The 288,358-nt window shown below is 39.4% G+C and overlaps 1 protein-coding gene and 1 long non-coding RNA gene across 4 annotated transcripts; one reads left to right on the top strand and one right to left on the bottom strand.

The window, feature by feature from the left end:
- Positions 1 to 40,430: 40,430 nt before the first annotated feature.
- LOC306858826 lies at positions 40,431 to 43,375 on the bottom strand. Of its 3 annotated transcripts, none has more exons than XR_013783233.1 (6): positions 43,323 to 43,375; positions 42,392 to 42,512; positions 42,143 to 42,208; positions 41,974 to 42,056; positions 41,561 to 41,615; positions 40,431 to 41,454 (listed from the first exon to the last, which is right to left on the bottom strand). It is a non-coding gene; the product is annotated as an uncharacterized lncRNA (long non-coding RNA). The 3 variants fall into 3 exon arrangements; XR_013783234.1 differs by lacking the exon at positions 43,323 to 43,375 and adding an exon at positions 42,638 to 42,741 and having other exon boundaries at positions 41,561 to 41,610; XR_013783235.1 differs by lacking the exon at positions 43,323 to 43,375 and adding an exon at positions 42,638 to 42,741 and having other exon boundaries at positions 40,432 to 41,454.
- A 96,557-nt stretch (positions 43,376 to 139,932) lies between these two features.
- On the top strand, positions 139,933 to 287,633 carry LOC306858825 (neuron navigator 3-like). The gene is made up of 41 exons (XM_079399580.1): positions 139,933 to 140,515; positions 184,606 to 184,723; positions 185,271 to 185,323; positions 195,592 to 195,664; positions 201,376 to 201,559; positions 207,998 to 208,066; positions 212,590 to 212,738; positions 216,603 to 217,620; positions 222,988 to 223,100; positions 231,932 to 232,040; positions 239,960 to 240,328; positions 242,112 to 242,243; positions 256,321 to 256,441; positions 256,666 to 256,933; positions 257,571 to 258,300; positions 259,871 to 260,305; positions 260,478 to 260,519; positions 262,040 to 262,191; positions 262,311 to 262,499; positions 262,641 to 262,693; positions 263,519 to 263,539; positions 263,886 to 263,909; positions 264,484 to 264,507; positions 264,716 to 264,793; positions 268,341 to 268,424; positions 269,245 to 269,356; positions 270,010 to 270,134; positions 272,457 to 272,480; positions 274,890 to 275,065; positions 276,307 to 276,460; positions 277,570 to 277,756; positions 279,052 to 279,149; positions 279,247 to 279,342; positions 279,427 to 279,595; positions 279,692 to 279,927; positions 280,202 to 280,356; positions 281,338 to 281,409; positions 281,628 to 281,824; positions 281,908 to 282,026; positions 282,121 to 282,324; positions 284,732 to 287,633. Exons 1-41 carry the CDS (start codon positions 140,240 to 140,242, stop codon positions 284,849 to 284,851), a joined length of 7,128 nt encoding a protein of 2,375 aa, XP_079255706.1. The 5' UTR covers positions 139,933 to 140,239; the 3' UTR covers positions 284,852 to 287,633.
- The last annotated feature ends 725 nt before the right edge of the window (positions 287,634 to 288,358 follow it).

The raw sequence follows: 288,358 nt of genomic DNA, 5'->3' as shown, positions 1-288,358 counted from the left end.
TTTAATCTAGTCATTAACTGGTCCAAGTCAATCATTAACTGGTCAAAACTGGTCATAAGCTTTTCTAAGGCCACATCCACACGAAGCCAGAGCTTCCCTATCCGATCTTTTTTTACCTCGTCTCGAGAAATATCTGTGTAAACACGAAACCACGAAACTGACACAAAACGATGTAGTATATATGCCAGACCAGTATGTGGCGCTGTAATACTGCCACAGGGATACAACAAAAATGGAGAAGACGACTTGGAGTGTGCATATAAACCTTGCACGCTGTATACAAACGAACATGGAACATTTATTAATCTGTGTTAATGTTAGTTAATAAAAAGTCAATCGTTCAGTGTTTGTTCATGTTGTTCTTGCTGTTACGTGACGTAGCGGTGTCTGACTAGGGGCGAGACGTGGGGTGATGACATCATCATTTCACAAAATACACACGAAAACGCAAAGGTGTCGTTTTCAGATTTATCCACTCTGGGACCTGGTCTCAAAAAATAGTGGTTTCATGCTCCCAAAATGCCGGATCCGTCTGGATGCATGTCTCCGTGTGGATGGGGCCTAAGGCATTTCTAAGATAGTCATTAGCTGGTCAAAGCTGCTCATTAGCTTTTCTATGCTAGTTATTTCCTCATTACCTTCTTCAAGTCACTCAATAACTGGTCAAATCTGCACATTACCTGGTCCAAGCTGTGTATTTAGCTAGTCATTAGCTGGTAAATAGCTGGTCAAAACCAGTCATTTACTGTTCAAAGCTTTTCATTAATTTGTCTAAGCTAGTTAACAAGTGAACTTGACCATCTTAAACTGATATTACCAGCTGCTTGCTTTTTGTGCTTGTCCAAATCTGTGTACCAGCTTGGATAAGCTAATAATGTCCAGCTTGGACTAGCTCAAGACCAGCTACCATGATCCAAAACTTAAACTGGATTTTGTAGCAGGTTATAGTTTTCAACAGACTGTGTACTAAAAGAAAAGTGTGCATTATTGAGACAGATTCCCTGGACCTTTCAGTCAAGGGTCCTGAGTTTCACCAGCTTTCCTGCAGGTTTGCTCTCTTGTCTGTATTTATATGCGTGAGCTTCTACCTCTCGTGCCTAGAGGAGGGAGAGAGTGTCTTTATTGGGGTCATCAGAGAGCATCTGCTCTACTCCACATCTCCTGAGAGACTCTGGCAATGATGTTATTCTTCTATTCTTAGAGATGAGCTCATGCGGTGTGTGTCAGCTCTGCACAAACGGCTGCTTCTATCACCCCCAAGCCATCGGCAGATCTATGAGTTGGAAAAATAAAGTATGTATTCCATAAATGTTAAGTAGGTGTTTAGCACAGGCCACTTTCGCTCACAGTGGCCATTTGCTGTGAGGGCATAATCATATTCTCTATGATGAAGAGCTCTTCCGCTCTAGAAAACATACATAACTCAGTTCTTATAGCGAGGCAATTGAGATGGCCTCTTCACATGGAAAATCCTCATATACATTAGGTTTTGATTCATAAAAAGTTGTTACAACCAAAGAAAAAATGACAAAACATGAGGTAATACATGTGTTTCCCACCTGTGGAAACTAAACTGACTATAGTCACTATGGCTTGTGGGTATAGGATGAACTGATGAATATTGACTTTTTTCTTGGCGAATGGAGACAAAATCTGTCCAATCACCTCTAGTTCACTTTAATTAGGTCATTATGCTAAAGCTTGGATTTCCTGCTTATGTCTAGACATGACCAAATATCATAACATTAATGTCTATGGAAAAAACACGACTCACCTTGGATGTAGTCAGCAGGACTTTAAAGGCCTCCCTTGTCTTATTGAATTGAAAAGGGAACGATGCAGAAGCATCATGCTTTTGTTTTATTGTTTTTTTTTTTTAATAGGATGGCTGTGAGATGCGTGTTCAGTCTAGTGGTAAATTGCTTGTCAAACTGAAAAGCATTCAAGGTTCTGACATGCTCTTTATCTGATATGAGTGACTGAGTGATTGAGATATTTACTTTGAGATATTTCCTAGAACAAGATTCCTATCAAGCAGTTATGACCCTAACCCTATGCCAAACTCTGCCTTAAGCTGGTAAATAGGGTTGTTAATGATGCAGAAGTCAGTACTCCAACATAACTGTCCTGCACTGCATTGACCTACACATAATGGAAGGGCTATTGTACAATTTATTATATTTTTAGTATTTTATTTATTATTTTTTTCATTTTTTATTTATATTTATATTATTTATATGTATATTCTAATATTTGTAAACATTTATAATATTTAATATTTATGTATTTTCTATATTTATAATTAATACATTATTATTACTAGTATAAATAATTTTTATTTTAAATTTTTATGAATTTTCAAGTCATAGTAATTTATAAAGATTTATAAAACAATACAGAAGTTGATCCAAAGTGCTGTGCAATAATAGAGAAGCTTACAAGGTAAAATAAATAAATAAAAAGGCAATAAATGTAATATAAGGTAAATATAGATAGAAAAACAGATAAAATAAAATCATCCATAGTACTTTTTCCTGTGCTGTTAAGTTAACTTATCCTTTCTTGCTTTGGAGTTCTATCTGCAACTTTGTATTGCAATTTCCTTTCCATAAATAAATAGAACAAAAGTTTGTTTTCTGTACAACAAGGTCAAACTAATCTCTGTGTGTTGTTCACATCCCGCGTACAGGGAGGGTGATATCATCAGCGGCCAATCTGTTTCCATGCGGAAAGCATAATCAATATTAATGCACATGTCAGCGTATATAAAGGAGGATGCATTAATACCTTGACAGCACCGATGACAATGTGCTCCTACCTAAGAAGACCAAAATATATCTCCAGTTATCCATTCACAACCTGTCAAATGCCTCGGCTTCAGCAGTTGCTGCATAAATAGCTCCAAGAGGCGTGATCTGATCTCAGATAAGCTTAGTTCAAATGACCATATCTTGAAATGATATTGTCAATTCTCAAATGATTCCAGATCAGCTCTGCTAGGAAAGTTAACCACCCACATAATGTCACTTTTCTCAGTGTTAAGTGTGTACGAGTGTGCGAATGTAATTTGTAATGAACGGGTTCCTGAATGCTATGTTCCTTTTTGTCGCTTTAACAGCTTTTGCACAGGCTGCTCCTTATTAGCAAACGCTCACTGACACCTGCACAGTTGCAGCCCAACCCGAGTCTGGAGCAGCAGGAGAACTCCTGGCATATAAAAACTCTTCAACTTAGTTTCATAGACCTCTATACAGTTGCCTCAGAAAGCATTGGACGCTTAAAGTCAGTGTACTGTATTCTATGGTTTTTATTTTATTTTATTTTATTTTATTTTATTTTATTTTTAGTGTAAATGTCAGAATGGAGGTAGACTGGTAAATTAAAATGCCCAGCCAGAGCGTCTATCATGACCAAAGTCTTGGCTGAGATTTATATTGCGCCGTCTGACATAAAAGACTGTTGATGTGGCACAGTCTGCCTTGGCTTTTCGTCAATACCTCACTCGTATTGTACAATGACGCACAGTGGGCGTCCGGCTTTATAAAAAGTACCTACATTTGGCTGGTGAACTCTTGCACTTATTTGCTTTCATAGAGTAAAGTGCTCTAGCAGCCATACAGAGGCCCCCACACTTCTCAAGCAAAACATCTGCAGAAGTTTGACAAAGAAAACACTTTGTGCTAGTCAAAGGTTAATGGAACATGTTCATAGTTAATATGATGAACTACACCTGTGGTCACTGTTACATTCACTAAAAATCACATTGACACCAATCATCTTAAAAAAAAAAAGCAAAAATAATTAGAAAACTTACATTATATTCTGAAAATAGCTGTTTAATATATACCTCCATATATACTTCTAAAATAGGAATGTGTATATCATACAAACATAAGAAAAAAGCATAAACTTATGTCAAAAGCACACTGTGATATTCATTCAGTTCACATTCATGCTCATCAGCCCTCTGTGTCCATTAACCTCTGTCTTTTTCCACTCACTGAGACCTTTCTCTTGTGTGAGTCCAGCTTAAAAGGGTTCTCTGGTACATAAAGATTCCCTTTGCTGATCCAATGCCCTATGCCCAATGTTCACTATATTTAACATTAAAATGCCATTTAAGTGCTCCAACATCTTTAAGAGATGGTGTCATCAAAGAGATTCAAACAAATATATTGGAAACAAGCAAAAAATCAGCATGTAGATGTTTTTTTTTTTCCCTTTTACATGGTCCTGTCATGCATTTTAAGAAATGCGACCATGCACAACAATTTAATTAACCTGCTTTTGCGACTGAATTCATCCATTATTGGAAGATGATTTGCTCAAGGCGGATGTTCATTTTGGCTTTCGAGTAAGTATGCATATATTAACACAGTACTGAGATGTGAGCCTTATGGTACTTATTCATTTTCAGAATTGTATGTCCTTTACTTCCTTTCAGAATCCAATGACCAATAACATTGGGCATTGTTTAATATATATATTCTTCTTTTTGAGCCACTCCTTTGTTGCCTTGGCCGTGTGTTTTGGGTGCCCTGAGGGTACATGGCCCCGCTCATCGTCCCTTCGATGCGGTGCAGTTGTCCTGTCCCCTTAGCAGAAAAACACCCCCAAAGCATAATGTTTCCACTTTGACGGTGGGGATGGTGTTCTTGGGGACATGGGCAACATTCCTCTTCCACCAAACACGGCGAGTTGAGTTGATGCCAAAGAACTCGATTTCGGTCTCATCTGACCACAACACTTTCACCCGGTTCTCCACTGAATCATTGGCAGACTTCAGACGGACCTGTACATGTGCTTTCTTGAACAGGGGGACCTTGCGGGCACTGCAGGATTTCAGTCCTTCATGGCGTAGTGTGTTACCAATTGTTTTCTTGGTGACTATGGTCCCAGCTTCCTTGAGATCATTGACAAGATCCTCCCGTGTAGTTCTGGGCTGATTGCTCACCGTTCTCATGATCATTGAAACTCCACGAGGTGAGATCTTGCATGGAGCCCCAGACCGAGGGAGATTGACCGTTATTTTGTGTTTCTTCCATTCGCACCAACTGTTGTCACCTTTTCACCAAGCTGCTTGGCGATGGTTTTGTAGCCCATTCCAGACTTGTGTAGGTCTACAATCTTGTCGCTGACATCCTTGGACAGTTCTTTGGTCTTGGCCATGGTGGAGAGTTTGGAATCTGATTCATTGATTGCTTCTGTGGAGAGGTTGTCTTTTATACAGGTAACAAGCTCCCTTTAAGAGAGTGCTCCTAATCTCAGCTCCTTACCTGTATAAAAGACACATGGGAGCCAGAAATTTTGCTGATTGATAGGGGAGCAAATACTTATTTGACTCATTAAAATGCAAATCAATTTATAACTTTTTTTGAAATGCATTTTTCTGGATTTTTAGTTGTTATTCTGTCTCTCATTGTTCAAATAAATATTTTCTTATAAATAGTATCTCACTGTCTCTCATTGTTCAAATACTATCTGAGTACTACAGTATTATTTTCTAAGGGCTGATGGCTTAACAGATAGGTGAAAGTCCTATATTCACCCTTGTTACAAATTAAGCCTAACTGTTCTAATATGTTGCTAGTCTTGTTTGTTATCAATCTAGTATTAATTAGGTGTTTCGGTCACCCTCAATTAATTAAACAGCTCTAGTTGCGTTTATGCACAGATACATTTAGAACCATTGTCCTTGGGGAACTGGCCAATCTGAGTCCCAGTTTGCAGAGAATTGATCTTGCCAGATTGCCAAGGTGATGCCATATGGAATACATCAAAATGTGTCATTTCATGTGACAGCTGCATGTATCCTCTCACGTTTTCGCCCTGTAATTATACTCTTGTTGGTTGTCTTCAGTGGATTAAGTACACCCAGGGGACCTCTATGTCTCCACACTCTACCCCTCCTTCTCAAATCCAATCTCCCTCCCCCCCTTACCGCTCACTGAGGCTGGTGCATGAATGCCCTATTTGGGGGCTAGTTATCATTGACATGTGAAAAGGCTGTTTGACCTTGTGGAACAGGGGTTTGTTCAAATATAAGGGCTCATTCAGCTTTATCCACATCATGCTAAAATGATTTCTTTGTTATGTGAAAAAATGTTTTCTTTAAGTGTCTTGCTTTGTGATTTTACACAATGAGGTCCAGTCGATCAACAACCTTTTTGTTCAGTCATGTACTAGCCTGTGGATTCCGAGACTTATCAAAGGATGAATTTAGATTGATATTTTGAAAAATGTGGTCACAAAAAAAACGTTCGATCACCAACATTCTTCGAATGATGTTCTTTTGTGTTCCAAAGCAAGTCCTACAGATTTGGAATGACTTAAGGTTGATGCGTAATGAGTAAATGATTAAAAAATTTTCGTTTTTTGTGAGAACTATCCCGTTTTCACTGATGGTAATTGGAATCAGCACATCATGCCAAAGGTCTAATGGTGTTGTTTATTAAGCGAATGAGCAAAACGATCTCTGTTTGAGAGGGGAAATGAGCAAGGCAAGTGCTTTTCCTCCAGAAGGTATTTTAGAGGCATCCTAAATTATTCATAACGAGTAAATTCTTTTGATGTGACATCTATTAGCTCATTATATATAGCATTATTTAATATGTTTTACAAGGAAGAGATTTGCACAATCTAAATCCGTTCTTTCTTTTCAGCGCCTCTTTTACTCCTTTAAGGAACAAGACATCAAATGAAATGACAGCTTAAATTTGTTATGCAAATTTCTTGTTACACCATTATATAGCTAATTAACTGAGGGAAAAAAAAAACATTCCTCACATTCCAAGTGATCTTTACAAATTCAGCCGCAGCTCTTAATTGGCTCCTGTAGGAAATTGCCTGTTTCTGGCGGAGCGTTGCTGCGATGCATTTACTGGAAACTGGTAAATGGATCAAGCCCACTGTCGTTACCATCTAGGCGTGAAAGTTCTCCACACTACACTGCCACATTTCTATTTTCCCTTCCATTAACTAAAAGAGACACATCATTTGGATCCCGATTTCCAGCTTTTTCAATGCCGGATTCGATAAAGATGTGTGTCACATTGGGGCCGCCACTTTGCCTGGCTCGGTGTCACTCACGGTAAGAAAGCTATTCCCCTCCAACATCCCATGCATTTATTCATCAAGAGACTTCCCAAATTCCCAGGTGGCAATAATGATCATATAAAAAAGGAGGCCTTGGTGTCCCACGTGGCTTGGAGTCTCGTCTAGAAAGGCACAAATGTTGAAAGTCCTTGTCCTTTGCGTGTCTCTCATGCATATTTGATACTTGTATAACATTATGCCATTAATTACTACTGCTCCAGCTTCGTCCAGCCAGTGCAGAAGAAATAAACTCCCCATTGGCCTCCTCGTTCCCCATCCACCCAATTTCACAGAGAGCCTCGTGTACGGCTGAACATTCACTTAAGCGAGGCACGAGAGCGTAAATGCGCATTAAGGAAATCTGTTAACCCTGCTGGTACCCAAGCGAAGAAGATGTCAGCTTGTCTTTCCACCAGACTTAAATCCCTCTCATACAATGCGTTAATTCAATAACGCCACCACGAGCTGAGCCAGAGTCGAAAGCTTGTCAGTATGAAGGAAGTACTGATATTGTGCAATAGCAGTCATGCATCTGAACTTGGGTCTGATCTCATTCCCGCTCCATCTTCATCTCTTGATCCATTCATCTCTTGGGTTTCAAAATATGAGGTCTGCTATGAGTAGTGGTGGGTTTCTGATGCCAGTCATGTCTCTGGAGACATCTGCCAGTATGGCACCTCAGGGTGGGTATTCTGAGAGATACTCAATGAGTGGGTTCTCTATCAAAGGGCAAACGTCTGTTTGATTATAGCCCCTAGGGGAGATGGCTAATGATGGCTAATTAATATCAGTAGGCGTTACAGGATACCATGGCATTTAGAACCCATGCTGTATACATAAGAAGTTGCCTACGATGCCTATTTATTTATGTAAAACACTTTCTTTTGACAATTCTGACTATTCAATGCATTGTAATTGTTCATAATGTGCATTTTAATACATTATATATCGTGGTAAATAATTATAACTGAATTTAAAATGCATAGTGTAACAATAAATTGATAAGTGTTATCATGTATTTGGTTACAATTATTAATGAAACTGTACAATGCATTTTAAGGTGCATTACAAGGCAGTTACTGAACTAATAAATGAGTAAGAAATTACGCTGAGGTAACTTAGTTGGTTTATGTGGAAACACTGTACATGATTAAAACATGTAATTTCAAAGCACTTTTCTTTCTGTACACTCCAGAAAAAAAAAAACTGGCTCATCTGTGTGCTGTCAAGCACCATAGCTTCCTACATGTCTCATAAACAAATAATGGTTCACATGTTTGAAATATACTGAATGGAGAATGACTTTTACAGTAAGAGCTATATAGATTTTCAGCTAATAATGTTTTTAAGCTTTTAAAACCTCAGTGAGCAGCATTTATCCTCAAATTTATGAGCTGAATTCACTGTCCTAACCATTTGAAAAGAGCTAATAGCTCTGCCAGGGCATCCTCCAATCAGATTTCCAAGAAAACTGCTCTGTTGCTCGCATTGTGGCCCACTTTAGATCATTGGTGTGTGAACGCACACTGTGGCATGGCTATTTGTTCTGCCACATGCTAGCTCCCTAATAAAGCACTTGCTAATTTCACACCTTCTTTCTCTCTCTCGTGTTTGAAACCTCATATCAGTATTAAGTAGTTAATAGGAAATTGCCGAAATCAATCCCTCTGCTGTTGCTGTTTGGAGTCCTAATGGAAATTTGGATTGAAATAAAACCAAGAGCTGCAGTTCTCCTAGCAACAGGCTGTGTATGTCTGAGACCATGTTGTAAATTGTCTGAAATTATAATGCTGTGTGGAGGATGTGTGGTTTAGCATGTCTCCATTGGAGAAGCTTTGTCTCTTCTGCACCACAGCTTTAATGAAATTTTAAAACAGCATGAAACCATAGTTTGTTTTATCCAGCCGTTGCTGGTCTAGTTAGTGGAGCTGTATGCTGTGCTGTTCATCAGAATAAATCAAATGGATATAGATAAATGGGTATAGATGAATATAGATAGATGATATAGATATCTACACTATAAGAACACCTGATTTCCCAGTATACATTACCTGTATTGAAATTTGTGGGAAATTTCAGAAAATTTCTCTTACTATTCCAATTAGAATTTAAGTTAAACTTATTGTGGGATCTGGTGAATTAAATTCAAACACATGAATTTGAAAACATCCAGTGTTGAGGACCAGTGTGCAATACAACAAATGCTAGGGACCAACCACAGCTGAGTTTCCATCCAAAGCTGTGAATTTAACTTGTGCACAAAATTGGAATGTTGCATAAAACATTTGTGAATAAGCACCGTTTCAATTTGACATGTCAAAGAGAACAAAATCGACACTTCCTAATAAACTAGCACTAAATATCACTAAGAAAAGTGGGAGAAGCCACTGAATATAATAATTTTCATACATAATAGATTGAAACATTCATGCGAATTCAAACAGGGTGATGGAAACATAGATAATGCTGATTGTTTCAGCAAGGAATTCAGTTTGGTTGTGAGTTAATTTTGTGTTTGTTTTGTGACATTTAGACCTTGTTTGTTTATTTATGTGGCCTTTAAAATGCATTTTCACAGACAGCCTGTTAATCTCAGAGTTTCTCCTCTCACACACTCCTCTAAGCTATTGAGCTCTTATCCTCTAATGCACCCCAGCATTTTAGGAAAACGTAATTTGCTAAAGCACTGAATGTCGCAATAGAGGGGTGGAATACAAAAGAGAGGTCTCACAGCAATTCAGAAGTACATCTGTGATGTTCTCTGTTTAAATAAGAGAAAGAAAACATCTAATGACTCATTGAAACAACTCACCAATACTTTTAAAATGTTTTAAACACACCTCAGTTGTCTTCCACTGTCTTTGCTGTCTAAACAATATTCTTTAGTACTGATGTTCTGGTGGCACGAGGAGGAATCATCTGAGCTCAACAAGTACAATTCTGCGAGTGAATCTAAACGCCTCCGTGTCTCTTCAGTGCTGTAAGTGCAGCTGTTTTTCCATGTTGTGTCGATGCCTCGAGGGACGGGGGAATTCTGTTGGAGTGTAGTCGTGCTGTTGTGGATTTAGTCAGCGATAGTCAACCATATGCCCACCTGAGACCCACCTGTCAGAGAGGACGTGATGGGGATAAGGGAGGAAGAAGCTGTTTGTCTCCTCTCATATATTTAAATTAAGATCCTTGTCTGTTCTCAGCACAGGAGAGAACGAATTTTCAGAGCTGCAGGTAATTGATTTTTAGGGTTGTAATTGCCTATATGCTCCACAGCGCTCCTGAATAGTGTTGGGAAGAAATACATAAGGGACATCCTAAGTAAAAAAATTAAAATAAAATAATAATAATACATTTTTAATTTAATTAAATTAAAGTGAGGAAATATGATTTGAAATATGATATGATTTGAACTTAAACAACTTAGTATGCATTGTGAAATGTTATGAAATATAAAAACTCAGTTTTGAAACAAATGTTTTATTTTTTGCTCATAAATCATTCTCTTTCAGCAAGGCCAGGCTTTTGTTGATTCCTTGCAATAGTTTCAACTGTCTGTGTTTGTGTAAGGTGCTCACAGAAATGCAATTGGGTCATTTTTCAAATCATATTACAGTCATGTTTGAGGAATGGCTGTGTTTCTGTTATTTTGCATTTTTTTTGAAGATGACAGAAAAAACTCACACTCGCTGTCAGGAAAAAAGCAAGGATGACACTTCTGAAAGGTATGTTTTTCACAGACGGCAGGTTTAAAGCTGCTGTAAATGTTTTTCCTATTTTCCAACTACCTGACAGATATCACTGAAATTGGTGACTTTTCTCTATGACAGCTCTAGGCATTGTAAACAGTAAAAATAATCTTAACTCAGACACACAATCACACATACACACACATGCACGCGCACGCACGCACACACACACACTAAAAAAGAAAAAACACACTAAATTTGAAAACTTTTAGAAAAAATAATAAAATAAACTTTTCTCATCTATTTCTCAATTTTTATTTAAACCTAGTTTTATTTACATACTTATTGAATATTTTAATGTACAATAAAATAGTTAATATTTATTTAATTTAGTTAATAATTTTTTTAGTTAATAACTTTCAAAGTGATTTTTTTTCAGGTGATTAATGAAAAATATAGCCAATCAGAATGCATCTTGCTTTGAATAACTTGAGACAGAGGACACAGCTGCAGTGAATGTTTATTGTGCGATGGTGTGGATGCTAATATAGTTATCATGGTGGTAGTTATCATGTAGTTATCATCATCTTTATAGTTAACATTCTTGATGCTAAGTCTGGTGGAAGTGGTTTTAGATGGCTAACAAAAAACACTTTGCAAGATGGCAAATAAAACCACTACTGCATTGGACCTTCTGTTCCAAGCACCTTTTCAGTCAATATTCTCAAGCATTAGCTTGCTTCTAATGCTTCAGGTATTTTATTAAAGGCAGACAAATAGTCTTTAGATCCCTTAAAAGCCTTGTATTTGTCAGGGCAGGCAAAGCCTGGAAACCGTCATAAATGAGCTGAAAATATAGATGAAAGTTCATGTTTGCTGGGAGATGATGCGTTTGTGCCAGAGCCAGAGGAAATCATTTTCTCCTAATGTATGTACATAGTAAATAACCCAGCACCGGTTTATTTTGATTCATGAGTCAATCAATGTAGCTTCGATCGGCTGTGGCTGCAGATGGCTGACGGGGTTCCATGTTGTCTCCCTCGGTTTGGCATTTCTTTATTTATTTATGCCAGAAGGAGGGGGGAGAAAGTGATAAACAGAGGGAAAGAGAAGTGATCTGGAGAGAAATAGACTGTATATTCGTTATCAAAGCAGCGATCCACTTTGACATGGATGAGAGTATCAATGTTGAACTCCTTCTCTTTGTTCCACGCTGCATGTGTGCGTACAAGCGTATCTGGAGAGCATTTGATCGAGGGTGGATCTGTGTTTGGCTCCGCACTCCCGACGCTGTCAAGTAGGGAGGGGGGAAGCTGTCCTGAAGAGTGTTTGATGTTTGGAGTTGCGAGCTTGTGTGTTAGAATGTGTTTGTTTTAGGCGTTCTTTGTGTCGGATGTCCACCTGTGCATTCGGCTGTGTACGTCAATGTATGTGCGCTCACATGTAGGTTTGTGTAGTACAGAGATCTTGACCCCTAGGGACCAGCCTGTTCATTATTCTTCTTAAAAGAAGCATTAAAATTTAATCACTGCAACGCAATCTCCGCTTCAGCACAGAGACCAGAGAGTAGCTGGGATGGGGAAGGGGGTTGGGAAAGGGGAGGCTGAGCATCTCTCTCTCTCTCTCTCTCTCTCGCTCTTTCTCACTCTCACTTCTGGATTGGTTGGAAACGTGGAGGGCTGCACACACCCTTGGATTGTGATGGAAGTAATCGAGTGGCCCTTTTCGTGCATGGAGTGAGCTGTCTGTTCTTAGAGTCTGCTGCATATAGGTGGGGGCTCTAAAAGAGGGGTCAACGAGGACCAAGTGGATTTTCCATCACATTATGGCACTTGTTGTAGTACTACCTGGCTCTCCATGTGGGCCTTGCCCACCTCCTGCAGGGAGGGATGCTGTAGACACACTGGGGGATGGGAAGGTAAGATAGGCATCTGGTGTTTCTATATGAAACTCTACCTGTTGGTCTCTCTGCATGTGAGGTCCCAGCTAGGACTGGTTTATATTGAATATTCACTGTAAAAATAATTTTTTAATTTTTTATCATTATTACAATGAAATTAAGGAAATTGCAATGCATTGTTAATACTATTTTCTATGACGGTTTCAAAAGACTACTTATTTGGATTAGTTTTGGTGATCCTTCTTTGTCAGTGCTTAAGAATGAGAGTGTTAAAGCGGCTATGAAAAGTAAAAAGCATCAGATCTTTTCTTCTGTTTTGTGATATATATCCAAGTGTAACAGATTTTTGGAAAAATTGTAGGGCGGAGATTTGGTCCTATCCACTGGTTATTGATTGACTGGAGGCAGATCTGAAAGCGAGCTGATTGATTGATCCAAAACGATTGGATAAGACTGGCATACGTCACCAGAGAAAAGCATGCTGTTTCACCAGAAGGTCGAGTTATAATATTTTAATTTAAAAATCACAAGGTAAAAGAAATAAATAGATAAACATATGCATTGAAGAATCATTCAAAACGAATTAAATAGCATGCTTTTAAAAATAGATTTAGAATTTTAGAAACAGTATTTTAATTTCATGCTGACTTTTTAAAAGTGTCTGTAGTTTAAAATGCATTGAGTTGGATTCATTGTCATGAATCAGTCAAACTGTCAATTAAAATGATTTTAAACTCAAGGTTCATTTGCATCATTGAAAAAAGTAGTTTATGTATATAAAATTATAAAAATGTGTGAGATTGTATGAAGGTAAATCTATTATGTTAATATAAATTATTATATTAATATAAACAACATTTTGTTCAAAAACAGTGTAAAAATGTCTTGATTTGTCATAACTTGACATTCTTACATAAAATATTTTAAATCTACTAGTCAAGAATTGAATTGAATTAAGCTAAGTTGCACATTTTCAGTCACAGCAGATTTATGCTGCAGTTTTTTTGCATTCTTTTGCCTAATATTGATAAATGAGGATATAACGGTGAAGCAGAGTTTGAATGGTTTTATCTCCTACTCTTCATGAACATATATTACACACGATCAAGGTGTGCATTGTGTGTTGTACTGTACATGTCATGCCACTTTGTCTCATTAGAGGACCTTCTGAGAAAGTCAGAAAGCACAGCTGCCTGGCATCTGCCACTCCCTGTGCATATGCTGCTTTGTTTCCAGCATCTTATCTAGACGCTCTTTCATCTCTGTCTTTCCGCTTCTCTCATTTTATTGTGGCAGCAGTAAGCAGCTGATGAATATCTCCCAGGTCAGTAATGGTTTGCGGTATGTTGGAGCGTGTGGTTGAGCGGGCCATGATCGCTGGGTAATTCACCTGCGTGGGACACTGGATCAGCGCCGTTGCATGATGGATCACCTCTGAAGATGGGGGAATAGACAGAGCGAGAGAGAGAGAGAAAAGGAGTGGTCCTGCTGGTGGCAGTATATCACGGACGGGATAATAGAATTCTGCCGAGTTGACAGATCCATGCTCACCTAATATCCTACCTGCATTTCGCACAGCTCAGGTCCCCAGCCCAGATCATGCAAAAACGCTGCTAATCCACATGACGACAACCCTTTGCCTCTTATGGGTCAATGGCTCTGCTGTGGATTGAATCTGAGGTTGAGGATGATTAATGATGAATACAAACTCCGCCCCCACGACTGCTGTTGCTCCAACGGCTGCCTTCATATTCATTTAATGTAATTATGACTTCCATCTTGATAATGACTAATGTGTCTAATCCACTCAGTTTCACAGATACCCAGTTGCCCGTTTCATTAAATGAAACCGAAGTCTCGAATGTGTGCCGTGGCGCTTTCACAACTCAAAACACTTGAGTGATTTCCTTTTACCGTTGAGTGTGTAAAGTGTGAGATAGAGTTTGTTTACTCTATTTTCCGAGCACATTGAAGATTCTCTGTGCGGTCCACTCGCAGTACTTTTTCAGGTAATCATCACCATGGAGCTGTGAAAATGCACACCGCTCTCATCCAGCTTTGATTGCGTTACGTGTTGCAATTTTCCCTCCCATTACCTTCTCAGGTAGTTGTGGTTTAGCAAGCGGTGCCGGTGCTCGCCTACAGGTTTGATGAGTAAAATAAGAAGATGGCTTCTGCAATCTGTAACATGCCTGCATTTCAGTCCGCCATTTATCTGTCATTTTTTGATGCATTCATGTGATTTGGTAAGGCTCACACTGTTCAATAAATACCCATGACCAGGAGCGAACAATGGGGGGTTGACGGGAAGAATGTGCATGTGTGTGTGTGTGTGTGTGCGTGCGCTCTGGTCACAGGCTGTTGCGTAGTGTATATATACCCCTGGGGCGAAGGATGTGTGTAGAAATTAGATTTGGACCCCATTATTGGACAGAAGAAGTTGTTTTATTAAGGAGCCCATGGAAACGAAGAGCATCTAAAATGCAACAAAAATTGAGCTGAGCACAGAGGGAGGCTGTATATCATGCCGGCAATTACACCTCAGTGCTACGGCATGTAATAAAAACGATTTTATGCAGACAGAGCGCATGAATAAGAGATGTTCATAGTGAAGAAGATATAAGGATGGAAATCACCACTGAGCCTTCTCAAATCTGACCTCACTGTCTGGCTCCACATTCTGTTCAAGTGGTGCTGGTTTTTGTAGCTTGAGAGTTGAATGTCGGTGTAACTAACTATAGTCATTCTAATATATATACACTCTAAAACATGCTGGGTTAAATACAAACCAGCGCTGGGTAAAATATGGACGAACCCAGCGGTTGGGTTAAACCTAATGTTTTGTGTTGTGTGATTCGATCTATTTATAGATTTGTTCTTTGGCTATTGATTTGTATCAAATTATTCGTAAAAGATAACACTGATGCCCATGTTGGAATTTCAGTCTTATTACGAGTCAAGTTCAAAGTAAACAAATACGCCTCTTTGTGATGATTCGAATACCTAGCCAATCGTTGCTATAATATTGTTCGTTTTGTTTCTTTATTAGGTTAGTTTGTACTTTGTTAGATTAGATTTGTGAGTGTTATGCCACCCTTGTACTTTTGTTTGTAGTTTGTAGGAGTTTAGTTCAGGCGTCTGATACGCTGAAGATTTGGGTTTTATTTTCATATTTCTTTTTGTTAGTCAGTTTAGAGGTTATTGGGTGACACTCCTGTTTTTTTTTTTTTTCGTTTGTATTGAATTCCATATTTTTCTTTCATGTTACAAATAATTTGTATCTTTCCACAACGTGTACAGTAAAGTCTTTCGAAATACCACTTTTCAGTATCATCTTTGATCTGCACCACACTCAGTAACAGTTGTCTCACTTAAATGTTACGGTATCATCCCTCTTTAACATCAAGCACGTAACAGTTGAAACCCAGCATGTGTTCTGTCCAATATTTACCTGGCACTGGGTTGTATTTAACCCAGCATCTTTTAGAGTGTATGTCATAGAATACACATATAGGCCTATAGCATAGAAGTGTCTTATGCTCACCAAGGCTGCACTTATTTGATTAAAAATAGATAACTATTGTGAAATATTAGCACAATTTAAAATAACTGTTTTCTATATTAATGTGTTTTAAAATGTGAAGGCAAAGCTAAATTCTGTAGGATAATGTGGCATTAGCTGTTTCCATCATTTTGAAGTGCATTAAGCGAGTGACGGAAATGGCAAATAAAAAAAAAAAATCCCTTAATTCACAAAAAAAGATATTACGCTCGATTGAAGTTGTTTTTGTTTTGTGCGAAAAAGGGTTAATGCGGATAGCTGGAGATGGAAATACATTTGCCAAATAAATTCCGCCTTGCGCATCAAAAAATCATGTGACTTTGCACGATGGGATGGGATAACCTGATTAACCAGCGGACCGATTGTTTATTTGCAAATGTTTTATGCGACATTCTAATTTTGCGCACAAATTAATTTTGCAACTTCAGAAGGAAACCCATGGAGTCATGGCTACTGAAAATTCAGCTTTTCCATCACAGGAATAAATTACATTTTAAAGTATATTAAAATAGAAAACAGTTCATTTAAATTGTAATAATATTTCACAATATTACTGTTTTTACAGTTTTTTTTTATCTAATAAGTTTTTATATATTTTTTAAATATTACAAAGTCTTAATTATTCCAAATTTTCTTAATTATTCAACATTTTTAACCGGTAGTGTATATTTATTTTACATGAACAGGAAAAATAGCATCTGGAGCCGCTGTGCAACATGGCACCGACACCCTGATGTTGGAAAAGAGGAAAGAGAACATTAGAAAGCCCTCTATGGGATTTTACATGTTAACACTATACGCTCAAAACTGAGATTTCATGTTATGATTTGTTCCCCGTTTCTGTGGTTCTCGCCATCTTGCCGTAATGGGATTTTACCGTAATCCCTCCGTAATCTCACTAGATTACTCTGTTCTCCAGATTAGCAGCTCAGGAACTGAATGGAGGAGGCAGTTCTGTGGTTTGGTATTAGTGTAATCTTAGTATAATTGGCTTCTAATTCGAAATCCATTGAAACGAATGAGTGAATAAAGGTGTTTTTATGTCTAGCTGTGCTTGCTCTGCCTTGAATAATGAGGCAGGGACTGTTGCTCAGAATATTTCTTGCTTCTGTTCTCTGAATGAGAAAGGGAGTGCCACAGAATGGTGGAGAGAACAAAGAAACATGTGCTGGCTTCACATTTTTACACAAGGGAATGCAGAAGAAGAGGGAAGAACAATACGCATAGTATTTCTAAAATGTGATATAGTATGGGTAACCTTCGTAAATGACAAATTAGCCTGTTTTTACAAAATATTGAAGACCTAAAGCACTTGATTCAAATAAGTGTTATTTATATAGGGCTTTCCACAACACATATTGTTCCAAAGCAGACTGAATGTACAATGAATATGAACTTGTAAATAAGTTTTACAAACCTTTTTGTGTCCAATTTATAAAACTTGGAGGAAAAGTGCACATCCTTTCATGAACATGACCATAAAATACTAAAATAATACATTTAGACATTTGAGAATTGGCTTTTCAACTCTTATAAAAGGCATTAATATGCTTTTTTAGAAGTTGTACTGTGGTAATACCATGTTTTGGGCACTACAAAGTATATCTTTATTGAAGTATTACATGCAATCCCAAAATCCCAAGATTTATTAATATGGCGATCGTTCAGTACCATGCTAGAACCTTCTGTTACTTTTTTGTTAGAACATTTGGAGAATGTATTGCATGTTTCTGTGGTTTCTGATTTGTAAAAAAAAAAAAAAAAAAAAAACCCTGGATATATTCAGATTTGATAAGAGCAGTACAAGATATCAAAGAGAACGGGAGATGCTTGGTACCTGCATCGCTTCCACCTGCCTGCCTCTCCCTCTGTTACCGTGACAACAGGAAAGCCAGGGTCATTCCAACAGCAGCAAACCAATCAACCCCATCAGAGAATGACAAAACTGCGTTCAGGACTCCACTGAACTGTATCAGGGGAGGAATGTTTTCAGACTATGAATGATTTGAACAGCAGTGTTACTATGTAACTGTGTAAGCTACCACTGACCGGATCGTTTCCCGGAGCGGCCACAACGTGATGAACGGACGACTGTTTGTTTTATGATCCCTTTTGTGTGCTCCATCCTGTATTTTTGTTTGCTATAGTATGGAGTAGGCCATGCATGTATATGGGCTAAAGTTTAAGACACTCTGCTTCTGCCTGAGGGCTCAGGGCTCGGTAAACAGAATTGTAAATTTAGCTGGGGCTCGAGGCTGCTGAGAAACTTTTGTAGTAAATGGGCACAGTTGGGACTCGCATAGAGACTGTTATGACAGTTGTTGTCCAATTAAACGGCCCCACAAAATGTATTCAGTGGGTACTGACATCTAAATTTAGCTTTTACCTATGTGTAATGTTGTATAACCGTCAAATAATCTGTGCACTGACTTATTTTGTACAATTTGAAGGTATGTTCACGTGATAAAATGAAAACTTTATGATTTTTTCGATGTCATGTTGAAATGGACTGAAATTTAAGTAGTTTTTCACAATGAATCTTCCTCTCTTTTGTAGAACTTGAATGTCATTTGTGTTTTTTCATAGATCGAGCCACCTAATGCCAGATATGATGTCATGCAGCTTTGGAATGACATCACACAGGATGTATTATCCCTTCTAAAGCTTCATGACATGGAAGCCACAGTGATCAATATTTTTATAATAATACATTTTTAAAAGCATCAGCCAATGCACTTTGAATCAATACTCAAATCATATGAAAGGACTGAACAAATGAATGAATAAATCTGAGTTCGCTGCATTTGTTCTCAGTAATGCTGAGGCAAGCAGTTGGCACAGACACAAGCAAGTCTGACACGTTTATGTTGTATGGGGGTTTCAATAGTCTGTCTAGTTTTATTTAAAGCATGTTGCTTGGCATGCATTTAGAGTGATGTTACAGCTCCTCCCGTTCATCTCTGAAATGTGCCTTGTTCACGGCTGCTCTCTCTGCAGATTTCCCTCCATAAACCGGGAACGGGGAATAAATCACTCTCAGGAAAGCAGTGAAATCAATTTATTGCTTGCGAAATAAAACTCATCTTTTGTCTTTGCGAGTGCAGGGAGGACAGGTACGAAAGCTCGGCTGGTAATTACACGTTTATTATGTTTTAATCATCGTCTGTCTGAGGTTTCACTGCTATCGGTTGATCCCTGATGGACACATGCCGGGTTGGGCAGACTATTTGTGTGTGCAATCTTATCACGGTCTTTTTACCACTCCAGCACATCCACAGCTCTGCGGTTGCCAAGTGTTTAATTGCCAGTCAATTTCAAAACAATTTCAAAGGCAAATTTGCATTTTTATATTACTTGATTTTCATTATTGGTATTATTTTTGATTAACCACTTAAAAGTAACAGATACTACAAAGATGTATATAATAATGTTTTGTTTGTGTGTTGCAATGCCTGATGCATTATGGGATGCCCTCTACGATCATTTGGGTGTTTTCAATGCCACTGACCTCTGATCTGTTATGAGACAGTACAGGGGACATTTCCATGCTGTGATCATCTCTCCCTGAGGAAATCAGTGGAAGTCCACCATAGACATTTACATCTTTACATCAAATTAAACTGGCAGCACAGAGGCCAAGCCAATGAATCATATTTTATTGGATGTATTCTAGCTCACTGACTATGAATGTTCAATGAATACCAAATGTCAGTAAAAGGGCAGAGAAAGAGACTTCAACTCGTCAATACTCAGTTACTCTGGATGTCACACTGACTTCACAATAAAAATAACTTTTATAGCGGTATTATTACTATCCTTTGCTCATCACACCTCATTCATGAAACACAAACAGAACAAATTTCAAAGGATTTACACAGGAATATATTCTGTTTGTTTTTATGAGTCATCAGGAAGACGACTTAGTGCTTTTTCCCATTCCATCCATCCTGGTTCTTGTCATTAAAGTTTCCTTTAATGCTCACTTTACATTACAGAAAATCTGATACAATACTTGCACAATAAAATGTGTCAAATTCAGATATGGCTTATCCAAAATTTAGACCAACATTTTATTAGAAATTGTAGCTTTATTATGTATTGCTTTAGGAAAAATTATTATATAAATTATAATTTTTTATCTTCCGCTAGTTTCACTGGTTCTTTCAATAAATTGTTATTTGTGCTTTTTTTCTAAGTAGCTCTGGTTTGTTTAAATAACTATACTTACGACTGAATGACACGATTAAATCAAACATGTACCTGCCTGACCTGTTTGAATTAGCACATTGTTCTTCAGATAGCTAATGTGATTTCTTTCCACTCTATTGGTTTAATAACAGGCTTCTGTTCTCAAGTGTAGCGGATGTATATTAGCCACAGTGAGATGGGCCACATATACCCGCTTCATTTGCTTTATATTTCTGACGCTTTTTCTAATCACAATGTTCTGGTCTACAAAATTCTGCATAATTACTATGCTTGGCTTCTCATTAATGCCCCCAGCGACAGACAGGAAGCCAATTTATCCATTACAAGGGCACATACATTTTCTCAACATGATCCCAACATGGCAAAGGTTGCTGAATTCGGAACTGCATAGTACTACTCTTACTACTTTTACCATATTATTATATTCTGAATTCAGCAGTTGTTGTTTTTTTCTCTCTCTGAATTTGTCAGTTAGCTGTGGAATATGCAAAGTATTGCTCTTGAAATAATATAATTGTTCTTCACCTCAAAATGACAACAATTTAGCTGACAGACAAGGAGGAGTATTTCCATCATGAGTGCTTTTATCTATTTATTTTGACAGGCTGGTTTCATACCACATGTGTATTTGAAAAATGACTTACTGCCCTTACTGACAGTGGTACTCAAAATTTAATCAAGTAAATGCTGCAAAATGAACAGCCAAATCAAGTTGATATCAAATTAATTGATAGAAATCATGGAGATATACAAAATGAATAAAGTGTGTCAGTCCTTTGCAGGGACATGTGAATGTTTCTTTTTGTGAAAATAAGGGAAATTAGAACTAATGAATAATGCAGAAGATGGTAGCACTCAGTTGTGCTCTTCAGAGGAGCCTTTGAGTGATGCTGTGTGTTTAGTGTCTTGTAAGGCAGATGCAGCATGTCGATTTATGTGCATTTGTTGATTCAATCAAGCAATTGTTTTGCAAATCCTGTGAGACCCTGGGCCATTTTTTTTTTCTAAGAACTTTTCTCTGACAAATAACAATAACATAACAATACTATCCCACTATGAATTCCTCAAGATGGTTATTTCCATCTGGATTCAGGACAGTCTTAGCTGACAAAAATTACTTCTTAATTACCTTTTTGTATTCCAATTTTGACAAAAGCGATAACCACGTTACATTGTAGGAAAACAAGATGACTGCAACTGAAAATAATTTGGGAAGTAAATCGGTTAATTTTAAATGAACCATTTCAAAAATTTGATTCAGTTCAGCAATTGCTCAAAAGAATTCACAAAATTGAGGATACTCATCCTGGACTGACCAGTTTAGTTTTCTTAGTGTGCCTCTAAATAATAAAAAATACAAGTTGGCAAGAATCAGATGCAAGAGAGCACGGGGAGGGCGGTTAAATGGACGCTTTTACACAAATAGCCACATGCATTCTGAGGTTTCAGAACTATTATTAATGAAATCCAAAACCTAGTATATCTAAATCCTAAAGATGAAAATTGGGAATCACAAGCCAAAGTTTCTCTCCGTGTCATTTTGCTTTATAGTGGTGTCCATGAACTTCTAACATCTTGCAAGTCAAACACCCTTTGACAGGCCAATGTTTTGAAGTCTGCCAAAAGGGCAGACAAGGCCAGCCATCGATCCTGTGGTAATTGCGCAGAGCTTGGTCTCTTCCCAGAATGCCTCTTACAACCTCAGCATGACTCAATCCTTCCGTTCTTTAGCGGTTTGTGGAGAAGAAGGGTGAAAACAATCACGTGCAAAAGAACAAACGTGTGTTTATTCATATATGGAGAAGAACACTAGTAGCAAAACTCACTTTGATATGCAGATATACTGCCTCCCTGCACTCGTTGCGCAAAACACCTCAAGGGAAATTGACTTTGAGCGCTAGGTATTTTGGTGAAGCGACTTCACATTTGGGATGCTGGGACTGCAAAAGATGCTCTATGGAAGAGGGCAGCATTTCCCGCAATCAAAATGCTACTTTTACATTTCTAATTAGTAAATTACTTGGCACATTGAAAAGGCAGTTCTTGCACACAATGACATAAACAAGCCTATGATCAGCATATTTTTAATTCTTGAATAAAAATCCAGCAACCAACATACAGAAAACAAAACAAAAAGCAACATGAAACATAAACCAAAAACAAAAACAAAAAGCAACATAAAACATAAACCAAATACCAAAAAAGCAAAACTAAATACCAGACAAAAAACAGGCAAGACAAAAGCAAACAAAACAAAAGAAAATAAAAATGCCAAACAAAAAAACAGCAAGACAAAAAGGAAACAAACATACTAAAGAAAAAAAAAATGCTAAAACAAACAAACAGCAACAACAACAAAAACAACAAAAACAGGCAAGACAAAAAGCAAATAAAACAAAAAAACTGGCAAGACAAAAAGCAAATAAAACAAAAGAAAAACAGAAACAAGCTTTTTTTTCTTTTTTTTCAAAGGTTTACTCCTAACTTTATCTTGAAAACTCTTATGTCACTGACCCTTTAATCACTGTACCATACAGTATGTAGTTTCTGATGAATGAAATCAAGTATATATCGCTGCAGCCTGGAGACCTCCAAGTGGGAGGGACTTTTGCTGCAAGTATGTTGGGACAGCTCCAAGAGGGAGGGTAGGTTTAGGGTTGGGTTTGGTGTAGGGCATACTAACAAGCCCCAACCCATTTGGAGCTGACCCGCCCATTTGGAGCTGGCTCCTACCTCCTATCTCAATGAAATAGCACACTGTAAAAATGACCGTGATTTTAACAGTAAAAAAAACGTGATAATGCTACAGCAAAAACCTGTTAAATGGTTAACAGTAAATTCCTGTAAAACTTACAGGGAAAAAAAATCATAAACTGACGTTCCCAGAATTCCCTGCGTTGCATTTCAAATCTTGTTTGAATTAGTTTTTTCTTTGAAATAACTGTTTCTTCTTAGTTTTTTCTTGTCATTTATGTTTATTAGGGTTGTAGGTTACATCTAATGTTATTAAATTAATGTTTATTGCATATTTGTGATGGTGTTTAGTGCTGGTGTGAATGACAGTGTGCACCTTCTATATATGTTATTATTTAAAAGCTGCTTGTGATGGGCTTTGGTTCATCGTGACTTTCTCATCACCACCTGCATTTGGTGGTTATCAGTGTATTTCAAAGGTACAAAACAGTTTTCAGTACTTTAATAGGTTGGTATATTAATATTATATCAGTTAATTAAATTACAGTATTTAACTGTAAATTTAAGTTAAAACCTTAAAAACTAAAATGTGGTTATCATATTTTTTACGGTAGAATTCTGGCAACCACAGCTGTCCGTTTTTTACCGTAAATTTGACAGATTTTTTTTTACAGTGTATGAAATAATCGGACAAATTCCTTAGTCTGTACTGTTTTACTATTTGAACTGGTGTTGTCATTTATAAGTTGTGTATTGATCACTTGAGTGCAGATTTTCCTTTAATGTCTTTTTGGGATTCATGGTCATTGTGAAATTGCTGGGCTGTGTGTGGAATTGCTGGGTTGAAAACATCAAACATTGATAATGCTGACTTCTTTATAACAAATATTGTTCTAAAAACAAAGCAACCAGCAGAACAAACCGTAGGCTATGTGTGACCCACTGAAAATTGATCTATGCTGCACATCAGCAGGTCGTGATGCACTTAGTGCTGGTAGTGGGTCACATGAATGCTCTATCCTGTTATTTGTGTTGACTAGCACAGTGTTGGGTTTGGCTTCCCATGCAGCTCATAACTAAATAAAGCATGTTGAGGAAGTATTATTGCAAGAGGTAAAAATGTCATGCATATGCAAGAGATTTCAACATTTGCAAAATATGCAACTGGATAAAATGATTAAACTTCCTAAGGCTGACGTTGACTTTTTTTATTATGATTTCTTTATATCTGTTCTGAGTCTGATAAGATGCATCTGTTTTCCAGATTTGATGACCAAGGATGTATCTCTGAGCTGGACTACCAGAATACACACACTGGAATCTACTGGCTGGAAATGACAAGCTTCTGAATGGATGTTTTCACGTGTGGAGAGGATCCTGGTGTCTTCATCCTGCTGACGTGGTCTCGGTAGTTTCGGGTGCGTCTCCGTTCCTCTTCCTTTTTCCATCTCCTGTTCTTCGAGAAAGGCCCACCTCAGCCTGAGAGAAGATGTGACCCAGGCAAAGGAATAATCTGGCTGCCTGTAGCCCCCTCCCTTTCTCCCACACGTTTGGCTCGTAGCTCCTTTCTCTCTGTCTTTCTCTCTCTCACTTGGTCTCTCTTGGAGATATTACCGCTCTCACCGGGGATGGATGTACCGCCTGAAACCAGCAAGCATGTAAAGAAGTCCACGAGTCAAAAGCTGGAAGATCAGAAAAAGGTAAGACATCTGGTTCATTCCTACAACTTCCGCTGTCTTCCTCAGGGCTGAAAGTTCAAGACCATCAGTAGTGAGATGAGATTCTCCACGCTGGTTTTCTTGCTGTGCTCAAAGCTGCTGCTGTTTTATATGTCCTTTTGGTTATTTATAAGCAGAGTTTCAGGTAGTTCTGCAGGGGTGTAGGAATGATCGGTAAAGTGGAGGGAATTATAAGACAGTTATTATCAGGTCCATTAATATTAATTGTCATCATGTAATTAAGATTGAGTAGGTCAAGAAATCCAACCTATTATGGACTAGACCTAATATGCCCGGCTACATTTTTTTACATCCTTAATATCTTAACACAAAATATAACTGTATTTTAAGACAAGGAACTGTGAATGAACTGCTTAATAAAACAGATATATAATTTATTAGTTATTTTGTTTTTGGGGGCTTTTGGCTTTTTATGTAGAAAAAAAGTTGTCATTCAATATAAGGCCCAATTCATACTTTGGCATCAGACCTACACCGTAGCCTCTCGTCGACGTTCAGTACAAATGCGGACTGCTAGTCTGCAGTGGCCATGGGCATGTTACTTGTGAACCCGCAGTACCACGGCCAAAGCCGAAGAAGAAGCGGCTCGTCGGAGAAGCATAGCCATGACGGCGGCAAATAAATATCAAATCATTAAATCATTATTTAAAACTACAAAAAGGAGACAACAACGGAACAGGAACGTGTACCACGGCAGATCAGCATTGTTTGTCGCGGACAACTACTGATGTATAATGCTATGTAGTATAATAAATGATAAGACACTTGTTCTTTGCTTTGTTTTATTTTAAATAAGAAGGTGTAACATTAAACTATATTGCAGTGCTCATAAACGCACACAAAACTCAAGTACATACGGAGGGATGGGTTCTAGCAGACCAATCACAGCGCTTGCGGTCCGCGTAGAATTGACGCGCTGTTAGATTTTTGGAGAGGTGCACGTCAGGTACAGCGTAGGTTACGGCGCAGGCCTGTGCGTCTCTGCGTAGGCTACAGCATAGGTTCGTAAGTATAAATTGGGCTTAAGGATGGGGAAAGGATTTCATATAATATTATGAAATAAATGCTTATATGAAATATTATTAAATATGTTCTCTTTTATTATTATCATCATCACCATCATCATCATTATTATTATTATTACTATTATTATTGTTATTATTATTGTTTGTTTAGAAAAAGGTTCACAGGGAATGATGGATAGGATATAGATGGAGCGGGATATAGCCATTAATTAAATATCAATTGTATTAATATGAAATATGTTTTCCTTGTTTATTATATATTTTATCATATATACATTTTCTTTGATTAATCCATTTTTGGAGGGCTTTGGATTTTTTATGTTTGTTTGGAAAATAATTGATAATCAACATAAGCATGGGGGAGGGGATGAAAGTTAGGTTAAAGTTACTATAGGCTTTTTATATGAAATTAACTGATGTTTGCACTGGTTAGAAGAACTGAAACACTTCATTCAGATTTGGAGTAGCACTGGGAAGTTGTTTAGCGCCTCAGGTCTGCTCTACATTCTACATCTAGGACACTGTCCTTCTGTCGCTCACACTGCAGGTGAGAGTGGAACTCCTGCTCTAAAGTGTGATTAGTTTTTAACACTTCGCCTATGGACATGAGAGAAGTGTGTGTGCTGTTTGATCTGGATGGAGTCCCGCTGACCTGATTCTGGCTAATGAGGTACCTATGATAAACCATCTTCTTCCCGAGAGTCCATAACCTGCAAAAGACACCCAGTAATCTATCAGGCCTGACACCTGCAGCATCATTAGGAGTTGATGAAGTTAGGAACCAGACTTTATTGGGGTTTTTATTTCTGTTTTAGGCCTAACATCTACCGGGAGGTCCCATATTAGCTCTTTAACAATACAAGTGGCAGAGTAGGGGCACAGATAGATGGGTGTGTATGTGTGTTGCAGGTGCAAGCTTCTGCTTACCTTTTGGAAAACTGGATTTTTTTTTGTACAGTAATTAGGTCCATTTAGTTCCTTTAGTTTGCTTCGCTAGTTTTGTTCAGCATTTTCACTAAACTCTAAATCAGATGTGAAAGTTTTTTTATTTTTTTTATTTATTTATTTTGTGGAAGATTTTGGAATTGCTTAGACAGCCCATCCTCATTAAGGAAATGTCTCTTGCTCAAAGCGTTGCTCTGGTGATTTTGAAGGATTCGTTAAGCCTCCATTATTTTTAGATGTTATTCTGGGTTTGATTGCCGCTCTCATGTGCCATTTGAGATTTGACGTTGTGTTTACTTTACTAATTACAGACATTTGTGTAATTTGTTCTGTACAGCACATGAGCAAAAATACTACATAAGCAGACGAACTCAACATGCAGAAAAGTGTGGAAAAAACATATGATATACACAAAGCAAGTCATATATAGAATATGTCCAAAACAAGCATGATGTTATAAAGCAGTAACTTCTAATAGGAAGTACATGTTAATCTAACCAGCTGTAACCACCAATGACCGATAGATTTTTTCGATTACTTGGTTTTCTTCACTCTGAATAGTCCCATCCACTGAAATCTCATTGGTCAAAAATCACACTTATCATAAATGTATGTTAAACATCAAAAATCTTCTGACCGGCTGTGATTGTGTCACATCACATAACAGTTTCATGTTCAGTGTGAACACATATCGCTAGTTACTGGAAACTAGTCTTGATCAATTTTGCTATGTACAAACAATTTTGGAAGAATGAATATCATTTTTTTGGCAAGACATCATAATAGAAATCCATGGAAATTATGTACCACTGTGTCATTTATTAGCACACCAATATGTTGATATTGTGACCTTTCCTTCTCTGTGTGGTTTAGAGATGATTTAGACCCAGAGACCTTCTGGCTCTCACAAAACACTGACGTAAGTGGAAGAAAAAAAGAAACTGAAGAAGCAGCTTCTTTCCTTCCATTTTCTCATTGTAGTGAATAAAAGCTTTGTGCGGACAGACGGCTTTGATCATCAGTTGCGGAGTGCCCGGTGTCCTCCTCATTCATCATAATCATACACTCTCACGCTAATGGAAAGAAGCAGGTCAAAATACAGTGTAAACACTGAGAGCTCGCTTAAATTAGAGTAGTGAAGTATTGATGAAGAGGTGTCCTCCACGGCTTTCCACTAGCCTCATGTGAGTTTGAGATAGAGATGGCTAGAGGTGTTCACTCTCGAAACGGGGAAACACTGCATGCTAATGGACAGGAAGAGCTGTTGAATATTTATGAGAGAGACTGACCATCAAGTGTGGCACTAGAGGTTTACCGACGGTTTCAAGAGGTGTCCATGCGGAGAAAGTAGGAGAATATAGGAATTCTGTTCATACCAGTGATGTTTGACTGTTCTTAAAGCAGTATTAAGAGGGACGGGATGTAGGTGGTTTGTCACCCAGATGTGATCGTTGTCATCTGAAAGTACTTGTGTATTTTGAAAGTACTTCAGAATATGGTTTTAGTGTTGGATTGCTGTTGTGTATTTGGATTTGTAGGCTACAAAGTTTTTCTCATTTGAATTCACATCAGATTCTCTGGTCAATTGCTAAGATTTTTGTCAATTTAGTTTAAAAAAAACTGTACTGTTGTTTTGTGGTTATCACAGCAACATGTGCATTTTATCTAAAAGTTAAAATACTTTTAATTATTTACTCTCATGTTGTTCTGAACTGTATGGCCTTTTTTCTTTCATTGAACACGAGGAGAAATTTTGAAGGATGTTAATACCGCTCTTTTTCCACTTAATGAATGTGAACTGAGAGAATAAGGACGATGTATATTTTGCATAACACTACTTGTCTACCATGAAAAAAAAAACTGTAAATAAAACATGACAGACCTTCCATTTTAAATTTGTGGAAAGTAAGTACAAGAAGACTTGCAGGTTCCTCCTGTTGCAAGTGCAAAATATTTAAATATTTTTAAATATCGTCCAAGCATAAATCAGTTGACCCAGTCAGCTATCTGTAGTATCAATGGGAAAAGCATGTACAGCTATACTAATGCATGGCATATGTCTCATTAATAATTTAGATGGCACATTTTAATGCTATAACCTCAGCATCAAAGAGATCATTCTCACTGGCTTTCCTTGCATCTTTCGATGAGAAACCTTCTCCAGTGAGCTGCGATAACTGCTTTGACTGTGTCATCACATATGTAAAATTAAACAAATGATTTAAAATAATTATTTTATTTATTGATTTTAAAACTTTCAAAATAAATATATAAAGAAAAAAACGACAAGGGCCAGATTTACTAAACATGACAAATTAGCTTGAAAGAGCAAACCCATGAAAGTAGTAGTGGGAGTGTGAAGTTCTGTGGGTGATCTAATGACAATACGCAAATTAGAGAACTCATACGCAGCCAGCGCATTTCCATATCGACCAATGCAATCTACCAAGAGCAGCGCAAAATAAAAATAACGTGGCTTGCCAACTGATATTTTTTGGTAACATCTTCCTCTGGCATTCCAAACAAGTTAACATAAGTGGAGAAAATTCTCTCTCTTTTAACACACGTCAAGCCATGTCAAGCGCCATTTTGAATGATGCAATGTCATGACTGATTCTGAGCGCGCATGCATTAATTAACCAAAACACCCCAATGCTTTGCATATCTGCACAATCTGCTCATGTGCATCACACTAGCCACATTTGACCAGATGCGTATTCCCCATTTAAATTGGACCAAAGGGAAACCAAGTTTCTCATTTTCCTTCTGCCTACAGCAACCTCCAGCAAAATGGCCCGGGCTGAATGGAGGAAACTGCTGCGTTTGGCAACTCTGCAGGGCTGTGTTCCCAGCAGAGTGCCCGACTCCACAGAATGTGGCGTGCTTTATAATAAACAGCTAGATAAATGCACAATCACTTAAACACAGCATCATGGCTCATACAGAGGTTATTGTGTCTCCTGCTCTGATTATTAAATCCGTCTGCGGTCCTGCCGCCCACTTTACTCTTATCAGCCCTTTCGGAGCACTAATTCTTGTGGCCCCTTTTGGGACGTGCTGGCTACAATGAGCAATTTATATTACATTATGTATAGAGTCTGAGGGAGTGTGAGTATATGATATGGTTAATTGCTCCCATTTATCTTGTCTGGAGGAAGGTAGATTCTTTAGCATAGCCCACTTTGCCCATCCCTGCATGCTGGGAGGATCTGTTAGGTGGGTATTTCTGCATATTGGAGTTGAGAGGCAGTGGTCCACGTTCCGTCTCCACTCACACCTGCTCTCCATTAGTTCAGCTTGGCAGGGAGTAGCACGCAATTATCAAGGCCACCCTGAGCTCTGCGGCCAATCAGAAGGAGCTTTGGATTTGCTGACGCTTGTCAGACAAATACCTGCTGTGCACCACCATTACCTACCACTGTCATTGGCTGTGTTCAGAATAGCATTTTGTGTGTGGTATATACTGTATACTGCATGTTATGCTGATTTTCTCGATGCCTTGTATATTTGCTAAAATGTGCATTATTCATCAGAGCAGACAGCAAGGAGGAATACGATTTCCGATGATGCAATGTGCTTGACACGTACTTGACACCTTCCTTTTTCAGTATGACTTATAAAGTCAAAGCAATATCTACTGCAATATTTTAACATATTTTTCTTGACTCATTATTTTATCCCTCTACCAAAATACTTTCCCCTACTTTTACAATTAGATTCCCTATGTCATGTCATCTTATTCCCTATATCTTCTTATGTTCCATCCAAATGAATATCACTTTTTTCATACACTTTATCATAAATATTAATTTTATTTTTTAGTGCTTTCATTTTTGTTTCATATATTTATTGAAAGGTTGCGAGTTCGAGCCCCCGGCCGGCAGGAATTGTAGGTGGGGGGAGGGAATGTCCAGCGCTCTCTCCACCCTCAATACCACGACTGAGGTGCCCTTGAGCAAGGCACCGAACCCCCAATTGCTCCCCGGGCGCTGCAGCATGGCTGCCCACTGCTCCGGGTGTGTGTTCACGGTGTGTGTGTGTGTGTGTGTGTGGATTTGTTCACTACTCACTGCTGTGTGTGTGCACTTGGATGGGTTAAACGCAGAGCACCAATTTCGAGTATGGGTCACCATACTTGACAATACGTCACGACTTAAACGACTTAATATTGGCAGTACAATTTTCTCACCATATAAGGAATAATTATGACAAAGCTGTTTTTTATCTATCTATCTATCTATCTATCTATCTATCTATCTATCTATCTATCTATCTATCTATCTATCTATCTAATAATTATTATTATTATTTTATGTATTTTTAGCATTTTATTGTCACATTTATTTCAGTGTATTAAAATAATAAAATATAAATTTGACACAATATATTACATATATATTTAATATAAAATATTATTATTATTATTTAAATATATTAAAACATATTTTAATATATTTATTGATAATATAAATTATATATATATATTAAAATATATATCTATCAATTGCTCATATTGCTTAGGGTTATATATAATAATAAACAATAATATAATGAATAGTAATAACAGTATAAACACAGCTGATACTTCTTAAAAATAGTAGGAATTATATATTGTGTGATTTTGTGAGTGGCATCCAATCACTGTGGAGGTTTTGTCAAAGGAAGTCAGTATAATCTCAGTATCATTGCTGCAGTGTCTATGAGCCCAGTGCTTTGATGCCGCCATCGTTGGCAAATGTAGGCTCTTAGCATTAATAAACTGGGTCTTTAGTAGATGTCAGATGAATAATTGAAGAATCTAGTCATAAAAACACTGCTTCTCATAACATTGCTGTAACCGCACTTGAAATGGTTTTCCTTTGTAACAAGTTGAAAAACTATTTCACCAGCTCTATTACACAGCTTGTCGCTTTTAATTTGCTTTTACTCTTTTTAACAAGCCTGTTTTTTCTTTAAAGGTTAGCATGTAATTCTGAATCTTCCTTTTTTGTTCAGTATTATTCAGCTATAAACCTGTTTCCTGGTTCACTGCATGACAAACGTGTTTGATCTTGGGTTAAATTGTGATTTAGCGCTGTGTAACATGAAGCATCCCACACCAGTCAGAGGCAGGTGTGGGATGCAGTTTGGGTCTCTAATCTTCTTATCGTGAGCTGGCACACAGTCTAAAGGGCGGCGTTGAAGCAATGAACCCATTTGACCTCGGGCTGACTGCTGCTGGCAGGAGCAACGCTCCCCTACGTCGCAACAGTAGCACGCTAATTCAAAAGAAGCCCCCTTTGCCCTGCTCCCCCTGTGATGGAAGTCTGTTGCTGGTCTGGGTCTGAGCCACTGGGGGATTAGCTGGACAAGTGCCGGTGGCACCGTGCCGAAGAGTTGGACTGTCTGGGTGTCACAATATCACAGAGTCACCATAAAAATGTAACCTACAGCTTATAGGAAACTGTGAAAATGCGAGAGGAGAAATACCACATTTGGCCTTTTTCCAACAAGAAAGGAAATTTGTCACTCAGAGTCGACTTTCAAAAGAAACATCACTTTTTGCACGCACACGTCAGTTTGCTGTAATCAACGTTTTAGTCTCTCCGTGTCACTCTTTGTCTGTCTTTCTCTCCTTCTCATTTCTTAACCTTGGCAGTTTGTTGAGTGTTGGGAAAGAGAATGAAGTGTCAGTGGTTTCACATCTGTTGTTTGTCTGAAGTTATTATTTTACAGGTTTAAGGTAAATGACAGGTTATATCCATTAATTACTTTCATTTATTTTTTTATTTTTTATTTTTTTTACTATTATTATTGCTAGGGTTGAAGATTTGTGTTATATAGACATGAATTATACCTCAAATTGTGCGAAATGGCGATCCCTAAGGCTGAGCAATACAATACAATACAATATAATATAGTTGTTTAACAATAGTTTAATAGAAATAATGTGTGGTCCTTTTGGCCATAAAATCAGCATAAATGTATTTAATTTTATTGAGGTAGGGATGCAATGATATATCATTTTTCTTAGGACCGATAGGATAACATTGAAAAGTAATTCATCACCATACTGACGTAACATCAAAATATTGTGCACTTTTTTCAGCTCTTTTGACTTGAGCCTCATATACCATACATTCTGAAACTATAGCCACCCCATAGCAACAATTCATGTGAACATCCATTCAGAACACTTTGACTGATGATACACAGTGCAACTTTTTGAGCAATTTTGTTGGCCAACTTTTTTGAGCAATGGTGCTTGGGCACTTTCCCATTGATAATGGTTAAAAAATTTCTCTCTGGATACTTTAGATCGGTCGTGGGCCCTGTGTCTTACCTGGTTGCCCACTGACGGCAACATAACTCAAAAAGTATCATTATTAGCCTTTACATCAGTATAGCAACACAATGGCAACCACCCAAAACAGTCTAGCACCCTAGTGCCTTTTGCACTCACATTTCCCTCATAAAATCTATAAGTCTAGCTATTTTTTATTGTTTCCTAAACATTAAACCAGAACCAAAGCAATGTCATGACATAAACTTAGTCTTATTTACTTTGACACCAAGCTAATTTTAACACCATATTGTCATATAGATCAGTTCTAGATTGAAATTCTGCCTGAATGGCTCATTGAGTTTCAGATCTTGGCGGTTTTTCCTCCCAGGGAGCTTTATCTTGTGGAATACATCCCCCACAGCCCTATCTAACCAAAGAATTCAAATAACTTCCCTAAAGCTCCAGGAATCCTTGTCCTTCCTGCTTTACCCATGATGCCAGTCTCTTTGGTTATTGGTTGCACTGTGATGAGGAGATGAGATTGCTTTCTCCTCCAGCTCGAATATCCTTCATTGATTGTGCCTATGCAGAGATACAGCAACGCTGTGCCTGTTAGAGGCTAGCCTTAAATCACAGGGAAGCACATGCGCTTACAGCAGGAATGGGAATTCAAATGGATCGCCAGGGCTGTATGGAAATATATGTCCACCATAAAATTTCATAGCAGGCTTTCTCCAGCTGTATCGACGCTAACATGCTGATTTCCTGAAGTACGGGCATGTCAGAGAGGAATACCGAATCCTAACCCAGAAAAATGTGTCGTTGAAATAGAATCCCATTATTTGACTAGTGAGGCGAAAGTGTGAGTGAGTTGCATTGTGGGCTGAAGAATAAAAAAAGAACAATTTGTATCTAATATTGCAACCAATATAAATGGTAATCATTTTGGGGCTTCAGACACGCACTCTCTTACGGTAATCAAAGAGCCTGGAAGCACACGGCTCTAAATCTAGTTTCAGAATGCCCTATCAGAAATCAGAGCTGACAGTATAGTGGTAATCGTAAGTCTGGAACTAATTCAACAAAGCTTGTCATATTTCTTTTCCCACCTAATGGGAAAACTCAAGGTTCAGTGACCTGCACAATGAGTTTAAACTCTGAACACTGTGACTCACTGAATGCCTCTTTATTAGAGCATATTATGCTGGCGCTGAGTGCTTAAGAGTTGGGCGGTTTGAGTTCAGACCTCCATATACGCTTGGCTGGCGATTTTTCATTTAGTTACGATCATCAGGTTGCATTCAGTCATAAATTTGCATTCATGTATACTTGAATAAGTCCTTAAGAGTATTGCAATCAGAGGTGCAATTCACTAAAAGACTGAATAGCATATGTTTATATTATATTAAAAATGCAATATATTATAGTTAAATATCCCACTGTGTCTGTATGGATTTATTAATTTATAGATTTAAGCGCATGGAATTTGCTGTTCTAAAGTCTGTCAATGTATTGCAGTTGAAATCAGATGGTTAATTAACTAAAATATTGAATTGTATTTATTTATTCATTCATTCATTTAAATAATTACAGTTCCCATTGCTTATTTGGACTGCAGAGAGGCCAACGAGATCAGATCAGTGGGGACTTGGGCTAAAAATGCATATGCATGTGTTAATTTTATTTAATTTCTTTATTTTCTTAAATATGTGGGTAGATAGTATTTATAGAGTTGTAACTTTTTAGTTTTAGTTACTTTTTCTTATTTGTAAGTCGCTTTGGACAAAAGCGTCTGCTAAATGACAAAAGTAAAAGTAAGTAAAGTAAGTAAAGTAAAAATGCTACCAAAATGAACAAAAATGCCCCTCAAATTTAAGATACTATTGACTATTGCACTATTGCAATTAATACCTGTATAATTGAAGTAATTGTACATACCCATTATTTTTTATGTTAGAAATGTTCAAATAATCACAGAGGTACTAGGATGAAAGTTTCTTGTTTGTTTTCACACTGATATAGTAGCAACCAAAAATAACGTAAATCAGCATTCAGAATAACTTGAGGCTGGTTGTGTTGATGCCTTAATGTTTGATTCAGATCAAACAAAGATTACATTGGGTAACTAGATATTCTACTCAAGCTGTTTCCCAGTTCACCAGTCACTCATTTTCAACGCTTCCGGGACGAGTGGATGGTAGTTATCTTTGCTCTGACAGCTCTGACTCCCACACTGCGTTGCAATATAAACAAATATGCCTGTGCACATATCGCAAATCATTCGCTTAACTTATGGACGATGATAGTCATTATAAATATAATTGCAAATAATTTTGAGGAAGTTTCCAACAAATGTTTACACTACTAACCTTTAGTGGCTGGTTTAACTGTATTGTGTTGATTCTATTCCATGATGAAATACTGTTTGCAAAAGTGGTGCAACTGTAATTTTATAAAATGATAGATGTCAGCACTTTCATATCCATGTCATTTAAATTCCTTGTAGGGTTGTTTTTCAGCATATACAGTACATTGAGCACTTTATGTTGTTCAGAATACATACTGTAGCTGCTGGGTTTCTGATGGCATCTTGTCATCTTTTTGCACTGATATCCATTTTACCTGCATAAAAAGCACAGCAGCTCTTGCCAGCTTATTTTTGTATAAACAAACAGTAGGTTTATTCTGTCTACAGAAGTACACACACATCCTGATAGCTGGTGAAGAATACCACCTCCGCTCTTTGCCCATCAAAGCTTGAGTCATTAGCACTCTTCCCACCCTTTCAACCACAGTGTTTGTTTTTGTTACACATGGTTGTCGGGAAACATGATGGATAACTGACGTATTGTTACATCTGCATTCCTCAACAGCAGGGCATTATTTTCCAGAACCTCAGGCTGTCAATTTTCATGCATGCTATTCTATTTTCTACCTGTGAGTTGTGTTGTGGTCTCACATTACACTCTAAGAGCAAATGTAATTGTTGTTTCTTGAGCAACATGTTCATGATTTTTAGTGTGTCTTGATCATTTTTTTAACTGCCTTAGAATCTCTTCACAAATTAAGACAAGCCTTTAAAACAGGAAGAAAAATAAGAGAATAATATTATACACTACTTTTCAAAATATTGGGGTCTGGAATTAAAGGAATGAATACTTTTGTTCAGCAAGGATGCATTAAGTAAAGCAGAAGTGACAGTAAATACAGTTTTCCAATACATGCTGTTCCTCTGAACTCTACATTAATCAGAATCCTGTAAAAACGTATCACGGTTTCCTCAAAAATATTAAGCAGCACGAGTGTGATAATAAGATAAAGACATGTTTCTTGAGAATCAAATCTGCATATTAGAATGATTTCTGAAGGTTGTGACACTGAAAAATGGTGTAATGGCTGCTGAAAATTCAGCTTTGCCATCACGGGAATAAACTGTATTTTAAAATATATTAAAATAGAAACGGTTGTTTTAAACTGTACTAATATCTCACAGTATTACTGTTTTTACTGTATTTTTGACCAAATACTATAAATGCAGCCTCGGTGAGCAAAAGAGAGTTCTTTCAGAGACCAACCCCAAACTTTTGAATAGTAATATGTGTTTATACTGTATATACGAAAACATGCATGCAAATTTTGAACAGATTCTGTTATTGAAATTCAAAGAAGCAGTTTAAATTATCCTGGTTTAATTAGATTTAGTTTAAACTGCATGCAAATGTCTTTTAAATAATGTATTTTCTCAGCAAACTCATCTCAAGTTTAGAGTAGCTCAAGATTTCTTAACTTTTATAATGATTTTAAGTCTAAAGAACTACAGTTGCATGGTTTGATATCTTCCCATCTGTTGCAGTCAAGAAGCCCTGGTCACAGGGGATTGTGCAGTAAGGATTGGTGTGTTTGTGCATAGCCACAGTTACATCTGTCACAGGTGACTCATGAGTTGTAGGAGCACTTTGCACCATGGGATACAGAGCAAGATGAACTGGAGGGATATTTGTGTGTCCTTATGGCACTAACTGGCAAAGAAAAGAAATCCTGAACTGACATGAGACTGCCACAATTGGTCACTCTTGCATAGTTTCAACCTGCAAAATGCTTCAAGACTGATGTATTGCGCCTTTTAAAGCACTTTACCATTATCAGATGACACTAATATTAAACCAAGACCTTAAGCAATAAACATTAAAGTACATAATGTTTCAAAAGTCTAGCCACAAGCCCTAAAAATGATCTTTCAACTTCAGTGTCAACTCCCAAAAAGACAGTCATATGTTTAAACTTTCATTCACCTCTGTTTAAAGGATGTCAGTTAGAAATGTAATATTGGCGTCACTCTGAGTATCATTCCATTTCCATCAGAGTCTTTGCAGACAAGCATCCATTACTCTCATCCATTACCTTTTTGACAGGCACCGAATCACAGTTTTTCACTCCTGCCCATAACCGTCCCACACTACAAAGGAATAAGTGCCTGTGCCTGGGATCACAACAGAACCGTAACGGCTGATTTAGGGGCAAATCGTCTTTACTTGCCGTGAATGTCACTGTAGCCGTCCATCTCATAGGCAGAGCACAAAGCTGTCAAGGTTTTACTCTTGACACACTCTCTATCTTTCTCTTCTCTACTGGCGGCGGAGGAAAGATGTGTGTACATGCACTACTAGTGTGGTGGTCATGCGTGTTGAGCATGGCAGACTGTCAGGTGAAGACTCCTGTGTGTCTGGTTTGCCCTTTTAGTTTTTGAAATGATACCTCCACAACTATCTCTTTACATAAATATGAGGACTATTTAAATAAATAAATAAAAAATGTCACCATCTGCACATCCTAATGTTATGCAAGCTATATGTCAAGACGAGATTTTCTGTCAATACAGACAATAATCCAGCCAATAATGTCATATGGACTTGTTTTATCACATTTTGTAGGGATATACAATATGTATTAATAAATCTATGCTACGCTCTGCCGGTTTCAGAGCGAAAAACTGCTACATTTGCAAAACTGCCACATTTAATTCACTGACACGCTTCACTCCGCAGCACTTGCCTGCAACCCGACAAAATAAAAGCTTAATGATTTTAACTTTGAAAGCAATGAAAAATAAAAAATAAACAAAATAAATTTAAATAAAGAATTATTTAAGAAAATGTGAATATTAGCATTGTATTTTTAAGTTAAGTGTACTATAAATAATTGTATTTTAATACTCTTTTTTTTTAATATGATAGTATAATCACACTTTCTCAAGTTTGATTATGATTTTATTTGAAAAAATAATGAATAAATAAATGAATAAAGTATAAATGTAGATAGATAGATAGATAGATAGATATAAAATTTCTATAATAAATCTATAATCAATAATAAATTGTCCAAATGCATGACTTGTGAAAAATGTCATCCATTGCTTTAATAATAAACTAATAGTCCAAATGCATTCTCTCTATAATCTCTACTTGTTAAGGCATTATAAATGTAACTGATGAAATGTTTGGTGTTGTTTTGTTGGCTGGTATGAGTAAGTAAATGCTGTAGTGTTGACCTCTCGTGGGATGTTTTGGCTGTGTGTGGGCAGCTTAGCAGTGAACCGATCAGGTTTTCTGAAGAGATCAGACCAGTCCCTATAAAATGACTTCTTATGTTATATGGAGGTGTTTGCTAAATGTGTCTGAACTTAGTCAAACATATCCTGAAGCCAAGCAGTTTCATAACGGTTACATTATACTAGTTTTTCTTGATTGGCTTTCATAAAGGGAAAATAAAAGGTCGTCATGACATGTCAGTGACGTTTGAAACCATTAGTGTGTGGAAAGGAGATAGAGAGATCATCTTAATAAGGCAGCACTGGTTTTGGAAGAGCAGCTGAGTTGTGGAAAACAAATGACCCTGCGAATAAGACAGCGCTTCTCTTAGCCTGTGGTCACTGCACACTTTGGATTTGTGGGAAGATCCTTCAAGGTCAACACTAACAACTTCTGGGTAAAGCCACATAAAATTAATTTCCTCCATAATATCTCCAAATGGTTTTCAAGCTCTGAAGCAAACCGTTTTTGTTTAGTGTCCATCACATTGACCTGTCATCCATAAGCTCATGAGTTACATAAGGCTGGTTGGTACCAGCTGACCAATATCGTTTTTCAATTAAAACTGTATTTAAGTTGTCAAACATCAAATTATAGAAGGTTTGAATGATGAGAAAGTAGCCTCTATGTACTAAAGACTTTAGCACATTAGCAATACTTTAGAAAAAGTTGCCATAACTATTTATGATGATACTTTTTTTTTTGATGATGATGAATTTTAACATCAGCATAGCATCCTCACAGGTATCTAAACTTTTAAACAGTAAATTAAACCCATTTGGCTATCACAGCATACTTTGTATAATAAGGAAGCATTCTGAAATGGACTTTTTTGACTGATTTGGAACACTCTAGATAGGCAATAAACCTCTTAGTGTTTACATTTGATTCCAGTATTTAGCATGTTGCTAAGCTAATGATTTGATTCTCTAATTAACACAAAAATATATGTAGTATACAAGTAGGTGAGAGATATTTTTGAGATAATATTTTGAATGCCATAGATGGGTAAAAACTCTCCTAACATTTACAGTTGAGTAGAGTTTGTTCTTAGCATGTTGCTAAGCTAACACAAATATTGTACATACAAATAGGCCTACATTTCAGTATTTATCTTATCTTTTATTTACACAAATCACATACTTTTTTAAACATCCTTCACATTGTGTCTTTGATGCCACAATGATCTAGGCATCCCACTAGGTTTGGAATAGAGCTTTTGTATCACTCAAATGGTGATACAACATACAACATGCCTGAACAACTACACAGTAAATTTTGCAGTGTTAAATGAACTCTATTAGAGTTAAATTTAACACTCGGCCCGAGTGTATTTGGTCCCACTCAGAATTGGTGATAAATTGACTCTCGCCATAGTGTTACATTTTCAGAGTTAAATCAACTCTATTTTGAGTAAAAAATTAACACTGCTCAACACTGAATAGTGTTACCAGAGTTTAACACTAGGGAAAATTAACTCTGTTGTGTGTTACCAGAGTTTAACACTAGGGAAAATTAACTCTGTTCTGTGTTACCAGAGTTTAACACTATGGGAAATTAACTCTGTTCTGTGTTACCACAATTTAACTCTGCAGGAAAATGTACTCTAATTAGTGTTAATATTTCACTTATGTAGAATTCATTTACATTTATAATAGTGAAAAATTCTCTAATTTTAAATCCCATCTGGTGTTTTACAAACACAACAAAAAACAAGATCAACGACGTCAGATTTAAAACATTTATTACAATGCTGTCATGCTCAAGAAACAATTACACTCACAAAAATACATCACATCTGCATTAAATGACAATACATCACTATATTCAGTACAGAAGCTGTTGAACCACCTAGCTAAGCAGCCTTGCTCTAACCTCAGCAATACAAGGACCTTCACTTTGCCAACATCTGTTGAACACAGTGGTCTGAATGAAAGTGTACATCTTGTGTAGAATAGTGTTATAAGTGGTGCCAAAAACAAAGTGTGCCTTAATGAGAATTCAAATTTTTGGTGAACAAACTCATGTCATACCAAACCTATACGACTTTTGTTCATTTTCTGAACACAAATGAAGATATTTGTAATGAAATCTGGCAGACTTCTATCCTACATCTTTCAAGGCCCAGAAAGGTGTCAAAGACATCATTAAATTAATCAGTGAGACTATGGTGATTTAACTTTTATTAATGTTTTATTAAGCAACATGAGTGCTTTCTTTGCACGAAGGAAAAAAAATATATACAAATTTACCACTTTATGAAAATATTAATCCCTGACAAGCGTACACAAGAGCACGACAGATGAGTGTTTTGTTTGAAATTAAAGCAGACATTTTGTGAATGCATGCATAAAATTAAGGTTAAACCAGTGGAGTCACATTGATTACTTTAATGATGTCATTACTACCTTTCTGGGCCTTGAATGTGCTAGTTGCGTGGACTCTCAATGTAAGGACAGAAATCTCTCAGATTTCATTAAAATATCTTCATTGGTGTTTTGAAGATGAAAGAAAGTCTTACAGGTTTGGAACGACATGGGGGTGAGTAAATGATGACAGTTTTCATTTTTGAGTAAATTAACCCCATTAAACAGTTTGTCAAAGGCATCAAGAGAAGAGATTGACTTGCATGGAATGGCCTGCTGATCAAAACTGAAGTACTGGTGAATTGAATAATTCTTTCCTAAGCCAGGAGACAGGGCTGAGCACTTCCAGCGATGTCTTGAATATGCTCCTCAATGCTTGTTCCACTCTGAAAAAAAACAAGCAAATTGCAGAGGACTATCACTGATGTGTTAAATTAAAAAAAAAAAAAAAAATACAAAAAATAATAACAAAAACAATAATTAAAAACAAACCTTTTAGAAGATATCCTTACTTGAGACGTAGACACCTTTCCTTGTCTCTTCTGGCCTTGACAAGACACAAACAAAGCATTTTAAGATCATCAACAATGCTTAAAGAATACTATACGAAGTCAATCCTTAGTCACAGTTAAAGCAACTCAATGGCTACAAAACTGCTGTGAAAAGTGGCACAATGAGAATTCTCTTTTCATTTTGTATCTTCAAATGATATTCCTCGTTCTTTAGAAATGCCTCTCTGTATAGTTATGATTCCGGTGCTTCTTAGACAAAAATACAGAAAAAGGAGGAGAAAGTGTTTTAAAATCCAAGAGAAAAATACACCACCTGTATTATGGGCATGTGATCAAAACATTTAATAGTTGTCAACAATGTATTAAAACTAAGACAAAAACAGTGATACTTACGTAGCCATTTTTGAAGAAGGTACAGGAACAAAGGCACAATTCCTCTGGCACAGTTTTCATTCACCTTCCTTGGTGGTGATGCACTGCAAAAATTATTATTATTATTAAATATAAAAATTATATATATATCATATCGTTATCATATATGCACAGTTATATGAAATATTACCTATTATTTTCTTTAATGTCAGCTGTCAGAACACTTTCTTTTTTCATCGAGAATCGATCAGGCCAGCTTATTAAAAAAAAAAGCAAAGCAAAAACATAAATATGGTATATAAACAAAGAAAGTACTACTTCAAATAATACTTAATTTTAAATACTTTTACCTTATAGAGATCAAATTAATGTTGTGTTTTTAAGTAGATTTATGAGTTTAACAGTCCCCCAAATGCATAAGTAATAACTTCTTGCCCACCTTTCAGCTCCATCATCTAATCTCATTCCTTTACTGGAAGACCTTTCTTCAATAATGAGTGTGTCCTGGAGTCAAAGGATGAAGACAGGGACTGAGTTGACTGTACAGGAGAAGCTTGTTACTTAAAAACAGGAGAAAGATAATACATTAGTTCTGCAATATGTGCTATGTCAAGCCAATAACAGTCACTCTTTATAAACAAGCAACATTTTAAAATGCGTTAACGTTACTTGTACCAGTACTTACATGATCAGGCCAACTAACTGTGCATGTCTAATAACAAAATATAATAAATAACGAAAAACAAAGACGCGTCTGTTTTTAAATGAGACGTTCCGCCTGCCCCATAATTGACTTCTTCGTCGCGAGCATTGAGCGGATTTACCGCTAACTTACTCCCACAGCGCCATCTACGCGGCTTCAGTAAAGATGCAATGGCGGCGTTCGACTAATTTGTCTTCACAGTACTTAATTAATGCCGTTGGACACATTTAGTCTTTCGTGAGCTGAACAGTGAGATGAGTATAAACGGAGGTCGGAGCCATATCTAAATGGGCCCTACCTAGAAGATTTCGACCGTCCAATACATAAAAATTTGTCATCTTAACGTATTTACGTACATTGTGACGTTACATAATTGAACGTTTAAAAAACAAATGAAGCGAGTACACCAAAGCTAAATACATCTGACAATCTAATTAAGTAAGATTACTGACATCATTTAAACTTTATCATTAACGTTAACTTACCACATTGAGATGAAAAAGCACATTTCTCCAACATACTGACTTGCCTATTCGATATTTCCGAGTTTAAACCATTCAAATTACACAAAGTTAAAAAATAACTACAACTTATGCATTAATAGTAGCATAATTATTAACCTCAAATATTAAACTTATGTTTTAACAAATTAATTAAAAGAGCTTACCTTTTGGCGCAAGGCAGAAGAAAATGGCGACGAGACAACTTGTGCAGTGGTCTTCGGGGTAGATTGAGGGGCGGAGCTTAACAGAGTAAAGTTAACAATGCAGAATTCAACTCTGATCATTTTCACCGACACTAGAGGGCATTTTTCACTATTTGTTGTTAAATTAACTCCTTAAGAGTAAACGGAGAGTAACACTGCTTAATTAACACTGACGATTTTACTGTGTACCTCATTCAACAGTGTAGATTTCAGGGCACAGATACGCCAGCCACCTTTGTTGCTCTGTGCACAGATCATGAGATGAGCTGGCCGCTTTGGTGGTTTATATACTGATAGACCCAACAAGCACCCTCCCTCACTCTTGCTAATACAAGAGCACAGCCATATTACCCTGTACCCCAAGACTGGTTGCTCACTGAAGCTAAGCAGGGTTGAGCCTGGTCAGTACCTGGATGGGAGACCTCCTGGGAAAACTAGGTTGCTGTTGGAAGAGGTGTTAGTGAGGCCAGCAGGGGGTGCTCACCCTGCGGTCTGTGTGGGTCCTAACGCCCCAGTATAGTGACGGGGACACTATACTATCAAAAAGCACCATCTTTTGGATGAGACGTTAAACCGAGGTCCTGACTCTCTGTGGTCATTAAAAATCCCAGGATGTCTTTCGAAAAGAGTAGAGGTGTGACCTCGGCATCCTGGCCAAATTTCCCATTGGTCTCTGACCATCATGGCCTCCTAATCATCCCCTTACACTGATTGGCTTCATCACTTTGTCTCCTCTCCACCAGTAAAGCTGGTGTGTGGTGGGCGTTCTGGCGCACTATGGCTGCCGTCGCATCATCCAGGTGGATGCTGCACACTGGTGGTGGACGAGGAGACACCACCCCTCACAATGTAGAGCGCTTTGAGTGCTTAGGAAAGCAGAAAAGCGCTATATAAATGTAATGAATTATTATTATTATTATTATTAATACAGTGGCTGATAGATTTAACAAAGACTGTTTACAACGCAGAGAAGAATGGAGTTGGTTGTCAGATATCTTGTCTACAGGCTCTTAGTGTTTGATTTAGTGGTGAGCTCCACACAAGGACAAGAAGTTCTTGCGGTCAGACGAATTTTAAGGTACTATTCGCCACAACAACAAATGAATTGCACAACATCAAAGTAATAGGTAGCTGTAGAACATATTCTAGACACCCAAATAGTGCCATATTACTCTGATTAGTTATTTTGAATATGATTTTTACAGTTTAGTTGTTGATGCTAATTAATTTTGCCGTCCACAGTACAGACTTCATTACTGTAGCACCTCATGCTCAGCTTAATCTCTTTTTGACATTCACACGCGCTACATGCATAAGGTCAAACAGTTTGTTTAGATTTATTTATAGTGTGAGCTGCATCTGTTGAGCCATTACATCACCCAAAACAACTAGCCAATTGCTACATCAATAGAGGGCAAGTATTGCAGGTCTCTGGTGAAAATAGTAGCTCTGCTACTGTGAGTCACAATTTATTGTCAATAATAGTGGATGCAGTCCTATGAAACTGTTGCGGTCGAGCGATAGAAATGTGGGTTGTGTGTTGAATGATTGTCATCTAAGCCTTTTGCTAGGTAACAACAGCTGTGCCAGCATCACACCAGCATAAACCAGGCTGGTGTTTTCAACAGGGTTTGATTGGAAAGGTTGCCCACATTCCTCATTACCGCTCTGCCCTTCTCCACTTTGAAAGCATTTTGCTTCTATTAATATAGAAGTACACCTCAGGCAATTCAGCATCTGTCTGTACTGTAGTAATTGCCCTCTAGCAAGAGATTTGCACTCTGTCGGAGCCTGAGTCTGTGCAGCGGATGTCATAAGAGACTGGAAGAGTGTAATGATAGAGTGAATCCCAATGCAGTGGAGAAGTCAACCTCAGCATCGTTTTAAGTAGCAAAAATAAAATGGTTTTTAAAATGTATAAACGTTTACACAATACACTACAATTAAAAAATCTAGAATCATACGTTTAAAAAAAAAATGTTTTTAAAAAGAAGCCACTTATGCTCAACAATTTATTCCTCTGACGGCAGGGCTGAATTTTCAGCATTTCATTTTTACATTTTTCAAAGGATTCTTTAATTAATAGAAAGTAAAAAAAAAAAAAATTTTATTTGAATCATCTTTTGTAACATTATAATGCCTTTCCTGTTACATACTGTATGATGAATTTAATGTGTCCTCGCTGAATAAAGGTATTAATTTCTTTAAAATAAAATCTGTATAGTATATGAAATATGGGACAATTTCCTAAACTAAACATTTTAAATTAATTCATTTTTCAATTTTATATGTTTTTATGTGTAAATCAATATTTTTTTATGGGAAGGACTGCTTATATAGAGTTGTAGCACTATGGAAAACATCTGTGTTCCAGTGTTATTCCAGGCTGAATCTGGCCCACAACAGTGCAGATACCTAAAAGTATATTCAGGTTCTACTCTCTTAGTCAGGTGCCATGGCATACTTTGGATTTTTCCATGGATGGAAAGCATGCAGCCTGGGGAGAAAAATATATAATCTTTTTCAATAGCTTTCCATATAGAGAGAGAGGGAACATTTGGATGACTGGCAGGGATCCTAGAAAATCTTCCTAAGAATTTGCTCCAGGCAAGACATCATATAAACGCTGCAGGGTTTTGGATTGAAGTTGAGTTAATGACAATGCATCATGTCAAAATAGTCTTTGTTTGGTATCAAACAAGAATAAAGTGCAGCCCCACTCTGTCATTTTCTCTTTTCCCCTCAGAAGGAAATCGATCGGGTGGGATATCTTTGAATAGGGGGAAATTGGCCTGATTGCTAGCTCCTTGTGTCTGTAACCATGCATCTTGGGTACATTGACTCAAAGTGACGGGAAATATCAAACTCCCATTTAGACTGTTACTCAAACAAATGGCTTTTGTTTATTGATCACTTCTACATTTATTGTAGCAATTCATAAAGAGTAAGCCGTTCGATTCATGTGTCAACACTTGAAAACAGTGATGAAGGAAAGATTAATCTGTAGATAAAAGCTTTTACTTAAATGGATTGTAGCCTTGCCGTCTTCCCAATGTCCTCGCATAGTGGTACCATCATGTGTTTAATGGATAAGTTACTGTTATACAAAAGATAATGAAATTCCTCATATTACCTACCCCTAATTACTATATTCAGTACTTCAATACTCCAAGGGACAGCCATCATATTTGTACCATCTCCAAAAAATATGGTAAGACCTTGGTATTTTACTACATTTTGGTTAGTGTGACTAAAATGTAGTCTGTAGATCAAAAAAGAAATACCTGTCTTGGACAAAAATACCTTTGACAGCACCATACAATAATCTTGTTACTTGTTTTCCTGAAACTTGGAAATGTTTCAGCTAGTGCTGATAAATATTATATAACTTTACCTCAGTTCTCTTACTCAGTATACGATCCGCTTCCTCACAGTCGAATCGCGCCGCAGGATGTCTATTCGCATCTTTGCATTGACTTAACATGTAAATCACTCGTGCTTAACGCTTCTTTCGCGTCTGGTGTGAACGCACCATAAGTCATACTCATAGCGTCTCCAGCTGTCATCTCCCTCATTAGTTTGCTCTCTGCAGATGTATGCCACGTTAGCATCTTGAAGACAGACAAGCCTAGTGGACTGAACCACTGGGAAACAGTGAGCGTGTGTGAGAGTGAGTAGGAGAATGAATACAGACCAGTATCGTCTCAGCACACCTGCACCATTCCTCATCAGAAAGCATCTGCGGCGGACTAATCCCTCCCCCTTTTAATCCCTCACAATTAGCAGACACTTCATCACACCGACATGCAGCGACTGCCCTTACCAACCTCTCAACTGCTATTAAAACGAACACACAGACACTTACACGACTCTGTTATATTTTAATTAGGTCTGCTGATTAAAAGCTATAATCAAACTTATTGTTTGAAAGTATTTACATGATTTTATTTACATTAAATTATCATCACAATTAATCTTAATATATCATTGATTGCTACATTTTTAACTAATTCTAAATATTGTGAATTAACTAATTAAATTATAGGCTATGTACATATTGTTTGCAACAAATTGCAGATGAAGTTATGAAATGAAGATAAACCTGTATGTGTGTGAACATGTGTGTTACATGAGTTTATCTACACAAATTTGTCATGATAATTAATTTTAATATCATAGTATTATTTAATATTTATTAGCTATGTTTTTTTAAATTCATTATAATTAATTTATAATTGTAAATAGTGAATTTAGTATACATTAGATTAGTTTTGTTGCCTTATGAGCCTCTAGGCCCAGAGTGGGTGTTGCATCGAAAGATCATGCAGTCTACATGAAAATTAATTTAGTTTCAGAGATAAATACATACAGAGTTATGAAAGAAAAAGGCTCTGTGCTCAGATGACCAGATGTTTCTTTACTACTGAACTTCGGGCCCAAACTACTCAAACCAACAATTGTGTTGAAGGTCTTCACTCAAATTTGCTGCAAAATGTTGCCTCCTCGTAGGTCTGTGAACTCAAGTAAAGCTTGATCTCAAATGAGAATATGTGTTTTGCTCGCCTTCATTCTGACTTCTGCAACTAATGTTAGCGACGAAGCAAGGCAGGCCTACAGGATGTCTGAGGCTTGTTTAAAAAAGTTCCACCAACACTTCTTCCCCGCTTGTCCCTGGAGCTCAAGCATGAAAGAAGTCTATTTTGGTGAAAGTTCAATTTTAGATCTGTCGATAGGAGCTGCGCGTCCATCCCTGACTTCACTGTTGCTGTGGCAACCTCTGCCCTGTTTTGTGAGCAGCAGCAGTAAAGCAGTTATAATTTGTGGACCATGGAGACTGAAGAAGTAAACTACAGGCATTCAGTAGAAGATGAGGACTATTGACCTCTCATAAATTAAGTTATAAGCCAACGGAGTAGTGTATGTAGGTTTAGTGTATGAAGTTTTTTTTTGGTTTTTGTTTTTGTCCCAGAATGTATACAGTCTGTATTCACATAAGCCTGCATTTTTTTCTGCTGAATTTAAACCTCCATAATTAACAAAAATCACCCACTTTGTTTATTTGTTGTATATTTGTATACTATTTGTTACATATTTGTAACCTCCTCCACTCTTCATGGTTACTGTTGCTTGGTCTTAAAAAAGTCATAAAAATTAAGACATAAAAATGTACAATTATGAAGTCAAATCTTGACATAAAAAATAAAAAAGCGGACAAATTTATGAAATAATTTTGACTGTCATAATTTACTTTTCTCTTAATTTCAAATTTTATACAAAATTTTGACTTTCTGTGTCATTATTATGACTTAAAATCTCATAATTATCATAATTAAGCATTAATATTTTGGTAACATTTCTACAACATATTCATTATGGTACTGTGAACTTTTCAGCTATTGTCAACACTATGATGACCTGAATCATTATTGAATCAATAAATTGATATAAAGTTGGCAAATTTAATTGAGGGTTTACACGTAGTTTAATCCATAAAACAAAATGTATTTAGAAAAAAAAAAAAAAAAAAAAAAAATATATATATATATATATATATATATATATATATATATAGTGTCAAAGACAGATGCTGTATATATATATATACAGCATCTGTCTTTGACACTATTATGAATAACCCCAAAACGTTTTACCGTATTTTTGAATACTTTTCATAAAAGTGTTTACCTCAGCATGGAATTAAAATCTTTTTGTGAGTTTTGAATAAATGCCTTTCATTTAGTAGTTAGTTTAGTACGTAGTAAACAGTGCACTTTAAAAAGAAATGTGTCTGAACACTCTAACAAGACCAGTGAGAGAGCAACAAAGAAAGAGAAAACAGCAGGAAGTGAACCTCGGAAGGATACAGTGTCACTCAACCATAGGGTTTTGCTTGTTTCTTGACACGCTCGTCCCAGGGAGCTGATTTCCTCTTGTTTTACTTGAAGTTCTTCAAGTGTTCATAACATCATAGTAAACTTTTGCAACAGCAGCTAACCCGCTGTGGCCCTCTGCACTGCTATGCAACCACCAGACTCGTTACGTAACATACAGAAGCTGGATACATATATAGGGCGACTGAATTGTCCCTGGAACCCAAATTGGGTCTGATACTTCTTTCTTTTTACAACGCCAAGTCTCAGCATAGGATCTCTGTTTCTCTTACATGGCCTTTAAATGTCACTTTGGCGCCAAATTAAGTAGTTTATGCACATTGAGAAGTATCGAAAGTTGGTGGAAAATGCGGAGAAAAACCTCCGAGGTTTGATTCTGTCTGCGATGTGACAGCAGAATTCTGCTACTTGTAATAGCTCTTTAATGTTCCATGTCATTGTCTTTCTTCATTTTAATACAGATCTTGTAATTATATAATGATCAAACCTCTTTGTGGTTTCTCTACAGTTTCTTCAAATCTCTGGTTCATCTTGTCCTTATCTCAGTCCCTCAAAGGGAAATATCAGTTCTCAACAAAGGCACAAAAGGAATTTATTATGATTTTCTTTTCTTTCTTGGAGGAATGTGATAATGATGTCAATTTTCTAAGCTCATCCCAGGCTTTTTTCTCTCCCTTTCCCTCAGCAATCAATTTGCAGCGCGACTAATTGTGGATTAAACATCCGAACATCTTCCTCTCTCACTTCTGCTGGAGGGATGAAGAGAAAGTGAATGAGAATAATCATCTTGCTCATCTCTTGTCACCTCGTATGGTCTTGCCATGGCATAGTTGTCCCTGGGAGGTTTGGGGGGGGGGGGGGTCTTCATGGTGGCAGGAACAGTCAAACGCACTGTCGAACTTGAAAGCTCAGCTTATGTAAACATGAGATGCCACGCATATTCAGTCGGTTTCCGTCACACTGCCTGTGCATTAAGAGATGCCATATGTGTCAGGACTGCAGAGCTCTTGGAGTTACTGCACATGACATTTTATTTTGGAAACACATCTCAGTTGTATCCATCATTGATAGGATGGGAATATTCCCTGCTTGGCAAATAAAGTGAGGGGTGAAGACTTAAAGTAACGACTTTGTTTAAAGGCCATACACTTTAGTCACAGACTCTCCTTTGCTCCCAGTGAACTTAGATTTTATACTGACACCTATTGGCCTGGATGCATGAAGTTCACTATGACAGTTACTTATTGTTTGGTTTCTTTGTATCTTTCTCTATGGCTTCATCTGAAATTGCATACTTCTAAAACAGTTTAAAACAGCATGTGAAGAGAGTACTATGTCCAAATTAACAGTATTCATAAAACAGTAGGCAAAAAGTATCCTTGTGACCTACTATTTCCAGCGAGGTTCTGAAGTGCACATCCAGTGGACACTTTACTGTCCCGTAAGGCTATGGGAGAGGATTTGTGGATGGATGTGAAGCATCAGATTGATGGTGGGAGGTCTCATGACATTGACAACTAAAGTGGCCTAATGGTTAGAGAGTCAGACTTGTAACTCAAAGGTTGCGGGTCAATTCCCAGTGCCTGTAGGAAACACTGCTGTGTGTGTTTACTTGGATGAGTTAAATGCAGAGAAGAAATTTGGAGTATGGGTTACTATTAGGGATGGAAGAATTCAGTTAGCCTATTATTCAATGCATACCTTAGTTTTTAATATCAAAATATCTGCAAAAAAAGGTTACCTAGCTTGTTTTAATATTAAATTACAATCAAAGCTCTGGCTTGTAATTTCCCAATGCATTGTGGATTCCCCTGTCCATCTGTTGAAAATTTTATTAATTCATACACGAGAGCTCAAGGCACGACAAACACCCTCATGTCCTCAGGTGCTTCTCTGAAATCTACTCTGCTCTAGTTTAATGCAAAAGCCTCCTAAAGCTCGGCCTGCAGTTTAGATATGCAGACAGTGTTTTTCATGGCACTGAACCGCTTTAGCTGAAGACCTAGAACCTGGGGAAATGAGATAATGCTTGTTAATATGATTCAGTAAACACAGTGTGATATCAGATAAGTCAATATGCAAATTGGCGCATCCTGAAACACCATAATAAACATTTAATTACTTCTTTTTGGGTTCAGATTTGTAACATTTACACGCTTTTAAAATTCAGAAAGCTGCAAAACCTACTCAAAAATGCACTTTGAATCTCATTTTTTAATTTTAATTTTTAATAAAGAAGATGATCATTGTAAGATTATTGCTATTAATCTAACAGCTTCTCGTTTGCCTGTAGAGAAGGAAGTCAGGGCCCTCTGAGATTACGTCTAATGACTTTAATATGAGCTAATAAACATCATATCAACATTCGGAGTAATGAGCAAGTGTTTTCTTGCCCTGTGGTCCAATCACAGAGCACTGATTACTTCCTACTCAACATCCTAACCAATTTTTAACTACGCCACATACTCAAGCCAAGTCAGCTAATCTGCCTTCCTTTATGTGGCTGTCCTGTAATTTGCTGTCAGGTTCATTTATGAACAAGCAGCCATGCACCTTTCTGCTGTAATTTACTGCCTGCATTGCCTGAATAGAGCTCACGTTCCCTACATATCCCTCCTGCCATGCGTAGAAATGAGATTTTAACTCATATTCAGCTTCAATCATTCAATACCAGCTCCACTTCCCGTAGAGATGATAAATGTGACGCCTTTCCCCAGTTCCCAAAGACACACGTGCTCGTTCTTCCATCCAATTAACATCAACTGGACTAGACTCTCTCTCAGCGGAGGCGCTGGGACCTGTTATCTCTCCTGCAACCATTTCGCCGTGGTTAGTCGTACAGCTGGCCTCCCTGGCCTCTTTTAATACGTCCATATGCCACTTGCAGTGCATCATAACAATGCACCCCCACAGCGTCGCATTGTTTCACCTTGGCAACAGAGGAAATATCAAGCCCACCTGCCAGAGTCACACGCCCCAATGCCAGACTCAGGCAGATTTAATTAAAGAGACTCTAGAGCTCGCGAGCACCGAAATAAGGGTGGGCTCAGAGAGAGAGCAGGGAGGGATGCTGTTCTATTACGGCTATTGTAGAGCTCTGGATGCAGGTTATAATTTCAGGATGTATGAATGATGTGCTTGACACATAACAATCATTGTGGGATGCAGGTTTGAATCTGTACCAGTTGCATTCCTCTTCTATATTCTTCCATTTTTCTGCAGTGAATAGTCTATGTATAGAGGAAGAAAGTGGCAATCATCTGGGTTGAAATGACCACAATTGCGAAAAAATAAAAGAATGGGTCATATGGATACTGTAGATTGTTATTTTTGTGGCAAATTTCAACTTCCTCGATTAAAGGGATAATGGAAATATGAAAATTCTGGCATCTTCCTTTATGTTGTTCCAAACATGAATGACTTTAAATACAAAAAAAAAATATTTTGAAGAAATGGCTGTTTTTGTCCACACAATGAAAGTCAAAGAGGTGAAATGTCATTTTCATATATATATTTTGATACTTGGCATTAAATGAAACTTCACCCTGTTTACCATATCTTATTGTAACTTATTAAACTGTGCATGTTTCTTTTTTTCAAAATGTTGGTTTTCCAGTAAAACATCACATTTCTCTTCTGTAACGTATACCAGACGTCTCTTATCATTTAGTTAGATTAAGCCCCACCTCTTTCTTGCAGACAACATCAGTTTTCATCCAATCAACAAACGATGGTTAGAACCAAGTCCCTGCCCTATTTTTATATTTATTTTTTTCCTTTTTCAATAATCTATTTCACTTGGATGTACATCACAATATGGAAGAAAAGACCTGTTGCTACTTCTATTACATTGGAACTTTAAAATAGATGACAGAATTTGTATTTTGCATATCCTTTAAAGATTTGTTACTAACATTAACAACTAACATTGCTAAATGATGACATTAAATAACTAACATTATGCAAAATGATGTTACAGTTGTGAGAGTTTTAGGTAACAGTTTGTTAAGAAGAGTGGGATGTTGGACAATCCATGTTTGGTTCATTGAGCTTTATAGCCTGTGATGTCCAAACTACAGAAAATTGAGCTTTAAAAGGAGAACAATCAAGCCAGGATGAAAAGCTGAGTCCCACAGAAAATCACCTGGAACATCATGAACTCAAGTTAATCCATCACCAGTAGGACTCTTAAATCTTTGGTTTAGTTTTAAAGGTAGTAATTTTAGACAGTTTAGAAGTTTAGATCTGCCACAGTGTTACTGTCCTGTCAAACGGAGCATTTAGCAGCACTTTCTGGTTTATTACTTCATAGCAGTTACTAATCAGGCTTTTCAAACTTTTTGATTAACTGACAGGTTAAGTTTTACAATAAACTCATCTTTTTTAACAGTATGATCGATCACCGTACCTGTACCCCATGTCCTAATCTACTACTTCCTATAAGGTATCCGTTTTCATATTGGCTGTGGTGAGCATTGAACTGCCTGTACTATACAAATGTAAGACAGAATTGAACAGGGCAGGTAAGAGTAGAGTGTTTTGGAAAACAAATATCCATGAAAGCAATCAACACCTCTGCTCTGAGCTACAAATCAGGCCCCTGCTTTATTTGCTGTCATAAGGGGAAAGATCAAAAGTTTACTGCAGAAAATGGAAAAACACATTCTCTGAAGTGTCCCTGTTCTGATTTATCATATGGCTTTAGATATTTGAATGTGCACTGTTTATGTTCATGTACTTGCTCTTGTGAAGCCACTGCAGTGCAGAAGTCAATTCAATTGGGATTTACAAATATGCATGACAACACAATTAATGTGCTTCGTAATGAGGAGTACATGAACATTGCAGTGGGTTTTCATATTATTTCCAAGCATAGCTGTAAGTGCTGCATGCTTACTGCACACTGTCAGCTATATACTATATAATGGCTAATGCTTAAAATATAGCATGTGAACTAGTATGCAGCCTGTTTCAAAAAGTATACAGCATGCTATTTTCACTTATTTTATTTTATTTTATTTTATTTATTGTCAATTTGATGATGATTGATGATAATAATCATCATATTTCCAAATTATTTTATTTTATTTATAATTTTATTATTTTTATAATAATACTTTCTAATCCAGTTTTGTGACAAATTTAGTTTACAAACAAGTAATGAGGAAGATAAAAACTGCAGTTGATATTGCTTGCGTTTGTCACACTGCAAGTGGAAGTTCAAGTCAAGCACATTGCATCATGGGATACAGTATTCTGCTCAGTGTGTTTGTAGTTGTAAAATGCATATTTTAGTAAATGTAATAGGTCTGGGAAAACTCGCATACTGTGCATTATACATACTTTAAATATGTAGCATGCCATTTATTACAATAGAATATAAAATATTACAGAGACCGTGATGTTTTATTTGTTCATTGGCTGAGTCATTTGTCAATCATATCAGTTCACCAAGGTTACAGTGGGCTGTTAGCTACATTGCCATCAATTGCAAAATGCCAAACGGAGTGTTAGCACTATCTGCCGACTTGTGTTTTTCTCTCGAGTTGACATGCACTGCTTCCTCCGACCTTTCCAGTCATCTTCATCCTCTCACTTCACACGGACAATGTGGCAGCTTTCTGGCTAGACAACCATGTGGTGGTAGAGGAGAGACGACATGATTGTAAAGCGCTTTGGGTGTACAGCAATACACAATAAAGCGCTATATAAATGCATCATGCATTCATTCATTCATTCATTCATTCATGTGGAGACCCACAGGGAGATAGAGGGAATGGAAAATCAGTGTGTTTGCCTCTCCATCTCTCACAATACTGTTCCTTCTCATGATGTTTCTCGGGAGAGCCTGAAAGAAGAGCTGCATGACTTTGACAGAAAATAAAGTAAAGAACAGCGGCTCCACACTACAAGATTTGCTCCCTCAGTTTACTAATGTTTACTGACTAGGCCAGACTTCACCATGGAGTCAGGCACTGACTGAATGACATTGGTGTGCCACTTATTTGTAGACTGATCTGGCTGGTATATGTCTAGAGACTCCAGGTCTATGAAGAGAGGAGATCCGGTGCAGATTTGATTTCAAATCTGTAATAATGCACACCCTGAACAAAGTCTTACAACCCGTCCTGTGTTATAGAATCAGTTCAGTGAGGGATGTTCACTCTGATGACAATTTGCAGCAAAGGGATTTTTCCCAATTTTCAATTGTAATTCTCAATTTGAGATTTATTTTAGTTTTCGTTTGGTTATTTTATAGTAGTCAACATTTGAAGTGAATCAAAAAAGTTAATCAAAGTTGTCCTAAGATAAGAACGTATTTTGGTTTTAGGTTTTAGGACAAAAGGTTTTGATCCACTTTAAATGTTGACTAGTGTAGTTTAATTCTCATTTTAGTGTTTTATGACAAAATATTTTATTTTGGCAATTGACAACAAGTATTATATTATAAGAAGTATTTTCGCTGTCTGTGTGAACACCCCTTAAGTCCTCAGTTCTGACTCTGTATCTTTGATCTGCATTATCCCAGAAATCATTATAAATGCACTGTAATTAAGATGCTCAAGGGAGCCACTGGAAAGACTTGATGAATCAGAGCTCTTTAATAATTCATGCTGAAGATTTCTCAGATTAGCGCTCTTGATAGGATAAAGTTTAAGTTTGTAAACTTCAGTTCAAATTTCTGACCTTGCATTATTATAAAGGTGAGTGAAACTCAAGATTAAGTTCCTCTAGCTGTCATGATACACTACCACAGTATAACAGGGATAAATGGGGATGGTTCTTTCAACGTATCAGCTCTCGAGGCTGCTTGTTTGATCAAAGGGTGGTGAAATTTATAAAGCCAGAGCTTCAAGGTCACATTGCCACACTTTTTTCTTGTGTTGGTGTGTCAAACATCCAAGTAAAAGCAGGGCTTTCCCAACACTAGAGGATCCAGTTGTTGTAATTTCTCTGTTTTGGGCTACACCTCACGTTGGAGGTTTTAAACACAGCCTTTCTGCTGGACAGAAGACGGTGAAGGTACAACTTGTGATTGACTACAAAGATGATTGGACTTGTTCTTTGACAAATTACTTTTCTTCCTCCGTCATTCTTTCAGAGATCTGGAATTAAACTTTGACGAGATGTAAATTTGCTTGTGTAAGCTCACTGAACTATACTTGCTGACTTGGACTCTCAGGTATGAGTGAGACGCTATTTTTCATCTGGAATAAAATCAAATCAAATCAACTCAACTCCTGCGCAAATATTAATAGGGTCTTGAAGCTGTTGTTTGAATTCATGCTGGTATTGACCAGACTACCTAGATGAATGAAACTAAACAGAAGTAATAATTTATTTTCATTTTCTGTTGTGCTTTTGTCACAATGCTTTAATTGTTTCTGACTCAGTGGAGAGATGACGGGCCACAGGGAATGTTTTACATGTTGGCGAGGGTGGAGAGGTCAAGTCATTTCAAATTTGCCATGACTAACCTTCCACAATGCAGCCGCTGGCCTGTACTTTGTCAACCAGGCAGGAAGACACATCTCCTGACCAATCTCATGGAGCGCCATGAATCACATCTCCTGCTGTGGGAGAATCCTCCACCTCTTTATAGGTTAAACTATGCGTTTTGCAAGTGCAAGTGAAGTGACATACTGCCAAGTATGGTGACCCATACTCGGAATTCGTGCTCTGCATTTAACCCATCCAAAGTGCACACACACAGCAGTGAACACACACACACCGTGAACACACACCCGGAGCAGTGGGCAGCCATTTATGCTGCAGCGCCTGGGGAGCAGTTGGGGGTTCGTTGCCTTGCTCAAGGGCACCTCAGTCGTGGTATTGAGGGTAGAGAGTAGGGATGGGTACCGAAACTCGGTATTAAATCGGTCTTGGGGCTAAATTATGAAAGACCGGAGTATCGATAAGCTCTGACGTTATCGGTACTTCTGTCGGTATTGGAGAAATTAAGAAAACACACATACATTTATTGTTGCTCTCTCTCTCTCTCTCTCTCTCTCTCTCTATATATATATATATATATATATAATGTCGCCAGCTGTTTTTATGTGCAATAATATTCAAACATTTGTCTATGATGCATTTTTGCTATGTGCAATTCAGAAGCCAGATCGCGCTCACGCGGAGGAGCTTCAGCACACGCAACATGAAAGTCCTGTTTAATTATGATAGAAGAGAGAACCAACTATTCAAACATCTGCTCACACTTTAGGCCTGTGGCTGTTATATTAAGCTAAGTATTTTTTTTTTTTTCCATTTTGGCTTCCAAGGATTATAGCCGCATTTCTTCTAGCACAACTCCCTTCCCTTCATAGCGGCGCGGATTCGTTCCTCCGAACCAAAACTTAACATCTGAATCAGCTCAATCGGTGATTGTTATAAAATGCCGTCTTTACTGTTGCTACATTGCAGGACATATTTGATAGTAAAACGTTGAAAGTACAATCTGCACAAGTGATGCTGTTCAGGCTGAAATGTGTGTGCGCGCGTGTGCCTGCGCGGCGGCGTGCTCCAAAACGGACAAGCAAAGTACACTTTGAGCTTCGGGCGCGTCGAAATAACACACAAAAATATGCCAAAAAATAAACACACAATGTGTCAAAATGGCCGGTTATGAGAGTCTTCACTTTTATGTTTTAAGTGGACGAGAACAGTTGGGAGAAAATCCGATGCGTGTCAGTATATTGTCTTAAAGTGTCAGACTGGAGCTTGAGCCATCAATGTTAATCAAAGAACAAAATGCAAAGAGAAAATCACCCACAGCTCTTAATCTGAACAACGTTATAGCTTTAATAAACATAAATCTATCAGTACATACAGTGAAAACTATGCAGTGCTCATTTACATTTGGTTACTTTTGTAACTATTACTTACCTGAACATTAATATATATAGTGTTTTATATACATAAGATAAGATACTGTAAGAATATGAACAAAGAAACAAAGTAAAACAAAAAGTACCGATAAGAATACCGTTAAAGTGCCGGATCGATAAGCAGTATCGGTAAGAGTAGTAATACCGTTAAAACCTTAACGATACACATCCCTAGTGGAGAGAGCGCTGGACATTCACTCCCCCCACCTACAATCCCTGCCGGCCCGAGACTCGAACCCGCAACTTTTGGATTACAAGTCTGACTCTCTAACCATTAGGCCACGACTACCCGAGCATTCATTTGCATTCATTAAAATGCATCAACATTCATTCTTCCCAGCAGCTCTCTTTTCTGGTGGCAGTTTCAAAGTGAGGAAATGATCAATGTCTGATCATGGTGCTGGTTCACCCTAAGGAGGTCTGTGATACCTGGAGATGGCTATCCGTTTACATTTGCATTCATCTCAATGGCAGTTGCCTGGATGCTGTGGAAGTACAGTATGTAATTTCAGTCTTTCCCCACCCATTTGGGATGTTGGTCTCTAGCATGTTCCAGCAAGACTTACTTGGGCAATTAGCCTCATCAACATGAACTATCCTTCATCAGCATAAGCAAGCATAAACAAGTTTTGCTGAACAAGGGTGCATTTCATGAAAGTATCATTAACCAACTACAGTCGCAAGTTGTTACCAACATAGATTAACGATTCAGTGTTTCCCAGATGAGAACAACTTGAACTGAATTGAGCTGAGTAATGAAACTGTTGTCTTCTATAAGCCTTTGAAGTAATTTCATAGCCTAATTGATGAACTTTGCAACACTGAACTGAATTGAATCAACACTGAACTGAATTGAATCAACACTGAACTGAATTGAATCAACACTGAACTGAATTGAATCAACACTGAACTGAATTGAATCAACACTGAACTAAATTGAGCTAAATATTGGCACTATTGTTTTCTGCAGAGATTAATTCGTTTTAAAACTGATAAATTTGGCAACATTAACACTGTTATTTTTTCTCTTTATATCCATCTATGTTGTATAAAAGGATATATAAATACATGTCACTTGTTTTGATTGTCCTAAAACCATAGTTTTTAAGAAATGTGCAAACCGCACTGCAAAGTGGTTGAAACTCCAGTTCTCAATCTGTGGTTAGAAGCATAGTTTCTTGTTGCTATGTGGACTTAATATCTAATATCTTAATATCTTCCATATCTATTTATCCATATATACATATAAACATGAAAAATATTTCATTCTAAATATTTTAGTTTAGTTCAATATAACAGTGCTGTTGCACGTGCTCTCGAGTATCCTGATAATTTACTCACCCCCATGTCATCCAAGATGTTCATGTCAAGAAAGAAAGTCATGAACATCTTGGTTGACATGGGGGTGAGTAAGTTATCAGGATATTTTTATTCTGTAAGTGAACTAATCCTTTAACAGTGAGTTATGTTGTACAGTAACAGATCCCAGAATGGTTATACTTGTCGACCAGCTACCTCAGTGCCAATAACCAGGACAAACTACCCTCAACCAGTATGGAAATTCATGCTTTTCTTTTTCAAATCATATTATGAGTGAATCCACACTCCTGAGCGCTTCAGAATATGTTTTCAGATTGGCACAAGTTCAAAGTTCGTGCCCTCATCAGTAGTGCATAGTAGCTCCCTCTTTCCATGCTGCATGTAGCACGTTTTACTCTTATCTGATCCGCCTCTCATAAGTGTCGGGGTGACCTGTAGCTGAACTGAACAAAATCAATACCCATAAATCCAACCTGGCCCATCTTCCTCCGAGTTAATTTGCTCTAGTATGTTAGTTTTTTCCTCTCAAATTCAGGGCTTTTTTTCTTGCTGTAGTTCCAAGTCATCACGCCCTCATACTTTCAGGGAGCAGTTTAATATTGTGGCGAGGGAATGGAGTTTTCTGAATTAGTTGTAATGTGGTGAGGAGAGGTTTGCCCGCGCTGTTCATTAACAATAGCGATGCTATCAAGGCTAAATGGGACTCTGCTAATACACACTGGCGTAGCGTCATAATTAGCTTGTCACTTATAAAGAAAATCTATACTAAACACTTGTTTGTCTTCCAGCCAAGGATTACTGAGATAAAGTTTATCAGCATTCAAAGTGTGCTGGGTGGTGTTCATCTGTGCTGAGGATTTGACCACATTTGAAGTTATCTCTGTTGCTTTATTACCTTATAGAGACTCATTTGCTTTATTTATATTTAGAGATTTTTGTCTTTTAATAAATTGGACTGTACAGAAAGACAGGAAATAATTGAGGACAGAGAGAGGAATGGGATCAGGACATGACAGACAAGACAGGTTTGACTGACTTTTTATATTTATCAGCCAATGCAGTATTTCTAAGATAGTACTCACAACAGTGTTATTTTACTGCCATTGTGATACTATTATAGTCTTTATTCATATTTTAAAAATAGTTTTTATTAGTATATGTTCTATTTTTATTTTAATGTAATTATGTAATTTTTATTAGTTTTTTATTTTAATATTTCAATATACAATTTCATTATTTATTACATTTTGAGTTTAATTTCTAATCTTCAATGTTATCATTATCTTCATGATCTTACTTTATATTATGCTTATTTATTTAATTAATTAATTAATTAGTTAGCCGCAAATCAAAATGCATTATTATTCATTTATTCCTAACAAATGAATCAGTCACCAGATGCTTCACATGTATTACAATTAGGTGATAATAATAATAATAATAATAATAATAATAAATGCTGTTTTAATTTTTTAATGACTTAAAACAGTCTACCTACATACCTACTGTACAACCTCCACATTGCAATCAAAACCTCCTTTTCTCTGTCCCAGTACTTCAACATAGAAAAATGTGATATAGACACTGGCAGACATACATGTACGTATATTTGTTGACTGTCACCTTGTGACTGCTGCAGATGTAGTATTGTCAATAACAAGCAGCAGAGCTCATCTAGAGAGCAGTAGCAGCTGTTTTGCTCTGGTCCCAGACATGGAGGAGCACGTCTCTGCACCGTCTGATCTGTCAGCACAACAGGAAATATGACAGGCCTGCCAGCATAGAACAGGCAGTCAGCTGGACCTTCTCCTCCTTTTCATCTTTGTCACACACCTGTCTGTCTCCGGCCTTGCAGAATAATGCCTATTAGTCCATTAAAGGATGCCTGTAAAAGACCCTGGAAAAATAGAGAAATTCCTCGTTGTTGACAGGGTTAGATGGCTTTCGTGTCTTGGAAATTTGTGAGGAATGAATTTGGTTGCCCGTCATTGTATCCCTCTCTTTATCTGCAGAGGAACGAGGTGTTGAGTTGTTTTGACAGAAGTGTTGCTCTGGCAGTCAGCGGGGTGGCTCGATTGTTTGATGTGGAGAACAGGGCCAAAGGAGGAGGCTCTTCATTTTGTCTCGCCATGATGAGCCTCCTCCCTTTATCCATCCCTATCTCCCTCTCTCTCTTTCTCACTGTTGATTTTCTTTTTCGCCTACTTTATTTGCTCAATAAGCCTCTGGCTGTGTTTTGTGCCAGATTACCTCATTAAAACCTGCAGTAGACAATGTGTTATCGGCGGTGCTTAATTTGTAAATTATGAGATACCGGAACAAGGACTGACAGGTGGGGGGTTGGGATCACAGAAAAGTGTGTATTTCGCAACAAGTTGGCACTGCAAATGAGATTTTGTGCTTATTTAAGATGTGACTACATATATAGGAAAAAAAAAAACTTTGCTACTTACATTATTGATGTTAAACTATTATTATTATTATTTTCTGTTTTAAAAGAAATAGTTTTATTCAACAAGAAACATAATTAAACTGATCAATAAAACTGGGAAAATAAATCATGGTTTCCACAAATATACAAACAAAAATGTTTTAAAACTTTTTAACATTTATTAGATTTTAAAAGAAAACTTCTAATTTCAGTGAACTTAAAACAATCTTCACATAAGCCCGTTATAATAAATGTAATATTTACCTGCGCCCTTCAGCAAGTAGGAAATGTACAGTACAGAAACTGAATAAAGTTATCAAACACTAAATTCTAAATGAAATATAGATGAATCATTAAATCTACAAAAGTGATTGATTTCCTCTTTTTTTCTTTTGTTATTTATTTACAGACACCACAGCAGTTGGTTATTAGGTTATTTGGCTGCTATTACTTTAAGAGCTGCCACTGCTGAATGTGACACAGATCTGACACGCATGCTCGTAGTTTCATTTGCGCTTTAATATGAAATGATACAGACTACAGCGTGTGCTGCCGTATTTGTCGAAGAGTACGCACTACGAGCACAGTATAATGGCAGACAGGAAAATTTGTTTTTAGTGACATATGTCCGCAGTTCACTGTTGTATTGCTGAAGCTGCCTTGTCACCTGGACTGTTTCTGCACACGTTTGACTAGCACCTGTCACTAAGGCGAAGTGGAGTGCATGTCTGAATAGTCTCCTGTTTGATGTGGTTGTAAAGACTGCATCTAAATAAACGCAATTCTTGAGCAGCAGATGTGAGTGGGGTGGCCAACCCTAGCTCCACCCTTGCACCAACTGTGTTAAATATTTTAGATCAAATATCAAATTATATTTTGATAGCACTAGGCTAATATATTAATATAGCATAATTTACTTTTTTAGCATAATCACATGCTTTATTTACATGGTACCGCTAGATACCCATCAGTGTACCATGGTATTATGCTATTTTCTTGCTCTTTCCACATACAAAAAGCATGACCATGATACTTTATTTAAAGGTAATCCTGTATTGTATTCAGATGTCTGTACTGCAGACTCACACATAAATTAACAGCGAGAATGAGTGAGCAGACTGGAATGACAGTGAGATTGTCCTAGAGCACAGACCATGAATGATTCAGAAAGTGCTAATTGCCGGCATGCTAATTCCTTATGAATCATTAAAATAAGTTGGCATAGATCTTTGTGTGGGTGAGTGTATAACAGAGAGGTGAGAGGGATTTATTAGAGTTCATGCTTTTATTATACTCTCCTTGATGTGCCTAAGAATATGAACTAATTGACACTAATAGTTGTTAATTCTGGATTATTAGCCGTCACAGTTACTGTATTTATATGTCTGGGATCAGTTGCTTTTAAAGACCTCAAATAATTCAATGCTATTTAATCGTCTTATAGGAATTGCCTTTAGTGCAGGGGTCTCACCGCAGGCCAATCATGCAATGCAAGATTTATATTTCCCCATATTTGTGTTTAAAATTTTTAAGTTGTTGTTGACGTATGTTTTACTGTCCGTGCCATTTCTGGTTCTAACTCAAAGAAAACCGCTCTGACTTGCTTCCTAAATAAAAAAGCTTATGTAAAGCCCATTGTACGTCAGTAATGATAGACAAAGTGAGAATCTTTTGCTGACATGTCAAAAAAAACCACTCACATAACCCATAAGCCAGCATTATCCAGTATATCCATTCTTACTACCCTGCCTAATGCAGTATATCCATTTAGATCTCTTTTTTCCCTCCTAATGGGGCTTCAATGGGCCTTTTCAGTAGGGCACGACCACTGTAAATGACTGGAGCCTCGGCTATGGCCGTCTTGGGACTGAGGTAATAAATAAGCCCACATGGTGTTTAATAAAACAATATGAAAATATTGTCTTACCCTTAATAGCCTTGTAGAAAGGAGGGAGGTATAAATCAAGGCATGGGCCGTATACTAGCCTTACCCTTTCCAGTCCGTTTTCCTGGAACCCTGGGAGGCTGGTTTCTCCTCTGAAGTGTAAAACGAGTGGTGGTACCTCATCGTCCTCCTCCACTGCTCGCACAATGTCGCTCTCATTCTGACTCGTTGAACCAAAGTTCTTCTGGTGTCTTCCAAAGATTTAACACAGGCCCCTGTCGGGTCTCGGCCTTAGAAACGTGATAACTTGTCTCCTGGTGACACTGCATTGGTTTTCTATTTAAACATTTAGCGCTGAACCTTTTGAAGCACAGAGGCGTGCTTGGCTTCGAGGTTGTGCTTGGCTTCTGTCCATGCGGGATACGTTTCATGATTTGATGTGTCAGTGAAGAAAATTGACTGTTTTAGAATGTTCATGTTTCGTAGGATTTAGAAAAAGAAACATGCGAGAACCTTTGAACACAAAATTCAGACATTGCGCCTCTCATGGAATTTAATAGAGGGTTTTTAAAACTGGACAACCCTTAGGTGCTGCAAGAGCAGTTGTTGTTTATGTATACATTATTTTAAGAATAAGAAATAATAAATGATTTCCCTTTTAAAACTGCACAAAAACACACAAATATATATGAATGTATTTCAAGATGATTCTCTTTAGATTTATAAATGTATCTGGAAGCCTGTTTCCAAAGTCTCAGCTGTGACTTTCCTGTAATTACAACTTTATTTATTTTTTAATTCATATCTCACATCTCACAATTGCAACTTTTTTCTCATAAATAAGTTTATATACACTACAGTCCAAAACTTTGGGATCCGTGCTTTTAAAAAAAATATTTTTATTTAGCAAGGGCTCATTGAAAAGTCATAGTACAGACATTTTTAATGGTGCAAAATATATATATTATTTTATCTTTAATATTTATATTAATATTATTAACTATCTATTAGGGGTGGGCGATATGGGAAAAATATCATATCACGATTTTTTATAGAAATATCACGATTCACGATTTTTATCCCGATTCTTTGTTAGTTTTACTATTTTGGTTTTACAAGTTGTCTGAGCATTACAGCCAAACTAGAAAGACAAAGATGCATGGCAGATATTTAGGCCAAAGTGGGTGAAGATAAAAAATCTTTGTCATTATTTTATTTTTCTTATTAAAAAATAAGAACAAAGATACACATTACAAATACACATAATATACAAATAAAACAAACAGTGCTTTATTTCCAGGTACAATAGGTGTATTTAGCAGAGCATTCAATGAAATTGAATGAACAAATATAAAAATAAAACGCTAGATAGACTGATTCCTAAAGCAACTGTATTAAAGTTTTTCAGTCAAGAATAGTGAGTGATTTTTCTCTTTGTGTTTTGTTGTTTTGTTAACGTTAAATGAATAGTTCCCCCACAAATTAATATTCTGTCATCTGTCTGTCAATTCTGTCATAATGTTTTATTTTTATATCATCATTTACTCAAAAGTTGTTTTAAACCGGAATGAGTTTCTGTCTTGTGCTGAACATTTATAAATGCCATTTTGAAGAAGGTGGAAAACCAAACAGTTGCTGGTCCTCAGTGACTTCCATAGGATTTTTCTTTCCTACTATCAAAGTCAATGTAGACCAGCAACTGTTTGGTTTTCCACTGAGTAAATAATGACAGAAATTCAATTTTAGGGTGAACTATCCCTTTAATGACAGTCGACAGCATGTTTAGTGTCCTGTCCCTTTAAGAGCTGCACGCATCTAATATACAGTACAGGCACGCATCCGTTTCTCTCTTAACTATTTACTTTCATTTTAGATATAACCAACTCAGTCTGTATGTAAACCTTGTGTGTTTTGACAGTATTAGCGCAAAATATAACTTAGTTGAGTAATCAGGCGCTGTTAGACAGGCGTTTTAGTGCGCGTGCTTCAGGTGTATGTGCTCAGAACAAGCGCACGTCAGACCAGCGCGCGAATTAAACATTTAACCAGCAAGGCTTGTATGCAAATAATGTACTTTTGCGATCGCGAATAAGTGCAGTGTCCTGTCTGAGTAACTCTAATGCTGTATGTCGTGTTGTACAGTATATAGAGACGGCGGCGCCAGAACTGTATTTGACAATGTGCGCGGTAGCGCGATACTACGATATTTCTTCAAAAGCAGATCGTGGAGACATTTTTATCGTCCACGATCAAAAATCGTCATATCGCACACCCCTACTATCTATCTATCCGTCTGTCCGTCTGTGTGTCTGTCTGTCTGTCTACAGTGGTGTGAATGTTTTTGCCCCCTTCCAGTTTTTATTTATTTATTTATTTATTTTTTGCATATTTGCCACACTTGAATGATTCAGATAATCAAACAAATTTTCATATTACATTCAAGTGTGACAAATATGTAAAAAATTACAAAAAAACAAAAAAAAAAACAGGAAAGGGGCAAAAACCTTTTCATGGCACTGTATCTATCAATCTATCTAGAATTAAATTTTATTATAGATTAATATAAAAACAAATTAGAATAATTTCTGAATGATCATGTGACACTGAAGATAAATTTAAAAATATAATAAAATAGAAATCCTAAAAACAGAAAACAGGTGCTTAAAATTGTAATAATATTTAACAATTCTACTGGATTTTTATCAAATACTGAGCATAAGACACTTTTTCCAAGTAAAATAAATCAATAAATAAAAAAAACAACCCCAGGCCCTTGGCATTCACAGATTCTTGTTGTGGATGATTTCTGGTTCTGTAACTGTAAGCAATACCAATCCATATCATTGGATGGCACTTTAAATACATGCAGGCGTGTCTAATCTCAGAAACTCTTTCTATCCTAATTCTACCTGCATCTTGACACATTCATAATCGTATTACGGTCATGCTGTCTGGACAGCTGATGGGTTTGTAAAGTGTAAGCCAAGGCAAACACCTGGCACAGTGCAAAATGCAGTTCCTCAGCCCTAATTTTGTCATTTTGGCCATAGGCCAGATCATTTTATTGTGATGGACTCTACAGTGCATCTGGTGGTCTGCTCTGGAGTTGTTAGCTCTCACCTTTGACTGAGCACATCTGTTCTCTTGGCTCTTCAAACGCGTTGCTCCAGTGACCTTCTAGAACCACACAGGAACAGGAAGTGAGACATAGACATCTGTTACACCAGTAAGAATCTTCCTTTTGTATTTATATTGGATTATTATGACAATGAGCATAAAGTCTAGTTCATTGTGCAGTTCTACTTAGTCTTATGTCAGCCTGATACCTTATAAAAATGCATTTGTTTCCATGTGGACTGATACAAATTTGCATATCCACACTGTTGGAAGTTTTCTAGGAGCCAGCGAATCACATATGAACTGTCGAACGGATTGCAGATTCTATCTGAGGCCAAGACTACTTGTGAGATTGCCTCACTGTTTGCATGTTAGCATGTTTTTAACCTACAGTGACATTTTAATGAATGGCTGAGCAAAGTGTGTAACTTTGTGTTAAGAAGGGCATCCTCGCCAGATGAACTCATGCCCATTTTCAGCTCTCTATCAGGTCCTTTTCCTGGTAGAATTATGCCATATATCCCAGATTGCAGCAGCTGAAGTGTGAGGCACCACGCCGAGCGGCGGTCTGTCGCTCCCACACCATGTACCAGCTCCGCTATAGTGGGGAGTACTGACATTGTGGCGTCAGATTGAGCCTAAGAGCCATACACACTCAGGGATCCACCCCATAATGCAAACATTCTACAGTGGCTAGCGGATGACAGGAAACCTCGCATGTTGGTTGGTAGAATAAAGTGGAGTGGAATGAAGTGGTGTGGGCTCTGCCGTTTGGACAGCGACGTCAGCGGGGTTCCTGTCAACCTCAGCCAAACCAGTACAGGCCTTTCCGCACCTCCGCTCCCAAATAATGACCTGGCTCGACAAACCAGAGCAAATCTCCCAGCGCTGCTTGAGGTTTTCAAGCGAAGCAATTGTATTTTCGAGAAAAAAGGGCGTTTTATTTTCCTTCACCAACACTCATCAAATTACAGTTTCGTTGCAGATTCTAGCATCTAATTCAACGTTGTACTATCATATAATACTGACAGCTTAAGTGCAGGGTGCCAATCAAACTGACATGGAGGAAGCTCCACCAAAAGTGAGACCTAAGCACCAGACATAAGCTAAACAAATATAAAAGCTTTGAGACAGAATGAGCTTGAAGCTAAAAATGCAAGTCAGCCACCAATTAGTTGAGAAGATTCTGCTCTCTAGTTTCATATGTCCTCCTGTCATGCATCATGAATATAAATTGAGCACTAGCAGTTACCTGCATCATTATTATGAGGTCTTGCGTTAAAATGTAAATATGAAATATACAACACATTTGTATGAATAAAATATGAACAGAATATGAAATAAAAATACAAAATAACAAAATAACACTTTTTAAACATTATTTTTTAATTCATTATTGTTTTATTATTAAAAATGTTAAATAGTTTTTTTTTAATCTTCTTCGCTGCTTTTGTAGTGTGTATCTATACTTTGGCAAAATGATAACAGATTATGCCCATAAAGGGCTTCTAAAAAAGTAAAATACTTGAAGTTTGATGAAAGATAATAATTTATGATGATAAAAAAAGCAAAATTTTCTTAATCTTTGTACCTTTAACACTCCTAGGGAGATTTTGCATATGTTGCTTTTGTTGCTCTTTTTTCCTCTTTTGTCACATTAGTATCTGCTACATGCATAAATGTTTTAATGACAGGAGCAGATTGAGCTTATACCTAAAGTCGTGTTTATCACATCCTATATAGGACCGGGAAACATCAGAAATACTGTGCTATTATATTGGATGCTGTTCTTCCTTTGGCTTTGAGATTTTACCCCATCTCTGATCAGCCACTTTTGGTCTAATGTATCTGTAATGGCCCAGGACTAGTGATCAACTTGATGAACAGAGCTCTGGTTCTGTGCGCCACTCAAAGCCACTTCATTACCGCCACTCTCGACCTCTTCATTACACCTGCAGTGAAAAAGCCCTCAGATGGCTGCCTCTGCAGAGCTGTGTTTGGGATTTAGAAAGCTTCCCGACAGGATGAACTGCTCAGACAGATGGAAACAGAAGGCATGAGAGTGTGTTTTGTTTAGTTAGACTTGTTTTTTTTTTTTTGTTTAGTTAGACTTGCTGTTTTGTTATTTTTTGCAACAGTGTTTACTGAATAAGGCACATTGCAAGATTATTTGCATAGAACGAAAACATTGAAAAAGAAATACATTGACTTTCATTTGCAGCAGCGCTATTTCAATGCAACTATTGTTTTGCTGAGCTGGATTGCTTATGGTTAGTGAACAAGAAGCACGTTTACTGCATGTTTTAATGCTGAAAGATCCTAGACAATTAAATAAACATAAAACTGGCTGAATTGTGCTACAGGTGGACTGACTTACACAGGTCATGTAGAACATCAGAATGAAAGGGTTTCAAAATGATGTAAAGATTGCATCCTGACAGATGGTCTGTGAAAGATTGACCTTTGTTCCTCCACTGTGACAGTAAAATAAAATTAGAAAGGAGGGTGGAAACCAATATCTAGACCCCTAATATATAATTTAGAGTATGTGCGTGTGGCTCTACCAAAGGTCAACCTGTTTATGACCTTCACTCAGCTTCTCAGCCCATTAAAACTCCTGTTAGAGACATGAGTCAGACCCGGCCTGTTCAATTAAATTTATGTTCTTAGTGAAAGCATTCTTACTAAATTGACATATGGGTGAATCCCACACAACTTGTCCCAGTCACATTACACCACAAAGAAATAAGATATTTGTTTTAAAATCTTAAAATTATATTTAAATTGTTAAAAAAAAAATTATTATTATTATCATCATTGTTAGGGATGCACGATATTGGAATTCTGCCGATATTCGATATGCCGATATTTTTCAACTCATTTTGGCCGATATCGATGCCGATACCGATATATTTCCTTTTGTTTGGAAACAACACCAAGTCTCTCCTGTGCAGAAATTATAAGCAAAATATTATTAATTTTGGTTAGTTTTTAACAAGAACTTATTTATTAGAATTAAATAAAAAATAATAAAGTTTTTTTAACAGTACATTGAAGCTTTGAAAATAAATATAAATCAACTATATCAATCGCTGCATTTTTTCCCCCAGAAAGATGCAGTGTTAACCCTAATATTTTATTTTAAGATTTAACATTTGTAGATGGTCTAAAACAAAAGAGTTCTAAAAATTCTGAAAATCTTTTAGAGCTCATGATTTGTTTAAAAAAATAAAACGTTACACATTAATGAATAAATCAGTATATATAAAATTATTTAATTTACAAATGTCATGTTTGTGATTTTTTTTTTCATGTAAGCTATAGCTTCTGACCATTAAATCAAAACATACTTATTTTATTACATCAATTACTGCTTTATTTAATCAGAAACACAGTCTAAATGTTATTTGTGTAGGCTATTTTACTATTGTGTAGGCTATTTTTACTATTTTAGAAGTAGGCCAACTGCGCCCCTACTATTAAAACTCCTTACCGAACGGGCATTAGGACCTGGGGGAGGCTGTCACTGCTGCCCCTGCTTGTGCTATAACTGTTTACTCTATCCCACACCGAACGCGTCATTCTGTACATGCCTTCACACATTAAATGCAGCGATCCAAAACAGTCAATCTATTCATCATTCAGACAAAACTTTGCTTCAAGAATGAGCCACATTGCTGACGTGATCTAATCGCTAGCACACCCTGAGCACATGCGAGTTAACCCCTTCCCCTTATCGGCAAGACATATCGGCATAATTTTGCATGTCAGGCCGATGCCGATATTTACATTTAAAGTCATTATCGGCCGATTTCGATATGAGTCCGATAATATCGTGCATCCCTAATCATTGTTATTATTGGTGATATCCAACCTGGACATCTTTCCGTGTGATTTATCCATGAAATGAATGCCATCTTTCTGATTTAACCACTAAAAGTGTACTGATTTGTCGAAATACGTTTGTCAGCAGCAGAGCTCTTTATTCACCGTGCCTCTTTTATTTGTATATATGTGATCATATCCCTGGGGGACATCAGACATCCTGTAGCCACCTCACGTTAGTCCTGAGGGAATGAGATGTGTCAAGATTCATGCAGCTGCTGTGACGTGGATAGACATATAGATGGACTTTATTGATCCCTCAGGGGAAATTCAGTAAAATAAGAGCGATTACTTTGTTTCTGGCTTCTTTAGTAACAGTCTGTGAATCATGCTAACAGGAAAATAAGCTCAGTCACTCCTGACGGAATATTTTCCCTTGCGGAAAATGCAGATCTGCTTATGCTTATGAGAGAAGGAGTGATGTTTTAAGCTCTGTGCATCAAGCACATGTTCTTAAGTAATATACAACTAGGGGAAATATTGATTGATGGTTAGGGGTATGCATATATGAAAATGTGGGTGCATTTTAAATGTGTAATGATTATAGGTTATATAAGTAGAATAAATAAATACAATGTATTTTTAATATATTCATGAAAAATGTATAAATCATTCCTATAACTCTATGTAAACAAACAATATTTGTAAAAGAAAAATATTTATTTTCATAAGCTGATGACTTGCACCTTACATGAAACATCCAAGTTGTCTGCATTGCTTCTGCCAGCTTGGCAGGAGAAAGATTGATTTGGCTTTCTAAAATAAGCGAGTCAGTCGATGGCGAGAGTAAATAACTGCTGACTCTGAAGCCATTAGAGCCTGTCAGACTATCTGTCTGCTCACTGACTTCTGTCTGTCTGTCTGTCTGTGTGTGCAGCGGTTTGCTTCAGCCAGTATAAAAAGCTTTATCATTTTGTAGACAGGAAAGATGTTTGTGTGGACGATTCCCTTCATAAACCTCGCTTTTCCTTTGTGGCTGTGTCTCAGCAAACCACAATCTGGATTGTCTAGAGAGATTCACCACACGATGTTACCCTGTAAAAAACTGAGCAGACTTAACACTGCCATCTATTGGTCACACGTGGTGTGACAGGTTTGTCTGAGTTCAAGCAGTGCACACTGGCCTCTCTCCACCTTTCTGTCAATGTCTAGTGTTCCTTCCTCTCTGTAGATTTCCATTACAACCGGAATGAACCCACAAACGTGACGGTCAAACGGAAGTTGAGTGTTGCACGCTTTTTGCCAGAAGAAATGACAGTTAAAAGCAGGAGGCCTTTGGTTTGTGTAATGAGTGCAGTGAAGCTGTGCCGCTGGAAGCTCGGATGACTCCCCTGATTATCTGAAGGTCAATTGAGCGTGCTATTAGGAAGTGGAGGCCACAGTTCTGAAGAGTTGCGGCACCACAACCAAACTGCTCCATTAAGTATAAAAGGTCACGCATTCTGTCAGCCAGGTGCTTATCATGAGACCTGTCTCCACACTGGGAACCTGTTTTTGAGTTTAAAGCTGTGAGACAATAAAACTGTCTGGTTTTGTTGTTGTTGTTGTTGAACTACTTTTAACTTGTGCACAGCATTTTTAAAACAAAGACGTAAGACACAAGTGCAGCAGTTAAACACATTTATCTAGAAAAACAAAAGCAGCAGTCAAATGCTAAAACACAGCCGTTTACACACTTAGGATGCCATTTGGTCGAGTAAATAATGACAGAATTTTAATATTAGGTGAACTTTCCCTTCGAGCCTTATGTTTGTGTTCAGGTATCTATTGGAAAATGCCTCAGAGCAACTACAGCAGATAAACTAAAATGACATCTCTTATCACATCTCGTTTCACAATGATCAGTTTCACACCACACGTTTGTTCTTATATCATCCTCTATCATCCTCTCATGCCATTTGAATGATGATTGATGTGATATATAGAGCTGCTCTATATGAATGCACTTCCATCTCTGTCTTCATCTCTCTTTGTTCTGTCTTATTAGATGTTTGCAAACACAACCATCACTATTGCAATTGCTCATACTTATTGTTCAAACCCCTAAGTATCATATTCCTGTGCATAATCATCCTACAGACATTTAATATTACCTCAACTCCTTTTCTAAGAGATCAGGCTCACAAAAAAACTTTTTTTTTGCTGCAAAGAACATAGAGACTTTTTTGACTTGAGGCCTCTTGTGAGGCCCCAGCCATTAATTTAGCAGTATTTCAGTCTCTCAATTCTCCAACTACAGATGTGGCTTATTTACATACTTTTCAAGTTAATGCAGCCTAAAGTTTGATTTAGACAGTCTTTTACACATATAGTCGCTGTGATCATCAAGATAACAAACCATTATTCATTTTATGAATATGATATTGATGAGCGAACGCAGACCACCCATGTTTTCCTCCTGTTGCAACACTTGTTGTATAATACTATCCATCTTTTGTTTGAAACTACACAGTTCGGTTGTATAAACCAGCAGCAGAGAGTTTTTACAAGGGGTCAGATCTGGATAAAAGGAGATTGCCGCTGATGATTCAGGATCCAGCCGGCTGAGTCAAACCTCAACGAATCGCTTCCAACGGCTTCTGAAGATCAGAGCAAAGCCCCAGCAGACAGCAACCTGTCGGAAAAATCACGCCGCCACTCTCTCCAATGTGAGTTGCAGGCCCGTCTGCGTTTTATTAATCTTATCTTTGACAGGCCTGACTTATTCAGCAGGAATTGTGGGAAGAAGTAAAAGAGAGGCCATTCATAGCCTGGTCTGTTGTCTTCCTTGCAATGTTTTGCTTCACGACCGTCGCGTCCCTAATGTACAGGCATGTGTCAGGAACGATCTTTCCATTGTCTTGTATTCTTTCATGGCATTTTCTACTCTTTGTTTTCCTAGGCTTAGTGGCTGTAAGAAAACACATGTCAAGCCGTGGGGCATTTCCTGTATGTACTTGTCTTCCGCTGGAAAGCAAACACCGTTCCCTCGCCGTCTTTCAATGGAGAGGCCGCTTTTCCTCCCTCTCATCCCTCTTTTATTTATGAGCTCACCTCATCAGAAAGAAAGAGAACATCTGTATGAATGAGCCACTTTGTTCAGATGTGTAAAAGCATTGTACTCTTGGATTTTCTTCATATGTGTACGCCGAGTCACCGTAAAGGCACTTTTCAGAGCAATGGAAGTTCACCTCACAAATCACTCACCGCTTTTGGCTCTGAGGAGACCCGGTGGCAGAAACCCTCTCGGTCGCGGTCGGAGGAAGTACTTGAGTCCAACCTTCAACTACACACAGTAATGATCAGAGCCTGGAGAGCGCAAGCAGGGCTGCTATCAATCAGTCGTATCCCCAACCAGAGGCCAGGCTGACCCGCACCTCGTACCAAAGACGAGGTTAATTATGAGTTTTCAATCCAGGCCGAGGGGCTGATCTGTCATTATCACTGCAGTACATTAGGAATTAAACCAGCGGAGCTTCTAGGATTCCTTACCTGAATATGAGTTGATGCGGCTCCGAGGAATATTTCTTGCATTGCTTGTGTTGATATTTGCTTCACAGACATTTCTATTCCAAATGAATGGAATTAGTATACATGTAGTTTTCAATAAATGTGCAATGGCCCCTGAAAGAACTTAAGCCTTACTTAAAATTGTGTGGCTTTCATAGTACCAAAGCAATTAGCATTTATTTAAAATAGGGTTGTAACGGTATGAGATTTTCACGGTATGATAATCGTCTCAGAAAATATCACGGTTTCAAGGTATACATTAAACAATAATTATTATCAGTAACAATGGCTCTTAAAAGAATAAGAACAAGTTATTTGAGTGAACAAATCCTTTATTGCAACAAACTTGAAATCATTTTAATGAAAGTAAGCCTCCCTCCTGAGGAAAGAAAAACAAAAACAAAAAAACTAAATAAAGCCATACGACTTATGTATATCTATATCACACGTTAACATTTTAATTAATGTTTTAAAATGTTATCAAATGAAAATTTAACCACTTATTTTTGGCAAAGTGCTGCACAACAGAGGTATTCTAAGTTAAAACATGGACAAACATGATATTCCTTAAAAATAATGTTTAAATAAATGAATTATTATAAAGAATATTATTATTGCTGTCATAACTTTTAAGTACTTTGTACAATGCTAATTTATTTCTGTCAGGACTTCAAGTTAAATTGAACTTTTATTTTGACGGGTTGTAGCAGACCTTTGAGTTTAGTGTATTTGACAATGGTTTTTCTCAAATAAAACTGGTTTTCTCTCAGAGCAGCTCCGCGTTTTAAGTGACAACCTCGTTAACATTATACTGTAAATCCCATGTTCACGACGGCACCGGGATTCCCTCTGCATCGTGGAAATGATACAGCCTTATAACTTGTTCTAAATGCGACATACCTTTATCTGCACGGAGGGATGATGTCCGCGAATATGAGCGAACATGTTGGATGTATTGCCTGATTTTGCAGCCACTTTGCGTCCACATTTTTAGCAAATTGGATTCGTCCTCAAGGACAACCCCACGTTCGTGTTTTTTTTTTACTATCCAAAGTATTCCCATACTGCAAATGTAAACTTTTTTTCGGCGGGGGATGGAGTAGAGCCCTGCATTTCGACTTTTTTACGCCTCTAGGGTCGGGCTTCGGGCCAATTTTCACGTCATAGTTCAGATGCGGGCCGGGCCTCGGGCCTGTTTTGGGTTTCTCCTTATTTTTATATTATAGACATCCATCGATTAGTGATGAAAAAAATTGCCGCGCTGGTGGAAACAACACGAGACCGTGCCGTGACTGAGAGCAGCTCGATGGTGTTTAGTGTCCCGCAGCAGGTGCGCAAATGACTTCAGTGCAGCTGAATACTTCTGCGTTCAAATAGGCTAAAGCTTGCTGCAAAACCCCAGCAAACATAACCATGAATGTGTCTGCGGGAAATAGTAAGGAGATATTTGAATTATTTACTAATAAACAAATGTTTTCTGAGTCCGTGTCGCAAGGATGAAGTTACTGATCCTGACTCGCCGTCTCCTCATTAGACGCGCCTTTAGAGAGAAATGCATCTTTATTGATTATGATTAAGATTATAATAAAATATTTTTGTTTTTTATTTTTTTTATTTCGTTAAGTAATAATTTAAAGCTTTCTATAGATATATTTATCATGTCTGTGAGGCATGTATTCGCTCAGCCTCGGTTCATTTTTGTGAAGCGTGTCGCACGTGGGCCGGGATAGGACCTGAGCGTCTCGGGCCAGGTTCGGGCTACGGCCTAAATTTGAGGCCCGTGCAGGGCTCTAGGATGGAGATTAGATACAGTCTGTCATTTCAGCAGAGTGAAGCAGCCGAAATAAATTGCATATGCGCGGGTGAGATTATTTTATATATTTTTATTCATTCATTTTTTTTTAAACCTTAGATGTTTACAGTATGATAACCGTGTACGCTGAAACCGCGATAGACCGTCATACCGGTATATCATTGCAACCCTAATTTAAAAGGATGCAGGCGAAACATGTCTGACAAAAGAATTAACAAAAAACATTTTTTTACCTTTATTTTTTGCACCTTTGTGGTATGTGAGCATGAACTCAAAAAACATCCAATAATAACTTTGTAGTAACAGTTTTTCAGTAACTGTAACTAATAAAGAATGTTAACTGGAAAATTAACTGGAAGCAATTGATACACAGTCAAAAAATCTTAGATTTGATCTTATAATCTTGAATTTTAAAAATTATGAGCCAATCAATTTCAGTTTTTGGAAATATTTATATATTATATTACACTTATACTACATCTATATAATTAACTTAAGGCTCTTACAAATAGTTAACAACTAATTTATGTATTGAAGAAAGTAGTTTTTTTAATGAAGAAAAACATTGAAAAAAATGATTTTAATGATTTGTATTTTGGTAATTGATCTTCTTGAACGGAAAGTATAAAATCTGTGTGTGTGTCTGTGTATTTTGCACAACATAAACATAGTAATATAAACTGGTATGTATATATTTTATATTAATATTATATAAAATAAATATTGAATATTATGTTATTTTTAATGTAATGTTTTTATCAAAGTTTAAAAAACAAACGGTCATCATCAAAGGACCAAAATAATGACCAAAAAAAAAAAAAAGTTTGAAAAATGTTTAAAACAGACCAAAAATAATGTGAGACTTTGTGGTTATGGAACGTCAGCATTACATGATGAAGTACACCTTTAGTTACTCTGCTACGATACCTGTGGGAGCTGACATCATACATCTACTATACAGCCTCTCTAAATAAGGTCAAGAAACGCCTATGAATTAGACGTATTGTAGCCTGAAAATAGGCTTGATGTCTGAGGCATGTATGAAAAACACAGGAGCGTGTAAACAACTTTACGATGAAAACTGCAGGCATCTAATAAAACAGATTGCCGGTTTTACGAGGCTTTATGCTGTCAGTGACTCATACTACTGAAACCCTTGCTGTCAAATGCCATGACTTGTTCGCCCTGGAGGAGCGTGAGAGGTTTTCGTTGTGGTTGTATGTGTATGTGTGCACGTTGGTTGATGCTCCCACGTGTTGTTTCTTATCGGATCGGGTTTACATTGGATGTCACACTGATTTGATTTAACGAGATAATGGGGCATCAATAAGCCTCAGCCTCCGCAAATTTTCAGTTCTAGACGCCGATTCAAGAGAAAAAAGAATGTCACGGAAGCGATGATAAGGACGCCATCCAATGCGTATTTGTTTTGTCTAAATTGAATTAGTCATTCGTTAAGCTAGTGGGAAAGTTAATTGGATTTGAATTAATTGAAGAGGGGTAGGCTGAGATGGTGTATTATTACCATATCAGGCAGAGAGAGGGAGATATGAAACATAGAGTGGTGAATGTTAATATCTGGACAGATAGTTTTTGGGTCTGCATGAGCGAATCTGTGTTTGTCGGTGTCGGTGCCCAGCGGGCCTGCTGCTTTTGCATGCTTTATGATTTCCTCCTGGAGGAGCAGCCGTGATACTTGATGACATATTTATTCACTTATTTATTTTATGTTTTGTTAGACTTCAAGTAGAAGGATTTTTGAGTGAACGCTGAAGAGGTGCAATTGTTCATTCATTTTTAGAGCAATTCAGGCATGATTAAAGATGCTGCAATTTATTTTTATATTGCACACATAAAATGGCCCTTCAGCCTGACAGATATCACTGAAATAAACTTCCTGAGAAATCACAAGTTGCAAAGAAAAGAGAGCCTATCAGAAACACTCTCAGCCTGTTAATCATTAGAAGATAGATAGATAGATAGATAGATAGATAGATAGATAGATAGATAGATAGATAGATAGATAGATAGTTAGTTAGTTAGTTAGTTAGTTAGTTAGTTAGTTAGTTAGTTAGTTAGTTAGTTAGTTAGTTAGATAGATAGATAGATAGATAGATAGATAGATAGATAGATAGATAGATAGATAGATAGATAGATAGATAGATAGATAGATACTTCTTTTTTTGTGTGTGTATGTGTGTGTGTGTGTGTGTGTGTGTGTGTGTGTGTGAATGCTGTATTGGCTTGACTCTCATCTCTCTGCACTATGACCAGCAGAGGGAGCTATATAAAATGGACTATACACTGGACCTTAACGTGTGACCACATGCACATTCTGTCTTGTGGGGATATAGAATGGATTATTTCTCCAGTAGGCCATCAATCAATCTGCTTGATTTAATGACTGTTCTCACCTCATTCAAATCACTCACACATAATTTTACAGTCATCATTGGTCACTCCTACAGTTAACAAAGACAGTGCAACCTTTTTAGATGTCTGACAGTAATGAACTAATAAATTAAATTTTACTTCCCCTTTTATTTTTTGAGATTGTGCTGCTTAATGTTGAAAAGGCAGTAGAGATAGGAGGAAGTTATGGAGAATTATCACATTCCTTTTGTATCTTGTCGATTGTGTTGGGGTAAGTTACTTTTAAAAGTAATGCATTACAATACTGTGTTACTCTATAAACAAGTAACTAATTGTGTTGCTTAGTTACTCTTCATGGAAGGTAATGCATTACATTACTTTTGTATTACTTTCGTCACCTGGGCTGGGCTTGCTTATTTGTTTTTTAATAACAAAATCTGTAAAACTTTCGCACCAAAAGTAAAATTAATAAGCCTCAAGCTGAAGGAAGTGCCTCTACACTTACTCCTAGTTTCTCTCAATACAGGGACAGGAGAGATGTCAGTGAAGAAGTGGGAAAACAAATAGCTTGCATTACTAATTTGAAAAAGTAACTCAGATATTTTGTTGTAATATCTTAGTGCAGATTACTAATTTAAAAGTAACTTGTTACTTTACTAGTAACTTAAAAAGTAATCTGATTACGTAACTACTGATAATAAATATTATATTTGTTTATATTAGTTTTTTTCCGAGCATGACAAAGGTCATGTTTATCTCATTCTTTCAGAAACAGAACTTGCGTAACCATCTCTGTCTCAGTGGCCGTGAATGTGGGCTGCGGGAAGTGTAGTGATGAAGACTAAGGAAATGAGGATTTAGGAGCTAAGCATGAGACATGTAGCCCAGAGGCTGATTTCTCTGCTGGACCCAGTCAGCTCTGAGAGTAGTAATTTAACTGTCTGTCTGCAAGAGACAAGAGGAAGCTGCCTTCACTATCTTGTAGAACAGAAAGTAATGTCCTGCATAGTTAACACTAGATGCCTTGTCTTCGTTTAGATGGAAATCTTCAGCTTTGCCCTTTATGGGCTTGTAATTGACACTTTTTTTTTCTTGTGGCATATGTTCTGTCACTTTTTGTGTTATTTAAGCCCGACAGGCTTGCGTGATTTCTGCTTGAGTTGTTTTTGAGGCACCGGTGTGTCCTCATTTGAGGTTTGAGCTTTTGATGGACAGTTTTATGAATGAAAGCAAGGGGGATTCTAAGTAAAACTGATATTTCAATGTGTTTTCTCTGGAAATAAGAGCATACAAGAGCATACACCTACATGCTGACAGAAAGTGAGAGGAAAGAAACTGCTGCAGGCACACTGTAAAACTCTCTCACGGTTTTTATATTCTAAAGGTGCGTTCACACTACCAGCGACACTCAGTGACAAAGCGACACGATCCCATTCATTTCAATGGAGAGCTGTCGATTTCCAGCGACACGAGCGACAGCGAGCGATAGCAACCGTTGGCTACCGGATGGGGCATGTCCAGCGACGCGACAAAGTTCAGAATCCTTGAACTTTATGCAAATGAAGAGCGACTTTCGGGAGCGACAGCCAATAGGAAAGAAGACGGTTGAGCTCACATGATCGTTCTCCTCTCAGCCGTAGATAAACATACTCAATGGAAAAAAAATAGGCTCTGTTTCTCATTCATTTTTGTTTGTATGTGCGGACTTAATTCATATTTATATTATATTTAGTAATTTGTCTCCAAAGTGTTTGTATGTAGGGGCAAGAAACCAAATTTGCTGTCAAAGCAACTAGTAGCGAGAACGCCAACTAGCGACCTCATCATCAGCCCCTAGCGACATGCAGCGACAAAGTTGCTGGTAGTGTGAACGCAGCTTAAGATGGTGCCAGGTTTTCAGGTCTAGTAAAGGCTAGTTCACACTACAGGATTTTAAGCCCGATTTGAAAGTTAATGAGCTCGCCGACAGGTCTGGCTGTAATCGGGGGGAAATCTTTGTGTGAACTACACAACGATGCATCAAAGAGGCTCGCTGATGCGTCGCCGACACCTCGTCGACGCCAAACAAATGTCTAGCATGCCAAATATCTGGACCGGTCGGCCGACTCGAAATCACGTGGTGTCAGGTGTCGTGACGAGCTACAGCCAACGAGCAAGGCATGGGTTGAGGTCACCGGAAGAAAAACAACAGCAGCAACTTCGCTTAAAGAAAAGTTAGGCTTTTATTTTTGCACATAAGTGTCTTTCACTCTCTATCACAGACTTTTGGCTGCTATATTTTTTTATTAACCAGTAATAGTTACTGTTGCCATGACCGACAAACACTCTCACACTACACATCATGTTCTCATGCAGTGAAAAATACATTGCAGAGCAAAGAGGAAACTGACAACACACCGACAGAGAAGTCAGAGCAGGTTACTTCTGACATGAAACAAGATCTCAGGACCCTCAGCTTTTAAATGGAGTCATTTTTAAAGAAATTCAAACAATAAATACCGTTTTGTGGCTCTTCAATGTGTCGTGACAGATCAGTATCGCCTCAGTTCAAACACGTGAACCGATCGTCTTTTCATATTTACTTAAAGCACAAAATGAACATGAATAAACATCAGAAACTGTTTTATTTCAACCGCGGAACACACCATTTTAAGTCCACTGAAGTGAATCTGCTCTCCTGTCTGATTTGTGGTTAAGGCTAGGAGCTGCAGCTACTGGGCATCCTCATTTACATATTTATGTAAATAAATTAATTTTCACGCGATACTGAAGAGCTTAATTAGTTTCTTCAGGTGTGTTTGATTAGAGTTGGAGCTAAACTTTGCAGGACAGTCGATCGCCAGGAACAGGTTGGGCACCCCTGCTTTAGAGTGTCGCAGTGACCGTCTTTTTGCAGTAAAGGACCTGTCATAGTTTAACGAGTGGGAAGATGGCATGAAGCGATGCGAGGTTAGCTGCATTGAAAACAGATGAGCGCACATGTGCATATACAGCTCCCATTCGGGGCAAAGTTCACTGGATTTTCTCCACAGAATGATTAGAGCACACGTTTTAACATATTATTTTATTATTTAACACTCAGTATTTAATTTAAGCGCTGCAAGCCATGCATACAACAGCAGACATGACAGATTTTCTGGTACCAAAACAAGCACTTTTAAATACCTCAGCTTATTGCCGTTACCTTATCTATCTATCTATCCATCTATCTATCCATCCATCCATCCATCCATCCATAATGCACCATGCAACACTGCAAAATTGTTCAAGAATGTTTTATGAACATTACAAAGGGTTCAAGGTGTTGTTTTGGCTTCCAAATTACCCAAATCTCAATCCAGCTGAGCATCTATGGGATGTACTGGACCGGTAAATTCTATCCATGGAAACCCCACCTCGCAACTTGCAAGACTTAAAGGATCTGCTGCTAATGTCTTGGTTCCAGATACCACAGGACAAGTTCATAGGTCTCGATACATCAGAGTTGATTTGGCTGCACGATGAGGACCTATATTTAGTCATTTATATGTATATGTACATATATGATACAGTGATTTTTAATGTTATGGCTGATCAGTGTTTATATCATTCTATCAAGCTGTCTATCCAGCCAGCAGCCCTTCTGTGTGGAATTGCATAACTTAATCTCTCAGTTCAGTTTTGGGAATTCTTTGCCTTGGGGTATTGCTGTTTCTCTGTGTACATATGAGTGAACGTATGTGTCTTTGCATGCAAGCTGGGAGTGCAAGTCTCTCACTATTCTTCCATCTTTTGAAAGGCAGTCTTTTAAAACCGGCAAGCCAGTTCTTCACAATCCATCCCTCACAAAGTTTAAGCTACAGGTTCCAACAAGATTACTTCTGTGGCACAAATAGCTTTCATTCAGGTCCATCCTGCTCTTGTTTCATCCTCATCCCAAGAAAAGCTCCTAGTAACAAGGTCTCACTGATTCAATAATGATGAATAAATGAATGGAACGTGGCCATACTGTAGCATCCAACCTTGACAAATTTTGCTTTCTGTCAAAAGATTTCTTGTTCAAACAAGCATTCAATGTCTGAGAATAAGCTGGCTACATCTATGACCTTCTAAGAAACTAAAAGAAATAGTTGACTCGAAAATGAAAAATCTGTCTTGATTTACTCAGCCTCATGTTGTTCCAAACCAGTTTCATTCTCCCTCTTATGTAGAGCACAAAATGAGAGCTTTAGTAGATTCTCCCTGCTGCTGTTTTTCATACAATGAATGTAAAACTGGGGCGGACACTGTCAAGCTACAAAAACAACACAGGAAATTGAAGAACAGACTGTAATGTATGTTATAACTACATATTCAGTGTATGCTTTCATAAAGTTTTGAAAACACATGAAAATTACTACATGCTAAAAATTTTTTTTTTTTTTTGGCAAAGCTATTCCTTTGTGATCATTGTTTACATTTGTATACATTGTTGATTCGAATTAGTGTTATCGTTATTAGTGTTTTCGCATTAGCATTATTAGCACACAAAACATTATTACAAATGGCGTTTTTTTTACAAATTCATCATCATCATTTAGTAGTTATAGATATATTGAGGTCAAATCAAAGCATTATATTTATTGAATATTCATTGCAGCACAGCAACTAATTTTTGTTGTAAGCAACTAATTTCTTTAAGCATCTAATAATACCATAAAGGCCTCTGTAGTTAAATCCTGCGAATTCTGGCATATTCAGTGCATCACACAGTATTGTAAGTAAGTACATGTGAATTTAACACAGCATTAGAGTTGTTTTCTTTACTATCCCTCTTTTTTCCACATTATATTGTTGTCTTAAATGACTATAATGCCCTAAATATGTAATTACACAGAAGAGATACGATTCCCAAAAGCCTAAGTAATTGATGTAATGATGCAGCAGGCCAAGACATTTAGCCTTGTATGTGCAGCCACACAATTGCTGTAATTACCCACAGGATCTGTATTTGTGTAACCTGGCTAAACCAAAGCTGGCAAATTGGGAATTTGTGGCAGATGTTCTAGAGAGGTTTGGAGAGCCACTGCTCTAGTCGTCTTATTTCTGTATTTGACCATCTATTTGAGCTCCTCACGTAATGTTGTCCTGTTGATTATATCTGACACAAACAGCCTATTTATGGCAGGGTGATTATGCTGAGCACCATGTTTCCTCTCATCTAACCTCCAAAACAACAGAAACAAGCTGTCGGCAAAAGACTTACAGCCATTAGTTTTGTTGCGCGAAGAGGAAGATGACCCCAGTTCAGATAAATCACCCTGTTTGCTGTTTTTCCGGGCGGTGTTTGGCAGCTTATGATTTCCCCCAGGTGTCCGAAGTGAGGACCGTGACCGAGTCCACAAACATTAATGCTTCCAATCTTTTCTTGGTGCCTTTGGATGCTCAGTAGAACCAGATGGTCCATTAGAAGAGCCCGTTGGATCTCCTGCCCACTCTTAACCGCTGCTACTACCCATTTCTATTAAACTTAACCATAAAAATGACTAGCGGCCTTACGTGTTGAGTCATGTTGGCTTTGGTGGTGGTGGTGGTGCAGGTTTTTATAATGCAGACAGAGCACTGCACTCAGAAAAAGATAAAGAGTGCTTTCACACTAGAGTTGTTTGTTTCGTTCAGTCGGTTTGAAAGCGGTTTTCCAAACTCTGGTGCGCACCAGCAGACCGCAAACCAAGTGTGCAAACTGCCAAAGACAGCTTGTTCTTTAGTATCCACACCAGATTTCACATCTCACATTCGATGGGAATAGAATAATGAAATGGAACGTTCTGTGAAACACGATTTTGACACGGTGAGCGTGAATTGAAGTTGAAACGGCTTGAATGAGTAAGAGCTGATGAATACAAGTGCTTGGCTACTGCCGTTATGCGCTCTGTTTCTCAGATGCTGGGCATTCTTGTGGTCAGGGAAAGGAAATGTCACCCGCAATGGAATGAACTGGTGGTCCTCACTGTTAACGTACATTCACCGCTCTGGGGTCTGCTCTCACATAGGTGGTCTGCAGGAGTAATGGATGTGGAATTACAGTACTATATAGTACCCTTTGTAAACGCCATTGGGTAATTGTCAAAGACTTGAATTATTTAAAGAATAGCAGAGTTACAAGACAAAAGATATATTGTGCGAACTGCGTTTTAAACTTTTTCACCTTAAGAACTCCTTCTGCAGAACGTACCTGTTTCAGCTTTTGTTGTAGAACAATTGAAAGGAACTTTTTGATCTCTGTTGAGAAGAACCAGCACTATCTCACTTTTAGATCTGCACAGTTCACCATAAAATCAAAACCATAATATGGTCATGTACAAGGCTGTTATTTAATTAAATACCTGTATATAGTCTTCACATGGTGTGTACTTTAAGGTGACGGAGTAGCACACAATGCCTCACAGTTTGACCCTTCACAATCCTGACAGCGTTTCCATCTTTAGGCAACTGTGGGGAGGCTAATGAATAAAACATCTAACTGTGGTTGATTGAATCATCACCTGCATGGAAAAAGAGAATTATGCTTCTATTTCCAGATGATGATAACTCAGTCCGTGCCACCATGTAACGCAACTTGCGTGTGAAACCAAACACCAGGGCGGTTATTTATCTGTGTCACGTAAAGGCAAGATGACTCTGGGTGCTGAATCCTCAATGAAAGCTTATAGTTTAAATTGCCACAGCATGACAAAGGGATTACGTTTGATTAAAGTGATTGGTGTACTGAATTCTGCAGGGCCTGTATGCTGTGACCCATAACCTTGAGATATATGGAGATCACTGATCTGATCGTAGAGGAAGGAGCCAGAATTGATTTTCACCAACACTTTGAGTTTTGGATGCTGTTTATAATGATAAAGTATAACAAGTAAAGCAGGTACAATGAAATTGCACTAAATGACTTGTGCATTATATTTCTTCTGAAGCACAGGAATTTAAATTGTTCACTGAAAATCTTGATAAATGTCCTAGCTTTTTCATTAGACGTTTATCTTGAGTCTGATCATTTGAATTAATCAATTGACAAAACAAGGTTGAATGATTCATTCACATTTTTAACTTACACGTTCAACTTATTGACTCAATGGTATTGTTAATATTTTCATGAATCAGAAGATAAATATCAACCTTAAATTTTGGCTTGTTCCTCACACAAAGTTATTATATGACATCAGCTGACTTGAATGTTGTGCACAAGTTGTATGGACCACTTTTATGATGCTTTAATGGTGCATTTGAAGCCTGAAAGTTCTCATTCTCTTTCATTTTATTAAAACGTGCCGTGGATATTCTATAAAAATTCTTATTTTGTATTCCATTTAGGGAACAAAATCATTATACTGATTTGAAATGAAATGAGGGTGAGTAAATGATGTCAGAACTTTCATTTTATCAGTGAACAAATCCTTACACCAGCAAAATGTCTTTGGTCAACAAAATACACCAGAAAAGCCAAGCTGGTGTTTTCAGCAGAGCAACCTCCAAATGGGACAGATGTGTTTTTTTTCTTTCCAATTTGATGCATATGTATTCTGCTATTTAGAAATAATCCACACAGTTGGGGCATTTGGGGCTAGTAAAAATGCTGGACATCCTTCAATCACATCTGTCTCCTGGTTCTCCGTTTATAGACTCTTTCTCTCCTCCATTGATGTGAATCTGCTTTACAGAGCTGTAAAATACAAAGACACGCACACATAAAAACTTCATGACAAAGTGCAGGTCCTCGCCCACACCGTATGTTTAATCTGGACCAGCATCTGTGTGGTATCTGCCTGTGCTGAATGTATCCCATTGTTTGCAGTGGTATTCACTCTTAAACTGGCATTATCATTATAGGGGAATTCTCTGTGCGTCCTGCAGAGCTGGAGAATCTCTGCCAGTCGGCAGAGAAAGTTTTACAGCACCATTAGCGGTTTTGCCAGGATTGTGGTGTGTTATCTCTTTATAGCAGAGCAGAGGGACGGAGAGGGAAGGAATAGGATTGCTACAGGACCGTTGTTCACTAACACAGCATGCAGGGACCGCAGCCAGCCTTACGGGGCTCAAAGCAAGGCACACTTCTTTGGATTCGCTGTACTCCATCACTGAGAGAGCGAGCATACTCATATTTTCTCATATTTTTTTTATATTTCCGTTGGCAGACGCTGTTAGCTCATTTACTCTGGTTTGTTTTGATGTTAAACAGAAATGGTTTTACACAATTTTGGAATCGCCTGTGCTAATGCTCTCCACCGCAAAGCAATAAGGGAGAGAGGGGGAAGAAAACAATTAAGAAAGAAGGAGAAAACATGGTTTGGAATAAGAGAGAAGTTCAAAGCTGTGGCATTGTGGGGAGTACATGTGCTTGTGACACATTAGAGCTGTTGTCACAAGGGTGCAGTTTCGAATTCAGTCTACGACATGCCCTGATCCCATTCTTAGTTCATTTTATTGTCTGCTTTCTGCTTTCAAAAAATTTAAATTCCCTAAACCAGGCAAAATATAATTAACTAAATCTAAAACTGTTAAACATATTTGAGTTAATTGAATTAAATCTGATATAAGTTGAGTCGCTGAAATTACTAACTGAAAATAAATAAAAACTAAAACCTGAATAGTAATATTCAATAAATAAATAAAACTGATTAAAGATATTAATAAAATCTATAATAGTATATAACTAATACTAAAATAACTTCGGCCAAACCCAAAAGTAAATATTTACATGTATATATTTATATTCATATAATTTATATCATATATAAATTAGTGCTGTCAAATGATTAATTGCATTCAAAATAAAAGTTTTTGTTTACATAATATATGTATGTGTACTGTGCTTATTTATTATGTATACATTCAGTATGTATTTTGAAAATATTTACATGTATATGCTTTTAATAAATTTTTTATATTATATATAAATCTATTTAATATATAAACATAAAATATTTTTCTTAAATATATACATGCATGTGTTTGTATTTATATATACATAATAAATGTACACAGTACACACTCATATATTATGTAAACAAAAACCTTTATTTTGGATGCGATTAATCATGATTAATCATTTGACAGCACTAATATAAATATATTTAATATATAAACGTAACATATTTTACTTAATTATATACATGCATGTGTATGTATTTATATATGCATAATAAATATACACAGTACACAGACACATATATTATGTAAATATAAACAAAAACTTTTATTTTGGATGCAATTAATCGTTTGAAAGCAATAGTTCAGATGCATCACATCACAAGGCACGAGACTCAATAAAATTGGAAGTCACTGACATTTAAACACAATTTGGTGCTAGATGGCAATATGTGCAAGTATTGCATGTGAAACATATGGTGGATAGTAAATATTTTAAGCAAATAAATGTTTGAATTGTGTTCCTTTTCGGCACATAAGTCTAACATATGACTTCATGGAAGAAAGAAAATAATATGGTTTGAGAGAATGAACATGGATATGTGCGCTCTGATTATTTCCGGTGCTGTGCTTGAGTTGATAGTGTGTAATGAATAGCAATAGTGTGCTGTAGGCATGACCCATGGATCACGATCAGTGAAGTACTCATGTTTTTGCGGTTTTCAACTGCATAATTCACACATGACTCAGGGCCCAGATAACAAGATAATACACCATATTCAATATCTCAGCTGACTCATCTCCATCCTAGAAATCTGTGCGGCCTTGTAACCGTGCTCGACTAATAATAGTGATGAGTCTATCGGACACACAACATCAGTTCTGTGGCGCCTTTTCAACACTTCTGAGAAAATGGACATTTCCATTCGATAAAATGTTTAGCCAGCAGTTTTTTGTTTTCCTTCATTTTTCTTGTTTTCCCTCCAGCGCAGAGTGCGGTCTTTTTATGGTTTTTGAAAATGATGGGAGTTTTCTTTGTGGCAATTTCTGTCATGCATGCCAAAGCCACAACAGATGCGCCACTCGCAGGCCACTCTTTTGCTGCTCATTAGAGAATGGCGGCTGTCTTTAAGCCCAGCTGAGAAGTTAGCATTAGTAGCAGCATGTGAATCATTGGGGTCTTCCTTGCTTGAATATCCATCTTAACCTGGTATCTGTGTTTTGGAAAACATACCATGGTTCTCATTTTGTCTAAACTGGACTTTAGCTACAGAAGTCTCAGCCTGTCATTAGGTAATCTGTGTTTAACCAGCAACAGAGCAGCTACCAGCTGATTATATCAGTTTAAGGTGGTCAAAATGGTTCCCTTCCAGGAACGTCGAGCTGCGTCGGAGACGCTATGGGAACGCTCTCAGCGTCATTCCGCTCTGAACATCCTATGTCATCAGTCCAATAGAAGGGCGACGCGTCACGGGCGGGGTGACGTCACGACCAGGAAGTATATAAGCACGTGCGGCGGCGCCCGCGTTAGCTTTCTGTCATTCAGCAAGCGCTCTGTATGTTGTCAGTCCTATTCTCTGTTTGTGAGTCTTATTTAGTGTTGTCTGTCCTTTTTGAAGCTAGACATGCCTAAAAGCAAGACCAAGACAGGGGGCGATTCCAGATCGCGCTTCAGATTGTGTGTTACTCCTTGCCCACGCTACATTACTGGGGAGGACACACATAATCTGTGCGTGGTCTGCCTGGGTGCGGAGCATGCGGCAGCGGCTCTCGAGGGAGCCGACTGCCCGCATTGTGAGCGGCTCTCGCTGCGCACACTCCGCACCCGGAGGGCTCTCTTCGAGGAGAGAGCCTTTGTGAGCGTCCCACGCGGTGCTGGCCCCGCTTTTGCCGAGGCAGAGCGGCGGCTGCACTCGTGGGGCTCACAGGCTGATCTGGCTGGCGAGGGGGAGACGGGCATGTCCCTATCTCCCCCCGTATCCGCCAGATCTGGTGTCCCGTCTCTCGAGGAAGCAGTTCCTTCCTCCCGAGATGAGGACTCGACGCTTCGTCTCTCTTCCTCCGAGGAGGTTGGGACGGCGAGCGTCGATGAGGGTTCGCCGCCTCCGCCCCAGTATGAGGAGCTTTTAGAGGTGGTTACACGGGCAGTGGCCAAACTAGACATCAGTTGGCCCCCCGAGAAACTTCCTGTGCCGCGCGCTAGTTTACTCGATGAGCGTTTTCTGCGCGCGCGGCAGCCACCTCTGCGTAGGAGCCTCCCGTTTTTCCCCGATCTCCACATCGAGGTGTCGAGATCGTGGGCTAAACCATTCTCGTCCCGCCCGTTCGTCCCCGCGTCTCATTACTACGGTAATGTGCGGGAGCTGGACGTGCGCGGGTACAGAGCGATGCCCCGGGTCGAACAAACGCTCGCGAGCTATCTGTCACCCGCGGGGGCGTCAGCTCTGAAGGCTCCTACCCTGCCTACTAAGCCTCTGCGCACCACATCATCCTTAGTGGGCAGGGGGTATGCGGCAGCAGGCCAGGCCGGTGCGTGTCTGCACACTATGGCAGTGCTACAGGCGTACCAGGCCGAACTGCTGAGAGAGTTAGACGAGGGCGGTGATATTAGGCCAGAAGATATTTCAGAGCTTAGGAGAACCGCTGATCTTGCCCTCCGCGCCACCAAGGAGTCGGCCCGTGCCATCGGCCGCTCCATGGCAGCTATGGTGGCGACGGAGAGGCATTTGTGGCTGACCCTGTCGGAGATAAAGGAGAAAGACAGGGTCTGCCTCATGGACGCCCCGCTTCAGCCTTCTGGTCTGTTTGGCGACTCCGTGAGTTCGGTTGTCAACAGATTCCAGGAGGCTCGCAAGCAGGCGGAGGCGTTTCAGCGGTTTCTCCCCCGCCGCTCTCTAACTCTTGGGGCTGCTGGGCGGGAGCAGTCCCCTCCGCATACCAGCTCCTCACACAGGGCTGCGCAGAAACAGAGCGTCGCCTCTCGTGCTCCCCCGCGGCGGAGCCGAGGGCAGCGGCGCTCTGTATCGAGGACCTCGAAGCCGAAGGCAGACCTGAGGGATGTCCTGGCGGCCAAGAGGTCCTCGACGAAGAAGTCCTGATGGGCGAGCCCCAGGACTACGGAGGGCGACCCCTACTGGGGTGGAGCGGCTTGCACCGCGGTACACGGTGACCGTCTCCCCTCGGTGCCCTCCGGGGATTTGTCTGTCAACCCTGCAGTTTCAGGGCACAGCAGGTCCCAGCGAGTGTTGCTCTCAGGTTACTCCGCCTGTGACGTTAGCGGGCCTGAGAAACTCGCCCCAGCCGCCAGATTACGCGTCTTGTCCCGGTACGCCGCATCGAGACAGCGGTCTGGCTGCTTCTCTGACACCAGAGGTCAGTCTCGAGAGACTGATTCCCTTAGTAGATCGTTCTGCAGCCTGGCAGCGCCTGCCACACGTATCTCTTTGGGTCCTGCGGACGGTAGAGAGTGGTTACGCCATCCAGTTCGATGGGCCACCTCCGCCGTTCAACGGGGTTTGCGTGACCACGGTCCGCCCCGAGCAGGCTCTGGTCATGGAACAAGAGGTCGGCACTTTGCTGAGGAAGGAAGCCATCGAGTTGGTTCCGCCTCACGAAGTCCACGCCGGCTTCTACAGCCGGTACTTCATTGTTCCAAAGAAGGATGGGGGGCTGAGGCCCATATTGGATTTGCGCGTCCTGAACCGCTCAGTCAGAAAGCTGAAGTTCAAGATGCTCACTATCAGGCAGATTGTGTCTCAAATCAGGTCCGAGGACTGGTTTGTCACGATAGATCTCAAAGATGCCTACTTCCATATATCCATCCTTCCCCTTCACAGGAAGTTCCTGAGGTTCGCTTTCGGGGGCAAAGCGTATCAGTATCGGGTTCTTCCTTTCGGCCTAGCACTCTCACCCCGCACTTTCACCAAGTGTGTGGATGCGGCACTGGTCCCGTTGCGACTGCAGGGCATCCGCATACTCAATTATATCGACGATTGGTTGATTCTCGCTCAATCAGAGCAGTTGGCGGTTCGGCATCGAGATGTCGTTCTCGCCCACATGAAAGAGTTGGGGTTAAGACTAAACGCCAAGAAGAGTGTGCTTTCTCCAGTTCAGAGGACCACTTATCTAGGCGTAGTGTGGGATTCGACCACGATGCAGGCTCGTTTGACCCCTGCTCGGATCGAGTCGATCCGCACGGCAGTCAAGAGAGTGCGAGAAGTTCCAGCCATTCACTGTCAAGCAGTTTCAGAGGCTGCTAGGGCTTATGGCAGCAGCGTCCAGCGTGATTCCTTCTGGCCTGCTGTACATGAGGCCCCTACAGTGGTGGCTCAAGAACAGGGGGGTCTCCTTGAGGGGAGACTCGCTCCGCGCTGTCAAAGTGTCACGCCGTGGTGTCCGTGCCTTAGACATGTGGAGAGATCCTCAGTTCTTGGTTCAGGGCCCGGTGCTGGGAGCTCCGTGTCGCCGCGTCTCGCTAGCGACGGACGCATCCCTCACCGGCTGGGGTGCGGTCATGAGTGGCCACCCTGCCCGCGGTCTGTGGAGTGGTTGCCATCTAACGTGGCATATCAACAAGCTAGAGATCCTAGCTGTGTTCCGTGCGCTCAGGCACTTCCTCCCGGACCTAATAGATCAACACGTGCTGGTGCGCACCGACAGCACGACGGTGGTCTATTACATCAACCACCAAGGAGGTCTGTGTTCGCGCCCCTTGTACAAGCTGGCACGCCAGATCCTTGTGTGGTCCCAGGGCAAGCTCAAATCACTGAGAGCTGTGCACATTCCTGGGCATCTCAATGTGGGAGCAGACGTTCTGTCGAGACAGGGGCTGAGGCCCGGGGAATGGATGCTTCACCCAGAGGTGGTGAAGCAGATCTGGAAGGTTTTTGGCCAGGCACAGGTGGACCTCTTCGCCACTCGAGAGTCAGCGCAATGTCCCCTCTGGTTCTCTCTAGCTCCGCCAGCTCCGCTGGGTCTGGACGCTATGGTACAGACGTGGCCGAGGCTGCGTCTGTACGCCTTCCCCCCGATCGCTCTGCTCCCGGGAGTTCTGGCGAGAGTGCGCCGGGACGCGGTCAGCCTACTGTTAGTAGCACCGTTCTGGCCGGGCCGAGTATGGTTCTCGGACCTGATTTCTCTCCTCGACGGCACCCCGTGGCCGGTGCCGATCAGGAGAGATCTCCTCTCACAAGCCGGGGGCGCCATCGTGCACCCCCGGCCGGAGCTATGGAAGCTGTGGGTATGGCCTCTGAGGGGGCGCAACTCATAGCTTCCGGTCTATCAACCGAGGTTGTCGAGACCCTCCTTCAATCCAGAGCTCCCTCCACGAGGAAACTGTACGCCTTGAAGTGGAAGCTTTTCACTTCTTGGTGCGGAGATCGCCAGCTTGACCCAGTCAACTGCCCGGTTGGTACAGTTCTGGAGTTCCTGCAGGCCCGTTTCTCCGCAGGGTTAACCCACTCCACTGTTAAGGTCTACGTGGCAGCTATCTCTTCGTACCACGCCCTTATCGGTGGCCACTCAGTGGGCAGACACCCCCTAGTTACACGTTTCCTCCGCGGTGCGCTGAGGCTGAGGCCTCCGGTACGATCACGGGTCCCCACGTGGGACCTAGCTGTGGTATTACAGGCTCTGAGTGGGGTGCCTTTTGAGCCTATAGAGGAGATAACAGACAGACTCCTCACGATCAAGACCGTCTTCCTGTTGGCCATCACCTCTCTGAGGAGGGTGGGTGACCTTCAGGCCCTATCTTCGGCCCCTTCGCATATTGACTTTGCGCCCGGTTTGGCCAAAGTGTTCCTCTATCCCCGTGCGGGGTATGTACCTAAGGTTCCGACGGTCATACCACAGCCGGTCGTGCTTCAGGCCTTCTGTCCTCCTCCCTTCAGGGAGCCCGACCAGGAAAAGCACCACTGTGTGTGCCCAGTGCGAGCACTGGGTGCATACATCCACAGAGCTGCCCTGTGGAGGAAGTCGGACCAGCTGCTGGTTTGCTTTGGTCCGCCTAAGAGGGGTCTTCCTGCTACGAAGCCCACTCTTAGCAGGTGGATTGTGGATGCTGTCAATACTGCTTACGAGGCCTCTGGGCTTGCCCATCCGTTGGGAGTCAGAGCGCACTCAACTAGAGGTATGGCGGCCTCCAAGGCCCTTTGGGCAGGCGTCTCTGTCCAAGACGTCTGCGACGCTGCTGGCTGGTCCACGCCCCTGACATTCGCCAGGTTCTATGACCTCGACATTCGAGCCACTCCAGGCTCCTCTGTTCTCTCGTCCTGACATCAGGCAGGGACTTGTCAGTCTGGCGGCGTGGGCATAGCGTTCCCATAGCGTCTCCGACGCAGCTCGACGTTCCTGGAAGGGAACGAACCAGGTTACGTATGTAACCCAGGTTCCCTGAAGGGAACGAGAGCTGCGTCTCGAAGCCATACTTCCGGCATCCCTGCCAGCGCTTGCTTCATGACATGAAGCTAACGCGGGCGCCGCCGCACGTGCTTATATACTTCCTGGTCGTGACGTCACCCCGCCCGTGACGCGTCGCCCTTCTATTGGACTGATGACATAGGATGTTCAGAGCGGAATGACGCTGAGAGCGTTCCCATAGCGTCTCCGACGCAGCTCTCGTTCCCTTCAGGGAACCTGGGTTACATACGTAACCTGGTTCGATTTTGTCATTTATATTAACCAGCTGATGACAATCAGATTAGACTATTTAATGACTGTTTTAGACCAGTTTAGATTAGTAATTCATTATCTAAGACCAGTGCATCTTGGACCTTCTTGGAACAGCTTAGACCAGCTAACAAAACTTAGTCCAGTTAAAATCAGTCAGTGACCATCTTAGACCAGTTAATATGCAGTCTAGACTGGCTAAGGCCAACTAATGACCCTATTAGAGAAGCTAATGAACATCTTAGACCAGTTATTGACCAGATGAGCCATTGACCATCTAAGACCAGAAATGTGCAGCTTAGACCTTTTTGGAACACCTTAGACCAGATGATGATTATTTTAATCCAGTTATCAGTTTAGATCAGCTAGTGACCATACTAGACCATTGGATATGCATCCTAGATCAGCTAATGAGAAGCTAATGACCATTGTAAACCAGCTAGTGAGGAGCCTAAACTAATTTAGATCAGCCAGTGACCATTTTAACCAGATGTTTACCATCTTGGACCAGCTTAGGCCATTATCCCCTCATAGACCATTTAATGTGCATCTTAGTCCGGCTAATGAACAACTTTGACCAGGTAAGGCCATTTTAGGCTAGCTAAAGATCATCTTAGACCAGGGGTGGCGAACATCTGTCCTGGAGAGCCGCAGCCCTGCAGAGTTTTGCTTCAACCCTAATCAAACACACCTGAACAAGCTAATCAAGGTCTGAAGGGTTACTAGAAAGCTATAGACAGGTGAGTTTGAATTAGGGTTGGAGCTGAACTCTGCAGGGCTGTGGCTCTCCAAGTTCGCCACCCCTGTCTTAGACCTTCTAAGACCAACTAATGAACCAGGTAAAGCCACCTTAGATCAGCTTAGGCTGGCTAAAAATCATCTTAGACCAGCTTATGACTAGCTTTAAGGTAAAATCAGGTGTCATGTTCCAAAAAGACCACCTTGGACCATCTTAGACTAGATAACATGGATGACAACCAATTAAGATTAGAAAATGACCAATCTAGACCATTGATTATGCAGCTTAGGCAAGCAAAGACCAGCTATTTACTTTCTTATCAAGTTATTTGTCATTTTAGACCAGATAATAACCAGCATAGGGATAGGCAACGTCAGTCCTGGAGTGCCGCTGTCCTGCAAAGTTTAGCTCTAAACTTTGCAGGATATCAGCACTCCAGGACCGACGTTGCCTATCCCTGGGCTAGCTAAAGACCATCTTAGACCAACTAATAACCAGCTTTAAGGTAAAACAAGGTACCATGTTCCAAAACACAGCTAACAACAATACTAGCTACTAACTAAACTGGATTTTTCAAGCAGCATATCAAGGTGATGCAACAGGAAGGTCTTAATCGCACAGATTAAACACACTACGATAACAATGTTGAGTGTAGCATTGAGTAGTTAATACAAGAGTGGGATAGACCTTTGATTGCACACCTGCAGCGTTGTGAGGCCCTGTATTTTGTGCTTTTTCAAGACTTGAAAACACTTACAGGTCCCCCCAGGTCAAGGAAAGGACACAGGGAGCTTGTTTATACTCCCTCACTGCCAGTTACTGAAAAGCGAGTGAAAGTGCTTCTAAAATGAGTTTTCTTTTCTGCCTTGTGAATTCCTGGTGCACTGATATAAGTAAAAATCGTGTGGTTTGGGGTGTATCGTCTGACCATTTGCTCCGCTTCTGAATGGTATTATTATGGCACTCTGATTCTAAATGCTGTTTGTGCCATACATGCTCATTTAGATCACATTAGCAACTTTCCCAGGGAAACTAGCAGCGCAGGGCGTAAGTAAATACCTGGCGTGCGTACACTCACGCATGCTTAAGCGGACACACACACACATTTGTGGCTTTGATGTACTGCACAAACACTGCGGTGTGTCAGTTTTCCCAAGCTGCACCTGACAGGCGAGCAGGAAAAAAACTGTGAGATACGGAACATGTCTTACTAACCTGATTGCATTGCCAGGAAATACGATGATTAATGTGGGTGTAATGTCTGTAGCCGAGTCCTGTGGGATTGTGTGGTTCCACCGTCTGGCCACGGAAAGGTCTTGCTCATGAGCAAGACTGGCATGTTGTCACACATCAAATGGCTATTATAAAAAGCATGTTTTTGTAGCTTCATAGTGCTGCAAGAAATGCACTAAAACATACATCTTTATTGCTTTAGATAGGCAGAAGTCTGCTGAAATCTTTAGGATGCAGAGATTATACTTTAGGGAAACCCCAGTTTGTCAATTTTTTCCTGTATGCAGCAGGGCAACTGTGTTGTTTTGATGCAGTTTGTTTTGGCAGGACTTCCGTTTCCACCAGCTGTGGTGCGGGAGACCAAATCCGCCCATGTTTCTGCTTTCATTCACCCATCCCTCTAGGCTGTCACTGCTTCTACACCCCGATGGGTTATTGTCTATGATGGATGCTGTTGATAACGCCTGCCCTTTACTGCAGACACACAAACACGTTAACGCTGCGCCCAGATCTGCCCTGCTCTCCACTGCCATGCCCATGTTTTGTAACTGAGGTTTGGTTTTGTTTTTTAAAAATATGAAAGGCTCTGCCCGTTTATTTTTAGATCTGGCAGTGTTGTAAGACTTATGCGAGTAGTAAATTCAGATTACAGAGAGGCATTCATAGCTTATTTTTGGATTCTTTTGTAGAGTATTTTCAACAAGTTGTAAAAGAGTCAGGAGAAGAATGGGGATTTTTTTTAAGTGTTCTTGGAAGTGTGCTCTGAACAGTTCAGGATTTTCTTTATCTAAAAGTCAAAATGTTATTATAAAAGCAGTTAATCATCAAATGTAAATGTTCTTAAAAATGTGCTTTTTGAAAAATGCAAAAGTGTGCAAAATATGTACATTTTATAATACACCTTTAAAATTAGTCAGCGGCTATTTGCACTGTGTAAATAGTGATAGAGGCTAATTACACTAAGCGCAAATAGCAATAATCAGAATCAGAATGAGCTTTTTTGGCCAAGTATGCTTACACATACTAGGAATTTGTTTTAGTGACAGAGCTCCACAGTGCAACAGAAAGAGAGCGACAGGACACAGATAATAAAAGAATAATATCCAAATAGGCAATGTACAAAACAGCAAAAACACAATATATAATATAGACAATTAAGCTCCTGTGGCAGGTTAAACTTCCTCAGCTGGCGAAGGAAGTACAACCTCTGCTGGGCCTTTTTGACAATAGAGTCAATGTGAATGTCCCACTTCAGGTCCTGAGAAATTGTGGTACCCAGGAATCTGAATGACTCCACTGCAGTCACAGTGCTGTTCATGTTGCTGAGTAGGGGGAGAGCAGGGGGGTTTCTCCTGAAGTCCACAATCATCTCCACAGTTTTGAGCATGTTAAGCTCCAGGTTGTTAAGACTGCGCCATACAGCCAGCTCCTTGACCTCCTGTCTGTAAGCAGGAGATCAATAGATGCTATTTACACAAAGTTCAAATAGCTATAGATTCTATTTACACTGTTAAAATGGCAGGATTTTTTGCTATTTATCCTACTTAATGCAAATATTGGCAATTATCTGCACCTCAGTACTGTAAGATACTTACTGGTTTGCGGAACTCCCCCCCCCCCCCCCCCCCCCAATGCAGTAAAACTGCACATTTTAGAGTGGCCTTTCATTGTGGCCAGCCTAAGGCACACCTGTGCAATAATCATGCTGTCTAATCAGCATCTTGATATGCCATCTGTGAGGTGGATGGATTATCTCGGCAAAGGAGAAGTGATCACTTACACAGATTTAGACAGATTTGTGAACAATATTTGAGAGAAATAGGCCTTTTGTGTACATACAAAAAGTCTTAGATCTTTGAGTTCAGATCATGAAAAATGGGGGCAAAAACAAAAATGTTGCGTTTATAATTTTGTTCAGTGTATGTTTGATCAATTTAGCCTTCTCAAATCTTCACGACTTGTCTAAAATTAAATCTATAGTTATAAAACAGCTCCACAAAGTTAGTTTAAACGCTTAACCTAGATAAATGTGCATTGACGCATATCCAGTCGTTTGTGCAGAGCATGGAAGCTGAAGCGCGCTTTACAGGAAGCGCCAGAGTGATCACTTGCATTTTAAACATTTCAAAATGTGCTGGCATTTTTGCTCATAAAGGCATGAGTAATAGGCTACATTGTTCGCAACTGTAAAGGGTCTACTTTTATTTGTGTGCACTCACAATATCAACAAAACGTGCTTTTATAAAATAAAGAAAAAAAAGCAGTTTTGGTTTTGAGCAGGAGCGCTTCTGAAAAACCGAAACACAGCGAATACTATCTATAGAATCTATACAATCTATAGTATCTATAGAAAGCTTTGAATTACTACTTTAAAACTAAATAATTTGAGTTGAAAACAAAACTCTTTCATTATAAAATCCCTAAAGATGCATTTCTCTCTTAAGGCGCATGCAATGAGGAGATGACGAAAAAGTTTGGCAAAAGGTGGATTTAAACCCGGATCAATCGCGTCATAAAGACTACAGTACACGCCTTACCATCTATGCCACTGAAGCTGACTTTTCCCAGCTGTCTTTTGTAGTGCTGACTAGACCAGTCACATGTTGGTGGGCGGAGTTGGTGTAAATAGACACTCCACTAAAAGTAAATACACTAAACTTTTTTTTTTTTTACTCTTTGAACCACAAAAAATAAATAAATAAATAATTGACTTTACTTCATTGTAAAACTTTGGACTTTTAGATGGAATGTTCATCAGCTATATCTAGTTTTCTGTCATGACTCTTTCTTTCCCCCCAAACATCATTAGCTCTAATATAGCTGACGTTTTACATTGACACCGGAAAATTCTGCTCTGAAAGTTCCGTTGAGTGACGCAATCCGTGTAGTGATCTCTGTTGTTTATCTGGCCTCTGTTTTCTTTGGAGCGGCTGCACAGCGGCAGGTAATGGACACGCTCTTCCAAAAACTTTGGGCTGGAAACACATTTGAGGTCACCGACCAGTTATTAACAGCAGGACTCAATTAATACAAACACTGAGGCATTGGTTTCACTAATTCAAGCCCATTTCCAGTTATCATGTGTGTCGGCTTTTCTTTGTGTAATTGTTTACATCTGTGTGTGTGTCCATGAGCCCTCGTCACACAGTGGATTGTTGTTGAAAGTCTCTGGGAGGCACTGGCACAGGATAAGAGAGACAACAAGGCTGTGTAGGCATTTCACTTTATGATTTTGTTTGTCACATCTGTAATCTTGCAATTTGCGGTATCGATGTTTGTGCTGCATATGGTATCGAAAGTCCTGCTTCGTGCATTGTTGGACATTCAATTAAGCAGATCTGCATTGCTTTTGCTTGCTAGCAACCTGTCACTCTGGACTCAAAATGGCGTATGTCAACAGCAGGTTCTGAGATGGAATTAAATACTGGCTGTTTTTATCGCACACCGTCTGAAGCACAGACATGACATTTCCTTCTCGGAAATGGGAATCAATCTATGGGAATGTCTGAGAGTGTATGGTGTTTAATAGGATTTACACGGTTGAGGATTGTACAGTCTTTTAAGGCGAGGGATGCTGAGGGAATTTTATGTGATAAAGGTTTCAAATATTAGGACAAAAATGTTTGTTTGTTCTTCTGTATGCGTGGGGCCTCATCAAGGACAGTTACAATATAAACTCTTGAATCTTAAGTGTAACTCAAAACTTTCATCTCTTTAGTGATTGCTCAAGCTACGCTCGGCCTGTAGTCCAATAAAAGGACCTGTTTACTGACTCTGATCACACGCCAAAAAGTTGTTAGAGGCCCACTTCTCTTTAAATTTGTGCCAAGACAGGTTTTGTGTGTGCTAGTGCATGTATTTTTGTTCTCTCTTGTTTTATTTCTTAAAAATACTGAAATACAATACAGTACTATACATTTCTAAACTAATAGTATGCAATAGAAAGGTGAAATGTGTCATTTCTATGTCAAAAGCATCACCATATATAGTTGCAAGTTGACAAGTTGAGCCTACCTTTTTATTAGAATTTAAGTAATTTATTTATAACCATTAAAACCATCAAAGTTATTTCTATTTGTTCATTTTTTTTGGGGTGCAAATAATCATTAATTAAAAATGATTTATTTATTATTTACAAAAGTCTGTCATTTTCACCCTTGCAGTTGAAAAGAAATTACCCTATTTTTTTCTGCATGTGTATGAATAGTGTTGCATGGCTTGCTTTGTGCTAATGGCTTTCTTATGGGGAGATGGTTATGGCCCTATTGATTTTCCTTCTAGCTGCCTGGCCTGGGATGAAAGACCGGGGAGGCAGGCGCTCGCTATAGAGTGAGTGCTGAAAAGCAGCGGTGGGATAGCTGAAGTGCAGGGAGAGGATCCAAACCAACGTCCCCAGACCCAGCCCTCTTTACCTTGGGGTCTGCAGAGGCTGAGGGAAGCCAGAAGCCAGAGGGATCCTGGCTGGATCCCTTGTGAAATGGAGCCAAGGCCTAACCACCATTTGCTGTTGTTGGAGCAACCATGGCCCTGGTTGGTTAGGCAAAGATAGTGTTTATTTTTCTGTGAAAGAGTGTACTGGCAGTATATTCTACATCCTGGACTTTGTTTCATAGGGTCATATCATGAGGAATCCAATTTTCCTTTGAGATAAAATAGCTTGATGTACTATGAAAACATACAGTAACTTTCAGAAATTCAAATCTGTTGAATCTGTGGGGAAAAAAAAAAAATCTTTCTAAACGTATGCAAATTTGTCACATCACAGAGGTTTAGTTGTGCTGTGTTCCTCTAATCCTGCCCTGGAGGGCCACTGATCTAAAGAGTTTAGCTCAAACCCTGATCAATTACCTACCTATAATTTTTCTAGTAACTTTGAAGACCTTGATTACTTAGCTAGCTGGTATCTTTGATTAGGTTTGGAGATAAACTCAGGGGAACGGCTCTCTAGGACTGGATTTGTGGAACCATGAGTTCGTGCATCAACACTACCACCCACTTTTACATGTCAGTAATGAGCACTAGGTGATCAGAAACCCAGTCTGCTCAGTCAGGGTGAAGTAATACAATGGTATTTGGGAATGTTTGCCAAACTTACTGCTGTCCCTGACTATGATGTAGCACCTTCCGCTCTGCAAATTCTGCTAAAGAATTGCAATGTTAGGAAAGATTTTTTTAACAAGGTCCCTGATCTTAACAGTTTGTGCAACATATTTAGGCACAGATTTAGTTTTATAATAAAAAGAAAAAATTAAAATGTAAAATTTTTCTGCTTTTAAGTCAATAAGTCTGCTTTTTTATGACATTTAAGTCTGTAATAGAAGTGACAGTAATGGGGAAAACTGCATCCCCATGTTGCTCTATGATGTCAATAGTATTGAACTTCCGAAAATCACTGTGTGGTCAACAGATGCTTGTGGTGTAATTTGGAAGCAGCATAACTGGAAATCTAATTGAAGATTGCGGGGGGATTTATGGAGCACAACTGCTTGTCTTTTGCTTTGTAAACACTGTGATGTTTCTAAATTCATCTAACCACACATCTAAATAAGTTGATTTTTCTGATTCATCCCGTAATTGCATTGCTGAAAGTTCAGTTTGGAAATAGTGCACTATTCCAGCCAGTCTTCGAACCATCTGTTTTAAAGCACTCAACGTGTGAAGTCTTAACACATACCCTCTCCCTCTAAAATGCTCACTTGCCCGCACAGCAAATCAATTGATTTATTTTTACACTCGTGCCTGGCTTATTTAGCTTGTTTTAGCTCAGCAGATGCTGCAAATGAAGCAGACATGGGGTCTTCCTGTACTGACTGATCTGGATCTTCCAAGATCAAATCCATTCATTTCAGGGGCTTTGGGTGAGTTATATTCATAATAACATCTAAAACAGACTCCATGGGGCAGCTGAGAAATACTTTCTCCATCCATTGTTCTTTGCCCTCCCTAAGGGCTCGTGTAAACTGGGATATTGTTCTGTTTAGCTTCGTTTAGGGCTTAATTAGATTGTTACGAGGCCGGAGCTGAATGATTTTACATACAGAGCAAGTCTATTACGTGCTGGCATGTAAACACAAAACACATTACATATGACAAATGCGTATCCCCCGCGACTGGTCCGTAACGGTTAGATGCTAAACACAATGGCAAATGAGAAGGTAAGCCCTCTGAGACAAAGATGAGATGATTTGCGTCTCTTCTGCAACATTTGTTCTATTCTTTGGTGAATAACGAACCAGGTTACGTATGTAACCCAGGTTCCCTGAAGGGAACGAGAGCTGCGTCGGAAGACGCTATGGGAACGCCATCAGCGTAACCGACGCTCTGAATATCGTCTACACCTAGTCCGATAGAAGGGCGAGGCGTCACGGGCGGAGTGACGTCACGACCAGGAAGTATATAAGCACGTGAGGCAGAGCCCGCGTCAGCTTCATATCATGAAGCAAGCGCTGGCAGGGATGCCGGAAGTATGGCAGCGAGACGCAGCTCTCGTTCCCTTCAGGGAACCTGGGTTACATACGTAACCTGGTTCGTTCCCTTCCAGGAACGTCGAGCTGCGTCGGAAGACGCTATGGGAACGCTATACCAACGCCGCCAGACTGACAAGTCCCTGCCTGATGTCAGGCCAAGAGAACAGAAGAGCCTGTAGTGGCTTGGATGTCGAGGTCGTAACCTGGCGAAGTCAGGGGTGTGGACTACCCAGCAGCGTCGCAGATGCCCTGATCGGTACATCTGTCCAAAAAGGCCCTGCAGGCCGCCATACCTCTGGTTGAGTGCTCTCTGACTCCCAACGGATGGGCAAGACCAGAGGCCTCGTAGGCAAGATAGCCTCTCCTGGCCGGGCTCCCCGAAGGGAGGAGGACAGAGGCCTGGCGTACGACTGGCTGTGATATGACCGCCGGAACCTTCGGTACGTACCCCGCACAGGGGTAGAGAAAGACTTTAGCCGAACCGGGCGCATAGTCACCATCGAAGGGGCCGCAGACAGGGCCTGCAGGCCACACACCCTCCTCAGAGAAGTGATGGCCAACAAGAAGACGGTCTTGATGGTGAGGAGTCCATCTGTTATCTCCTCGATAGGCTCAAGGTGCTCGCACCGAACCTCAGAATCACAGCCAGGTCCCGAGTCGGGACGCATGATCGTACCGGAGGCCTCAGCCTCAGCGCACCGGAGGAAACGTGTAACTAGGGGGTGTCTGCCCACTGACTGGCCACCGCTAAGGGCGTGGTACAAAGAGATAACTGCCACGTAGACCTTAACAGTGGAGTGGGTTAACCCTGCGGAGAAGCGGGCCTGCAGGAACTCCAGGACTGCGCGAATCGGGCAGTAGACTGGGTCGAGCTGGCGGTCTCCGCACCAAGAAGTGAAAGCTTCCACTTCCGGGCGTACAGTTTCCTCGTGGAGGGAGCTCTGGATTGGAGGAGGGTCTCGACAACCTCGGTTGACAGACCGAAAACTATGAGTTGTGCCCCCTCAGAGGCCATACCCACAGCTTCCATAGCTCCAGGCGGGGGTGCACAATGGTGCCCCCGGCCTGTGAGAGGAGATCTCTCCTGATCGGCACTGGCCACGGGGTGCCGTCGAGAAGAGAAATCAGGTCCGAGAACCATACTCGGCCCGGCCAGAACGGTGCTACCAGCAATAGACTGACCTCGTCCCGGCGCACTCTCTCCAGAACTCCCGGGAGCAGAGCGATCGGGGGGGGGGAGGCGTACGGACGGAGCCTCGGTCTCCACGTCTGTACCATAGCGTCCAGTCCCGGAGGAGCTGGAGGGGCTAGAGAGAACCAGAGGGGACATTGCGCTAACTCTCAAGCGGCGAAGAGGTCCACCTGTGCCTGGCCACAGCCTTCCAAATCTGCTTCACCCCTCGGGGTGAAGCATCCATTCCCCGGGCCTCAGCCCCTGTCTCGACAGGACGTCTGCTCCCATATTCGCACCAGCACGTGGTGATCTCTTGGGTCTGGGAGGAAGTGCCTGAGCACACGGAACACGGCTAGGATCTCTAGCTGGTTGATATGCCACGTGGGTGGCGACCACTCCACAGACCGCGGGCAGGGTGGCCACTCATGACCGCACCCCAACCGGTGAGGGAAGCGTCCGTCGCTAGCGAAACGCAGCAACAAGGAGCTCCCAACACCGGGCCCTGAGACAAGACTCAAGGATTCCTCCACATGTCTAAGGCACGGACAGCGGCGTGACACTTAGACAGCGCGGAGCGAGTCTCCCCTCAGGGAGACCCCTTGGTCTTGAGCCATGTACAGCATGTACAGCAGGCCAGAAGGAATCACGCTGGACGCAGCTGCCATGAGCCCAAGCAGTCTCTGAAACTGCTTGACAGTGAATGGCTGGCCTTCTCGCACTCTCTTGACTGCCGTGAGGATCGACTCGATCCGAGCAGGGGTCAAACGAGCCTGCATCGTGGTCGAATCCCTCACTACGCCTGGGTAAGTGGTTCTCTAGCTGGAGAAAGCACACTTTCCTCTGCGTTTAGTCTTAACCCCCAAATCTTTCACGTGGGCGAAAACGACACCTCGATGCCGAATCGCCACCCGCTCTGATTGAGCGAGGATCGACCAATCGTCGATGCAATTGAGTATGCCGATGCTCTGCAGTCGCAACGGGACCAGTGCCGCATCCACACACTTAGTGAAAGTGCGGGGTGAGAGTGTAAGGCCGAGAGGAGGAAGCCGATACTGATACGCTTTGCCCCCAAAAGCGAACCTCAGGAACTCCCTGTGAAAGGGAAGGATGGGTACCTGGAGAGGTCTGTCGTGACAAATCAGTCCTCGGACCTGATTTGAGACACGATCTGCCTGCCAGGGAGTATCTTGAACTTCAGCTTTCTGGCTGAGTGGTTCAGAACCCCAAATCCAGTATGGGCCTCAGCCCCTCATCCTTCTCTGGAACAATGAAGTGCCGGCTGAGCCGCCGGCGTGGACTTCGTGAGGAGGAACCACTCGATGGCTTCCTTCCTTACTAAATTCTCGACTTCTTGTCCCAGAACCAGAGCCTGCTCGGGGCGGACCGTAGTCACGCAAACCCCGTTGAACGGCGGAGGTGGCCCATCGAACTGGATGGAATAACCATGCTCTACCGTCCGCAGGACCCAAAGAGACCCATCTGGTAGCCGCTGCCTGGCCGCTAGATGATCTACTAAGGGAATCAGTCTTTCGAGACTGACCTCTGGTGTTAGAGATATGGCCAGACCACTGTCTTGCTGCGGAAGTCCGGAGGAAGACGCGGTCTCTGGCGCTTGAGGCGAGGTTCTCAGGCCCGCAGTCACTACCGGCGGGGAATTCTGAGAAAAGCACTCGCTGGGACCTGCTGTGCCCTGGAGCTGCAGGGTTGACAGACAGATCCCCGGAGGACACCGAGGGGAGACGGTCACCGTGTGCCGCGGTGTAAGCCGCTCCACCCCAGTAGGGGTCGTCCTCCGCAGTCCTGGGGCTCGCCCGTCAGGACCTCTGAACGAACCAGACCCTGCCAGGCAGGGCCCAAAGAGACGCATTCGGCAGCTCACTGCCCAATGGTCTACTAAGGGAATCAGGCTCTCGAAACTGACCTCTGGTGTCAGAGAAATGGCCAGACCGCTGTCTCGCTGCGGAGCTTCGGAGGGAGACGCGGTCTCTGGCAACTGAGGCGAGTTTCTCAGGCCCGCAGTCACTACCGGCGCGGAATTCTGAGAAAAACACTCGCTGGGACCTGTCGTGCCCTGGAACTGCAGGGTTGACAGACAAATCCCCGGAGAGCACCGAGGGGAGACGGTCACCGTGTGCCGCGGTGCAAGCCGCTCCACCCCAGTAGGGGTCGCTCTCCGCGGTCCTGGGGCTCGCCCGTCAGGACCTGCTGCGCGAGGAGCTGGTATGCGGAGGAGGCTGCGCCCGCCCAGCAGCCGCCTGAATTTCGAGAGCGCGCATACCATCTGCCCTCAAAGATTCCACCCGCGATCTCAACACCTCGGTGGAGATTGGGGGAAACTGAAGGCTCTTGTGGCTCCTCACACTGGGGCGAGAGAGGCGGCGAAACCTCGTCAACGCTCGTCACATCACCTTTTCCTCGGAGGACGCAGCGTCAAGCCCTCGTCTCGGGGGGAAGAGTACCGCTTCCGAACCGCGAGACGGGGCGCCAGATCTGGTGGATACGGGAGAAGATAGTTTCTTTTCTCTTCTCTTCTATATGCCCGCCAGCCAGATCAGCCTTTTTTTTCTACGAGCCCAACGAGCGCAGCCGCCGCTCTGCCTCGGCAGAGTGGGGCTGGCTTTATTTGTGCTTGTGCAACACTAGAGTTTACAACGCTCATCACCGTCTTTCTCATCCACCTCCTCGGTAGGAAGACAAGCGGGGCGTCGAGCCCTCTCTCTGGGGAAGAGAACCGCTTCCGAGCACAGAGAGCGGGCGCTGGATTTGTTTTGATCCATTTGCGAGCCGCGCGAGCGCAGCCACCGCTCTATCTTTCTTTTGCACAAAAGCGGGGCCGACAGCGCGTGGAGAGCTCGCTTTCCTTCTATATAAATTGGGGTGACAGAGGCGGCGAAACCTCATCAACGCTCGTCACGTCAACCTCCTCGGAGGAAGACAGACGAAGCGTTGAGCCCTCGTCTCGGGGGGAAGAGACCGCTTCCGAACCGCGAGACGGGGCGCCAGATCTGACGGATACGGGAGGAGATAGGGACATTCCCGTCTCACTCTCGTTCACCAAATCAGCCTGTGAGTCCCAAGAGCGCAGCCGCCGCTCTGCCTAGGCAAAAGCGGGGCCAGCACCACGCGGGGAGCTCACAAAGACTCCCTTCTCGAAGAGAGCCCTCCGAGTGCGGAGTGTGCGCAGCGAGAGCCGCTCACAATGCGGGCAGTCAGCTCCCTCGAGAGCCGCTGCCTCGCGCTCCGCACTCAGGTAGACCACGCACAGATCATGTGTGTCCCCGCTCATAATGCTTTTTTTTCATAACGCAGGCAGTGGACTAACACACAATCTGAAACGCGATCTAGGATCGCCCCCTGTTTTGGTCTTGGCTTTAGGGATGTCTAATTTCTTTTCAGGACATACAACACCAAATAAGACTCACAAAACAGATATGGACTGACAACACACAGAGCGCTTGCTGAATGACAAAAAGCTGACGCGGGCTCTGCCTCACGTGCTTATATACTTCCTGGTCGTGACGTCACTCCGCCCGTGACGCCTCGCCCTTCTATCGGACTAGGTGTAGACGATATTCAGAGCGTCGGTTACGCTGATGGCGTTCCCATAGCGTCTTCCGACGCAGCTCGACGTTCCTGGAAGGGAACTGCATTTTGACACATCTTATTTGCCTCATAAAATATATCACTCCCTGTTCTCACGTTCATCCTTCCAATAGCACAAGTAAAATGCGGTTTGGCACAGTCATTCGCAGTGTGAAGTCGTGGTGGTATATGAAAGAGATTACCGAGACAAGTTAAGCCAAAGCTTTCCATATGATTTCTGCTTTGTAGTATCCAGCTCTCCGCAGACAGTAGGGCCGGAGCCGTGGGCCACAGATGGTGCAGCCTGCATGTCTGGCCCTGTCAAACATGCCTCTCCTAATGCAGAATTATTAACATTATGACACGCATACTGAAAACGGCTAATTTCAGATATGCACTTTAAGCTGTAGTTGACATTGACTATTGACGTTTTTGCCTTTTTTTTTCTTTTCTTTACAATTATTATTTTAAGATGTATTTGATAGATATCCCTAAATATTTTCCTGTTTTTACTTCAGTTGAAGGTCACAGTAGCTCCAAATATTGTTCCTAAACCAAGCATGCTGTCTGCATAGACAACATTTTAAGGCATCATTTCAACCTCTCAATTAAAGGGCTGTTTCAACTGCAGAATTGTACTGGCTTATGATACCTATTTTAGTCAAATTTTAAGGCAGCATTGCATGTATCCTTCACAGAAAATGCAAACCCAGAATACATACTGACAATTTTAGTGGGGGAAAAAGGAGAACATACAACATGGTGTGCAGTACGAGTCAAGACTTTTTTTTAATTAATTTTTTTATTTGCATTCAGTAGTAAAACTTTTCCTTTAAAAATAGATTATTGGAATATTGCAGTGTTAGCTCATTATTTTAAGTGCTCCAAATCTGAAAATAAGACACATTTGTTTCTTTTAAAAGTCAAACACGGTGCCTTTAAAATCCAAAGTCAAAGGCATTGCCTTGCGATTAAAAAAACAAAACAAAAAACAGGTGCCTTGGAAGACAGGTGCCTCGTAGGCAGTAAACAGCATATAATAGAATATTTAATATAGAGTGCTATTAATCTGCATTCATTTTGTCTATAATATTGACTTTGCCTGGTCTCATGTCCTATCCTGTCCTTGTCAGAAGTTTTCCAATGTGTCTCTCTCCATGTCTGCACAAAGACACTGTGAAGGCACATAGAGCATAAGAGAGTTTGACAAGACGCTCCAGGACAGCGTTTAATTGAAGATCAGACACATACCGCTGGGATTGAGTGTATCCATGCATACAGTGCTACTCTTTATAGCCCGTTAAAGGGATAGCTCATCAAAAAAAAAAACTTTCATCATTTACTCACCCTCATATCATGTCATACCTGTAAAGAAGATATAAAGAATGTTCCAGCTTTTTTAATACATGCAATTAAAGGTGGATGGTTTCAAAACAACATTGGACCCCATTGACTGTCACTGTCATTTTTGAGTGAACTGTAACTATATCCCTAACTTCCTTTTGTTTTCTTAGTTTTGTCTCTCAATGATTATTTGAAGAAATTTAAAAACAAAAGCACACATGCCTGGAACAACAAGCGAGCATGTTGGGATATTTGTTAGCCATTGGAAAGCTACTGATCCGGCTGTGTCAGAAACAGTTGGGGGTCTGGCACACTTCTGAGTGCCCATATCTGTGGCTTAGCATTCTTCATTCTGTCAGTACGCTCTAAGCTGCTACTTCCAGTCTGTTCTGGTTTAAAGAGGCTGTCTACAGTACCTGTCGCCAATGCTTTGTTATGCTAATGCTAAACTACCTAGCATATACAGTGTGATTGTATTGTATTAAGGCTTAGTTTGTGTTCAGGAATCTGGGTGCTAGGCCAAATGCCACTGAATCAACTCAATGATCTCAGTTACAACATGGGACAACCCAGGGGACTGTGCTCGGTCAGATGCAGAAAGGAAAGATGGGGTCTTTGGAAGGGCAAGAAATGGGGGGAGGGGGTGGCAGAAAGGGAGAGAGACAGAGACAGGGATGGGGAGGGGGCGAAAGGGAAAGGACAGATGGTGGCTGGAGAAATGCAGGAAAAGGATTGAGTGTCACTCTGTTGGTGGCTAGTGGAGCAAAGGCAGGAGGGGGATCAGAGAATGACAAGACCCGTAAAGCAGATCATAACCAGTCGGCTCTGTAATCTGCTCCGGTATCTGGCCTCTTTTCCATCTATACCTCTGGACACATCTAGCAGGAATCCTTCAGAAGATCTCAAAGTTCCAAACTGCTCTTTCAAGCTCTTCAGGCCTACTCCAGATTTGAGAAGTCCAAACTTCTTGAAAATCTGAGTTCTTTTCCAAGATGAGGTGGTTGGAGACTGTGCGATCGTTGTTCAAAAGGGGCAGTCGCAGTGCCCCGGTGACCCCTACCTCCAGCCCGAGCATGCCCTCAAAGAAGGACCTCTCGGCCAAGCAGGTAAGAAATCCGAAGGGAAAGATAGATTGAAGCCATGGATTTGAAGATCCAAGCTCTGAATTGCAAGTGGTGCTTCATTTGGAAACTCATATACTGTAAATAATTAGTCCATGCAGTCATAAGTGCTATACATTCTGTGGTTGATTGTTTTATTGAGATTTTTAGAATACGTATGTGATAACATACATGCAGTAGCCCAGCGACCTTAATCCATGAACAGTCATTTTGTACAGAATAAAGCCCCTCTGTTTGTGTGCATGTGAATGTATTTGTGTTTTATTCGTGTGCACTCTGTTTGGATTTGTTTTGTCTGGATTTCACGGCGTGCTTCAGATGCATTAAGTCCTGCTGGCTGGTTGATGACACAGTTATTGTATGATAATATCTTTATGGCTTCTAGGCTTATCTCTGAGAAGCACCCATAAAATCTCAATCACAAAGTTAATACCCTTTACCTCAATGTCATACTTAACATTCAAGCTTCATGCCAAACTGTTGTTGACAGTGCAGACAGACAGTATGAGCACATTCATTTTTTTAATGCAATTGTTTTTGTTGTTTTTTTGCGTTAAAATTAGTTTATCAATAATGCCCTGTTCTGTCAAGGGCCAACTATTTTTATTGTAATAAAACCGCCATTTATGTAAAAAATATATATTTTTGCATTAATAATTTATATTACATTGTTAATATGCAATTATTTGTACATACAATTATTCTATTACTATTACGTTTTTTACATGAACACTGTTTGCAGCCTTAAAATACAGCTTCAAACACATCTGAAAGACATCTGATGTTTAAAAAAGCAGATTTTTGTCTTGTGTTACAGGAATGCCAATTAGGCTTCACATATGGACTTTAAAATCTGACCTTGAGTGTTGAGATATGTGGGTGGTGAGGTTTGTGCCATGTTTGGACAATTTCACGGCTAATGAAGATCAGCCAGTGCATGTTAAATGACTCTGTTCTTCCACAGGCGGCAGACAAGGTCTGCAGGAACTGACTCGAGGTCTGACAAGGGCTTAGCGCTTGACTGCATTAGTCTAATGATGGATAATGACAGTTCAACAACCCACTCAGCACAGGACCAGCACACCCAGTCAACGATTTATGACCGCTTACCGTCAAATCACCTTGATGTTTTAAAACCACTTTTGGGGAAAAACTAATTCAGTTATTACTCATTATGTTTGGATGATATCCCAAGAGAAAATGCTTGAGGAACCAAAGGAGGAGGAAAAAGTAAAAGTAAAGTTTTTGCTCTTGGTCGCTTAAAGTCTTGTACATGTCAGTGTTGTAGTCAAAACCAGCTTATTTGAGTTTGAGTCCAAGATCACATTTTCATTTTCTTGGTCTTGTCATGGACTTGGAAGCATGTGGACATGGTCAAGGCTCTGACTCAGACTAGGCCCTCTCTTGGTCTTGACTGAAACTCGATCCCCTTTATGCTCTCTGTTTTGATTTGGACACAACCCTCTTATGGTCTTTGTCTTGACTGGTTTTGACAACTATGAAAAATGCTTTGTCCATTGTAGTTAAACAGGTAGAGCATTGCACTTTCAATACAAGGGCCATGGGTTCAATTTCTAGTAAACACATATGCAAGTTATTTTATATCAACTGTTAAAGATGCACTTTCTGTGCCAATATCTGTATTCGGTCATTTTTTACTTAATTTCTCGCTCTACCCACTAACCTCGAAGGAATGGGTACACTAGCCAGGTTTTAACAACCATTCCTTTCTATTTTCCTCTGTATCTACCACACTTGTCCATCACCGTTTACCACAACAGTAGATTCAGTTTAAGCTGCCAGAAAATGCTCTGCTCCATTTATTTATTCATTGGAGAAAACGCTGAGTCAGAAGCTACTTTAAAATTCTCATTATATTCCCATGCTGAAAAACATTCCTGCTTACTTTAGTGCAGATGAATCACATTGGACGCCTGCAGTCACTGGTTCCTCTTGATCATTTGATCGCATTATAGGTGAGAAGGTCAGCGCTGCATTGGTTACCCGATAGCTGTTCTACCTGCTCACTCAGCGCCTTTGAGATTGGGCGGCACCGCTGTTATTTGTCCAAGCACGTTCAACTGCTTTTGGAATAATTACCCAAATCACCCAGAACTAATGTTAGTGGGCCTCTCACCGATGAGAGGGAGCAAAACAAACCACTCTCTTTGCATTTTGTTCAGACGCTTTCTTTCTTTTGTTCACACTCTCTCTCTCTGAACATTAGCAAAAGATGGCTTGTTCTAACATATGCATACATGGGAGGTCTGCCCGACCCGAGCCAGACGGGCGATCAATGCCATTGAAATGAATGGGAATGCTAACAGCTAGCTTTTGCTGTTTCAATTCAGATTTGGATTTGTTTCAGTCAGTTACCACTTAAATTGTAACCATTCACAGTAAACTAAATTATCACATTCAATTTGCTTTTGTTAGTCTTTAATTGAGAACACCAACTGTGAGCAAAAAGAAATGTCTCAGCGGTAATTACGGCACTGTGGTTGATGTACACTTATCTCATAAATATGATCATTTTGATTTGTTCGCAATATATATTTTGTGTTAAATTTATATTCACATATTCTTTCAACCTTTACGACTACAAGAATGTTTCTGGGACCATTTGATCTAGAAGGAAATAAAAGACGAGTGCTAATTTGGGTTTGACAGTAGCTAATTTGGGTTTGACAGTACCAGTCAGGTCAGGTTGGGTTAAGTCACAGGGCCTCATTTACAGGCTAAATTGAGGCTTCAATTTAATGCCTGTTCAGACCTTTAGCACATACAATGTGCCTCCACTTCCTCCGAATGTATTATGAGTAAATGAGGGCTATTAGCAACATTAACCTTTGACCTCTACACTCTGCAGACAAAAAAGGGTCTGATGCTTATGTGGTCAAATGCATCAGCCCCAAAATACCTGATTTTGACTATTGTCCAATTACTGGAAGACTTCGTATTGTCATGTTCTATGAAGTCTTGCATTTGTCATTCCTGCCGGTGCCTGGAGTTTCAAGCTCCCTGCAGTTTTTCATCCAGCCTCTGCAGTCTGGCTAGACATCTTGATGGTGTTGCCACGTCCATCTCTCTTTCTTCGCTTGCATGTGGAGAAGCTCTCCGGGATGCTGGATGCTGACTAACAGCATGTGCGACTGTTTCGTCACACATGTCAGCGGGTTGTTGGGATATAGCTGCGTTTCTGATCCGCTTCCTGGCTGCTCTTTGTCTTTTTTCATTGCAGCTCTTCTCCACAGCTGCTGCGACCTCGTGCTGATCTTTTCCAAGAAACAAATGAAAGGAAGCTCTCCATCCCTCTCTTTCCATCTTCAGCTCAGCGCTTCCCCTGTTTCCGTGTAATCCTCCACGCAGCACACCCCAGATTAACCATCCCACAGTGCCTTGCAACAAGGTCTCTAAATCTCACACCTCCTCCAAGGCTGGGAAAAAGCGGAGAAAGAGTGAAAGGAAAAGAAGTCGTGAAAAAGCAAATGTTACGCAATGCTTTGTTCTTGGGAAAGTTTTGTGTAATCACTCCAGTGTGCTGCTAAATAAAATTGTGTGGGTTTGAATATGATTATGTGCAAGCTTTCCCAGCATGGCTGGTTTGTTTGAGTGGTCTGTGTCTGTTTCCCAAAAGTGGGCCAGTCAGAGTACGGGACTGACCCCAGATGAACTGGCTGGATATTCGATATTCAGCTGATTTTAGAAAACCAGGTTCTCTCTCAAACCAGGATGCAACGACATTCTTCAAAACTGGCTTTAGTTCTCGCGAGCGAACTTAAGCATGGTTTGAAAATGCAGGCCTCCTTCCAAGGCCATGATCAGAGTGAAATCCGCACTCACAAGGCTCTCATTAAAAAGCACTTCATGAATGAATAGCTCCCGTGTGACAGCGTGACTAGATCTGACTCACGGCTCCGTCAGAGCAAGTGGGATATTCCACATATTCGATGGCAGTCCTCACTCTCTCTCTCTTCACTCCCTCCCTTTTTCCTTTGATTTTAGTCCTTATTTTAACGTCCTGTGGCATTTTACAACTATATACTGCCAAAATATCATAATTTGCCTGAGGCCTGGATATATATGTGCTCGCATCAATCAAGCCACCATAGTTCAGCTTAAAGATGTCTGCATTGGTTACTTGCGGCCAGGCATTTCCTGACTGTCTTATAGATAAATGAGCTTCATGCTACAGTAGTCCAGGAATACAGAATGAGGCATTTTGTTGATGGTATTCCAGTAAGATGATAGGAAACACATTGATGAATGACAGACATTTATATTACCGTGTTGTAAGTTGATAGAGGAAAAGCAGCTGTAATGAAATGAGTTACATGAATTTAATTGGAAATTATGAAATAGCCTGGTTTCTTGAAATCTATTGGACGTCACAGATGGCTGGTCTCTCAGCAAGTATTTTAAAGAGATGCAAACCCACCATCTATTATTTGGGTAGTTATATCGTTGCAGTGGTTATTGCTGAAAAAAAAAAAAAGAAATCTTGCCAGCAATTGGAAAATTCTATAAAAATCATATGTATAAAAATTCTTGCTTACTGTAAGTTTTCCATGGTAAAATATAGAGTATTTTTTTCTTTAGTCTAGATTATAGATATAGATATCAGTCAGTGCTTTCTCTGTCAACCTCTGTCTGTAAATATGCATTTGTTTGGTAGTCTGTGCAAACGGGTGTACAGAAACAAAGCTTTGTTTCACACCACAAATGCTCTAGTTACAGTACGTTATACAAGACAGTGTTTGTAATTATTTTGGCAGCGTGTCATTGTTAAAGAATACTGTGGTTTTAATCCCTGTTCTGACAGCTCTTTTTACCACAGACTATTAGCCATAAAGCGGAACTTTTAAAGAACAGAGAAACTAAGCCAGTCACAAAAACCTCTGTGGATATGATATGGCATCCATTGTGATCAAGCATACTTATACATAGGTGCTTTTTGGAACATGATCCCATTCATCAGCACTTCTAGATTAGGAATGTGTTTGCTGTCAGACAAGCATTTATACAATTCTTTCTTTCTAGTCGCTTATTACCATACTTTCTTTAAAGGGATAGTTCACGCACAAAATGGAAATTCTGTCATTTACTCATCATCAAGTTGTTCCAAACCTGTAAGACTTTTGTTCTTCTGTTGATCACAAAAGAGTTGACAGTAGCCATTGACTTACATATTATTTTTTCCCCATACTATGGAAGTCAATGGCTACAGTCAACTGTTTGATTACCAGCATTTTTCAAAATATCTTCGTGAAGGTGAGTAAATGATGGGCAAATGTCCATTTTGGGGTGAACTTGGCTATCCCTTTAAAAAGCCTTTCTTTTCAATCAATTTTTTTGCCTGTTCACCATTACAACTGCTTCCCATCAAGTTTTTGAGCTCTCCGCTGTGTTTATTTTAGTTTGAAGATGTAAAAACACATGTAGCTTTCTTAATTGTTTACCCACAGAGAAATTAGACAGGCTATCAACAGATCAAATTCATTGCTTATGCTTCGTCTCAGCTAAGCTTTTCCAGTCTCAAACTTTACTTTTCTTGAAGGAACAGTTCTCTCAAAATGAAAATAGCCATCACTTACTCACACGTTGTTCCAAATGCATACGATTTTAGTTCTGACTTGCAACATTAAAGGAAAAATTGTGCATAATGTTAACACTGCTCCTTTCCTGTTTATCTCTTTTCCTTTTTATCATAGTTTGAGGCTCAAAAAGGGCCACAAAATTACCATTAAAATGATTTTAAAGTTCACATAAACCTCAAAGTCTTCTGAGGCCATGCAGTAGTTTTGTACGTTTTATTCTTTTTTTTTTTTTTTTTACTGAAAATCAGTGACTCCATTGGTTCTCTCATATCACATGTCCAAACACAACATCATACTGCTTTAAATAACACAATTTTTAATATTGGATGACTGTCAGAGATGCTTGGTCATAGAAGAACTTTTCGTCAGTCTCTCTATTCATTATTCCTATGCATTCAAAGGGATTTCAACCAGAGGGAGCAAAGGGACAGGCTTACATAATGCTGCTGTGAGAAAAGTAGTCCACTGGGTTTCCTGCTATAGAAGTCTTCCCTTCAGATCTATAGCCCACACAGTCTCTGTTCATTTATACTGGATCATCGGAGGTCCGCAGGGGAAAGGTCGTCTTCTTCTCTGAGCATGTCAGTGCCAGTTTTAGATGTACTCTACAGGCCAACGCAGACATTCTTGTTGCACTGCAGTGTTTTACAAGCAGACACGATGCCTTGAAGTTCAGTGCCTGGAATAGTCACAGGCATTCGTGTTTAGAACAGTTTTTATCTGTACTTCTCCAGATACCCAGCTGTGTTTGGAGCCCCAAAATGATTAGATTAGCATTTTTCTGGATACTGCTGTCTGATACATGCCATGGAAGGGATAGCAGTATCATTCAAGCAAATTAGCAGTGTATACGTCACGCTTTGACTTGATAACATAACCTTTGGTTGCAGTGGAACACTATCCTTATGTGTTGACATTACAGTCTGCTGCTCCTATATGGGTGAATTTCACAAAACCTGTCAAGGCCATATACCAGTTCATTTTTAAGGAAAATGTTTTTTGAAATATTAAAAATAGGCACATTCATTCAGTTATTTTATTTGTTATAGGTGACTAATTGACCACCTGATTTTTGTGTGATATTCAATATTGCATTTTGAAACAGATAAAGATATAATCTTAATTATAGTAACATAAGATAACAGAAAATAGTTATTTGTTTTGTTTTGTTTTGCATTGCTTTGCTTTTTGTTTAGTTTTTTGTTTTGTTTTTTTTTTTGTTTGTTTTGTTTTGTTTTTGGTTTGGTTTAAACCAGCATAGTTTTAAAGTGCTATGGCAGATATATAGCTGCAATGCTATTTTTAAGATAATAAAATACATTTTATATGTCAGTGGCGAGCGGTGACTCTTTTTTTTTTTTTTTTTTAACCAGGTATGCTGCGTGCTAAAATTAAGTTCCCTTCCAGGAACTTCGAGCTACGTCCGAAGACGCTATGGGAACGCCATCAGCGTAACCGGCACTCTGAATATTGTATACAACCAGTCTAATGAATGGGCGAGGCGTCACGGGCGGGGTGACGTCACGACCAGGTATATAAGCACGTGCGGCGGAGCCGGCATCAGCTTTTTGTCATTCAGCAAGCGCTCTGTGTATTGTCAGTCTGATTTGTGTCTTGTGAGTCTTATTTGGTGTTGTCTGTCTTAGAAACCCAAGAGATTATGCCTAAAGCCAAGGCAAAGACTAGGGGCGATCCCAGATCGCGTTTCAGGTTGTGTGTTAGTCCCTGCCCTCGTTACATAACGAGTGGACACACACACAACCTGTGCGTGGTCTGTTTGGGTGCGGAGCATGCGGCATCAGCTCTCGAGGGAGCCGATTGCCTGCACTGTGAGCGGCTCTCGCTGCGCACACTCCGCACCCGGAAGGCTCTCTTCGAGAAGGGAGCCTTCGCGAGCCTCCCACGCGGTGCTGGCCCCGCTGCTGCCGAGGCAGAGCGGCGGCTGCACGCGTGGGGCTCGCAGGCTGATCTGGCTGGCGCGAGTCAGACGGGCATCTCCTCCCGTATCCGCCAGATCTGGCGCCCCGTCTCTCGGTGCGGAAGCGGTTCTCTTTCCCCAGAGACGAGGGCTCGACGCTTCATCTCTCTTCCTCCGAGGAGGTTGATGAGACGAGCGTTGACGAGGTTTCGCCGCCTCCGTCGCTCCAATGTAATAGCGAGCTCTCCAAGCGCGCTGTCGGTCCCGCTTTGCAAATCAGAGCGGCGGCTGGGCTCGCGCGGCTCGCATATGGATCATCAGATCCAGCGCGCGCTCTCTGTGCTTGGAAGCGGTTCTCTTCCCCCAGAGAGAGGGCGCGACGCCCCGCCTTTCTTCCTCCGAGGAGGTGGATGAGGAAGGCATCGATGAGCTTTGTAAACTCCAGTGTTTTGTACAGACACAAATAAAGCCGGTCCCGCTCTGCTGAGGCAGAGCGGCAGCTGCGCTCGTGGGGCTCGTAGAGAAAAAAGGCTGATCTGGCTGGCGGGCATATAGAAGAGAAGAGAAAAGAATTATCTTCTCCCGTATCCACCAGATCTGGCGCCCCGTCTCGCGGTTCGGAAGCGGTACTCTTCCCCCCGAGACGAGTGCTTGACGCTGCGTCCTCCGAGGAAGTTGATGTGACGAGCGTTGACGAGGTTTCGCCGCCTCTCTCGCCCCAGTGTGAGGAGCCTTCAGTTTCCCCCGATCTCCACCGAGGTGTTGAGATCGCGGGTGGAATCTTTGAGGGCAGATGGTATGCGCGAAATTCAGGTGGCTGCTGGGCGGGCGCAGCCTCCTCCGCATACCAGCTCCTCGCGCAACAGGTCCTGACGGGCGAGCCCCAGGACCGCGGAGGGCGACCCCTACTGGGGTGGAGCGGCTTACACCGCGGCACACGGTGACCGTTTCCCCTCAGGTGCTCTCCGGGGATTTGTCTGTCAACCCTGCAGTTCCAGGGCACAGCAGGTCCCAGCGAGTGTTGCTCTCAGGTTCTTCCGCCTGTGATTTCAGCGGGCCTGAGAAACTCGCCTCAGCCGCCAGATTACGCGTCTCCTGTCGGTGCGCCGCAGCGAGACAGCGGTCTGGCCGCTTCTCTGACACCAGAGGTCAGTCTCGAGAGACTGATTCCCTTAGTAGCTCGTTGGACAGCGAGCTGCCGAATGTGTCTCTCTGGTTCGTTCAGATGTCCTGACGGGCGAGCCCCAGGACCGCGGAGGGCGACCCCTACTGGGGTGGAGCGACTCACACCGCAGCTCACGGTGACCGTCTCCCCTCGGTGCCCTCCGGGGATCTGTCTGCCAACCCTGCAGTTCCAGGGCACAGCAGGTCCCAGCGAGTACTATCCTCAGGTTCTACCGCCTGTGATCTCAGCGGGCCTGAGAGACTCGCCCCAGCCGCCAGACTACGCGTCCCCTGCCGGTACGCTCCAGCAAGACAGCGGTCTGGCCGCTTCTCTAACACCAGAGGTCAGTCTCGAGAGACTGATTCCCTTAGTAGATCGTTTGGCGGCCTGGCAACGGCTGCCGAACGTGTCTCTCTGGGTCCTGCGCACGGTAGAGGCTGGCTATTCCATCCAGTTCGATGGGCCGCCCCCGCGGTTCAACGGGGTCTGCGTGACTACGGTCCGCCCCGAGCAGGCTCTGGTCCTGGAACAGGAAGTCAACACTTTGCTGAAAAAGGAAGCCATAGAGTTGGTTCCACTTCACGAAGTGCACACCGGCTTCTACAGCCGTTACTTCATTGTTCCGAAGAGGGATGGAGGGCTCAGGCCCATACTGGACTTGCGTCTCTTGAACCTCTCAGTCAGACCGCTGAAGTTCAAGATGTTGACGGTCAAGCAGATCGTGTCCCAAATCAGGTCCGAGGACTGGTTTGTCACGATAGACCTCAAAGACGCCTATTTCCATGTGTCCATCATTCCCTCTCACAGGAAGTTCCTGAGGTTCGCTTTCGGGGGCAAAGCGTACCAGTATCGGGTTCTTCCCTTCGGCCTAGCACTCTCACCCCGCACTTTCACCAAGTGTGTGGATGCGGCACTGGTCCCGTTGCGACTGCAAGGCATCCGCATACTAAATTATATCGACGATTGGTTGATTCTTGCTCAGACAGAGCAGTTGGCGGTTCGGCATCGAGATGTCGTTCTCGCCCACATGAAAGATCTGGGGTTAAGACTAAACGCCAAGGAGAGTGTGCTTTCTCCAGTTCAGAGAACCACTTATCTAGGCGTGGTGTGGGATTCGACCACGACGCAGGCGCGGTTATCCCCTGCTTGGATCGAGTCGATCCTCGCGGCAGTCGAGAGAGTGCGAGAAGGCCAGCCATTCACTGTTAAGCAGAGACAGCTTGGGTTCATGGCAGCTGCGTCCAGTGTGATTCCCTCTGGCCTGCTGTACATGAGGCCCCTACAGTGGTGGCTCAAGACCCAAGGGGGTCTCCCTGAGGGGAGACTCGCTTCGCATTGTCAAGGATCACGCCATTGTATGGAGAAACCGTGCCTTAGACTCGTGGAGGAAACCTTGGTTCTTGTCCTAGGGCCTGGTGCCGGGAGCTCTTGGTCGCCGTGTTTCCTTAGCGACGGACGTCTCCCTCACCAGTTGGGGTGCGGTCATGAGTGGCCACCCTGCCCGCGGTCTGTGGAGTGGTCGCCACTTGACGTGGCATATCAACCAGCTAGAGATCCTAGCTGTGTTCCGTGCGTTCAAGCACTTCCTCCCGGACCTGAGAGATCACCACGTGCTGGTCCGCACCGACAGCACGGCAGTGGTCTCTTACATCTCAATGTAGGAGCAGACGTTCTGTCGAGACAGGGGCTGAGGCCCGGGGAATGGATGCTTCACCTCGAGGGGTGAAGCAGATTTCGAAGGTTGGACCAGGCACGGGTAGACCTGTTCGCGACTCCAGAGTCAGCGTAATGTCCCCTCTGGTTTTCTTTAGTTCCTCCAGCTCCTCTGGGACTGGATACTATGGTACAGACTTGGCCCCCGTCTGTACGCCTTCCCTCCCCGATCGCTCTGCTCCCGGGAGTTCTGGCGAGAGTGCGCCAGGACGCGGTCAGTCTACTGTTAGTAGCACCGTTCTGGCCGGGCCGAGTTTGGTTCTCGGACCCGATTTCTCTCCTTGACGGCACTCCGTGGCCGGTACTGATCAGGAGAGATCTCCTCTCACAGGCCGGGGGCACCTATGTGCACCCTCGCCCGGAGCTATGGAAGCTGTGGGTTTGGCCTCTGAGCAGGCGCAACTTATAGCTTCCGGTCTATCGACTAGGTTGTCGAGACCCTCCTTTAATCCAGAGCTTCCTCCACGAGGGAACTGTACGTTGAAGTGCGGAGACCGCCACCTTGACCCAGTCAACTGCCCAGTTTGTGCAGTTCTGGAGTTCCTGCAGGCCTGATTCTCCGCAGGGTTAACCCACTCCACTACTAAGGTCTACGTGGCAGTTATTCGTCATACCACACCCTTATCGGTGGCCTGTCAGTGGGCAGACACCCCCTGGTTACACGTTTCCTCCGCGGTGCGCTGAGGCTGAGGCCGCCTGTACGACCCCGTGTCCCCACGTGGGACCTGGCTGTGGTACTAGAGGTTCTGTGCAGAGCACCCTTTGAGCCTCTCGGGGAGATAACTGATAGACTCCTCACCATCAAGACCGTCTTCTGCTGGCTATCACCTCTCTGAGGAGGGTGAGTGACCTCCAGGCCCTATCTGTGGCCCCTTCGCATATTGACTTTGCGCCCGGTTCGGCGAAAGTCTTCCTCTACCCCCGTGTGGGGTACATACCGAAGGTTCTGACGGTCGTACCACAGCCGGTCGTACTCCAGGCCTTCTGTCCTCCTCCCTTCAGGGAGCCCGACCAGGAAAGGCACAACTGTGTGTGTCCAGTGCGAGCACTGGACGCATATATCCACAGAATGGCTGTGGAGAAAGACGGACCAGCTGCTCGAGTGCTTTGGTCCGCCTAAGAGGGGTCTTCCTGTTACGAAGCCCACTCTTACTAGGTGGATAGTGGATGCCATCAATCTGGCGTACGAGACCTCTGACCTTCCCCCGCCGCTGGGAGTCAGAGCGCACTCGACCCGAGGTGTGGCGGCCTCCAAGGCCTTCTGGGCAGGTGTCTCCATGCAAGACATCTGCAACGCTGCTGGGTGGTCCACGCCCCTGACATTCGCCAGGTTTTACAACCTCGACATCAGAGCCACTCCAGGCTCATCCATCCTTTCAGCCTGACACCAGGCAGGGACTTGTCAGTCTGGCGGCGTTGGTATTGCGTTCCCATAGCGTCTTCGGACGTAGCTCGAAGTTCCTGGAAGGGAACGTACCAGGTTACGTATGTAACCCAGGTTCCCTGAAGGGAACGAGAGCTACGTCCCGAGCCACACTTCCGGCATCCCTGCCAGCGCTTGCTTCATGACTTGAAGCTGATGCCGGCTCCGCCGCACGTGCTTATATAGCTGGTCGTGACGTCACCCCGCCCGTGACGCCTCGCCCATTCATTAGACTGGTTGTATACAATATTCAGAGTGCCGGTTACGCTGATGGCGTTCCCATAGCGTCTTCGGACATAGCTCTCGTTCCCTTCAGGGAACCTGGGTTACATACGTAACCTGGTACGATTCCCCCTCCTCATCTGCATTTACGACACACTCAAAGAGGGATCACAGATGACAAATAAGAAACACCGTGTCAGGTGTCGATTTAAAAGTATGCACATTTCCCACCTTATTTGTAAATGAAATTAATCTCCAATCCTTCTTCTGTCGTTTCATGTTTATCCATTGTTATTAGAATGCTAGAAAAACAAGTAAAACCCGCAAAATAAGTTTCATCTCAAATGACAAGGGATCAACTTATAATCATGTTTATATGAATTAACCCGCAAACTCATTGTCTCAGATGGGCTGGGTATGCAGAGCATTTGCAGCTTATATGGACGGAACACAACTGATAAATATGCATATTATAATTATAATGGAAATAACTTCACAAAGCATCATGTTGATCTTAAAATATGCTTTATTTTCTAAAAATTATTCCTTTCATTTGGTTTTTGATATGACCTTGACATGTTCTTGAAAGGTTTCGTGAGATTCCCACGTACTGCTGCTCATCACGTCGGCCATGAGGCCTATAAAATGTCTACCTTGGCTTGGTCCTGGAGCCTCACAACCTCGGTCTGTCATCCATGCCAGCTCACCACAACAGTTTGTCCATACGTCAGCCTTTAAGTGCATTCCGTTACCATAATTAGTAGGTGCAATCCCATTTGTGCAAACATTCAGCGGAGCATCTCGCTAACATTTGCCAAAAGTGTTTCCCCCCTCTGCTATTAGCTGCCTGCCGAGTGTATTTCTCCATGCTCCCGTTCAGCGTCTCCAGTGGTATTAAGCTGAGAGAAGCTCTTTCCCACTGATGAGGCCCGGCCAATCCCGAGCTCCCTACTGACCTCATGTTTAAATGGGTGTGCAGAGAATGTTGCTCTGGGTTAAAAGAAATAAAAAGGAAAACTACAAACGACTGAGGAAAATCATTTCGTGGATCTAATTATGGCTTCTCTCTCACCCTGCATTTACTGTTTTTGAGGTTTTCTGCAAGCCATATTTAGCTGATTATACATTTATTTATGGCTTTTTGTTGTTTTGTGCATGTGTGTAAGTGTATTTGTGTTTTTTGTGACTCGATTTCCAGAAACTAAAATTAAATTAATAGTTCTAAAATTACTACAAGGTAATCCAAAAATAAAATGGGCAAAACATGAGCATGCACAGTTAAATAACCAATATTGACCAATATGTATCTAATATGCACAGATAACTGATATTGTAATGATATATTGTGCATCCCTATTCATGCGGAGACAGTGCAATAACTAAAAAGGGCAAAATGCATTTACTGCAAAGAAGCATAATTTGTCATTTGTCAAGTGATGCATTTTAAAAACATCTGTATTTGACTGTTCTCTTGTTAATTCAGTCCAGAGTACAGGCATGAGGCATCACAATGTGATTTTAACAACTGCATGAATTAATTCTTACAGCATCATTTGGTCAGAAGGTCCTGCTTTGGCTCAATTTTGGCCTGAACTGTAAGCTAGCTGTTTCTCTCTTTGTCTGTAGCATTTTGTGTCTGCTGGCTTGACATGTGCCATGACAGCATTTGTTTGGGTTGAAAATCACATCACAGCAGAGCAGAGGACTTATGCTCACAGACCGAGTCCAATAAGGATTCGCAGCCTTATGACAGAGCCTGTGAATCTTAATAGAAAACAGTGTGGCTTTTGTAAAGGATATTTAAGCATCTTGTCTACCTTTTTTTTCAAGAACAAAGCATGACGTCTCTGTCTTTGAATAAGCGGGTACAATACAAGGGGCACAACAGATTTGGCCCGGGTTGCTGCCTGGAGAACATTGCTGGAGCCACCGTATCAGTGAAGCCAAACATGTGAAGCAAGTTCTACCACATTCCTTCCAGATAAGTAAGAAAAGCCCAAAATTGGGACTAATTATTTACCGGGCTTTTGTTGAGGCCAATGAAAATGAAACCGGGAACATTCTGGTTTGTTTAAAACGACGGGAGGTTGATGAGTTGATGTAGGAAGAGAAAACCCTAAATCTGCGGGAACGCCGTGACGTGTTTGTGAAATTATATGACTCGATCAATCACCTTGTGTCTAGACCTGCAGACAGACTAATTTTCCTCATTGGATGAAAGCACTTTACAAATTGCATGCCGGACCGAGTATTCTGTGATGTTGAGATAATGCATGCATCGGCTCTTTTGAAGACACAGACAAAACTGATTGTTCTCCTCCAGCCAAGCTTTTCTAGTATCAATCACCTCGCACAGTTTTACACCGCATTGATGTAAACAAACAGCAGGAAAGCTCTGTATAATAAGAAAATGTTAGTTGTTGTGTGGAAAAACTGAATCAGACTGACAGATGCGATGTCAACCCAATGTGCATGACTCAGTCTCCTTCGGAAAGCTTTCTTTGAATGTAGAGGAACCTTTTTCAGACATGATAATCACATATCAATGGATTTTATAGTTCCAAACAATCTCACAGTTAAAGGAATTTTTTGACTTCAGTGCAAGTTAAGCTCAATTGAAAGCAATTCTAGCATAATGTTGTACTACAAAAATTATTTGCAACTGTTAAAAAAAAATTGGTTCTTAAAAAAAATGACATTTACAGTGGAGCAAACAGGATCAATCCATACACAATAAAATATTCAAAAACATTGCCACAAGACATAAACAACATGTTTAGGCTACATGATTTTAGTTTTTAAAAAGTTTACCAACCCTTTTCTGTGCGAAATATCCAATTAAATTTTATTCCATTTTATCCAAACATGCCATGACAATGTAACCTAAATTGCTCTATTTTAATATTTAGTTTTTATTAATGAATTTTGAAAAAGCTTCAATTTTTACATTTTGCAATTTTACCATTTTACAACACATCTGAAACAAGATGCAACACAGTGAAATTAGCACAACACAAAAGAATCAAGTCGCAACACTACAGAAACGAGCCACAACACAACAGAAACCACTAGAAACACAATGAAATTAGCACAACACAATGAAAACAAGCCACAACACAACGGAAACAAGCAGCAACACAACAAAATTAGCACAACACAATGGAAACAAGCCACAATACAGCAAAAGTAGTCCTATGCGTAATGTGTTGTGGAGATTTTGCTGTGTTGTGCACTACTGGGCCACCATATGTAATAGTTTTACTTAACGAGAGTAACCCTGAAAATGATGAAAACAGCATTACAGTTCTATCAGAAAGTTTATTAAGAACTTTGCTTTTAAATCCTCCATAAATTGTCCTTGTTTGCTTCCATGATAAGTGCATCACCACAACCTTTATAAAAAGAAGAGGGATGAATCAAAATATTTTTTTCCTTTGTAATTCCAGTCCTTATGTTCCACTGAACTGCTACTGGCCCCCACCAGTTTCTCGCTAGGGGCCACGCTGCACAAGTACTCTCAGGATTAGACAGCCCTCATCCTCTCTCAGGCCTTTTATAGGCCTCTCCCCACGCGCCAGTGCCCACCCATGAATGATAAAGTGGCGGGTCATTCATAAGGCAGACATGGCACAGATTAGCACCACTGTTTATACTCTGGCAATGCCATACCCTTTTCCCCACTCAGGCCCTTAATTGGGCACCACGCGCTCTGGCTTCCTGCCGGTTCCAGCTTCCCATTTGGTTTTCGTCAGCAGGCCATAATGAAGAGAAATGAAGTGAGTGCTTTCACCTCTCAGCACCACACTACTTAGCCACATGGTCCCTGAAGTTTAATCCAGAAGTCTCCCAGACCACAGCTTGGCTGCAGCAAATCTGACGTAGAAATTGTTTCGGGGCCCCTGTAACAACAACAACAACAACAACACGGTGGGCAGGTACTTAAAACTGGGTGCTATGGGTATTATTGCGTCTAATGGCTTTATCTGTTTGACACGTCTAAGCAGATTGTGATTTATTACCTGCGGACCCCTTAATCCAAACCGCTCCGTTGTTCTTGCCTTTTGGAGGAGAGTCAAGGTCTGATAAGCTTGTCATAATAGTTTGCATCCTGTTAATCTCACCCATGAGTTTGAGACTAGCCCAGGCAAAATAGTTTTTTCAAGTGTACGAGTACATGTGTAAGGGGAGAATGGGAGTGGGAACTCAAGACAATCTGAATATGTGGACGGAGGTGAGACTGTCGTGCCAAACCTAACACAGCGCTGGACGCTCTTTCAGAGGCTTGACCTGCTTCCTCGCCAAACACAATACATCCAGTGTTAGAAAACACAGCATCTCATGTAATCATGTCCTGGAGGCCACATGGTTCCAAGAGTTGAGCAAACAGGCTCTGAAACCCTCTGCTTAAATTATTAGATTCAGAGCATTTGGCAAGTGAAAGCCAGATGTTATTGGCTGTGAGATTAATAGACTGTAGACCTGGATATTGATTATTATACTTACAGTACTTCTGTGACAGCAAAGGTCCACTTTGTATCCCAAACGTCATTTTATTCTGTTTTACCAGTCTGAATTTGTATGGAAGTTCTCCATCACTCATATTAGTCATTGAATTACCATGGGATTCATTTCTAAATGTATTATATGGTAATTTCATGGTCTAAACCGACTACATATGTGCACAAATAATGATGAACAACTTTGGGATGACTTTTTTGAGAGGAAGGCCTGAAACATTCTTTATCCAAATATGCGAAGGCAACCAATGCAAGCTAGAGTACACAAGCTTTTGATTTGCATGGAGTGCTGTAGATGGCAATACTCAAAACTGTCTTTTTTATATTGTCATGACATTTTATTTTGAGGAGCAAGTTGGGTTAATTTAGTTGCAGGGTTACTACTGCAGGGTTGTGCATCATTCACAATTGAGTTGAGAATGGCAATGTTGTTATTGTTAAAACAAACAGGAAATTGAAATAAGCTGAAATATAATGGGATATAAATATTAGAAGAAAACAACGTAAAAAACTTAAATGAAAATTAGTACCGCTGCCTTAAAAATTAACTGAAATATATTTAAAAAAATGTTTTTTAAGTTTGAAGCTTAAAATTAAAACTAAAATAAAAAATAAATTGACAATATATACAAATATTATTTTTTAAAAACATGACAATGCACATATCAATATGTGCTTAACTTAAACTAAAATTAAAATGAAAACTGAAGATACAGTATACAAATAAAAACTAATTCAAAGTAATAACTACCATAATAGTAAAACAATACTAAAATAACACTGCTTTGTAATTGAATTTGAATTGAGGTCACAAACAGAATTGCAATTTGAATTTGAATGTGTGGAAATGCAGTAAAAATGTACACAAAATGTGTGTTGAAGTTAGAAAGTAAAAAAAAAATGCTGAATGTTGATTTGACAATCTAGTGTGGCGGGAGGAGCAAACGACAGACACAGTGGGCGTGGCTGGCGTCAGGCCCTCGGAGAGGTTTTTATTAAACAAAAATATTAAAATAATGTGTCCAAAGGGGGAAAAGTGTCCAAAATAAACAGGGATCTGGTGTCCTCGTCGTGCTGCGGGGCTAGTGAAGGAGGGCAGTGTTCAGAAGGGAAGGGTCCAGGGAAGGGGCGGAGTCCGGTGGCCGCACGCGCTCCCCTCCTGGTCCGGGGCGCGAGGGGCGGCGGCTTCTGCTCGCGGCTTCGTCCTCCGCCGGCCGCGGCACTTCTGGGGGACTCTACGGCCCGGCATCCTGGCCCGTCGGCCGTATCACGAGTGCGGCGTCATCTGGACTGCGGGTTCGGCGGCTCGCGTCTCTGGCGGCGGCAGGAAATCCTTCAACGCTCCCTTCCTGGACCCACGAGGACACCAGCGTGCATGCACGGGGGAAGAGACCGGTCTCCCGAGGAGAGGCGCGCTCGGCGTTTAAACAGCGGCGGTGATGAGGCTCTATTCACGTCAGGTGCGCCTCATCACACGCCGCCAGCCCTGCGTGTTCAGAGCCCCTCCTCTCTCACACGCCCACTCCCGTCAGGAGCCTGGTGAAGGGCGGCGAATACGGGACGGGGTGGTGATGATGGACAGGGGGGAGGCAGCCGACTCGTCACACTAGTTTGAAAGTTTTATATAAAAAATTAAATAATAAAATAAATACCAGAATGCACCTGTGTGTACCCATCTTTTCCTTTTTTTTATTAGATCTTAGCGTTCTTATTCAGTGTGGTCAATACAATCCAAATTCATACTCATAAGCTAAAAGAAAACCGGTTCTTTGATTCTGAATTTTGCCCAATTCTGTTATGTAGTGTGTAGTTCAGACCTAACTGTTTCTCTAACATCAGTCACCGAGATAAATTTGCCCTCTGCCTCTGCGCTAAAATGTTTTTCCGAAGAAGTTCAAAAGAAAAAGTACCCTAATCTTAGCGAATCTGACGTTTGAATAGCTTTAGCGGAGAAGATTTCTTCAAAGCAGTGATCTGTGTGCACGGGTGATTAGTAATAGAGGATAATGCACATGATTTAAATACAGTATCTCGTTGCTAATGAGTCAGAATCCATTAGAGGAGCCTTTCTTCTCGCATCGCAGCCACTTGGGCATTTTAAGCTTTCTGAGGAAGGCACGGATTGAGTCTCTCAGAGCTGATGATTACACAGAACAGAGGCTCATCGTAAACACACCGCTGCAGATGAAAGAGTCGTGCTCTCTGCTCAAACACACATGAAGCTCTGCACAAGCGGTGTGGGCTAAGCCCCATTAAGCTTTCAGCATGCTCACATACATGAGACAAAGTGCTGACTCTACAACCTCTTACCTATCTGTTAAAGAGGGATAGAGTGAAGAGAGATAATTCACTCTGCAGATGAAGATCAGTACTTCCATTGTATATACAGTCTTTTAAATGCTCATATTGTATGTAATTATGGTCTTATGGCTATGCCAACCTGAGGCTGTTTGTATCACAGCTGATGGGGGAAAATGTTTATATGATGTTCCTCTAGTGCTGTAGGACAGCACCTGCCCAAATTTGTTGAAGTTGTATTTGTCACAAGGGATAAACTCTGTATTGAACAACCCATTTCCTTTTTCTAATTCTGGCCACAAACTGCCCATTTAGATAGAAGGGGGTCATCTGATTTTAGAATCCAAAGACTACTACTCAGATCCAAAGACTCTCCCCAATCAACCAATAGGGGGCGCTACAGCTAACTCCTAGACCATTTGTCTTATACTCTAGTGTCTTACATTGAAATCCTCAAATCAAATAAAATGACTGTCTCCGATATCATTTCCGGTATGCAAATTTTCTGACATTTTGAATTTTGACCAAAACTTACTTTTGTGAACTAGTCCTAGGTTTTTATGCCCGTTCGTAACCAAGCTAGTGCAGAAAGATTCTCAGGACAGTGAAAATAAATGGTTAACAACAAAAAAAAGTTGAAAACGTTCACAAGATGCAGGGCCACTTTTACTAAAACTTTGGAGCTTGGCCACTTGGTGGCGCTATAAGAGGGGAAAAATATAAAAACAGCTATATCTATGCAACTATTTGTCCAGTTGACTTGAAAATTTACCAATTACCAGTATCCAAAGTGCTACAAGGGTCTATGAGGACATTCACGTATCTCAAAAAACATGGCTCTCATCAGCCAATGAAGTTTAAGCACTAATTAGACAAGGTTAACAGAGGCCGATCAGAACGAAACTCGGTGGGCATGAAGGTCTGTGAGAAATTTGAAAGAAATCGGCCACTAGGTGACATTAACAAGTAGGGATGGGTATCGTTAAGGTTTTAACGGTATTACTACTCTTATCGATACTGCTTATCGATCCGGTACTTTAACGGTATTCTTATCGGTACTTTTTGTTTTACTTTGTTTCTTTGTTCATATTCTTACAGTATCTTATCTTATGTATATAAAACACTAAAAATGCCTGCACTTCATCAATTTGTAAATGCACCAGTGTGCAGGTATTTTTAGTGTTTTATATACATAAGATAAGATACAGTAACAACAGGAACAAAGAAACAAAGTAAAACAAACTGACAAATACAATAAAACAAACACACAAACGAAATGAAATAAACAGTGCTTTCATTTTTCCATGAAGGTCTACTAATATTAATGTTCAGGTAAGTAATAGTTACAAAAGTAATCAAATGTAAATGAGCACTGCATAGTTTTCACTGTATGTACTGATAGATTTATGTTTATTAAAGCTATAACGTTGTTCAGATTAAGAGCTGTGGGTGATTTTCTCTTTGCATTTTGTTCTTTGATTAACATTGATGGCTCAAGCTCCAGTCTGATACTTTAAGACAATATACTGACACGCATCGGATTTTCTCCCAACTGTTCTCGTCCACCTAAAACATAAAAGTGAAGACTCTCATAACCGGCCATTTTGACACATTGTGTGTGTATTTTTTGGCATATTTTTGTGTGTTATTTCGATGCGCCCGAAGCTCAAAGTGTACTTTGCTTGTCCGTTTTGGAGCACGCCGCCGCGCAGGCACATGCACGCGCGCACACACATTTCAGCCTGGGGAACAGCAGATTGTACTTTCAACGTTTTACTATCAAATATGTCCTGCAATGTAGCAACAGTAAAGACGGCATTTTATAACAATCACTGATTGAGCTGATTCAGATGTTAAGTTTTGGTTCGGAGGAACGAATCCGCGCCGCTATGAAGGGAAGGGAGTTGTGCTAGAACAAATGCGGCTATAATCCTTGGAAGCCAAAATCGAAAAAAAAAAAAAATACTTCGCTTAATATAACAGCCACAGGCGTAAAGTGTGAGCAGATGTTTGAATAGTTGGTTCTCTCTTCTATCATAATTAAACAGGACTTTCATGTTGCGTGTGCTGAAGCTCCTCGGCGTGAGCGCGATCTGGCTTCTGAATTGCGCATAACAAAAATGCATCATAGACAAATGTTTGAATATTATTGCACATAAAAACATCTAGCGACATTATATATATATATATATATATACATATACAGAGAGAGAGAGAGAGAGAGAGCAACAATAAATGTATGTGTGTTTTCTTAATTTCTCCAATACCGACAGAAGTAGAGCTTATCGATACTCAGATCTTATCGATACTCCGGTCTTTCATAATTTAGCCCCGAGACCGATTTAATACCGAGTTTCGGTACCCATCCCTATTAACAAGTTTTATGCCTCTGTAATCACGTGGCGTTTCACACATCCACTCAATCTTCATATAATTTGATAGATCTCCTCATATTGAGCAACTTTGTCTGAAGAATCACTTCTGTCAATCAAATTGTTAATTAAATTTTCTCAATTATGTTAAAAACCTACTTTTACAAACTAGTCCTAGTTTTTTTCGCTCAAACTCAGATGGCCGCTTTTAGTAATTGCAATAAAAATGAAATAAAATCTGGATATTAGATGATAACTTAAAAATAGAAATGTTCTCTTGACAACTAACTGAAATACGTTTTATTAAATTATTTAAATTTTATTAAATTATTAAATTTATTAAAGACAAAGCTAAATAAGAATAAAGCTACATAGAAATATTAAAAATTAAATATAAATGTGAAAACAACAAAATTACTAAAACTGTCATAAAAATTGAGGATTTGAATGATTGGCAGAAGGTAATATTGAAATAAATAAAACAAATGAATATCCAGTACTACCTGATATTTCCATTGAATAAAAAAAAATAATTAAAAAAAATTGTAATCTGAAATTGTATATAAACCTGAGAGCATGATGATGTGTATCTTAAGATAAGTGTCTCAAAGTAAAGCTTGTTTCTACTGGTTAGTGTTGGTATGCCAGCCTCTCGCAGGCCTGAAGCGGTCAGTGTGCAGACTGGGCTCAGAAACCGCAAACTCAAGCCTCCAGACGAGCCAAACACCCCGGCGTAGAGCAGAGAGTGTTTGGAGTAATGAGCTGGAAGACAGTTAGCACGCACCACATGGGAGGCCTCTAGTAATGACCCAGTGTCTCCACATCTGGAGCTGCGGAGCTGAGGCCGGTGCGAGGAACTGATAGCGGAGTACCACAGAACTGCAGGCTCGTTTCCCAAGCCTTTAATCAGAAACTCTCTCTCTCTGGGAGCACAGCTCCAGTGCAATGAGCAATCTGTAATGAGCTGGAGATGCAGCCACAGGTGACAGCACTGTATGTTTATCGCATGGAGATACTGTGAGACTGAGTGCTATTTACAAGCACACATGCTGATATCCACAGCAAACACTATAATGAAGCTGGGGGGAGAGGAGGGTCGCTTTAGTATAAAAGAATGTTTAAAATAAGAACAGATGCAACAGACCTGTTAACATAGGGGGAGAGTGTGTTCTGAACACAACTTGGAGGCTTCAAAATTATTGACATGTAATAATTGGAGGCCCTTTCTATTAAAGCATACTAATAAGAATTCTTGCACCAGAAACAGTTCAAAGTAACTATAGTTTTAAATGGCTGTATTTGATTAAACAGGCTGTTTTTGTTTACCTTTAAGTTGTCTATATGTAAAAAGCATTAATTCTTTATTAATACATAAAAGGCATGCATTTTGAATTTTTGCAGCTGTTTATTTTTAGTTGTAAAATAATGTATTCGTATAGGTGACTAATTGACCACCTGATTTTGTGATATTTATTTATTTGCTTGCTTGTTTGTTAATAATTGATAATTAATTATAATAATTGAATATTAGAATATTTTCTAAGATCAATCAAAAAAAGGATTTGCAAAACAGAAAAGTTCAAGTTCTTTAAAGTATGTTGATTTATGCACTCAATACTTGGTCAGGGCTCCTTTAGCACAAACTCCAGCATCAGTGAGGTGTGGTATGGAAACGATCAGCCTGTGGCTCTGCTGAGGCACTATTGAGCCTTCAGCTCCTCTGTATTGTTGAATTGACTGTTTCTCATCTTTCTCTTGAAAATATCCCATAGATTCCATATGGGGTTCAGGTCAGGCATGTTGGCTGGCCAGTTAAGCACAGTAATATCATGGTCAGCAAAGCTCTTGGAAATGGTTTTGGCTCTGTGGGCAGGTGCTAAAGTCCTGCTGGAAAAGGAAATCAGTATCTCCATAAAGCTTGTCAGCAGATGGAAGCATAAAGTGCTCCAAAAGCTCCTGGTAGATGGCTGCAGAAACTTCACACTGGATTTCAAGCAGCTTGGGTTCTGTGCCTCTCCACTCTTCCTCCAGACTCCAGACCTTTATTTCCAAATGAAATGCAAAATTTACTTTTATCTGAAAAGAAGACTTTGGACCACTGAGCAACAGTCCAGTTCTTTTTCTCCTTAGCCCTGGTACGATGCTTCTGACGTTGTTTCTGTTTCAGATGTGGCTTGGTAACCCTTTTCCTGAAGATGTCTGAGTGTGGTGGCTCTTGATGCACTGACTCCAGCTCCAGTCCACTCCTTGTTAAGCTCTCACAAGTGTTTGAATCAGCTTTGCTTGACAGTATTCTCAAGCTTGCGGTCATCCCTGTTGCTTGTGCACTTTTCCTACCCAATTTCTTCCTTCCAGTCAACTTTGCATTTAATATACTTTGATACAGTATTCTGTGAACAGCCACCCCTGTGAGTAATGACCTTCTGTGACTTACCCTCTTTGTGGAGGGTGTCAATGATTGTCTTCTGGACCATTGCCAAGTCAGCAGTCTTCCCCATTATTGTCACTCCAAAGAACAAGAGATTCCCGGAATTTATACTGTAGGGATGGTCTTTTAATGAAGCTCAAATGTAAATATTTTGAGATACTGCATTGTTGACTTTCATGAGCTGTATGCTTTAATCATCTAAATTAAAACAAATAAACTTTTAAGATGTTTTACTTTACATGTAATGAATTTAAAATACATGAAAGTTTCACTTTTTGAAATGTTACAAGAAAACATTTACTTTTTCACTATATATATATCTATATATATATCTATAGAGGCCTATATATGATCATAACAAATCATATAATTATTGTGATTAACTGACTACCTGATTTTTTTTATTTACCCCTTAAGTGTCACCGGCCCACCGGTGGGCCCAAAGCCATTACATATTTAAAACCGTAATATTCTATACTAAACCTAAACTAATCTTGACAAACTATATATCATTGGAAACCTTAGAGATTGTATTTTTCATATTTGACCACCGTTTTATATTTAAAATTATGTAGTGACAGTAATTCATTAATTTGTGACAAGAAAATTTAGCACAAAAAAAAACACCAAGAAGTTGGCTTTTGTTACAATAAGTTGATACATACACATACAATCACGAAATAATTTTTATTTTTTTTTATTTTTTGGCTGCCAATAATTCAGACAAAACCTATTTTCTAGTTTGTATCTAAAACTTTGAGAATAAATTGAATATGTATATTTGTATATGATTGATGTTTCAAGTATTCAGTAAAAAATTTAATGCATGTCAAGTTCATGTATGATCATACATGAAATAAACTTTTTTGGTGAAGTTTCTGTAACAACAGTCTAGTAGCTATGTTTGATTAAGATTTATGATTAGAAAGAGCCCATCTTCATAACTTTATGCAGTAATGAACAGGGGAGATATTCAGATAAGTCTCAGTAAGCAGCCAGAGCTGTTTCTAAGGCCAATGTGTTTTCAGTAGTAGTTGTTTTATTGTATATGGTCATATTAAATTTTTTATGTCATATTTATGGTTTAAAAAAAATCATTTACAACCTATTATTGCTGTTTGAATAAAACAAAAATTGTAAATCAAATCAGTCGTCCATTACAAATCATACAAGGAGCATGACTAGTACCTAGTGGACATTGTTGGTATAGCGACTAAAAATAACACAGAATCCTCATTTTTTGTGATATCAATGTCAAATTTGGAACACAACTTCTTTAGACTGGAGGCTTTTCATTTGACATGAAATTAAATTCACCACATATTTAATTTTTATTTTTTTTTATGAAATATAAATAAATATTAAATTACTTTTTTTATTACAACAAACTTAAACACCTATAACTTTTTTATTTAAAATTTTATTCAACTTCTTTCACTTGTACAAGAAACTTCCAAGTGTGTTTTTAAAAACGAGCCCAAAATTAGGTTCATATTCCAAGCCATTCCAGAATTACATTAATTTGAATCTGGACACCCCCTTTTCAGCTCTACCCCCAAAAAGGGGGGTTGACACTTAAGGGGTTAAATTTATTAAATTAATTCATTATATATATATAATTTTTTATTTATTTATTTTTTTTTTATGAAATTTGCTGTTGTTCTGTTAAAACGGAAATATAAAATACACTTTAACGACTCAGTGCTGAAGGATCTCACCTTTTTTATTACTATATGAGGTTAGGTTTAGCTGTCATTTGTTAGCCACCCATCCTTGGCTTTGGTGAATGCTTTTACCCTGTAAGGCATTGGATGGCTGTGACTCCATGCTGTTTGTTAAAAGCAACTTGTGCCAGGATAAGCCACCTTGGAATGCAGGCTGGTGTGTTAGTGTTGATGTGAAAAGACTATTTGCTGATGAGCCAGCTGTGTGTGTGTGTGTGTGTGTGTGTATGTAATATGTTAAGGTTTGAGATTGAGCCTCAGAGAAGCAACCTGTCTGCTCTCTCTGAGTGATCTATGGTATCAATGTAATTTTTCTATATAGTTTTCATTAGACTTGCCCAACATTATGTAAGTAATGTTTATTTCTAATAAAAAAAAGGTATTCTTGATTGACCTTTAGATTCTAAGTTGACGCCACTGTGTGAATATTGGTTAGGATAATGAAGATTAAACGTTGTAATTCCTTTCAATTTTCATCTAATTTTCACAATGTCTGGTGTGCACATTTCTGGACCCAATAATCTCTCAGTCAGTCTCACAGAGGTCTGGACCTTTAACAGTTTGTCTGTGTTTGTTATTCTGACCTTGGCTACATAACTGCTGACTCCTGGGCAGCTGAGTGTTCACTGATCTACTATTGTGCTTTTCCATGTTAGTGTTATTCTGCTGGGATCTTTAGTTGGGACTGGGCCCAGTCTTGTGGTGGCCTTTTCCTCTTGTTCGGATTGATGGCTGACCTCCCTTTCATGTTATTTTTAGGTCACAATAGGCACATTTGTAGTGTACATCCCTGCCTTTTGCATATTGTTCTGAATGGTAAGGCATTGATTCCCTGCTTGAGTTTGCTGGAAAATGTTTCGAAAGAGACCAAATCTTGTACCAGAAATAAAGAGAGGGAGAGAGCAAGACATGTGGACTGATGGGGGAAGACCATAGTTGATGTCTAAAAACAATTGCTCAGAATCAGGAGTAAGGTTTGCACTACTTTCTTATATTACCTTGCACTTATTTCTTATATTATTTACAATGATTTGAGTATAGTTTTTGAAGAATGCAATTTGATATTTTATGGTAAAAATAGTGGCAAGGGGATACAACAGTCATGAAATTATAATGAGGAATGGATCCTTGTTAAAAGAATGATTGCACCAGTGTGGTTTCTTAGAAAAAAAATTGCTTTACATTTATTTTTAGTAGTGACTAAGATGTGTATACTCACATGTATAAGAAAATTGTTTAACTTGATTATTTTTCTCTTTAAAATATCAATCTAGATTTAAACTTTAATATGGCATAAAAGTGTTTCAAGCTACATGAAACTAACATAATTGCAAAGAGTTAATTGCTGAGATTTTGGCACAGGAGTTATACCAGTTTTTTTTAAATATATTTTTCTTTATCAAATGCATGGTTATATGTCAATGACTTTTGACTACTTAGCAGGTTTTGAGGTTTGATTGTTGTAGACGAAGTTGACCACTAAGTAGGAAAGTGGCAGCACTGTTTTTGGGTGAAAGTAGAAGATTTCCTGCTGGGAAGCAGGATGCGGCTTTGATTCAATGTAGTGTTGTTTCCACCCACTCCTTTTTGGGTTGTGGCCAAGCCACCCGCTCCAAACATGTTCTCCAGGCAGCTGGAATTTCTTTGACGTTTTTGCTAAATGCGTGTTTATAAGTTTGGCCGTCTGAAAAAGGATAGTTCACATTCCATTTGTTCCGACCCCTTTGAATCCGAAATGGAGCGCAATTGCTCCCACTAAAATGAATTGTTTCAATCTGTTTCACTACTTGTCTCCATCACGGTGGCCTTAAGGGCTCAAGACTTCAATACAAAGAAGAAACGATGAATAATAAATTGAATAGATATTCTTCCATCACCTCTAACCCTTGTCATGTCTTGATACTCTATGATTCACTCCAGACTAGAAGTCTTCTTGAGGATTAGCATGGTAAGAGAATCTTAAGAAGCACTCTTCTGATGCTAATGATGAAAAATTAATACCATCATAGTGCCATATAAAGCTTATCTCTGGAGCCTGTAGGCAGAGGGTGAGAGCCCACGGAGGGCGTCAAAGCTTGACTGGGGAGTAGGAATCCATGACTCCAGCACCCCGTGTGTGTGTTTTGTTTTCCATGCCATCCTATATGCAGAGGCGAGATAAGCTTGTGCTTGTGGTGGGGACCAGGTGCATGACTATCAGCCTCTCAAGGGTTTTGTTTTGACAGGGGAGGGTCCAGAGGGGATGCAAGAGGGTCAACCCCTCTCTCGTTGTCTTTTTCAGTCTCTCTTTCTGCCCGTCTCTCCCTCTCTGCTTGTTTTCACAGGGAGAGCAGGCCATTCTCTGACGTCAGGTCCCACGCAGGGATGTTCTGTATAATCAGGAACCACTGCTTTGGTTCTGCCTGGTATTTCTTTTTCTGCAACCTGTCAGTGCAAAGCCTCAGGCCTCTCACAATATTCCAATTCATGGATGAATGTGGCAACCGAGAGCAAGTCAGCTGGAGATTTTCCAATGCGTGCTTGTGCTCATTGTATAATGCTGAACCCCTGCTTTTATCAGACAGAGAGAAAAGAGAGTATCTCAGCAAACACAGCAGTAGATTTCCTTCCAGGCTCTTTCGTGGAAAGCAGCAAGTTGACTTAATCACACGCTATGATGCTTGGCCAGGAGGTATGAGTCTTGAGATGCTGAGTTCCTATTTCCTCTCTTGGGCTGTGGCTTTTGGGTCTTCCATAATTCTCCCCCAACCCGAAAATCTTGAGGTTTCTCCCTCAGCCCACCCCTTCCCCCGGTCCTGTTGGAATGCCCTTTTTCCCTGCCACAAGATACTCCACTGTGGCTTTGGAGGCCACCTAGAATGGAGCAACTCTGCTGAGCCCACATTCAGAAATAGAGATTGAGACTGTAAATTTAGCTCTTGTCAGGGCTCCTTGCCTCTTCCAAGGAGCATTGCCCATGCCCAATCTCATAAGACGCATTGTTTGTTGTAGGAATTATGGTACTTCAGAGGTACAGGCCACAGTTGTCAACTGTGCCTCACTAGACAAGCCCGAGGGAGCGAACTCTATGATTACCATCATCACCCTGCGGCATCAACAACAATATTGCTGTCATTCCCATCAACATCCTCATCATGTTTTATGATCTTTGTCCCCGCTTAACCAGCTCGCTAAGAGTATGGGTTCTGATGTGGAGAAATGCGGTTGAATGTCTGAACAGCGCACTAGCCATGACCTACCGAGCTCAGATGGAACTGAACCTGGAGGTTGCTCTGCTCCTGTTGACTTTGGCTTCTCCGAGGCAGTTAGCAGGAGACATTTAGCTCTGCTTCACCGCAGTGCGTTCGGAAAACGCAGGTAGCTGGAAGTACGGCGTTCAGCAGTGCTTTTCCAGAGTGGCTAGATGAACTCTGCAAGGAAGACATGAAAATTACATTCCGGCTCCACTGTTGTGTTGAATCCAATCTCCTGCCTGGAGCGTTCAGTAACATGTGATCCTCTGAGCACCTGGAATACTGAAGAATAAATCACAGCCGTTTCTTTCTATATATAATTCTATATAATTTTCTCAGATTGAAGGTATAGGTGTCATTCATTGCTTTGCAGAATCGTTGGATTGCACTCTACAGTAAAATATGATGTTAATGAAGGAGGAACATGTTCATCATTTCATTAAATGCACTTGATTCTAAATATATCAAACAGGCATACACACAGGCTTAGTTTTGTGAGTGTTGAGTCTATCCCTTGAGGTATTAAATAAATTGTAGGTGCTCAGAGTAGGCTTAGGAACTGGACGATGCAGTGTTAAAGTGTTCCGATGTGGTGGAAATCCTTGCTGTTCCTCCACACATCCCTGCTTTTAAACTGAACCAGATGGGCTCTTTCCATATAAAACTTTCACTCCCTTTTAAGTCTCACACCGGGCTAACGGCTGTTAAAAACCATGGTACATGTCATATTTTGCCCACTTAATAAAGTCTTTAATACATCAAGGGCTGCTCAGTTTCACACCACAGTTGAAAATCCATGTATGCAGGCATTTTGCCAGGTATGACAGACCGTTTAGTGATCATGGGCAATGATTCGTTTGTCCTCTGTTCATGGGAAATGAATCCTATCTCCTGGGCTAAACATATAAGAAAATGCCCTGATTATTAGTTTGACATGAATTAGCAGGGAGGTTGGTGCCAGTGCTGTCAGCGCCACGGTCAGGTTCTCCTATTCACCCGCCACAAATGCTATGCAAACTGTCTAACACAAATTCTGTTGTTAGTCCACTGTCTCCGAGCCTTCCTGTCGTTCTGATTCTTCACCAACTATTTCCATGAACAGGGTGGGGATGATAGATGAGATGAGAGTGAAAGTAAAGTTGACAGCACAAAAAAAAAGGAAGCTAGACACAGCAAATTGGAGTTTGGCAGCTAAATCCAGGGAACTAGACAAACAACTTTAGTGTGGATTGTTTCCGGGATTAAAGAGAGTAGACATTCTCTAACATCTGTTTGTGTTGGCCATCACATATATACAGACTTACTTTCACTCCAAACAACCCCAAACGTTTCCCCTGTCTTTGGAGTGTTCTTTTTGCACTCGTTCTTTCATCACAGCATTCAGTTGTTCCAGCTGCAGCCAGTGTGAGGTGTCTATGTCCACTGATCTGAGCTGGGTTACCGAGAGACTGTTTTGACAGTTGCAGTCGGAGTGTGACGCGCTGCTGTGGAATGTTCTTCAAATGACAGAGGAGGAACCAGAGAGTTAGATCCATGTGTGTGCATGTGATAGAGACTCAGGTCTGGGCAATCAGGCAGTGAGGAGAGCAGAGTGGTGGTTACCTTCCAGAGAAGTTCACGCCCCCGAGAGCTGTTTGGTTTTGTAGTGGCGCTCTGTCAGAGTAGGAGTGGAAGAGCGAGAGGAGGAGGGGAGAATGTGTAGTGGAGGAGCCTTCTCAGTTACTGAGAGCAGCACACGCTGTCTGCAACAGAATGAGTGTGTCCGCACTCTCTCCCGCTAGCAGAACTCTCTAAGAGACCATTCGCCCCCCTCCTAACTCTTACAGTCCCTGTCAGACGTCAAGAGCAGACACAGGGCTCTCTCTCTCTCTCTCTCTCTCTCTCTCTCTTGTGGGAGAAAGGCACGAGAGACAACTCCTCCACTTTTTCCCCCTCCTTATTTCTCTCTGCGACTTGCACTCTGAGGGACTATGCCGGTAGTTGGCGTTGCATCGAAACTCCGGCAGCCGGCTGTGGGGTCCAAACCCATCCACACTGCACTGCCCATCCCCAACCCTGGGAGAAGCAACATGGCACATGGATTGACGCCCAGGAGCTCGGAGCTCAGAGTCACGGAATCTTCTATGCTCTCCTGTCAGCTGTCATTCAAGACGGAGATCCATGATAGGAGGTCAAGCTTGGTCCCGGCTCCGGCCACAACTTTGGCACGTAGCAGCAGAGAGGCAGAGGAGAGCAAGATCTGCAAGGTCAGTGAGGCTGATGATGGTATTCAAAATGTGCTGTGTATGGGTTGGTGTTTAGAGCAGGTACTGATTCGCTGTACAGGTGACTCTCTCATGTTGCCTCAAGCTGGTAACGGTTCTTGTGGAATTATGATTTTACTTTTTGAATAAACTATCACTTTAATATCTGCAGGAAAACTCACACTGCTGAATCGTGTACTGTTTGAGCATGGCTAGTTTATCATTACAATCCATGTCATTCATGTGGCTGATACTTCCAGTTTGCGAGCGAGCTGTTGTAGTAGTTTTGCTGAGGCTATTAAGATCTCTATCTGTGAAATGAAGCATGAGGGCAGTTTTAGGGGTGTGTTTGCTGGGGAGATTCGGCCACCTGAGAAACACTTGTGTGTAGTGGAACGGTGCAGAACACTAACTCCCTATTCCCCACTTGTGGTGCTCCGTTACAGATAGATGGCTGGTGTTTCCCCCCTGCTCTACTGCTCTTTTCTCAGGCATCACTATATTAAAAAAGGACAGTTGCTAGCGAATGATTGCTGTGAACTCTTTCCCATTCAAAACAAAAGCATGCCAAGATTTCTGACAGCAATTTTCATACATTTGGCTGCAAACCAGTGTGGAGACAGAAGGAAGGCGGGGTGCTTTTGAGTGAAGCAAGTGAGAATCTTTAAAAAATCCCGCCAAGCAGATTCATTTGAGGTTTTGCTAGACCCGCCTGTCAAAACTGGAGGAAAAAAAAATTGACTGTAGGGAAAAGACTTTCCTGTTTAGTAAGCTCATCCTGTCCATTGTATCAATTGTGACCTCCTTAGTTTTCATCCTTCATTTTCAGATTCTAAGAGGCTGGATTTTCTTGTAACCTGCAGGAAGTGTGTGCTAACTTCAAAGCAGGGTCATGGTTGACTAAGCAGGGTTTCTGGTGCAGCGGTCACAAGCATGTTCAGGGTTGCTGCAGGGCAGCAGGGCCAAGAAAGAGGGGAAGTGTGTTTTATTATTAACTCAGTGCTCTTGTGACCCAAGACACTGTTCCCTCAAGTGTCATGCCCTTTAGTGAGAATAAAGACTAGACTTGTCTTTTCACTTTAGTTTGCTGTTAACAATACAGTGGAAATGTAAGACTGGTCATGAAGCTCAACTGAGCAAGCACTATATTTGAATATTAATAATGTTATTGTATATCATGTGACTGATTTAAAAAATATATATATATATTTTTTTTCTGTCTCCTTAACTAAAGAAATGTCCCACCTGTCCCTTCCTGACTGATCACAGGGGAATAATGAGTCCTAATGTGGGCTTGTCCACTCAGGTCATTCAACTCTCTTTGAAAGGACTGAAGAGCCTGAGGCAGTACTTACTTTCTCCTGACAGTCTAGTTTTGGTGGGGCTAGTGAAGATTATAATGCAATGGCATGTCAGAGTGCATTCATTCAGTAGATGTGGATTTGTTTATACCCACATGCCTGTTTAGACATGTTTGTAGTCATCCCCACAGAGGGCAGCATGTTCACCTTGTTTGGTGTTGACAGGCTTTATGCGGCTGCAGTTTGATTTGAATCGTGTGGCGGGACTGCAGACTCATGACAAACTTTGCATTCAAGGACATCAGTCTACTGCGCAGCTGGCGGTGTTGTGATCTGCCTGTGCAATTTATCAAGTTTCCAAACAAAACAAAAGCTCTGCAGAGCAAGATTTAAAGTAAACCCATGGAACAACTTAACGGCTAATGTGTGGACAGACTGCGAGTGTGCTGTAGAAGCACTTTTGGATGCCTGTAGGAGAAGCCATCCACAGGAGCCTGCATAGTTTACAGTATGCAAGGGCCTCATCTCATGACAGTGTTAGAGAGTGTAAAAAATTATGGTTGTGTAAGTGCAATATCCCATAGTAAACGGAGGAAATATGTGGTTGGTCTGGTTGGTGAACTGATTATAGCTGACTCTGTACACTTTATACACCTGAGAACAAGGGCAGTGAGGTGTGTTTAAGAATGTGTGTCTGTGGAAGGCTTGGTGAGAGAAAATACATGAGAACAAAAAGAAGGAAACAACATGGTATTTTAATTAACTGACTTCTGTGTCTGGGAAATAAGAAGCATAAGGAAATATATATATATATATATATATATATATATATATATATATATTTTTTTTTTTTAAAACCTACTTCTATGAACTCCTACACAACTCTAGTACAGTAAATAAAAATCAGAACAGTACTCTTAATTCACCTTCCATTGCTCTGCAATCCGTGCACTTGACTTAACAACTGAAATGAAAATGGAATGACTCCACAGGGTGCTGTTCACTGTTATACAAGCCTAAAATTGGGACATGAAGAATTCTCTTCTTGTTCAAAGTGAACACTTTTTGTTGTGTTTAGATCATCATATAAAACAGCTGTTGATATAGATCCAAAAATAATGATCCAGAAATGTTTTGTTGAGAGAAATCCATCTGTTACATTTTATTACTCGTATTTATTGCATTATCTATTATCCCAACAGCTTTTTGAAAATCCTCATTTGAGTGTTTGGCTTTGAATGCATATGGGATGGTGGAGACAGTCTTCTATACTGCATGTGGAAACTGAGGTTTGTCTGAGATGTTGTTCTAGCATCCAGTGTAGAAGTATGACAGCAAAATCCCATTCTAAATAGAACATGGGTCTTTCGCCCTGTGCAAATCTTCCATTTGCTTTGCCATCTTACATATTTCTTTAAAATGTGTTTTGTTGCGCTCTATGAATTGTCTTTTGTATTAAAGTTATGTGAAATCCCCCAGCTGCTCTTAACTCTCAAAACTGTATTGTCAACAACAGGAGGCAATTCGGCTGCTGTATTTACACCTCTCATTTTTGTTGACAGTTTAACTGTCCAGTGAAAAGCAGCTTCCCTTAAACTCGTATCTCGCTCATTTTTAACTTTTCTAGGGGGGATACAGTAGTTCAAAACCTGTATTACTTTCTGTCTTATGTGGAACAAAAGGAGGGTATTTTGAAGAATATTTCACTTGTTTTTGACTTTATATATACAAAAATAATTGGGTCAACAAACCCTTTAACTTTTTTACAGTAATGTCTCCCAGAAAATATCTTGAGGCTGTTGTCATTTCATCCTGTTACTTATGCTTACACAGAAACACACGCATGCATATTCATCTTCATTCTTAGTAATCTTAGCGGTGCAGTCTAATAGCGAAGTTCCCCAGATCTCTGTACTTGTCCCATTCAAGATTTGTATTAAGAATAAGAAGTCAGGGAATGTAAACAGGCCACTGACGGCTCACAGTGTGTTAGAAGGGGAGGCAGGAGAATGTTTAAAGTGCAAGGGGACAGTGCCAGCGTTTCCCATCAGCAGAGGTGCCGTCGGTGGTGAAACACTGAGGCTTGAGGTCGGAAGGGGGGGGTTCTTCTGTCTGTGTATGTCGCAGCCATGGGAGGTCTGGCATGCTGCACTCCTTATCTGGAAGAGTGCAGGACACTGAAGACAAGTGATGGCGCTCACCCTTAGACAAGCAGAGGTGGAGGCTTAGAACCATTAGACAGCTCAGCTTGCTTGGAAACATACTATCCTACAGCTCTCTTAAGAGGTGTGACTTGTAAAAATCTAAATAATCTAATAACTCACTCACATTCTTTCCCAGTGTGCCTAGTCAATGGTTGAGTGATGATGATGTTTATTCAGATAAAACCAGACACATTGATTCACGCTGTTCAGTTTATTTTTAAGGGTTTCCTGCTCCAAGTCAAATCATTTATTTTAATAGAAACGCTCATTCTGACTTCCATGAACAAAAATTAGTTCACCCAAAAAATTCTGTCATCATTTACTCACCCTCATGTTATTTCCAAACTTTTTCATTCAGATAAGATAAAGCTTTCACCCTTGAAAAAAGATGCAGAAGCACCAAAATGTAGGCCTATGCTATAAGTTGACTCTATATTCAAATTTTTCAGAAGCCGATAGACCAAATAAAAAAAAAGTTTTTGTGCATCACTTTTGTGATTATTTATTTCATTTATTTACAGAAAAGCTTTACTCCCCATCCACTGTAATTCCAAGGAAAAGAACAACCAGTTCATTATTCAGAATTTCTAATTTTGTGTTTTACTGAAGAAAGAAAGTCTTGTCAGTTTTGAACAAAATTAGGGTGAGTGGATGATGAAAGAATTTCGATATTTTGGTAAACTATTCCTGTAAGTGTTTTGTGGTCGCATTATAGAGTTTATTTACAAAACAGACGTGAAAGTTTATATTTAACTTCTCTGGAAGTCAAATCAGTCTTTAGTTAAAACAGGAAGAAATATTGGTGAGAAAAACAGCATGCAACCTACATGGAAGTTCTTGCCAGGCATCCTGTTTTTTTTTTTAAATTAATTAATTTTTTTTACAGGGGTGAGCAGTCCAGAGACCAAGAACACACTGTGTACACAGCTCAATTTGAAAGAAAAAATTACATCTAATAACATTTAACGATCTGGCAGGCGTAATTTTGTTTCCCTTAAGTGGCCGAGCCCCTCTGCCATATCTGATATTCTTGAATGGTGTTTATTGATGCGGCACTGCAGAGCTGCAGACTTTCTTACCGATTTGCACAGTGCAGCCCATGGGCGGAAGTTACCTACATCCTTTCAGACAACTGCTCACAAACACCAGGCCATTTCCACAAAAACAGTACCTCAAGGCATTGTGCTAGTTCAAAGGTATGGCAATTAAATAATCAGAGAGGGACACAAACTCTATACACTTCCACTTTTGTGGTGTGTACTGCCATAAAAGTACACAAAGAAAAGACCAACTTGTGCAGGCAAACATACCTAGTTATCTAATGACATACCAGAGACTAGTGGTTCTCAATCAGGAGGCCTCATCAGACTTCCAAGGGGGTCTCAAGATGAATTAAAATTATTTAAAAAAAAGACAAAACAACCATTAAAATTTGCTAAAAAACTAAAAATCAAGACCTTTCTTATTTTAATTCAGTTTTCTGCTTATGAAATTGTGAGTAAAATATATTTTTAAAAATCCTTATCAAGTGAATAATGAACACATATCGACTAGTGTTGAATATTGTTGTGGAACCTGAATTTTTAGAATGAATGAATCGATAAATCAGTAAATAAACACAAATGGATATAAGCCCCAAAAGTCTCTATTTTAAATGAAATTATCTTTAAATAAAATAATTGACTTTATTTATTAATCATTCTATCTTTGAAACATGGTTTTGTTGGCTAACTTCTATTTTGCCCAAAGAGTGTGTAAGCAAACCCATGAACACGCGCATTCAAGTAGTTAGTCTATTACCGTTCACTTCCAGTCTTCTAGTTGAATCTTTCTGTTCTTTCACTCCCTTTCCTTCATTGCTCTAATCAGCTGCATTTGTCATTTGTTACATAAACTTCTCTCATTTTCCTGGAGCATTCACTTCATTCCAGACCTCTCCTTTGCTCATTCTCACCGTTTGTGCACACTCTCCCTCCCTCTCGCTCTCTCTCTCTCTCTGCTGATAGAGGGATGGAGGCAGTGCACACACCTGGCACTGTCTGTATAACTGGCTCTGATACACGCCACGAGCCCAATGCCGCACACAGAGGTCACACACACACAGTCTTTCTCTTGGCTCGGCACAGAGGAGGAACATCTGTCAAAACCAAAACATGGGGTTCATTAGCAATCAGCAGGGACCGGGACAGAGCAGACATCTCAGTATGTCGTTAATACGCACCAGGAAAGGAAAGGAGTGATGCGCATGGTTACTTATTTTCATGATCAACTAGTCGTTAGCTTGTCGGAACAACTACTAGACTAGCTGGTTTTGGGTAACCCTGTTTGTTCATGTTAGTTCAGAATCAGAATCAGAATCAGAATGAGCTTTATTGGCCAAGTATGTTTACACATACAAGGAATTTGTTGTAGTGACAGAAGCTCCACAGTGCAACAGAAAGACAGTAACAGGACAGGACACAGGTAATAAGACAAAATAACAAGAAATAGCCAATAACCAATGTACAAAGCAGCAAAAAAAATAAAAAATACACAATATATAATATATAATATAGGCGATATTAAGGGTTGTGTTCACTAGGCACCACTTACTAGTCTCATTTTCTACTAAAACGACTAGTTGACTCATTCCTAAAGTAGAGGAGAGGTAAACTGAATGAGTGCAATTAGTCAGCCCCTCTGTGAGTCAGACTGTGTGATTACATTGTGACCTGCTACAGAATCATGGGATTTCCTGCCCAATGGGCAAAAGTCCAAAAGTGTTTCAGTGGAGTGTTTGTGCACTGACATGCGTGAATGTTTAGAGGTCATTGGACACTTCAGGAAACTTTTGCTGGCTACTGTTTAACTGCTTTTCTTTTCAAAATGTCACATGCATCTTCAAATATTACAAGATCCCAGAAACCATCTTGCAGTCTGACTGAATCTTTAAAACAGTACTGTTTAAAAGTTTGAGGTCAGTAAGATCTTATTGTTTGATTTATTATTGAATGAATGCCTCAAATCATCATATTAAAATGATTTCTGAAAGATCATGTGACACTGAAGACTAGAGTAATGGCTGCTGATCTGTTTTATTGTATTTTTAATTAAATAAATGCAGCATTGGTGAGCATAAGAGACCTCTTTCAAAAGCATTAAACAAATCTTACTGACCCCAAACTGTTGAATGGTGGTGTTCATTATGTTAACTAAAGTGGCACAAACTAATGTTGAACAGATGCAGAACTTCCAAGCGAGTTACATTTTAAAACACACTTAAGATCACTGAAACACTTTGAGGTGATAATTTTGTTGTGATAAAGTTTTAAAGTTGCAATGACATTTGCAGTTGTTCACCCCAGTACTGCATTTGGTTAAATGATTTAATCTGTGTTTTCCCAAATGACCGCAACAAATGAACTGTGAAGTACATAGACAGGCTCTGAACTCAGTGTGTGTGTATCCTGTCACACCAGCCAACATAAAATAAAATAAAAAAAGCTGTGCCAGCAGAAACCAATTAGATCAGATAAGCGATTTAATTTTTAGAGATTTATTTGATTTATTTGCTCAGCACAAATGTTTTTAGTTTTTATTCTAGCAATTCCGTTTTGTAATGCGAGTGGCAATTTACTTAACCTTTAATAAACGTTAGCTTTATATTTACCTTTGTAGTCAGTTTAATCATTAATCATTTCTGAAAATTGATCCTCATATCCTGCCTCACCAACTTGCCCCTGCAGACCAGGGCTTAAATATTTCCTGTCATTCAAAGGGTGTTAATATTACTTTGGAAAGGTGTTAAGCTTCTCATTAACAGTGTTTAAAACTGAAGTGCACCCTTATAGACAACAAAACTGTTCGGGGTCAAGACCGGGGTGACCAGACATGACGGGTCTGGCTTTTACCACATGCTTTGACTCTCTTTCTCTCTCTCTCTCTTACCACACAAACTCTTCTCTGTGCTTCCTTGACGAATAACAGAGTCTCCTAATCTCATAATTATGGTGTAATCATCTTAATAGCATAATGCTTCGAAACTTTACTTGGTACTGAGTCTATATATATATATATATAGAGAGAGAGAGAGAGAGAGAGAGAGGGAACTATTGTCCTCCAATTGGTTCATGCATGGTTTAGGTCAGCCATTAACACAGTGGTTGATGTTTGATGGGGCTTGAATATCCAAAAAAATGTGCAAACAAATATTCTCTCATAATGATCTAGTGAGAAGGGGTGGTTATCCTTGAGTGAACAGTCCATTACTGCGGTTATGAAAGTGGCACAGGGGTCCATTGTGTCTCAGTGAAGCCATGTGATAACACACTCATCAATGCAGATGGTGACTCGAGTCAATCACAGGCTCATTGTCTCTTTCCCGCCACTGCTGTTATCCCGGTCTCGATTAGCGTGTGTACCTTTGCACACACTTCCATTTGAAGCTGTCTGGGAGGTATGTTGGTTTATGTCTATAGTAGTATTTGCATCATAATGGCACAATATTCTGTTTTTCAAAGTGATCAAAATCACATTCTGTTAAGCTTAGACGATTGTGGTGTATTGCCTTATGTCCATTCATCTGGAAACTTCTGGAAAAGTTATTATGTCTCTTCATTTGAAAGGCTGAAGAATTGTCATGGTATGTTGAGGCACAAATTAATACATGGTACATTATAACTATCTCTCACCTCTTAAAGTGCTAGTTCACCCAATGAAAAGGCTCATGTCTTTCTAAATATGTTTGACTCTCTTTCTTTTGTAAAATATATTTATATATCTTGTCTTGTCCATACAGTAACAGTCAGTGGGGTCCAAAACAGCACTGGATACAATATATATATAAGCTTTAGCTTTATTTGTATTTTTTCTTTTAATTTTAGTTTGTTGTAGTAATTTTGTGAACAATATTCTAATGGGTACACCAGTGCTCCAGGCACCAGTACCAGTACACCAGCATCTAAAACACAACGCATTATGCTGGTCTTTTTTGCAAGGCTAGTTTAGTTGAATTGGCACTGCACACTGAAGTGGAAATGTGTGTTTGGCTCACACCCCTGCTCGCCCTCAAAGAAGATGTGCATGAGAAAGACTTACTGCATTGGAAGCACCTACTGCAGATTTTTAAAGCTTTAATCAGCCCACATCTGCCTGTTTCCTCTCTCTCGCTCATGCTTTATTGTAACTTCATAAAGGAGCAGCTGAGAGAAGAAGGGAAAGGACAAATAGGACTGGGTAAGGGAAGAGAGGAAACAGGATGAGTAGCTAGGCAGATGAAGAGGTCTGCTTGGCTTTCATGGATCACAGCCCTCCTTTCTGTGTAGTCAAAGTGAGCCAATATTACAGTAATCTGTAGTAAATTTGGTTTAATTAAAACACAGAGTTTTAAGAGGCAGCTTTAAATAAAAAGCACATTGTATAGGGTGTGAGTGTGCCATGCTTTGTGTCCCCTGATCTCATACATACACACACATATGCCAGACATACACCCATAGCACTGGCACTGAGTCTCCAAGTGGGCCGTTCCGCTGATGCATATAGTCAAGGCGTGCTCTGATATTAATTTTCCCAGGTTGACAGGAGCTATTAGTCATACGAAGGATGGCTAAGTTACATCGCTACAGGCTAAAGAGCACTGTATTGAGAAAAGGCCAGCCCCTGCTATGCTGCTCTGTATCTGTTTGTGTACTTCAAAACCGCAACAGCCTTGGAACTACTTGCCAGCAATTTTTGCTTTTCTGTTAAATTGTTCATAGGTGTGGCAGCATGTGATCGCTCTTATTTTCTGGGCAAAAGATGATCCTTGCACTTGCTGCCTTAGGGGCCGAAGCCTGTTTTGCTGAGAGTTGCATAAAAACAGGATGCTGGAGTGCAGTGTTACAGATGTGTAGAAAGAAAGATTAGGTAAAAAGAAAAGAGGGAGGGAGAAGGTGAAAGGAAGAGAAAGATATTGCACCATCACGACAGAAATGTGACCTTTGGGTGAATTAATGTACTACCCCATGGTTGATGGTCTCTTTTTGTATGATTTTACAGGACTCAACAGTAACTATGTGAGAAAGTTTGAGAGTTTCAAGCCTTTGCTGCATTGCCAATGAAAATTTCATCCATTTTGTGATGCCATGTAAACTGATATTTTCTGCAGTGTGTTCTGAACTGATGTTGCAAGTTCTGCTGATTCAACAAGATGATGTTGTCCTAGCTGGCTGGCATACATAAATGTAGTTATTCATTTATTAGTTTGCAAAAATGACTTGTGATGATATTGAAACCATCAGTAAGTGTTTATGAACTTGTTACATTATAGCTGTATAATTTGCAGCTTGTTGTAAATTTTCTTCTTGTATCCAAAATTATATATTTTTTTAACTTATTAAAAAATATAACTTATTAAAAAGATTATCAATTAGGATTGTCCTATCATATAAAGTGCAGTGCCACAGAGAGAGAGAGAACTCTGATCAGATTAGCAAAGGGAGGTGTCAAATTTTGTTCCAATTCCATAGAGCTTTGCACAGAATTCCGTTTGATTCCATGCAGGTCTAGTGATTATTCAACAAGTTGGATGTGTATTCCTGGTGGTCCAATCAAATTGTTCCCACATAAATGGAAAAGGAGTATGATGGCAAACATTAAAACTTGGACATGAGGAGCATCGTTTTTGCACATTATTTTACTGTGGGTAGTCATAGTTTAAATTTTTTTTTGCCTGGCAGACAGAGGAACTACAGGCGTGCCAGGCTTTTGCCCTGATCCGTCATTGTGTATGTGCATGTTGTGAGTGTGTTTGTGGGTCTGAGCTTGTTTTTTCAGGTTTATACTCTGAAGTAGCACTTGGCTGCGGGCTGAAAGCAGTTACGCTTTAATAGGCCAGTTGTTTACTCTTTTCTGCAGACCCACTCTGGATGCACTCTACTTCGGATCCTGCCTCTTTGCTGCCAGGTACACTTTGAGCAGTAAAGTTAACATTGTATCGTGCCCACCACCGTCTTGCTAACTGATTTTACAATCTGCCCAGAAAGTGCCTCTCTTTTATGATAGCTGTAGGTAATGTAAATGAGCTTGGGAAATATACCCACCTCCGTTTTAGGCCTACTTCATTCCGACTTAGTCAACACCACAGGGTGACGAACACCGTGAACTCACTGACTCAAAGAAGATGATGTATTCAGATGGCTTGAATGAATAGATATTGGGTCCATAAGCGTTCCGTTGCACCCTGAAAGGAAAGGATTAAAATGAGACAAGGAGTCCAGTGGGGGAGTCTGGGTGGGATGAAAGAAGAGGTGTGCTTGCCAAAAGCTGGACTTTTTTTTACGTCTGGCCAAGAGGCAGCATGAATGCCACATGCACCTGATCTTTCATCTCCTCTTGCTCATAGGAAATGGAGAGCAGATTGGGCTTTGGTTCGTGATGCTCTTGATTGAGGACAAAAAGGAAAGGTTGTTATTGCGGTTAGCCATTGCGTGATCTACAATATAGACGTCTGGCTTTGATGGGACTCAACAGTACCCTGTAATAGTGATCAGAGAACCCATTGAACCCAGGACAGAGGTAGCCATCCGCCAATAGCTAAGCCTTCTGTCGAGACCTTAAGAAGGCCGATGATGGTATAGAGAGAGACCAAACGTCTTAACCCTGCCAGACAGCTCTTTAAGGAATGTTTGGATTGGACCAGATCTGCACTAAGGGGTACACCGCTTACACGGCACTTCACTCGCTGGTGAAGCTATCGGGCAGCTTTAAGCCAGGATTGCATTTGTGGTCTCTCCAACACGATCCCCCGCTGATAGCTCCAACAGGACTTATATTCCCACTACTGTAAAGACTATAATTTAGGAAATTTGTTAAAATATTTGTTGTACTTGCTGGTCAGTGACATGGAGAATTATGTTCATCTCTCTCATACGGCTGGCATAAGGGCCTGGCTCTCAGAAGGAAGAGTTTGGCCTTGGCTCTATTTGTCCACACTGAAAATTGCACAAGTACTCTCCCAGAGGTTGCGAGTAATTGATGAGTACATATGTTTCTGGGTTTTTGCTCTTTAGATTCAACGTCTCACTCTCTCTTCACTACCCTCGCACTTGGTCAGAAGAGGCTCTGTCTTTTTTCACAGCTTTATGGCTTGGAATGTAAACCTCCGCCTCCTCAGGCTTTGAGCCTATAGATTATATGACATGACCATTTAAGGTCCATTCCTAAACTGTCCAGTTTTTCAGAAGTTAAGCACCGTCTTTATAAAGGTCACCTGCTGATTGACGTTGGATTATCTATGACTGAGGCAGGTCTCTGAAGTCTTTTGCTCCACAGAGGTCCATAATGAATCATTTAACAACTTGTTTGGCTTCCTCAGAAAAAAAAGTAACATTTCTGTCGGATGTTTTTGATTTAATCTCTCATATGGGCTGCCTGGCCCAGGCCTAATGTCTGGATTTTCTAAGCGTTTCGTGTAGTAAAACTCAGGGGTGGTCTGCTTCCCTCAGAAGAGGCTTTAAGGGTTCAAATCGAGCCAAGGCTGATTGTACACAAGAAGGTCAGATGCAGGAGGAAGCCCTGTGTATTTCCTACATTTCAGGCTCATAACTGTGAGAATTTAAATGTAATAGCTGCACCTGGCTTAAACACAAAAACTAATCAGTGCCTAAGTAGTTCATCAAATTTGGAAAACCAGCATCACAGGCTCTCTAGCATCTGCATGCGATGTGTTTACAAAGACATACAGATGCATGCGTGACTGTCTCAACAAAAGTTAACAAATTTATCTATCTATGTGTGCATAAACCAAGTCCAACAATGGCTAAATGTATTGCATGCAGACACTATTATAAAATCCACCTGTTTTTTTGATGTGGGCTTCCAACGGAGCAGCACTCGGTACCATGTGCATTCAAGCGAATGTGTCATAGTCTGTATTTACACAGCTGCAAGAGGACAGGAGCAAGTCAGGTGAAGGCATTGGCCTCATGCTGGCCCAGCGGTATCCTCTGTGAGCAAACGTTGACGATTCGGGCCGTGATTCAGAGACACTGTCTGCCTCTGCAACCGCTGCTTTCACTCCAAACATCGCCCTTCCTTTCTGGAGAAGAGCGACAGGGCATAATCTATGCACACTGACATAGATATACACATTTAGATTCATACTCGTATAAACATCAGGGAGAGAACATCTTCAAATGACCTACTGAGGGGTGTTGGTTAAACAGTGAAGCAGGTCATGTAGGTTGCTGCCGGTGGTTTGATTCGAGAAAAAGTGGACGGCTTCTCAAGGGTGACTGCTGAAACTTTATACTGTTGTGCTTGGCAGCATTTCCTCAGACTCACGGATACATGTCTGCCCTATTTGGACAGTCTCTGAGTGCAGGGCCCCTCAGGTGGGAACTCTTAATGTGTGTGAGAGAGAAATGGCAGAAAGCAAGACAGAGACATTCTCTTGCTTTTGTCTGACACCTGTTCTGTATAGTGAAAAAAGGAAGCCAATTCAAAGATTCATAAAATGAAAGCCAATCCAACAGCTCTCCAAGAGTTTGGGTGCAGGTTAACATAACGTCATGACGTAAGTCTGGTTATTCACTTGTGACCCGGTCTCCACTTCCTCCTGAGACAGTCGGAGAGCCATTTTTGCTCTTTGAATATGTAATTAAATCTCTGGAAATGTTACTGTGCACTGCCTATACTGTGTGAGTGTGTGGAGGCTTGGACTGATGAATCTATCCCCTCCTTGAGAAGTTGTACCTACAATTGAAGTCATCACCTCCCTGTTAAGCCTGTCCTAAACTTTACCATGTCCTGACATTGAAAATCACTCTGTTAGATCATAGGGGTTAGTAGGTTTTGTGGAACAGTGTTTCCACTGGATTCTCAGAATTTGAGAGCATTGTGGAAAGTAGTTTCTTACAAGCATCCCACACACAATACCGACCCTTTAACCAGAGAAGATATTTTCAAAGTTTGTGGTTAATTACTCTTGTAGCCCCAAGTCCCCTAGCTATGATCTCCAGCCATGATACACTGATTGTTCGAAGCTACAAATATGCATTGAGCTTTTTATTTGAGTTGATTAATTATGGAGGTGATAGAGAGAGAGAGTCGTAATGATGTTCACACTGTCTGTTCTCTTTCCAAGGTCAAGATGCAAATGCCAGGTTTGCTTGTTTAAGGCCAGCACCTCTGGTCTTTTCTTCCCTGTGTTAAAATCTAATCTGTGGTTATGAAGAGCTTAGAGTTTCTTAGCACAGTAGCTTGTTAGAGCTACTGAATTCAGTACTGTTGTGTTTATTATTAGTTGTTAGTGCCCTGGATAATAACTATGCCGTGCCCCAGTGTACTGTTTTGTTTTTCAACCTTTCTGCCTTACAGATTTATTTGTTGACATCCCCTCTAATCTCCAGCTGTTGGTCTTTTGGCAGGTCTGCAATTTTCGAAACCCCTGGGTGGAATTGTGAAAGTTGATCTGGCATTTTTAGACACAATATTTTGAAAGTGTCTAATGCCACCTTGAAGCCTAACAGGGAGTGTGAAATGGTGCAAATTGCTGCACTAATGAGTCGAAAGAGGAACATGGACGTCACAGTCCTGCAGAGAAGGGTACATCCAGATGGGCAGCACAGGTTCTGCTTAGTCATGGGCATGTGGGCGATATGAATACACCATATCCATTCAGATAAGATAGGCTGATGATAAGATAGAAAGCTTTGATCCTATTGCTTATAGCTGGAAAAATACACATTGTCCTATAATCACAATCATAGACAAACAGCCAAACCTACAGCTGGCTTAAAACAAGCTCTTCCTTGGTACGGTCGTTGACATTCCCACGTCGAGAACTGGTTTAATGATAGTTATGCAATATCATCTGGCAGACAGAGTGTGAGAGAGGGTAGGGGAGTTATTAGCAAACTCTTCTTTAAAACTGCTGTGATTGCATCCATGCTTTCTCTGTCCTCATTCCCACAACCCACTGTCTCACAGGAAATCATGAATCTCCACAAAGTCTCAAAGGAAACACAGGATCCAAATGTGAGAAAGGTTTGTTTTCTTGAATTAGCGTTGCAGTGAAGTGTTTAGTATCATGTTTTACTGCTAAACTGAAGACGGTTCCTGTTGCTACTGGCTTAACTCGATTGGCCCATACAACAAGAACACACATTCCCAGAGAGTAAGTTGCACATAAACTGCACTGTATGTGTTATGCTTTTATGAAATTTGACTTCAAAGTCTCTGTGTAAGCTTTGATGAAATACAACCTGCTGTTTCAGTCGAGTGTCAGGGTGATCTTGTGTTCTCGTCTCTCTCAGTGGTATCTGCCGGTGTACACTTACAGATAGACGCAGGGTCATCCGGAGCGCTGTGTGATCTGACACTGTAGGAGAGATACTTTGATGCCACCTTCATCTTCCCACAGCTTCCAGACAACAGTCTTCTAGTCTTTTCTTGTCTTCTTATGAGAGCATAATATATTGACTGAACGATAAAACAGTGCTAGTGTCTCCAAGCCTGCATACGTATAGCTTATACGTATGTGGGTCCTCTTAAAAAAATGTTACCATGTATAGCCATGTCATATTTTGTTTGTTGCACTGCTGCTGGAAAGCACCACTTACTGGAAAACCAAGTCATACCAACAAAAGGTAGTCCAGATGGTTTTTGAACAAGATAGATATGTTGCTGGTCCAAATTGGTCTACCAGTGAAGTTGATGTACTAGTTTCAAACCAGAACTGACTTGTGCTCGGTTTGGGCCAACTAGAAATCATGCAGAACTAGCTTTTCCACAGGGTATGTACATTTCATGCCAATTGAGAGTATACCTCCCCCTCAAGATATGTTCCAAAGAAGCTTTTTAAAGCCACCTGTACTCTCTTAAGGCACTAAAAAAAGCCATCAATACCTGTCAACCTATGTCAAAAACCCATGTGCAACTTTTGTGTTTGAAGTCTTATTCTTCTCCTCAACTGGAACTGATACAAAAGAGCATCTCTATTTATCTCCATCGCTCTAGATAGTCAGTGATAAGCTGGAAGCTGATTAAAAAAAGCCTTAAAAGACTTAATGAAACCATAACCATAAGGCCGTAAAAGTGCTTTCCTTCAGTCGCTGCTGATGGGAGGAAACGATCAGCACCTGTTTGAACCAGATCCAGATTATTGTTTTCCCTGAGCTGTTGTTTATGATGGGGGCGGCATTGACTCCCGTGACTGCCGATGTTTTCGCTTTCATGTCTCTCATGTTGTGTAAGAGGTTTACACTTGCTGGAAATCGGCCAGAAATATGAAAAGTGAGAGTGTGATGAAAACTTTAAACTGTTTAGTGTTATTCTTTACCTTTCAAGTATGTAGTAGTGGTAATTTCTCCTCTGATCCACCACCTGTATGCACTGTTTCTCAAAGCTTGGGGTTGGATTTGTCAAATGATGTGAAAATATTCTTGGATATGGAGATAGTCATGCTTATAATGCATTATACAGTAGACCAGGGATTTCTCTTTAGATTTTTCTTCTGTTAAGCGCTGTTTCTTGGAGTTTCCCAATACTGTTGTGTTCCTGAGAGGCACAGAAGGAGGAAGAGGAGTGGGAGGAAGGGTAGTTAGTTTGGGGTCAGCTGAGGGAGCTGGCTGAGGTCATGTGAACGGCAAAGCTTAGAAGAGAGAAGATCTTTCTATATCCGTGAGGATTCTTTTTTGGAAACATATTTCTCAGGCTGTTCTTCTGCATTCTGAGGCAATGTGGATTCGAAAGTTCGGATCCTGTTAGTGAGCTATGAGCTTGCTGCTTATGTGGAACATGGCCAAACTGGTCATGTGGTTTCAGCTTCCGCTTCACTGATTCACTTGCTCGCTTGACTTGGATCAGCAGGCAGTATGACTTTGCAACTAAGGCACTAGAGAACAGTCTATGAGTGTGACTGTATGGGTGCTTTCAAACTAGCACTTTTGGTGTGCACCTGGGTTTGATTGACGTCAGAATTTGGGTTCGTTTGGATGATGTGAACGCTGTCTTCCAAACTTGGGTGCGCACCTGTGAACCGTACCCGAGTCCGCTTAAAAAGGGTGGTCTGGGATTTGGTTCAAGTGAACTCCGGTACGGTTCGCTGCTGATGTGAATGCAATTGTACCAAATTGTGGAAGTGGACCGCTATTAATGACATATTATTTGATAAAAACGTGTGTTTGTGTGTGTTTCACTCACTTTCCTGACGAGCGTGACTAACACACTGCAAGCAGAGAGCTGTATGTCTCATGTTCTGTATGTTCTGTTCGCTTTCAGCATTCTTTAGAGCATTTGCAGTACATTCATAAGACAGCCATGAGTGCTTTATCCACTGAAGCTTTGTAAACAAAACGAACGGTTCAAAAACGTAAATATATAAAAATAAAGAGAACAACTATGCATTGCCGCCTTCTCCCGCGCCATTGTTACTAAGCAATGGGGTAAACAGCTGCTGGCTTGAGGACGCAAACAAACCCGCGGTTCGGACCCAAATAAAATAATATGAACACACTCCAGCGGGGGCAGGGGGAGCAATCGAACTCGGGTTTGGACCAGGCAATCGAACCAAGTGTGAAAGCACCCTATGTGTGTCTCTATGTTCTTGTTTGTGTGTAAGTTTGTGTTTGGAATATCATACTACTCAGTTGATTTCTGTATATGTTGTGTACATTGTGTGTGTGCATACTAAGTATGCAGGATTGTACGTAGAGCACACTACAATGGATACTGTATTCCACAATGCATCATGCTTGACTTGACTTTTGATTGTTTCTTTTTCTTGACTCAGTATTTGTTCAGACTGCTGGTATTCCATTCTGAACATACAGCCTTTGTGTTTACATCCTTCTACAATGAGTTAAAATAGCAAAATAGGAAAGGACCAAAAAAGACAGTCAGACAAACAACAAAGCTCAATCAAACATCCTTCCACATGCATCTTATTAATAGATCTCCGTTCTCTCTGAGGAGCACCTGATGCACGGCTCATCATGACCAAATCCCCATCCCCATTTCCTCCTGATAAACAAATTCAAGACTCTTTCTCTCTCATTTATCTCTTGATACACAGTGCTGATGTTGTGTGCTCATCAGGAAGGAAGCCCACTCCTCCGTTACCAGAGCGACCACATGCGTAAAGCCCCACTAATCTAGTGACACACTGAGCTGATTGTATCTGGTGCTCTGAATTCGATTAGCCAAGGCTGCCGCAATGAGATAACCTGCTCTATCATTGCTTAAGAAAACAGAGAGCACTGTCTTAAACTGCATTGGTTATACTGTTAAAGAGTCAAGGTGACTGATAAGACTCTCAGATGCAATTGCCATCAATGGAGATTGTGTCTTAATACGGAATTTGTCCCTGTTGTTGTTTTTCGATACAAATCTTGACCTGTTATACTAATTTAAACTCTGTGTTAAGCCCTTTAGTCGCGGAAATGAACCTGATGTATCGGAGCAGTTGCAGTCTAATGTCATTTCCTCAGCTGGAGACTGATATCCTGTCCATGTTAATGTCTTCTGACATCATGCTGGTTTCTCCATTCATTGCAGACCCTCCCTGATTGTGTGGTTTATTTGTCTTCACATGCTCATTCAGTGACATTTGTTCTTCGGTGCATTCTTCCTCACAGTGAGCTGCATCCCTTCATGAAAAACAAAATACAAACACCAGCTGCCACAAATCAGTTCTCACTTTCTCATCAGGCTTCCCCAGCATATTAAAGAAACCGATAGCAAAGTGCTCATTTGTTCACTTATTCATTTGCCCATGTAGTCATTTGTTAATTCACAGTTGTGTTGCAAAGAGCTTTGAAAACTTAGGTTAGGGAACTCCCAGGGTGTGCTACTTAAATGTTGTTATTATTAAATCTTAATTAAATGTTTTATTACTTTGCTTCTCTACAGTGACACTATAAAAGCCAATTATTGTTTTTAGGAAATGTCTCTTATGAGGGAATCATCAGTTTTGGGGGCCTTTGCCATCAAAAAGTTTGAAAATCCTTTGTGTAGGACGTTTTTGTACAGTCACCCATTAGTTCACAAAACAACAAAATCTAATTTTGTAGTGTTGTGCTCATTTTTCGGTGTTGTTGCTTGTTCCATTGTGTTGTACTAATTCCATTGTGTTGTCTTGTTTCTGCTGTGTTGTGCTAATTTCATTGCGTTGTGACTTGTTTCCATTGTGTTGTGGCTTGTTTCAGTTGTGTTGTGCTAATTTCATTGTGTTGTGCTAATTCCGTTGTGTTGCGGCTTGTTTCCGTTGTTCTGTGCAAATTTCGTTGTTGTGGCTTGTTTCCATTGTGTTGTGGAGATTTTGAGTCTGAGATGCTTGTGCAGCTCACGAAAATGGCAGGTATTTAGCCAGTGACGGTTAAGGAGATGAATGGATGCAGAAGTCAAACAGAGAAGAGATAAGGCCAATATTTACAATGAGAGCCCAGCCCAAGGCTGCATACCTGCCATGCTCATCTGACCTCACAGGGCATGTGGGGGGGTGTGGGAATCTGTGGCCATGTGGAAAAGAAACAGCCGATTATTACTGCCTCTGAGGCACTGGGGATATTTAGAGCTCCATAAAGACACAAACTTTTGTGTCAGTTTTATTGCTGATATGAACATTATGAGGAGTAGTTACAGTCTTTATCTAAAGCGGCACTTAATAACTGAATAAATTCTAGTTTTCTCATTTGATACAATCTTTGTCCATTTTCACTTTGATTTTTAACTCTTTCCCCGCTAGCGTAAAAAAAAAAAAAAAAGTTGCCAGCCAGCATTTTTGATGATTTTTACCTAAATTTGATGGCCCTCAGAATATTTTCTGCTATGAATATATGAACATATTATATATCAAAATAAAGAACCAAGCCTATGCTTTTAATTAAAAAAACTATTTTATTCTATGAATAAAATTGAATTTTATGCACACTTGAATGAACGTTGGATGGGTTAAATACAGAGCACGAATTCCGAGTATAGGTCACCATACTTGCAAGTATGTCACAAAAATTTTTTTTTACATTTGCAGTAGTGATGCTCCGATTGATTGGCCGATATTGGTTAAAAATAGCTTAATCGGCAACCCCCAAAAGCGCCGATCAAAAAAGCCGATCACGTGACGTAAATAACTTGCGCAACTTTTCTGCATGTGGCGCGCGGGAACACAACAGCAGAGCAGAGCTGGCCAGACAGCAGCAAAATGACTTCTCCTTCTCCCGTCTGGAGGTTTTTCAAAGTGTCAGACAAAGACATAAAATTAGCCATATGCAATACATGTTGTGCTGAAATCCCTCGAGGTGGAATACACCAACGGCATTTTAATACAACCAACATGATTAGGCATCTTCGAACACGCCATACAACAGCTGAATATGCAGAGTATGAGAGACTAAACCAGCCGACGCAAACATCCCCATCCCTCAATCAGCCGACTGTGAGTGATGCCTTTAAAAGACGTGAACCATACAGCCGGGATAGTAAGAGATGGAAAGACATCACGTCCAGAATCATGGAATTCATTTGCCTCGACAAACAACCTCTATCCGTTGTGGAGGATAAAGGGTTCCGTCGCTTGCTAACCTGCCTTGATCCACGATACGACCCCCCCAGGCAGGAAATATCTAACTGATGTGTGTCTCCCCGCGTTGTACAAATCCGTGCACACACACATTGACAAGCTTCTGAATGATAGCGTACATATTAGCTTCACAAGCGATATATCGAGTGCAGACGCCTGTCCAATGTCCCTGCTAAGCTTAACAGCGCACTTTATTGACTCAAACTTCAAAAGACACAACATTGTGCTACACTGTCAGGATTTCACGGGGTCACATTCTGCGGAGGCTTTGGTGAACGCATTTAGCGGCATGTTTCAGTCATGGGGGATCCAAAAAGAGAAAATCCACGCAATGTTTTGAAAAATGTCTTTGTTTTGAAAAATGTTAATCTGCCTTATTTGGAAAAGATGGCATACAGTAGCCTTATGTTATCTTGTTTTCTAACTACAATCAAATAAATATTGGTGGTTCTTTAAGATTTTCTTGACTCTAGCATATTTCTACTGATAAAAGATTCCCATTCCCCTGCCATTCTGTGATCGGCAGTGATCGGCAATCGGCAGATCATGATTTTGGTGATCGGTAATCGGTGATCGGCCCCAAAAATGCTGATCGGAGCATCACTAATTTGCAGAAAGGGAAAGGCAGACAGGAAAATGAGAACCAAATTTGCACCGCAGGTTAAACTAAAACCTCTCTTCATAAACAATTTTTACTATGCATTACTGTGAAAAGTTTTTTTGCCCCCTTTCTTTTTTTTTTATTACGTCACACTTAAAAAATTCAGATCATGAAACAAATTTTAATATTACACAAAGATAATGCAAGTAAATTCAAAATGCAGTTTTTAAATGATGATTTAATTTATTAAGGGAAAAAAGCTGTCCAAACCTACCTGGCCCTACATGAAAAATCAATTGACCCCTCCTGTTAAATCATGAAAGAACTGTGATTAACCAAATTATTTTAGAAAGCGGAGTTAAATTTTACTAGCCAAACCCAAGCCTGATTACTGCCAGACCTGCTGAATCAAGAAATCACTTAATTAGAACCTGTCTGACAAACTGAAGCATGCAACACATCATGCCACGATCTAAATAAATTTAAGAAGAGCTGAGAAACAAAATAGTTGACATGTATCAGTCTGGAAAGAGTTATAAAGCCATTTCTAAGGCTTTGGGACTCCAGAGAACCATGGTCAGAGCGATTATCTACAAATGGAGAAAATTTGGAACAGTGGTGAACCTTCCCAGGAGTGGCCGGCCTACCAAAATTACTCCGAGTGCAACGACGACTCATCCAGGAAGTCATAAAAGAACCCATAACAACATCTAAAGAACTGCAGGCCTCACTTGCCTCAATTAAGGTCAGTGTTCATGATTCAATAATAAGAAAGAGACTGGGCAAAAATGGCATCCATGGGAGAGTTCCAAGGGAAAAGCCATTGCTGACCAAAAAGAACACAAAGGCTCGTCTTACATTTGCCAAAAATATCTTGATTATCCCCAAGACTTTTGGGCAAATATTTTGTGGACTGATGCGACAAAAGTTGAACTTTTTGGAAGGTGTGTGTCCTGTTACATCTGGCGTAAACCAACACAGAATTTCATAAAAAGAACATCATACCAACAGTCAAACATGGTGGTGGTAGTGTGATGGTCTGGGGCTGCTTTGCACCTTCAGGACCTGGACAACTTTCCATAATTGATGGAACCATGAATTCTGCACTCAGAAAATCCTGAAGGAGAAGCGTTTGAATTCGCCGCAGAATGAATAAAAGTTGCTACGAGATTTACTAAGCATTCAAATTCTGCACAGAAATCTCTGTTATAAACAGATCAAACAGCGCTGACATAACTGTAACTGTTATGTCAGCGCTGTAACTGCTAACTGTAACCATAACTGTAACTGCTAACTGTAACCATGTGTTGTGGCAGAAAGAGTCGAATGTTATTACATTATTCATTTCAGGGTTTGTACAGCCTTTTGAGAGAGAAATTCAAGCAATTTTCAATGACTTGCAAGCATTTCACACAACTGTTTCCAGCACTTTAAAGCTCCTAAATTATCCAATTTGAATGTTATTTTCAATGGGATGACCAAACTACACTGTGGTGAACAAACACTTATGTAAAATTAAAAAATACATCAAATCACCATGATAACCTGTAGATGGCAGCAGAGGAGCACTTATTGGCTTATTAGTCATTCATTTATACTTTTTCCTTTATATTTTGAAATTATAAAATCACTATTATAAAATATCAAGTCATCAAGAAGTAAGAGTTTCGCTCTCTTTCGTTTATGAAGTAAAAAAACATCAGAGTGCTTTGAAAAACAAACTTTTCTTCAATTTGCGACTAAATCACACATAATCACTGAACTTGATAACACTATAGAAGAATAATGGTACAATTAATAAGAGTACAATATATATCAATTCGATTTTGCACGTTACTGTTAATAAAATACATTTTGTAATCTTCCCAACTCAAACTTAGCGCTTTACTGTCAAATGTGTATAAACATGAAATAAACAAGAAAGGACCATGTAATATTGTTCGTAACTGCACTAATTAATGCAAAACAATAATAATTTTATCATATCATATATGTACAGTGCCCTCTAAAAGTATTGGAACAGTAAAGACAAAATTGCTCTGTTGGCTGTGGAGTCAAGACATTTACAAATATGATTAAAAGATGAACATGAGACAAAACTACAGAATGTCACGTTTTATTATTAGCCGTTTCAACACATACATGTTTTACCAGCTAAATTCAGCACTTTTAGAGTTTCATCCCCCTATCTGATGTGAGCATAAGTATTGGAACAGTTGCCTCACAGGTCTTTCTAAGGGATCAGCTGTGTCCTGTTACATTAATTCTTCAGATATTAAAAGCAGGGAATGTGTTGTATCAGTTATATCCTTTACTTCTGCATTCTGAATCTTGTATTCGATGATGACACACACAAACCAGGATGAAGATGAGGGAGCTGACTTTGAGAGAAAAGCAAGCAATTTGGATGCTAAAAGAAAAGAGGAGTTAGAGCGCTAGCAAACACAAAGGGCATGGAGAAATCAAAGAGTTTGGAAACCACCAGCAACCAACAATGACCTGATCGGCTGAGAAAACAACAGTAGTTGATGACGGACAAATCAAAAAAGCTGTGAAAATGAACCCTAAAAGATGTGTAAAACGTGTAAAGACGTGTAAAATCACCAACAACTTCCAGAAAGCTGGGGTGATGCTCTGATAATCTACTGTCCTCAGGAGACTTTGACACAGAATTACAGATGTTACACAGCTAGATGCAAACCTCTGACCAGCACCAAAAATAGAAAGGCAAGATTAGAGTTTGCAAAAAAGCACAAAGGTGAGCCAGAAGAGTTTTGGAACTGTGTTTATGGACCGATGAGACAAAGATGAACCTTTATCTAAGTGATGGGAAAGCAAAAATGTGGAGAAAAAAAGGGAACTGCAAATGATCCCAAGCACACAGCCTCATCTGTAAAGCATGGTGGAGGTGGTGTCATGGCATGGGCATGCATGGCTGTCTCTGGAACAGGCCCTCTCAACTTTACTGATGACTTAATGTATGATGACAGTAGCAGAATGTATTTGGAAGGGTACAAAACCATCTTGCCTACCAATATTCAAGAAAATGCCACCAGATTCATTGGGAAGTGCTTCATATTGCATCAGGTCAATGACCCAAAACACCCTGCCAGTTCAGTCAAGGAATTTATAAGGGCAAAGAAATGGAAAGTCTTAGATTGCCCAAATCAATCTCCAGATTTAAATCTGACTGAACATGAATTTCACCAGCTGAAGAGGAGAGTAAAGGCAGAAACTCCCCAAAACAAGCCACAATTGGAATTGGCTGAATTAAAGGCTGGGAAAAGTATTTCAAAGGATGAGACCAAGAGTCTGGTGATGTCTATGGGTCACAGACTCATTGCTGTGATTGTGTGCAAGGGATCTGCAACTAAACAATAGCTTTTAATCGTTTATATCTGCCTTATGTTCAACTGTCACATGCTCACATGAATGAGTGGGATGAACTCTAAAAGTGCTGTTCTTTTTATTTGGTAAAACATGTATGTGTTGAAATGGCTAATAATAAAATGTGACATTCTGTAGTTTTGTCTCATATTCATCTTTTAATCATATTTGCAAATGTCTTGGCTCCACAGGCAACAGAGCAATTTTGTCTTTAATGTTCCAATACTTATGGAGGGCACTGTATATATTTGTCATATCTCTCTGAAATTAAAAGAATACTGCACATTGTAATCTCTATGAGTTAAGTTTATTTATTATCAAAGTGTTTGTCAATAATACAGTTAAAATGGGTAAAATATGTGAATGATTGCATTGTAGGACGATTTAAGGTGTGCCCCTAAAGTTGTCTGCTTATGCTCCTAAAAATGTTCAGTCAGGGGCTACAGTGCTCCTAGTAAAAATAGTTAGTCTGGAGCCCTGATTTTGCAAAGAAGAGTGGGCCAACATTTCTCCACAGCGATGTTCATTGCCAGTTATCGCAAACGCTCGATTGCAGTTGTTGCTGCAAAGGGAGGCACAACCAGTTATTAGATTTAGGGGGCAATTACTTTTTCACATAGGGCCAGGTGGGTTTGGACAGCTTTTTCCCTTAATAAATGAAATCATCATTTCAAAACTGAATTTTGTATTTATTCTGGTTATCTTTGTGTAATATTAAAATTAGTTTGATGATCTGAAACTTTTAAGTGTGACAAATATGCAAAGGGGATTTATTTATTTATTTTACAGTGTATAGAAAGTTTACTTTTTATACAGTGAAATAAAAAATAAAAACATTTCTAAAGAATTAGATATTTAAATTGTTTATGGAACTTAAAAAAGTTAAGTTAAAGGGGTTAATGCAATTTTTGGTCCTCGTTGGAAACAGAACCGATTCACTTTAATTTATGGGTTCTGACACCACAGGGCATGTCCTGAATAGAATCTGACAGTGATATTGTGTTCATGGCTTTTTGTCCTTATTTTTATACACACATGATCACAGAGAACACCAGGCATGACGCTTGAGCAGATTTTCACGGAGAGTTTGCCATATCTTCTCAAAAGTGTGAGTTTGACGCGGCTCTACTTCTGCATTCAGGGCACATATGAAACAATGCAGCAGGTGCTGGAGCGTCTGGGAGCCGTTAAGTGCGAGGGATCAAGTTCCTGTGGGAGAACTGTGGGTCTGTATGGAGATATAGCTCTTTTATCAGGTGCGCTAACATGTAGGTAGGAATGACAGAACGCTTTGCCCATGTGTTATCTGACATATTATGAAAGAGACTGTTTTCTCAGCACTAGGCTGTGTGTGAGTGTGAATGTGAGCGTTTCAGGGGTAAGATGGGTTTGTGGTGACAAGGGCATTCCCCCTACGGCAGCAAAATATCACTTTTCTGCCCATTGGGAAGAATTACTGACATGAACCACAGAAACCAGAAGTCGGTTTTGAGTTACAGGCAGCAGATTTAAAGGCCTTTTTTGAGCAGGCTGTATCATTTACAAAGCATTCCCCAGGACTGCATTTTTATCGGTCAGTATGACTCATGAGTTGGGCCAGAGAGCAGATTTTCACAGAGCCACTGTCAATGCGTGTTGTTTGGAGTTTTTTTTTTTTTTTTTTTTAAGCCTGTGCCAGTTTACATCGCCAGAGATGAACGTTTTTGGTTTTGTGGTAATTAGTGGTTTCTCTCTCTCAGAAAATCATCACGCTCTTAAAAAGTTTCTTTTATTTGCCGTTTTGCGTTCAAAGAGGCCAGGGTTAGAGTCTGATGAATGAGTTTAAAGCGACCAAAATACATATGTTAGAAAAACCTCCAACAGAGCTGACTTAAAGCGCTACATATCCTAGAGAAAAAAAAGGGAAAATGAGAGGAGTGTGAGAAAAGAAAGAAACAGAAACAGCATTTATCTATTTTTTATTGAATTGAAAACCTTAAACTTAAACTGAAAATTTAGATTTGGGTAATTAAACATTATGCTGTCCAGAGTGTCATGTTCAGGTGATGAATTAAACCGGTCATATTAAACATTCCTGGCAATGAGCCTTTTCACCATAAAGTTTTTATATATTTATTTTACATAAAATTCAGCTAAATTGTTATATGTTTTACATATTGCTACTCTAGAATAATGTTTGGTCCCCATGAAATTATCCATGTTATGTGCGTGAAATAGACTCTAACACAGTTAAAATGTCATCAGAGAAGCGCTATTTAAACAGTAATGTTTTTTTATATATATATTTTGACTGAATATTTTCAGTTCCAGAAATTTCAGTGCATCATTATTTAATGTTTAAGGATTGTTTTTAATCCAGTAACTCCAAGAAAAGGCAATATTTGTAATTTTCTAAACAGCATTTTTTAAGTGTCTCAAATGTCTTATGAGCATATTGGGATTCAATGGTGATTGGCCACTGCATCCAGACTGACACATCTAAATTGCACAGGCACCGCATGCCTCTCCTTTTTCACTCTTTCTTTCTCTGTCTCTCTCACACACACTCGTTCTCCGTAGGCTTCTATCAGAACTGATAGATGTGTTTCTCAAGAGCCTTTGCTTGATGACTCCAGTGAAGCCCCACTTTTAAAATTGCGAGTGACCGTCACTTTCCACGGCTATTTGGATTGGATAGACGAGCAGTCAGACTAGCCACAACGGATACGCTGCAACATCGCTCCATCATTCTGGCTTCATTCATATCAAACAGACATTTACAGGCTATTAGCCTGTGCCACTATATCACTAGGTTATTTACTGATGCATCCGAAGCAAATTGGTAATAAAGTAATCATACAAAATCTCACGGGCCCGCTCGCCTGCTGCGTCAGTGCCTGCCGCTATGTAACTTAATAGGATTGGAAAGGCGATCTCTCCCTCTATAGCTCGTGCCCTGCCGCCACATATTGAGATGCTAAATCAAAAACACGCTTTGCTTCTTTTTCTTTGCAAAGAAAGGGAGAAAAAAATGCAGGAAGGGCTAGCTGGAAAATCGATTGTCGCAGTGGCTCACGTTTCCAGTCATATCGGAGTGAGAGAGAGAGAAAGGGAGAAAGCAGTCTGGGATGGGACGGCTTTTATATCATATTATGTCACCAGACGACTCAGCACCTGATTCTCTCATCAGCTTACCAGACAAACCCCTTTCCCTCCTGTTGCTCTTTCCCATTTTTTCTGTTAGATGGGAGAGTACACATGCTGAACCTAGTGCCTTTAATAGCACACTAGACTTCTATAGTAAATAAAGACGGTTATGGTTTATTGTTATTGAATACAAACCATTATGTTGAGGCAATATAGTGTTTGAGTTCAGTATCAGTGACAATTAAAGGAATATTCTGGATTTTCATAATTTCACTTGATCTGAGTTACAGTGAGACATTTACAATAGAAGTGAAAGGGACCAGTTTGTAAACTTTAGAATGCTCAATGTTTCAAGCTATAAAAGAATATGTGTGTTAACATGATTTCAGTTTCCAATTTTCCAATTTCATCACCATTACAACTCTAAAAGCGATCATAAAAATGATTTTTACAGCTTTGCAGCTCAAATGTACAAGCTTTAACAAACCATTATTGTACAGTATGTGCTTTTTGTAAAATTAGAAGCTTCAAAAGAATAATGTACAGTACATGAATGTGAAAAAAGTGATTACTTTGAAACTATTTCCCTTCAATACCAGATCCAAGATTCATTCCATGTGTGAAATTTGAGGGCAGAAAAGGTACATTGCCTATTGTAGATAGTGTGGTGATGTATGCCAATTTCAAACCAAGCTGCTTTCTCTTGATCTGTGTGGCAATTCACATTACCAACTGAACCTTATGCAAAATCTTTGTGGGGAGATGTTTTTCCCTTCTGAGAAATTCCCAGTCATTTGGATTCCTATTCAAATGGCTGGATTTTGCCTATAAAGATTAATCAAACAGAAGTCAATGTGAACACACCTTTAGGTGAAAGTTGTTTTCTTGTTGTTTGCTTTTCACACTTCTCAGGTTTCTGTAATGATTTGAGAAATGTCTTTAAGAATATGATATTTAGAAGTAATGAAACTGAGCTCTAAGTCTCTGTCATCTCTGTCATTTTTCAAGGCATAGTTTTCTTGTGTTCACATGTATTTTTAAAGGCTCTTTTGTTTCCATGGTGATGCAGAGTGTCGGTGCAGTGAGGTTAAGGATAGTTGAGCTGCACTGCCTCATTTTTTGTCGCTCACTGTCATTCTTTCATTCAGTTCCTTTCATTGTCCAGCGTCCTCATTCAAATACGAGTCAGGTTCACGTATAAAAAAGCATCAAGACATGCTGTGCTCTTCATGAAGGACAGAAGTGTTTGTCTTTGTATAGTGGGCTTGTGCACAAAGACGGTTCGTATAGTGAAAAATCCAGATGCACATGCTGAGCAGCTCAATACATTCATTCATTCTTTCATTATTATTATTATTTTTATTTATTAATTTGATGATTCATTTGTTTGTTCATTCAACAGTTTGTTCATTTGTACATAATTGAATGTGCTCATTCATTTATTCATTCATTTAATGTCCGTTAATCTGGTCTTATATTCATTCATCTGTTCATTAATTCATTCCTTCATTTAGTCATGTTAATTTTTTCATTTGCAAATTCATGAGTTGGTTTGTTGGTCCATTCATCAGCTCATTTACTCGTTTTTTTATTCTTCCATCTGTCCCTTTGCTCATTTCTTTCATTCATTCATTTATTCATCAGTTTGTTCATTTGTACACTCATTCATTCATAATTTCCTTTGGTCCAGCATTCATTTGTTTGTTCATTCATTCATTCAGGCCTCCTTTGCTCCATTCATTCATTCATTCATTCATTTACTTGTCTGTCTGTTCATTCATTCATTCCTACTTTGCTCATTCAGTCATTCAGTCCTCATTCATCCATTCATTCATTCAGTCCTCTTTTGCTCATTCATTCATTCATTTAATCAGTCAGTCAGTCAGTCCTCATTCATTCATTCATTAAAATATTCCAGCATGCTCATGCACATTCCTGTAGATCTTGCAGTGACAAATTGAAGTCCGGACAGATATTTGGACCCAAATGTCATGAAGTTTTCAAATCCAGTCTTTTTTCGTCCCTCTTTAATGTATTCAACATTCACGCATTTATCAAGTTAAAGATCATTAATCAAGCCCATAACTAAAAAATGACTAATAGTTAATTAAAACGCTTGTGTGTTCCATGTACTCAACAGAACTTATTAGAAAAATGTGTTTATTTAGTTTCAGCCACATGGTCAGGAGAGCTGGAATATTATTTAAGCTTTTCATTCAGCTGTGGCGGCCCACAATTCTCAGAGTTTAAGCACTGAACTCAGGAGGAGAATTTTGGGTCACAGCAAAGGCTACAAAGGGCCACTGAGAAGTTCTCAACACCCGACCAGCTGAACTGACAAGCCATTACTGTTGTAATTTTAGATCTCAGTTTTTCCCTCTCTACGACTGCAGAGTTGACTGTGGGTCTAGACGGACAGCAAATAGGGAAAGCCAGAGATTGAGAGTGGATATAGTGTCCTCGCATCCAAATGCTGGAGGGCTCCGCATCTGTGTGTGTGTGTGTGAGAGAGAGAGAGAGAGACAGCAAATCTTTGTCTTTAATCTGCTAATACACCACATAACTCTAGCTGCACAACTCTTCTTCACCTTCAACCCCTTTGAGAATGAGAGAAAGGAATGAGTATGTGTGAGGCCTTTTAGCGACAGCCTTTAACTAATACTACTGCCATGGCCATTGTAACCCATCTAGGTCTGTTTGTCGCCCAGGGCTTGACTACTGCAGTTCACTCTGGAAGAAATATAATAATTTGGAAAGTTAATAGACCTTTAGAATGGAGGGGGTGAGGAAAAAAAAGCAACAAGAGCTGTTGACACTCTCCTAAAGAGTTATTTTAAAAGAACTGATGTGATTTGTGACACTCGATTTTCCAGCCAGATAAGGGAGGCCTATGCCATCTCAGTTTCCCCACCTGCCAACTGCAGAAAGAGGGAAAAGGAGAGGGATTGTTTTGGGTTCCCCCCCCTCAGGTTTCATCTTCTGACAGCCCTTTCCTTAGATAGCACTCATCTCTAAAGACTTTGCTCTGTGAGCCACATCATATTAGAGCTCTGAAGTTGTGACTGTGTGTTTTAGTGTCTTGAGGCAAATTGTATTTTTAAGACACAGTTGAACAATAAAGAGAGTCAGGAAGAAGGGTGATAGGGAAAGTCACAGACAAGCTGAGCGAGCGGAACTAAGTGAGCAAAACTTCAACGTAAACACTATTGACTGAATCTGAGACATGCTGTTGATAACCACAAAAAAAATCAACTTACATTTTATTTAATTAATTATTTATTTGTTTGTTTATTTGTATGTTTGTTTATTCAATAATAATAATAATAATAAATAGCAATAATTTCAATAACAATGTGTATAATGTTAGTGATTTTAATTAATAACAACAAAATCACTGTATTATTGTTGCTGTTATTATTATTGAAATTATACAGATTATTATTATTATTATTATTAAAATGGTTCATTTTTATTTTATTTGAATTTTAACTGTATTGTGTATATGATTAAAGATAATAATAATAATAATATTTTTTTGTTTATTTATTTATGCTTTATTTCAGTGAAATATCATGATTCAAAAGCTGTCGATAGAACTTATTTTGAACATTCCTTTCAGATGACTCAGAATCATCTTTTTCCCTCTAGCAGTTAGTCTGGCCTTTATAAACATCCTTAAAGTGATCATAAGACTGGGCTTCCCTCTTCCCCTTCCCCTGACAGGTGTGCACTCATGTGCCTGTGTGTTTCCCCTCTCCTTTCCTGAGCTGATATTGTTATTATAGCTGTGCTGAGTGAAGGAGTGGAAGGCTGAGCCGTGTGCCAACTAGAGCAAAAGCTTTCAGTCGAGTGGAGGAGGAAATTTCATGCAGGAAAGCTGGTAAAGCAGTTCAAGGCGGCAGAGAGGCGTTTTTAGAAAGCATCCCAGGGAAATCCTGAATGACTGCAGGGCTCTTGACCTCTGACCTCTGATTGTCACATGACTCAGATAGCAGGAAGTGCAGTTGAACCTGAATGAGTCAGCACTGATTAAAGGCATAGGAAAAAGCTAAAATGAAGCAAACACACAAAAAAATAAGTAGCTGTCACTTACCAGTGATGACTCACGGTATGTCAGACATGAGTAACACACACATTCATTCGCTGGCAGATGTTTCAAACATCCAGAAAAGAAGCTTTTACTGTAAATGCCATCATTATGGATTACATAAAGTAAATTAACGTGACATGGTCAACTAAAATTTGATGTCTACCAGCCACTAACTTAAGTGTCTTAGCGCAGACTCATGCTATCCATAAACACACACAGACAAAATAAGTCTGGCTTTTTTCCTCTGTATGATGAGTAACGTTGTCCTCTTCTCCCGGAGAGGATTGTATGACTGCTGTATAAAGAGGTGTTCGTTCATGCCGTCAGTTTTTAGGCTGACCTGGAAGGCTAACTCACCATAAGTTCCCTCAGGATTCTAATGGGTTCTTAGAATAGTGAATTTACATAGATTTTTGCTTAAAAATGCACAAAAGGACTACAACTGATTTATCAAGCACATAATCTGACAACTTGTTGGTAGTTGCAGTGCTTAGCAAATTTGTTGCAACTTGATGATTTTGTGAACACACAATGATTTCAAAACATGGCTTTGAAATGACTTTAAAAGACCTTTGTCAGGAATAAAAACGGGTGTGAGGGATAGACGTACAGTATGTTCTGTTGTACAACACACTGATTGCTCAGCTAATGAAACGTCTTTCAAAGGAAAAAGAACACATTCAGTAGACAAAAACTTCATAAAACAGCTCTGAAAGTTATGAAGTTATGAAAAGTACATGATCTAGGACTTGTATGCCATTGTAAAGACTGAAGTTTATTCCTCACATTCACATAAACTTTGTAGTCCATGTGTAGTAACTTGTTATCAACTTAAGTTTTAAAGCACAGAATTGCATCAAAATCCATGTTTGAAGTAAGCCAGTGTGTTATTTATGCTGTAGAGCAAAATCCCTTTAATTGATGTTAAAGACTTGCTTGAGTAGCAACTTTTTTTCTATGTGGATATGTTTCCTGTTGAAACAGGAAGTTTAGGACAAGACATGTTAAAAACACCATTTGATTGGACACAATTATGTGTAAAGTGCGAAGATTGAATCCGTGTCTTCAGTCTTTCCTGAAGGAGAAAAACTGTGAATTTTAAATGAGTTAGAAATTAATTTTATCAGCAAGAACTCTGGGATCTGGATGGCCTTAAATCTGATGCACATGGACTTAAAGCCACAAAACTAATTTTGATTTCATTGGGTCTTCAACCTCAGACTTTTAACCACAAAGTGAACTGCTCTATTACAAAGTGTGTGTGTGTCTCTCTCTCTCTGTGTATGTGTGTGTGGATCGTGGAGGTCAGGGCAAACCCAAACTCAGCAACCCTATTCTCACTGTCAGTAAGAATGATGACAGACCCCACGGCTCTGATAGGCGGTCAGCCTGATGTGATGAAAGCCTGTTTATTGGTTCATAAGATTTGAAGCACGGAGATATACAGCACTGCTATACGGCAAGGCTTTTGTATCAAATTGTAACCATTATTCTTTGCGTTTGGTTTCATTCTCAAATGACTCATAAGTGGATGAAAATGACGCAGCATATTTTGGTTTCCTGCTTGTTGGATTCTAGTGTGGGTAAAATTCCAAGCTTTCCCCCCCTCTGGTAGATACACCACAGTATTGAGTGAAATTGGTGCCCTCTAGTGGGAGCTGCTGGTAGTGGGAGCTAAGCAGACAGTCAGGCTCCAAGCAGTCCGGGTGAAGATGCAAATCAAAAAGCCATTAGAGAAAGCCAGCGAGTTAAATCACATTGTGAAGGTTGCACAGATTGATTTACATAGAGAGAGAATGTGTCTCCTGAATTCAAAGTAACCATAATCCTACTCTCTGTATCCATGGAACATGAGGACGTTTTTGCGTCAAGTGTTCGACTGACCAGCCCACATAATTATTGATTATAAAACCAATTAAAGTTACGTCAATGTGACAGGAATGTCAGACTACAGCAAAAACAGTCCCATCTGTATTAAATATTAGTTTAATGCCATGTCAAAACCAAAGATGAGCTCTGGGTTTGACACTTATCATGTGGCATCCCTCTTGCATCATGGTTATTTGAAAATCAGGGGGGTTTGGGTACAGAAATCCACATGGTAGCTACATTACCCGTAATTCCTCACATCCAAACGTTACTGGTTTATGATATCAGGGCAGATGGGATGCAGTTCAGTTAACTGGCAGAGCACTTTGACTTTTTCAAGGCTTCATTTATGAAAGTACTTGGGCATTAAATCTAATCAGTAACCTTTCCGTGTTTCTACAGTCGACTTAACCGCAAGAGTGTGTGTGTGTGTGTGTGTCGAAGGGGGAAAAAATCTAATAAATGAAAAGCAGATCGTGTGCATTCGTATATTCACCATAGTGAAGGTCACAGGTTCATGCTATCATTGAGTGTGCTGTTATTTTGGTGTGTGTTACTAGTTCTCCCCAGGCTTTGACTCACCTTTCGGTTGCGGGTGAGCGTGAGGCCAGACTTAATTGAATACTAGCAGGAAGTGTGACTAATTACCCAGAGGAAGCAGACTGACTCGCTGCAATGCTGCAATCGCTGCTCTTCCAAATGCAATACATCCTTACTGATATCCACTTATGGGATGTTAAGTCAGACTACTGATACAGGAACACAAGTGCGCTGATTCACCGGGACCCCCACCTCCACTTATCGGCCAGTCATCCTGTATTAACAGGATGGCTTGTGAGTGCTTTTTTCTTGATGGGGAAATACAGAGAAAAACTACAGCCCATAATCCTACGGACTTCTTTTTAATGTCAGATAACAATCATGAAATGCAGATCTAGAGGTCTGTTTTAAACTCTAGTTGAGGTGCTTATATAGGCAGCTGTTTTCGAAGTTTACAACAGTAAAAGGGACCTTATATGTGACTGATTTGGAATGCTCTACATAGGCAATACAAACTCATGTGAAGTGCAAGGAGACTTGACTCACAAGTGTTTCCAGTAGAGTCTGATATCAGCATGTTGCTAAACTAATGTAATGTTACTCTAATAAGCATAAATATGTAATTAATTTGGACAATTTTTATGCTGTTATTTTAGTCTTTTTTGCTCACCTATGCTGCATTTATTAGATTAAAAATAAATGTTTGTTTTATTATTTTTATATTATTTATTTTTTTATTATTTTATTTTATTTTAGACCTCAAACTTTTGATTGGTAATATAATTATGTATATTATTATTATTATAACTTTCACAACATTTATTTGAACATCATTTCCAAAAAAAAAAAAAAAAGAAAATTACAAAATTTACTTGAATTAGTAATATTTAGTAATTTATATGCCCTTATTGTTACTTTTGATCCGTTTTATTTATCCTTGCTGAAAATTTTTTTTTAGTTTAGTTTAGTTTGTTATACCAACCTTTGATTGGTAACATAATAACAATAGCATTCTATGATGCCTTAAAGAGCTGTCTAGGTAGGCAGCTCACTAGGTTTTGGAACACAGCTAATGTCTCTACCCCCATCCTCCCACACATCAGTCACTTTTTGCAGTCTAACTGGTGCTCGGTAAGGAGTTGATGGAAGCTAATTACACATCTGGTATTTACTTTTCTAAACTGGGTAATTTAGTTAGTGAAGGTGGCTCTTACAGGTCTGCTGCTAATTATAGAGACATACGAAGAGACAGGAATAGCTTTGTGTCACTAAGAGACCAAGCAGTACAAGCTAGTAGAGCTAAGATGCTGTTTCTCAGGCCAGAGCTAGCTAAGGATTAAGGATATTAAGATAAATACTTTATTCAGATTAAATAATGAGTTAACATTTCTCACACCCCAAATCCTCAGTTATTTAATGGAGTTTTCAGTAACACTTTTCATGAAGTGAGTATAAATGCAGTGCTAATGTGCTATTCCCTCTCTATGCATTCATATGAAACACTTTATACCTGTAAACTTCTAATCACAGTTATGAGACATATTAACACTGTGATGAATTATTTGGCTGTTTTTTTTGTTTTTTTTTGAGTTTATCAAGTGTTACAATGCACCGTACTCGATGAATGTGGAAAGATGAGTATTATAATGTATTAACTGCAGCTACAATTATTCATGACAACATAAACTCGATTACAATATGTACTGTAATGCATTATGAATACCTTTAATGCATTATATATAGGCTTCAGGCTTCATAGAAAGTATTACTGAGTGTTGGCGCGTCCCAGTGCTACAGTTTACCTTGAGACAACAGAATTATTTAAAGATTTAGATGGTTAAGCTCTATTTCTCCCAAGATCCCACTGCATATACTTTCATTTTCTAGCGTTGCGCTCATTATTCCTTTCTGCTGAATGAAATGTGCTTACTAATCAGATGACAAATATTTCTCTGGAAGCACTGCCTGGTTTAGTAATGACATGTTTTGAAATGGAGCAGGCCGAGGGAGATTCCTCTTTTCTGCAATACGGTGACCACATCGTAGGTCAAAGTAAACAACATCTCGCTATGTTTATTATGATTTCTGAGGTAATTGGTTGGATGACGGAGTGCTGTCACTCAAACTCCAGCGAGGTTAAGGTCAGTGTTGTCATGAAGAATTTTGACTTGTGACGTAAATCTGGTCCTCATTGAAGTTTATTTCAATCAAGATCCACCCACTTGGACAAGAAGACTATTTGATGAACATATAAAGCAACCAACTTTTTGTTTACCACAGTTTTGTCACTTTTGAGGTTGTGTTAAAACCAACCAGTCAGATTTGATACAATTAAATCTTGTCATTTTTGCCAAAGTTTTCCATCTGAGGCTAGGAACAGTGTGTCCTTCGCCGTTTGTACTCAAGAAATGCAGGGAGGGTGTAAAATGCCTTAAGCTTCCTGTAACTCCTGAATGTCACTTCAAGAAAACGGCTTATGTACTTTCTTCCTTCACAGTTCTGTCTCTAGCTTTCTTAATCTCTGTGTCTTTCTGTCCCTGCTTCTTGCTTTCACTCTCTCCACTTCTGTTGAATGACAACTGGAAGAGAATTTAAGACACTGGCTCCCCTGCCGTGAGGTCCTTCATATCTCTGTTTCAGCTCTCATCAAACGAGAGTGCTTTGTTGGCATGTGTCTGTGTAACAGATTGAAAAACTTTCTCACTTTTCTGGGCCTCAGAAAAGTATTTGAAAAGTTGTCAAAGTTAGTCTTTTTTTATTCATGTTATTCTTAAAGTTGAGTCTGATTGGATTTTCCTTACTGTAATGCATTATTTTTTTTTAAATTACTGTATTAATTTACATAATTTATTAATACAATCAAAATAACACAATCATATAAATTATAAACATTTTATGCATGCACATTTTTTTTGGTGAACTATGTTCTTGAGACGTTTTGTGTGGGAAACAGACGCACCTTGGGTTTTATAGACAAACTAAACCCATTTGCATATAAGGAAAGGTATTTTATTTGTTGCTTGGCAGAAGTTCCAGCCATTAACAAGTGGAAAGGTTTCAAATGTGTTTGCTTTTACAATGTGTTGCATTATTTTCCACTTAAAGAAGGATTTTTTTTCTGTACAGTGCTCAAAGGAGAAGAGTTTGGCTGTTGCTTTGAGTGTTTGTGACCATGGGGCTGACAGGTGCTATTATTGGGAACATTAAGTGAGATGAAGGGCTACTGACTCCCTTGGACAAGATAATGATGTTTTTACTGGAAAAAGGAAAACCAGGAACTGTTTAAAGATGCTTTGAGAAAAAAGGTTTGACATTGTGATATATTCCAGATGTGTCCAGGTTGGTTCATGCAGTAGATCTCTCAAGGTGTCAACGCAGACATCAATGTTGCATAATACTATTTGAAATATTTATCTTTACTAAGTAGGCAGTATGCTAATAATCTATTTCAACATGGACTTGCAACTTTACTGTTCCTGCTAAGCCACAGTTCAAACGGAGAACAGATCACCAACAAGTATCATATCCAAACTTATAATACTGTGGGAAAGACAAAGGGTCGTTTTACCATTATATAACTTTGTTTCGCACGCACAATCATCGTCCATTGATTTTTATGGTCTTCATCACTCTCGAGAATATTCTGTGAAGATACTTTAATTACTGAACGGCGGAGCTGGGAATTCTCTGTGTCACCGTGTGCTTTAGTATGAATGTTAGCTGCTCCGTGGGGATTCTCGAGGGAAACTAGACTAAATGAGTCTCTGTTTGCAACACTCATGAAGATTCTGATGTACGATCAACCATCAAACAAACACAATTAACTCCATTGGCAGCTACTGACACGGATTAATTCAGGTCACTTAATGAATCTAGCTGTCGGTTGTGTGGGTCTTCTGTCAAGAGCACGCAAATGGTAAACCTGTTATCTTCCTACATGCTGGTATTTATCCAGTATACAATTAGGAAGGACATTTTGCCAGTTTATTTTGAAATTTCATCAATGGGCCAGTGAGAATATGGTCTAACACAGTGGGCAGGGTTTGGCACCCTATTAATTTCACCTTCACCTGAAGTATGAAGTCTCAACATGAAGTGCATTTTCAAATGTCAACTTTATGCCCAGGTGAGAAGAAGGGACAGTTGTCATGGTCTCACTGGATTCGAGTTTGTGTGGGTGTCCTGTCTGAGAGCATTTAGGAGGCACATCTTTCAATGGGATGAGGGGCAGCCAAGGGCCAGCGCGCACACAGGAAACTACTACTGACAGCCCAACCGCCTGCACTTCCTGTCAAAGCGCACAGTGGCGTCTCGTCCTTGCAGAAACGACAAACACTCTCGCCCTTCTCCGCTGAGGGTCTCGTCTGGGAGCGATATTTGAAAAACACATACACAACCGTACACACGCAATAAAACCCTAGACCCCATCCTCTTCCACTCTCCCCCTGAGCCAAATGAGAGAATCACAGCCATATGTCAGCCGTCTGCGCTCCCACTCATATGGCGGAACGCTGTGCCTCGGTATAAATGGAAAACTACCATGAAATCAATAGAGAAACTGCATTAAACTTGACTGACGGCTGGTGCGTTATGGGTAAACATCGGTGAGCTGCGTTTGCTGCCGCCTCAGCCCTGATTCAGCAAAGTCTTGTTCGTTTCTCAGTTACAGTGTCACAAGATGATTCCTTTTCCTTGAGGTGTCTCTCTATCCCTGAATGCTGCAAACACATTCTATATGCTCTCGCTCCGCAGCACACCCTACCTTTATTTGATTATTTGTACAGGTGGTTAAAATGTTTCATCTTCCCTCCTCATGTCATTCCAAACACTCTTCAGAATATCTTCAGGAGGAAAACACAAGTCATACAGGTTAGGTCTTTTGATAAACTTTGACATGTGCACCACTGTTCAATTAATAAAAGTAAATTAGTACTAAAAGTAAATTAATACTTTTATTAAGAATGCAATAAATTGATCAGAAGTGACGTTTTTAAAGTTACAAAATGTTTTAGAATGAGTTCTGAAGGAAATTTGTGAAGTAAATTTAGAGCAAAGCAGCTTTTACTTCCTGCTTTATTTACCTCTTTCCTTTTGCCTCGATATTGTTTTCAATTATCATAAATTCCTATAGTAAGATATAGAAGGGTTTACAGTCCCGTGCAGTGCTATATAACTCAATTTACAGCATTACATAACAGCAAGTGTTTCAGGGCTGGTAAATATTCCATATGCTTATGAAGTGCCTCGTTTTTTATTAACAACACAATTCCATCCCTTTTCCGCTCAGTCCTGTGATTTGTAATCTAAATTTCATCTAAAAGCATTAAAATAAACCCCAAATACAGTCGCTGGATCAGTCCGCAAGGCGATGAACTCTCAGACCCTTCTGGCTGATGCATGACAGATTTTCTCAGCAGCTGACTCCCCCTATTGCCTGACTATTGTAAATGCAGGCTTCCAGTACCTGCGCAGTTATAGGCACTGCATAGAGAGCAGACTGTAGAGAGAGCCGAACGCTGCCGTTTATCAGCGGGACGCTGAGGACGGGGACAACCTGGGCTCAGATACTCTTAAGAGGTACACACACTTCACTTGAGCTTAACTCTAGCAGGCTGAAACAGCAGGGACTGTTAACTGCTTCTTGGAGTCAGGGACAAAGCCAGGGGATTTGTGTTTTTGTTTGATGAATGTGTGTGTCTGGACGCATGTATGTGTGCGTTGACAACCTGCTCGTGAGGGGAGGAGGCAGCGCTCATGAATGACGGCTGTATGAGTGTGTGTGTGTGTGTGTGTGTGTGTGTGTGTGTGTGTCCGTTTAATGCTGTGTGAACGCTGAGGGTGGCATAGTTGGGTTTTACAGTGAACTGATGCATCAGCCAAACAAGCGCTTACTCATTAATAGAGACAAAACCACAGTGTCAGAGCTGTTGGGATGAATCGAAAATAATGGGTCGCAGTAAAAGAAACAGTGACGCATGATAAATAGCTGTGAGTGAAGTCACGGGGCGCTAGGACATTAGATTAATGCTGTTTAGATGGGATTCAGCACACATCTGGGGACTAAGGAGCATTGGGGCTGACTTTGGGATGTGCCATATGTCAGTGACTTGTTTGTGTTCATGTGAGCTTCTGCCGGTCTCACAGTGGGAAACACCAGCAAGTTCATCCCCTAAAATAACGGGACGGGAAACTGTTTAACCTTGGCTCAGCGTACTTCCCTCCGTGAAACTATCGGATTGAAAGACTGCTTTACAACCAGTTTCCTTCTGCCATAACAGTCGCTTATTTACAGCTGCAGACCGGCCCGTTTCACCCTCCCTCGTGCCTGAGTGTTAATGGCAGCATTGATTAAAGCATTTACAGTGAGCTGCTGGTTATCATGTGCATTCGAGATGCCAGCTTGCTTACAACAGAGCTTCTCTTTGGTATACTGTTGGCTGCCTAGGCTGATAAAATGTTAATAGTGGTTTTCAGATAAACCAATCTGTTTCTTAGAAAGTGAATGATTGTGGTAATGGTTCTATGAGGGAGGTTTTGCCTATATCCACTGCGGAGATACTCCTTTAGCCTTATTTTAATGAGAATATCCTCTTCCTCCACCTGTCAGCTTTTTATTTTTAATTTTCATTTGTTTGCTTATCTTTTAAACCCCAAGTAAAACCTGAAGCATGTAATTTTTCTGACATTAAATAACTTCTCTTATACTAGCTTAATATGCATAGACAACTTTTAGTAAACCAATTTTCCTTGAAAAGTGAAGTGTTTTGGCTCTGTGGTGTTTTCAAAACATTGCTTTGTTTAGCATCCCAACCGGCCCTGTACAGCAACATTAGCTAAACCAATAGCTTTTGGTGAGTGGTTGTTTATCTGGCCAATGGTGAGAGTGATTGGGAAACGTGTTTGAAAACAGGCTGCACAGTCCCAAAGGTAGAGTACCATATTGACCCGAATATAAGATGACCCTGATTATAAGACGACGACCCCCCCCCCCCCCCTTTTTTTCCAGATGTACCTGTTTCAGGAGTACCTTTTTTTTTTTCTTTTTTTTTTAAGAAATCATTTTCTTAAATTATTTTCATATTGCATATTTTTCCTATTTTAATTTGAATCCCATCTGAATTATATAACATTTAGGCTATCCTTCTCATAGTAGCCTACCAAAATTTTATTAACAATAGAAGTGAAATCTTATTGTAGTCTTCAAATCTGGGTACTGTTTTATGATTTAAAATCACTTAAAGAGGAAGTTTGGTCCCATCAGGCTAACATGACAGCCGCTGTAAGCTTTTCTTTTACTTTTGTTTTTACTCGCGATCTTTACAACACACATACATTACATATTTGTGATGTACACCCGTTTTATGCGTGTTTGGCGCCAACTATTGTTGTGGGTGTATTATTGACATGTCAAAATCTAGACCCTGAATATAAGACGACTACGTTTTTCAGATGTATTTCCAAGAAAAAAACACATTGTCTTATATTCGGGTCAATATGGTATATAGTGGGAAAGGTCACACTTTATTTTTAAATCCAATTCTCGCTATTAACAAATCATTAACTACGACATTTGCCTCAATAAACTCCTAATTTGCTGTTTATTAATAGTAAGTTATTTGTCAAGTTTAGGTTCTGGGTAGGATTAGGGATGTAGAATATGGTCATACAGAATATGTGCTTTATAAGTACTAACAAACAGCCAATATGTTAATAATAGGCATGCTAATAAGCAGCTAGTTAATAGTGAGAATTGGTCCCTATACTAAAGTGCTACCACGTGAAACAGAATTGTAGGACGTTACTAATCAAAAAGTTTTGCAATCATTAATTATTAATGAACTTTTTATGTTAACAGAAACTTTTTTTGTTTCACTGTCTGAAGGGATTGACACTATTGAACAGTGAACAGCCAAAAAAGGGTCAAAGTTTCTGGTGGTTATCATGGTCCAATTGACCCATGTTGGTAGATAGCCTACCCTAACTACGCCAAAAAATATTTCCATTGACAATCACTCAAAAGTTGCTGTTTAGGCTGACCTGACATAGCATGAAATATACATTTTTCCTTTATTTCTTCTGGTGCCATCAGCACTGTCATTTTGCTACAGCTCTAGAGTAATCATTAGTCACACAGCATGTATGGCCCAGGTGATTGGCTAAAATGTAGCTTTCTCCAGTTATTTGTACACTGTGTGCTTTATTTGTGAAGTTGATGTTATTAACCATTAATATGCAAATAGGAACTATAACCCAGGGTTAAAAATATAGCCTACTGTGTGAAAAACCTGACAACAGTAAAGCATGAACAAGATAGCTGCTACTGGGTTAACAATTTTAAATGTGTGCACTAGTCTCATGCTTTTCCTGTTGTTCTTCTTCACTCTCTCTCTCTCTCTCTCTCTCTCTCTCTCCATCCCTCTCTCTCTGTCATTTCATTCTTTCGTTTTGCTTTCTCTTCCCATGACTCACTTTCTTTCTTTGTTGATCTCTGGGTGCTGGAGGCAATAAGAGGAAGACAGGGTGATTTCTCTTCCCTTCCTTTCAAAGGTCCAGATGGACATTTTCTGCCCGTCGAGCGCGTGAACAACTGTGGCACTGCGGCACCCCTAATTCTCACAGCAGGCAGGGAAAAGGGGAACTGGGTTGTGCTGCAGAGAATCGCTGTCTTATACTCCACTTCCTTTTCTGACCTTTCAACCACTGCATCAGCATACCTCACCAACTTGCTCAGCCACAGAAATACAAATTCCTTCTATATCCTGGGCCGAGGGATGAACCAAAACATCAATACCATAGCCAAACCAGATCTGAATTCACCTGTTTTTTTGGATGCTGTGAAAATGTATAATTGTTTTGCTGTTTTCTCTGCCGTGACTGGTAGTGTATCTGTTTGTTTACTCAACTCTTGGAGGTGACTGTGGTTTGGAGTTTATTGGCTCTCTTTTGTATTGTGTTGAGTTTAAGTGGGAGGATGACTAAATAGCTCTTCATCACCCTGTTCTTGTAAATGACTCCTCATCATATGCTGAAACCACAACAGATGAAACCTTTGGACTGTGGCATCTTCGAGCTGAATGCTTCCTTTTGCGTGGCGAAGGCATAAATGTGTTTAATTGGTCACTGTGTTTGAGATGGTGAGAGAGTATGGCTGATATTTTTTAAATTTTATGAGGCATTATAATATGGTCTAAAATTAAACTAGCTATGTAAAATAATTTTTTTTAGAAATTTTACTGGGTTTGTGGGTGTAAATGAAATTTACCACTTTAAATACATTTTAGTATGTCATTCGTAACTTTAGCATTATGCAGGGTGCAGATTATGGGGGTTTGGGGAGGTCTCTTCACCCTAATTAGGGCTGAAACTGTTTAAAGGAAGCCAGAACAAACGTTTTGAAGGCTATTGCAACAGTAGGATGGTTGACCATTTTCTGTTAGGATCAAAATTGGCTGGTACTTTGACAAAACATAAAAAGTAAAATACTTGCTGTCTGGATGAGCTGAAAAAGTTGAGCCCCCAATAGTCTTTTGTATAATTCACACAATGATTTGAAAAGTTACAAACAAAAGCCTCATACAGGCAATTCTATTAGTGAGAGGATGTGAGCTCAGAGAGTGTCCCTTACCACTGGGGTGCTCTCGCTTAAGTGGGAAATGGAAAACCGTTTGCCTAGTGTGCAATGAGATCTAATCCTAAAATCACAACAAGAGCTCTAAGATTTGTGACATGTGTTTTTAAGGGGCCCTAGAACAGACCCCTGAGGAACACCTATCCAAGGAATCTTTTAGACTTATTACTGAGACACTAGGGGGTTGCATTTGTTCGTACAGACCCGGTATATTAAGCAATAAATAAGGACTTTCTTAATTTAGTGTTCCCTGCATGCTGTTTCAACATTTTTGCTGTTGCACTTCTGGTACTGCTCTGAAACAGTTTTATAAAAACTTGCTGCACAAGGACTTAATTTAAAAGACTTTAACAATGGTTTAAAAGCTCAATGTGCAATGACAACATCTTTTAGAGAGGAATTAGCCTTTGGAAAAGTTAATTTGTTGTAAGTAGGTGCTATCCTTGTAATCCACATCTGATTAAATGGATCAGCGGTGTGACAATGTCATGTAAGAAAATCTGTAGAAAATCCAGGTAATCCATTATAAACGCTGAGACCTCATTGATGGTTTTGATTAAATTGCCCTTATACTCAAGCCGGCTGCTATGTTTTTCTGTTTCTCTTACTCTAATAGTTTTTGTTTTCCTAAGTGGCTCTGGTCAACATGACTCAATCTTTTGTCAATCAAACCACAGACACATTTTATCTGCTCAGGTCCTCTTTGACAAGTTTTCATTAATCTGTATTATCTGTTTAGAGGCTTTTATCCCGTTGGTGTTCATCCATCTTCTGTTCCTCATCAGAATATTTTCCTTATATTCCCTATAGATCTACACTGATTGGGCAAACCATTATTTGGCCAAGTCCGGCTGTCCGAGGCTTATTAAGGACCTGACTCAGGACATACCTGATGGAGTTCTGCTGGCAGAAATCATCCAGATAATAGGTAAGGGTACAAGCACACACACATACACAGTGCAGGCTAATAAATCTTAAAACATAACTACTTAACTGCGATTCAGCTTTAAGTTATTCTGCTCATGTTAAACTGGATTAGAATCCATAGAAAATCAGCAACATGAGAATTGAATGCTATTTCAGCACTATTAAAGCATGTGTCTCCCATGTGTTCACTTTAGTGAGCCCAGAGTGGTGTGCGTTGTGTGCATGTGTGTCAGTCTGTCTTTTTTATTTTTCCTTCTTTCTTTCCCCCATTCCATTTTCCCCTCCTCTGGGCTGTCCTGAAACTTTATTATGAACCTCTAGCATACAATGGCAGATCTTATGTCACAAACCCGCAACCAACAGCTGATGAATTAACAGCCGTTCATTTTTTCAGCATTTTCTCCCACACTGCAAACATACACATGCTCATTCAATCACAAGCTCTCACAAACAGCAAAAGCAAACTTTCTTGCCTCATGGTAACCTGTGGATGGAAAACAGAGGTTGTGGTACTGCAGAGGTTTAACCCAGCAATATCTCTGTTGCAGCTAATGAGAAGGTAGAAGATATCAACAGCTGCCCCAAGAGTCACTCTCAAATGGTAAGTGTCCTTTTTTTCCTTTAGTTATAATGTAATATATTAACAGCATGATGCCTGTTCTCTCCATTATTGTTTCTTTTCTATATTTTAATTTTTTCCCTGACATATTAACTTTATACCACATCTATCAGTCCTGTTTTTTTGTAAACATTTACCAGCTATAAATCATTCTTACAGATATAAATATTTTGATCAAAAAGTGAAATGCTGTAAACAAAATTGTGTTTATGTATAAATTAAAATAATTAAATTAACTGAAACTGATAGTGAAGGAAACAATTGTCCAGTTTTCATGCAAATAAAATTTTATTTTATTAAATGTATTTGTTTATTTATGTCACAAAAGTATTATATAGTTATTTTTATAGCATATTTACTATAAACAGCACATGTCATTGTGTAATTTAGAAAAAAACAGTCTCATAAATTTGCACCTGTCAGAAAATCAAGAAAACAAATAATTTTGTTCCTTTTGGTCTGCCAAATCATGATGTTTTTGCTGATGATTCTGCAAAATAAAGATTCTTTGCTGTTATCTGTGTAGGTAAGATCTTATATGCGTATGTTGTGTTTCTACTATAGCACATTGCAGTGATTAAACTCTTGCTAAGCTGTACTAGAGTAAAGGCTTTAGTGGCCCCACAGGTCTTTTCTGCAATAGAATGGCCCGGCCGAGTCCTGGGCTATAACTCTCTGCATGTCAATGAGTACAGCAGAGAAACCTGGGATAGTTGCTGTGGGCTTCTCCTAACAACTCCCATGTAGGTATGCTTGTCAGATTGGAAGAGCTCAAAGACCCCAGTAAAAGCTTACGTTCAAGGCTAACTGTGGTGTGTGTGTGTGTGTGCGTGCGTGCGTGTGTGTGTGTTTTGGGGGAGGCTTAGGAGATTTCATTGTTTCATTCAGTGCCCATTGATCTTGCACCTGCTGCCAGCATGAGTGTGCACACGTATGTAGAGGTTTTACACTGAGGAAGTGTGTCTGTTTATGAGAAACTGTTTACGGGAAGTTGAGTTTATGGAGGAATTTGACATACACTGTATCGCAGCCAAGCTTCACAACCAAAACATCAGCACATCGTTGCAGATTGGTGGGAGACTTCTCTGTGATTGCTGAGGTATTTGCCAGTATTTGATGAATAGGAACAGGTTATTGTGCAAAAACAGCAAGTTTTGTTGATAGATGAGATGCTAGTATACTGGGTTCTTAAACAGATTATAGGAATGGTTCAGCCATTATATTTATAGGTCTTGGTCCATGCAGTGAAAGTCAATATGCCGACATATTAGTAACATTGTTGGTGGGACATTATATACAAAGTTGGTGGGACGCAAGTATATAAAGTGATCTGATTGACCCAATTGAATTGATCCGAATGGACAAAAACAGTTGAAACTTTTCTAAAATATCTTTTTGTGTTTTCCACAGAATAAAAAATCATAGTGGTTTGGAACTAGTCCTTTAACCAGCTCCACCTCCCACAAACAAGCTTAATCAGAAAAATTGGCCAGGTTAACCAGCATTTTTTGCTGGTTCACCATCAAAATTCATGCTTGTTTAAGCTGGTCTATTCTGGAGGGTGCTGTGTAGGATGGGGTCATTTATGTGTGTTAAATGAGAGGATAAGAAATACCCTGGCCACAGCCTGGTTAACGTTTTCAGGAATAAGTCAGGAAGCTAATCTATTGTGCCCATTTTCCTGTATTTGTTACTGTGTGGCAGTTAATATTAAACAGTCAATCATGTCAAGCCTCTTTGCTCAGGGAGTCGGCAATCTGCCATTGAGGAATAATCAATTATAACTTCAAAAGGGAAATTCTTTATCGATTAGGATTAGATAGTCCTCCATGCATTTTCTGCTATAAACCAATAAAGATTTACAACTTTGGCATTAGTAAAAAATTCTTGCTCACGTCCATTAAAAGCACCTGTTAAAAATGACTCAGCTTTAGTTAAATGAGTGCAATGTTGGGTGCTTTCCCAGCCAATGAAGATGGTTACTAAATTACATGCGTAATAAACTCTCTCTCATTGATCTGATCGGTCTCTCGGGGCTTAATTAAACTGGCATGAAGAGAGGCAGATAAATCGCCGCCTACAGGCTGTCTGTTCATTCACTGACCCTTATGGAAACGTTTGTCTTTTGAACTGCAACTGCACCAGAAGCTAAAAAGGTAAGACCCACTTTTCCCAAAAAGAATGGCTACGATCCCAAGGCTGGTATTCTGAGTAGTCTGGAATTCTGAACATGTTGGTCCACCAAATGAGCCCTTGCTGCCATTTGTGGCCTAGTCAGTGAGAGATGCTATTTCTGGAGGTTATGCATCAGAATGGGAGTTCCCCTGGCATATCCCATAAGCCTGCCTTGATTAGCAGATCCAGGGATTGCAACGTGGAGATGTCCCCGATGCATGTACACAGATTTCTTTGTACATAGACCTCTCAGAGATCATCAGAGGCGACATATTGGAAAATTGGCTGATTTAATATGCAGTTTGTAGTTTCATTTAGTATTAACAGTAAGATGTCACTGAAGAGTCTCTTGGTTTCTTAGTGGTTGTTTTGTGGCTGACGGCAACTTCATCAAATCCCTGTTTGCACCTCTCTCCTCTCTCATCAGGCATTGTTAGGACAAATTCGGTCTGACAGTGTTGTCTCGTCCCTAAAACTGGAAACTGCAGGAACTGAGCATGCAGAGAGTGCCTTTGAACACAACCAGACACCCTCCAGCTCAGAAAAAGACAGAATGAAATCCAAACAGGGCCGTAAAAATTCATTAGACTGAAACAAACGTTGGGAAAACTAATCTATTTAATTAAAACCTTCATTAATAAACCACATTGCACTTCAAAAGTCTACAGATGTGTAGGCACATAATTAGACTGCACTTCCCAGAATGCACCACATAAACCTTAGTATTGTAAACTCTACAGGTTGTAACCGCAAGTCTTTCTATATACAGTGCATATGAGTTGCTGCCAGTGTCTTCTGGAGGTTTGAGTTTGTGGCCATCAGGAGAGGCTGACTGATTCGCTACCTCTCCAGGTCGTGTGGGAGGACTGGTGCAGTTAAGTGTGTTAGAGCTTGTAAAGTGGTTTCATCATCTGGTCTCCATCTGTTAGCAGCGTACAGCCTGACAGCTGAGAGATACACTCCTTGCTCCGTCTATCCCTCTGCATACCGCGTTCACCTTCATGTGATTAATACAGCATTCCACCCAACTGTTGGCTAGAGAGCACAGGATGCTCAGCTGGTTTACTCTCCTAGATATCAGCTGGTCCACATGATGTCAGGATCAATGAAGCACTTAACTGGTGGTCTTTATTGAGTTTGTTTAGTTAGTTAACTCGATGGTTCATCAAAATGATGGACTGTGTGGATTTGATTGAATTATTAGATTGAGAATGAATTAGGGAGTTAGTAAATTAGTTTCTCGAGAATAAGCTTTGGAACTTTATCGAGTTAGTTTGGTTCGTTGTTAAGTTAGTTCTTGAAAAGGATTGGCTTTTGGTGTTGATTTAGTTAGTTTGCATAATGAGTTAGTTCACGAAGAAGCATGACGATGGGTCACAATTGAGTTGGTCTGGTTATTTAGCGTGTTAGTTCCTGAACTTTGGAACTTTATTGAATTAGTTTAGTTAGTTAATGAGTTAGTTCATCAAAATAAGTGTTTTTTGGTTAATGAGTTAGTTCTTTGAGAAACATGACCGACTTGGTTTGGTTATTTAGTGAGTTAGATCATTGAAAAGATGGATTTTTGGACTTGAGTTAGATTTGTAGTAAATAACTAACAAGTGTTCTCTAAATAGAACACATTTACATTAATCTTTAAGCATACACTTTTTTTATGAAGTATCTTACAAATGTTTTATTTCCTTGTTTTTGTTTTGCTTGTTTAATAGCATAGTGTATTATAGGGTTTTTTGGGGGCCCTATAAGACCAAAAAAATAGCTTAGGTTGTTTTGAGATGGACTTTTAGCAGATTTTTCCCTCTTCTGCTGTGCCATATGCTTATTCATTCAGTTCAACTCTCACTTTCTTTCTTTCTCTGTGCGGCTCTCTCAGAGGGGTTGAGCAGTTTGATATTGACCAAGTGTATCTTGTCCAGAATTATGGGATATTTCTCACTTTGTGATTTCGTATGTTTAACGCTACGTAGTGACATTTGACGTTCACATTTGATTTGTGACGTGTAGCGTTTGACATTAACAGTGACCTTTCCACCTGGGCTTGTAGACATAAGAGAAATGGTTCTGATTGTTTCCTGTCAGATATATTTACTCTCACCGGACTGTGATGATTGTGCTTTGACCTCTGCTGTGGGAGGATCTGTTTTTGGATTGATGGGTCTTCCACCTCTTTACTTTTGACAGGGAATCATTCTGGTAATTGTGTGGATTTCAATCCTCTTAGAAATTACCTTGAGGTTGGCGGATTCTGATGTCTTTTTCCTTCCTCAGACATGTTTGACACGCTTTCAAAATCTAATTTCCGTGTCCTGTTGTAATAATGTCTTTGAAGACTTTTTTACAGTCAGACGAATGAAGGAAATGCTCCTTTATTATATCGTCGACAAACATATTTGACAGACATTTTAATAGAGCTCCAAATATCCAATCTCCCAGAGTGAAAATCAGAACGTCTAAGCCTCTGATTACATCTCACTTGAATACTTTTCTGCGGTTTCATTCAAATTCTGCTCTGCAACAATATGAAGCTTAATAATACCACACAGAGAAAACTATAGAAGTGAGCCTGTGAAATCCCAGAGCAACTCTCATTCTTTTAAGAAATCTACAAAGATCAAACTGTAAAACTGACAGTGATGAGGATAACCACAGCAAAGGCTCTTGGTTTCAGATGGTAATATGGAAGAGCTTGATGTGTGATGTGACTAAGAGAGCAAATCTGTCACCCAAAACATTACTCAAAGATCCACAAGCCTCGTTTATGAGATGATGGCCTTAAAAGGAAAGTATACCCAAAAATGAAAATTGTCAACATTTACTCAATTCCAAACCTGTATGACCATCTTTCTTACATGGGACACAAAAAGGAGAAAAAAGATTTGAGTCAAATCTTTTTAATGATTTAGTTCACAAAAGACTCTTGTTACGAATCAGACTGATCCAGTTCTCGAGTTTAAGCCACCAACTCACACAAAGCAACATTGTGGACTTGGAATATAGTGCACATGGACCACTTTTATGATATTTTGTGGTGCTTTTGGGTCATTTTTGAAGTTTCAAGAAATAAAATAATGCCGATTTGGAACAACTTAAGTGCTTTCTTAAAAATTGCAGGCATTTTACCTTGTCTCAAATGGTGGATCTACAATATGGAATCTTGGCATTCTCAGATGTTTTGAGAAAGCAGACACTTGAAAGCACATGTTGCAGGCAGGCCGTCCGCTGGTGCTGTACCTCCACCAGTCTTGTGCAGGGCAGCGGCTGCAGCCTGATCCATTTAGTTGCTAATTAGACAGAGGAGGCCACAGGAATTTAATGGCTGTCGTCATTGGCTGGCAGCATAATGGCTCAGCTACGGTTGTTTGTCTCAGTGCCCACTGGGCACATAGAATGGCATGCTAAAGTTGGCACTGAGGTGGCTCTAACAAAGAGACCTGCCAAGCATTACTATAACACTATTAGTGCAGAAATAATTTTCTGTGGTCTTATTTGTTGCATCTGTGAATTAAAACCATTATTATTAATTTAGCACAGAAGTCCAGAAGAGAAAGTGCTATTTTTTTATTTTGACTTGGATTGTACTTTTAATTATAATAATGTCTTATGGCAATTCAGTAGCACACTTTATATAAAAAAAAGAAAATAAATAAAAGTCAAAATTGTGAGATATAGACCCACAAATGCGAGATATAAAGTCCAGTTCTGAGTCCAGAGTTCTGAGGGGAAAAATACTGATATTTTACTTAATATTAATATTTAACTCGCAATTGCTTTGCAGTTCTCACAAAAGCTTGCAATTATGAATTTTTTCTCAGAATTGACCGTTCGCAATCCCACCCACCCTTAGTTACTGTTGCCATGACCGACAAACAATGCCAATCTCACTACACATCATGTTCTCACGCAGTGAAAAAACACATTGCAGACCAAAGAGGAAACTGACAACACACCAACAGAGAAGACATTTTTAAAGAAATTCAAACAATAAATACCGTTTTGTGGCTCTTCAGTGTGTCGTGACAGTTAAGAGCTGCAAGCAATGCATACAGAGCCAGACATGATAGATTTTTTGGTATGCAAAACAAGTACTTTAAAGGAATACCTTAGCTCATTGTCATTACCGTGGCAGCCAACAACAGCACAGCTTAAACCTCCGCACATTTTTTTAATTTAGATATATTCAAAAAAGTTTCAATTCAGTCTATATTTTTTTTACCCCGTTTTAACATGTATTTCATTTATAGCTTGTCGGGCAAGATAGTGGATAGCAGCGGCGGCTCATAAATTTCCGCGTTCTGATTGGTCAGATCGCCTGTCAATCGCTGGTCAATTGTGAGTTTATATGTCGCAATTCTAACTTTGTAACTCCCAATTATCAGTTTATGTCTCAATTCTGAGAAAAAAGTCAGAATTGTGAGATGTGAACTTGCAATTGCAAGTCAAAATTGTTAGATAAAAAGTGGCAATGATCTTTTTATAAAATGTTATTCAGTGATTGAAACAGGCTTCAATAGAAGACCGTTTTGAAGACAGTTTTGAACTATTAAAAAAATGTTATAGAGAAGAATGTTTTTCCAATTGACTCAAAATTGGAAAGTTATAGTATTTAGATATAACCCTTGTAAAACTTCCCTATTGCACATACTTTGTTTTATGCTATGTTCTTATGGACAGCTCATCAAATTCATGTGCATGTGGTCACTACGATCAGAGGGAATGAAATGAGCAAAACGACTGCAGCTGTTTCTCTGTAAAACCAAAAGTGCTGGAGAAAACACAGCGTTTATCTGTTCTCTTGGCTCTGAGTGGTTTTTAAGTGAAAGCCATATAATTTAGGCTTGAGACCATTTGTATTTCATGGTAGTGTTGGAGCAGCAACACTTTCCAAAGCCAGCGCTCACCCTACGGTTATCCGATACGCTTGGAGCCGGTCCCTGCGCAACTAGCTGGGCCCCTCAGCATCTGGATCCGCACAGCCGGACCCGAGTACAAACATTTACTCTGCATTAAAGCCTTGCTCTGATAAGTATGTAGATTAAACATGACCAGATTTATGATGTTTGCCGCTCGCAGCGACAGTAAACTTAAACGGCTCGTCGTTGTCATTTCAAGTAAGGGACGTAAGCCGACTCATAGTAATTTTCCATCCTTTTTGCATTCATGTCAGCCCTGAAAACTGCTCGCTTATAAATTTCTCAATATTATTTTGTGAAAATATACCTCATCAAAACATTCTCCTCCCTAATTTCGTTTAATGACATATCTGGTGCTGGAAAATGTCAGTTTATGTCGGAAAAACAGATGATCTGACTTTCCCGGAGAGTTGTTAAAATCCCACATGGTTTGAAAAACCGCTCGGCAAGCGTCAGTTCAGCATCTAAAGCTGCCTAGAGTTCTGCTCGCCATTAGCGTATAGAATCACGGTTTATGTTTGTGTGCATCACTGTAGACCGAGAGACAGAATAAAAATAAACAGAACGATGGGCTGATGGGACCGCTATTAAAACGTGGATGGAATTTCCATCCTTACTTAGGGGATTATATCCGTAACGGACACCAAACTTGATGATCTCCTCGCTTTTAGAATGTAAACCCCATTCGTACGTCTGTTCGCACACGTCTGCCAATCAAGAATGTCCACTCGCACTTTTAGTGTCGGCAACAAATGTTCAATCCCTCGCTGAGACATTACCAGATATCATATATCGTAAACACTTCAGAAAAGCGTTAAATGATGCGGTTGAAATGCCAGGCCAGCGTTTAGCGTTCAACCGCATTAGTACGTTTGATTTTCGTTGAGAATGTCTGAATCAGTTTTTGGTCGGGACATGCTGTCGGGTACCCATGTGCGGCGGGTGCCGTTGTCTTAATGAGACTGCAATGAAAACCAGCCCATCTCTGGTGCACCACACATGTTCTGCACCATGTTGCCATTAAAAGAGGTTTATGAGAGAAGATAATCAAACGTTTAAAGTGCATTAGGCTCTTTGCGTGTGCGGCTGTGTGTGGGATGTGTGTCATATGAAAAACAGCTACTTGTCGTTGGGACAGATGTTAGAAGAAACAAGATGCTGTCGATATGGATCACATTAACAATTGCTCATTCATTCGGCATCCTGTGTGTTTGCGAGGGTGTGTGGGAGTTAATACTGTATGTGATCTGTGTGGATCTTTCTGGCTCAATGCTGGACACTGTGAGGCACTGAGGTCAGAGGATACTGGATGGATGGAGTTGTGTGGAAGACTGTAAATCGCTGCTGCACTAGGACAGCTGTGAGAATGACCTTAAATTGAGTCCAGTCATCCCTCACAGCAGCACTGCAGCAATCTTTTTCTTTTTTTTTGTAAATAATGGCAGTTAGTGGTGCCTGTATGAACTGTGGATATACACTCATTATTTGAGTCCTCATAGAAATTTTAGCCTTGGTTTGGTAAAATAAAATAAATCTAAAGGGCATATTTTGATATAATTTGATATAACCATCTGATAAAATTAAAAATAAAATTAAATAAAAATAAAATAAATAATGATTTGAGTTTAAATAAATTCTTGTGTCAGAAGAAATACTGTGTAGCGATATGGGTTACAAAACTACACAGGAAATTAATTATGTGACTGAGACAATCAGTTATACAGCTAACGAGTCTTTAACCATAGACAGCTGTGGCTGACCAATAAGAATCAAGAATTCCTGTCACCTTCAAGTACTTTTATTTCTCTAATGCTTTATACAGTACACAGCCTTGTAATAATATCAGTTATTTTGAATGAATGCACTGTATGAATAAGTTTATTCAGGTTCTGTTTTCTCTGCATGCTGGACGGTAATATGAATATGCTTAATGAAACACACATTAGGAGTCAACAAGCTAGCATTCATTTTACAGAGTGACAAGAGTCATAAATTAATGTTAATGGGCAGAAAAAATACACTAATGGTTATCTAATAATAATACATTAAACATGAAATTCAGTATTATTGTACGTTGTGTGTGTGTGTACTAGCATATTGGCTGTTGATAAAGCACATATTAATGCATTGATCTGCGTGACCATATTTTAGATTGCTTAATCCTGCCCCATACCTAAACTTAATAACTACCTTACTACTATTTTTAAGTAGCAAATTAGGAGTTCACTGAGGCAAAAGTCATAGTTAATAGTATGAATTGGTCCCCAAACTAAAATATGACTTGAATATTATCTATTAATATTTCACAATCATCTAAAAGGATAGCTGGGGCTTTACAACACCCTGAAACAGTATTAAAACAGTGGAAATTGTGTGACATTTTACTTGCGAGACTGTGTATTATGGGCAGTATTAATAACTGTGCGCAGTAGCAATCCTTCAGGGTCTCATACTGTATGAGCTGAGTCAACTGTCTTCGGTTCTGTCACACAGCACAATCCATTCCACATAGTACTGCGTTTGTCGCATAATAATATAGTGCGGTCTGGCCCATTGACCATCCCTGACCTTACTGTACGACTTCTCCAGCATTCTACCCTAAACTAATGCAAAAAATGTGAGCCATGCGTATCACACGGCCAAAGTCCTTTTGTGTGCCCATGAGTGCAGGCGCCAGCATATTACCACACTTTCAGTCAAGTGCTGTATTATTACAGCCCTCGATTGGGCCACAGTGTCACGCCTGGTCTGTCTGTCAGCGTGTGTGTAGGTGTGACACACTGCCGTCTCAGTGTCACACTCTGGTTCGACCCACAAAGGTTAGCCAGGGGTCATGACACTGTCTGATGCCCGACAATAGAGCCTTTGTGGGCATAAGGCCGTGGACGTGTCCTCACACAACGTCGACATGCACACGTCAGCCACCAGTTGAGCTGTCAAACATGCTGAAATGCACTATTACTGAAGGCGACCTTCTGAAGAAACCATTGCAGTCTGCATCAAAGGCTTTGTTGAACTCTGAATGCTGAGAGGAATGTGTGTGAGGTTCAATAGCCACTTCTCTGACATCACTGCCCGCTCACACTCACCGTCAACATCCTCACTGCCAAAACCAAGCGCTGGTGAGTTTGCTGTATGGCCGATCTCTTTGTTTTTGTCTTTCAGATTGAGAATGTGGAGGCTTGTCTGAATTTCTTAGGGGCCAGAGGAGTCAGCGTTCAAGGGCTCTCTGCTGAAGGTAAGACCCTTCTGTCTGCTTAAAACTTCATAACAACTGCTTAATGCTTTCATGTACACAAATAGGCCTGCTATTCTTATAATTAGTGCTGTTTAGATCAGTATTATTACTGTTTATAATTAAAATGAATGGCCATTGAACAGTTTTTGAAGACTTGAAGGATTAGGAACATTAATGTTACATCAAATTGTGTGGTTTGTTTACATTTTTAATCAATTATATGAACGGAATTTGCATTCCAAATTATAAAATGGTAAAACTCCCATAGATTTGCATAGAAGGAGGGAGTTAAGACATATCTAGGGACCAGAATATTATAGAAAAAAGAGACCATGGGGCCACAGGATGCTTTAAACGATTTAAACTATAAAAAAATTATATGTAACACTTTTTAGTTTTGGGACCAATTCTCACTATTAGCTAGTTGCTAGCATAAATATTAATGCCATATTGGCTTATAAAGCACATATTCTGCATGACCATATTTTAGATCCCTTAATCCTACCCAATACCTAAACTTAATAACTACCTTACTAACTATTAATAAGGAGCAAGTTAGGAGTTTATTGAGGCAAAAGTCATAGTCCTCCTAAATAACTGTTACTTTAATGTACCACTTTACAAAAAGTTTAAATCTGTTAACATTGTCTACTGTACATTAGTTAACATTAACTAAAAATGAAAAATACTTTTATAAAACTTATATAACTTATGTAATGTTCATTTCAACATTTACTAATGCATTATTAAAATCCAAATCTGTTAATATTATTTAATGGACTTGAGCTAACATGAACAGCGAACAATGAACAGTTGTATTTTGCTCGCTATTAATTAAAATTGAAATAAAAAAAATAAAAAAATTGCAGAATCAAAATCTAAAAATTTTATTGAAGCATGTTTTTAATAAATAGTGTTTAATAAAGTTAATGTATTAACACTTTCAGTTTCTGTTAGTAAAAAATGATTCATGATTAATGAAGCGCTCGGTGAAGAGCGTGAAGCGATGATCATTGAAGCCAATCACAGACGTATCTATTGAGTGCGTGAACACAATGACCAATCAGCGCTGTTTAAGAATCTGCTAAACAGTGCTAAAATCTTAGCGGGAAAAGGACGTTTTTAAAATTTCAGTACCGAATGGTATCGCGGTCGGTACTTTTGACAACACTAATTTGGTGTAATGCAATGTGTTTGTGCGGTTTAACGATAAAAAACACATTATTTTCCATATACTGTACATTATTGTTGCTCCTCTATGCCCTGCCTTTCTGAAACTCACCGATTTTTACAAAGCTCATCATTCTGAGAAGTAAGGCGTGCCCTGATTGGCCAGCTATCCAGTGCATTATGATTGGCCGAATACCTCAAGCATGAGATGGAAATGTTACGCCCCTTACCGTATTGTGATGCTGTCTCCTGGCGCAATGAGACGAAAACAATCAAACCCATTATAAACGAGCCATTTGTTGCATCCAGTGGGGACATAATTACTGATTATAATGACTTATACTGTCTATTTACGCGTCGCGCTGCATTGCGCCGCGTAAACATTACCATGTCTGCATTTGTGATCAGAGAAACGACAAACAACAAGTACTACTCTACACTGCTCAAAACCCGCATTTGATTCGTCAGTGGAAAATTCTTTAAATAAGAAAATGTACTTACAGGCTGTGAGTCAGAAGCGCAAGACTGTCCTTGCAAAGTTGGAATTGCCCCACTTTACAGAAACAGCCTTTGAACATAGCTGTTAAATATTTTAGGTGGGTGTGGTCGAGTCTTTTATAAAGTTTTATAAAGAATATCTCATTGGGTGTGAGACTTTAGTCTTTGCAACTTCAGGGATCTTATCTATTCACAAACAGCTTGTAACACTCCAAAGAGAAAGAAAAACCTTTAACATCTCAGAACAAGGTGGAATAATCATTATTTGATCATTTCCATTTAATTCCATACATGCACCGTTAAGTATCACATAATTATAGTTGCATGAGTGGCGTGTCTTTGAGTCCACAGAGACCTGTTGATATTTGAATCTGATCATTTTTGAAACGTTTTAGGTTTCTTAGAACTGCTGCATCGACAAACCGCAAAGATCCTTGATTTTCTTTTTTAGCATAAGTAGGAGCTTAAGTGTACTAAATGCAGTTTGGAATGATATCATTAACCTAAAGCAGCTTGGATACTGTATTCACTGTCCCGCTAAATTCAGCACCATGAGTGCACAGGGTCCATAAATATACAGTGTATTGAGTTTCTCAAGGCTTTTATCACACACTCTTTCCCTTCCACAGGGCTGTGTTTGTGTGTTTGTTGAGCATCTTCCCTAAAGCTGTGAGTAGCTATCTTAATTAAATTAGCTGAGGTTTCAGAGTTAGGGTTTTGAAGGCTTGCATACGCTTGTGTTTAGTTTTTTATGAGGCATGCCGACTTGAGACCTTTATAAAAGAAGTTGGTTCTTGTGTTTGATGTGCCTGAGTGTGTAGGAGTTTTCCAAGGAAAATAAAAGTAATAATGTCTAAACCACAGACAGTATGTCACATATATAGAATTTTCTCTTTACACTTCAATTTATTTATTTTTGAACTTATTAAATTATAAAATTTAGAACAGATTTAACCTCACTGAAGTTTCCTGAATTTATTAAATAAAATATGCTATAATTGAATTACTCTGTCCAGATTACAATTTGTTTTGCAAGTTTAAATATATAAATTAGAAATAGAAAGTCAGATTAAAAATAAGTTTTACTTTTATGCTTTTAATACTTTTATATGCCATTCTTTGTCTAAGAGAATGTTTAAAGTATTTTAAAACAAATCACATTTCCAAATTGCATTGGTTTCATAGAATGGCACTGTACATTTACAGTTTTTTGTTTCTGATTCTATTTCTATTTCTACTAAGGAATTTTTAAGAAACACCTGAGACCAGGCTAATACTTTAAATGAAACCTAACCTCATGCGCAATGAAAGCATCCTCTGGGAAAGTTTGCTCTTGACTCCTGCTGAGTTTTTCAATAATGATAGGTGCAAACTCTCAGTATCCCTTTCCCTGCTGCAGTGGCCATGACTCCCTGTTCACATTGTGTAGGGTATCAGAACACACAGCGGGACTCCGCTTTTAAGTGCAGGGCACACCGTGACCTCTGCACAGAGTGAGCTTTGATCTCATTGGCTGTGAGGATCCGGTGAAATAACAGTTTGTTATAGAGCAGGATTAGTCATAAAGACTTCTCCCAGGGTCATAGGGTGCACCTTCACTGGTGACCTGACCATGAAACCCACTTTGACAAGAAACACATACGTGTACGAAGACACTCCGTGCTAACTCAGCGTAACTGAAGAGGCACTTCCGCTGAGCTGTTTAATCCTTTCTCTCAAAAAAAAAAAAGAATCCTCTCAAGTCAAAGGAGATAAAGCATGTCCTTCTGAGGCATTCAAATTGAAAGACATTCATTAATATGTAAAATACAGGAAGCCTGTTTTCATTGAAATCACTTTTCCTAATCTTTGCTGTGCTAAAGGGATAGTTCACTCAAAAAAAGGTAATTCTGTCATCATTTACTCACCCTCATTGCAAATCTGTGTGACTTTTCTAAAATTCAGCTTTTCTATAACAGGAATAAATTACAATTTAAAATTTATTAAACAGTTATTTTAAGTTGGAGTTATATTTCACAATATTGTTGATTTTACTTTTGATAAAATAAACCCTTGGTGAGCATAAATGACTTTCAAAAACATAAAAAAAAATCTTACTGACCCCAAACTTTTGAATGATGTTCTATACACATCCAATCCACTTCTGTAAATCCAAACAGTCTTAAGTGTTTACTGAATATTTTGGCCAGGGAATGCTAGAACGCAACTGTATGTGGAGGAAGTGGTCAAGGGCACATCACCGTAAATAGATCATGTATTCACACTTCTCTGTCCTCACTTCCCTTACTTAGTCTGTTTGAACAGATATGCCTTTGACCTTGTACAGCTAGTGACAGCAAGACCTAATGACTCCACATTTAAACTTCTGTTAAAAGTGTGTTAATTTGCTGATAGCTTTTACTTCAAGTTTCCAATTTAAAGTCCCGGCTCACCGGTGTTAGTTTGCAAAACATGTGGCATGATCCAGTATTTACAGGTTTATGCAAATGCAATAATTTCACTAACTAGAAGAGGATTTCGTAAGAAAAATAGTCATTACTGTTTCTGGTTGTGACTGGTTATCTATCTATCGATAGAATGGCAAAAATTCATCATTCTTTATTATTATTTCCCGTTTCTTTTTGTAATCAATGTTGAAAACAGTTGTTCTACTTAATATTTTTGGTGAAACCATGACACCTTTTTTTCAAGATTCTTTGATGAATAAAACCTGTAACTAAACCAAACTGTAATTGCACTTTCATGAAAAATACAAAGATTCTGAAAGATTCCTTCATTGATGTAGATGCCATAATCATTTATTATGATTTTACAGTAGTTATTATGATTTTACGGTAGTACTACTACTAATAACTATTATTTTCCATAATGGCATACAATGGTGTTTGTGGAAATCATACAGAGTTGTAATAGCTTAATGTGAATCAACATAGCCTTTGCCAAAATCCAAATGCACTCCATATGCTGTTGCAAAGAGCAGTTGCGAAGAAAGAGACTAATTCCCTCCATTAATGCAAACATACAAAATGTATTTACAAATTGGCCTGCCAGAATAAATATTTTAACACATTATTGCGCCTTATTTTCCATATTGATCTGTAGTGCAACGACACCAAATAGTGCCAAATTTCTGTTGCCTGACCCAGAAAATATGTTCAACTGAAACATACCATCTGAATGTTTTATTATACAAATTACAGCTCTGCACGATTCCAAATTGAACTGGGGGGGAGATTAATAACCCCAAACATTGCTGACGGGCAGAACAAACAGGCGGGCTGTCAGAACGAAGCCGGATTCTTCTCTTTAGCGCTGCTTCAGCACCACCATCCTTCAGTCGCTTTCAGCGCCAGCCGTTAGCAGTGTGTGAGTATGAATGAAGGCCATTTCATAAACAGGCACGAGAGAGTAAAGCGTCGCTGGCAGGCTGAGCACAGACAATCGATGCCTTTGCCTTCATATTCAATCCTTTATCTCTGTGATCAGAGCAACGCCGTGCTGGTACTTATTCAAACTCACAACTTCAATTTCGGAAGGAAGTTTGAAAAGCATTCCTCATAGGACACCTCACAGCGCTCATTTGCATCGGCTCTGAATCAAGATAATAGCATTTGGGCTTCTAAACTCCGCCACTTCAAAGCTTTGCTTATTGAATCAGTGTCTCCTCGTAAAAGGTCTCAATTAGAAGACAATAATTTCAGTGACTGTTTATAAATGTTAACGTCTAATTTATGACGAACAAGATTCCAGACGGTCAAATGACCGTGCTAAACTTAGATTTTCCAGACAGTTGCATATTGTCATACTGTATATCACTTCCTCATTCAGAGCAGAACTCTTCTGCCCCATATTTTCAGCTTTTTGTAAACAAAACTTCAACTTCCCTATGATGAGGTCAACTACCATGTGACACAACGGCGGTTTCTTCTGACTTGATTCTGTTCTAAGAACATGCTGTATTTAAGGTTTAGAGCATCAGTGTAATGCAGGATTAAAGAGCTCTTCCTGTGGTACTTTCTAAATCTGGTGTTTTTGATCTTCAGAGGTGTGTAATGGGAATCTGAAGAGCATCCTGGGTCTGTTCTTCATCCTGTCCCGCTACAAGCAGCAACAGCAGCACCAGCAGCAGTACCTGCAGTCATTAGTGGAGCTTCAGCAGCACGTCACACATCAGACTACAGGGGCGGCGCCAGCGAGCCAACACAAAACACAAGACATGCAGTCCAGGTAGGACACGTCGTATAATATCTATTGCTGTTGCTCCTCCATTTGACTTCTGCATCTTTAATCATGAAATTAAATAGTAAATAGCTATAGACAGACAGACAGACAGACAGACAGACAGACAGACAGACAGATAGATAGATAGATAGATAGATAGATAGATAGATAGATAGATAGATAGATAGATAGATAGATAGATAGATAGATAGATAGATGGACTTTTTTGTTCACATTATTATTATTGATATAATAGTCAATTAATAATGTATTATAATATAATAATATAAACTAAATAGCTGGTCTAAATCTTTTTAGTAAACATAAAAAGGTTAAGTATATTTATGGTGCATTTATAATTTACTTATGCTATTGTGTATTCTAAGTGTTTATTGACATGAACAACATATTTTTCATTATGTCATATACATATACATATACATATACAGATTAGGGCTGATAAATTGATTAATCACGATTATTCACATCCTAAATAAAAGTTTTGTGTACTTACATAATATATGTGTGTGTACTCACATGTATATAAACCTGGCAAAAGCCCGAAAACTCTCCTTTTGGGGACATCCCAAGTGCTTATTGACAAGTACACAACATATCTATCATTAACATATGAATATATAGCATATGTACACATATATTCATCTGAACTGTATTGTTAGTAAATATCTACAGTAAGACAGAATAAAATATGTATGTGTATGTTTATGAATTTGGGACAAACCATAATACAGAAAGTTTTCTGTTAGAGTGTGGGTTAGGGTTAGTTTACAGTATTTATAAATGTTTGTATATAAAAACTATATATAACTGTATATATTATATTCTATACTGCGTGTATGTGTGTGTGTGTGTGTGTGTGTGTGTGTGTGTGTGTGTGTGTTGGTAAAAAAGGAAGGCCATGACTGTGATGTAAATAGATGAGTAATCTTAGCAGCAACTACGAAGAGGAGATGCCACACATGAGTGGCGTTACACAGCCTGTCTCACGTTACCTGACCCAGAATGCATTTGTATGTGTGTGTGTCTGTGTGTGTGTGGGACAGGCAGAAAAACACAAGTGTGCATTTTGTAGTGCTGAGTTCTCTATCCTGTCAGCATTCACAAGTGCAAAGAGAAGAGAGAGAGGAAGAGAGTGAGAGAAAGACAACAGCTGCCCCTTATTCTTGTCCAGGGCCCATGGGAGCTCTATCAACTCACATCCAGCAGTAACAGGTGTTCAGAGGGACTTGGACTGCCAGCCTGAAACACACACACACACACACACACTCGCACACAACTTAAGCATTCCACACACACCAAATGACATCAGCGAGCAGAACTGGACCAGGAGGGCTGTAGATTGGCCGAACTCCTAGAGAATGTTGTAAACGCAGTCTCCTCAGATAACTATCTCAGTTCTCTATCCAGCTACAGGAAGCTATTGTATGGCGTTTAGGAAGTGTTTCTTCAAACGTTTACTGGCTTGGGGTTACAGGTGTTAAAATGGGTGGCTGTCTGATTATCTTTGTGTGAGTGTGTGTGTTGTACAGTTACAGAGGTCTGGGTGATTCATCAACTTTGGTCTTTGGCCAACAGCACAGAAACATTTAAACAGACTCTTGGGGTTTCGTAAAGCATTTTAGCCTACTGGCAAAAGTGTACTGCATAGTCAGTGAATAAACTCATTATGTTTAATGCCCTTGTGATGCTTTTTTTTCCACCAAAAAATAATTAATAGTTAAAATGGTCTTCCTTACGTTGTCCTGAGTAAGCATCATACGTCATATTGCTGGTGCTAAATAATTTTACTGCTCTGAAATTTAATTCAAAAGCCAGTGAGTGTATATATTTCATGTTTAAATACAGTACATAAGGATTTTGGACAAATTAAATGTCACTGTGGACAGAGCTATTCTGGACTGTCTTTGCTCCCATTGCTTCTCATCTGAGGGGAAGCTTTTTAATTTAATTTAATCTAATCTACTCCATTGTTCAAAGGTTTGGGGTCTGTAAGATTTTTTACAAGGCATTTATTTGATGAAAAATACAGTAAAAACAGCAATATTGTGAAATATTACAATTTAAAATGATTATTTTCCATTTTAATTTACAATTTTCAACAGTCTGCTGAAAATGATCTTTCAGAAATCATTCTAATATGCTGATGGTGAAATCTTTTTCAACAATGTGAATGTCGTTGCCATCAATTTTGATCTATTTGATGTATCTAGCGTTCTAGCAAGAGCAAAGAGCAAATCATAGCTCCTAGCTGTGGCTACCTAACAAAAAAGACTAGCCCTATAATATGCCCCACCCCAATTTTTATAAGAAATACATTGGCACAGGAAGAAAAAATGCACCCAGACTGCTGTGATTAGTGAACCAAGAAAATATTAAATAACTGTTGCTAGTTGTAACATGGTAAAAGAAGCTGTTGCTTTTGCTTTAAAAAAGAAAAAAAAGGGAAATTCACTTACACCCAGTCAGCTGGATATCTGTTTTGTTTTAAAGATCTAAATACCATAATACAGCACTGTCTGAGATCCCTGGGAATGAGGGTTGAGCTTATTATAACACACACTGGCTGGTTTTACCCATAGGCACTGCTCCCATTTACAGTTTTAGAGATCCAGGCTTTCTATAGCCAACACCTGCTGGAGTGACGGTCAGAGATAGAGAAAGAGAGAGAGGGATAGCTGGACACTGCGGTGCCTTTAGGTCTGGGGAAGATATGGGGGGTGAAGTGTCATCCCTTCCCTCTCAGCGCACCATGTCCCGAGGTGAACAGCTCGACTCGGTGGTCTCATGCTCACGATTGCCTGCCCCCAGCTCACGGGACAGGAAGAGCCGACTGTCCTATGGGAGAAAGTCTGGTGATAATAGGTACAGTAGTACTGACCATGTTACATATCAGGAACTTTGACAGGAAGCCATATGGTTGTTGCTCATTTTTGGTAGTTTTTAAACATTTATGGCACAAGTTTTTGGTCTGAGCTCTGCAGTGTATTGAGGCTATTGTGTCCCACCAGATTTGATCATTATTCTGGGTCCACAGTGTGACATTTTCTATTTAGGTGTTTAGTTCCTTTTTTGGAAGTTGTCTGTTCTGCTTTGAAAATGAGATGTTTCTCTCTCGGGAGGTAAGTTTAAACTCATTTTATGGGTTGTTGAGCTTCTCTCAGTTTTAAAACTTTTCTGGAGTGTGGTCATTCTTTGCTTCCTGACTTTTACTGTTGGAAGTCATATAGTATAATTGCATTAGAACTTCTGAATTACTGCTAAAGAAGAGATTTTTATTTTAAAGGTAAGATTGTCAAACATTGGAGGTATTTTTCACCATAGACACTGAGTAGTTTGTTAAAAGTAAATGTTACGAATGCAGTACTTGTGCTATTTGATACATTTTTACAGTCTGTTGGAAAGTTTTGATTTATACCTTTGTAATGCATCTTATGTCTCTGTTTGATACGACAGTGGTCTTGAACTATATACTGACACCTGTTGTTGTGAATGCACTACGTAGCCACAAACAAAAGTGGTCACAGTTTTTTATATGACTGGAAACTCATCCTTTTTATTAAAAAAGTACATTTCATAAGCATCCTTATCATTTTGATGTTTTTAGATTGAGCAGATTATCTTGAGATTTATTGTTTCCATTAGAAACTGTAGTGAGTGGGTTTGCAATCCTCACTAAACCTTATTGTTTAGATTAATTTTAAAATTTTCAGAATAGTGACCTTGACAGAGCTGTTCTGTGTGTGATTTCTCATTGTAAAGTATGTCTAGATATCCCATGGCAACAAATTTATTCTTGAGATTGTTATTCTCACCACTGTCATGCTGCAAGGCTGAACGCTTTTAGGAGTGAGGAGAAAAGAAAGTAAGTTGTAGAGCAAAGAGTGTGTTTTTTTTTTTATTTATTTTTTTTATCCATCCTGTCCCAGCTGAGTTCCTCTTTGAGCTGGAGGAGAAACGATGGGCCTCATTAATCATGTGGACATGATCACATTCTCATGAGAGAGAGTGAATTAGAGAGTGAAAGACAGTGTTAGTGTCTCACTGGAGCTGTCTTTGGTTACAATGCTTGTTAACCTGTTGTCTTGCCTCCCTGTTTTACTGTCTTCCTCTCGTTCTCTCAGTCTGGTGAAGTCTTTGTTGCTCCTCAGGGTTTCACTTGAGGGAGTCTGTAATTTTAAGCCAGCTCCTTGTCACACACTCGCCATAGAAACTTGTTCAAGTGAAGCGTTCATGGTGGTCATAATGATCTCCTTCTGAGAATACACACCCACCTTCTCACTCACTTTGGGCAACGTTTGGAAGAATCTTATTAAAATTTAAAATTTGTCACTCTGTATAACTAATTTTTGGAATTCAGAAGGATGCCTAACTAGATGTGGAATTACACAGTCACAACCAATCAGAACATTTTTTATATTTATTAATGTGGAACAGGTTTTTGGATCAAAGAGATCACTGTGGTTGGGGTTATCTAGCATGGAACCAAAGAAACATAAAACAAATTACTGAATACTTGTTGTTTCATGATCTTTAGCTTCTTCAAGATGGTGTAGATGGTTGATCAGCTTGATTGCCACTTGTTAGACCTGGTTTTGATCTTGTAAACCATCTTAGTCAGGTTGATTGGATGTTGTAGACCACCTTGGACTAGCAACAAATCATACTGCTGACCTTCAGCTAAAATGAGCTGTTGTTTTCCATCATGGCAGATGGGAATACCACCTAAATGCTGTTTAGATGGAGGTTTTTCATAATTTGACTGTAATCAGCTTCCATCCGTTCACAGACACTTTCATTCCATCACGCAGCGCTCTCAAACTTGCTATATGCCAAAGCTTGTCAAGGCACATTTACCGCTTAGACACAGCATATCCAAACATAGACAAACACAAGCGCACACCCAGAACGAACAAAGCCAGTGTCAATCAGCTGTCAGTGGCTGGAGAGAAAGAGATTTGAGACCTGTATAGCCAACTGTTCTGAGTTTTATGCTTTGGCCTAGGGTGTTTGTGCTTTGTGTGTGTGTGTTGTAAGTACAAGTCCTACTGGCAGGGCCTCAATCCATCATATATTCAAACTGACAAAATTCATTCATTCATCCCAGCCTCAGGCAGAGGGTCTTCTCTGCCCTTACAGAGATCAGCTCAGAAACCTCTAGTGCTTTCACCTAAACAGCCATAAAACATGTTTGCATGAAGTTTATTACAGTAATGCATCAAGTGTTACAGGAAAGCAAATCCAGCCTCTGGCTTTACATGAACTCAGTTACATCTATGGTACTAATGACCAAACATCTTCCCAAAACACATACAATATACTGTATTTACTTTTCATTCACTCTGAATTTAAGGAAAATGAATAAGACTTATTTTGATGTCAGTAAATCTAATGCCTAATACATAACAGTATGTATTTTCACAGTAATTGTAGGTATACTACATGTGCTACTTGTATTTTCATGGTTACACCTTTAAAACATACACAGTGCTTGTATTTCATTATATAAGCTATGTAAGTTATAATATATTTTTCTGGTTGCACTTTATTTTACAGTACATGTACCTACTCGTACATGTACCTTCTGGTAATATAAGGTAACTATATGGGGTTAGATTAGGTTTAGGGGTACTGTAGTTTCAGGGTTAGTACCTAGTTATTACCTAGTAATTGTAATAACTATGATAAGTACATGAGGAACAGGACTATGAAATAAAGTTCTACCATATTTTGGTTCTAATATCTTATTGGATGAGCCACATATGAAGCCATTAAATCTGATATTCTGTACTATGTCCTATAACCAACCATACCAAAGACTGATTGATTGATTGACAAACAATAAAGTATATAAACAGTGGCCACAGTATATATAAGTTTCAAGTTAAATATTTCTGGAAGAGGTGTGTGTGTGAATATGTCAGTTTTTTATATTGTGACTGGAGCTACAGGAATATCTTCTCTGCCGTGTGGGATTTTTTTCTTTGAGTGATATGTAGTTGTGGAGGTCAATCTAAGCCGATCAGTGATTCACCACTATTGAGAATAAAGCCCTCACTGCATTCACACACACATACTCGAAGGTAAAGGTATATGGAGATTGTGATTTTGGCTTTGAACTTGTTCAGATCTACAACATACAACATCGACTAACAGTAGGACGGTTGGAGGAAATGCACATACTTGTGGTTTGAGACGAGTGACATGTCATGTGAATCTGAGTAGGCGCACACAGAGGCCATGCTGTTTGTGTTTGCACGTGTGCGCCCAGCCCTCGCTAAGTGCCGCCCTTATTGCATTAGAGAGAAAGATGCCACAGTTTGACAAAAAAATTCAATCCAATCATTAACCTCATTCCTCTCTCTCTCTCCCTCCCTCTTTTTCTCTCCTGTTTCTCTCTCGTTCTCTCCCACTACCTCTTTACAGTCTCACCGCACGATATACAAGTCCACCAGGTCACAGTGGAATAGCAGCCCCTCAGAAGAAAAACACAAGGTAGAGTCTTCAACTGTATCTGCCTGCTCTCGCTCTGTTCTGACACCTGAAACTCTCCGCAGACCTTCAGGCTAGAGACCGGGAAAGCTGATGTTCAAAGCTGTAGCAACAGATCTGGGTGATGGAAGTGGTGTATGATAGAAATGCTTGCTGATGGTGTCCGTTCTGCAACTGTAGTCTGGCTTTTTCACATTTCAGAAATCTTTCTGGAGCTTTTCTGAGGGTTTTGAGCTGAATAGCTTGGTTGATTCAAGATAAACGGATACAGAAAGTGCCGGATGAACCCTAGATCTCGAATGCAGTTTATTTCTAACTGGAGGTTTTTGCCGTTTCAAGCTCCAGCAGCAGTTGTTTGGCCTTGAAAGCATTTGCTTCATCTCAGAGCTGGTGGGAAGCTTTGTGCTGGCGAAGTGTTTTAAGTAGCCCCTGGCCAAACTATGTGAGATATGTAATGGACACTATGTGTGATATGGTGCTTACTCCACTGACAGCCTGATGGGTAGAGTTTGACTGACAGCATTATTTGCTCAAAGACAACATGTGTCTGCAGGGAGAGGAACGGGGATGAAGGCGTTGCAGTTTTAATTGAAGTATCTGGGATCTTCTCTCAAAGTACTGATACACAAATGTTAGGAGTAGACAATCATTTGGTCCTGAATCAGCTTTTTCATAGTAGACTTTGGTCTCATCCTAAGTTCAGATGTGCTGTATACTTTATTGTATAGAAGTTTAGATACAGCATGAGGATGCAGAGAGCCGTTCACACCTAATGTTATCAGTGGGCTGCTCAACTGGGCATAGCTTTTTTTTTTTTTTTTAATCAGATCAGAAATCAGATTTATTGGTGGTTGCAAGTGAGAACGCCTGGTTAGGAGCACCAGAAAATAGATAAATCTTATATCAAATATCTCTTTAGAGAAAACTATACAAATGGTTGAATCATTCAAGGCATTTTTAGGCTTTTTCTACCTGATGATATCACTAAACACTACCATTCAAAAGTTGGGATCAATTAAGAAATTAATACTTTTCATCAGCAAAGAAGCATTAAATTGATTGAAAGGGAGAGTGAAGACATTTGCAATGTTACAGAAGTTTTCTATTACAAATAAATGCTGCTCTTTTTATTCTTCAAAAAATCTTGAAAAAAACTAACAGTTTCCACAAAAAAAAAATGCAACAAAACAGTTTTCAACATTGATTATAAGGAATGTTTCTTGTGCACCAAATCAGCATTTTATAATTATATCTGAAGTATCTGACATGAGGACTGGAGTAATGGCTGTTTGTGTGTGTGTGTGTGCGTGCGTGCGTGTGTGTTTGATTTAAAAAAAGCAGCCTTGCTAAGCATTAAGCCCTGTTCACACAAATAACTAAAAAGATAAGGATATTAGCATCCACACCAGCGAACAATATCGTCTGTTTATTCTCTCACTCTATCTATTCTATCGCCCTCTCATCTGGCGCTTTAAATTCTCAAGCTCGTTATAGCAGGATTGATTCTGATTGGCTGTCAATGTTGAAATTGATTCCAACAATATTGTTTCTCTGTGCCTTTATCGCTATAGCTGTGGTGTGGACTCTGCTATTCTTTAATATGGAGAACGATTTTTCAAACTATACCTTTATCGTTATCTTTATATTTATTGTCCTTGATGTGAAAAGGACTTTAGAGAGTTCTTTCAAATACATTAATACATCTCACCGCCCTGTTGTCCAAAAATATTCCCAAATCTTGTCTGCTGTGGGTTCACAAATGAACGATTGCCAACTGATGAATTTCAGACACATTTTAATTATAGTTAATTAATATTTGATATGTTCCAGTGATAGGCTGGCGGGTTCTATTCAATTTTATTATTCACGAATAAATCAGTTTTTTGATTACATGTTAAAATTAGTATTCATTTAATTTCAGCATTATTATGTATTTATTTGTCATTAAATTGAATTGGCATTTGATATAAGACTTTAGAGGTCAATACACACATACATTTACACAAATGAAAATACACACTCCTGTTTATTTCTTCAGAGAGATGCATATAAAACTCTGTCTGAGGCCTAATTGATCAATTCAACACAAGATTATTGTGCAGTAATCTGGGTTAGAGAGAAAATTGTAATAACCTATAATCTTGTTTCTTAAAGGAAGGAAAGCAGGATAGATAATAATGCATAAAATTAGCAGTCCTCTAGAATCCAAAACTTTCAGCTATATTCAGTGTACTTCAATTGGAAAGATAGTATTAAGATTCACCCAAGATAGAAGCAGTCTTATTTGATCCTTAAACATCCTGCTCTAAATTTTAATAGGCATAATTTGAAAGAGTTTATCTTCCATAAGGCCTTTTTATGTATGTGAAACACAGATTGGATAAGATGTGATGCATTATTAAAATTCAGGGATTATTGAGAAGTTGAGTCGTTTCACAGTTGAACTCTGTCAAACCTTCACGGTTTTCATCTGAGCCCCATTGACACTTTAATTAATACCCTAATATAAACAAGAGCAAATTCAGAAATCTGGTCTTCCGGCTGACCACCTCCGATTCAGCTACTGATTTTTCAGTAACAGCCTTTAAAGCAGAATATGTCATGTCTTTACCATCAAACAAACTGTAAAAAAAAAACAAAAAAACACACATTTCAAGTTTACTGCTTCCGTGCTATTGGCCAAACAAACAGATAGTTCTTCCCCCAACTCATACCATTGGTTGAGCCAGTGTGTTGCTGTGTCGGCTTGGTCGGGATGCTCAAAAAGAGCAATGCTTTGACTAAACTGTCATGGATTTCAGGCACATGAACCTATAAATATCATACTTGTCTCTGAATATAAGTCTTTTAGCACAGAAAAAAATGACACACCACAGCATTAATTCAGGTCTATTTTAGCAATGTTCTCTGTCTTCGGATGCCTGGTAAGCACTAAATTTATCCTCTACAGGCATATTTGTGTTTGTGAATGTATACATGATACATATTTATGCAAATCATAGTCTTAAGGAACATTTCAAGACCAAATTAGAAAACCTTATAAATGCTGATGTCAGATGTTGCCTGTGTCTTTGAACCAGGCCAAACTAAATCTGCTCACTTTTGATGCGTTTTCTCTGTAAATTCAGGAGGAAAATCTACAGAAGTCTGCAGATTTTTACATGATAAAAGGTGTTATGTGCAGCTGAGAGTAACAGTCTTACTGATAGATAAAAACATGATGAAATTAGGCTGACTATTTAATAAACAAACACACATAGCCCAGTGGGAATCTGCGGCGCTCTCTACAGACACAAATTCTGAAACTAAAACGTCTAAAACTCTTCCATTCAGACCCTGTCCTCGATTCAGACACTGAAGTCCGTCCCAATTTTCACCCAAATAACCTGTCTGAGAAATAGCATCAGATATGCTTGCAATATTATCATAGCTGGTGATGGTGGTCTGCACAACAGGTTAATGGGGAAAAGCAGAAGTGCTTGATGGGAAATGAGCAAGTGATGAAGCAGTGTCATTAGAGGCTTGATGAGACATGCACCTGAACTGCCTGAATCATCGTTCTCCAATCCATCATTTCTAGGAAAGCTATTTGCTCTGAATCTGTGTAATAAGAGTTTTCAAAACATTTGATCAGTGATGAGAATTTCGAATGATGATGGGAATTTCCGATGGTTTTTAAAATGAAACTATAAGGTCTTTATTAGGTCATCAATTTGGTTTGTTAAAATCAATTGTCTATTGCCGTAATCAGATTGGAGTAAAGTGAAACATCTCTGTTTGGTGCGAAATTGAATCAGCTATAAGAAACAGTGTCAGTGTCAAAGAATGTTAAATTCCTTCTGTTTTGTTCCTCCACGGCATGTTTATGAGCCACTGTTAGGCTGATGTGTCACAGGGTCGTGTTTCCCAATTAAAAACTGGCACTCGGGAGTCATTAACAAGCTCTGTGCACGAGTAAATCATCAATAATATGAACACAGCACAGACAATGCAAAGAAACTCACACACACACACACACACACACACTCCAGGCTAGTTTTATTGCAGATTTTAGAGCAATTAAGATATGTTTAATGTGTTGACATATTGAAAAATTAGCTGTTTTAGGAGACACTGTATATTAGTCAAATCATTTTGTTAAATACTATCCATTTATTGGCTTCTATGTTTCATTGTCAAACAAGAGAGTGTGTTTTCTGTCAAAAGCCATTGCCAGATCTCTAATTTATACAGCTGAACCTATGACTACGCTCTATTTGAAGTAAATATTCACAATATTTCATCTCTTTGCAGCTGTCGAATAATAAATTCTTACGTAAATAAATAAATAAGTACATAAATAAACTTTCTCATTGCTCCTTTCTGTAAATTCTGTAAATGTGTCCACAGAAGGGATAGATAGATATATATACATATATTCTGCATGTGTGTCTATCAGAGATATAATGTAAGCTCGTACAGTTCATATTTAATAATGTCCAGTAATTTCAACCCAAACTAGTAAGTGTGTGTGTTGTGTGTTTCAGGTTACCAGGTCCCTCCAGAGTCCCCGCTGCAGGCAGCGGCAGTAGCAGTAGTAAAGCCCACGGATCCTCAAACCTGAACAGACGGAGCCAGAGCTTCAACAGTATTGACAAGAGCAAACCACTTCAGTATGCTAGCGGCAACGACAGAGGTGAGCAATATACAGAATCTTAATATTCAAATCAGGATTTCTGCATGATACTCAAATGAAACTGCAACAACTATATCCTGTTATCCACTAGATGGTGCCACTATCACAGGAACAATAGCGCTGTAGCACAGGGCAAGATGCTTTGAGGTGGTTCCCTCGTGCATTTATTATTACATTTTCATAATGAAATACAGTAAATCTGTGGAAAAACACAATTTCCTGGTAAATTAAAGGATAATATTGCTCTGCGGTTCCTCTCTGGTGTGTTATTCACATCTGAAAAGGTGATCTGCCCTCGGCATTCACTGTCCTCCTCCTATATATTTGGAGATGACGTTCATGTTATATTTCTGCTTCTTCCACATAACCAGCCTATTCAGAGTTCACTCAGATTTCATCTTCCTGTCAAAGCCGAGCCATCATTCAAAGCTGACTTCATAAAACCACATGGCTATTTAGCCACCAGTGTATAAATCTCCACAGGCTAGTTGGTTACTTCATAAATCTGTGCTAGACCTGATGGAGTGTGTCGATTGAAGCCGGGTTCAAGTCGTGTGACCCATATTTCGCCCCTGGTTCACCCCTCACAGCAAGAATCCGTGAACAAAATGCAACCGATTTCCCTCACAGAATGCTTGTTTTGGCTGAACTGCCCAGTTAGATTTATATCGGATTTTACTGGTCCTCGTTCAGTGTTAGCACAGATGCTGGTGTTCCCAGACACTGGTTATGGGACAGGGCGAGACAGTACACACAAAGCCAGACAGAGGGTCTCACATGGCAGACGGGGCTTTGATGAATCAGAGTCCTAATAGGCGACGTCTCTCTCGAAACCCATTCCTGCCCTTTTCCATCGGGCCTGACATTACTCAAAACCTTGATTTACAGGGCTACTGTGCTAATACTTCCACAGATGAGAAAAGCAAACTCCCATCTGCCTTTTTTTCCCTCATCTTCCTTTTTCCTCTGTCCAAAAAGTCTGCCGCACTGAAGGAACTATGGGAGGGGCTGGTAGAGAGAGAACAGAGCTCTGTTCCAAAACCTAGTGAGCTGCCTACCTAGCATTTTAAGGCATCGTAGGTGTACAGTTGACACAAAAGCTGTTCCATGCAGTAGGCAGAAATTATGCTGCCTTGTGAGATAAAGTGTTTTGGCCAAATTCTAAAGGTGCAGTCATATTAGTAAAATTTTGCAGGCAAAACAGGTCTGTTGTCGATAGTGTAGCGATGTATGAAACAGCTCACACAGTAGCTTTCAAACCAATCATCTTTTTTGTTGGTCTACATGGTGAAGCTGTGTGACCAACTTAAACCCATTGTCAAACCTGCATGAGGAAATCCATCCTCATATCAAAATGAATGAATTATTGCCTTTTTGCCTGCGAAAACAACAATAAATGTGACTGCATTTTAAGGCAGCATAAAATGCATTTAGAAACAGTCTGATACATATATGAATGAGAGAAATCATGATTTTGTTGCACTTTACAGTTAAAAGAGACAGTTAAACCTGTTAAAAAGCAAAGTTTTATGATACAATTGTCGTAGAATTAGTTTAGCAGCATGCTAATATCTAAATTGTGAGTTGAGTATAATTTGTGCTTTATTCTGCTTACATAAAATGTTCAAAATGGGTCACTTATTGATTTCATGACTATTAGGATGCTACCTTTGTAGCCCGCTAGGCAGTTCACTAGGTTTTGGAACAGAGTTAGCATGTAGTCTTTCATTTTTATGGCAGGCTTGAATACAAATTTCATAATCCTGAGTTTGACCTTTAACTGATTTAATCCTTCACCTCAAATCTGTCAACACCCTGTGTTACCATCACCTACATATTTCAGCACAAAGCCTCTCTGTGGACGCAAATCTCAAGGTAGTAGGCACAAACACTTGCATGTTAAATAGTCTTGTATAACAAAGCTAATTTCACCATTCACACTGGCTGCAAGAGTGAATCAGCATGTTTGCTAGCATTAGCTCAGCTTTCAAAAGCACTGTGTCCAATTCCTGGATTACATTAAAGGAAATCAGAGGTTTTTAGTACATTCTTTGAACTTTTGACATAGCTTCATACAGTAGCATCTGTGACTAAAATGGGAGAGATATATCAGAACTGGGCAGAAGAGATAACAAAGAGAGCCAGAGGCAAAGAAAATGGCTAATGCAATCCCTTCTGGATTAGACAATAGTAAAATTAAGATGGAAAATCTTCAATGCCATGTTTTCTGTCATCACACCTGTTAATGTGTTGAAATTGAAATTGAATTGAAATGTGTGTGGCATCCTATCAGTCTTCCCAGAACAAAGTGGCATTTCACTTTCAACATATAAATTGGTATGAAGAAAAGGGTAGCTATGGTAACCACGTTTCGATGGTCTGGTGTGTGTATGAGTGTGAGAGAGGCTGTTATTTAAGATGCTGTTATCTCCAAAGACGGGGTTAATTTAGCTGACACATGCACTGAAGCCCGATCTACACAGCGCTCATTCGCAGTCCAATCACTGTTCACTCTACAAAATTTTTCAATGGAACCAAATGAAGTCCAATCTCCGTTTTTCTTCCTTTGTGTTTAGAATTTTTCAGCTGGACTCTTTGATACATCTGGGTGCAAATCAAAGTTAGGGACAGCCTGAGTTGATGTAAGATTAAGTAGATTTTCTTGCATTTTGTTATGTTTGTACAGTAGCAGAAGCAATGGTGTATAACTGATTTTTTAAAATACACATGAACTCATTAAAATGGTATTTTATGTACGTTAATGGCCTATATATAAATGAGTACATCAAATATTCATATTTTAAGTCTATTCATATTGGATAAAAACACTTAAGAGTGAATCTCACAAAAAACAAACAAAAAAAATGTCGCAAGATAATGTTTCACCACAAAACCAAAATAAATAGCGGAGAATGTAAGATTATATTTCATCTTCTTTCCTTCTGATGTTTTTTAATTTTTTAATATAATATTACATTGCAAATTTGTTTATTTATTTGTATTATTTTATTTTGTTAAAATAAACTATTATTCTAGTTGCATGTGGTTCATGCTCAAACTGTAAAACATTCTGAGCATTAGCATTCCCCTTACAAAAAAGTATTGAAAACAATGCCATGGTACATTGGTGGAATTAGTAGATATTTTGGTATATACCATGGAACTCTATGGTTACTGTATTTATATACATTACATTTACTCAAAAGAATATTATACATCATTTTGTCAGTAATGTACACTGACATCTAGTCAAAAAAAATCTAATTTATATGCATTAAAATTGTAAAGCAATTTTAAGTCTGGGCCCTGAGCTTAGCAATGGGAAGTTGTTATCATTATATCATCATCATCGTCATTGGACTGATAGTCAAGGCCCAGACAAGTTGTATTTTAAAGGATGTTACATTTCTTGATATGTGTAAACCTATATTTCCCCCACATGAACATTATCTATTATATTGGATGTTTATATATGTATGCTATTCTATGAGCCATGTTGATTCTGTGCAAAACATCACTGCATTTACAAAGAACAAGAGGGTATCTAGCAACAACAAAGTATTCGAAATCCCACAAAATCAATTTAGGATCCAATTTTCTGCCTGAGTGCATTGCACCATTGCTTGGGATTTCAGTATGCGGTGGGATTGCAGAGTAAAGATTTGGACGGAGCGCTGTCTGTTCGTCATGTGTTTGTGGGATGCTTTGTCTTCCCACAATCTCTTTCCACTTCTGCTAATATTTGATTATTGTTGTAGTCATATGTTTTCCTCCTCGCCCAAGACAAACTTTGTATTGCTTCTAGGGTGTAGATATATCGGTCTAACAGATGTGTCCGCTGTGTGGTCTGTTTCTCTGATACAGAGTCGGTGAAGGGCATTCCTCTGCCAGGCAGCATGAACGGCAGTGGCTCGGTGCCTTCCAGCACCAGTGGGCAGCAGCTGGCCTCTGCCATCCCCTCTCCCACTGCTGGAAAGACCTGGCGCAGCAAGTCCATGAACATGAAGCACAGTGCCACCTCGTCTATGCTGGCCGCCAAGCCGCCCAGCCCAACCGCTTCCCCAACCCCTCCCTCATCTTCCGATCGCCTCCGTCCCCCAATCACAGACTCCTCCAAATCAGCCCCTGGCAACCAGCGCTCCATGTTGGAGAAATTCCGGCTCATCAACCCTCGATCCGCATCCAGAACCTCACCCTCAGTGGCCGAAATGGCTCTCCAGGAAGAGGACGATTTGTCTGAGTTTGGAGATGAGGGGACCTGCAGTCCCACACCACCCTGCGGCATCTCAAAACAGCAGGGGAAGACCCCCATGTCCTCCTTTGCACCCCCAAACAAGACCAACAACTGCAAGAACCACAACAATAAGTCCTTGCCACAACCCAAAGACAAAGAGGACAAGAACAAGACCAAGAGCAAAGCAAGCACACCACCCAAAGAGGAGCCAGTGATAGTGGAGCCCTCTAAGAAAGGCTCCAAGATTGCCAGCCTCATCCCCAAAGGAAGCAAAACGTCCACAGCCTCTGTGAAGAAAGAAAGTGCAATCCCCGCCTCTAGCGGCATCCCCAAGCCTGGTCTGAAGGCTCCAACAGCAACCACCAAGCCTGCAGCTTGCCAGCCCAGTGTACCAGCAACTAGTGTACCTGCTACAGGTGGTGAGAAAACCAAACTTAGTAAAGGTGGTCAGTCTATATATATGCAGAGATCTTTGGGAGGATTGGAGAATCGGAAGACCAGCATGGTGTCATCAACAAGTACCTCAGCACTTTCTGGATCCGCCACATCTGGTGGAGGAGCTCTAGGAGGTAATGGGACAGTACAACTTCCCCAGCAGCAACAACACAACCATCCCAACACGGCAACCGTCGCCCCCTTCATGTATCGGTGAGTGATTCTTAAACACAAATGCACATGATTGTTGCATTTTCTCTTGCTTTGCATATTGTGAATGATGGTTGCTGAAGTTGTGGGTAGTAGCTTGATGATTACAGATCTAGATCTCTCATATTCAATCACAGAAAAGTACATAAGATCCCACTTCTCCCTAGTAAAAAGGAATATATTTAAAATACAGTTCAAATCTAGTAGCATATTTATTGACGTATTGCTCGAGACTTACTGATATAAAATACATATTTAACTTTATTTGGAGGACTACTTGTGCACAATGCACATTTCTTAATATTCTGCCTAAAATGTGTTTTAATGTCACTATTGATGAGGACTGTATGTTCTTTGAATAATATCGGTCTTTAAATGCAAGATATTTAAAGTGTACCTGAAGTATATTTGCAATTATTCCACTTTAGCGCAATTAAATATACTTTAGTATATCTTTAGTTGGACTTCAGCACTACTTACGCACAATTAAAGTGCAATAAGTACAAAATTAGTTGTTCTAATTTAGCAGACTTTTAAGTATACCAGTATAGTATGCTAAAAGTACAGTTACAGGGTATTTTTATTAAGTACATAAATACGTAAATGTATTTGTTACTGGGGTCCATATATCCAATGATGCTTTGAGACATAAAAGGGCAAGACAAGATCTGGGTTCCTGGGTCCTATTCTGGGACGTGAAATCATTATCATTATCCATGAAGACAGCAGGACCATGTCTCTGTAATTACCCTCAATAGACAGGCAAAGATGAAACCTTCATCCCCAGGAGGTCCAGAATAATTACCTCATCTTTTACTTATTCTGCACACCACTAACAAGACAGATACTTTAAAGAATCTCTTTTTACAAATGTAACGGGTGTAACCAATTCGTTATAATTAATCATGAAGATACACCATAAACAATACAAAAAATATAATTTCTTTTAATATAATATCTGCATGAAAGCTCTACCAAAATCTTAATGTTTTAGAGATGGCCTGGTGGGAGTGCACATGCTCCAATATGTTGCACAGTGGTGTTTCTGTGCAGGCAACCTGGGTTTCAGTCATTTTCGAATCAATCATTTCTTCACTCTGCCGTCAGTTTGAAGGCAGAACAAGAAATTTGGAGGATGTCTTGTTAAATCTGACTGCGGGTGGTGATGTTAACAGAATGGATCTCTTTTCAGTAGGAGTGGATCTCTTTTTTGACCAGACAGAGTGAGACCCCGCTTACACACAGAGGCTGACAGAGCATCATAAAGCATCGTTAATTACAGGCAAATATATGTTAAACCAGCAATCTATCTATAGTTTATCAAACCAGCTTCTAGATGCACAACCACACACCCACTGATGATCTGTCCTTTGCGCTACCGATCCAATCGCACAACACCTTGTAAGAAAACACAGTGGGTAAATGTTTCATTTCGACAGTATTATTAGCCCAAGTGGGAACCGCTGAGCCTATGCCAAACCGCCTCGTTTAAGGGGTGTGGCCTCCTTCAATCCTCACCAAGAGGTGGATGACATCACAAATGATGACTAATGAGGGTGAATAGGTTAGAGTGGAGGAAGAGGAAGTGGGAACAGAAAAGAGAATATGTGATTGATGGGCAGAGGGCATTCATACCAGTTTGAGTCTGCTTATTAAAGAGACAAAGAGAGTGTTAATGGGCCTGTGATAGACAAAAACTGACATGAAAGACGAGAGAGTGTTGGAAACGAGAGTGGAAGGATATTGTCCTTGAGCAATTGTGTATGTTCAGTAACAGGTTTAATCCTTATAAAGAATAAAGAGCTTTCAAACCCAGTGACCCCTGTGTGTCATACCTGCACACACTGAACCTTAAGAGTTTAACAGTTCTCATAAAAACACGCTCTTGCCACAGATTCATTATTCACAGGAAGATGATGCCATTTTCTTAAAGCTGTATTTGGCATTCTTAGTGCCATCTCATAAGGATTATAACCTAAAGTCTTTATGGAATTTTAAAGTGGAGCCCTTATCACACTCCCCTCCAGCATTGCAGATCTTCCTCTCGAGAGCTTTGCTTGACACTGTAAAACCCGCAGGGCTGCGACAGCACTTGACGGTGTGCGAGATGATACACTGCATTTTGAACAGGTCCACGTGCTTATCATTAGAACTACACTTAGAGTCAAACTTTTAGGCATGCTTGGCAAGGGCAATTGAGTTAAGGAAGTTGTATTACCAGCCTCAAAACTGTATTTTTTTAATAACTTTAATTATATATTCCCTACCATTCAAAGATTTCAGTTTGGTTAGAATTTTTTACATTTTTAAAAGTTGTTGTTTTGTTTGTTTTTTACCAAGGGGGCATTTATTTCATAATAAAAAAAAAAAATAAAAAAAAAAATATATATATATATATAGTAAAATAGCAATATTGTGATATTGTTATTGCAACTTAAATAACCATTTTCTATTTGAATATATTTTAAAATGTAACTCATACATTTCAAAACTCAATCTAATAGGTTCTAAAAATAAAATATATCTAAAAATAATATAAAATAAAATGTGTATATGTATGTATATATATATATATATATATATATATATATATATATATATATATATATATACACATTTTATTTTATATTATTTTTAGATATATTTAATTTTTTATTATATATCATCATATATATATAAACATTGAGAATATATATATATATATATACACATATATATACATATATGTGACCCTGGAGCAAATGTGACTGGACAAAACCAGTCTTAAGTCGCTGGGGTATATTTGTAGCAATAGCCAAAAATACATTGTGTGGGTCAAAATAATTAGGATCATAAAGATCATGTTCCATGAAGATATTTTGTAAATTTCCTTCTGTAAATATATTGAAACTTAATTTTTGATTAGTAATATGCATTGGGACAACTTCATTTGGACAACTTTAAAGGCGATTTTCTCAATATTTAGATTTTTTTGCACCCTCAGATTCCAGATTTTCAAATAGATGTATCTCAGTCAAATATCGTCCTATCATAACAAACCATACATCAATGGAAAGCTTATTTATTCAGATTTCAGATGATGTATTAATCTCAATTTCGAAAAATTTACCCTTCTGACTGGTTTTGTGGTCCAAGGTCACGCACATATCTCTCTCTCTCTCTCTCTCTCTCTCGCTCTCTCTCTCTCTCTCTCTCTCGCTCTCTCTCTATACATATATATATATATATATATATATATATATATATATATATATATATATATATATATATATATATATATATATATATATATATATATATATATATATATATATATATATATAAAAAATATGGAAAAATATATTTAGTTATAGGATTTTTTTATTATTATTTTTTACATTAAAGTAATGGGCACAAAAACATAGCGCACCGATTTATCAGATTATTCAGTACTTTTCTGCACTGAATAAAATATAATATACATTAAGGCCATGTGTCCACCGAAGCGTATTTGGCAAGCTGAAAACACCAGGCGCTCTGCTGAAAACGCCTAACTATGAGAGCACTTCTGAGGCGCAGCATTTTTTTCAATTGAGATGCTTTGGCTGTTATGATACAGAATAACTGCTGAACTGTAACTATCCGATTTTGCAGATAGTTTATTTATGAATATAAAAATGTTGACACGGTATAAAGAACTTGCTCTGGCCCTTGCTTTAAATGATTTTGTTCTGTTGTTGTGCTTCTTGTTGTCATCTGTTGCATAATTAGGATGTGGTGGTTGGTTGGTGTGGAATTTGTCCTGCCCATCCTCCACTGTGATTGGACAGCTGACTAATGCTGCATCCACGTGCTATTGGAATTATCATAAATACAAGTTTCCTAGTCAGAAATTGGCCATATAAGGCCTTGCTAAGGCCGTTCATGTCCAATTTCCGACTAGGAAGCTCGTATTTACGATAATTCCGATAGCACATGAATGCAGCATTAGTGACAGTGATGAGCGCTGCGTTTTACCCAAAGTTGAATATTCTTCAACTTTCGGCGCTGATAAAATGTGAGAAACATGCCATTCCCATTGAAAAATATGCTAGCCTCTTTAAAAAAAAAACAAAAACAAACGCTTTGGTTGACACATGGCCTAAAAATATAAATATACTACTTTTTGAGCCTTTATGTTGGGAGTGAAGATGCCTAAAAATGTTGTCTAGGTGGGCAGCTCACGTGGGTGTGGAAGAGAGCTTTTGTATTTGCCTTCACTGGCATGGAGAACAGTGGGTTGACCTCCCCTCCACTGCCTCTCCTCACATCAACACTCACAGCTTCAGTGATGTTGCTTAAAAACTATATTAAAAAGATTAAACAATGCATCTGCTGCCAGTAAAATCTCTGTGTCCTTAGTTGACCTTCTGTTTAAATCCGTCTGTTTTGTTTTATACAATTTCATCACTTAATGAGTTCATTCAGTTCACCAAGCCCTGAAGTTACCTGGCAGTTTAAGCCCTCTTCCTTTCTGCATCATTTGTTTATTTGCATTTGCAGGCAGATTTTGTGTGAATTATGTGTATGTGTGTGTGTTGTCACAGGTAATGCAGCATCTCAATGGCATGAGTATGGAACACATGGTGAAACTAACAGTGTGACATGCCACTGAAATATTTGGCTGGTGAATTGTATGTGTGTGACTGTGTGTGTGAGAGGGAATGTTTATCTGGGCGAGTGCAGGTGTCCTGGGATGTAGAGCCCTGTGCGGGACTGTTTTCTTCATCCCGCTCCCGCCCGCGCCCGCCGAATTTCTGACCATTACCGCCCGCTCCCGCAACGTGTGTGTTACACTCCCACCCACGAGATTTGCGTTGGGTCCCGCGGGACCCGGCGGGTCCCAATCCCAATGCAGCCCTCTACTGGGATGTCTTTGTAGGTGTTGTAGGTGTGGTTTTATGTATAGGTGTAGGTGTTATATTATACAATCAGAGGTTTTCCCAGTCTATTTCAGCTAAGTCTGAACAGCATTGTGTGTGCATGTGTTTGACAGATTTTTGTATATTTTTTGGGGCCAGGTGTCCCCACAATGACAAGCCTGTTGTCAAACCTAAAAACCCTATAAGGAAAACAGCTACATAAAGTCACTATTCAGTGATTTATTCCATAGAGAAAAATCATAGGGTTAGATTATAGTAGTAAAGTTAGTCTATACTAAGTATTCATTTTAAAATGATACTGTTACTGTTACTGTTTAGATACTTTTTAAAAACTTTTTTAAGGTCTTTTATTGATCTAATGCAGAATTCATGTTGACTGTATGATAGTATTTATGCATGCATGGAAAACAATCTATTCTATGTGATATGCTAATAATTCATGTGTAATTTTTCCTTTTGTTTCACTCAGGACGTATTCAGAGAATGACTGCACTACTGTGGTCCCCCCTGAACCGTGTTTCAGTCCCACAAAAGACCTGGTTTACAGCAAGACTGCCAAACAGTGCCTGGAGGAGATCTCAGGTACAGTAGGATGAGTACTGCCACATGTGCACATGCATACTTACACACAGTCAGACATACGAGAGCGACACAAGCCTGACACATACACACAAACACACACACACAGAGAAGCTGAAGCACAGGCACAGATTCTATCTGCAGGCCGCTAGTTCCATGTTGCTGTCGCAGCAAGAAAAGGTCAGATATGACAGGTGGACAAAGGTCGGCCTTGTTTGGGAGGCCAGGCTGCAGAATGTGTTGTTTATTTGTGCATGTGTGTATTTCTCTGTGTGTGGGACTGTGATGTGACAGCTGATAGCTGAAGATTGGTGCCTGGGGCTCAGGCGCTGCTCGCACACATCTCTTAACAACCAGTCGGCAAGCAACTGTAAGAATGAATGCAAATTTACTGCATTTACCTGCGCTGCACTTTCTGGAATTGGAGGGTGCACTATGACATGCGTTCCTAGTTGTTCATTTCCTGTGTGCATATTTATCAGCACAGCCACTGCCGTTACATCCCTCTGCAAATGCTTTTGGTTAATTTCATTAATTCTGTACGTGATGAGATTTAATCGGTTTGGATCTGATCACTTTTGTGTATCCCTGAGGTTCCCTGTTGTTACTGTAATGCATTTTGTTTCGTAATTAACAATCTAAAAAAGCTCAAAACAAACCCGACTGGAAAATCATTCCTCAAACCAGTCCACTCTTCTTTAATGAGATATAAATTAGTGCTCCAGCTTGCACAAAAATGCCTGGAATGTCAAATTAAAGTGAATAAACTGCAGACAGGAACACATAAGCATAAAGCGGTCAGTGTTTGCACGTCAATGAGAATGCAGCCCTGCTGTGGTCATTTTGAAGGTGAGGGACATTGTTGTTGTGGATCTAGAAGCAGCAATAACATTCTGACTCGTGGTCAGACATTTGTTTTATGTGCTGCACTGCTTTTGGAGAGTTTTGGGACAGTTTATGGCTGATGAGAGTTAGGAAAGCATAAAATTGTTATTGCGCCCTGAGCTGCTGAAAACAAATGAAGAAAATAAATACAAATTCTAAATGGTACATGCAGATTCAAGACTGTTAGTCTGTCTGAGTTTTTATTAACAATTAATACACATTAAGCTGTTGCATGTTAGATATAAGCAATCAAAATTTTCAAATTGATATGCATAGAAAGTATTAAATGTCCCATAGAAGTAAAATTTACAATTGAAATATTGCTTTATTACATTAATAGTTTCACTTGTTGTAGACAGGGGTGGGATTAAGTAGAAATCAAATGGAGTCTTACAAGATCTCAGATTTTTCAAATCCAACAACTGCATTAATTGGTGTTTTAATTTTATAAGAAACATCTGAGATGATCCTTATTTTAAACAAGAAATCTTTCTTTTCTGTGAAATTGGAACATCAGAGAAAAAAGAAATTCATCTTAGGAAGCATGTCTGCAGGCTTTTCTCTACATCAGTTCATGTTTGAAATGCCGTGGTTTGGCCAGTAATGCGGTCAGGGAAACCCTTGTATCTACTACTTATAGATGTTAACCTCAGAACTCACTTCCTGTTGAAGTGCACTGTGGGTTCCGCCCGGTTGTAAAATATGCTACACTCGATGCAAGTACAAAAGCAAAATCTCTGCATGCACCTGTTCTGTTTTTAGATGGCTGATTGGTTGGTGGTGTTGCTGAAGTTTATGGCAAAAAAAATATATAAATAAAGATTATTATGACATGTATTTGCTGAATTCTCTGGAGTCTGGTTTGAGTAATCTCCTGTGTTGTAACATTAGTTCAGTGCTGAGAAAAAGAAAAAAACAACAACTGGTTAATTCTGAAATATTAGGCAAGCAATTTGTTAATAGCTTGTTGGGACAGTGAATTAAAAAAAAACATTTAAAAATGAATTAATTATTAACTATAGTATAATATAATATAGATATTTGTGCCTGTTTTTAGTGCAATATAATAATTTTATATTATATTATATATTTTTTTTAATTTCCCTGATAGTTAAACTGTGTGCTGCAGCATTTACAAATGTATCATCTAAACAACCTTCTTCAGTATAAAGAAAATCTAAGGAGAGATCACAGTGTTACAAGCCAGTTTTCTTTTATGTTATTCCCACAACACACACACACACACTCACATTTTTTGCTGCAAAGGTGTGTGCTAAATTGGTAGCTAACAGCAACAGGAAACCAGCCATCATTGCTGCAAAGAGAAACCGAGAGAAGAAGAGGGAGATGGATAAAGAGAATGAAGCAGCTCACAGCATGTTAAAAGGAGCAGGCGGACCCTGAGCTTGCATGCACACACACACTCAGTCTCTCCTGCTGTCCCTTGGAGCGAACCACATGCGCTCGCTCCAGCCGATAATTAATAGACAGAGTGTGAGAAGAGTCTTCGCTTGCTGAAAGAGACACAGGAAGAGGGGGAGATGCCGTGAAGGACGTGTATCACAATTTCACCGTAATCTGGTGCAGATCTGCTTCCCACGAGCCTCCGTGCTGCATTGAAGGAAAGAAGTGAGAGAATAGAAAGAGAAGAGGAAGACAAGAGGAGTATGCTCTGAGTGCATTCACCTGGATGCTGGTTATTGGCTGCGGCGAGTGAGCGTGCGTGTGGGCAGGATGATATTTGAAGCTCCCTGGTGCAAGGGGCAGCTTTGCGACTGAGCGTGTGTGCTAGCAGCCACCTGAGGCTCGCAGATCATGTGAGGAGGAACTAACTTCAACATAAAGAAGAAAAAGTGTAAAGATTGTTTGAAAATATGAAGCGAGGAGCCGAGTTTTCCGTGTTCCAGGGCGGCAGCCCGCCTCGCAAGTCACCGCAGCCTCTCCCGGACAATTTAAACCTCCGCAAGCAACGTTCTCTCGGCAATCTCGTGCTGCTTAGCGATGGGGAGCAGAGGGTTTATGCCTTTGAGCTGGACGAACCACCTTGCCTACCTTCATCTTCGTCGCCCTCGCCCCAACATGGCCGAGGTAGCGCCCGTAGACATCCGGACAGCAGCACCCGAGCTCGCTCACTCTCGCTGTCACTCACCAAGGTGCTTTCCCAATCTGAACACTCCCTTATTCCTGTGCCCTGGGGTCGTAAGTCCAGTCGGATGGCTCCTGCGCATCAACACCAGCGGCCCGAGATGATGGAGAAAGCGGGCAGCTGTCATAAATCGGATGAGGAACCCCTGGCAGGTCCGGCGGGCACCGGAGGAGACTGGGAGCTTGAGAGTGCCAGGGAGGAGAAGGCACAGCTGGATAAAGAGGTTATACTCACTATGTTGGGAGACCTGGAACAGGTTTTGAACCCACAGACACGCCGTAAGTGCAATGCTGCATAGAGAGTCACTCAAACTAATCAGTAACATACTGTAAGCTGTTGCTGTTGTAATTGTCGGTTTTATCCTTGAACTCTGGGTCGAGTGTGTGTGTAACTGCATTAGAAACGGTTCTGGGAGATGTCTGGTTGAATTATGGTTCTCTGATTGTGCTATAGGAGAACATTTAGAAGCCAGATTCACCTGCTGGCTATTGAAGTGCTGCCTTGCTGTCTGCTGCTCTGATCAATAGCTCTATTTACCCTCCTGTCGGTGTGATCCATGCTTTTATTCCTAGTCCATCTAGTGTTAACTGTCAACCACGGGGCTGTTTGTTCACAAGCCCAACACCTCATCTTATTGAAGTAATTCAGTTTCCTGTAGTTCAGTCTTATAGCAGCATTCTTTGTTACAGCTTTTGAGCTGACTAAGGCAATGCTTTAAAGGCTATTTCATATTCTTTTTATTAGTCAATTTAACTTTTGCTGATGTTTAAATGAATAGTTCAACAAAAAAATAACATTGTCTAAAAATCACGTCGTTCCAAACCTTTGTGCATTTCTTTTTCTGTGAAACATAAATAAAGATGTTTTGAAACAAATTCAGGCAAAACAGTGAAAGTCAGTAGGGTCTGATGTTGTTTGGACTCTAGCATTCTTCAAAATAATCTCAGAAAAGAGAAATACATACAAGTTTTGAAAGACATGAGGGTGAATAATTGAACATTCAGTTTTGGCTAAACCCTCAATTTCGGGTAATCTCTATAAAGTTATAGGTTTGTTCAAATCTCTATGCTTAAGAAACTCTGGAATGTAACTCATTATGCACAGTATTTGCTATGGAGATGAATCATGCAGCTTTTTGAGGGAAAATATGCTATTACGCAACCTGACTAATGATTTTAGCGTTACAGATGACAAAAAGACCAAAAAAAAAAAAGTAATAGTGACCAATATCACTAGCGAATAACAAAAAGAAACCACTCGGAACACCTTAGCACCCACTCATAATGCATTAGCAACTGTATAGCAACACCATATCAACCAACCAGTACATCCTAGCATCATGGCAGTCAAATTTGTACAACATTTTTTTTTTATCTAAAGTCAACTTTTAATATTAGTCAACGTTTCTTGGACCAAAATTAGTCATTGTTTTGTTTTACACAACCATTTTTCAACCTCTCTCTGACACTGAGAATTAAGCAGGTTTTTGCTACTGTACCTTTAACGATATATATAAATGTCTAAGCTCTTTGCTATGAGTGTGCACAAATATGCTGTGTCCCACATTTGCATCTCGATTTGAAATGAGTGATACAGTACAACGCAGATCTGAATTATGCAAAACACAAACTTCACAATGCATTCAATTCCGGTTTGAAGCTGTAGACTCTGAGGTTAGCTTTCACACTGCCACAATGTGGTTAAATCAGTGCAAACTCTCAGCTACCATCTGATCAGACAGAGCCAGCGGTGTGTCCTCACGCCCTCCTTTGCTGCTGAAGGCTCAAGTGGTGCTTGCAGAAATGTGTCTGCTCACCCAGAGGGCAACAAGTGCACATTATGCCACCCAGAGCCCTCTTGATCATCAAATATCTGAGTCAGAAGCTCTTGTATGGCTTGCTTATATCCAGCATTCACATGCAGTGAGAATAGCCTTGCACCTGCTATGTGTGTGTGGGTTTGAAATGGCCCTGTAGCTCTATATGTGAGATGCAGGGGAGAGAAATTACTTTATTTGCCTTAAACAGTTTGGCTGAATGGTCCATTACAATCCCATAAAACAAAGCCTTATGGGTAAAAGAGAGCCTGATGCATTCACAGTGACTCAGTATGTGTTTGTTTGTGCTCCAGGGTCATGCCTTTCTGTGCTGTGGGGATCAGGATGGTCAACTAGTTAAATTAGTTAGGTTGAGTTTTTTTTCATTAGGTTGTCGTTTTAGCTTTAATATTTGATGCAGTGTGCTTTAAAAGGGATGGATTTTGAGAACGACAATTTCAGCATGGTAGCTGAAAGTGTCATTTTAGAGACTGATCGTACGTGGTTAAAGCCATTCTCTTTATTTCATCACCACTACATTCATATTTTGTAATAAATCAAATCATCTGCTTTGAGCAATATAATTTTGCACAAAGTGTTGTATGTATAGTGCCTATAAAAACAGACATCTTACACTGCTTTAGATCATGAACTTTGCTTTCTTAGATTGAAGTTTAGCGATTTAAAACTGTTTTGATTATAATAATGCACCCAATGCAAATGTTACTGAAAGGAATATAAAATAGCTTCAAGACCAACTTTTTTGCTTTCATTCTGGCCTAGGATTGGTGGTTAGTCATGACACTCTTGCACTTGGTTGTACTCTTCATCAATCTTCTACCTTCTCAGATGGATCTTCCACTCAGAGGGCTTGAGTCAGGCTCACTTTGTCAGGCTCACTTTGCTTCTGTTTGTTAGTTTGTCTGATTGACTGATTTGATTGTTTATATGTGTATAGGAGAGTGTCTAGTTCTTTCAGCAGCAGCACAGATGTGCTAACACACAATACGGGGTGGCGTTTACTTACACAAGAGAAAAATAAGCTTTGACCTTGAGGCGTTTGACAAGTGAGAAGTGCTGTTGGAAATAGTTGTGGGTGTAAATCTTGATGCGATTCATCATGGTTCACATGGGAATCACCTTTTATATTTCGTATTTATATATTTATTTTCACTTTTGCTAAAGACTTCTAAAAAAATTGAATGTCACATTTAAAATGAATTGTAAAATTAGCGTGTGTTGCGAAAGTAATTATGATCAGTTTTTATGTACTGTAACACTAATTTTAAATGCCCACATACTGTATGTCAGTTTCACTGCAACATAATCATACAAGCAACACACTTAAGATCAGTGCACATATATTCTTTTCTGTTATTTAATTAGTGTTTTACATCATATGCAATTGGAATTGTATTTTACAGTCAGTATGTGTGCATTAGGGCCAGACGTGATTGGATCAAATAAGCAGGTCTCTGATGGGATGCGAGAGCCCTGCAGACCTGCTGATAGACCTCCTGCTGCCATCATCAGCCTGTATGAGTGTCTCTATGAGTATCTTTGTTCAATGGGTTTAATGCAGTGGAAAAGAAGCACTTAACTTAACCTCTGCAGATCCAGAGCCTGTGTTCTAGTGGCGTTGTGTTCATGAAGAACTCTTTCAAGTGAACAAATCATATTCAAATCAAGATTCTTGCCTTTGATGTCTTTTTCTGTCTTTGTAAGGGTGTTTTTGCAGTTTATTATTACAACCCGAATTCCGGAAATGTTGGGACATTTTTTAAATTTGAATAAAATGAAAACTAAAAGAATTTCAAATCACATGAGCCAATATTTTATTTACAATAGAACATAGATAACATAACAAATGTTTAAACTGAGAAATTTTACAATTTTATGCACAAAATGAGCTCATTTCAAATGTAATGCCTGCTACAGGTCTCAAAATAGTTGGGACGGGGCATGTTTACCATGGTGTAGCATCTCCTCTTCTTTTCAAAACAGTTTGAAGACGTCTGGGCATCGAGGTTATGAGTTTCTGGAGTTTTGGTGTTGGAATTTGGTCCCATTCTTGCCTGATATAGGTTTCCAGCTGCTGAAGAGTTCATGGTCGTCTTTGACGTATTTTTCATTTAATGATGCACCAAATGTTCTCTATAAGTGAAAGAACTGGACTGCAGGCAGGCCAATTCAGCACCCGAACTCTTCTACTACGAAGCCATGCTTTTGTAATAGCTGCAGTATGTGGTTCTGCATTGTCCTGCTGAAATACACAGGACCTTCCCTGAAATAGACATCGTCTGGAGGGGAGCATATGTTGCTATAAGACCTTTATATACCTTTCAGCATTCATAGTGCTTTCCAAAACATGCAAGCTACCCATACCGTATGCACTTATGCACCCCCATACCATCAGAGATGCTGGCTTTTGAATTGCCTTTTGAACTTCCTCCTCTTTAGCCTGGAGGACACGGCATCCATGATTTCCAACAAGAATGTCAATTTTGGACTTGTCTGACCATAGAACACTTTTCCACTTTGAAACACTTGTCCATTTTAAATGAGCCTTGGCCCATAGGACATGACGGCACTTCTGGACCATGTTCACATATGGCTTCCTTTTTGCATGATAGAGTTTTAGTTGGCATCTGCAGATGGCACGTGGATTGTGTTTACCGACAGTGGTTTCTGGAAGTATTCCTGGGCCCATTTAGTAATGTCAATGACAGAATCATGAGTGATGCAGTGTCGTCTGAGGGCCCAAAGACCACGGGCATCCAACGAAGGTCTTAGGCCTTGTTCCTTACGCACAGAGATTTCTCCAGTTTCTCTGAATCTTTTGATAATGTTATGCACTGTAGATGATGAGATTTGCAAAGCCTTTGCAATTTGACATTGAGGAACGTTGTTTTTAAAGTATTCCACAATCTTTCACACTCTTTCACAGATTGGAGAGCCTCTGCCCATCTTTACTTCTGAGAGACTCTGCCTCTCTAAGACATCCCTTTTATAGCTAATCATGTTAAAGACCTGATGTCAATTAACTTAATTAGTTGCTAGATGTTCTCCCAGCTGAATCTTTTCAAAATGTCTTGCTTTTTCAGCCCTTTGTTGCCCCCGTGCCAAATTTTTGAGACCTGTAGCAGGCATCACATTTGAACTTAGTTCTTTTAAAAATGTAAAATAAAAGTGTAAAATTTCTGTTTAAACATTTGTTATGTTATCTATGTTCTATTGTAAATAAAATATTGGCTCCTGTGATTTGAAATTCTTTTAGTTTTCAATTCATTCAAATTTAAAATAACGTCCCAACATTTCCAGAATTCTGGTTGTAATTCATTTGCTTGTTATATTTATTTATTGTATTAAATAATAGAGAATATAGAAAATAGATATACTTAGTTGTCATTTGTGGGGAAACAACATTTAAGCAGCATTTCTGGAGTCTACTTTGTATCGCAAAGTAGATTTTTAAATGAATCAGTTGAGTGAACGACTCAATGACTCATTAGTCACTAACAATAATGCTGTAACCTGCAGAAAGGATTCACTAAATTAATCTTTAATGGGGGAACAGATCCAAATAATGTATATCATTGAGATGAATCCACTTTTGTTCAGAAAATGAGTATTACAATCTGTGCAGTAAAATGACTGTTTTATAAGCAAATCGTGCTCCAGCCAAACTTTGAGCGAGGCTTAGGGGTTAAGAAGTGGTGTCATAGCGCACGGATTACTCCATGCTTCGTGGAAAAGTGATGACCGTGAAATCTGTCCCTTTATCCCATCAGCTGCACAGCAAGCTGTAACTTCAGCATCTGAGTTGACATGCAAGAGCAGACAGCCTCCACTCACTAACCGCTGGCCGCAGCATGTTTGACTGGTTCATATGCCGAGTCCATTCTGCCTTCCAGACTATTTACTAGCATGCGACTTGGCGCCTGTAACAGGGTCAGTAACCAATGTTTTCTTCTTTCTATCCACCAGGGGAGGATCCAGAAGCTAGACGGATGCGTACGGTGAAGAACATTGCTGACCTGAGACAGAATCTTGAAGAAACCATGTCTAGTTTACGCGGGACGCAGATTAGCCACAGGTGAGTGTTTGATCGTTGAGGAAAAATAGTGCAAAGGCAGATTTCCAGGCTAGTTAATGCTGGTTTAGCTCTAATTTAGCTGATGGACAGCAAAATGTAGATGGTGAAGCTAATGAACGAGCATGATCTTACTTGTAAAGCTTTTTGCAAAAAGTTGTCGCAGTGCGTTTTGGGATTGCCTGATCCACAAAGATATATATAGCAGTTGAGTAAGACATCATGAAAAGAAAGTTCATTAGCTCCACACAGTGACAGCTGCACTTTCCAAATATTGGGTCTCTTTTGCCAATTTCATTTCTTTAAAGACAGAGCTCAGTTTGGCACTCATAAACAATGCAAACCCTCGCTGTGCCAACATCTTTTCTAACAAAGACGCTCACCAATCTCATTGTGAAATGAAAAATGCTCTCATTTTTGTCGAGTTAATCATTAAAACCCAAATTCCCAAACACCCAATTACTGCAGAAAATACATAAGCGTAACCACATTTTTCCAGCCTATTTCAGCACCTCTCTCTTTATCTCACTCACAATGTGTACGTAATTTCACAGGAAAGTGGTTCAGAGGCAGCGCTCTGACATGACAGATGGTGTTGGCCCTCTCTCTCTCTCTTTCCCTCACAGGGAGCATCTTCTTTGGAAATCAATGCTTGGTCTTTTTGTTTTTTTCATAGCACATTGCTTCTCAAAGGAGCCAAAGAGGTGTTAGACACTTCCTCACCCTCCCTCGCCGTAAAGCTAATCAGTAAAGAGCCCATGAATCAAAAAACTCCAACCCTTGGAGTTCATAATGGTCAGATATATATTGTTGACACACAGCTGTCAGGCTGTGCTTGAAATGAATGAAGATAAGGAAAAGCTATTCTTCACTATGACAAACTAAACCGAGCAATTCACTACAATATGTTTTATAACATACAACAGATGAAAAGATGATGGTGATCCAGCCAGGACTCTTTTAATTTTACGGAATAGCTCTATTTTTCACCTTTGTGACACTGTTTGGTTGTCAGGAAGTTGAAGTGTGGTTTCCTGAGACATTGGTCCACTATGTGGATTTCATCGTACATACAGTCGAATCTCGCAGGAGCTTTTCAAATTGACTTCCATTCATCTCCAAACATACCATATGGTATATATTCTAAAAGATTATAGAATGTAAGTGTTCTTTCAGAAGCTTCTGCTCACACCTATTCACTGCTGTGTTGGGAACGCCACAAAGCTCTATTGATCTGAGCCTGTGTTCATGTTTTGAAGATTCTCTGAGCTTAAATATTGTATTGATTGATGTTATAGAAAAAAAACCTTCTTCAAGGTCAAGACAGCATCTCGAAGAAAATAAAAATCCCTCTAGACTTCAAATCAAGAATCTCAAGAGGATTTATCAAATGTTGACTCCTAAAATCTATGTAGTTACTATATAGGCAGCTTACGTTAGTGTTAATTTTGTCAGCCTTTTTTAATTTTGTCTTAGTTTTAGGGCCAGATTTACTAAACAGGACAAATTAGCGTTAGAGCGCAGTTCCATAAAAGTGCCGATGGGAGGGGAAAATTCTATGGGTGATTTACTGACAAGGTGTACATTAAAGAACACAGACACAACATCTCATTTCCATAATGAACAGCACAATCTACCAAGAGCAGTGCAAATTACCGCCTGCTTTAAGACATGCTTTTTTGGCGCATTAAATAACGCTGCAAATACCAGTGAATTGGCGAGCGCAATTCTTAGTAAATCGCGTCGCATGATTCATTTAAATACTCTCCTCCCATAAATTTAGTGATCGAAAGGGAAACTCCTACAAATGCATATTCAATAAGGTGAGTCACAAACATAAACGTCCATGCCTTTTCAGTGCTAATTTCCCACTGCGTGTCTTTAGTAAATCCTGACAGTAGTTTTTAACGCCGAATGAGGGTTTGCGTTTGCGCAAGCTGATAGTAAATCTGACACTTAGTCTTTTAAATTAGACTTAGTCTTATTCCTGTCAGATGTACGTTTTAGTTATTATTATATTTAGTCAACCTTGTCCCGTTTTTGTTTAGTCATGTTTAGTCGACTAAATGTCTGAGAATTTTCGTCTAGTTTTAGTCAATGAAAACTTAGTCACATTTTCATCATGCTGTATAATGATTAAAAATGATGATTTTCAGATCATCATGGGCACTACTCCAATGAAGACTGAGCATGTGTGCATGGTTGGCATATTGTAAAAAATTAAGCAAAACACCGGGCAGAAAATGTATCTTTTTAACAGAGAAGCTCTGATTTGGAGATTTTAACTCCTCATATCTGGCAACCGCACATATGAAAGATTGTGTAGTAGAGGCGTTCGCAATAATTTTGTCTCCTTTTTTTTGGAGATAATAAAAAGGGATTTTGGTAAAGTTTTTTTTTTTTTAGTGTCAATGATATTGCATGTTGATACAGTCACAGTTATCATCTGATGACCTTGTCATCTCGTCATTGTCTCATTTTAGTCATGGGAAAAAAGCTTGTGAATGAACATGTTTCATCATATTTTTCATATGATGAAAACGAAATGTAAATGAAATATTGAACGAAAAATTAACAATAGCTTAAGTTGAAAAATAATTATTTTTATAACTGATTTATTTGTAATTACTAATTGTTTTTAATTTAGTTATTATTATTATTATTATTATATATATAATTTTATTTTTCAGATTTAAAAGAAAAATATGAACTGTATACATAATGCAGTTCAATGACAAAAAAGATGTGTATGAAATTTATAAAATTAACTAAACACTTATTTTACACCGTTTACTCAAATTTCACTAAAATATTTAAGCATTATGATTTGACCAAAAAAAAACTGCTTGTGTCAATTGGCAAGCATGCATGACAAATGTTGCAAAATGTTGTCAGATTTATAAATCTAGAGCTTGTCTCATTGTATGTACTGTGCATGTGAATCAAGATTCCAAACCATCATAAGCCATGATTGATTAATATTTACCTGATCAGCACCTCCCTATCTAATAGGATCCCATAGAATCCCATTCATTTAATAGGAAATTGAAATAAGCTCTAGCTCTTTTCCCACTGGTGATTTCTGTAATTGTGTTCCTGTTTCATCAAGCCATTTGATTTCTGGCCATCCGTTCAAGGGATAGCAGATTCAGAAAAATCCTGCAGTCTTACCCTTTCCCAATAGCACTAGCATGTTGCTAAGAGACAGGGGTTGTCGAGAAGACGAGACATCAGGAATATATATAGTGGAACTGTCAGCTGTCATGAGGAGGGACATCAGAGAGGGAGATAAATGCTGGTGACTGGGCCAGAGGGGGATTTGGCAAATCAATAGATTAGACAAAGCATCCTGCCCAAATCTGTTGCATCCAGTGACGTTAACTAACTCCAGATACATGATTTATGTTCTTAGCAAGCCATAAACCCCAGTTCATACACTTCTTGTTGACTTTGATTTGTAGACGAAAAGGAAAGTCATTGTTTCTTAGTTGGTCTGGGTTCTTTGTTCAACACTATTGGGAGTAGTACATAATACCATACTGCAGGGAGGCTCGCATTTCGCAGTTCCGGAGCCACTTTTAGAAAATGCTGGGTGACCAGATGGCTTTAAACCTGACCAAATTTTTGCATCTAAATAAAATTCCCACAGATTGAAGTTTAAAAATGCTGCAAAAGGCATTCAAATGTATTAACATTGGTTATGATGTTAGGTGTGATGCACTAACAATGAACAGTGTTTTCACAGCATTTATTTTAAAATATGTTATTTTGTATTAATCAAATTTGTTGATTTATAGTTTTTATTAATATTTTTAATTAGAATTGATTTTCATTTAATTTTAGTGATTTAATGTGCTTTGTGCATTTATAGTTTGTTTTATCATTTTTAATATTTCTGTCAGCTTTATTTTTATTTTTATTTTTTTTTCAGTTGATTTCCAAAGCAACATTTCTCATTTTTGAATTTCATCTAATATTTATATTTTTCTGCTCCATATTATTTTAATTACTGAAATTATTTCAGTAATCATTTTTAATAACTTCAATAATAAATAGTTTTAATATAGATTTTTTAATATTGGCTAACAATAACAACACTTTTATAAATCTTTCATGTATTGAAAGAACAATTATATATTTTTTAATACAATTTTGGCCTAGATTAATACATTTTGTAAAAAAAAAAATAGTTTTTGATTTTTAATGCATAATGTTGATAAACTGAACCTTATTGTAAAATGTTTCTGTATCACAATCATTAAAAAATTCAATAATTAAGAATTATAAATTGCAAAACATTAGTTATCCTTGCTTTCCTGCATGAATCCATTTAATCCATTTCTGCCTGTACTGAAAAAAAAGGATTTACTTTGAAACAATTGTCACTTCTTACTTTAAAGAAATTGATAGTAAGATTTCACAAATAGCTACAAATAAACAGTAAGTATTTTTTTTTATACTTTAATGGTATGGTATTTTCTTAAAACATACTTCCGTAATCTTTTATTCACAACTTTGAAAAATCAGTATTACAGTGTACCCAGTCAAAGCCCCCTTCTGTTTTTTGCTTGTATATTTGTATATGCATGCTTCTCATTTTTATTCATCTTGTCCACATACTGGCACTATTTTAAAAAACAACTTCAACTGCATGAACCAACTGTGTTGTGTTCAGATTGCAAAATTCAATATTACTGCTCAAATGTCCAATCTATACAAAAACACTGGTCAGCCATGTTTGTGACGATCACTGGCTTGTTATCCATCCTCCATTGCTGCTGAGTCACAAGTCTCTGGTGTATTTCATAACAAGAGCATCCACACACAAACAGAACATGCTTTGATAGCCACAGTTAGCGCTGGCGGCCACCCTTTCAAATATACCAAGCACAGCAGAATAACAATAAGCATGAAAGCTGTTTCTGTAAATGAGAGCTTTGGATTGCTCAATAAAATTCAACTACTGTAGTTCACTTTTTCACAGTATTTGAAAGTGTATCTCTTTCATAGGACCTTGTTAACCAGCTTACATGCTATCTAACCACTAATGAGATTCATTCTGAATGGACTTTGATGGTGAGGATATTAATATACCAGCGTTGTAGTCATGACAACATTGCCTTGTGCTGTTGACTTATTTGTTAAGTGACACTCATTTTTGACCCCCTGCTGTTGTCCCCTTATGCAAGTAACTGACTGTCATATTATTGTGGATTTGTTACTTGTAGATATTGTTTAAACAGACTATTTTATATTCGTGAATAATGCTGAATATTTATGTTCATTCTAAGATTAATCCACACCTCAAAATTTACCCTAGAAATGGAAAATATCCCTGTAATGTGATTGCCTCACCACTAGAGAGAGCTGTTGCAGGACAGTCTTCTTGCAGGATGGGTGTGTCAAGATGGGCATCTGCATTTGAGCATCTGTCCATATGCTGTTTTCTCACACGTTCCCGCATCAACAAGCTTATTATGTGTGGAGATGCCTATGCACACATCAGTTCACACATTGATAGTCACGCAATCAGAGACATGGACGGAGCACTTAACAAAGGTCAGGAGGTCAAACTGAAGTTGTGCCCGTGCTAACATGCTTGTTGATGGGCTGCTGCTAGTTGAAGTGGATTAGACATGACACGATGAGAATAGCTTCCATTTTATGGAGAGCAGCAATCAAACACAGCCACATTGGCAATCTTTCTGCTTCAGCTGGGTCCTTCACACCATGCTGAACACTCACAACCTACAGATAGAAGACCTGCTGTGGAAAGAGACTTGGTCTAATATAGACATATCAAGGATCTGATGTGGGCAGGATCTTATAAAGACACTACTGTATGTATCAGTTAAAAAGCTTATAGTTATTATAGTTTTTAATATAATTTTGTAGTGCTGGGCAACGATTAATCACGATTAATCGCATCCAAAATAAATGTTTTTGTGTACATAATATATGTTTGTGTACGGTGAATATTCAAAGACACACACATACAGTATATATTCAGAAAATATTCGCATGTATATATTTATATTCATATAATTTATATTATATATAAATATATTTAATATGTAAGCAATATTTCTTACATGTATACATGCACGTGTATGTATTTATATATACATAATAAATAAACACAGTACACACACATATATTATGTACACAAAATTTTTTATTTTGGATAAATCGTTACGATTAATCGTTGCCCAGCACTATAATTTTGTAATAGTTTTATTTTATTTTATTTTATTTATTTATTTTCGGTGTCGTTTTTGTCTTTTTTATTGTGATAGGACAGTATTTAGACGGGAAGCGAAGTGATAGAGAAAGAGGGGGGGTTGGGATCGGGAAAGGAACTCGAACTCGGGACGCCCATCGTGCAACAGCGCTATATGTCGGCACGCTGATGATTTTTGTATTTGTTTGTATTTTTATTTTATTTTATTTTTGGGCTGCCAAATTTCATGTTAACTAATATAAAATAACTTTAAATAGCTGCATTACATTTCTCAGGGACATCTTGTCTTGATGTTATCTGTGTAGCATTATCTAGTGATATATTCATGTTTGAAAACATAGCATGTATGGGGCCCTATTTGGTAACAGCTTGCGCCAGTGCAAACCGTCTTTTGGCGTTAAAACAGTACTGTCAGGTTTTACTAAAGAGACGAAGAATGAGTGAAGAATTAGCGCTGAAAAGGTGTGGACACAGTTACTTTTTGCACCTGAACTTATTGAATATGCATTTGTAGGAGTTTCCCTATCAGATGCAAAATTTATGGGAGGAGAATATTAAAATTAATCACACAACGTGATTTACTAATGTTTGCGCTCGTCAAATTACTGGTATTTTCGCCATTATTTAACACCCAAAAAAAAGCATGTCTTAAAGCAGGTGGTAATTTGCGCTGCACTTGGTAGATTGCACTGGTCATTGTAGAAATATAATGATTCTTTAATGTGCACATTGTTAGTAAATCACCCGCAGCATTTTCCCCTCCCGTTGGCGCTTTTATGGAATTGTGCTCTAACGCTAATTTGCCCTGTTTATTAAATCTGGCCCATTGTGTATCGATTAGCATTCCTATACATGTCAATGGCACTCACTCTCCTAGAGGTATGTACTACCATTTAAAACTGAAAAATCATTTATTTTACTTAGCAAGGATGCATTAATTGATCAAAATTGACAAAATATATTTATAATGTTGCAAATGATTTTATTTCAAATAATATGTTTCTTTGGAACTTTCTATTTGTCAAAGAATCCTGAAAAAATGGTAACAGTTTCTACAAAAATATTGTTACTTGAGCACTAAATCAGCATATTAGAATGATTTCTGAAGGATCATGTTACACTGAAGACTAGAGTAATGATGCTGAAAATTACAATATAATAATCACAATATATTTTAAAATATATTAAAATAGAAAACAGTTATTTTAAATCTTAATAATATTTCACAATATTAGTGTTTTTACTGTATTTTTGCTCAAATAAATGCAACTTGGGAGAACATAATAGACGTCTTTCAAAAACATTTACAAAATCTTACCGCTCCCCCAAACTTTTGAACAGTGGTGGCACAGTTGTTTTGTAGCAAATCAGCTCAAATGCCAATCATATTTGTGTATTCAACATATAAGTCTGAGTCAGTGCAAATATTCAAGTAACTTGGTGGATATTTTAAACTCTAAACTTTACTTTAGGAACAGTGCTGCATTGCAGGGTACAGATTGGTCCTCAAACTGTCAAGCAAACTCCTCACCTTGGCACAGGTGCTGGATATTTATGTCTTTAAATGGCAAGTCAGCTTCTTTCGGAAGCAGGATATTGATCTAATTACCCAAATCCGCCTGCAATCCCAAAATTCTCTCCTCTAATCTCCTTCTCTTCCTCTATTTTTTTTTCTTTGTAGTACCCTTGAGACAACATTCGACACCACTGTAACTACAGAAGTGAACGGTCGTGGCCTCCCCGCCCTATCTACCCGCTCCTCCCCAATGTCTTGGCGTCTCGGCCAAGCGTCGAGTCCCCGTCTTCAGGCCGGCGATGCTCCTAGCTACACTCCGCCCAGATCCAGTGCCAGCACCACTGCTCGCTATGGTGACCCCTCGAGGTTGTTATACACTGCCCCCCTGAGGAGAGCGGCTGCCTCAGGAGTTCGAGGGTCAGAGCCGGGAGAGAAGGGTGGGGTTTCAGAAGCGGGGCCAGAGGTGGATGTGACCGGATACGGGAGCGATGGTGATATACTCGCCAAGAATGTACACGCAGATGATATCAGTGGGTAAGAAACTATGAAATAAGAAACCATGTTGAGAAAAAAATGGCCTTTTTACATATGAGATTCGGTAACACTTTACTTGAAGGGGTGTGCATAGGACTGACATGACACCTTCATAATCTTGACATGACGCATGTCATGAATATGAAGGAGGTTTTATGCATGTTTATTACAACTGTCATTAAGTGTCATTCGCTCAGTTATGTCATTTTTAATGCAAAGATGACATTATTTGACCTAACCCTACCCTTACCCTAACCCTAGCCCATAGCAAAGACATCTCAAACAATGTCATCTTTGCATTAAAAATTACATAACTGAGTGAATGACACTTAATGATAGTTGTCACAAACATGCATAAAAAATGTGTCATGTCATGATTATGAAGGTGTCATGTCAGTCTTATGCACACTCCTTCAAGTTAAGTGTAACCTGAGATTCTTTTTAATGAGTGAAGATAGTTTAATGAGGTCAGTTGAACTATCAATCACTTTTTCTGTTGGTGTATGCAGTGTTCACAAAGGGAAGGCTGTTTGAAAAAATTATGATCGATTTATAACATTTACACACATTCCATCAGAGCAGAGAAGCAGATACTCCCAATATCCTTATGTGGGTGAGAAACACCGTCATATGTCTCTGTTGGGAGGAATAGCTCAGGGTCACGTATACATCACTGTGTGATGCACTATTGCTTCTGCCCTTGCTGTCTCTATGCTGATGAATAGACGGAGAAAGAAAAATAATATTACAAATGAAGTCTGTATAAGACTGACTTACACGGGAACGGGTATTGATACCCCTGAAGAAACTTGCATGAAAGTGATGGATTTGGGAATACTAAACACAATAAAGCTCCTGCACTCAAAGCTGCAGGCAGTACATCAGCCTAAAACAGCAATTAGCTGAAGCATGATGCTAATTATCAGAACATTAATGTTTTCGGTGCTCTCCCATGTGTGACGTGTTTATAACTCACTGACTCACACCTAAGAGCAGTTAAAAATTATCCTCATACGCACAAAGCAGTGTTGTTTTAGTATCATTTTTATATTTTGAGTTAGCTTTTATTTTTATAATTTCAGGTTTTTGAAATTAATCAGGTAAATTTTTTTAGTTTTTATTTATATTTCAGCTTTATTCCAATCAACCAAAAAAAAATATATATATAATATATAAATAATATACTATAAACTATATTATATAATATAATATATAATTTTAGTTTTAGTACAATAACAACATGGACACAAAGGAAAGTATTTTTGTTGTGCTTTTAAATATATATTTTAAAAATTACCCCATTAAGAAAGGAATTTACCCAAAACTTAAATGTCACCGTCTTGCCATTCCAAACTGGAATTACAGTACATTTATAATTCTGGAATTACATTTATATTCAATGAATGAATGAATACATACAGTACATACATAGTTCATAAAGCTCATGCACTGCAGTTTTTTTTTTCTTTTTTAAATCAAACAACTTTGTGTGAGAAACTGAATTGAAGTCATCATTCACTGAATATCTCTGTCATAGCTCTCAAATATAATTTGTGCTTCTGCATAAACATGCAAGAACCAGTAGCATTTGCCCAAATATCGTCAAATCTGGAAACAAAATTTGAGTAAATGATGAACAATTATTTAATTTCTGGGTTAACTCTTTGTTTTCCCAAAAATATATAACCTATATATAACCTCACTTTATTTAAACCCACTTATATAACCCACGACAAATGCTCTCAGATAATAGTTCACTTTTATTTTGATGTTTAATCATAAGGTACCACACAGACGGAGGTCTTTACTCTCGGAATGTCGACCTCTACTCTCGAAATGTTGGACGCCCACCTGAGATGCCACCTGCTCGTGAGGTCGTTCAGAAAGGGGTCAAAGAGATGCAAGGGGAAGACAGGTAAGACTTCCTGTCAAGAATAGAGTTCACCAGTACATTTACTTCATTATTGATTACAGCAAGTGTTTGTGCCCAATTCCTGCAATATTTTAAACGAGTACTTTCACAATACTAGCAGTTCTGTGTCTTTAGAGTTAGTGGATTTCCACACATTTTAGGTCTCTGACAGGCTATGAAACAGCCAAGTGCTGATGGGTCCTGTCAGTCACATCCTAACCTGCATCTTGTCTGCTTTCAAACTAGGAGATGAGAACATCTTTTAGTGTCTTTGTTTTATGAGACTAAAATGCAAAGCATATTTTGACAGGATTCACCTATTGGTTAGTTTCACATAGCTGGTGCAGTCAGCATAATGGCTGGTCCACTTAAGAGCTTATTTGGACCGAGAATTGCTTGATTATATATCAAGCAGCTTTTTGGCCAGCATCCATTAGTGACCAAACAACAGTGTTTACAAGACATTTAGGGTCGTGCATATAAAATCAGGTGGAATTCTGAGAACCAAATTAAATGTGTGTTAAACAATATGTTGTTAACATTTTCCTAGTAGTCAAGCAAAGGATATTTTATTTATTTGTTCATTCATTCATTCTAGCTATAACTAGTATGTTTGCTAATTGTAAAATAATTGATGTCTGTAAAAATTTAATTTTTATTAATTTTATTTCAGTTTTAGTTTTATTTATGCTAGTACGTTGAGTTAAACTAAATTAAATTGAGAAATATTACCTTTGGAACTAGCTGTTTTTTGTTTATTATTACTGTTATTTTTATTTATTTATTCATGTAACTTTTTATTTTAGTTGCATTTTTAGTTTTAGTTAGCTCATAACCCTGATCATAACCACAACAACTAGTAGTAGGTAGTAGCACTAGTATTACTATTAGTATTATTAAAATGTTAATACGACATGATCCATGTACATTTCATCAAAATTGCATGATGCAGTGATCAAGTTTGGAGCTTATGATTTGGACAACAGTAGCCATTTCTGTGTACAGTCTGCAGTAGACCGTTCCGTTCATGGACTACCTGCTGCTTCGCTTGAAATTCTTGGTATTCAAGCTGTTTCCATTCCCCACCGGTGTCAAATGTTTTTCACAACCTAAAATCCAGTAAACTGGCAGAGTCTCGAGCCTCAGGGAGGCATCGTATTTTGGTCTTGCCTCCAGTAACAGTCAGTCATTCTGTGGATGAGGATCAGCTGTGCTGAAGGTCCCCAGACTGAACCTCGCTCCCCAGACTAATGAACCCTACCTGTCCAGAGGGGATGTGACTGAGGAAAACTGTCAGCTCACAGCCCCTGCGACTTTAGATTGGCACTGGGAAATTTCTCTCTCACTTTCTCTCCAATCCTGATAGCTTTCACTTTATTAGCATTTTATTTGAGTAGCAGCTCATTTATTTTACTGCTGTGAATGATTACTGAATGTTTAGTAGTCAGTACCTGTGTGTTTTATGGTTAGTATTTCACCGACCCCTGACCAATTACTGGCTCTAACTGGCAAGATAAACATGATCCCTGTGCACTTGTTCTCTGTGCGACGTGATGTTATAGGGTGGAGAGAGCAGAAGGTTCCAGATGTAACGGTTCAGTGGTTGTAGTAACAAGGCACACAACGACAGAATAAACAAAAGAGGAGTCTTTAATAAACCGCATCAACTCACTTATGACAATATGTTAACTTAAGATCGGACAAACATAATGGCAAAACTGAGGACTTATAAAGGGGAGGAACAAACGAGGAAACAAGGTAATTAATAGAACACAGGTGATGACGATAATTAATTAACAGAACTAGGACACGAACAAAAACAGGAAGAACCAAATATGGGCAGAAAGGAAACTAAACAGAAACAGATACGTTACAGTATCTCCCCCTCCCGGAAGGTGCGTCCCGCACCGTAACAGTAACATCGGGGAGGGGGGGCGGGCGTCCTGGAGGCTGGAGTAGGGCCAGGATAGGACAGGGAAGCCTCCAGGGCGGATCTGAAGACTCGGGAGACCATGGCGGATCTGGAGACTCGGGAGGCCATGGTGGATCTGGAGCCTTGGGAGGCCATGGCGGATCAGGAGACACGGGAGGCCATGGCGGATCAGGAGACACGGGAGGCCATGGCGGATCAGGAGGTTCGGGGAGCCATGGCGGATCAGGAGATTCGGGAGGCCATGGCGGATCTGGGTCCTCGGACGGCCATGGCGGATCTGGGTCCTCGGGCGGCCATGGTGGATCGGGGTCCTCGGGCGGCCATGGCGGATCGGGGTCCTCGGGCGGCCATGGCGGATCGGGGTCCTCGGGAGGCCCTGATGGATCTGGGTCCTTGGACGGCCATGGCGGATCTGGGTCCTCGGGCGGCCATGGTGGATCGGGGTCCTCGGGCGGCCATGGCGGATCGGGGTCCTCGGGAGGCCCTGATGGATCTGGGTCCTTGGACGACCATGGCGGATCGGGGTCCTCGGGAGGCCCTGATGGATCTGGGTCCTTGGACGACCATGGCGGATCTGGGTCCTTGGGCGGCCATGGAGGATCGGGGTCCTCAGGCGGCCTTGGCGGATCTGGGTCATTTGTGGCCTTGGCGTTTGGCCTGGCCACACAGACTGGGACTATATGGCCCCCCCCCAAAATTTCTTTGGGAAAGTTCCCCTCTGGGGGCCACATTGGAGGAGAGGGCTCTAGAGAGCGCTCTGGAGGAGCGGGCACTAGAGGGCGCTCTGGAGGAGCGGGCACTAGGGGGCGCTCTGGAGGAGCGGGCACTAGGGGGCGCACGGGAGGCGCGGGCACTAGGGGGCGCACGGGAGGCGCGGAGCTGGACGGAACCAGCGGAGACGAAGGAGAGCTGGACGGGACCAGCGTAGATGCAGGAGGGCGCTCTTGCAGCGCCGACACTTGAGGGCGCTCTTGCAGCGCAGACACTTGAGGGCGCACGGGAGGCGCGAAGCTGGATAGAACCAGCGGAGACGAAGGAGAGCTGGACGGGACCAGCGGAGACGCAGGAGGGCGCTCTTGTAGCGCGGACTCTTGAGGGCGCTCTTGTAGCGCGGACACTTGAGGGCGCTCTTGCAGCGTGGATTCAAAGGGGCGCTCTGGTAGCGCGGACATTAGAGGGCGCTCTTGTAGCGCGGACATTAGAGGGCGCACGGGAGGCGCGGGGCTGGACGGGACCAGCGGGAACTCAGGTGGGCTGGACGGGACCAGCGGGAACTCAGGACGGCTGGACGGGACCAGCGGGAACTCAGGCGGGCTGGACGGGACCAGCGGGAACTCAGGCGGGCTGGACGGGACCAGCGGGAACTCAGGCGGGCTGGACGGGACCAGCGGGAACTCAGGCGGGCTGGACGGGATCCTCTTGCGAGGTGCAGGGATAGGAGGGCACAGACGAGGAGCAGGCACTGGATGGCACTGACGAGGAGCAGGCACTGGATGGCACTTGCGAGGTGCAGGAATTGGAGGGCACTGACGAGGAGCTGGCACTGGAGGGCGCTTACGAGGAGCAGGTACAGGAAGGCACTGGCTAGAAGCAGACACTGGAGAAAGCACAGGAGCCGAGAACTCCGGAGGAAGAGCCTCATCCAGTAGCCCCCTGTTCTGTGTCAGTGGAATCCTCCTATGCGTGGGTGGCGGAATCACCGTCGCGTTCGGCGCAACGTTCATCGCCGGTTGCGGCGGTTTCCTCCTCGCCGCGGGCGGAACATTCTTCGCCGCGGACGGCGGCATCCATTTCGCCACCGGCGGAACCCCTTTAGTCGTGGCCGGCGCAACGTTCATCGCCCTTTGCGGCGGAATCCTCCTCGCCGCGGGCGGAACATACATCGCCGGGTACGGCGGGATCCTTATTTTTGCGGGCGGCGGAAACTTCTTCGCCGTGGACGGCGTAACGTTCATCGCCTCCTGCGGCGTTATCCTTTTCGCCGCGGGCGGAACATTCCTCGCCGTGTACGGCGGTTTCCTCTTCGCCGCGGGCGGAAACCAATTTGCCGCGGGCGGAATCCACCAACTCTTGGCGGACAGGGGAAGCGAGCTGTGGATCTCCGGAGCTCCCTTCCGGGGAACCAAAACCAACCGCCTCCTCTGCATGCTGTAATCTTCTGTGTGGTCCGATCTTCTGTAACGGTTCAGTGGTTGTAGTAACAAGGCACACAACGACAGAATAAACAAAAGAGGAGTCTTTAATAAACCGCATCAACTCACTTATGACAATATGTTAACTTAAGATCGGACAAACATAATGGCAAAACTGAGGACTTATAAAGGGGAGGAACAAACGAGGAAACAAGGTAATTAATAGAACACAGGTGATGACGATAATTAATTAACAGAACTAGGACACGAACAAAAACAGGAAGAACCAAATATGGGCAGAAAGGAAACTAAACAGAAACAGATACGTTACACCAGAGGGACTCATTACAGTCTCTGTCGTTCCAAGTCCGTATCTGACTCTTCTCTGCAAAGCACTGATAATCTGTTCCTGCTGCAGAAATCTGAATAATACTGCAAATTAATAAAAACAAGACTAAGCTATGTGATAATATGGTGGTGTTGCTAAGGATTATGCGTTAGGGATTTGAGCAGACTCCTACTGATATATTATATTATATTATATTATATATTATAAAATTTTGAATGGGGATAACTTGCATTTGCTTCCAAAAATGTTGAATATACTTGATATTGTACAGTGTTTTCTTCGAAAGTTTAAGGGTTAGGAATTTAAATAGACATATAAGTTGTGTTATATTTCTATTATATCATAGAATAGAATATTGTTTTATTATATAGAATATTGTTATATTGCATGATATTTTATATTTTAATTTATTATATATAAATCTCATTGATATTAGACCGTTTTAAAGTTTATGATATCAAAAGAAGAGTTTTCACCAAACGTGAACTTTTGTTCTTATTTTGCAATATTGGCAACTTTAAAGAAAAATATTTTAGCCCAACTAGACCCTAAAGAGAGGATAGGCAACAGTGCAAAAGAAACAAGAAAGGTTGCAAGCCAGACTCGAAGTAGCATTACCTACATGAGCATCCAGGCAAAGGCTGAAGTGTTGACCTATAACAGAGCCAGTCAGTAGTGTGTTTGCATATTGGCAGTGCGTAGTAGTGTAATTGTGGCTGTCATATGCTTTGAGCAGCCATCTGTGTGTAGTACCTCAAAGAGTGTGACTGCTGAGATTTGGGCATTTAAACAAAGCTTACTCCCTCTCTCTACTGCTGTGGCGTGTAGCTCAGTTTGAAACCCTCGGGCTGGGGAAAATTAGATTATTTCAATCTGCTGTTGCCCTTTTAAAACTCTGACTGCTGAATAAGCAGCGATGCAGCCCAGGCCAACAGCAACACGTCTCCCATATAATGGCAATCATTTTGCCTCGTAGAAATCCGGCCTAACGTGCAAAAGTGGGCTACTGCTAGTAAATCTCACCATAATCTCACAGTGTTGCTTTTAGTAATCCTGTAATATATTCATTAAAAAGACAAAAGACAGCGTTGACTTGCATGAAACAGGTCATTTGAAGCCTTTGCAGGCTGAATGGAATGGGAATAGAGTGTCTGTCTGACAAAAAGTTTTATATGCATCATTGTGATGATGTCTGGAAATCAGTTACCATGAGATTAATCCAATGGTGGCTAAAAGACTTTAGCTATAAATACTCTCATCATGCAACATAGATGAGGCATGGCTAGCGGCAGCTCTGAGGTTGAGAAAGCAGGACCTGTACGACAGCGCTCGGACATGAATAAGTAAAACCCTTCACTTTCAGACTCAGAGAAAGAGGCTTGCTGCATATGACAGCTTGCTCGGCATTTTTGTACTTGAAAGGAAAGCTTTGGGGATTGGTTTGTGTTTATTCGTGAGCAGGGAGTGAGAGCGAGCGAAGATATGAGGGTTTGTGCGTGAGTTTGAAGGACTGATGTTAAAATGATCTGTGCTTTTGTTATTCTGTGGTAAACAGCAGGAGGATTTTGTAGTGATGTGATTTTCCAGTCATTGACAAAGATTCGTATTAGACAAATGTGGTTTTGTGACTGATTCTGTGTTTTTATACACAAGTCTGACAGGATGAATTATTATTCTAAACTGAAAATGATTCAAACTCCTACACCTTCATTTATCACACTGAAATGGAGTCATGGAGTTCTTTCAGGTTATAGATGGTCACCGTACCATCTCATTTGGTGCAGGAAATCACTTACTAATTGAGATTCATTTACTCGCTTCATAAATTAATTGCTATTCCTGCCCTGCTCCACAAAGCTGCTCTTTTAACTCATTATTGATTCCTCACCATTAGATTAAAAGTTATATAAATATATAATTGAAGCCTTCTTTTTCTAAAAAAAAATATATATATTTGTTTTATATTTGTATCTAATTAACCACATGTATATCACACATCAAACAAAGTTTGAAAAATTGTTAGTAATTCAAATAGTTTATAATTTTTTAAACCATCATAAATATATAGGTGTTGTTTGACTTATATTGTTTTGTTTCCAAAATGTTGTTTATTTTGCTATACAATATTTTCACCTTAAAATACACAAAAAAAACACGATGGTGCATTATTTGCAATTTATTTAGAAACAATACATAATCTAGATGAAGTGCATTGAAATTGCTAAAAAAAAAAGGAAAAAAAAAAGATAAATTGCTTATTAAAAAAGTTTGGTGAAAAAGGTGCTTGTGAAACGGTTTTTGAGGACTATGTTTTCTTTATAGTTGAAGTCTCTAGTAACACATTGCAATATCCGACCATGTTTCCCATGACTCCCGATGCTGAGACCCCCTGCCAGCCTCCTGGTTTGTGTTTCCTTCCCTTTGCATTCAAGACCATCCATCAAAGTCCACCAAATCAACCAGAACCTGATTCTAGACAGTTTAAGGTCAACCCACGTGATTTCTTTCCTCAGTAGTAACAGTTTCATGTTAATAACATTTTCTCTTCTCTTGAGACTTTTGTACATAATTCAACCTCATTTTCAGTATACAAACTCTGTTGGTTTGTCAATGTAAATCTCTTCTAACTCCCCCAGGGATGTTAAGTAGTAACTAAATAGAGAAAGCTACTCAGACACTTATTTTGTTGTTCAGCACTTTGAAGTTTTGAACTTCAGCTTCAAGCATTTACAGAAGAGCAGAGTAATTATTGTATGTTCATCTGGGATAAACCCTTAGTTAAAAGTGCTGTCTTAGTATTTCAGTATTCCCTTTTGTCCTTTGTGTCTTTTATTCAGATTTTCTTTAATCCAATATTTAAACACTTTATTTGCTCACCTAGACAGCATTTGTAGTCTTTTTTCAATTAGTAGCCAGCAAAATGATGTTGCATTCTAAGATTGCAAATCCAATTTTGATTACAGACAAACTTATATTTCAGTTTGTACTGAAATGTGACAATAAAAATAGTTTTTGTGCTTATTAGTGTATTGAGTCATTAACTTTGAGTCAAGTTGCAGTCCAGTTGACTTCAGATGCTGCATTGCAAATCAAATGTATCAGATATGCTAGCTCTGACACAGCCATTTTTACCACCATTAAAGGCTTCTGATGTGCTGGTCCTGGTCAATACAGAACCATCAATGAGCCATTATTGCTTTATGTATGTCATAACTATCAGCATGTTTTTCTAGAATGAATGGTACAAAAATCAAGCCATTCTTTTACTGCTTGCACTGTCTGGTTTTTTTTAGATTCATACTCAATTCTTCATGCAGACGGTGTGCATCTGTTTAGATAATAGATTTAATAGCATACTCTGCTAGTGACAAACACTGCTCAAAGTCCGTAAGTAATAGAACGCTTGGATTGATCATTGCCCTGGGGATGTAAACAGAAACAATGTCCGCATAAACAAACAAGAGCTTTCATTAGTGCCCAGGCAGAAAACCCTAGCCTACATTACTACATTATGTAATGGGTTTTTAAACTTTTTAATGCAGAAATATGAAGACTCACTTTCTACAGTTATATATTTTGAGACTCATTTATACTGTGTAGTATGTAAAGTAGTAAATGTATGTTGTCACTGCACTAAAGTCAAAAGCAATTATTAAAATGTTGTCTTGAATATATTATTAATTTACAATAATGTTATTATAAATAAGAATTTTTAAAGTTCAAGCAACTTAAAAATGCAAGTTCTTTATATTTTAGATAATGTTTCTTCTCTTAGGTTGTATATTTTTAAACATGCATATATATTTGAATACATTTTATGTTAGCTTGTAATATTTATTTTATTTTTCTGTCTCACTGAATTTTTTTGGGGGGTGTGATAAATATTTCACAGGTGATTGATTCATTTTATTTTCCCATCACTCAGATGTGACCGTATAAACAGTGCAGAGTTCATTCTCAGACAAAATTGAGCTCATTATATATATGCATTTTATAACTTATAACACTATTCTATACACCATCCCTGTCCCTTCCAACCTCACACAAAACATGGCATCAAATGCATGATGACTAAATAAGTAAATAACTGTGTGAAATGAACTCTCAAATAATGTGAAATAATAGTTATGATTCCAGGTCTTCATGATTAAGAAGGCAGTGCACAGCCAATTGAAATGGCCCTGAACTGCCTTTTCTTGGGACAGAGCCAGATTGGGCACCAGCAGTGCTGTGGTAAAAACAGAATAATAATCATTGGACATTCAGACAGATTTGTTTTGGCACAATCACTACAGTCATACTGTTTATCAGCTGTCCTTTCTACATATACGATTACTAATCAACAATGCAGTTCTGTGATTGTGGGTTTGTCTGTTTGAAAACTAGAGCTTCTACATCCCTGAGTTATGCCAGTCTATTGATTTACAGAAGTAATGCGGTGTATCTGAAGCGCAGGTCTGCGGATTTAGTGTTTTGTGGTGACTGGTTGTCGGTTGCCTCTGCAATGCAGAAGTCAAGAACATTTTTTTCGCTCAATCCAGTGAAGTGACGTTTGACTGTCCCTGATTTCATAAGAGACATTGTCATGCTCTGCCTCCACAAGGTCCTTTCTTTCAAACTGATTTGATTAAGCTGTACAAATACAACCTGATAAGCTGTACAATACAATGATTCACTTTTTTTTTACTTTGAATGATGGATTTTGTTAAGGCCAGTATGCATTTAATTATTCAGGACCATTAAGAATTTATGAATAGGAGTTGGATATTTCCATTTCCCAAAGTTTTAGCGCATAAAGGTCATTGTGCATCATTTCCCTTGTGTTACCCAGCATGCAACTTCAAGTTTGACCCTGACTCTGACTTTGATTGGAGTCTGTCTCTTCTGGCAACGCCCCAGTTGGTTGAGGATGTCTGAAGCATTTCTCAGAGTGCATGACGGGCCCAGGGGAGGGGTGAGGTGTGGGGGGTGGGGTGGAGCTGTAAGAAGTGGTGAGATGTCGCTCTTTTTCCTCCAGCCCGTGTTTCGCAACCAAGCAGGTGGGTTGCATTCTTCCTCTATCTTCTTTCCCCTCCTTTTTCCCCTCTCCTTTGCTTTTCTTCTTTTGATTTCTCCACCCCTGGAGCTACAGCATGACATGGGCAGCTTGCACACAGCCAGACAGCATCAATCGCAGGGCGGTGAGTTAGTGTTCACCCTTTCGCCTCACTCAGTCATGGAAACTGGTTTTGAGACATACTTTGGTATGTTTTTGACTCTAACAGGCCTGCCACCATTTGGTTTAATGTATAGCTAAAGCTCTAGATATTTACTTCAGGTTAGTACAAAATACTGTGTTTTCGTTTTTTGATGAATGTTAATAAGATTTACTCGGTTAAATTGGATTATTCATTATGTTGTACATTTGAAAAAGCTGTCAATGTGTCATTTTGTCTGCGTCAACATTCTAAGACTGCTAAATGCTGTTAATTTTCCCTTTGGGGATCATTGGATAGCAGACATTGCTTCTGTAAATGAGTTTCTTTGAAATGAATTAACATGGCATCATGAAGAATTAAAAATATTTAACATGGCATCATGTCCTTAAGACTTCTTATTGTAATCTTTGAATTCTTGTTGGAAATGACTGGCTGATATCAAAAAAGTGGAAATGACTGGCTGATGGCTGCATGCACTTAAAAGACAGCATTTGTTCTTTATACAGGTACAGGACTGTTATGCAACCATGCAGACAATGGTTAATTTCCTCTGAAATGTTGCTTTTCCACAACTACACCACAGCATGAAACGTATTTAACAGACCAATGGACACAGCTAGTGATTGAGAAATTGATTTGTTTTGATCCACGTAGGATGCAAATCTAGTTTTATTGAGTGTCGTTCCATGGTTCTTTCATCGCTGAATATTGCATGAGAATATTATTATATGCTTGAATGGACGTTTGCACCGCACACTCAATGAAAGTAAAGTGAATGGCTGCACTCATACTGTGAGGCATTTAAATTAAAAAAACAACAATATGTGGAAAATATTCACCCAACCAAAAACAGTGAGTCAAAAACAGTCAGAAACACATTTTATGTAAATTACGGGTGAATTATGGATGGGTTGTAACTAGAAAAAGACATCTTTTTCAATAAGACACAAGTGGAGGCACACATTGCAAGCAGATTGAGTGTGTTTTCTCAGGCTGGAATTGCTGTCATGAATGGACCGGTGTCTAAGGACATAGTCCAGAGACTGCATGTCACCCTGGTCTGACTGTCAGTCCCGTCACAAATACAACAGTACAGGAAAAATATTCAATAAAACATTCAGCCCATATAGGCAAGCTTCTAGGGCAGCTCTCTGGGGTCTTTATCTCGCTAACAGCATTAGGTCTGACTGTTGTTAAAAAAGCTGTATTGAATCGAAGTGGAATCATGTTGGACAGTCCCAGTAAAGCATACCAGATTGTGGTAATCAGCTGTTTCTTCCACAGCTTAGTACTCAGATTGTATTAATTTGATCTGTATTGGCTTTTAGCATATAAAGCATAGCATTTTAACATTTTCTTTCATGGGCATTGCTATGCATAGCAGCCTATAGTGCACAAGAGGGGATAGAGAAGGAAAATTCATGGCAAGGCTTGGATAAACGTATCTGCTAAATCACGATTCATTTTAAATAAGAATGATTGGAACAGACAGCATGCATGTTCCTGTAAAACTCAAAAGTGGACTGATTGTGTCATTGCATCAGGAGGCGGAGCTTCCTGCCACCCTAACAGATTGCATATCATATATCGCCTTTTCCAGGATCCACCGCTGTCTAACAAACGTATGACAGTCACCCCAATACTATTGTGCTGAATTAACTGTGCCAAATTTTAGTCAAATGTTGAGGTAATTATTCACTACTTCATTAAAACATTAATTGATTATTTGAAGTTTAGGTTAATTTCCATGTGTTCAAGAGAACAAACAATTATATTTTTGCCGAATTAACTTAAGAAAATGCTATGTAAAAAAAAAAGATAATTCTTTTAAACAGTCCAACTGTTCAAATCCTAGTCATGTGCTTTATAGAAATCCTTGTAATGTTATCTTAAACTGCACTAAAGGAAACTCATTTTCAGCTCATTTTGCCATCATTGACAATGTACTTCGATATATAACATTTGTCACAGTTCATTTCTCATGGTCAATTACCAGGAATTTATATTTGAAATGGTGCCCATGGCCCTAAGCATTAATTCTCAAATTCAAGATATTATGAAATAATATGAAACAGTTTGAACCCAAAAATATTTTTTTAACATAAATACCTAAAATGAGATAATCTGTTACCTATGTGCAGCTTCCTGTGAAATGGAGTTTTAAAGTAGAGCTTTAGTCATCATTCTGACTACATAACAGTGACAGTGCTCTTTTCCTGCTGATGTCATTCTCTTGAAGCAGTGGGCACACTCAGCGGGGACAAGGGTGTGTGGAAACAAGACTGTCAAGGTGACTTTAACTAGTGATCCCCTGCCAAAAAGTGTCCGGCTGGCAAAGGATGCCCACCTAAGCTTGAATACCACAGTTTTAGATGTTTACTGTTACATTGTGGGAGGGCAAATGCAGAAAAAAGCTCTCAGGCAGTGTAAGGTTTCAGCAGAGTGCATTTTAGGAAATTGTCAACTGGATTGGAGCATTTGGTGGTTATTGATTTGTGTAGGTGCTCTGTTGCAACACTTTGCACTTCAACTTGCAGTATAAAGCTTGATTTAACATTTGTCTGAACTCAGGACTGCCAGCACATCATAGCACCAACAAGTCAATAACTCTACCCAGGTGTTAAAGCATTAGCTGCTAATGTGTGTCAGGCCACTAGATACTGAAGTCATTTCACTCTTGAAAGGTTCCAACTAATGCATTGTTTAGACACAGTTTTAGGCACAACCATTGTTGATGTTATCAATAGACCTTAATGATTATTATGCTTGAAAGACTGGGAGGATCACAAGTGAGACTATCTGCCAAGTAATATAGACTACTTAATGTTTTGTAGCAGCTTGTTGCATTAATATAGAATTTGTGCATATATCAGCTTTGTTACATTGGCTTCAAATGCCCATCTAATCAGATTTAAGAAACCGGTCTGTTGTATAATAGACTTTAAAGTTTGGCTTCTCTAATCTTTAATTTACATCATTGTATAACAGTATCAGATCTCAAGCTAAATGTGCCAAGTGCTCCTGGAGTTAAACAAGGGAGAAACAAGGTTGTTGAAAAATCAATAATGATATTTTTAGAGTGATTGAGCACATACTCGCACCCACCGAGCCTCTTTCTAATGCTGGAATCTTCAGAAACACCCACACACTGGTGTTAAGAGCCCTGCGGGGTCTCTCACAATTATTATCCAGTCGCTTTCAGCCTCTCAAACTTTTCTTTCCTTCTTGCTCTGTCCTGCATTTTAAAAGTCAAGCGAGTCTTTACTAGCTCGTCAAACATTTCAAGAAGACGAAATGTCCTGGACAGGCACGTCTCCTGGGTAGACATGAATATATTGAATTTTCAATGCCAACACTGTTCTGTAAGTATTACCCAGCATCCTAGAATCGATATGAATAATTGAACTGTAGATACTGACATCAGGAAAGATGTTTGAATATTTCAGTGGTCTCTTTTTATGTCAGGAGATGTCGGTAAATGCCAGGATGTTTCTCTTTGTCTTGTCTAAATGGATTTTGTGTTGGTAAAGCTGTCAATTTAGTCTGTAGAGCCGGGCAGCAAACAGCCACCATCTTATCAGAGATTTGAACACAATATCTCTATGATCAGATCTGAAGAATTCATTAAATGTGAGGACATATGCATGCACACACATGATCAAACACAGTTCACTTAGCAACAAGAGAGAAAGACAGTAGGTGATAAATAACAGCATATGATTTATCTGGTGTAACAGACAGAAAATGATATTGCAATTGACTGGGCCAAGTTTCTACAATTCCGCTTTTTGCGGTAATAATAGCTTCATATGAATTCACACTCAGCTTTCTTTTAGGATTTTCAACTGGGTCAACAAAGTCGAGGGTGTCAAAACTACTGTTTAATATCCTTCATTAATTAGGCACGGTCTGGTAAATGGAGAGCAATGAGAACGTAAAGACTGGGGAAAAGAGAAATACTGTCAATAGTTAATGAGAATTGAAGTGGTGAAGCTGCAGAGTGGACTAATTAAGCAAATTAATATGAATAAGATGGTGACAGTGAGTCAACAATAGCGGGCTTTGAAATATGAATGAACGTGCATTGCAATCATATTTCTGGTCCTTGTGAAGAATGTTTGGAAAGGTCTAATCAAAGACAAACCTTGTGGGGATGAACTTCGTATTTCCAGAAGATGAAACCAAAGCACGAATGGGACGTGTCCACAAAAGAAAAAATGCTCATAAATCAGACAAATAATGTCCTAACTGAATTCAAAAATGGTAAAGGTGCATTAGTGATACACATCAGGCATGATAAGTAATGGGTCATTTTTAATGCTGATTTGACACAGTCATGGTTTGTCAACTAATGTGTGTTGGTCCATCAGCTTAAATTAAGTATGAGTTTAATGATACTTTTTGGCTGTTTTTGTTTCTGCATATAAAGATGATATTTTTTCACACTTTTCTCTTTCTGTTTTTACAGCTGGGATGACAGTAGTTCAGTCAGCAGTGGTTTGAGTGATACCTTAGATAACATCAGCACTGACGATCTGAATCCACCCACGTATTCTGGCATCTCATCTCGCAAGAGCAAAGCAGCACAGGTGTGCATACACTCTAGTCTTCTGTATTTCTTCTCCTCACAGACACATTTTTATAAATAGCTTTGTATCAGCAATCTGTCAGTAGGTCGCAGCAGATTGAACAGACTGAGAGTTTTAGACATGTTGCTTTGGCTAGTAAGAAAAGTTTGGCCATCTGTCAGCTGGATTGTCAAAGTGAGATTTCTGTGTTTGAGCTATATTCTGTGTGTCTGTGTGATTCACAGTCAAATAAAGATACACACAGACATACCGAGCAGGATGCTAGCAGCTGGGCTGGTGCTGAGGATCTGAAGAAGGTTGATGAAGAGATGGAGTCAGGGATGGACAAGTGGAAGACTTCATCCCCATCCTCTTCATGTCAGGGTGAGGATGTTGGCCAGAAGACAGGTTTGTCCATGTCTCAAACAGGCTCCTGGAGGAGGGGCATGAGTGCCCAGGTTGGCATCACGCCAACACGGAACAAAGGCACGTCCACCACTCTCAAAACACCAGGTATCAAACTCTTAAACAGTTGTATCTTGTAAAAAAACAAAAAGAAGCTGTAGTTCCTCAGAATGACTCTTTGGCTCTTTAGAAAACCTTTAAAAATATCAGTTCTCTAAAGAAATTTTAAAATGGAACCCACAAGTTTCTGCAAGGAAGCATGAAAGACCTTTTAGCTGGTTACAAAACCAAAGACTGCACAATTTCAGTGATATCTGTCAGTAGGGGACATTTTATGCATGTTATTCCAGAAAATAGCTTACTGTAGCTTCAAAGATAAGGTGAAATCAAAAGAGTAGAGGCTTTTTGGTAACTTTAAAGGACTGTTGAGCATTTGTTTTTTTCTTTATCTCAGCCAACTTTTGCAACTGAACCTCTGTCAAGCTACTTCTTTTGGGATACTCAGCAGGAACAAGTAACTTTGGCTGAGAGTACCTTAACTGTGCTGTTTGCTGAGTTGCAAAGAAGTGCCATTGGCTAGAACACAGCAGTGTTTGGCAGAGTGGCTTTGCATCGTATTGGTGATGATTGATTGGGTTGTGAAAGTATTTGCAAAAAATGTGCAAAAACTGGCCACCCATGCTAGCAGTATTGAATGATTAAACAGGAGGTACCAGTGCCATAACAAACATCTTTTTGCTGACAGGTAAAACAGATGATGCCAAAGCATCTGAGAAAGGCAAGGCCCCATCTAAGAGTCCAAGTATTCAGCGCTCACCATCAGATGCGGGCAAGAGTAGCGGAGATGAGGGGAAGAAGCCACCCTCAGGCATCGGTCGGCCGCCTACCACAAGTTCCTTTGGCTTTAAGAAGATTCCAGGTCCCACTGGAGCCCTCATCACAGCCAGCGGAGCCACTCTGACCAGCGGTTCTGCTACTCTAGGCAAGGTACCCAAGTCTGCAGGCATCGGAAAGGGCACAGGAATCGGCAATGGGCGGAAGACGAGTCTTGATGATGCTCAACCCCAGGACGACGCTGTTTTGTTAGGTTGTGGAGGCTCAAAGGTTCCACTCCAGTATCGCTCCCTACCTAGACCAGCAAAGTCATCTAGTGGGGGAAGCAGCGTGGTGGGCCGCAGCGGGCATCGTTCTAGCTCTAGCAGCATTGATTCAAATGTCAGTGGAAAGTCTGCGGGAGGTAGTGGAGGGGTGGTAGGAACCCCAACCAGCACAAAGAGAAGAGACCCCGGGAAAGTAAGCTCAGGACGCTCAAGTCCCATCACCATCAACCAGACGGATAAAGAGAAAGTGGCAGGGTCGGATCAGGAGGGAACAGGGTTGTCTACCTCCCCCAAATCCAGTCCCACCTCCACCCAATCTGGACTCAGACAGCCAGGCTCCAAATACCCAGACATTGCATCCCCCACATTCCGCAGGTAACTGAATTTCTTTCTGAAAAAATGACTGGGGTAATAAGAGGACAATAAATGTTAGACAAAGATGACAAAAGGCAGACATAAGCAGAGATAAGACTAAAATATGAAAGCAAAGTAGGCAGTTAGCTTGAGACAAATGGACACAGGCAGACAGCAAGAAAGAACAATTGCTTTTTGTGATTTGGCTCACTCCTGTGATGTCGTGACCTCTTGGCCAAAGCTGAGGAAACGTCCCAGCATATTTCCTTAGTATGTGAGCTGCCTCGGGCTGCACTGCACTGCTGAATCGGTTCACCAATGAGTTTAGGTTTACCTAACAGATCTAGGAAATTTTGTGATGGATTACGGAGCTCATTGTTTTAATCTTATCCATAGTCTTTCGACTTACTTTTGTATCTCTTCCAGCCACCATTAGACGACCTGAAATCTTGTCAGCAGCCCACAGAAGCTCTGATAAATAGACCAGGATGTAATCTAAATCAGTTGTTCTTAACTATTTTTGGTTCAGGAGCAGATTTCACTGTGGACATCAAAGGATGACCCAATGCAGTGACGATAGGACTGAAATAGGCTCAACAATATGCAAATTGATTAACCATGGAATAAGCTAAATAGGAAAATATGTGAATTTGGGTTTCTAAATGTATCTAGAATTTTGAATGGTTTCATGACAGGCTGCGATTTACTGCACAAAACAAAACTGCGGTGAGAACGAACCAAACTGATAAATTTGTATATTTAATGTAGCCTGGCTCATTTTCTTTTATTTTTTTGTACTTTTGTTCATTGTTTATGATGATGAGGTCCAACCTGTCCATGGCGACTAGCTAATTTGGTTAGCTTCTACTAAAAAAAATGATTTTGTGCCAAAACACTCTGAAGTTTGATTGAACAAAGCCTTGATTTTGTGCCAAAACACTCTGAAGTTTGATTGAACAAAGCCTTCATCTCAACAAAAATTGTGGAAAGCCTTTAAGAAAAAGGCTAATCCTGTTTAATTTACACAATTATGCGTTAAATTGTACTTTATAATTTATGCATTTAGCGGTGTATCTCCTAGTTGTCTGTGACTCTGCTCTCATATTAGACCTGCAACCCATTCTCCAACATCAGAGGAGAGTGGAGGGTCAGATTGCCACCTGGTGGTTATAGTGTATAAGTGCCTATATAGAAACACTCCTCAGGGAGCATGATTTTCCATTCAGATCAGATCAATTCAGAGCTGATTAAAGCAGATGTGTGAGCGTGTTTCCAGCACACTGATCTCTGTATTATTAGGTGTGTCCATTTAAAAACATGTCTGCATGTTGCGCTCCTCTGCTCTGTGAAGCCGAAGTGTATAACTGGATTTGCTTGCATCACCTCAAGCTGTTATTGCTGGAGCCTTACAGAGATAACCATAGGCAGATCCACCACTGATTATGTTGGAGTAAAATCTGGCCAATAAAATTATGCATGCACCTGAGTGAAATTGGCTGGTTACATTTACATTCTTTCATGTGTAAATTGTTTGTGAAATCAGCTCAATTCAATGCAACAATGTACATGATTGCCTTATCACTTTGCCTAGGTTGTTTGGGAGTAAGGCCAGCAGTAAACCCAGTTCCCCGGGCACCCCTGACTCTGGTAAATGCCCATCAGCACTGGGCAGCCCCCATGGCACACTGGCGCGGCAGGCCAGCCTGGATTCACCCTCCTCAGGAACAGGTAGCCTGGGCAGCATGGGTGGGCAGAGCGGAGGCAGCAGTCCGCTATATGGCAAAACGCCTGACCTGTGTACTGAGTCCCCGGCATCAAGTCCGGCGTCAGGCCTCTCTCTGCCCTCTAACGCCCGGCCTTGGCCACCAAACCTCAGTAGTTCATCTGCGGGCAGTAAAGACACACTGAGCTGCCACAGTATGACCAGTTTACACACAAGCTCAGAGTCCATAGACCTGCCGCTCCCACACCACCATGGGCAAAAAGTCACCCGCACGGGCAGTGTCAAGTCCACCCTCTCTGAGGGGTAAGTGGAGTATATCCAGCAAATGGTATTCGTTGAGTGATAAAAAGCTTATTACATGATATGTTAATGAAGTAATGGAGCATTCAAATCTATTAGGCGTGATTTTATCTTAGCTATTTAAATCTGCCTGTTTGTCATAGATAACACTCTTATTTTTCTTCTGTTTTAACAGCATGCCTCTTGACAGAAACACTCTCCCCAAAAAGGGATTAAGGTACTAATGTAACCACTATGCATCTAATGGTGCTCATAAGTATGTTTTTATGTTCTATTGAGTAACTAGCATTAGAATTGTCACTACATGTGCTAATCTATGTATCAGTGGTGTTTGCTAAGGCAAGCATCACTATTATAACACTAAGTTAATGATTTGAACAAACCCCTAACCCTAAATACTAATCTTTGGCACCTCAACCGGTACCTCAACCAATCTCAAATCGTGAGGCTTTTTGAGGAGACTTGTTTGATTACTTTTCAGAGTGAATAAACCTACATTTTTCACCTGGTGGATAGTAAAATGGGTGAAAAGAAATGAATACTTTTATTGAGCAGGGACTCATTAAATTAATCAAGTCAAAAAAGATTTCAAATAATTGCTGCTATTTTAATAATTAAACAAAGTATGCTGAAAAAAAATGTTTCCACAATAACACTAAATTACTGTTTCTAAAAAAAGACTGGAGTAATCACAGGAATAAACTACATTTTTAAATATTTAATTTAAATATTTAAAATAATTTACAATTAAAATTGTAATAATATGATAGAATAATGCTGTGTATTACTTTGTATACTGTGTTAATGCAGAAAGAGAATTTAAATTAAAAATTCTTACTGATCCCAAACTTTTGAATGGTTATGTACAGAAGGCCAGGACCTGAGTCATTTCTATAGACTAGAATATCAAGAGACTTGGGGATGGGCTCTGTAGACCTGAGCCATTAAGTAACTACCAAACAACCACTTAGAACACCTTAGCAACTGCATAGCAACATTCTGACAATGAACCACAAAGCTGGCAGTGTTGGCAAAATGTTTTGCATACTGTATCCACAGTGACTTGTCAAACCGTGTGACTCACCAGTCTTCCATTTATTAACGCTTTTAGCAAGAGACAACCACAGAAACCACAGAAGGAAAACATCACAATGCTCTTAAGAAGCAATTCAATATTCACAAAGATAAGCACAGCATTTAAATAAAATCAGACCATTGTGTTCAAACCACTGTAAAAGAGACATGCAGTCACGATGAATGATAAACTGCCTAAATGCTGTAGGCGTGTGACCTTCTGTTTGCAGTTAAATTGCAATGTGAGCAAATCAGTTCTAGTCTGTTAGTTCTAGTCTGTTAATATGGTATTTTTATACTAAAGGCTCAGCTCAGGTCAGCAGTGATGAGCGCACTGAAGATAGTCCAGTCAGAAAGATCCACGTGATCTCTATTAGTTTTATGCAAACTCTCTTTCAAGCATGCTGACAGGACTGCCCACTGCCGAAAGCTATTACTGCAGAACAATGGATGTGAGACTGTGTGGGCTGTTATTATCACCAAGCTTTATTGCATAAATAATTTTTACACCCTATTTCAGCCAGATATTTAGTGCTTTCAGTTTTATAGACTCAATATTTGGAACAGAATTTATTTTCCAAAAAAACAGTTTGAAAAATCATTGCATTTTGGGAAAATACTACCTCACGGAATGGTTAAAATCGTCTGTTTACACCCAATTAGGTACCCTCCGTCCTCCAGACAGACGTCACATGAGGAAGGAAAAGAATGGTTGCGTTCTCACTCCACTGGAGGACTGCAGGACACAGGAAGTCCACTTTCACCACCGGGCACAACCAGCACCAACACTGGCAAATACCACTACTCAAACTTGCGTATGTTAACATATATAATATCTGATTTTCAGTGGTAGAACCCCTATTTCTCATTATACCATGGACAAATATTATCAAATAAATTATATTTTTATGTCCTCCTGATATTTGTGTTGCAGTGAGCCCCACCAGTATGTCACAGTATAATCTTCCCAGCACCAGCATGAGCCGCTCCAACAGTATTCCAGCACAGGACTCGTTCGAGCTGTACGGGGAGGGACACACTTTGGGAGGCAGTGCCACCTCACTGGAGGAACGGCCACGTGGGATGAGCCGGTCCGGCTCCTTCCGGGACAGCACAGATGAAGGTTAGCATTGCAGTTACTTGATAAGAATTTATTTATTTATTTACATCTGTACATCGATAACTTTTCTTTATGCACATGTCTGTTAGAAAACCGTAGGTTGTTGCATTAAAAAAGACTTGTATTGTTCTGTTCTGTCTGCAGTTCATGGTTCTTCTCTGTCTTTGGTTTCAAGCACATCATCTTTGTATTCTGCGGTGAGTGACGTTATAGTGTTCTTACGAAAGGTTGTAATAAACAGACTGACTAAACAGTCAGATTTCAATTTTGCAAGAGAATTAGCAAATCTTGGCTGTAGCTTTCTTTGGGATTTTTTACATTTGTGAATATGCATGTTTCTTGATTTAAAAGTTGTACACATAAATCATGTAAAAAGCACCTGTTGGGGCTAAAGGCAAAATCATTTATGTGATAATAAATTTAGTTTATTTGCTGTATTATTCAAATGAATGTATTTTTATGACAATGTATTTATTGAATAAAATAAAATACATTTATCAAAACAGATTTTCCATAAGTTATGCCTTTAGCCATGTTGTACCCTATAATGATAAAGACTCTTTTTGAGTGTACTGTTTGAGTACAATTGTGTATTTTAACTCATTTGTGTTTAAATTTTGCCTTTATTTTTTATATATATATATATATATATATATATATATTTATCTTTTCATTTTATAACTGTTTCCTTTCCAAATATAACAGATACACTTTATATTCCTTGCTTAAATCATGTTTTCTATATTAAAAATAATTTTAGTTCATAGTAGATTCATCAATATTAACTGCTAGTCTCTAAATAACAGTAACATCATGCATACTGTTTCCATTTGCCTGAGCTTGAAAAACTTATTTCTTTGAGTCATCAATTTGAATACTTACAGTATACTTACAGTACAACATCCACTAATTCATCAAGGCTATGAATGAAGACTAATGAAGAGATTTATAGAGGTAGAAGCTCATGGTGGCTCAGCATTGTGTCTTTGCCACTATTTGAACACACATTTTCTCACTTTCAGGTGCTGGCATTTTTAGACAAGGTAATAATTCATCGTGCAGAAAGCAGTTTGTATTTACCTTCACATTTTAATTACATTGCAAACCCTAACAGTCTAACATTTGGCTTCAAATCAGCTGCTACTAACGGATAACCAAAAATCTGATTCAAATGGCAAAATTCTGATCATTGGTTATTGTGTATGGCTTTGTGACTTACCTTTAAGTGTTTGCAAAGAGCTGGTGTGGATTTTGGCTTCTTAATTCTTTCTCCTTATTGGATCTATTAGGAGACTGATTTTGAGGTTATTTGTGCAAAAAGCTGTTGGGATGTTGGTAATATTGTATTTGGATAATTTTGTGTCCTTTAACTGTTGTTTTCTTCCACAGACAGAGGAGAAGGCCCACTCAGAGGTAAGAATATCTTGTTTCCTACTTATATTTGTGATTTTGGTAGAATCAAATATGTAAACTCAATAAAAGGTCAAACAGTGATACTCTTTCACAAAGTCCAACATCAGGTGGTTGAATGAATCGGACAAACAAACCAATGCATTTAATAACAAGTGTTTTCAAAACAGAAAATTTAACCCTATGTTGCATTTTCGTCAGATACTCTTATGGAATTGATATCTATAATTCACTTTCTCACTGGCACACATCCAGTCATGGACAAACATCTTTAACACACACATCCATAATTTCCCAGGTTCACTTTGATTTGGACTCTTGTTCATTTGATCACTGATTTTCCTTTTGATATCCCTTCCTTTTGTGTTTGTGTGCCATTACTATTCTCTCTCCTGCTAACATTTTTGTCCAAGACTGCAGACTTTTGTATATGATGTGTCATGTAATGTTTCACATGTAACGGCTAAATTTTCCCCACAAGTGCTAAAAACTAATGTATTCCTGTTTCATCGTAAAACCTGCATTTTGTATGAGCATGCAACATAGAGTTAATTGTACTTTTCTTTTCTCAATCAAGGGCCAAACAGTCCAAAATACAACGGTAATTTCTCATTTTGCATACACTCTTTCTAGTATCATACAAGAGAATGTACTGGAAAGTATTTCAAAGGCTTACATGCTTACCAGAGGCCACTGATTGATATCTAGGTTCTGTTGTTACTGAAAGACGATGAAAGAAGTTTATTCTCCATTACTTTAGTGCATAGCTCATAGAGGTTTCTAATGAGAAACCAATTATTTTCCTACAGCAAATCAGAAAACTGCGGAGAGAGCTGGACTCTTCTCAGGAGAAAGTGGCGACCCTGACATCTCAACTGGCAGCCAACGTGAGTGTGATGCAAAAAAAGAAGAAAAAGCAGTCAAAATTCATCAAAATTCATCTAATCTAGTATTTTACATTTAAACACATAATATGTGCCTGTGCGGCAATACAATTCTGTGTAAATAATAATGCTCCTTTCAAAATAATAGATAAAAAATGAAATATATAATATAATATAATACTAAATGTTAGAGCAGAACAATCTTTGATTTTAAATGCACAGCAGTGACTTTTAAAGATAAGTCAGTCAGTATGTTTGGGAATTTGGATTGCGCATTGAAAGCAGCTCAAAATCCCAGACGTTTAATTTTTGACTGTGGTATTCTGAGAAGACTTACTTTGTGTCCCTACATTGTCAAACTAGGGCATTGTGTTTCACAGCGTCACATTAGATTTCTGTGTGAAGACACCACAGGAAGAGAGCAGTTTGGACTGGGCTGAGCTCTATTCACTTTGCTGTCTCTGGAGTGATGAAGGCAGGTGTGATGAAGGGCTTTGCTCTCTGATAGTTTAGTGAGAAGTGTGACAGAGCATGAGACAGTTGCTGTCTCTCCACTCGACCTCCTCTGTGATTTGTGTTTGACAGGAATCGTGTATGGGAGAACGGCTCCGAACTACATCTATTCAAGTTGTACAATAGTTGAGTGGATTGAAATGTCTGCTCTCCAGCCGGATGTTTTTGAAATTCTCAGTGTCAGAACAACTTTTGAAAGTCGGTGTTCATTGTTCAGGGATTCAAAAGAGATTATTTCTCTCTGTTGAATCCTATGAATTAACAACACAGAAACATATCACATGAAGATGAAGTGTTGTTACATTTGGACCCAAAAATGATTTAAACACTCGACAGTTTGATTGCAATTCCATTAGATATCAAACCAGCATCAAACCTTTTATTTTAAAATTAGCATGAGCACACTTTTTTAAACCTATGTGAACTTGAGAGAATCTTCCACTTAAAATCGGCTACAAATTACAATCAAAATGTACAAAATAAAAAAAATTAGTATCCAAGATTGTGCATGAACCTTCAAAGTAGCTCTGTTTCTTCCATCCACAACTTTCTGCCCACCCCTTGGATAATCTCTATCTCATTTGTATTTGTGTAAGAGAGTCTGTGCAGTTCTGTAGTGTTTTAGGTTGTGAAAGAGCTTAAGGATGGCTGTGGCTAACAGTGGTAGTGCTTTAGCAAGTTCACTGTTTTGGCCACAGCTGAACCATTATCCAGGCAAAGAGAGCCCAAATCAGTTTGCTCAGACATTGTCATTACGGCTGCAAAACCTCTGGATTTCATCACAACCACACAAGGTAGGGTGATAACATGTGATGTGGCTTTATATATGTGGTTTACTGTTGGTTTGGCTTTCATTTTTGGTGAATATCATAGTTGAAAATAACTTTAATGTCAAAATGTCCACCTTGAGATTTTAGACAGGCGAGAGTTTGTTTGGAGGGATTTGTGTGCCAGGCACCTTTGTGTACGGTTTCTGCTTGTTTCAGGTGTGCTTGACTGGGCTGAGGGACTCAGTGTGGACACATAGTTGAAGGAATATAAATGGATGGACAAACAGGTCAGGGCAAGGCACATCATAAAAGTGTGTTTATAGAGCCGCTCTCCCATTAGAGTCACTCAAGCATTTGGCATTCATTGTGCCTCTCAGTGTTCGCTTGGCTTCACTTCCTGGCAGGCATTTTAAATAGTATGTACCAACAAACTTTTCAATACAGCTCTGCTTACTGCTAAAAATATAATAAACACATTGGTATTTACTTTAAAATATTAGAATTTTAATGTATAACTGTATATAGCTTTTATTTGAATTGTCATTTGGTTATGGTGTCATTTTTATAGTAAAGTAATAGATATAAAAAGAAATAATCAAGAGAAGGACCAGATTTGTTCAAACATTCACCATTTTTATTTTATTATACTTTTATTGCTAGTTTCACACCAGCTTTCACTATTGTATGCATTGTTAAAGTCTGTTTTGTTTTGTTCGCTTTGCTTTGCTTTGCTTTGTTTGTTTTTTTGTGTGTTTTGTTTCATTTTGCCTTTTGTTTTGTTTTTGTTGTTGTTGTTATTTATTATTTTGTGTGTGTTTGTTTTGTTTTGTTTTGTCAAAGGTCAGATGATAAACTGGGTCATTTCTATTACCAAAAGATGTATTTGATGTATTTTAGATTGTTTCATTTCATTGTTTGAATATTCGTATATTCTCCTTAGAATTCACTGACTTCAGAAGTCTTTTCAGATTAGCTGAGGTCAGCGTTAGAGACGTCTCCTCTACCAAAGCCCTGGGGCCTTATGTTCAGACAAGCCTTAGACTTTGTGGATCCTTTGAACTCCATCGCAGTAGCTTAAACCTGAAACATGCTTCAAAGCCCTTGGTGACTGTTGAGTAGTTCACAGCACTATTCAGCTTGCCGGTGCAGTATAGATCAGAATCACCCAGGAGGAAGTCTCTGGAGGCTCAGACTAGGTGGATACAAAGATATATAATACTTTTTCGTGCTCAGATGCTCAGAGTGTGCTTTAAGTTTTTATGCACGGAAGGTTAAACTTAATAGACCTGTGAATGTATAATGCAGGTCTCACCCTTGTTTTACACCCACTGCATTCACACTACTGGCGTCATCAGTTTGCATTGCTGAAAGGAAAGTACAGGTAGGCAATGTAAGTTGATTGCTATGTTTGGAATGGAATATAAGCATACTGCACAGTATGAACTGTATTCTGCATACTATTTAAAAAATATATATCATGTTGGAAACAGAATGCATTATCTGGTGATTAATATTTTAAACTGCAGCAGGCAATGTATGCCATTTAAATCAGCAAATCCTGAATATTTTAACTTTTGTGAGTATAAGTGTCTTAATTATTGTCAGTTCTGTCAAATAGTCAGTCAAGAAGAAGATAAAGTTTGGAATGTCAAATTTTACTTCTAGTTTAAACATCGTGCTGAAAATGAAATGTCAAGTCAAATGTATCATTTAAAAATCTTAAAGGTTTAGTATCAGTGAGATATATTAGAATTGATTGGTTTAAAGTGTTAATTAAAACAAGAATGTATTACATTTAAATTTTTAAATAAATGTTGTTTTGAACTATCTATTCATCAAAAAATATATATATTAATATATAATAATAATCACAGTTTCCACACAAAATATTATGCAGCACAACTGTTTGCTACACGGATAATAATCAGACATGTTTATGCACCAAAACAGCATATTAGAATGATTTCGGAAGTATCATGTGACGCTGAAGACTGAAGTAATGGCTCAAATAAATGCAGCATTTCTTTACATGAGAGAATTCTTTCAAAAACTTTAAAAACCTCAGACTTTTTAATGGTATTAACATAACTAATATTTCTTCATATAACTTCCTCTAGATATTCAATGACTAAACTTTGATAACCTTGAACCTAGTTGCAAGTTATACTTTGCAACAGATTGTCCCAGAATTCTGTCTGGATTACCCTGTGGATTTAGTGAAGTATCTTATGAGAACCTTGTGTTAAACTCTGTGTGTGTTTTGACAGGCACACCTGGTAGCGGCATTTGAGAAAAGTCTGACGAACATGACCTGTCGACTGCAGAGTCTAACCATGACAGCGGAGCAAAAGGTAGGAATGTTATTACTCACAAAAATGAGTACAATAACTTTCAATGTTAGTTGAGATTCAATAGCACATATCGTATTCTACCAATCAGAAAATATTACTTTCTTCCAAACCTCCCTCCACAAAACCATCCAATAGAAGTAACCTTCAGGTTAAAACGTGAAACTGCTCCTTTAATTAGCACAAAGCACCCTCATCGACTTAATGAGTTCCTGCCGCTGTTAATTCCTCTTGAATAAACTATCAGAGATTACAGAGGGACGTCTTTGTTAAAGCGCCCCGACTTTCAATTAAAGTAGAAACCCTATTACAAGCAGTAAAATCCTGAGCTCTGCATATACAGAGACCATGTGGCGGTGAAATAGGAGGGTTGTGGGCCTGCAACACATGCTCGGTTCCTCAGATCAGCGGGGCGCTTATCTCCACATGTGCTTTTTTGGCAGGAAACATCTGATAGAGGCATAAGACAGCTGGTGGTACGAGGGGGAGTTTGCGTTTTGCATACAAAAGAGTTTGTGTAGGGTCAAAAACTGAAAGTGCCATGTGGCTCACTTCCTGTCTAGTGATTCTGATATTAAGCTGATGTGATATTTTAATTAGCAATGTTTGCTGGCATCACAAATATTATTGTGCATACTTAGAGTTCGGGAGATGAACAAACCACTTACCGTAAGTGTTCGACTTCAGCCCTGTTTGAGCAACAGACATGAATCATAATCATGTGGCTTGATGGGAAGAGGTGTGCTTTTACTTTTCTAAGCAATTAAAGGAAGTGTTTCATGTTTATATTCAGTGTAACTGTGTTTGTGTGATTGTGTTGTAGGAATCCGAGCTTGCAGAGTTGAGAGAGACCATCGAGGCATTGAAAGCTCAGAACACAGATGCCCAGACGGCCATTCAAGTGGCCCTCAACGGCCCCGATCACGTTCATAGAGGTGCTGCTTGTGTACTTTGAAATCTGTCAGAACTTTCTGTTTTACATTATTAAATGAATATTTTGGATAAGGTGCAGTCACATTTACTGCTGTTTAGTGAATTTTCCTCAGACCAAATGAAAGATTTCGAGTTGGTCATCCAAATTTTCCGCATTGACCAACAGAAAGCTGCTTGGCTTGAAAGTGACTTGTGAGGGTGTTAGCTATGCTTCATTCATACATTGCTACACTACTGAATAGACAATGGACCTTTTTACCCACAAAATTTCATCAATGTGACCATACCTTTAAGCTCAGCCAACAGCACTTGTGGTATAACATCGATGAATTTGGACTTTCTTCTTTTTTAACATGACATAAAATCACTTACAAACATTTCCTGTTTAAAGGTACAGGCCATTTTTCTTTCTTTCCATGACAAAGTAACATATAAAGCCCTGAAACAACTGTAAAATAGACAATTTAAAAAACTTCCCAGCTTAAATATTATACAAGTTTTAACAGAAGAATAAATCTACAGTAAGTGCTTTTATAAAACTGTAAGCTTTACTTTTCTGCTCTTAAAATCGGCCTTATTCAATTCCATTGTAAGTGCCTCACTGTAACTCACAAATATGTGTATTATGCATTGACTGTTGTGTTTGTGTGTGTAGCAGACCTGAGGATCCGTCGACAGCACTCATCAGAAAGTATGTCCAGTATTAACAGTGCAGCCAGCCACTCCAGTATGGGTAGCGCTAAAGATGCAGATGACAAGAAGAAAAAGAAGAAAAGCTGGGTGAGTCATTGCACAAAGCGTCATCATCACACCACAAGGCTCGTTCACATTTAGAATGATAACTACAACTGATGAAAGAGCACAGAATTAAAAAACTTTGAACTTTTTTGAACTTCAGTGGCCCTCAAAATTATGCGGACACATAAGCAAGAGTTTAAAAAATATATCGACTTTAATAAAATATCAAGCTAAGTAGCATATGCATGCAAATTTGCTAGAACTTTACTCAAAACTAAATTTCCAGCTTCATTTTTGCAATGAACTGGTGTCAAGGTTATTTTAGTGACTTTAAGTCAGTCATCATTCTAGTAGTGGTGTCTACTCTCACTCTTTTTCGATTTTGGGAACATGAAGTACACATAGCACAAACATTTCTATCATTCCACCCCTTCCGGCTGTCTCTCCCTCTTTCTCGCCCTCTCTCACACTTTCTCTGTCTCTCACTTCCTTACCACACCACCAGGGCAAGGATAGAGGACACAAGGTGACTATAACACACCCTCAAACTCTCCTGCATGCCCTTATGGAGGATCTGACATGCTCGTCGCACTTTTTTCCCATCATTGGCCCTTCAAGCCCCTAAAATTCCTCGCCCTTCAGTGCTTACCCTTTAGAAAACCAATCTTTATATCTTTTTTTGAGGAATGCACTAATTAAGAATCGTTTTGCTCAAGTTGCAGTCATTACTGATGATTTATGTTATTAAGATGCAGTTGTGCATGTTTTACTTCTAGTCAGCTGTTCTAGTTTGCAGTTATTTTACAGATTTATTATCTCCTAATGCTAGCGGGCTGTTGTTTATTCTCATTTAGGGTGTGCATTAAGTCAAGAGCACTTGAGGTAAACAGTTGTTTGAAAAATAACATTGGCATTGTGTGCAGCAGTTATGGCTACTTTTCCTCTAGCTGCCCTGGACTCTTGTAATGAGAGCAGAGCTCAAACTGAGCTCATAAATACAAATCACCCAAATACAATTTATGCGCCCATTAATTATTCATCTGCATAATTTGAGGCAGTGTGGTCTCTGAATTCAAAGGCTCTGGAAATACTGCTCAAAGTTGAAAGACAGTGAGAAAGCAAACTAAAAACAAAGGGATTGGGATAAGGGTTGCAAAACAATATATTCATAGCAGGGCTTAACAATAAGGATACAATGTGAGAGATTTGCAGGACTATCTTATGAAAAATCACTTAATATACAGTACATATATGGAAATAAATGTAACATGTTTTTTTTTTCTTGCACATAAAAATACTAAATCTTGATGACTAAAAATACAATTTAATACACTGTTTAATACACTAGTCGTGCATTGTCACTTCACTCTATGTTCCATGATTGTTTACATTTCTTGTGTAAAATATATTATAAATATTAAATGTCATTAATAAATACATGTGTACAGTATAATATAATCAATATAATATAATATAATAAATACATATGTACAGTATGATATTATATATTTATTTTTATAACACATAAAAATACTTTCTTATACACTGATATTTCAATACATGTCATTACCACTACATCTTACATTCCTTCAGATTTTTTTATTTTATTTATATATATATATATATATATATATATATATATATATATATTACAGTTTTAAGTAAACATTAATTAATATTTAATCCCCCGGTTTCACAGACAAGGTTTAAGCTAGTCCCAGACTAAAATGCATGTTTGAGCTGTCTCAACTGAAAATATCTTGCTCTGACATATCTAAAAATGTCAGTGTCATTGTTCTGTGTCAAGATGCACACCTTAATGTTTTCTTCTAAGGCATTTTTGTAAAAGTTGCTTAAATATCTTAATTTAACTAAGACCTAGTCCTGGCTTAAGCTAAGCCTAGTTTGTGAAACCGGGCCAATATATAATTTATATTATTTGTGTGTATATGAAAAAGAAGAAAATGTTTAATTAAAAACATAAAAATACATATAAAATAAATATAAGTAAATAAATACATATTTAATATGTAATATATATTATTTGTGTGTATATGAACAAAAGAAGAAACTATTTAATTATAAACACATAAAATACATACAAAATATATATTTTTTTAAATAAATACATACATACAAATATGATATTAGCTGAGCAAGACCAGGTCAGAAAAAAAAATCCTTATTGTTGAGCGTCCAGATTTCTAAGAAAGTACAGGACTTCCTGTTATGTGACACAGCCTCCACGAGTCATTCAGAGCTAATCAAATGAACAATGAATGAATTATGGCGCTGTGTCTGAATATTCTGGTCCAGTGGTACACGTTTCAGTCAATGGTAACAGTGAGTGTGTTTTGTCCTTAGGTGGCTGATTCCATCCCCGCCCAGGTCAGTGTTTCCACGTCCCGCATCACTGCGGCCGATTGCCTCTGATAACCTTACCCCCATTAACTGCCCCCTCCCCTCAAATCCTAAGTGTTTCCAGAAACGTGTGCATGCCACCAGCATCCCCAGTCCCACTGACTGCCAGTATGTTTCTGCTGCTTAATTAGTTCTGCTCAGTGAATTATACGAGAAAACCATTATCTCCCCTCCCAAAATGTTGCAATCAACCTTATTTTTAACCTTTATCTTAAGCTGACCGAAAATCACCCATGTGATGTCTTTATCTAAACAGTAACACTTTATAAAACTTTTTAATGCAATTCAGTATTTAATTCTGGATTATAAGGATAATTCTGTATGTGTGTGTATGTATGTATGTATATATACATATATGTATATAAGACAAAATTGCTCTGTTGGCTGTGGTGTCAAGACATTTACAAATATGACAAAAAAAAATGAATGAGACAAAACTACAGAATGTCACATTTTATTATTGGGTGATTCAACACATAGATGTTTTACCAGCTAAGAAGTTCAGCACTTTTAGAGTTTCATCCCTCTATCTCATGTGAGCATAAGTATTGGAACAGTTTCCTCACAGGTCTTTCAGTTGTGTCCTGTTGAATTAATTCTTCAGATATTAAAAGCAGGGAATGTGTCGTATCAGTTATTTCCATTACTTCTGTATTCTGAATCCTGCAATTGATGATGACACACACAAACCAGGATAAAGATGAGGGAGCTGACTTTGAGAGAAAAGCAATCAATTTGGATGCGAAAAGAAAAGAAGTCAATAAGAGCTATAGCAAAAACAAAGGTCATGGAGAAATCAAGAGTTTGGAAACCACCAGCGACACCAGCAACCAACAACTACCTGATCGGCTGAGAAAACAACAGTAGCTGATGACAGACAAATCATAAAAGCTGTGAAAATGAACCCTAAAAGACGTGTCTGTAAAATCACCAACAACTTCCAGAAAGCTGGGGTGATGCTCTGACAATCTACTGTCCTCAGGAGACTTTGACACAGAATTACAGATGCTACACAGCAAGATGCAAACCTCTGACCAGCACCAAAAATAGAAAGGCAAGATTAGAGTTTGCAAAAAAGCACAAAGGTGAGCCAGAAGAGTTTTGGAACTGTGTTTATGGACCGATGAGACAAAGATGAACCTTTATCTAAGTGATGGGAAAGCAAAAATGTGGAGAAAAAAGGGAACTGCAAATGATCCCAAGCATACAGCCTCATCTGTAAAGCATGATGGAGGTGGTGTCATGGCATGGGCATGCATGGCTGTCTCTGGAACAGGGCCTCTCAACTTTACTGATGACTTAATGTATGATGACAGTAGCAGAATGAATTTGGAAGGGTACAAAACCATCTGGCCTACCAATATTCAAGAACATACCACCAGATTCATTGGGAAGTGATTCATATTGCATCAGGACAATGACCCAAAACACCCTGCCAGTTCAGTCAAGGAATTTATAAGGGCAAAGAAATGGAAAGTCTTAGATTGCCGAAGTCAATCTCCAGATTTAAATCTGACTGAACATGAATTTCACCAGCTGAAGAGGAGAGTAAAGGCAGAAACTCCCCAAAACAAGTAACAATTGGAATTGGCTGCATTAAAGTCTGGGAAAAGTATTTCAAAGGATGAGACCAAGAGTCTGGTGATGTCTATGGGTCACAGACTCACTGCTGTGATTGTGTGCAAGGGATCTGCAACTAAACAATAGCTTTTAATCTTTTATATTTGCCAATTTGCCATTTATGTTCAACTGTCCCAATACTTATGCTCACATCAATGAGTGGGATGAACTCTAAAAGTGCTGTTCTTTTTATTTGGTAAAACATGTATGTGTTGAAACGGCTAATAATAAAACGTGACATTCTGTAGTTTTGTCTCATATTCATCTTTTAATCATATTTGCAAATGTCTTGACTCCACAGCCAACAAAATAAATATCTTGGCTACATAACGAAATACATGGCAATACCAATACATAGTTTTATGGCAGAAGATAAATTATCCTGTAAAGTTTGTAAAAAAAATAAAATATATTTTTACAGTAGTGCCCTTACAATGGAAAGCTTGTATGTTGTATAGACTTTCATTGTAAGTGCATTTCTGTACAAACTTTTTCCCTTGATTTTACCTTGTTGTTTGTAAGGTAAATTATTTTCTGTGGTAACTGACAGCATGCGAGTGAGCCAGATTATTCATTTAATAGTATTAATGAAATCTGTTATAAATTGTTACTGGAATATCCAGAGGTAATACAGTGACATAATTCTCCCAAGCTATGAATCTCTTTAATCCATTTCTTCTGCCTGACCACAGAATAGTTTGAAATGAATGTTGTCAGGCTATATTAATTATATTGATTTGTGTTGTTTACTTACAGTTGCGGAGCTCCTTTAAGCAGGCCTTCAGCAAGAAAAAGACCAACAAGCCCCAATCGTCTCACGATGAGATTGAAGAGATGACTGATTCCTCCCTTCCTTCTTCACCCAAACTACAGCACACCAACAGACAGACCAGCACCACCCAACCACTGCTCTCGTCACCCTCCACCACTGAGTGAGTACAGACACACATATACAGGACAATAAACACCTCTATGAAATGAGGTACATGCATAAACATTTACATATTTGTTGTGTTTTGATTCTGTTTCATAGAGGACCACAACACATCCAATAAATCATCATTATTCTTCATCAGTAACTTCCACTTATTGTATTGTTTAGTGATTTTATTGCTATATTTCTTTTACATTATCTTTTGCTTTCTTTTTTTTTTTTGATAACCATATTTATATTTCATCTTTTCCCTTAATCATATCTGTATTCTGTCCCTGTTCCTCAATGTCATGTGTCTTTAGAAAGTGTTTTTGCGATAGCAAGTCCTCCCCCATTTGGATGCCAAAGAAAAAGTCAAACGGTCATGTGGTCTACAAGCACAGATCTCGGTAACAGGCACAGTGTGGTATGCTGGGAAGGGGTTGAGAGTGTGCAGTGACTAAAATCACCAAAGTTAACAAAAGATATCCCTTCCCCAATATTTCAGTCACATTTCACATGAGCATTTTATGACAAACTAATTTGAGTTTAAAATGTAATAAGAGATGAACTAAATAGTGGAAACTTTTATTAAAAACATTTCTGTAAAAGCTAAATAAATAACTGAATATAGTCAAACTAATAGTTTTAGTAATAAAATCAGGGATTGTCTGAGTTTTAAAAGTTATTACATTAAAATTTGATTTAATATATGTTGCTTTAGCTTCAATAATTTGCCTGTGCTTAATAATGGACAACATGAAGGATCGCCACTTTGTGTTTGTGTTGGTCATGTGCGTAATCTCTAAAGCTGCATTCCATTCAACTCAAAATGTTGGAATTTCCTACCTGGAAAAGCCTGATAGAATGCTACTAAAAGTCTGGCTTCTAAGCATGAGGAAACTGGTGGCAACCAAGGAGATTTACACAGTTAATGCTAAACTTTGATTTTATTTCTTATGTTTAATTTTTTTTCTTATAAATCATCTTTCAAATGTCAAACAGTATTTCAGAGATATCAAGAACAAATATCTATGTTCAGCTTTGAATGGAATGCAGCAAACACCCCTCACAAATATAAAACACAAAGCCCAGAGTGTAAATATGTGTGCATCAAAGTGTTTGTGTACATACATTTTCTGACCACGTCTAATACTCTAGGAGTTTGTTGTGCATTAAACCCGCCTGTATTTTGTAGCTCTCTTGGATGTGTAACAGTGTTGTGACTCCCTTCTCCCTGTACGGTGTGTGTTTGTGCAGACTGTGTGAATGTACAGAGGCTGAGGCAGAGATTATCCTCCAGCTGAAGAACGAGCTGAGAGAGAAGGAGCTGAAGCTGACTGATATCAGACTGGAGGCGTTAAGCTCCGCCCACCACCTTGACCAGATACGAGAAGCTATGAACCGCATGCAGGTAAACACAAACACACAGACACAGACACACACACACACACACACACATGCTGACTCACTCCAGAGCTCTATAACATTATATCAATTCCTTGTGAATTCTTATACAGTGTTTTTGTGCAATGTGGTGATATTTAGAAATCTGGGAAACATTTTATGTTTTTTTTTTAATATATATATCTCTCATGCTTATCAAGGATTTATTTGTTCAAATAGAAAAATAAAAACAGTAATATTGTGAAATATGAAAATCAGTGTTTTCTATTTGAATATATTTGATGTGATGGAAATGCTAAATTGTCAGCAGACATTGCTCCAGTCTTTAGTGTTGAAACCATGTTGAATTTCTAGGATACTTTCATGAATAGAAAGTTCAAAAGAACAGAATTTATTTGTAAAATTATAAATGTCTCTTACTAACCTCATGCTTTTGAATAGTTGTGTGAATAATAATACTAATAATAATAAAAAATGAATATTTGTGTTTTAATATTATGGCAGAGTACACTATTAGGACCCACACTAAGAAATTTGTGGAGTCCCATATACTTTTTGAAAGAGCCAGAGAGAGTTGATTTGTTTAAGAGACTGTTTGCTGGCAAATACTTGTTACATTGTGCTACAAAGTCAGACTACATAATTGAAAGTTGTAACAGAGTGATAGAATGATAGAATGATCAGAGAAGGGCTAAATTGCTCTAATTCCAAGATAAAACAATCAGACGGAGTTGTTCATACTTTTGAAGTCTCTGTCTGAGCTTCCCCTTAGCACCGGTTTGCAGAGCCTGGCACGCAAGACTAATCTAAAGATTAAAGAAATCTTTAAACTAACTTCTCACAGTCATTGAAAGCGTTTAGAAACTTAGACAACAGAAAGCAAGTCTTAATCTTCTTAGCATGTCACAAAAGCACATTTCACTCAGTTTTGAAGTGTGTGGGAAAAGTTACTTTTACTTTTCCATTCTTAACGTTACCAAATGTGGATTAGTGATTTTTTTAGTCACCTAATAATTTGTGAGAATTTAATATGTGGTTCTGTTCGGTTGGGGAAATACACATAAATTTGTCAAAACTATCACTGTATTGTTGACATTACCTGTTTTTTACATGCAGAATGAGATTGAGCTGCTGAAGGCCGAGAACGACAGACTGAAGTCCAGCAGCAACACCACACCTGTTGCCACACCTGCTAAAACAGCCCGTCCCCCTTCAGAAACCTCCAGCACATCCTCCTCATCCTCACGCCAATCTCTAGGGCTGTCGCTGAACAACCTCAACATCACAGACACCATTATGTCAGGTTAGACTTTGTTATTTGGGTCTAACAATGTCTGTGTGAAGTATGCAACATCAAAATGTCGCTCTGGCCTTGTTTTGGAGGATTCTGTAAAGCCTTTGGATGTTCTGCAGATGTTATGTTATTGAAGCAGCTAGAATTCCAAAATGATGGCATTTTTAAATAACAGCAATTACATAAGCTTTTTTTCTGTACTTATCCTGGTCAAATATAACAGTACTGTATAAACATTATGCAACATGGACATTTACAGTATAAAAGCTAATACCTCATATTATGCAACAAAAATACAGTATAACAGTTTTCAGATAGATAAATGGATAGAAATCTTAATTATTAGAGGTGGATGATAAAGTCATTGACAAAATCCCATAGGCTTACATTAATGGGGCCCTATCTATGAATCAAAATATCACAGAGACTTGGGATTGGACACTTTGAATATGGACCAATAAGCAACCATCTATCAACCTTCAAAATCACCCTATAACAGCATAGCAATGCTCTAAAAAAAACTCTCAGAACACCTTACAAACCACAGAGCAATGGACTTGCAACCATCTGCAACTAGCATCATGGCAATGACATTTTACATGGGCAAGTACAACTCATATTTAAAACAAAATGTAAAAATCTGGTGTAAAGGCCAGATTAGCCTTTAATACTACAAATGAGCCATAAAAATGGCTGTTTTTATGACTCCATTCATTCTGTTTGGCATATAAGGTCACCATTAAAAGCAATGCAAGCAAACTTGATACATATAATCTTCTCGCCATAACTGTTCATGTAGATATTTTTTGAACTGATGATTTAGTTTTCCACCAGTGTGCTCGGGCTCACGGACCACAGTGTAGATTTGCATATGGCTGTATTATTGATGATTCTACTGTGGCGCTGATGAAAACTCTGGCATGAGGAAGACCATTTCACAGCTGTGCAGGAAGAGAATGAACGCAGCGAAGAGTGAAATGGCCTCTTTTCTGTAAGGGAGGATTTGAACGCCGGGCCTGTGGCCACGTCTCGGGACGGGCTGACGGAAACTCGCCTCCGGCTAATTAAAAGTAGTGACTTCTGTGCTCTCTCAGGACTTTGGGCTGCTTAATTGATGGAGAGATGTGTGGAGGAGCACTAGAGCGTTTAACTACAGTCAAAGCTGAACATTAGTGTCTTCGCTTGCCGAATTTGTCAGCGCAGAAAAAGTTCTTCTCCCCCCACAGTTAATGAGTCTTTTAAGTTGTTCAGGCTTTGATATTTTTGTCACAAAGTGAGTTTGAAGTTTGTGTCTATGTCCACAGATATTCTGCTGGATGATGGCTACGAGGGCAATCTACGCAAAGAGGGCAGAAGTGTCCGTATAGTGGTCACCATCAACAGCGACTCCAACAAAACCAAGGTATAGAGTGACTTTAAATAGTCTGTTTTAATTTCAGTAGCTATTTTAACTTCTAAACAATGCCTTATAAGCATCTCATATCCTCTCATCATCTTAGGCTATGCAGAAGAAGGAATATCTGATTGGCTCCATTGGCGTTAGCGGCAAGACCAAGTGGGATGTGTTGGATGGTGTAATACGACGCTTGTTTAAGGTGCCAGTTTAGCCTCTTGCTAAATTAGAGGTATATTTCAGGTGCCATATTTCAGATCTAACAGATTCATTTGCTTGCATTTAGGAGTATGTGTTCCGCGTGGATCCATTGACCAGTTTGGGCCTGAATTCGGATAGTATAGTGTGCTACAGGATGGGGGATGTGGTCCGATCTCATGCCACTGAGGTTCCTGAACTCTTGCCGTGTGGATATCTGGTGGGCGACAACAACGTCATCACAGTCAGTCTCAAAGGTGAGGAAGCTCAGAAGGTTCTTGTAGAGTCCATAAAAGAGGTCAAATGTGCTTCAAAGATTTGAAGCAAGTGTCTTGTTTGTTTGTTCTATGTAGGTTTGAAGGAGGGTAGCATTGATGACCTGGTGTTTGACACACTGATTCCTAAACCCATCATTCAACGCTTCTTATACCTGCTGATGGAGCACCGTAGAATTATCCTGTCTGGTCCCAGTGGAACCGGTAAATCCTACCTAGCCACTAAACTAGCTTACTACATCATCTCCAAGACTGGTCAAGAGGTGACCGACACTAACCTGGCTAGCTTCAATGTGGACCAGAAATCCAGCAAGGTACATATTTCCAGTCTGGGATATGGGTCTTAATATATCATTTTAAAGTGTCCTGCTAGTGGAAACAAATGGAATTGCAAAAATAAGTGTTTAAAATTAAGGTTTTGCATAGATTTCTCCCATCTGCTACTGGTTGAACCAACATATAATCCCACCTCAAACTCACGCCATCCATCAGTGTTACTGATATATTAAATATATAATAGTATTTAAGTAGCACTAGTAGCAATAATTAGCTATAGGACTTAATTTGCTTTTGCTTTGCTTTAAGCAGGATCTTCGGCAGTACCTATCAAGTCTGGCCGAACAGTGCAACACAGAGGAGTGTGAGATCGAGTTGCCCTCCGTAGTTATTCTGGATAACCTCCATCATATTGGCTCCCTTAGTGACATCTTTAATGGATTCCTCAACTGCAAATATCACAAATGGTGAATATTCCTGTTATTATCAACATTTTGAGAACTTTTATATATATATATATATATATATATATATATTTATTTATTTAGCTTATTTAGGCAATAAGGTACAAGAGACCTGCTATACTGTGTATATACGCTACCATTCAAAAGTCTGTGGTCAATAAGATTTTACATTGACATTTTTTTTTTTTTTCTAAAAGACGTTAATAATAATGTTTTAAAAGATTTCTGTTGCAAATAAATTCTGTTCTTTTGAACATTCTGTTCATCAAAGAATCCCAAAAAAGCAGTTCAACTCTTTTCAACATTGATCATTTTCATTGATAATGTTTCTTGAGCACCAAATCAACATATTCATATTATAGCATTATAGCATATAGCATTTCCGACTCTAAAAACTGGAGTAGTGGCTGCTAAAAAAAATCAGCTTTTATATCATATGAATGCATTTGAAAATTTCACAATATTACAGTATTTTTGATCTTGTTCACTCTTAGAAATAAAGGTGATTCACAATGCCATAGAAGAAAATTTTTGGTCTAAATGGTCCCATAAAGAGCCTTTAACATCTTTAACAACCTTTCTGTTTCACAAAGAAAGAAGAAAGAAGGTTCTTTAGATCATAAAAAAGTAAGAAAGAGATGGTTATTTAAAGAACCTTTTGACTGAATGGTTCTTCTATGGCATCGCTGTGAAGAACCTATTAAGCACCTTTACTTTTAAGAGTGTTAAACACAGACTCCATTTCGGTTACTACCTAATAATAGTAAAATGGACATGGTTTTTCCACACAATTTAAAATTGATTTAAAATTATAAAAGATTGTTAATTCATGTATTTGAATAATGTATCTAAGCTTTATTGACCAGCCACCATCCAATACTGCAACTACAGTATGACACCCATTATTGTGGATTTCCCTTGTCTATCAAAAGGATCAAATAGAAATGAATTACATCTAGTAATGTGCAACTGTCCCTTTCACAGCCCGTATGTCATAGGAACTATGAACCAGGGTGTGTCCTCATCTCCAAACCTGGAGCTGCATCACAACTTCAGGTACTGTGTTGAGATATTTTACATGTCAATGTAGCACGTTGGTTGTGAACAAGACAAACAGCATCTGATGATTGTTATTACAGCCTCTCGCCACATGGGGGCCATAATTGATCATATTTTACAATTGTCGCTTACAAATATACTGTACAAAAAACACATACACACACTGATCTTTCCTGTCATGTTCTCAGTGTAATAGCAGACCTTCTTTCCCTCAGGTGGGTGCTGTGTGCCAATCACACTGAGCCAGTGAAGGGCTTCCTTAGCCGATTCCTGAGAAGAAAGCTGATTGAAACTGAGATTGATAAAAACATGCGCAGTAACGACCTCATCAAAGTCATCGACTGGATTCCTAAAACCTGGCAACACCTCAATTCCTTCTTAGAGGCTCACAGCTCCTCAGACGTCACTATCGGTAATACACACAACACATAAGCCACATTTGATCTGGTTATTCTGCATAGAACAGAGGTGAGATATTTACTCTGTCACTTCCAGGTCCTCGGCTGTTTCTGTCCTGTCCGATGGATGTGGACGGCTCACGTGTGTGGTTTACTGACCTGTGGAACTATTCTCTGGTGCCATATCTACTGGAAGCAGTACGAGAAGGACTGCAGGTGCACATGCAGCCACACACACTCATGTATTGGTGTTTTTTCTCTCAGTTTTGTAGCTAAAACTTTTTGTTATCTGCTTGGCTCATTGCTCCAGCTGTATGGTAAGAGGGCGGCATGGGAGGACCCGTCCAAATGGGTGATTGATACCTATCCCTGGAGCTCTGCCTCCCTGCAGCATGAAAGCCAGTCACTGCTGCAGCTGCGGCCGGAGGACGTGGGCTATGATGGCTACAGCTCCTCTAAAGACGGAGCCGCCTCCAAACAAGTCTCTCAGAGCGACACAGAGGGAGACCCACTGGTAAAGATAGCTTCATAAAACATAGTTCATCTAGATAATACACTACTGTTCAAAAGTTTGGGGTTGAATCAAAAATATAGCAATATTGTGGAATATTATTAATATCAAATTTTAAGTGTATTTTAAAATGTAATTTATTCCTGTTATAGCAAAGCCTGAATTTTCAGCATCATTACTCCAGTCTTCATAGTCACGTGATTAAGAAATTATTCTGATATGCTTATTTGCTGCTCAAGAACCATTCATTATTATTATTATCATAATAATATGATAATAATAATGTTTTTCAGGATGAATAGGAAGTTCAAAAGAACAGCATTTATTATAAATAAATATTTTGTTTTATTATAAATGTCCTTATTGTAATGTTTGATCAGTTTAATGTGTCCTTGTTGAATAAAATAATCTATTTCTTTAAAAAAAAAAAAAAATTGATTCATCCCAAACGTTTAACGGTAGTGTATACTGTATGTTAAAAGATACTAAGAGATACAGTGCTAAATTTAGTTTGACTAAATACCCAGCTTTTTTCTATATAGACAAGAAACTGCCCAAGAGCAGCAAGGTGAAACATGGGCAGTATTTCAGAGAATAAGATAATAATTCATAGAAACCATGAAGTCTGCTGTGCTATCTAGATCAAATTTTCACATACAGTATTTTTCTAAAATGTACATGGAAAATAAAGACCAGGGGCTTATATAACCTGTCTGTCAGTAATAAGCGCACGTGTGTGTGTGTGTGTGTGTGTGTGTGTGTGTGAGAGAGAGAGAGAGAGAGAGAGAGAGAGAGAGAGTCCAGCCCTCTCCTACCCTCCTGCGGACATCACTGTACTATAAGAGTCTGAATATGAGCGCTATGATATTAATGTCCTCTAGGTGGCACCACTTAGATATTTAGCACAAGCAGTGGAACTTATTCATGAATCATGGCATATGGCCAGAACAAATGTCTTTGTAAATCATACACAAAACCATTTGTATGTAATTTGTTGCATTCAGTGAAATTGCACAATTTACGTGAGAATGGACTTGTACACAGAAATTTGTTCTGCTAGTTTTTCATGAATAAGACCCAGTGTCAAAAAACTACACTCAACACTTTTTATGTTGTACAAATGTCTATTAGTGTTAATTATTAATCACTGGAATAATATTATAGTAATAACTTTGGCTTCCTGAGGTCAATGGCACACTTTTTAAACAAACATTATTGCGCCGTCTCATCTTGCTGTCTCCTCTCATTTCTTTTTTTCTCTGAGAACAGACGTTCAGAGATTATAAGGTGACAGAACTGCTGTTGTTTGTTTAAATATCAGTGATTAGTTTGATCTAATTGAGTCTGATAGCACTTGTGTTTATAGATGAAAGGATTTGAATATTGTAGTGTTTCTCTCTATTGTCTCTTTGTGGGAATGTTGAGGTACAAACGTTTCGTCTGTCTGTGTTTGATCCAGTGTTTGTCTTTTTGTTATACTTTATATTTACATTCCAGATGTGTTAAACTAGTGTTTAAATAGCCATTGATGTGAATTTGTAAATGTGTTTTTGTAAACACAATCAGTTTTGAGCTTTGTGGCTGTGTTTTTGAACATCACGTGTTTGTGTGAGTTCATGTGCTGTACAACTGAAGTAGTGTGTTGGTTGGTTGTTTGTTTGTTTAGCACAGAGTATCACTGGGAAATGTTATATTTCAAAGTAACTTGTTACACTGCATGTGCCCTAATCAAAAACATTTAATGTTACTTTTTGTGAAACGTGTGGAAGGTGTGGTCACATTTATCATTGTTTGGCAAATGTTTGCAGGCAAAAATTATTTTAAAAGTCCTTTCATTTCATCAATACGAATATATGCAAGTGTGAATTTTGCATTAGGGGAAAAAAATCCCACACGCATTTCACAACAGGTTCAAGTTGGTTACATAAATTCACGATGTTGACCTTGGTTTGAAAGTGACTTCTGTGTGAGCTTTGCTTCATACATTGCTACACTATTAAAAATAGACAATTGACCTTTTTTGCCTGTGAAATTCAGCTGAAAATTTGTTAATGTGACTGCATCTTGAACATTCGGGCTACTCATGCTTCTGTTTTCTTCCAGAACAATAGAACAAGTCCTGGCTATTCATTTTTTTTTTTTTTTTTTATAGTTTGCAAAAAAATTTAGTTGCATTGTTTACAACGATCTAATCGAGAAGACAGATTACTTTTTTCGTTCTATTTGTAAGTAAATAAATAGAGAGGTATGTTACTTATTGTAGAAGGTGAAAATTTAAAACAATGCATTACATGCTTCTTACTCTTGAAAAGTAACTTAATTACATTTGTTACTTGTAACATGTAACCCTGACTGTTACCCCCTGTTAAGTAACATCTTCCGCATATGTTTTTCCTTCTCTGTCCATTAGATGAATATGCTAATGAGGCTACAGGAAGCTGCTAACTACTCCAGCGCCCAAAGCTGTGACAGCGACAGTGCCAGTCACCACGACGACCTGCTAGACTCCTCATTGGAGTCTGCCCTCTAGGCCCCGCCCCATTAGAAGTCGTCGTCTTCTGATTGGTTTAAAAACAGAGCAAAGGGCCCACAGGACTTGTGCTTATGAAACAGGCTTATGAAAGGTCTGATGCCTCTGGTGGTAAAAGGATGCAGAGTCCAGGATACGGCGAATGAAAAGGTGCTGGTGGCGCACACGACTCTGGCGAAAAGTGTGTGTGCCCACATAATTTAAAAAAACAACTGGAATTTGAATTTGTTTGAGGTGATCTGTTAGTTAAACATGTTTACAGAGGCAAGTGTTTATTTTAAATTCACTGAGGTGCAAAAAACTAAAGGGCAACATTCTGAATTCTGACCTCAGTCGATAAACTGGTGCTGCCGTGGTGCCAAAACCAACACGTGGTTTACACTCATCTCGCCAGCACCATTCATGAAACGCCAACAAGCACAAACGTGCAACGCGTCATTACCGCTACTGTGAAATCATATGCAAATTCGCAAATCTCTACCACTCGTTTCACTGCCAAGTGTATAGTGACCTACAGCACCCCTGCACCACACCGTTCCATGCAGTAGTCTTTCATTCGACCCCACGGCCGTTTGCGTAGTTCTTTCTCCTCTCCGCAGGTACGAGGCAACCGCTTGTAGGAGAGTGTACCAGCTTTGTGAAAAAGGCCAGAAATGGTTCTTTCTTGCTGCCTTAAATGTGCTGAGCTCCGAAGACATTTAAATGTGGTACCACTGTCCTTTTCCGCAGAAATGATGGCGTTGGACAGAACCGATCAAACATTTTCCTAAAGATGCCACGTCCACATATTTTATTTTTGTTACAATTAGTGTAAAGCACGGCATTATAAAGGTCCAAATGTATAAAAGTAAAAAAAGATCTTTATGCAATCCCAGTTGAGCTGGGATCACTTGAATCGAGAGCACAAATCCGACGCGTCGCTTCGCTAGCATGCCGTTTTTACTTTGCTATATGTGTGTACTTGCACGCGGAAACGTTTTTCACTCCCGTGCTCCAGTGTTCGTGTAGTCGAAGTTCATTCATCCTTTCTTTTGTTTGCTACATGGGTTTTGCACAGTTGAAAAGGTGATTGTAAATATCCAAGTCTTGCACAGCCTCTTAAAGATGCACTCTGCCCGGTCGGTATTGCGTTTCTGCTCTTCTAGTCTAGCATTACGCTCTTGTGATTTACAGAGAAAAAAAAAGCAAACCAGCAACCTGTCCAAACCGTATATGTCTTGTAATCACTGGTTATTATACAGAGCTCTAAACTGTACAGTGAGAGGTGAAGTGTTTTTCAATTTCAGAAAACTTTAGTGTCAGTTTACTGTTCAAGGGCGTAAAATCATTCAAAGCGATTCACTGTTTTATCTTAGCAATGCATCAGAGCCCAACCATATCTAACTTGCATAACACTGTTATACTTCCTGTCCTGCAGCTTTCAGAGACACTGGTCCCTTTGGACGTAAACCTCACTTAAAGACCCCATGAATGTTTTATTGTAGAACCCGACTGCCGAAAATAGCCATTCTAAAGAGCATCTGATTGGACAGAAATGTGTATGCATCCTTAAATGCAGGATAATGTTTATGAAAGATAAATACTGTACATTTTAAATGTGTATATCTGCTTAAAGTATTTTTGTCAACTTTTAAGAGTACAAGAACATATAAATGACCTCAAAACTAATAGGCAGACAAAACTTTTCATTTTAAATTCATGGGATTTTATTTTACCATTGCTCTAGATAACAAAATCGAATCAAGCGGCATAGATTTTGCAAACAAATATTTCACAAAGTTTGTGACGTTTTTAAATAATGAACCATTACAGTGTTCAAAATGAACGCAAAAATGATTAGAAGACACTTTCTGATTGTCAAACAACGTGTATGAAACTAGCTCAACTACTAAATTAACAGGAGACAAAGTTGAAGGTTTAACATCATTTGTTATGAAGATGTGATTTGGTTTGGTGTTTTGCAATCTAATGTAATGATACAGTATTCAAGTTAGACTAAAGTGTCTGAATACTTATAGGGCCACTATAAATCACTAACGATTACGCAAAATTTTTAAACCGATTACCCAAGTTACTGTGAAATACTTTTCATTGGATTATATTTTAAGAGTTTGCACATGTTTACAGTAAAGGAATCTGTTTGTTTGATGTACATGGTCAGGAGATACAAGGTGTTTCATACACGGTGCTAAAGGTGAATCATTGACAAGCTTTATACGATCGAGCCTTTACCACATCCAGCTTCACCTTCTGACTCAAACTACTTGTCGCAAAGTAACTCATCCTCACTGCCACAGTTTTACAGGCTTTAACCTTCGAGTCTTTCCAATCTACCTTTTTGTTGATTCAGGAAACTGCTTCTTTTTAATTCCTCAGCACTACAGCGGTGCTATGTATTAACCTCCAAACTCTGGATGCTTTGCTTGTGAACCATTGTTCAGTGTAAAACTACTCAACAGAAACATTTCTAAGAAGTGCAGTAAAGGTTTCCAACTGCCTAATGGTCCCTAAGCTCAAACACAAATAGTGATTGTCCATGATACATCAGAAATCGTCTTTTCGTTTTCTTCATGTTATTGCAAACACATCTCTCGGTGAGCGCATTACATTGAACTACTTTTAAAATGTTTCTTTTCAGGTGGAACATTTGTTGGTAGATGTTTTATATTTTGTACATTTGTAAGTAACATATCATGTAAATAGAAAGAGACCACAATTTAATTCATCTGGGGGATTTTGTAGTCTTTCTAAAGCCCTAATAAATGGTATTTGGTGTCACCTGAGCATTGAGTGTTGATTCATTATTTATATATTTATCAGAATGATTTTATAATTGTTTTGTCTTTTTTTAATCTATGTTTTATGTGTATGTCATATTTTGTGTGGCAAAGTACTATTCAGTTTAGTTTTACCAATAAATGATTCACTCATGAACATTGCTGTGTCCTCTTGTGGTTCTGGAAGTAATAGCATCACGTCAGTTCTGTGGCCTCTGCTTATTCCGAATTCATTACAGTGTGTTAGACCAGAGTACATTGCTTTAGACTTGTGATGAGCTGAGGTTTCAGGGTGTCTGATTTGCAATAACCCTACTGCATAAGATTGACCTGATCTGTAATCTGACAGGCAGGTCCGCAATAGATGACTGCATTACTATACAAGTGCTAATAAAGATATTGTCTCTAGTTTTGTCCTTAAAAGTGTGTATTACCACCACATTTTATTCAATTAGGTGTCCTTTAAAGAAACTTGTGAAGGTGTTTATTCTCTTCAAACTGAATCAGTGTCGAGCTTTGTCAGAGCAGGAACAATCAGAGGCTTTTTCCTAGAAACCCAAGCAATGCCCTTAAATATCAAAGGGAATGAGGCATATCAGCACAGCCTGTTTGTGATAGCTGTAGTTTAATATGCTAAGTAACATGCATTAGCATTAGAAGTATGTTTGTATATAGAAGTCTTAAATATTAGCAACAATACCCTGTTTAATTCTAAAGGTTAAAAAGGGAT

This window comes from Barbus barbus (genome assembly GCF_936440315.1).
Source record: "Barbus barbus genome assembly, chromosome: 39".
NCBI classification, from domain to species: Eukaryota; Metazoa; Chordata; class Actinopteri; order Cypriniformes; family Cyprinidae; genus Barbus; species Barbus barbus.
The sequence above is the reverse complement of the archived record's forward strand: the minus strand, read 5'-3'. Positions and strand labels throughout refer to the sequence as shown.

What these genes read in the sequence shown, in the direction of transcription:
- LOC306858825 (XM_079399580.1), top strand. Translation starts at nt 140,240, where the DNA reads ATGCCGGTAGTTGGCGTTGCATCGAAACTCCGGCAGCCGGCTGTGGGG. An exon ending in GGGACGCAGATTAGCCACAG is followed by an intron (nt 232,041 to 239,959) that starts GTGAGTGTTTGA and finishes TTTTCTTTGTAG; the next exon opens with TACCCTTGAGACAACATTCG. An exon ending in TGCTGGCATTTTTAGACAAG is followed by an intron (nt 263,540 to 263,885) that starts GTAATAATTCAT and finishes TTTCTTCCACAG; the next exon opens with ACAGAGGAGAAGGCCCACTC.